Raw genomic sequence first — 288358 nt, forward strand, 5'->3', positions numbered from 1 at the left:
GTGTGTTGACCATGTCGTGCAAGTGTACCCTATGTGTGTAAAGGATGCTGGAGATGCTTCTCCCTTGCTTGTCTTTCCTCTGTCTCTAATATCTACCTTCAAAAGTTCATTGGAAATCACCATGAGTAAGGGAATAATTTTAAAAATTGTCTTCTTTGAGTGGGGAGCTGGATGGTCTTTTCTGTGCGCTTTTGTAGTCACCTGATTTCAAGGCATTGTTGTTCTCAAGAATTAACGGTTAATGATTTTAAGCTACATAATTTAGTCTTTACCTTTTCACAAGAAAGGATGCTAACCCTTGTTGACAGTATCTGCATTTCTTATGAACATCTGTTCATCTAAAATGAAAACAGCTAATATTTCAAATACTCTTTTACTACAAAATTTAAGTAGTTTTCTTATAGCCCACTGATTCCTTTGTAGCCTTGAGTTAACCTTAATATGCAGTGTATTGATGTGGTCTAATATTGACCCTTTGGCCTCTTCTGGTAAGACTTACGTGTTATTCATTTTCATTTTCTCAATTTGTCATTTTTGTGCAGTTAAATTTTGGAATCAGATTAACTGAGATTAGAATCGTATTGGAAAATAATTAGCAGAAGCAGACAACTCTTTGTTTTAAGAAGTGAGAATTATTTATCACCAAGGAGCCTTACTAAGGATCAGGATGAATTCTCTAGGACTATAGAGACTGAAGGGCTATTTTTGGTAAAAATAAGTGACAATGCTTGAGTGAGTGCTGTCAGGTAGTAATAGGTAAGATGAGTGCAGTCTGTGATTGGAATTAGGACAGACATATTTTAGTGTTTTAACACTGCTGAGATTGACAGCTGGAAAGAGGCTTGCATAGCACTTTTAAAAAACCAAATATTCAGAGAAAAGAGAGTGAGAACATGCAGTGAATTCTAGTTATACCTTTTTGAGCTGTTTTTTGAGATAGAGTTACGGAGGAGAGGTGGATCACATCAAATCTCTTACTGCTGAAAAATGTGTAAAGACCATTTATGCCACTTTAGCCTGTAACACTAAGTAGGTTTCTCTTCCCGTCTTCTTTGAATCGTTGTCTTCTACTGACTTACCAGAACAGTGGGGAGACTATTTTGTGAGGCAGTATTAATGTATTTCCCATTAATGGTATTCCTTAATCTTGGTTTCTTCATATCTCCACAAAAACAAGTGGGAGGATGTAAGAGAAACAGCAGCACTCTTTGTTAACATCTTCAATATTGTTTTATGTTCCTTTGGAATTTGTTGCTTGGTTAATTTTGGTGTGACTGCAGTAGAGATGTGCTTACTCTAGTCATGGCTATTGTGACTAATAAGATGATGGTGACACACATGAATTGTTGTGGGTGGATTTTAGAAGCTATCTGGGCGCTCTAGGTATGTGCTTAGGCTGCCTGCTTGTTCTGAAGCCCATACTTTTCCATTTTCCATATTGTTACAATATGTTATCTTTGGAGTTAAATTTAATATGGAAGCACCTACGTGTAAGTACGGTAAGGTTTTCTGTTTGCAGTGTAGTTATACTAAAATCTGCCCATATTTTGGAGATATATCTTAGTATATTACTTTACATTGCTCTTGATGCAAGTCTGATTAAACAATAATTTATACCAACGGTTAGGATTGTCCATAGAGGCTGAAGACTAGTGTGTAGCTAGCTTATTATTTATTCTGTCAGATATGAAGGCTATTCAGCTGAATATTAAAATGGAGAAAATACTCTTCCCTGATTTCTTGACATATGTGTTGGTCTGTTGGCCTTTAACTACTACTATTCTGTTCAAGTAACCTGGAAGTTGTTTACTCCATTTATTTCACTGTGCAGGTTGTCCTATCTGTAATACGCAGAGGAGGCATTGTGATATTTTTCATTATTTGATATTGTGGCAGGACATAGAAGCATCGTTATGATTAATATTCACAAGTGAGGTGGACCCTAAGTATTTTGCCAATAAGTTGCTCTGTGAGCAGTGGAACTAGGCTTCATACAATTTTTTCTGACATCATTACAATTCTATTCTCCATCTGCTGTTCTAGACCTTTCTTACTTGTAGTAAAAAAGCCCCTATGCACAGCTGCAGCTCAGACTGATTCAGAGCTGTGCCAGTGGTGAGCGTGTAGCCTTTGAGCCAGGCAGCGTGGATAGCTTGAGTTCATGCTGCAGTCCTTTGCTCAGCAAGTGCAGGAAATTGTATCTTTTTCCTCTACCTAGCTGTTGATTTTCATGAAGCTCATAGGAACTTAGTGTATCAAAGGACATTAGTTCTCAGTTTATTTTAACTGAATCTGGTGGTGAACAGATTAATTTAGAGGGATGGAGATGAAAGGAAGAGTGGGAGGAGGCAGGTGAACAGTATGAGTCATACATGTGGTATTTGCTTGAGAAACCAGGCCAAAAAGGTCTTTGCTAGTCTTAAGTATAAGACAGAACAGAACAGGCAGACATGTGCAGTGGAATCATAGTCTGTCATTTGTTTGGACCTCCTGCATAACACTCTACAGGCTTTTGTAAAGCTCTGTAGTTGTACTATATTTTTTCTTAGACACTAACAGGAGGCCTGGAAGTATGTTGTAGATGATGCATGGATCGATACTACAGCATCTGAAGCAATGGTCAGTGAATGTGTTTGAAGATTTGTTTTCTGAGGTGAGGATGTGGCAATTGCATATATGTTGGCCTAGGAAAGGTAAATATAGAAACGTTTGTATCGGACCTGGTGTGTGAGGAATATTAGAATTTGTTCAAAGGAGGGCAACACAGATGGTAAAGGACTAGAGGGCAAGACTTAAGAGGAGCAGCTGAGGATATTTGGTTTGTTCAGCTTAGAGAAGAGGAGGCTGAGGGGTGATCGCGTTGCTGTCTACAACTTCCTCATGAGGGGCAGTGGAGAAAGAGGTGCTGATGCCTTCTGGTGTCCAGTGATAGGATGTGAGGGAATGGGCTTAAAACTGTGTCAGTGGAAGTCCAGATATAATATTAGGAAAAAGTTTTCCACTGAAAGGGTGGTCAAGCACTGGAACAAGCTCCCCAGGGAAGTGGTCATGGCCCCAAGCTGTCAGTGTGCAAGAATAGAATAGAGCATTTCAGTTGGAAAGGACCTGCAATGATCATTAGTCAAACTGCCCAACCACTTCAGGGCTGACAAAAACTTAAATCATGTTATTAAGGGTGTTATCCAAATGCCTCTTAAACACTGACAGGCTTGAGGCATCAACTGTCTCTCTAGGGAGCCGGTTCCAGTGTTTGTCCACCCTCTCGGTAAAGAAATGCTTCCTAAAGTCCAGTCTGAACCTCCCTTGATGCAACTTTGAACCATTCCTAAATGTCCTGCCACTGGATACCAGGGAGAAGTGATCAGCACCTCCCTCTCCACTTTGCACTCAGCAAACCTGCTAATGGTGCATGCAACTCCAGCATCCAGGTCATTGGTAAAAATATTGAACAGAACTGGCACTAGAATTGAGCCCTGAGGAACACTGCTGTTGACTGGTTGCCATCCAGATGGCCATTCACTACAACCCTTTAAACCCTGCCCTTCAGGCAGTTCTTCACCCAGCACACTGTGAACCCACTCATCTCATGGCTGGGCAACTTGTCCAGAAGGATGCTGTGAGGGATAGTGTCAAAAGCCTTACTAAAATCCAGAAAAACTACACCTGCTGCCTTCCCTTCATCCACAAGGTGGGTGACCTTATCATAGAAGGATATGAAATTAGTTAAACAGGACTTTCCCCTTTGTGAACCTGTGTTAACTGAGCCTGATGATTGCATTATTCTTTAAATGCCTTTCAGTAGTACTTGGTATGATCTTCTCCATCATTTTTCCAGTTACTGAGGTTAGACTAACAGGTCTATAGTTTCCTAGGTCTTCCCTCACACCCTTTTTGTAAATTGGAGTAACGCTGGCTAGCTCCCAGTCAACAGGGACATCCCCAGACTCCCAGGACTTTGGTAGATGATTAAGAGGAGTCCTGCTGTAACATCCACTAGCTCCTTCAGTACTCTGGGATGGATCCTGTCAGGCCCCCCCAGGGACTTGTGAACATTCAGCTGATACAGCTGGTCCCTTAAAATTTCAGTGTCCACAAATGGAAAGTCACGGTTCCTACACTCCTGGTCCTCAGACTCAAGGCACCAGGCAGCCCAAGGCCTATCAGTATTATTAAAGACTGATGCACAAAAAGCATTCAATGACTCCACTTTTTCTTCATCCCTGTCAGTCCAGTGACCATCTTCAACAAGTATTGGTCCAATGTTTTCTTTAGACCTCTTCTTGCTATTAACATACTTTAAAAAAGCCCTTCTTGTTATTTGACACAATGCTGTCCAGTTTCAGTGCTAATTGAGCTTTGGCCTTTTGTGTCTTCTCCCTGCATACATGAGCCACGACTCTGTAATCTTCCTGTGAGGCCTGACCTCACTTCCAGCAATCATATGATTTCTTTTTCTTCTTGAGCTCCACGAGAGGAGCTCCCTGTTTAGCCAAGCTGGTCTTCTGCCCCGCTTGCGTGACTTACAATACACTGGAATTGCCTGCTCCTGTGCTTCTAAAAGGTGGTTCTTAAAGACTGACCAACACTTCTGGATTCCTGATCCCGCAAAAGCAGATGCTGAGGGTACTCTGCTAAATAGCTCCCTGAATAGCGTAAAGTTTTCTCTCCTGAAGTACAGGATAGCAACTCTGCTGTCTTTTTTTCTCATTACACTGCAAATTTTAAAATCGACCATTTCATGGTCACTGTGGCCAGGACAGCTGCGTACCATCGTATCTCCCATGAGTCTTTCTCTGTTCACAAATAGCAAGGCTATGAGGGCATAGAATGATATAATCATAGAATTGTTAAGGTTGGAAGAGACCCCTAAGATCATCAAGTCCAACCATCAACCCAACACCACCCTGCCCACTAAACCATGTCCCAAAGTGCCACATCTACATGTTTTTTGAACACCTCCAGACATGGTGACTCCACCATTTCCCTGGGCAGCCTATTACAATGCTTGACCACTCTTTCAGTAAAGAAATTTTTCCTAATGTCCGATCTAAACCTCCCCTGGTGCATCTTGAGGCCATTTCCTCTTGTCCTATCACTAGTTACTTGGGAGAAGAGACCAACACCCACCTCACTACAACCTCTTTTCAGGTAGTTGTAGAGAGCAATAAGGTCTCCCCTCAGCCTGCTCTTCACTAGGCTAAACAACCCCAGTTCCCTCAGCTGTTCTTCATAAGACTTGTTCTCCAGACCCTTAACCAGCTTTGTTGCTTTTCTTTGGACACTCTCCAGCACCTCAATGCACTTCTTGCAGTGAGGGGCCCACAACTGGACACAGTACTCAAGGTGCGGTCTCACCAGTGCCAAGTACAAGGGACAATCACCTCCCTACTCCTGCTGGCCACATTATTCCTGATGCAGGCCAGGATGCTGTTGGCCTTCTTGGCTACCTGTGCACACTGCTGGCTCATGCCCAGCTGGCTGTCGACCAGCACCCCCAGGTCCTTTTCTGTCGGGCAGCTTTCCAGCCACTCTTCCCCAAGCCTGTAGCACTGCATGGGGTTGTTGTGACCCAAGGGCAGGACCCGACACTTGGCCTTGTTAAACCTCATACAACTGACCTCAGCCCACCAATCCAGCCTGTCCAGGTCCCTCTGCAGAGCCTTCCTACCCTTGAGCAGATCAACGCTGCCACCCACTTTAGTGTCACCTGCAAACTTACTGAGGGAGCACTCAATCCCCCCATCAAGATCATTGGTATTAAACAAGACTGACCCCAGACTGACTGAGCCCTGTGGAACACCACTTCTGACCGGCTGCCCGCTGGATTTAACTCCCATCACCACCACTCTCTGTGCTTGGCCATACAGACAGTTTTTTACCCAGTGAAGAGTTTTTTACCAGCAAGTTTTTTACCCAGCATCTTTCCTAGGTGGCTCACTGAGTACCTGTGACAAGAAGTTATCTTCCACAAACTTCAAGAATTTCCGAGACCTGCTCATCTGCTCATCACAGCAGTATGGTATTCCCAGTTGATAACTTGGGACACTGAAATCTCCCATAAGGACGAGGGCTGCATATCCAGGGATTTCTCCTAATTGCTTGTAGAATAACTCATCAGTGCTTTTATCCTGGCTGAGTGATTGGTAGTAAACACCCACTACAACATTGACTTTGTTTTCTATCCCCCTAAGTCTCACCCAGAGGCTCTTGATTACATCATCACTAACTGTAAGGGCTGTACTATCAAATCTCCCTTATATACAGTGCAACTTCTCCACCTCACCTGCCCTGCCTGTCCCTCCTGAACAGCCTGTAGCCCTCCATCCCAGCACTCCAGTTGTGGGACTCTTTCCACCAAGTCTCGCTAAGACCAATGATATACTTCTGGGAACAGAGCAACACTTCCAGTTCAAGGAGTGTTCAGACAGTGCTTTTAGATACATCATTTAACTTTTAGGTTGCTCTGTGTGGAGTCAGGAGTTGGGACTCGATGATCCTTGTGAGTCTCTTCCATCTCAGAATGTTCTGTGGTTTAAGAAGAACTACAGTTTGCTTTCAAGTTCAGTTCTATGTGGGTCTGCTGTGGGGATGGCAACTTGGAACTTAGTAACAAAATATTTGCAGTGTATGACGGATGTTGAAGTATCTCTGGAGAAGCTGTTCGTTGTCAGGAAAAACTAATGCCTTGCCTTGCTGACAAGGCTTTTTAGACCATGAGGAGGAGACTGCTGAAGCTGAAATTCTACTAATGTCAAAGCAGATCCGAAGGAAGCCACTGGTATATCTATGCCTGTCAGTGTGTGCTATGGGCTCAGTGAAAACATGAGAACGAAATGCTACTGTGTCCCTTACTGTTTTCACTGGTCTAAAGATTCACTTCAAAAAGTGTGTTGATGATAACAAAGTATGAGGACTTTCTCATAGCTTTATTCTCCTTTGTTTTACTGAGGTTGGATTTACTACTTAATGTTTTGGGTCCTTTTTCAGTCCTCTCAGCCTCAAGTAGTTAGTGGGTTTTTTTTTTTTTAAAGTGCTTGTAAGCTACTCCTAGGTAAAGGAGTGAGTGATATTGTGAGTTGAAGATGGTTCTGATACTGCTTTTGAGTTTTAGGAGGAGGAAGCAAGACATTCTGTTCTCAGAAAAGGACTTGGGCGTGCTGGTGGACACCAAGTTGAACATGAGCCAGCAGTGTATCCTGGGGGCAAAGATGGCAGATGGTGTCCTGGGCCGTGTTAGGCAAAGAATTGCCAGCAGGTTGAGGGAAGTGATCCTTCCCCTTTATTCAGCACTGATGAGGCCACACCTGGAGTCCTGTGCCCAGTGCCAGGCTCCTCAGTACAAGAGAGACATGGGCATTCTGGAGAGATTTCAGTGAAAGGCTGTGAAAATAATTAAGGCACTGGAGCACCTCTCCTTTGAGGAAAGGCTCAGAGAGCTGCGACTGTGCAGCCTGGAGAAGACTTGGGGAGACCTCATCAATGTACGTAAATACCCGAAGGAGAGTCCAAAAAGGGCAGAGCCAGGCTCTTTTCACTGGTGCCCAGTGACAAGACCAGAGGCAACGGGCACACACTGAAACACAGTAGAACTTCTGAACATCAGGAAGCACTTTTTTACTGGGAAGGTGACCAACTTGGCACAGGTTGCCCAGGGAGGTTGTGGAGTCTCTGTCCTTGGAGATAATCAGAAGTCATCTGGACATGATTCTGGGCAGCTGACTCTATGTGCCCCTGCAGGGTGTTGGACCAGATGAGCTCCAGAGGTCCATTCTGACCTCAACTATTCCATGAATTTGTGATTTGGGATTGTGTGTAGTGAATGTGTTGTTTATGGGATGAATGTTTGATGCTAAGAGCACTTTCATTGGACCATTGACTTTAAAAAAAGTCTCCAGTATTCCCTATTACAATAGAATATATCCTACAGCGCTTACTGCTGTTCTTCCAAGCTTTCCAGATAGGAAATATTTATAAGTCTAATGGGTTTTTTTTTGTTTTTTTACATATATATTTTTTTAAACTCACCAATATCCAATGAATTAGAGAAACTATTCGTAAGTAGAAGTATTCTCTTAAATAGTTTAAAGTTGCTAGTTTTTGATTTTAATAAAAGGTATCCTAGATTTTTTTTTTTTTTTTAAGGTGGAGACATGCATTTCAGTTCATCAATATTTGCTTGACTGAAGTTTAAAACCAGGAGCAGGTGCCACAGAAAAGAATTTGTTGCTCAGCAAATTGTGGTCTTACAATCCTGTCCTAAAAGTACTGCCATACTTCCCTTGTGTGATGAGTAGTAAAGTCAGTGCTCTTAGCATTACTATTTTGAATGATCAGTGAAAAAGTGATTTCCATTTCTAATATTTTCTAACCTATTAAACAGTGACTTAAGCTGCTATTTATAATACTTTTATAAATGATATTTCATAGGTAAGGACGTGTTTAATACTACTGACTTCATGTTAGGAATTTTGAAGTTAGTCATTAAAGTTATTCTATGTTTTATGGTTCCAAATATGCCTTATGCCGTCTTTTGCCTTCAGTTTAAGCATAGGGCTGTAGCTTAAATCGATTTCGTAGGGATTCTTAAAGTTAATAACCTTTCCTTCCTTGAGCATACTGTCACAGAAGTTAGGACTGGTAATGTTGCAGGCTTTTTCATCTTCATGATGAATGATTTTAAGACATAGTTAGAAAAAACTGTTGACAAACATGCATATTGCATGGTTCTAATCTTAAATATTTTTTATTTCATAACATAGGCTTTTGTGTGTGCTTCTGTGGTGGATAATATTTCCCAGAAAGTGTGTGAATAGGTGTGAAACTCAAAGACAAAAGTATACATAGAACTGAAAGGTAAATGTAGGAAAGGTGAAAACAACAACAAAAAAAGGGTTTTAAAAAACAGGAAGTGATTGAACCCGTGCAGGTAAAAAAGACCTGCAAAAATTAAGACTTAGCCTGGGAAAAAAGCGTAACATTACAGTGTGATATAAACAGATCTATTGAGTTAAATTGAAAGCATCTAAGACCTTCAGTGTAAAGCACTCAGATTGGAAAACAAAGGTTAGAGCTGTTCGTGTAACCTGGACTTTGCCTTTCTTGCGTATGTCTCATGGGAGTCACAGATCAGAGCACTGCTCACTGTTTTGCTGCTGAACTGTGTTTGAATATATGTATAAGAGAGTCAAAACAAGGCCTGTTGCTTAATGATGCTTTATTAGTCTGTAGTCCTTGTTCTATTCCTTTACTTAACTTCAATAAATTAAAAGATGTAAAGGCTCTCTTATTTGACATAAAAAAAAAAAGTCTCAACATTTTTGCAACTTTTAGTAATTTTAAGGGGGACTTATTGGCTGCATAACTGTTACAATATGTTCATTTACAACTGAATATAACCCTTTTTAAATACCTTGCTAGCTAGACGGATGTGTGATATGAGATAATTAAAACTGGTATGACTAAACAATATTTTCCTTTTCTTAAAGTTTGTCCTTGTGTGCAAACAATTTGATTCCTTAAGAGTGAGTGTGAAATAGTGCATACACGAAGGAAACCCTGTAAATATCTGCAGCATGTCAAGGTACCGTTTCGCCACCTTTAAATTTAATTAGTTATACCTGAAAAGGAGGATTGTAAAACAGTGTGTGAGTATTTTAAATGCTGGCATCTTGTTGAAAGGAATCAAACCAGCAAGTATTTTCATTAAATGTGTAAGATATCCATGAATATAACTTTTTGCTGGAAGCTTCTTTTCACAGGAGAGAGTTGTTTTTCCCCTCACATGCATCAATAAATTACTGGCTAATAAAAGCTAATACCTTGGCCTACATAATTCTCTTGTCTGTATCCCTTGTCCATCACACCTGAAACAAAGTACCTACTGGGCTTCTCATTATATTTCTGGTTACCATGTATTTGGTCAGAAAGGAGAATGGCACTGCAGACATTTTGAATTACCTTGGAGTAGTAGATCTTAAGAAGGAACAGGACATCTGAAATGGAAGAGGACAGATCAAATTTTTGTGAAGAACAATGAATTAATTTTGTCACCAACATCAAGCAGAAGGATCAGTGGTTCTCAGATGGCCGTATTGGTGCTTGTGGAGGATATCCCATATTGTTGATAAATGTAGTCATTCCATTGCTTCTTAAAGCAGCAAGCAGGCTTGTGGCATTCAGGGAAATAAAACTTTGACTTTAAAGTTCTCTGTTTGCCTAGGTGTAGCTATTATTGTAATTTTAGTTGTTCATGACAAAGCTATCCCTTTAGGGAGGGTCAAGTCTTAGAATTTTTTTTGTTAATGTTGCTGTAAACAAGACAAGTTGTAGAAAAGATCCTTTACTATCCTGCTCAGTTTAGAAAAGGCCAACACATTTTTGTGTCTACAGATTCTTCTCCAGACCTGAAAGAGATCTGGTCTCGATTTGCATGTAACCAGTTTCTGAGATGTAACTTTACCGATGTCAAAGGGAGATACCCTAAATTTTTTTGATGATATAAAATTATTGGTTCTCTCTGTAGGGAATACAGTTAATCTCTTGCTTTTTTTAAAAGAATCAGTTAATTAGACATACATTCCACTTGCTGTAACAAAATCAGAAAAATACTGTGCCTTTGACAGAGATGTGATCAGAATATATGTAAATTTAAGGGTTTTCGGTGTTGAGAGTGTTCACTTAAATTTAATGATCCTCCTGAGATTAGAAGTCATTGCCGTTTTTATTGTTGATAAATACTGAAATAGACTTTCTAATCAGAATTGCATTGAATAAAAATTCTGGATTTTGGAAGTCTGAATGGAAAGGAATCAGTTAAGAAATTTACTTGTGTCTGAGATAAGAAAAGTTCTTTTTTCTGTTCTTATTTTTGTTCTTCGTTCTTATTTTCATATCAAGAAACTTGCTTTCAACCTTTTATTTCTTGATGCTGTTATAGAGGAGTAAACGCTTTTTGAGAATTAAAAAGGAAATGCAGGAAGTTGTTTTCTTTGGTATATCAACAATTTCATTGCTTTTAAAAGCTGTCTCTTCAATTTTGGACTATTGTATAACTCCTTTGTATGCTATTTCAGGAACTGTATTCTCCTAAAAGCTACTATACTTTCTCTAATTTTTCTATTTCTGGTTTTACCATCACTTAGTAACACCTATTTTTTGTTTTATCTTGTGCTTTTATGGTACTGGCTCTTTCAGTAATGTAAAAAAGCCAATTGTTGCAACACTATTGAAGGTTTTGAACAAGTAACCGGTGATTTCAGGACGTTGTGGGCATCAGAATCTCTGTGTACTGTAGCTGTTGTGATCTGCTGGAGTGTGAGGTGTAGGAAGGAGGGACGTTCTTGGGAGACTTTATCCATGTTGGCGCATGCAGTACAGAGCGACAAAGCAACTGTGCATGAGCGTGTTTCAGGAAAAAGACACTTGTTCCACTGCATTGGTGAGAGCAGGAAATCATCCACATTTCTAGTCCTGCCTCCAGGCCCTCTTTCTTCACTGAAGGAACAGGGAGGTTGTTGCCAGCAACATTATCCCATCTTGAAAACAGAAGTGTGTGTATGTGGAGGCAGGAGAACAGGAAGGGAATGTCTGAAGCGTAGTACAAGTTTGTATTGCTAATACTGTAATAGTGGACATACTGTTCGCTTTTACATCTAATAGAATTGTGACAGTATTGTGGTATCTTCAGGTAATCCAGCATGAAGTAACACTGGCTGTGTCATTGAACCTAAAGCATTTTTTATTTATTTATTTTTTTATTTTAGGGATTTCTTATGTGTAGGACTTTATAATCAAAGCAACATGGTCTTTCTGTTGTTTGTTTACACTTTGTAACAAGGAAAAGTAACTGTCAGTATTGTTTTCCCTTTACTCTGCATAGAACTATTTATTTAAATAGCCATAGGTTTTAGAGTTTCAGTTCACTTACTTCTTCCCCACCCTATCCTTCTTCCTTCAGCCTTTCCTACCTTTTTGCTTGGGGCAGGGGGCAGGGGCAGGAAAAATCTTGAATAGATGAGCTTCCTTCTTCAAAAAAAAATAATCTTTTGAGGAAAGATACTTCTACATTTCCATTCTTGTTTGGAAGGTATGCTCTGATATTGGAAAGACAGTATTTCTGGCATTATGCTGATTTTACTTGACAACTCAATTCTTACTTATACTTGCAGTAAATTGAATTAGACATATTAGTGAGGAGGTTAATAATATTTAGGCATTTTGCTAATCTACTTTGTCCTTGCTTAGTGCATTTATACAACTAGATGTCAAGTTTTCTTACTCTGGTTTTGGGCATTTAGGAAGACTTTTGATTCAACAGTGCTCATTCATGGTGTAATCAATCCGTTCCTGTTTATTTTTCCTCTTCCATTATCCACCATGTTCTATGTTATTTCTGGAACAGAAGTGTCAAATTAGCAAGAGACTAAGTCAGTGATCATTAAAGCACTATCAGTAAGCCCAAATACACTGTGATTGAATATAACTAATTTTAACTATATTTATATGTTCAGTCTTCTGTCTTGTATTAGATGAAACTGCGGTCAGTTTCAGCTGAGGGACACAGTGACTTGTGAAATTCTCTACCACAGCTTTATGGATGATTTCTGAGTTCTTGGCTATGTCATTCATTTTGGTTAGGGGGTTTTGTTTGTTTGTTTGCTTGCTTTTTAGTGGGTTGACCTTCTGTAGGATGGGGCGGGACTGCGCTTGCTGGATAAATATTCCCTTGATACTTTCCTGATTTGCAGATCTTCTGATTTAAAGTTAAATTGAAAGGCCATGCTGTGTAACTTCATGTTTCTGCAGTTTTAACATTCTTCCTATATTTTTAGCTGTTTTGTGTGATAAGATTTTCCATCCATGGTGCAATGACATTGCAGGTAATTAGACCCTACTATCTTAAACTTGGTACAAATTTTTTTTTGTTTTACTCCTAGCTTGACTCCTGTGGTAGCATATGAGTAAGGAATGGACTTTCTGTGTTGGTTATTGTGCTCTTCTACATCTGAGTCTCTTGGTTCTTTATGAAAAATATCCTCAATTACTGATTTAAAACATCAGTCAATTTATAAATATGTGTTTGCTGTTCCAGTGATACTTTTTAGCTCTCAACTTCACAAGAAATACCAGCATTTGTTTCAGTATAGTACAATAAGTCTCAACCAGGTGCATTCATTACCAAATGGGTGCTGTCATATAAAATGTAGCTGCTTAAATGCCATGAAAAAGTAAATCAGCTACTAAAGACTGAAAAATAAATTAATGAAAATCCACTAGCATGGTTGTCTTTTATTTCTGATGTTTTAATAGCATTTTGAGATTTAGAGAAAATTCTTCACAGAAGTGTAAATTTATAAATGCTGTTATTGTTAACTAGGCTGTCTTCCATGAAAGTGTTAATTTACATGAATTCAGAAATCGCACACAAAATCACAGAATGTTTTGAATTGGAATGGACCTCTGGAGATCATCTAGTCCAACCCTCCTGCCAAAGCAGGCTAGCCTAGAGCAGGTTGCACAGGAATGCATCCAGGTGGGTTTTGAATATCTCCAGAGAAGGAGACTCTACAACCTCCCTGGGCAGCCTGTTCCAGTGCTCTGTGACCTTCAGAGTAAAGAAGTTCCTTGTCATGCTCAAGCAGAACTCCCTGTGCTCCAGTTTGTGCCTGTTGCCCCTTGTCCTGGCACTGGGCACCACTGAGAAGAGCCTGGCCCCATCCTCTTGACACCCGCTCTTTAGATATTTGTAAGTGTTGATAAGGTCCCCTCTCAGTCTTCTCTTCTCCAGGCTAAATAGCCTCAGGTCTCTCAGCCTCTCCTTGTAGGAGAGATGCTTCAGCCCCCTAATCATCTTTGTAGCCCTCTGCTGGACTCTCTCCAGTAGCTCCCTGTCCTTCTTGAACTGGGGGACCCAGAACTGGACACAGGACTCCAGGTTTCGCCTTACCAGGGCAGAGTAGAGTGGGAGGATGACCTCCCTTGGCCTGCTGGCCACGCTCTTCTTCATGCACCCCAGGATGCTGTTGCCATTCTTGGCCACAAGTGCACATTGCTGGCTCGTGGTCATCCTGTTATCCACCAAAACTTCCAGGTCTCTCTCTGCAGAGCTACTCGCCAGCAGGTTGACCCCCAGCCTGTACTGGTGCATGGGGTTATTCCTCCCCAGGTGCAGGACCCTACACTTGCCCTTATTGAACCCCATTAGGTTCCTCTCCGCCCAGCTCTCCAGCCTGTCCAGGTCTCGCTGAATGGCAGCACAGCCTTCTGCTGTATCTGCCACTCCTCCCAGCTTCGTATCATCAGCAAATTTGCTGAGGATACACTGTCTTTTCATCTAGGTCATTGATGAATATATTGAATAAGACTAATTTTTAATAGACTAGTATGTCTGCCATTCCATGGTTTTGCTAGGGTCTTATTTTGTCCTGCTTGATCTGTAGTTAGCAAAATAGTTTATGCAACCAAAGTAATACTAATTTTTAAAATATCTGTTACAGGTCTTAATAAATAGACTACTCTTCCAGTTGGTGTAATGGTTACGTATGATGAGGATGGTTTAGAGAGAAGCATTGTGTTAACTATGATTTTACATGACTCTTAAGACTCTCTCTCAATTCTTTTTTGGTGTTCAGGAATTCTGAGGCAGGGGAGTTGTATGTCTCAGTGAAAACAATTCTGAAAGTTAACCTTCACATCCTTTAGACCAATGAAATTTAAACTAGAACTTGAATAAATAGGTGTAGCAGGTTCATATTTGGTAATGTGTGGTGACTGTAGCTCTGTTAGAATTAATCCCTTGATTTTCAGGAAGATTATAAATACAAGGATGATGACTCTTACGTTGCTGTGTGTAATCCTCTTTTTAAGATTATGTAGAGATAACCTCAAAGATTTTAACCCTTAATGAACATGATCAGTAGCCAAACTGGGCATTTCTTTTGAGTAATGAGAAAAAGGGATTTAGGGCTGAGGAAAAAAAGTGTGCATGATGCACGAAAGCAGTAAGTCATGCCCATAGCTTCACCACCTGTTTTTATTTCTCATATAGGCTTTCTTGCAGATTAGATCAAGACAATACTGGTATTTTGCTTTTGATGTTATCCCTGGTTGTGAGAACTTCTCAGTCCTCCAGGTGAATATCATCACTTTGTGTAATTGCCATTCCATCCCTTCCTTCACCAAGATCAGACAACTTGTTTTGTTGAAATTTTGGTTATTTTTGGCCATGCAGATACAGTTTCTTCTGACTCATAAAGATGGGATACTGTTAGTCCTTGAAACTTCCAGTTTTTCAGTATTTGAAGAATTTCTAGTTGTAGAACTTCTTAAAATCTTTCTCAGCTTTGGATACTTTTTACTTCTAATGAGGCAAGAGAGTGATGGTATAATCCCCTCCTAGTGCAAGTTTGTCAGTCCCTCTGCTATGTGACTTCTTTACTGTCCCTGCTTAGTTTCATATGTTTGCTCTCTCTCTCTCTGCTGCAACCTTGCCCCCCAGAAACCTGAGATTTTTGGAAATATTTATGTCAACGCTATTCTTTTAATTCAGTAGCCTTTATTTTTGTTTTCTACATGTTCCTAATATTTATAGGTGATGAGCAGCTTTTATTCCAGTCTATTATTATTTTTCTTTATATTTTGAAATTTGTTTTTCTAAGTAGTATTTGACATACATATTAATACGGTACCATATTGGCAAGAATGTAAGATAGACTATTGTTATAGAAGTATGTTCATTTTACAGGGGCAGAAACACAACATTGGGACACTGTTGACGTGGGATGCAGTCATGTAGTTATTGCAGAAACATGCAGCCCCTCAGCCAACCCCAAGCCTAGCTTTGTTTCATCTCCATCCTCTGTTGGGATCTCCCTGGCGTTGTACTAATTTCTCCCAGGCATCATGACCATTTTTTGTTGAAGAGGAAAGATGCAAAGCTAAGTGTGGTGAATTCTCACTTCTCCGTTATCAGGAGATTGGCAGTTAGCAGCTTAGTAGCAAGCAGAGCCAGAAACTCAGGTTAGGACAGGTGGCATGACTTGCAGGTAAATCAGCACCTGAAACGTGAAGTCTGAGTATATTAAGCAATGAACTGTCTACCTGAGGACTTTGGCACAGTTTATTTCTTTATTTCTGCATTTATTTTGCTTTATACATGCTGGGACTAGAGTTAAAAACAAAAAAAACCCAACAAAAATCCCACCCACCCAACCAAATAAAACTCAAAAAATCCAGTAAACGACTTCTTTAATAACTATTTTTTTTTTTTTTAAATGGAAAAACTGTGTCAGTGTAACCACCGATGGAGTGTCTGCTTTGACTGAATTAAAAAAGTTTCTGGGGTAAGGTTACAAAGAGAGCACCACACCTGAAATTTATTCACTTCATCATGCATAGGCAAGCAACAATGGAGCCAGAAGTGCACAAAGTGCTGCAGGATGTCATCAATATGGTTAATTGTATGGAAACAAGACCTATACATAGTAGAATCCTTACAATAATTTATAAAGACATGAGGAGTGACCAGGAAAATTTTTTGTTTGCTGGTTATCATGGCGAAGTGCTTAGAAGAGTTGTAAAAGTTAAAGATTAATTATGTGTTCTTCTTTCACAAAACGATAAATGTTCTGAATTTGCTGACCTGTTCTGTGGTGACAAGTGGCTGTCAGTAGTATGCTGACTAACAGATATTTTTAAAAAAATAAGGGCACTTAGTGCGTCCCTTCAAGGTGAAGGTGAAGTTTTAACAATGAACAAGAAGGTGACTGCTTGTTGAAAGAAACTTGTGCTATGGAGAGAGCATTTTGAAAATGGATGATTGGAAATGTTTCCGTCATTGGTGGTGATGTTGCCAGAAAAGATGTGTGTCATCTATAAAATCTCTCATATCTGTACACTTAAACTTGGAAACAGAATTTTCTCACCTGTTTACAAGTCTTCCAAATGAAGACTTCAGGGGTTTTGAATGCATTTGTTAAAAATTAATTTGCAGTAACAACTGATTGATATTGGTGAAGACGGCCAAATTTGAAGAAAAACCTGTGTATAATTAGTGGATGGGAATGAAAAATGAGTATTATGATTTAGTAAGTGCGGCTAGTGCTGCACTTTCGTTTGGAGGTACATATCTTTGCAAACTGTCTTTTCCAGCTATGACAGCCATTAAAACCAAGTATTGAAATAAACTGAATTTAGAACCAGACCTTCAAATCACTGTATTACAAAGTGTTAAGCCAACATTTTAAAAAATGAAGCGTATTCAGTCATATGGCTCTCGCAAATATTACTAATTTTTTCGCGAGAATAAAATTTTTTTTGTACTGTTAATAGTAACAATTATTAATAGTTAATAGTAACAATTTTTTAAAAACACTGTTTATTTCATCCTTAGCTCATCCTTTTTAATTTCTGTTTTTACATGTTTTATAACATACAGAATATATTAGTGCAGAAGTACCTATATACAATTCATGAATAAATATACACCTATTGGGGGTGTGTGCTCAAAAGTTTTTTACTGATAAAGGTGCATGATCAAAAAGGTTTGGTGACAAATGTTCATATATTATTGATAGCAGTATTCTATCCCAAAATACCAGTATTCAATATTATTGATACCAGTTAATGTTCACAGAAATAAATATGTAAATTCATACAGATCGTGGAAAGTGTATGTTAAATGTACGTATTCTTTTCTCATGAATAATAGTTGTCTGATAGAAACAGAGAATATTTTACTTCTAGCTTTGTTTCAGGTGTAGTAATTCAGGAGGACAGGAGTGTTGTCTGCATGTGCTTCAAATGGTGGGATGCCCCAGCTAAGATCAGAGCCACACTGTTTTATTTGCTGAATGATAAGATGAGGTGGTACTTGTAAAGTGCTTAGTATCTCAATAGATGAGGGAATTGATTTTTGGGTGGACAACAATGGGTATAGAAAGCTGATTGCAAATCTAGGGTCAAAAGTAAAATATTTGTTGTCTGAATCACTTGCGTTACTGCCTGACCATATCATTCTGGGGACAGCTAGGTTTTCAAGTGAGTAAATGTTTCAAATGTTTTGTTCATTTGAAGTTGTTGGTGCTTAGCTCTTTTGAAATCAGACCATAAGCATACTTTCTGGGGATAGGAATGTTGATAATCACAGCTGAATTGTTTTTCTTGCCTTACACCGTTGTTCTAAACTATGTAAATAGATGCATTACTGAAATGTCTTGGCATCCTCAAAGGTAATGTGGGACAAATTTCCTAAGTAATTGGGTTTTTTAACTGGTGTTGCAAAATAATGTGTTCTACCATACCTAAGTAACATTTGGTAACTTACTGATTAGTTGAGCATTTTGTTTAATAGTTATAACTAACATAGAGAGAGAAGTACTTTTTAGTAAGCCACCCTTGTGCTTTTTTTTTAGGCTAAAGCCTAAACCTCTGTCATGGCCACAGCCTCACCAAGAACTGATACAAGTAACAACCATAATGGAAGATTACAGATGCAAGTAACAGGCAAGTAGTGATTTGTATCATGGTGATTTTTTACAGGAAAACCTGTATTCTAAAAAGCAATCTTTGAAATGAGTGTAAAAAATGGATCAGTATAGTTAATATTTTAATTAATTACCTGAATGTTACAGTTAAGAATATAACATATGTAGTTGGATTGAAGATAGGTAGAGGTTATACAGTGAGTTGGATGGTGTTTCAATGATCTCTTCAAATTAGAAAAAAAATTAGAGTCACTACAACATGGGGACAAATGTAAGGAATTTTACTTGGGAACAAATAATTAATGTCTCAAATTATATAGAGGGAACACATATTACTGAAATTCTACAAAAAAGATGGGCAGTTATAGTGAACCCCAAGCTGAAAATGGGTGCAATGTTATAGTGAAGCTGGAGAAGAACTGGAGGAGATCACAAAAATCTGCTAGCCCTTCGAAGATTAGGGTCTTTGATTACATATCAGGTAAGATATGTTGAGAATATTAGAGGTATTCTGTATTATCCTTAGGGCAGCAGGTTGGCTTACACAGCCATATGGAATAATTTAGGTTGGAAGGGACCTTTGGGGATTTTCTAGTCCACTCTTCTGCTGAAGGCAGGGCTGCCTTGGAAGTTAGATCAGGTTGCCTAGGGTATTGTCCAGTTGAATTTTCAGTGTCTCAAAAGCTGTAGATAACCAGCTTTCATGGGCAGCTTGTTCTGGTGATAAACCACATCCCTGTGGAGTTAGGCTGCTGTTGGTTTTTGTAGTGACTTCCTCAGCTGGGAGAGGAAGTGGGAGAACATATTTATATTCAGGAGCACTGAGGACCTCACCAGTGATTTGGAGGTAAAAAATAGTTTCTTTGGTCATTTGCTATTTCTTAGTTGTTGAATATTTACCTGAAACTTTAAGTTCATCTGCAAAGCTGTTTAAATAGGGGAAATCTGAGGGCTGATCTCTTACTTTTAACAAAATGATATGTTAAACCACAGGTTAACCGCACAGGTAATCTAGGCAAGGAAATGAAAAATGAAGCTCTATATACAGGCTTGGCTGTATACAGGGACTTTTTGAAAGAGGCCTGAACTGCATATGCTTTCATAACTACATAGAATTAAAAAAAACAAGTCTACTTGATAATCTCTCAGATATATCATACTTAGATATTTTTCAGTTAAGGGAAGAGTAGGAAGAACAATGAGAGAATAAACAAGAGAACCCATGTGATTTTCAGTGTTTATCCCTAAAATAATTGTCGTACTGCCTCTCCAACCCATCCTTCCAGTATGTGGTGAAAAGAATGTCACACTTGGTTTCAACTATCTGAGAAAGTAGCTTTTGAAAATAAAAGCTACCATTTTAGCATTGACCTCTTTCTGTTCAGCAGTAGAAAAGGTGAGGAATAACAGTGACGTGCTGTATTTCATATATTGTGTAGGCACTACATGTTCTGTTTTCAGCAACAGTATGCTGTTACAGATAAAGCAATGTATTTTGTTAGTTTCCAGTGCCAAACTGAAGCGAAAAAAGAATTGGTTTGGAACAACTTTCTACACGGAATTAACTGCAGATGGAGAAATTAAGAAAACAGCCAAATCAAGTAGTTCTTCAAATCCAAAATGGGATGAGCAGCTGACAGTGTAAGTAAATTTTTTTGGTTGTTTAATACTATTTATTAGGCAGCCATTGCAGGCAAATATTTACTAAGTTCGGCTACCTAGATAGTTTTCTCTGGCTGTTGATGACTAAATGCAGACATAAGATGATATTTATCTCAAATGATTTTTTTTCTCAATTCTTATAATGTTTTGATAATATTTTTTGTACAGAGGGTGTTCCTTGCACACAGTTGCTATACATGGTATACTCTTGATATTTGTTAGCACTGTGGACCATTCACGTTTAAGATTCCTCTCTAGAAGATGTTACTAATTGTAACCATTTAATTCTCAACTTTAAAAGGAAAAAAATCTCAGCTGCATGGGTAGTAGTTATGAGGAAAGTTACATTTTCCTTTAAATTTCCTAGTGAAGGCATACACACACAAAACCAGTTTACTGCAAAGTGACCTTGCAACTTCTGATATTTGACCTTTTTAATCTTCTTGTGATTTAATTTGGTTTAACTGTGCTGTAGGCATAGATATACCTGAATATGACTCTATGAAGAGCTGACAGTTTTGTACTGTGCGATTTGCTATATGCTAATGCATTAGTATATAAGCAAGATGCTACTGCCTCAGATTTTGGTCTTCAAACATAGCTACTATCAGGTAGCATTGAGCATGGGCCAGTACATTTTACAGCATCTGACCTGTCTTTGTGCAATAGCCAGCTTTGTTAGTAGTGGGAACCATGCCAGGTACCTATAACTAACAGTCCTGGAGAGTAGGGGTTTAGCACAGCTTATTAGCCCTTTGCAATATTGCAAAAGAGAATAATGCAGTCTTGGACCTGATGATTTCCAGGAGTTATTACTAGCACAAGTATAGAGCTATCAGAATATTCACCAAGAGTTTCTGTTGAGGAGGCAGGTTTGGTTTGGCAGGATTTGGTGAGCTGACAGAAGTGAGGTAGTTTGGCGTGCACAGTACAGCCAAACAGACTCGTTCCATCATCAGTATTACTTACTGAGGATCTTACCCTTACATATAAGGTGTTCTGGCCCCCTCTTCCTCTGACTATTGGAATGGTATTGTTGCTTCTGTTGCCCAGTCTATTTGAGGATAGAAGGAACTCTCTGGCCTACCAAATTCCCCTCACTTCTGTGGATCTGCATGAGCACCAGCAATTTATTCTCCATGTGTAGGTGGTGGTTTTTTTTTCTTTTTTCTTTTCTTTTTTGAGTTGGTCTTTTAAAGACTTCCATTAGAAGGCAACCTATTCAAAATGCAAAAATACATTTGCTCATGCATTTCAGCAAAAATAATCTGTGTGTCCAACGCATTCAAGTGACAATAAAGCTAGCCCTGTTGGTGCGAGGGTGGGGGTTGTTTTTAGTATTGTTTTCATCAATGTTGATGTAATTTCTTTATCCAGTATTGATGGATATGTACTCTTTGACTTTTTGCGGTACAGTGGTTCTATTTTTCATAGCCAGGAGCACTCTTGAAGTACTAGACCCTGTACTACAAAACTTACTGTCTAGGACCTACAATAGCTCCCTCTTTTCCTTCTTGAGCAGGAGAGTGATCACTGCCAAAGGTTATCATATTACTGTAATTGGGTCCTTTACATTTCTGCTTCCCTCCAATTTTTACTTTAGCTTCATCATTTGATTTTCCCCCACTGATTTCTGTGAGTATGCATTATGGTTTTATGTATATTTGTAGATTCACAGGTAACGTTTTATCAACACTTTCATGGCAAGCTGACACCTATTGAGTGGGTTCATCCTGCTTGCAAGTAGCTTATTGGTTGCTTTTTCCTTTTTTTAAAGATATTTAGTATTTTTCTTTCTAGTGACAGACAAATATACTTACCACCTTTTTCTCCACATTTAATAATGTGACTTTTTAATTAGAATTCTGGAATAGTAGGGAATAGGGAAAAAATGTCTTTCATAAATAAAGTAAGATAAGTTTTATATAACTGAGATTTGAGCTTAGTGTAGGTTATTCTGACACTTCTCAAATTCCTTATGCTGTCATAGTAATGTGCTTTAAGTTTGATTTTAAGCATAAATATCAGTGTTTGCAGTTCTTTGTTAAAAATTTTCCCTTGCAGTACAAAAACTTTTTAAAGTTAATTAGTGTGGAAAAATACTGTAAGTATGAGAAAGTGAATTAAGTGCAAACACAACTAATAACAAGAATGAATACTTTAAAATCTGTATATATTTTTTTTTAAAAATGTATTTTATATGCAGGAATGTGACTCCACAGACTACGCTGGAATTTAGAGTGTGGAGCCATCACACTTTAAAAGCAGATGCTTTATTAGGAAGAGCCACTGTAGACTTGAGACAAGCTTTGGAAATACACAATAGAAAATGTAAGTTATGAAGGATATTTTGAGTAAAGTAGAATTATTATTACTAACCTATATATCAAACTGGCAACCAGACTACTAACTATACCTGTAATTACAACTGACTTTCAGTTGATGTGTTTAGTTGTCTCTTCTAGAGATGTCTGTGTTAACGACAGCAATTTAAATGTAACAATGGGATATAATAATTTTGAAACAAACATTAAAGTATGAGTTACTACAAATTAAGTAAAGTGGAACCGATTAAATACAATATTTTATGGCAAACTAGTAACTAATTTGCTGAAAGATCTGTTTTAGACCTGGGAAAAAAAAGTCTAAACTTTCAGAAAAGCCATCTGTGTAATTTTTCATGTTTTCTTTCTCTAGAATCATTAACAGAAAGGCTGGATGTTTCCCCCTAATAATATAGCTGCTCAGAGAGCAGTAGGAACCACTGATTCATGAAATAATCGAGAACTTCCTTTTAGTATATTAGAGATTGTTGTGTTTTGTGTAACTTCTGATTTTAATTGTCTTTAATAGAATTAAAACAGGTCTTTATGTAATTTGCTTTTAAAAATTGTTTTTAATTGTACAAGAGAATGGTGAATCCACACTTTAAATTCCGCTCCAGAGTGGCAGTAGAATTCCAGCTAAACCAATTTCTCATCTTTCTCACAATATGGCATACAAACCTGAGACATCTGTTTAGGGAGGTGGGGGGAAATGAGAGCCAAAAAAAAGCTTCATTTTTCTGATTCCTACAGAAAATTGAAACAGAATCCAAAATCAAGTGGGATTTCTTCAGAAGTTTTATAAAGATTCTGACCAAGATTTTGTAGCTAAGAATAAAAATTGCTTCTTTTTAAAATAAAAAAAACCTGTATCGGAAGAAACTGGGTTGTAATAAAGGTAGCCAAAAAAGTAGTTAATATTTAAACTAATTCTAACAAAACAGTTAATATTTTATTACTGTAGATCCAGGAGATAGAGGATCCAGCAGCTTGGCAAGTTCTTTCAGGGAGTGAATGGTTGAGTTAGCTGTACATTGCACCAAAAGTGATTTATGTGCACTGTTTCCGATTTGGGCAAGTCAGGAGTTTGACACACACTGGAATATCCAATAATTCAGTGGTAGAATAGTCAGAGTGGTGCCCTTCAGTCATTCAGTTCATAGAATCGTAGAATACCAGGTTGGAAGGGACTTCAAGGATCATCTGGTCCAACCTTTCTTGGCAAAAGCATGATCTAGTTATTGATACTTAATCTAAAATGCCGCACTTGAAAGGCTCTTTACTGAATAAAATGTAAAGGGGAAGTCCTCTAAATTCAGAAACTTCAGAATTAGCGCTGTTGCTTTCTCCTGCTAAACACCACCAGTATGGAATTGCTGCCCACACCCTTCTCAGCTTTCTTACCAGCTCAGTTGGACTACAGCCAACTGTTGATCTGGTTTGGGGAGATAACCTGTTAATATAGCAGAAAGGAAACCAATTGCCTTTTGCAGAAATTATGATTAATAAATATATTGATTTAACAACTCAGTGATAAGCTAGTTTCTTTCTTGTCTTTCAGGTAGTGCCATTTTCCAAAATGCAGATTGCCAGATCGATAATTCTGTAGATTTGGGAGCTTTGTGCTTGCTCCAGCGATTTAAAGTACTTTGAAATCCATTGTAATATAGCAGTGAGTGTCTGCTAGTAACTGCTGCCCAATTACGCTGTCAAACTTGCTCTTTAAAGTAACATCTTGGGACTATCTGGCAATAGTTTATAGTAGCCTTGCCTGTTTTCATGTTTATTGGTCATTTACGATATATGATAAGAATGAAAAAAAAATTAAGGAAATACTAATTTAATGCATAGACGTGCACAGTGAGCTTTAACTTTAGCTTGGAATACTGTGATATGGAGGGAAATACGGTGGTGTATCTCAAAAAATTAATCTTTTAATCTGAGACCGCAAATATTAAAAGGCCTTAAGCATTTTAACCTGATTAATGTGAACTCTGACTGTTCGGATTTATGACATGTAGCTTTAACTGCTGTACTAGTAGTAGTTGACTTAGAGAGAATTACACAGCATCCACAGCATATTTTACTTCCAGATTATGTATGTCTCTCTACAAACGTGTACATTGCTTATCAGTCATACTGAATTCTTTTACTGTACCATGTACACATTTTTTTGTATATCTCAATTATCTCAAAGTTTCTTTTGGTGAAAAAAGTTTCTGATTTAATTTTTGGTTACTTGAGGTATATTCTCTGTTACTGTTAATCCTTGGAGTTGGGATCTATGAAAATGCTAGTAAGGATTTACTAAAAATAATTTTAAAAAATGAGGACTCTATGCAGTGTTTGCATTTGCTCCCTTAAAATGATGTTCTTTTCAGTGATCTCTTAGAATTAGTTTTGGAAGATGATATGAGAAATGAACATAAGCTCTGGTTGTAGAATGAGGTTCCCTATGACTTGTAATATTTGGATACGTGGTTCAATAGTGGTTTGACTTTAAGCCTTCTCGTGTTATGTAAGTAGTGCGTAATTTCAGAAAGGCTTAGTGGAAACAGCAACCCTGGAAAATCATTAACAATGAAGTACTGAAACCATGTAGATCCTGTACATACCTATAGAATATACTATGTAAATGGCCAATTATTTTTTCAATAAATTGTGCTTTTACCCACAGTGGATGTAAATTTACACAGTTCCTTAGTAATTTCTATGTTGATTTGAATCATCTGAATATCTCTCATGTTCAGTTTTGTACAACTAAATACATGTATCACATTTTTGTGTTGAAAGTATTTTTTAATGTTGTTTAGAATTTAATCTTTCCTTTATCCTTTCTCTCTTTCTCTCCCCCTGCCCACCCCAACTCCGTTTTTAGTGGAGAAGGTAAAGGAACAGTTGAAACTCTCTTTGGAAAACAAGAGTGGCATGGTGCAAACAGGTGAACTGACAGTTGTGCTAGATGGTTTGGTTGTTGAACAAGAATCTCTTACAAATCTCAGTTCATCAGCAACCAGTAAGTTAAAATAATTAAATCAGATAGTAATATTGTAATTAAGATTTCAAACAGATGTAATAGAATATTTCTGTTGAAATTGTTTCGTTCTGTTCAGTAGAAGTTCAGCAAAATGGTGAGGCTGTGCATGAAAGCAGAGATGCTTCAGCAAGAAGTACATCCAGGTTGGAATTTATTTTTTGTGTTTTACATTATATGAAGTAGATTAGCAAAGTTATCAGTTGAAATGTTTGGGTTGTTTGTGGTGTTTTTTTGTTTGTTTGTTTGGTTTTTTTTTAATTTTTTGAAGGCGATAGATTTTAACTGTCAAGCCCTAAATTATATTACTGCAGGTTTTAGAGACATTACTTGTGTGATAATTACATAATTTATCTTGAGAAGAATTAAATTTACAACTCTGTTCTTCCTCTGCTGCTAGAGTCTGCTTTCCACTACTTTGTCATTGCCTCTAGGATGTGTAGCCCTCTGAACATAAAAATTCAACTACTTGGAAGTTACTAAATGCTGCAGCAGATATTATGGGAGCAGTGGTTCAGTGTGGTTTTGTGTACTTATTCTGTTTGTTTTCTTCTTCTGTTTAAGAACCATTTCTATTTGTGTCTACCAACTTGTTGCAATGTACCATCTGAACGGAAGGAAGAAGAAAAAAAAGCCTAAATTACTTCCCCCTCACCCAGTTCCTTTTTAAGGGTGTGATCAGGAATTTGTTTGAGAGACTGGTATTGAGTTTCGGAAGCACTATTCAGAACGCTGAGGCAAAGGGTTTGCCTGCTTCAACCTGAAGTGGCAAGAAAAAGGCTTTGGGATCGATTTAGAGCTTCATTCTTGTCTGTATCTTTATACCAGCTTAAAGACTGCCTGGAGAGGAGTAGATTGTTTACACCTCACTACTAATGAGTCAAATAGGTCAACATTCAGATCAATTTAACGTTACTGACCTGCTCAGTTACCTTGCAGCGAACCGCTTTCTGTTAAAGTTCTTGACACACGCTGGAGTGAAAAAAACATAAAATTGCAATGAATTTGAGTGACAGGGATGCATTTGTCCTTGTACACTCGATTCTTTTTTTTGAATACGTGGAGGTTTGTCTCTGTTCCCCCGTGAGTGCCCAATATGAGGGAGTGAGGATAAACAGTTGCTTCTTGTAGTTTTCATTAGAAAGGTTTGGGACTGTTAAAAGTGCTTTGAAACACATCTGCATACCATTTTGAAACAGTAGTGGCAATCATTTGTTTTCATTCATTGTTGCTGGAGGTGTAGCTTTTACTGGGATCCTGTTCTTGATGTTGGTATTTTGATTACAGCAGTTTTCCATGCAACTATCCAGCAGTTTTGATTTAAAAATAGAGAGATGAAGAAAAGTATAAGGTAGCTTCTGTGCATGGCTTTAGGAAGCAGATTGGGTTTGTAGTTAAGAGTCAAAAAGGGATATTATTTAAATTCTCTGTTTATACTACTGCTTTGGAGTTGGATAAGGTAACATGGACATGCTGCTTATTCCTTCCTTACTCTGCAAAGTGGGACTTGTAACAATTCTTACATTTTTTGTCATCTGTTTAACTTCTCTTGAGTTTTTAGCCTTTACTCCTTGAGGAGATGGGGAGTTGGCATTGAATATAATTTTCACAGTATGTGTCACTGATGGGTGGCTTTAAGCATTTTGAGATTGATTTAAGTATAAACAGTGTAACTGAACAAGACTTTCCATTTGCAAGCCCTTACACTACATTTATTTCCATGTGGCCTTATAAACACAGAGCTGCCTGTGTGTATCTGTCCTTAGAGTGTCCCACCCTGCCTATGCATAGAGAAGCTCATGTTATTTTCCTTTTACTGAGGGAGAGTTTAGTCACATTCTTAGGTTATGACTAAAATAATTTTTGGAGCTATGACAAAACCCCCCAATTGTTCCGCTTGCTTAATGAGAGAAAAAAATTTTCTGCTTATCGCTGCAGCACTGTGGAAGGGTCCCTAAGGCAGTTTTGGAAGATGTGGCAGGTGCATCAGTCTGCCCAACTCAATTCTAATATGTCAAAGATGAAGTGGAAATGGAAAATCTTACCTGTTTTAAGTATCTGAAATTCTCAAAACCAAAATTTGCCTTTTGTTCCTTAATTGTTTTGGTCTTGCACTTGACTGGTATCTAGGCTGCAAATATTGTTATAAATGGTTGTGAATTTATTTTCATTTCTTTATTTGTTTCTTTAGTGTGATTTAGTGTAGGTTTTGGTTTAGTTGCATAACTGTTTAACATGTTGTTTGTGGTAACCTAAAATGATCTTTTATTTTTACCAAGATCTGCTTGTGACATTTCTAATGGGATGGACAATCAAGTACCTTCCAACTCTGTAGTGCAGAATACGTTCTATATAGAAGCTGTTAATGGAGACAGCACACCATCTCCTACTCACGTTGCAGCCAGACCCAAAAATACACCAGTACCAAAACAACTTGCAGCTCAGCCTGTCAACAGCACTGGTAAGAATGGGAGAGTTATGAGAACATCTTCCATAAGGCTTTTTTAATCTGGTTGAAATGTGTCTGAAGTTGCCACTTATTCTATGCATTTTTTGTTAGATTTCAGAAATACTCAAAGGATGTTTCTGGGCTTGAGTTTATGATCTTGTTTGTCCACTTCTGTGAATTTTTCTGGAGTAGATCCATTCTTAAATGTACTAACTCATACTTTCCCGTCAGTTCTCTGATGAAGAAAGATGTAAAGCATCCAAAACTTCCATTTCTCTGTCCCAGATGACTAAATCATATTACTGATTGTCTGGAGGAAAAATCAGATTCCTTTCACAATAAATTTGAGTAACTATAGTTAAGTTTCTTTTGGCATTAGATATATCTGATTTTTAGTGCTGTCAGCGAACTGCTGTGCTGAGTTGAGATGTGTTGCAGACTCTCCTTGCCTCCCATTTTTTCAAAAGGTATTCTGTTTCAAAACAGGTATTGGCAAATACTAAATTTCATTTTCCTCTAAAACTCAAAAACTTTGGTTATGACTACAAGTAACATTCAGTACAGTAAAACAAGTGAAAAGAAACTTTTTTTTTGTTCCTCTGGCAAAACTTTGTATCTAATGATGACTGTGCTTTCTAAGCACTTTTTGCCTTTTCTCAGCTGTTTGAGAGAGATTACAGTGATAGCAGAGGAAAAAGATAACCTTAAATAGAAATGGGCAAGCTGTTAATAAAGAGAACAGAGACTGTCAAACTTTCTGTAGTAGAGTGGGAAATGTGGGTATGGTGGGAAGATAGCAGAAACAATTACGAACTTTAAAAGGTAATAATTAAATTAGGCCTTCTCTGAAGCTTTTCTCTATTTGGAGAACTTGTATTTGATTGCCCTGTCTTTTCAGTTGAAGGCCAGAGACCACCTATATTATTTAGGCATTGCTCCCTTTTTCATCAATAGCAGAGAGATCCATTTGAAATCTGTATTAGGGTGGGGTAATTGCAAAAAGAATTGATTTGTTCAAATAGTAATATTGATGAAATCATCACTGAGCTTGCGCTGAGGCACTGATACAACAGTTTTCAACTACTGTACCAGTTGGCGGAGACTTTTTTTAAGTCAAGGCATAAAACAGGTCTCCAGTATTTGTTGAAGATAGGCTCCCCCCTGCCCCATTGTGCTTAGCAGGATTGTAGTTTCATGTGATGTAGCCAGAATTCCTATTTTAGATCTAATTGGTGAGGTAATCAGCTGATGTAATGTTTTATAGACCTGTTTTGGAGATCAGTTTACTAGAAGAGCTGATGATTTGTCTGTTATTTTGCTTCTAACTTTGTTATGTAATCCCATTCACTCTTTTCATGTGGATGAATTGAATGGGTTTTTTTAACAAAAGCTGAAATTTCAGTTGGCTTTTTTTCTATTTAAGTAAAACTGTTGCTAGTTAAAGCAGAAGTTGAAGAAACTTGGATCAGATTGTCTGTAGTTATGATTTTTTTTTTCTAATGTCGTGCTTGACGTTTGCTTGAAATAATACAAATTCTTGACATGTCTTAATGTAGTTGACCTGTTTTGTGTGAACTGGAAGTAATGATGTATTACCCTGGAATAGTTGTGTTCAAAGAGCAATGACTTTACAGATCTAACAAATCTGCTGCTGCCTGTAAAACCATGCTTATGATTATGCATATCAGGAAGATATTTATGGCCCAGTGATAATTCCTTATAGAAACTGACTCACTAATTTAAATACGTTGCTGATGACAGTTTAATTGTTTGTAATTTTTGACCTGCTTTTCTGACCGTTGGGAAAGCCAGGCATTATATATGTATTGAAAGTAATAAGTGGAATCTAGCTTTTTTTTTTTTATTTGTAAGTGTTAAGAATTCAAGTAAATGAACTCTTTAAAATGAGGGACCGGCATTTATAGACACTAGTTTAGGGTTAAATTTTGCAAATCTGTATCAATAAGGTTACGAGTATAGAGCAATTGTATTGGCCTCAGTCCTTAGAATTGTAAGCTGATAGTATGCTGTTAAGATAGGAAATTACTTGAAGTCTATGTTGCTTATTATATTTAGTCTTGTACAAAATAGTTCCAACTCTAAAACGGGTACAAACCAATGAGTTAAAATAGAGTTGTCACTGTCTGGTCTTGATTAGTGGTGCTGTGAATGATGTTGCACTGCTTTTAATAGGGCCTTGATTTTAATGGAGGTCCTACTGACTGCTGTTACCCGATTTCACTTGTCTAAGACAAGATCTTGTGCTGAGATACTGTTCTCTTAAGCTCTTTAGATGATTGGTATTGATGTATTATTGGCCAAGTGGGCTGGGGAGTAATGAAGCCTTCTTAGCCCCGTTTTCCTGCTTAAATCTGTGCTTTAAACCTTTTATGAGATTATGCTTGCTTGAGTTGGATGACATTTGTATTGCTCTTTAAAAGACAGAAACTGATTTACTTTGTGATTCTAAAATAATTTTCTTCAGTCATTGAACTACATGAGTTATGTTAGCCAAATACTGATTTTAGTATTTTAATCCCACTTTTGGAGGAGGACTTTTTTTCCCAAGGCACACACAGGTGGTTTTTGCTTAATTGTAGGGTTCTGTGTCTCAACTCTGAAAAAGGAAAAAAAAATAAATCTGTAAGAACTACCTCTTAGTTTTCCAAATTTCATAGAGTTATTTATCTCTTAATATTTTTCTTTCATGTCAATACTAACCAAGATTCTTTTTTGAAGTTGATACACTTTCAAAGTTTCAAACAAATAAAGCAGTACTGTTTTCTGGAAGCGGATGGATACCTTTTGCTAATCTAAAGAGTAAGGTGTAACATTGAGTTGACCAAGACATGCAGAAACTAAGAAATTAACTTAGCAAGGAAGTGGAGAGAATGGCTTGCAGACTCTACACTTTAGCTTGAATTACAGCTTTAACTGAGGCAGGTACATTGTGGCTTTTTGTAATCTTAGACAAAAATGCTGCTTATGGCATATAGGTGCGGCTTAAACTTATTCCTTGCATGTCATTTACTCCAGAAGTTGGTCATTTGAAATTGTATCAGATTCTGATACACTAATGTTCTTATTTCCCATTTCTCAGTTAATGGCGAGTCATCTGCCTCTGCAGCAGAAACTGGTAATTCTTCTGTCTCTGAGGCTCTGATAGGTTCAGTCGAAGCTCCCATGTCTTCAGATTGCACTAACACTACATCAGAACCTCAGTCAACAACAGAAGCAACTAGTTGTTCTGAAAGCCACGCTTCTACGTTACCTGTTGTCTCTGCGGGACTAGAACCTACAGCTGCAACAGACTGTGCTCAACCTAATGCTCGAAACAGTATAGCAGCAGATTCAGCAAAACCAAGGGAATCCTCCTCCACCTCAAGTGCATCTGCAGAACCTGTACGACAGCAGCCTGGTAATGCCAGTACAGAACCTTTGCCACCAGGGTATGTGGGCTTGATTTTAATGCTATAATTGTGTTTTGTCTGAACGTGTGTATAAAGAAACAGAAATTTAATTCTCTACTGGGATTGCCAAATGCAGGTCAGTTGGCTGAGACAGGCTTACTTGGTCTAAAATGGGGTTTGTACTGCTGCTATAACTGGCTAGTAGCTCTTGTCCCAGAAAGTAACAACTGATTTGCTGAGACTGCATTGTGTTCTAAATAGACAAACTTTTGGGCATTATGGACATGAAGACTTTTTAATTTGATAATCAAATTTACTTGGGTCATAGTTTGTTACTACTTTGGTTTTTAAACTATGAGGATGTAGTAGGGACCAAAATACAGAGACGTGAAAATTAATAAAATAGTCTAGAAATGCTTGTAGGTGTTGACTGTGTAACAATGAGATCAATAATGTTATAGATAAAAGTACAGATTCTAGCTCAGAATAGCTAGAAACTTTTAATTCTACTAGACTGTTAGAAACTACTTCTGTAGTCCTCAACTTTAAATGCAAAAATAAAGATGTGCTTAGACATTAAATGAAAACGTAGACGTGCTCAAATATATGTATTGAACTTAATTTTTTTTTTATAGATGCTTTCATGTTTGCGTGAAAAGATCTCTTCAGTAACTAATTGGAAATACTGACATTTCTGTAATATTTTAAATATTAACTATTTTAGCATTTTCTGAACACAGAAATTGTTTCTTAACCCAAAGTGTATATAACTTGTGTCATTGTACCTGATCTTTCAGAGAGCCTATCTTGTTCCTTCTCACTCTGAAAGAGGTTCAGTAAGTTTATAGTGACACGTCACTTGAGTTTCTGCAGTTGGATAAACATTAAAATAAGCATCTAAAAAGACAGAAATTTTGTATATGTGTTGTTGAGGAAGAATTACAAAGTTTTTCATTTTTAGATGCTTTGACAATGGAAGCTCTTTATAGGTGGGAATTCCTGTGGTCATCCCTGCTCCGCGCACTTTTTGTTTAAAGTAATTACATACTTTCCCATTGAGGGCAGGGTCATGAGTTCCAGACATAGTGCACACTATGGCCAAATGCATTTCTTCATCATTCCTCCCTGATCACGTTTCTGTGGGGTTTTTTTTGTGGTGTTCCCCCTTCCCAATCTAGTTGAGTCTCCATTATGTTTAGCCCTAGTAACTCTGCAACATGCTGCTGCTCCTGTCTTATCTTCTTGTATTATTACGATTTAATCTTTTGAACTGCAGAAAATGTTTTGTAGGAATGTTATAGGATACTCTGTAATAGTGAGGAAATGGACATCAAATCGTATGAGTAGCAAGCAAGGTGTTCTGCCTATGTTTTTAGGAGCTAATTAATTATGTATATAAGAAAAACAAAGATATACGTAATGCAAGCAAGGACTTCAACTTTTCGTCTAACATTTATCCCAGTTTCTTCTCCCGTTTATTGCATTATGGCAGTTCTCGCCAGTATGAAACTTCAGTTGTTAATAATGTTTGGTCCTCTCTCCATCTTCAGTGTAAGCTTGCTTTGTAACTAAAACTGAAGAAATAATCCCCTGGGATCCCCAGGGAGTAATTGATCTGTATTCTAGTGTGAGTTTTCTTTGGTGTTTTACAATGAGTTTTGGATCACAGTATTTTCATTCAGTACCAAGGGACTTTTTTGGCTTAGTGGGAAATAAGTCTGAAGGAAGCATTTTCACCTTAACTTACATGAAATGTGTTTTGTCTTGAAGGTGGGAGCAACGAAAGGATCCTCATGGTAGAACCTATTATGTTGATCACAACACACGAACTACAACATGGGAAAGACCACAGCCCTTACCTCCTGGGTAATGTAGACTTTTTTGATTTAAATATGAGAAAGTTACTATTTGTTTGTTTGGTGTAGGAAAACCACCAGCGTTTATAAGCAGGTCGTCGAAACTGTTATTATACATCATGTATTAATAAATTCTAGCTTTCAGTTAATTATATAATATAATTATATTAATTGCAGCTAATGTTATCAGAATATTGGTATTGTATATGTGGCTTGTTCTGATCACTTGTTCAAACACAGCTGCTAAATTATTTTGTTCTTCCTTTGAAACTTAAGTGTTAAGTAATGCATATTTGTCCACCTTTATTTAGCTGTCACCACGAGGTGTAGTGCACTGGTTCCAAACCTCAGATTTCCAGGCAAAGTGTTTTCTGTGAAACCTGCTGACATCACTTGCGGTCACAGGAATTTACAAAGTTACAAATGAGGTGACAGAGAGCTGAGCATGCTATTGCTTGAAGTCTGTGTTTGCTCAACGTGATTGTCCTTCTACCAAACTTCTAAAGCTCGGGAGTACTTTTCTGTACTTTAGAAATTAAAATCATGCCTGTGACTCCAGTGCTTCATTCAAGTACTGTCTAGGAATTTAGTATAAAGAGAAAATTAGTTATGTATTATTACTGAAAAATTTAGGTGTTAACATTTGTGTTTCTTGAAAGCTGGGAAAGAAGAGTTGATGATCGTGGTAGAGTTTACTATGTGGACCACAACACCAGAACAACAACATGGCAGCGACCAACAATGGAATCGGTCAGGAACTTTGAGCAATGGCAATCTCAACGGAATCAACTGCAGGGAGCTATGCAACAATTTAACCAACGATACCTCTATTCGGTAACTTTCACATAAAATTTAGAAATTAATAGAGAGGTATAGGTATACTTTTTTGTTCTTTAACTTTTTCTGCAGTGATTTTATAACTATTTAACTGTATGTGTGGCGAGACGTTTGGCATCAGTAACTCAGATTCTGGTTCTGTTGAAAAATGTTAACAAAAATTATCCTTCAAGGCAAAAAGTATTCTGTCTGAGTCTGTTCCTTAACTTGAGCCTTGTGTACTGCAATCCACTTAAGACTTTTAATGTCAGTAGTAAGAGGTTAAACTAAAGCAGTCCTTTAACTAAAAAGGAACGTAAAAGCTGAATTATGGGCAGTTTGAACATTAAATGGCCTTCAGAACTGTTTTAGTGATTAGGAGTGTTCATTAGTACAGGTGGCAATTCTTTTACTTTGAGCTCATTTTGAAGCTTATGCATCTGTTTCAGCTCTGGAATTTCCTACATGGTTTTCCATTTCTGTCAGATAGTTGCTCACTTACTTCTGCCTGAAGAAAATACCATGAGTAGCTTTAAAGCAGGTATTTCTTGAGACAGATTTTTCTGTCTGTGACAGGATAAATAGGGTATATCATTTTTCAGAGTTAAGGATGATGGTGTCTGCATGTCACTGTCACCCTAAACAGTCCATTTTAAGAATTTTGCTTCGTCTCTTAAAAAAAGATCTAATTCCAGAGACTTTGTAAGTGACATGTAGCAAAGCTGGAGTGTTTTAAAGAAGAAACCATTGAAGTACAAGTCTGAAACAACTTCATTGGACTAGGTTTCTAAGCATCTGCGGATGTAACTTTGCTTTGAATTTGATGGACTTTATTCAGGTACCCCTCTGAAGTAAAGGATGCTGCACTATTCTTACATTTGATAGTTCTCAGCCTATCATTATCTAATTAGACATTATATCTCATCACTAGCAATAGCAGAAACATGCATTGCCACTAATTTTCTGAACTCCTGGAGCTATGCATCAATGTATCTTATGCAGTTAGAGAAAGATAGAATAGTTGAGGTTGGAAGGGACCTCTGGAGGACATCTGGTCCAACCTCCCTGCTCAGGAAGGTTTTTAAAATTTTTTTAATTAAATTAGTTTCTTTCTTCATTTAGTGATAACTCTTACTGAAAATAAAATGTCCCATCTGACCTTAGAATCATTAAATTAGGATTTGTTTGTGAGGCAGAGTATACTTGAAGGAAGAGAAAAGGTAACTCGACTGTTTGCATCTCTTTAGAATTCTGTTTCCTAAGTAGTGTATCAGTTGCATACCTAGAACTCACTTTTTCTTGGGGGAAGAAAATTGAAATTATTTTTTTTTCCCCCTTACTGTAGTAAAAAAAAATATAAGTATACTTCTGTATACTTTTATTTTGGAATTGTTAAGGTCAAACTACAGCTAACTTCTCTTCCTCTGGTGAAATACCAGGACTCTGCCTATATAGCAGTTTATGAGTAATTTAATTTTGGTGAAAAAGTGGATTCATACTTTTAGTGAGTAAGAGAACGTTTCAGTTACCTTGAATGGTTAAAGCTTAACTATGTGAAGGAAGAAAAATAGATAGGATATCGTTATTTTAGTTACTTCTATTTTTACCTGGGTTAATATATTGTACTCCTTTTGGTATTGCATCTGGTTCATCCCATGCCACTGCCTAGTGTTTCAGTGTGTTGTGTTAAATATACATTAACAAACAGCCATGCACAAATCCTTGGACCCATTAAGAAGGTTGGAAATCTCTGAATCGTGCCACCATTCAGTGGTTTGGCAAACAGGATTTTCTGTTGTGCGCTATTCTTTTTATTCTCATCACACAGAAGTCTTTGGTTACAGGGTCGTTGTGACTGTGTAGATTCCAACAGCAGAAAAGGCTAACTGCATTTGCTGCTGAGATAATGATAATCCTCTTCTCACATCTAGTATCTGGTGGCCAGAACAAAGAGGCAACTTGATTTTGAGTGTATCTATTGTATTTTCTTGCAATCCTTACTCAGTTTCACAGGAAAAACATAATAGCTTTTTTAGCCTGAATTTGCTGTTGTGAACTCTTAAGTGGATTTGAGATTTTTTGATTGCAATTGCTATATAAAGCAGTATTAGTAGCAAGGTGATCCTTAAGATACTCTTTGGAAAATGTAGATTGATTCCCATATGTCAAAATTCCATTCTGCACAAAAAAAAAAAAAAAAAAAAAAAAAAAAAAAGAATTTTAGTGTCTCAAAAAGTTTTAGAGGGTGGATGCTTTTAGTTATAAATCAGACCATGGATCCTGTAGTCTGGGGGATTTCTGCCTTTTAAATTTTATTTTTCCCATGCTCTGTATTCTTGGGAGCTGCTGGGGGACTTCTCCAAGGTTACAGTATATTACAAGCTTAGCATGGTTTTACATAATAATTTAATCTTTTTTTTTTACTTTTTTTTTTTTAACTATAGTTGGTATAATTTTAACCATCTCCATATTTAATAAAGGCAGCTGCATTTGCAAAGAATGACAGAAGCCCCAAAATAGCCAAATATCCAGGAAAGGTACCGTGTATTGAGAAAGCAAAAAACCCTATGTTGGCGGTAGTCACTGTGCTTGGAAATGTTAATAAACATTGGTTAAGTGGTAAAGCATGTTCTTAAGCAAGAACATTGTGCTTATCTGCTTATATATGCTTCCGCAAAACTGGTATGAACTAGTACCTCTTTAAGACCACTGACTCTTTCGCAAGTTTCCGGCAGGAAGGGAAGGGGAGGGTACATTGGATTGGAAACAGTGGAAGCAGATGCACAAATTGTATCTTATATTTGCTCACAAAACCAGACTAAAAATAGCATGATGTTTTTTCAGAATGGATAGTCTTCAGAACTAGTGGTAATCTTAAAACATGTCAAAGAAAAAAATATGAATAATATTTGGCCTAACTGAATGTCCTCTTGTTTTTAAATAGGCTTCGATGTTATCAGCAGAAAATGATCCACTTGGGCCTTTACCACCAGGTTGGGGTGAGTTAATTAGCTGTTGATTTCAGGAAGTGACCGTTACAGAAATTTGGAATGCAATTGTTGTATAGCGTTTTTTTTCCTTTTTTTCCCTAGAAAGGAGAGTGGATTCAAATGATAGGGTGTATTTTGTAAATCATAACACAAAGACGACACAGTGGGAAGACCCTCGAACTCAAGGGTAGGTGTGTATATTGACTGTGCAGATAAAAAGATCTTGCTCAATTCTTACATGTCATATGGGGGAAAAATAATGTCTGCAATTTTTTCTGCAGTTTACAAAATGAGGACCCTCTTCCAGAGGGCTGGGAAATCAGGTATACCAGAGAAGGTGTCAGATACTTTGTTGACCATAATACAAGAACCACCACCTTCAATGATCCTCGTACTGGGAAATCTTCTGTGTAAGTGAGCAATCAAATATATTTTTTTACGTTTTAACTTGTTATAGTTTAATAATGAAGTCTTCTCATGCTAGACAACAATCTATACTTTCAGCTGGAATTGAGCACTAAATTATGAACAAATTGTTGTCCTGTAGATTTAATCTATTTTTAAGGTTTAATTGTTAGTTTATCTATGACACATTTTTCTGTACTGCTCTGAAGTTCAATACTTTTTATGCATTTTTCAAATACCAAGATTGTAATTGTTTAATAAATAGAAAGGGGAAGCGAGATAAACTTGAATATTGAACTAATGTAACTAATAGTTAAATTTTTAAAGAAACAGCAAATGACTATAATGAGTGTTGCTTAGACTTATTCATCCTCTAGCAACATCAATGTCTAAACAAAGTAGTTCTAAATACTTTTCAAAAATGTTACATGCAAATCTTTTTAAAAATAGTTTAATCAGAAGTGTTGACCCATACTATGGTGGCTGTCTTAATGTCTTTTGTGTAGAGTTGGGTTTACTTCTAATGACATGTTGATGACCTGTATTCAAAGAGCTTATAGAGTATTGTACTAGAAATTCCTTCATAGTTCCACAAGCAGTTGAATTTATGAAGCCTAATTTAGCAGTCTTTCTCTCAGGTAAAACAATAAATTAGATGTCTCTCCTTTTGCTGGCTTGTAATTTTTGCAAGACTGATGGAGATTTGAAATCCTCTAGATCTCTACCTTTCTCTCAAATTTGGTAAATTGACTAGCATCTTGAACAAGAACAAAAAAACGGTGGGGTCGGAAAGGAAGATTGGCCGACCAAACCATCAACTGCATTTGGTTTCTGATCATATCTGATGATAACCATTTTTGTGTATTTTTGAAAACTACATACTGTTGTTTAGCATTGAAAGTACTGTTTGATATCTGTATGGTTAATGTATCTCAAATATATTTCCTTACAGAAATAAAGGGCCACAGATTGCTTATGAGCGTAGCTTTAGGTGGAAACTTGCTCATTTCCGTTACTTGTGTCAGGTACTGATTAAGTAATTATTTACTTTTCAAAACATTTCAATACATTTCTATGTGCTGCCTTTTGACATTATTGCGTTATGATTACAGTCCAACGCACTGCCAAGTCATGTGAAAATCAATGTATCCAGACAGACTTTGTTTGAGGATTCCTTCCAGCAAGTAAGCCTGCAAAGATTGTTGTGGTTTTTTATCAAGACAAAGCACAGGAACAAAAAGTTCAGACTAATGGTTCTCCAGGCACAGTAACCTTCCTCTGGTATTTAGCCAAAGGGGGATTCTTAGGGAAGACTGTAAGAACAGGAGTAATGTATATAATACTTCCACCAAATGATCTTTCCGCTCCTATTTACGATGGAAATGCTTCTTAAGCTTGATGTGGTTTCTGGGTATTTTAATATTCCTCGAGGGACTTCTCTTCTGTGAGCTTGTCTGTGCTCTTCTTGTGAGTTTTTTTTGCATCTACAGCATCCTGTGGTAAAGAGTTCCGTAGCTTAACCACATTGCATACCGTATTAACTTAACCACATCGGATTTGCTTTTCTGATTCTTGAGTGTGGTTATATACATTACAAATGTTGTTTTCTGCAATTAAAACTGGTGTCCTGCTTTGTCCTTCAAATGTTAAATCTGTGCAATTGAAACTTACAGTTCTTGAGCTCTTACGCTCTGCAGCCAGTGTATGTTCCCTCCTCATTTCTCAGTAAAAATAATTCCTACTGCTGTCACCACATCAAAACCTCTTGAGAGGCATTCTTTATAAGTAAAAATTATATTATTAATGGAAGTATATTATACTTATTTTGGATTAGAGTAAATTACTTTTTTAAGTAGTTTTCCTAAAACCAAAAATCTGTAATATATCAGATGAAATGCCTTTTCACTTATTTTTCTTCAATGATAATGAATGCCTTATGAGGAGTATAAGAACAGGGCAATGATATAGTGATACTTTCCAGATATGCTCCCCACTTGCTCCAGTCTGCTGCTCAAGGATTTTAAGTCCAAGTTGGTATTTTTGTGTGCAGTTCATTGATCGTGTGTTCCATAAGATGGTCAAATCCTTGTAAACATTTGACATACATGACATTTCTGTATCAATTAAATAAAATCTGAATAAGAAGGATTGATTGTATTGACCATGCATAATTTTATAACTTACTACAATTTTTGGTTTTTTGGATAGATTATGGCATTAAAACCCTATGATTTGAGGAGAAGATTATATGTTATATTCAGAGGAGAAGAAGGATTGGATTATGGTGGCTTGGCAAGGTAAAACAGAATTTGTTTAAAATAGTTTTTAGTTTTTTAATAGCACTCTGACTGCGATTTCTGATGACATTCTGTTGGCAAAGAAACTGCTTGCTTTTGCAGTCTGACCCTGGTTACCTTTTTAGCTCCCCTTACTGTATTAAGGAGGTGGAACTGGTAGCAGTGGCAATTGTTGCGGGTTATTACCTTACATTAGTAAAACTGTGGTCTCAGTTGTTCAGTTTTTTGACAAAGATTGAAGTTTTGAATTGGATTTTTTTTTGTGCTAGTTAATTGCTCTAGACTGAGTTGTTTCAGAAACTTTCTATCAGAAAGTTCCATTTTCCTGGAGGTTGGGACTGTGGAAAAATAGAGTGTTTTGCTTATTTGGAAAAAACTGAGCGAACACCAGATTGGGGCTGATGTGAACAGAAAGGACATAAACAAGAGGAGAATAGTGCAGGCATGAAGTAAGAGCAGACAAATAGACTGTGCAGGGATGCGAAACAGCTAGACTACAAGTTTTTCTAAGAATCTGAAGTGGAACTCAAGGGGGAAAATCTGATAACAGGAAAGCCGTAGACAAGGTGTGTTTCATCTGTTGTACATGAAGATGACCGCCACTGACTACTGCTGAAAGTTACTTGATTGACATGGTACTATTAGGATGAAAATTTCAGTACTGCTGCAGATCCAGGGAATTAGTAGTAATCATAGGTGACAGAATTTTTCTTGTTTGGTTGTTGGTTGTTTTTTTTTTTTAATGTAAAGGTGTTCTGTTTTGGTTTTGTTCTTATTTTATGTAGCTTACTGTGTTAAAATGAAGTTCAGTGAAAATGTGTAGTATTTCTAAGTAAGGAAGCTTGCCTCTGAAGGTTGAGCTTCTTTGGGTGTGTGGGTGATTATGCTTCTGAATTAGAGTATCTCATAGGCTTTTGGGGAGTGACTGCAGGGAGGAATCCGATTTTTGCTTTGCATGAGTTTTGTTTGGTTGATGTCCCTACCATGATGACCCTAGGCATAGGATGGGAACCAGGAGAGTTCTAGTAATTTGTTCCAGAGAAACAAAGTATGCCAAAGAAGTGATGTTAGAATAATTTAACTGAAGAGTGCTAGTCACAGAAAGTAGCAGAATAAATAAGTAACAAATATATAAGTAGGATAATTTCATACTTTTAGGAATAGGTCTTGCCCAAGATTTTCTGTGTGCAATTGAGAAACAGCAAGGATCTCATTGTAACTTGAGCTGAGAGTTCTGAAGTGACACTGGGTAAATGTTTATGTACTGACTTGCTAATGTAATACTGCGTTAATACAAATATAGAAAGCTGATGCACCTGATTTATCACCTGTCTCTCAGCAGGCTAAACTCAGTGTTCCGTTCAGATTTTTACCTTGTTTAGCAGGATCAACCTGACACTATGTCCTGTGGCTAGTTCTGGCTGTTGATGTGAAAAATTCATTGCTTCTGCAAACTTCTTATTGGTGACTGATTTATTTGATTCCTCCCTTGTTATCTGGCTTTGGTCTAATTTAAATGCCTATTAAATTTGATGCTTTTATGCAGAGTTAATATAATTGTCTCAGTATAAAACTCGCATAGAATGCTGTACAACATCGTTGTGCTTATTAAAAGATGCACAGAACCTGATTAGGTTTATTGTATCCTTGCTGCCAGCTGAAAGGTAGTCAGGATGGAATTCAGTGTCTGCAGATATTGTAGGATAGACTTCCAGCTTGTTTTGCAGCTTTCCCCCCAAGCCTGATTGTTCTGTTCCAAGCATTTAGGGCCTGATACAAAGACTCCTGAGCATATATGACTGCTTCTGACGTCTCTGATTATATGCAAATACTATAAAGCAACAAATATTCTAAAAATCAGCTATCCTAACACTGAAATACCAGATTCTATTGTTATTTCAGGTCAGCTGAGTTGGAAACTATGAAAGTGGTGAATAACATGTATTAGTTAAACCTCAACAAAAATATGTTTTCACATTGTCATATCCTGTGGGCTTAACTGATACATGGTAATTTGTTAAATCACAGTAACTTAGTGTGTGTTCTGCTGTCAGATTGGAAAAGCAAATAAGGTGTGCTGTGGTTTGGGTTTTTTGTTTGGTTTTGTTTTACCTGGGTTGTTTATAATCAGTGCTGCCCATGGAATAATCTGTAATTTTTTTGAATAAGATTTGAGTTGTATGCAGTAAAGCCAGCATGAGGAGGATAAATACTGTGTACCGGTTGAGGCAGGGACTCTGTAGGCAAAAATGTTACTAATATGCAGCTAAAACCTGTGCTGCGAGTGTGTGTTCAAGGTGACAATCTTAACAACCATTTCTAAACTTTGGAAACTATGACTTTCTAATGTTACTGTTTTTAATAATGAAATTTTTTACATTTAAGAAGTATATAATGCCATATATTATTCTGTGATTCTAATACAACGCTGTTTATATTATTTTTCTAAGTTTGCATATATTTTGACCATTTTGCTAGTTACCTAAGGGGAATGGTGATAAACATCTGTGTTTGATGGTTTTTATGTGTATACATGTTTTTTTTCCTTAGAGAATGGTTTTTCTTGCTTTCCCATGAAGTACTGAACCCTATGTACTGCCTATTTGAATATGCTGGCAAGAGCAACTATTGCCTGCAGATAAATCCAGCATCAACAATCAATCCTGACCATCTTTCATATTTCTGTTTCATTGGGCGCTTTATTGCCATGGTAGGTTAGATTTTTAAGGTTTTATTATTTGCTGTAGCGATACATTTATTCCTGAACAATATTTGTTTTTACAGTTATTAAAAGTTATATTAATCTCTTAGAAATGGAAGATTAAGGCATGTAAGGTTATTGAGCCAAAATTTTCCCTGAGAGTTAAGTCTCTTACACACTCAATTTTCCTGCGATATTGATGAAAGTTAATATGACATGCAGTATAATATTTTATTTTTATCAATTGGATGTGTGTACTTCATGCAGCCTGCTGTTTGATTGAGTGTCTGAATACTGATGCTCTGAAAAATGTGGTTAGTATTTTCTGAAAAGGCTCCTTGGTTAGACTTGGTATACCTTACTGTATTTGGAAAAAATGAGTTAGAAATGTTTTGTGGAGTACACTGAGCCTTAATTTAAATGTACGGACGTGGATACAAAGGTCAGATACTGAGGAGAGCAGAAGCTGGCAGGGAACTGATTCTCTGCTATCAGATTTCTTTTAAACTAAAAGCTGATGAAGCATGTTGTATCATTTCTTCTTCTGGTATCACCGAGTCAGTTTTCCATAGCGGACTCCTGCTCTGTCACATTTCTTTCCTTCCATGTAGTGATACCGTCATCTTTTCACATAATCATTGTGATGTCTACAGGTAGTCCTCAGCAACATCCCTGAACATGGTGAATAGTGAAACCAAAAAGAGTAACTAAAAGTGCTTTTTCAGATTTAAGAGACTGTCATCTTCTCCTGTTCAGGCTTTTTGTATGAAATTAGAACGAATACCAGCAAAGTGTAACGTAAATGGAAAAAGAATTTCAGATTTAAAATAAGTTGGGTTTGGGTTTTCTTGGTTTTGCTTTTCTTACAGGTGCTTCTTGAGAAACAAATTTGTTCAGTTTTCATGATAACATAGCTGACTTTGAGGATTTTATGGCCAAGTTCCCCATTTCTGTGCTGTCATGAAAATTTATTTCATTAATGCTTTCAATAGGCTGCCAGTTTTTCTCTTTCTTTTAAGAACGCTCAGCAAGCTATAATGCCATTCAGCAGGAAGAGATGATAAAGCCAGTTAGGTGCTAGAGCCAAATTCTGTTTCTTTTTAGTCGGTGATTTTTGATCTTGTGCGTAAGATAAATCCAAAGAAATAATTGAAATGTTAACTTTATGAAAACTACTTCATAAAATTATAGATCATAGAAAAGGACTTTGATTAAAGTATTTAATTTAATTAAAAGACAAACTTTTCTTTCCTGAAGTATTTTTGTATTTTTATTTTAAACTTTCTAAGGTTGAGGGAGAGAGGGAGAGAGAGACCTGTGTAATGGTGCCTAATGTGGGCAGTTGCAAGGTTTGAGTGTGTTCATGGTTCGTAATGGGTGGTACTTCCTGCAGTACTTCCTGGGGTACACTCCAGTGGCTTAAAATAGCTCATGTAATAATGTAAATGGGAATAATTTTAAGGAGTGTAGGTAGGTTATTTAAATGTAGTTGTAGTTTCTGTCCTTCTCACAGATCTAAAATAGTTGTGACTTCTGTTGGGTTTAAGTACTGAAATAAGCACAGATGTTTTCTCTGAAACGGGGTTAGACATAAAGAATACACATCTTACTCTGTGACAGAAAGCTGTTAAATGAGGTTGGCTGAGGCAACTTTTATATTTTGCTGTAAGATTATCGTAGACATTAAATGAGACGGTTTAAGAATTTTTGCAAAAAGCAGGAAATCGTATGGCTGGATGCTGCACTTACATTTAGTTTTTCCGTTTCTATCAGCTCACTCTCCCATGAGAAGTATGAACTAGTTTAAAAATAAATACACAAATAAATAAATGCCTCTGAGAGAACCTTTTAAAGCTTTCCTAAAGCAGAAGAAAATGCATGCTAGAGTAAGCCTTAAGGGGGAAATTAGGTGGGGAAAAAGATAGAGCCTTGCCTTTTTTTTAGAGGAAGTGGGCCATTATGTTGGCTCTTCTGCTTATAAAATTTCAGCTGTAAGGAAGGACAAGCAATGAATGCCATATGTGGCCTATGTTTAGGATGATTTTTTTAACGAGGTATTTTGGTGAAGAAATGGTACTTGATAAGGATGAGGAGAAAAAATTAATAATTCATAGTTAACAGCTGTGCTCTGTTCGCTCTGAGAGGCACTGAGTTGGTACAGTGCTTAACACTGTGTATGTGGGTGGGTGTGTGTAATGCTATGCTTCAGTACTAGAAATTAGCTTACACTCTTTGTGCACGTGTGGTGGAACAAGTGTGACCATGTTTTCGTTTTTTTTTCAATTTCATTTTCACAGTGGAAGGGAGAATCTTATTTCTCAGTTCTGTTACTCGCCTATGAAAAACATGATTCCCAAAGCTCTCTCTGAAGCCATCTGTGATTGCATTTTTAAACTGTTTTTTACAAGCTGCAGTAGCATTGTGTAAGGGATGATTTTGCAGGATCTACGTATGTAGTAAAACATGGCAGCAGTGCTCAAGTGGGATCAAATGACACATGGCATATATACCTATCCACATAATAAAGAGGAAACATAGTAATTTCCTCTTTTCATAGACTTCATCCTTTTATAGGAATTCTTTTAATCAAAGAATTTCTAAATTGTAAGGATAACATATGCTTGGATAAACTTTGTCAATTAATAATTTTTTTTTCTTCCTACTTAATGTGATGTTTTGTTCTTTTTAAATACCAAGCTGCTACTGCTACTTGGTGCTTTTTATTATTTGAAGGAGAAAGGATAAAAAGAATTCAAGTCCAGAAATACTTCAATAATCCAGTAGTTCAATAGAAGCTAAATAGACTTTTTTCTGTTCAACAGGCATTGTTTCATGGGAAATTTATTGACACTGGTTTTTCTCTGCCTTTCTACAAACGAATGCTGAGCAAAAAACTTACTATTAAGGACCTAGAATCTATTGATACTGAATTTTACAACTCCCTAATTTGGATAAGGTTTGTAGATTATTTTTTGTGATTTATATTTTATGGATTTTTTTTGTTTATATAGAATTAATTGCGCCTTTTTTTTTTCTTTTTCTTTTCATTAGGGATAATAACATCGAAGAGTGTAACTTGGAAATGTACTTTTGCGTGGATATGGAGCTCTTAGGAAAAGTAACCTCACATGAGCTGAAGTCAGGAGGTTCAAATATCTTGGTAACTGAGGAGAACAAAGAAGAATATATTGGGTAGGAAGGTGTAGATGTTGAAAAAAAGTGTTCCATATTTCTTCTGTTGCTCTAGTCTTTTTTGATACAGTATGTGATTTGGTTTTGGTTTTTGTTTTCTATTCTTATGTAATCTTGGGACTATTATTGAAATGATATCTTGGTACATTTTGATCTCCTCTGTCTGCCAACTACCTCCCCCCCCCCCCCCCCCAAAAAAAAAAAAAAAAAAAACCACCACAAAAAACCCCAAAACAACAACAAAAAAAGAGAAGACCTGAGAGAGAGAAGATGAGCTGTCTTGTTATTACATGCACAATCAGAGAACAGATGAAACTGAAAATGAGCAAACCTCTTTTCAGTAACTTCAGGTAGCAAATCCAGGTGGAGGGAAGACATATATTTGACAAAGGATTTCAAAATTGTTCAGAACTTTGCTATCACTGTGGAATCTGAAATTCAGAATGGTGTATAATGTGGTGTAACGTAAACTATTTTATCTCTTTGTTCTGTTGTGCTGCTCTTTCCTGCTTCTCTCCTAATCTTATCACTGCCTTTCTTTTTCTGAGCTTGTATTTCTGATCCATCTATTGAGAGTGATCTCACAAGCAGATGCACAGAGTCTTTTCTGTGATACAGTATATGTCCAGTGCTGCACATAAAGTTTCCACTTAAATTTGCAGTCTCTAGGTTCTCAGTGCAATAGTTTCTATAGTATGTATGTATTTATTATCTTTTTTTTTTTTTAATTCAGAAGTGGCTTGACCATTTTATTTGAAACTTAAAAAGTTACCCCTTCTTCCAAATCTTAGCATGAACCAGAAGCTTAGAACAGAAAATGACTACTCTTTGTTGAAGCTGGAAATAGGCTTATGTTGGAAGTATTGGGCAACCATGGTTATAGGTATTATAAGCAACAGTATTACTATTTTCTGCCTACATGGTGTTTTTTGCTCAAGAACAGAATATTTTAAAATCGGTGGAAATTCTTCTTTTCATCCATTGAAACACTGGGATTATGCACTTTTTAAGCTCTAGCAACTTTTGCCCTAACAAAATCATGATGCCCAAGTAGCATTATTTTCATGAAAAGGCTGCTGAATTTTGATTAGTGAAATGTTAATAATAGTTTTTAAACTGGAATGCTAATCTTGAGTACATCTTGCTACTTTCACAGGTGTGTCTGAGTTTGGAGATTTGTGATAATATTAGTATGGTAGGTCCCTTATAGTCTATGGAATCATACAGTGAAAGAAAGTAAAATTGGAGGGAGTGTTCCCTCATGGGAACACATATGCAGTCATATGTATTTGAACTTCTTCATGTTGAGTGCTAATTGATGTTTACTTCATGTTTGGTTTCTTCCATCTCAGGCTAATGGCTGAGTGGCGATTTTCTCGGGGAGTTAGAGAACAAACCAAAGCTTTTCTAGATGGTTTTAATGAAGTTGTTCCTCTACAGTGGCTACACTATTTTGATGAAAAGGAGCTGGAGGTGAGGTTTTCTGTTCCACATCTTTAGTCTTTGCAAAGGTAATACATATGGAATGATTAAATGGATAGGTCATCTTGAATCTCTCATCTGTGGCATGCTGCATTTGATAGCTTCTGGAACATGGAGAATTTAATAGGAGCAGTGGGGGTAAATCGTGGTGAAAAGCCAGTATTTATTGAATTGCTGTTTTGTATTGTTCAGCAGTTGGGAATTTTAGATTCTATCCTCAGTGTTAAAATGTTTTGCCCGTTTCTATGAAAGGATCAGAATATGAATTCATAGATGGATCTATTAGTCAGAGAAAACTTTTCCCTCTGTGGTAGATGGGTAGAATTACCATGTAACAGACACTGCAGAAGTTGATTCTGGTGTATAATGATCACTTCATTTCACATACATAGTCAAGGATAGGTTTTAGGGTTATGACAGTTAAGGACAGGAAGTTGGGGGAACCAACAAGGTTTGAAGCTGAATTTCACAGATCCTCAATATGTAACCCAGGGGCTTGTAACAAGAATCTCTTGCATGCCCCATGTTTATTAACAGTCAGCCTGACCTATGTCCACTGTTGGGGCTGTGATTTGGAGCAGGGACAAAAGGCTGTGTAGTGCTATGCTTATTTATTTCTGTGAGACCTGCCAAGGTTCCCTGTATATAATGAGCAGTGTTCTGAAAGCTTCTTAAATTGAATGAGAGTTTTTCCCAACAAAGGACTTTGATCTATCGTATTTAGTGTTCAGTTTTCTAAGAGGCTTTGTCTTTAGCACTTTCAGCTTTCATTGCCTCTCGTAATGAATACTTGGCAGACTTACACTTTGCAGTGTGTTTTGTCTTTACTAGTAGTATCACTAGCAGCAATGTAGTCATCACCATCTTGGAATACGAGGCAAGGTTTTAATGGTAAAGGTAATATCGGTTTTAATATAAAATTCCCTTTTATGGTAAAGGTAGTCTCTTTTATTAATGAATTATTAGTCAGAAGAAACTGGTTTCTGGTACGCAGGCTTTCAGACCACTTAAATACATAAACATTTTTTGAGGAGATCTGTAAACTTAGGATAAAGGAAAATCTTAACTGGAGTAAAATGAAAAAATTACTGGTCTTTTTTTTTGGGAGCAAGAACTTTAGTTTTCATTAGTATGCCTTATACAAGATACAAAATTAACAATTTATGTGTGCAGACATGTGTACTGTCAAGTAATTGTTCTCTCTTGTAGGTTATGCTCTGTGGTATGCAAGAAGTTGATTTAGCAGACTGGCAGAGGAACACTGTTTATCGTCATTATACAAGGAATAGCAAGCAGATCATATGGTTCTGGCAGGTACGCTGATCAGTAAAATCTCCAACTTCCTTAGATTTTGTTTTGTTTTCTAAAACAAACGATGTGGAGTGGAGGGATGGCATCTGAATGAAGGTTCTTGCATCTTCTTTTGTTCTTTTCAGAGAAGGAAAGGAGGATTAGTGGTTCTTAGGGAGCATACTTCAGGGTGGGAAATGGCAGGTAGCTACCACCATTACATTTGGCTGGCAGGGTCATGAATACTTTTTCTATACCTTGTCGTCGTTATTGATTATACGACTATAGAGTTGTTTGTATTCTTAGCAGTGATCTACCATCTAAATGTTCTTATATGTAGTACACCTGTACATCTGAAATGCCACGTTATTTATGATTATTGTCATATTAACTGTGCCAGTCTAGCACTGATTGTTTACAACTCACATTTTAATGAATTTGGCTAAGAATTATTTTCAGAAAAAAAACCTACAAAAATGCCATACAGGCTTCCAGTTTCTATGAATTTCACTAAAGAGAAGTCACAGCTAAGCAGTTTCTGTCTTGTGATATGTCACTATTTTAGAGATGCTTTTGACAAAGTTCCTGTAAGAAAAAGATGCAAATCAATTATTTCCTAGCTTATTTATGTTGTGAGAATAATGCAAGATCTGATAATATCTCTCTTTTTAAGCAACTTGGTACTGAAAGAATCATCGGAAGTTCAAGTAACTTGGATATGGTTTTAACATTTATAGAAGAAAAATACTCATTTTGTTATCCAGGGTTTTCAGAGTTGAAATTCCAGTTGTATCAAAGCCCCCCCTCTTACTGAGATGTTCTCCATCTCCCCTCTCTTTTCTTCCTTTTCCCTTTCCCAGTGAATTTCCTCACAAAGTGATGCTGCTGTTATGGATGGTGTTTTCTCTCACTGAGACTGCCACATGCAGGGAATACTTCAGTCTTGAGATACCCAGAGCCTGTGGCGAGGCTATTGCTGTATTTAATCAAAATGGCAATAGTCTTCCTATAAAGTATTGGCATGATTTAGATTTTAATGTAGAATAAAACAGATAAAAGATTCTTCTTATTTGCTGTTCCCAGCGTTCCCATTGGAACAGTTGACAGTGCATATAATCTGAAAACACTGTCCCCTTCCTCCAGTCAATTTTGCGGAAATCAAGAAAGGTAAACTGTTCTCAAGGTGCTGACTTTTTAAATGGAATTATACTTTTTCAACAATCTCATGTGGTGTTTGTTTTTCTCCAGCTACGTTAAAGATCTTTATTAAGTAATTTGAATTTCTGTGCCTAGTTTGTAAAAGAAACAGACAACGAGGTTCGCATGCGACTTCTGCAGTTTGTCACTGGCACTTGCAGATTACCCCTGGGTGGATTTGCTGAACTTATGGGTAAGTAAAAGGTGACCAGAACTTTTATCGTGTAACTGTTCCATTTGCAAATGAAGTATACAGATAACAGGAACTTCATGTACATCAGCTTGGATCTAGAAGGGCTTTTTATATCAGAAATCCCACAAATACATTCATAAATCATTAGAAAATTAGCTCATTTCTATGAGAAGAATGTTCATATTCACATAACATTGAGTAACACCTAATGAGCTCTGTCTGCTGTATCTGAGCTGTGTCTTATGTCATGTATATATCACAGTGCTACTTAAAAGGAACAGATTACACTTTTTTTGATCTTCTTTTCTAGGAAGTAATGGTCCTCAGAAATTCTGCATTGAAAAAGTTGGTAAGGAAACCTGGTTACCAAGAAGTCACACCTGGTGAGTTGTTAATGTGTAAACTTTCTGCACCTTTAGCGGCTCTCTCTTCTGGTCTTGTATTGACCAAATCAAATGAAATCCAATTTGAATCACTTCTCTGTCTCCATCTTCAGCTGCTTTGACTGCTCTGACGTGCCAGTATTGAAAACTTTCCTGGCTGCCCTATTCTTAAATTTTGCTACTGCACTGTACAGTTTCTCAGTATCAGATCTATCAAAAGTACGATACTATCCTTCTTGCATAGAACAGAGAGTTGTTTCCCTAATTCTTTTTTTAGAGGATATTAAATAACTGAACCAGCGTCATGTTGGTATTTGGTATATACCATTATTAGATACACTTATTACACGGTAATATTATAAAAGAGAAATGTATAGTCATGAGAAAAAGCAGCATGAAGAAATGACAGCAACTGTTCAAAACAAGGATGCTTAGCCAAGAATGCAGATACTTTGTCATGCCAGGCTTCAGTCTATTATTGGCTTGGTATTCCTATGCCAAACTGGTGTTAACAGGTACAACAGAGCAGTTTCCCGTATATACTGTGTGCAAACTGGACACACCTTCCTTTGGCAACACTGTGACAATAATATTCATCACACTTTCAAACTACTTCAGGGAATCCTCCATTTTTACCATTTTCTCCACCGCTGCTGGTTTTTCAAGTGATGATTGCAAGAGTTTATCTAAGATAATTTTGGGGAAGACATGGAATAAAACAGGATTTTGGCAGAAGCCTTTAGGGCAAAGTTCAGAGGGAAACTGCCCCCTCCCTGCCCCCCATCCAGGCATGCGTAAGAAGGAGAAAAATTCAGTTTTCATGCTCTTGCTGGAATTTGGAGATGCATCAAAATGGGATGATATTAAACTTCATGGTGAACATTTCCTATTATAGTTCTCTGTATCTTGGGCTGTCTTTAGTCTTCAAAAGTGCTGGTTTTCATTTGATACAGTAACAGTCTTAAAGTATTTCTCTCAACATTTGTCTGTTTATACTGCTCATAGAACTGTCAAGGTAGTGATATTGCACTGATTGCTATTTCTTCATTTCTAATTGTTAGATCAGAACACTTTTTAACTTCTACTATAGCAGTCCAATTCTGTAGTGTTTTGCATGGGATTTAGATAAACTTAACAAAATTTTGGTTTTTTTCTGCTCAGTTTTAATCGTTTGGATTTGCCACCATATAAAAGCTATGAACAACTAAAAGAGAAGCTGCTCTTTGCCATTGAAGAAACAGAGGGATTTGGTCAAGAGTAGAAGTGGCTTCTAGTCAAAAAGGAGATCTTGCATAATAAAAGGCCCAGACAACTAAAATTGCACACTTAATTGTACATAAGCTTTTTGTTCTGTACAGTGATCTTTCTGGAACTCTAAAAGTATAATTGTTCTCTGTTCTTCCACAAAGATATGCAAAACAGTTCAGCCTTTTCTACTTTTATTTATTGCCCTTCCAAAAGACCAGAAAAAAAAAAACCCTCATAAATTTTGAAAGCAGACAAGAGACTTATTTAAAATATATATAAAAAATATAAATATATATACTAATAGGCTCTAGTTTTATAGAGCTTTAAGTGTATGAAAAGTTGCAGCCATTTAAAAGGGCCTGGATTTGCTTTATCTTGGCTTTATTATTCAGAAAAATGTTTAAAAAACTGCTCTGTGTTCTCTCTTAAGAAACATCCTAAGTTTGTTTATTGCATGGCTGTTCTAAAAGGTGTTAAAGGCTTAGGCCAAACGTATCCTCAATATGTAGAAAGATGCTGCTGGTATTTGAGATGACAGAATATGTTGTTCTGTCAGTTTAATTTTTTTAAATACATAAATTGCTGATATATCCCTCTCTACTGATGTAGCCAAGGTCATGAATAAAGCCTTTACTACTTGCACAAGAGTCCTGTACAATAAGATGAATGTGATTTAATGTTGAAAGGAATTGGTGCCACTGTTATGACTTATTAGGAGCTGAACAGAACATTTTAATTCATTTGAGCAGCATTGAAATTTGTTTACGTATTACCTTGGGTTATTTCCACGAGGATGTTAGGTAATCTTCAAAGATAAAATCATAATAAAAGAGAAAATATTACACATTCTCTTCTTGGTCTGGTGTCTTGCAGGTTTCTTTTTTGTTGTTGTTGTTTTTTGTTTCCCTTGATGTCCTTTTTACAGCTTTGTGGAGTCTGTTAATGTAAACTGAGCTATAAGGGTATACAAAAGGTAATGTGTGAACTTTGCTGCTTTCTGTGTTCATACTCAGTTTCAGTTATTGGATCTAGTAAACCCAAATATAATGAGTTACGTAAGCTTTGCACAGATAAACGTGTTCTTAAGTACTAAATACTCTCATTCCTCTTAAGTTCTTACAGAAATTGAGATGTACCTGAATTAAGTAAATATCTCTAAAACCTGTCATTCTTTTATGTAGATCAAGTTTGTCCTAAGTGCACAATAATATAAAACCATTTTAAAATCAGTTTTATTGGCATTGAGGGCATTTGCTGAACTGCAAAGATGTGTTTTAAAAAAATTGAAAACACTTTATTCAGCTGAATTCTATTAAATGCTACTTTTAGCAAACCGTGCTTCCTTAGAGTAAAAACATGTTTAAAATTATAATTTGTTTTATGTTTTAAATATTAACTGTAAATTCCATTACATTTAACTTATACAGAATTTTGTACACACATGAAAAAATGATTTATTAGAATAGGATTAAAACCACTTCTGTAACATATCATATTGCACTGTTAAAAGTGTACATGCTGAAAAAAACAGCTGTATCTGTTACTGTATCTTTCCAATACAACAACTGAAGTCTGCCAAAATTTTATTTTTCTACGTACTGGATTCTCTTGAGGCTTTGTATTCAATATGCACAGCTCACTGTGGAGCCGTTCACCTGTACATAGCTTTGGTAACACTGGCAGCGCACCAGGCCCAACAAACTGCTACCTTACATGAACTTTCTGCCAGAGTTTCAAAAATTTCCACAACTTTGGGGTTTTTTCGTACTACACCAAATATCATCTTCTGTAAAACCATTTTCATAAATACAACATTAAATTAATTTCAAGTGCAAATCCACTTAATTATGACTTATGCTGGTTAGAATGGAGGAAGCTTTAAAAAAAAAAACAGCCAACCAAATGTCAAAGGCCGGGCAACAGAAGCGTGCATGACTTGCCTAAGACAATGAAGAGGAGGGCTAAATGTGAGAAGAGTTAACTTCATGAATTTGCACTAATGAATGACTTGGTGACCCACTACCAACTAACTGCTGAATTTTGTGAATCTGTGAGTAAGTGAACAAAATAATAATAATAAAAAAGACAGCACATCACAAGGACGTAGTTGCTTTATTGTTTTGATAATTTTAGCTGCCTCAGAACTGCAGTAGTTTTTCTTGTGGTAAGGGTTATTAAGCAAGGAAAGAAACAAAGCCAGTGGCCTTCTGTACGTGTACATGATCTGTTAATTGGTTTCAAAAGACTGACTGAAAACATGGCTCTTAAGAGGAAAAAAAAGCACCCTACACGATTTATGTGCTTGGGTGTGTGTGCATGCATACAGTCCACTTAGACCTTCTCGGAGTTTCAGTAATACTGCATTGTAACTTTTTCTTTTCCCCTTTGCATTCCCCATGATTCAGCTGTGCTTGGGGGAAGGGAGGAGGACAGCAAAGAGAGGGAAGGCAGGAAAGGCTGGAGATCAGAAGAGGGAACCAGTGATGTAATACTACTTGAAGGAGCTACTGGGTAGTTTGTGGGTTCTGTTGGTTCCTTTCTTCCTGCAAGCAATGCAGCTGCTCTTCTCTAAACACTGAGCAGCCTTTACTCAGTACCTGGACAGCATTCTTCTGCCTGCAGTTACTGCTCGCTGTGGCAGGAAAGGCCCAGATTAAGGTGCCTCTGCCACAAAGCTACCAGAAGCGATTTTGTGTCTGGCAGATGTTTTTGTAGCATATGAATGCAGAAAATGCAAAGAATCTCTGCAACGCTACGTGTCGCCCACCCAGGGGCTTTGACATAGCAAAGACTTCATTTTGATGCTCCAATAATAGAAAATTAAGAATTACTTTACCATAGTAGAAAAACCCATCTTTAACTAGTTTCATGGTCTGAGGCTAGAATTGAAGCTCTGCATTGTCTCTCAGCTGTGGATTTTTACTGCTGACTTGGCACTGGCTTGGTTTGTTAGGCTAAGCAATTTATGCCCTTCTTCATCTTCCTCCTATAGCTTGCAATATCCTTTTCCGTTAAAGCAAACACTAGGTATTTATAGTCAATTTGTTCCAGCTTGTTAGACTTTCTACTGGCAATACCATGCCTGTTCGATTGCCTACCATTTTTTCATTATTTAGTCCACTATTTCAGTTGGGTAGCCAGAATATATTGTTTGGAGAGTCTGTAAATATTTTCAATGCTGAATACCATAACTTAGGTTAAGCTATTTTTCTTGTGAAAGTTCCTGCTAAAATAGTAGCAAGAACAAGAAGAAAGTTTTACTTTATCTCTACAAACAGAAGTCTGTGTGCTTCCAAATTGTCATTCCCTTCTAAAGTACTGGGAGTACGTGTCCCTCCTGTCACCACTGGCTAGGGAAAGGAACGCAGATGCCCAGCAAAAGTTATGCAGCCACTAAATAAATCCCCAGCATTCACAGCCTCTCCATGTGCAAATAAGTGTTCGTATTTCACAGAAAGCTTCTCCTTGCATATGCTGATATTACCCATAAAAAGGATTTTCTTAGGTGTTCCCTACTTCACTTCTTTTTTTTTTAAACCACAGCACTCTTTGCAAAAAGTCCAACACTAGCATTTATGTGTACTGGAATTAAGATTGCTTGTGCAGCCTTCATGAGAAATCTGTAGAGGCATCTAATAATGTAAGCATGTTACTCTTGAAGGCTGTTGAACCCCACAGAAGGAGAATGCTCTAGAAAAAAATTGCAGGTCTATAATTATGTCATGGCCCTGTAGCTCCTTTCCTTAACGTTATGCCAGTCATGTTTCTTACTATTCTCATACATAACGTGTAGCTGAATAGTGTAAAGAACGTAATTAAAAACCGGCGCAGCCACTGTCCCAGCGTTTCCCCTCCAATACACACCCTGTTTGTCCGTGAAGCTGTTTATTCCCATGTCAATCAACAGACAGGATCACATAATGAAACAGATCTTCTAGTTGACAGTTTAATTGAAATGAGATGGAAGTAGCAGGTTTAGGTTATACTTTTATTAACAGCTTCAATAAACTAAAGTAGTATTTGGGGTCTTCTTCCTATGCTGCTCAAACCTGAGGCACTGAATTCCCATTATCTTGTTTCTTGTTATATAGAATTAAGCAACTCAAAAGCTTCTTTCTGTACCTGAAAGAAATAAATATACTCAGAACAAAACAGTGCCAGGTAGTTATAGGCTTTTCTAGCAGAACTTAACTGTGCAAGCACCCAAACATTTCACCAGTTCTGTAAATTCAGAACCCTAATTTTTTTTCTGTAGTTCAAGATGCTCAACACTTGAACACAAATGGGAATGAAACCACTTAAGCCAGTGCCTTCAGTGTAACTTGCTTACTGTATGTAGTAAGTTCATTTGTGTTGAATACGGACAATTAGCTCTTGATCTGCTGTAGTCCAACAGTAGCATGTAGGAAGTTCTCCTATGTCTGACCATAACCAACCGACCTAGGGTTTTCAAAACTCTGGACAGCAGGTAAGGAAGCGTGAGAAGACTGTTTCTTTATCCTGTGCCTAGGGATTCTGGGTAAAATCTAATAAAATTTAAATATGACCTCATAACATCTATTTTAAAAATAAAACGAAACCCAAAAAAACAGCAACAACAAAAAAAACCCTAACCAACAAACTCCTGGTCCTGACAGAGCAAGCAGGGAAGACAATGTAAGCCAGATACTCAGAGGTGACAAAGGTTCAGAAAACCTACTTACGCCTACCTCTGCCAAATGCAAGGACAAGAATTCCAATTTCTTTACATAGGCCAGTTTCCTTCTTACTGGACTACAAAGTCTGGTTGCCAATGAAATTTGCATTTTACACATCCACTCAAGAGAAAGGAGAGAATTCCACCTCTCTCAGTTCAGCAGCCCTGCCCCCTTCTAGGAGACAAGGAAACAGGTGTTTGTACCAGGAGGCCAGGCACGGCCGCAGCAGGTAAGCAGTTTAACAACTTGGTTACTGCACAAACATCACTACTGACTCCTTTTGCGTGGTTTCTAAAGAAAGGCAAGCTTTAGTGATCACTGGTTTCACATGTGCCTCCAGCTACTGCTAACTGAGAAGAATTGACCCATTTCATACATACCTGAGACTGCTACTCCTTTAGGCTGTTAAATTCCTATACATTTTGCAAAGCAGCGGTGGAATGGAACCCTTACTCATATTTCTACTGAAAGATGTTACTGAAGAAGCTCGCTTTTGGGAGACACAGTTCAAGCCTTACTAGAGAATCTACAGAACCTCAGCAGTGTTTTTTCTGAGGTGTGAAGCGCAAAATCCTACCAAAGTATTTCTTACAACTGGGACATTCAGAATGGCACAACACATTTGGATGTCTTCTGTAACAGTTAAAGCATCTCACACTGCACCTTATTGCTAAATGAATTAGAGGTCAATCAATCATAAGAAAAACCAATTTTAAATCGGGCTTTTAGTGCTGATGCCAACAGGATTGTTTATGAAAGGTAACTGCAACTGCCGTGGTCTATACTGCATGCAGTGTTGGGTCTGAACAAGTCTAATGGATTACCCCTCCTGGAAGTACTCAGTATGTGTTTAGGTAGGAAGCAGATGCCAACCCATCCAAACCAGGATCCTTCCGAGCAGTTCAAAAGGGTGATTAAGTGCCTCGTGTCACCTAGCCTTGGAGATCTGCTGTCAGAGACACATTACCTCCATTTGTCTCAATTCAGATAGTCTGAATCTCTCCCTAGGGGCCTGGAAAGGACTGCAACCTCAAGTTTTATGGATCTAGCAAGTTTTTGATACATCCATGCTTTTTTCTTCCTCCCGTTCATGTTGTTTTTTAGCTCTTCCAAAATGATTTCTACCTTTCTAGTTTTAGCCATATGAAAAGTGAATCTGTGCTCACATAAACACAGGCTAACTTAGGTGCCTGCCTTAACTTCAACACCACAGTTAAAGGTGGGTTGTTGTCAGCACTACAAAAACATCTTGAAGAAGAAAGAATAACAGACCTTTATTATAAACAGTATTTTCAACCACTGTGTTCAGAGGCAGTTACCAACATACTAAAATTCTTTGGTGTCTGCATGTGATCCTGGATTGTAGGGGCTGAACTACAGTTTACTCTGAGTTAACTTTATAATCCACTGCCATGATGTCACAGATGTTGGTTACAATATATGATTGTACTATTGTAGTTCTTAATTCCTACTTGTTTGTCCTCCTCTGTATGCGCAGGATACTCCTTTGCTTTGCTTAGCCACAGAAGAGCCATCTTTTTATTGTTTAACTTCAAGTATGTCTTCCCCAAAAAAAGCAAATTTTTGCTGTAGAAATTTGGGTCAGCTGTAGAAAGACAGGAGAACAGCTTTAAATGAGAACGAGAAGCATACTATCAAAGCCATGATATAGTGTCACTCCTTTAAATACTTATTTCAGAAAAGATTAATAATATTTTGGCTTTGGATCAGGAGGAAGCCAATGTAAAACTTTCGCTTGTTAGATTTTGGTCTCATACACAGTTTAGCTGTACATTAGCCTGCAGCAGTATGTTGGCTAACAAGCCACTACACTAAATGAAACTGATTCCCCAACAAAGAGCCAAGCAGCGAGCTTCATGCAATACAGATTCTGTGCTTTTCTGGACCTAGCAGGTGCAACAGGCAATGCAACCAGCTTAGGTGGGGAAGTAAAGGGCACGATTCCTAGCTTCAGACCACACACATACAGATGTTAGCTGAGCTTTTCCCACACAGGAAGGAAACTTGAAACTGTACATACATTTAACATTTTTTAAGGAGAGATTTAAGAAGTTGCTTTTTATAAACTTTAGAGAAGAACTTTAAAGTTGCTTTTTTTATTTTTGGTTGTCAATCATTATTAAAGACTAGTCTTGCCTCCTGTTTGTACTTGTAAGCACAGGCTTTCTCTGCTGCTGGATCTAAGGTCAGGATTCAAAACACAGGGAGGTGTTTGGAGGCAAATTTTGAGATTAAGTCCACCGTGCCAGTTTGCAGCTGCATTACTTGACACCCAGGGGAAGATACACAATGAGCTTTCCCTTTAAACTTCACTGGTGTCACTATATACAACTCTTTCATAGAACAGTCTCTTCCCGTGTCATCTTTTATCTTTCAGCTAGGCAGTTTTGCTTATGGCTTCACTCTTAGAGAAATAATAGGTCTGTGTTTTCTTTTACATACAGACAGTTTTACTGCCAGTTAGACTGGCACTCTGATCCAAGTAGCTTCTGAAATAATTAAAAAAAAAATGTTTTCTGTGTTGCTCTATTTAGAATACAGAGGACTTTGAACTTTAAGAAAAACTGGCATAAAATTGCCTTTTTTGCTTGCTTCTTCCCACTGCATTCCAGTTGAATGCCTTGGGGAAGAGTGCTTCGTTACTAACGAAGGTACAAATTTCATTTTAATACTTATTCTGAAAAAAAACCCTGATGTTACACTCTTAAGTGGTGACAGTAAGTGTAACGTACTTTGACTATCTCTGATGAAACAGTCCAGTGTAACAATCTAGCGTGTTGACTAGCACAACAGGCTGATATGTTTAGCAGCAGGTCAAACACTATTAAGATAATACCAAGAGCCAGAGGTTTATTGCAAGGCATCATTCACAAAACATACTATTCTGTCCAAAAAAGCTGGAAAGTATTACCTTCCTCTGCCATGTGGAAGTAATGAAGAGCCTGCAAAAGATAAGGTTGTCTTCTTTAAAATGGAGAATAAATTGAACACCGTAGTCAAACTACAGCCTTACGCACATGCTTCACGCAGCTGAAGGGCTTCTTGTCCATGATCTTACTTTCATTAAATCAGCATGCTACTGATGGTTCTCATTCAATGTACAATCAGTTCTGACATATTCTCAACAGCATGAGTACTTATCCGACTATTCCCCTGCGACTTCCTCCGTAAGTACAGTGCCTTGTATTTGTCGCTAGCAAATTGGATCATGTTTTTCCAGTCTTTAACTTATCAGGATGACTTTGAATTTTACTTCTACCATCCAGCATAGCGGTTGTTTGTTTCCCCTGGCCAGTTCTCGTGTATACATTTACTAGATAAAACGAATCTTATGATTCAGGCCATTAATGTTGACAAATACTTCGGGAAGAACCAGTTCCTACAGAGCACCCATTAGTATCCTCTTAGACCAGTATAAACCGTTATGAAATCTGCACACATTTTTCAACTAGTTTCCTATCCTGCACATCAGAAGCTTCCATCCATTCCTACCTCTTCCTGATGTTACTAGCTGGAGAGAAAATTCTGCCAGAGAACTTAAAAGTGGGGATGTATCTACAAACCAAATTTTGTACTGAAACTGCAGAAGTCTTACCAGTATGGCTCAACTACAGGTTCTGTGACAAGTTTGTTTCCTCAGCCACTTTTAAGTGCTGCAGAACTCAGTGCTGGGACTGGCATGACTCTGCAGTATTCAAAATCCCAGCTGACACTTTGTATTCTTCCGAGAGTGGTTTTCACCAAAACTTACAAGCTTGACATTCCATTAAAAAGTTTTCTTTTTCAAGCAGAGCTTAAATTGCTTTCAGCGTACCAGCAAGCAGCCTTCTACAATTACTTTCTAGTGACTCCTGACCCCCACCTTAAAAGAACAAAACAGTGGGCCAGTTACTGGTTGATATGAACAAACAGACTGTAACAGCTGCAGCGAACGTTCCTATTGTCAATTTAATTTTCAAGTTCTGTGTATGTACAAGTGCTTAAATAAGATGTGTACTGTGTTAGACACCCTAGGAGGCACACATCAGGACAGGCTGTTTCAGGGTGTACGACAGCAGGAGCTGTCACAGCAAAGATGAATAATAATACTTTCAACTGGAAAAAGCGTGTACCGTATGTAGCCAGAGGGTGAGAAGGTATTTGTGGTACGTAACAAAGCAAGCTGTTGCCTTTTGCATTTAGTATGAAAGGGAAAATTCTCATAGTCCTATCAAATAAGTACATGGTGAGTTACCACCATATAAATCATCATCACTGGAAGCAGCAGAGACAGTTCTCTGCAGTGATCATAATAGTAAATACAAACTAAGTTACATATAGCTTGTTATTTGCTGCACAAACTACATGAAATAATTTTCACTATTCTGTGTGCTACAGCTGAAAAAAATTAAAGATTTTTATGTTTTTAGATACCCCTCACTCTCCTGTTGTGTTCTCATTTTATCAATGACAGTTGTAAACTCACAAGCCCATGTGTATTCCAGAAGCAGAGGTAGATTTGTATAAAAGTATTATCAGCAGCTTTGTGGGGGGAAATAATACTCTGTGAAACATTTTTATATCATACCTCTTGAAATGTGGAGGTTGGTGGTGTGGCAAATAGCGTGGCAGCTATTTTTCTTTGGTACCACGGCATTTCAGCAAAGGAGTAACACCTGGAGCAAAAGGAAACATTTGTATGTATCACTCACATTTTTCTCTTGTTTTCGAGCAACACTCTCCTATCTTGGATGTCATAACTGTTGCCTCCAAGAGTCACAACAACTCCAGCCACACTGCAAGTTCTGTAAGAAAGTTCTTAGAACCGTGTAACAAAATAGCCAGATGTTTGAAGTTGCTGCATAGTTCTGCTAAAGCAGTTTTCATGCGTCTTGTCCTGGGAACTGCTATTACATTAGACAAAACTGGAGATGGTTATTAACAAAAAGACAGCTTTTGAGCTTCAGTGACTTTAACAATTTATGTGTATTTGATATTGTTCTAATCTATTTGCAAAAACAGGGCACAACTGAGTAATGTCATTGCCTTACCTCAACACACTACCTTGTTTTTCTCAATTACTAATATAAAGCAGATCTGCGCTATGTTCCTGAAAGACTTCGATTTGTAAGAATGAAAATAAACCCAAGAATCAAACTACTCTTCTAGGCTAGACCACTCGACGCTGTTTCACCTTTGTTACTTAGTAGACAGGAATCAGTCACCTATCTTAGAGATGCTGAAAGGATTAAACATCTGTTAAGTATTTCAAATGTGTAGAACATTCCAGGTGTAAACGTTAAACACTACTCACTTTATTACCCTCCCACAATAAGTATAAAAATATTATTCATTGTGTAAAATAGAGAACTCTAGAGAAGGTGAAAAATTAATAAATGCAAATATGAAAGTGGTTGGAGGAGAGGGGGGCAAGGCACAAAATTCACTGTTTGAGCTGAAATTTTGCCATCAGATGTGCCTTATCAGAAAAACCAATAGAAGAGGGTCAATCCAGGATAGACTAGAAAGGAGAAAAGTACTCAAAACTTGGCTTATTACAAATCCCAGTTTCAGATGAAGATGCTCTGGGATTCAGTAATGAGTATATTTAAATATACAATATGGGGATTGCCAAAAGCAATACTAATCACACATTTCTGGTCATCTTTTCCGATTTTCCTTAGGAACAATCTCAAAACTGACCTTAAGGCTCATTCAGTTGATAGCACACACTTCTGTTTAGAAATGTGGACTACTGCAATTGTTAGGTCATGTGGGAATGACTGGTGGAAGCTGAAACACCAAAGTAAGTTTGTAAACTAATACAAAACTCTGAAGCAGAAGGTTGTCGTTTACTCTGATACTCAAGGGTCCAGAAAAAAAAAAAAGAGAAGGTGGCTGTGGTTTTTAGTATTTTTTTTTAAGCTACAAATGCATTTGCTTTAGTTATTTTCAATCTCTCAATCTTACAGTAGAGATTTCCTGTAAAACAACGTAGCAGCTTTGGTCTCTTTCAGACAAATAATCAGAAATGCTGTCAGGAATCTCTCGCTAACACATAAAAGACACTGCTTTCAACCACGCTGCTTCCACCAAATGCCCTGGTTAGGATGGAAAGTTGTATTTCCAGTCCCTTCGCCTGCTACGTAACAGTAATTCTTAGTACCAATTTCACTAAGCAGCAATTTCAGAGTTTTTTGTTAATGCATATGCACATTTATAAACTGTGTTTACGTAAATAAAACTTTTAAAATACGGTATCGTGACAGATAACAAAAGAAATATTTTAGGAACACATCCCACTTCTGCTATCTTTTCACTGTACACAGATGGTATTAAGTTGCAGCCATCACTGAAATTCAGTGTAAATTCAGTGTTGAGTTTTGTCTCCATTGACACCAGTACAACAAAGTGAGTAGCACTCACAATCTCCAGTATCTGCTATAGAAATGCAATTTCATCTGCAAAATGAGTTTCTATTAGTTCCATCTAGTAAAACAAACAAATTTAATGAACAATTATTTTTCATCTTTTTGAACTGCATAAGAATTAACACACAGACTTTTTCAAGGCGTGACATCCTCTACCCATTCAATAGGTTTTCATGTTCGCATCAACTAATCACAAGCCACTGAATTACATTCTGGCATTTTTCTTTGCCACGTGCCAACATTTGTTTGAGAATAGGCCTTACCAAATGCCTATAAGATGAATTGTTGTAGCATCTTTTGGATTCAGTTCAACAGCTCTCTAGTGAGAGGGGAAAAAAAAAAAAACACCACAAGATGTAAAAGTTGTTCTGCCACATTTGGGTTAAAACACACTAAAAAAAGTAACTTGTTATCCTACTGTTACTTAAACCAGATTAACATCGTGTAGAATTTCAAGGCGGTACAGTATTTACTCAGTGCACAACTAAATTGGTCTCCAAAAAACTGAAAGCACTGACAGATTTCTAAGCACTTCTGGTTAGTAGGTCATTAAGAGTTTCACATAGGATTTAGCGTGTTCAGATTTTGATGTAATTTCTAGTGATATAAAATCAGTAGTCCTTTATTTTCTTCAGTATTTGTCCTTTACTGCTACACAATCCACAGTTAAAAGGATGGCCACACAGCCATTTCTCAATAGCACAATTACATTTTATCTAGTCCTAAGAGGTGTCAAAAGCACTTCAGCTATTTCAAGACTCCCTTCTACAGTGACTTAGTTTACTGCAGGAGGAAATTTGTACTCCTTGTTGCTGGGGCATCGAGGACTGTCACAATAACCCAAAAACCAAAGTGTCACCAGAAGATCTGAACAGAAGTACACTTGCACATTTTCACCAAAGAACAGTTCACAGCTGTCACACAATCTGCATACTGGATGCATTAATGCTGTCATATGCAAAAACCTGTTTACATTACCTGGAAGTGCTCTTTGATAACAATGGCATTTCCAATTTTAGTCTTGATTCCTTCAAAATCTCCAACATCACTGAGGCAAATTCCATACCACTGTAATTCAAAGAACAAAAATAAAACATTTAATACAGCACTATAGCTATTAGAAGTAAATTTAAAAAAAACCCAAACAGAACAGCTGCCACCACCACTAAAGAGAACAAGCAAGAAGTGTTTTTATCACCACAACAGCCTGCTGGTCTGCATGCGTAATGTCATCAATGTTCTCTTCTTATCCAAGATGCCAAGACAATCGACTATACTTTGTTATCTCTCTGCCTGCGAGTGAAACAGCATCAAAAAAAAAAAAAAAAAAAAAAAAAAAAAGAGCAGAAGGAAGCCAGAGCCTGAAATATTTCCAGTGAAACTCTACAGAGCTGCTGTTGTGCACAGAAACAGCATGCTATATGTGGGGCGCATACAACATTTTTAAGGCTACATCAGAGAAGGATGAGCTGATTACACCAGCTGTAATCAGCCTGATCAGTCACCTCTTTCCATGGTCCTGCACACATTCAACCAGTTCTCGTTTCCTGTATAGAGGAAATTTAGCTGCAAAGTCTGAACACTGTTCTTCCAAAAAAGTTAGGGAAAATCAGAACTCTCACTCATTCTCAATTGAAAAGTTAAATCATGTTGAAGTCTGCTGAAACAGCACGATGACATTCGTTCCAGTTTCTACTGGCCGAAATCAAAGGACAAGATTTCAGTGAAGTTACTTTGCTTGGCTTACCTTGTGTGCTGCAAAATTGGCTTCATTTTTTTCAAGTGCCTTTTTTGCATACTCAAGGGCTTCATACGCCAGTTGTCTTTTCTTCTCTGCTGAAGTACTACTAAGCTGAGCTAGATCTCGTGATGCCCGTGCCAGCCGCCATAACAACTCTGTGTCATCACTAGTTATGAACAGAAACACTAACGTTTTAAAGCAATAATGGAAACAAAGCAAGCAAAGGTCTTAAACCAGTCTTTCAGTATCTATCTCAAGGGGGTGATAAGAGAACAGCATATCATCTGTCATTCTACCCTATGTACAACCCCAAGATAACAACAAATGAAAGCCCTCCATTACAGACTGACAATACCTTCCTTCTGCCATCCTGGTCTGAGAAGAAAACATATCTATCTGTAGGGAAAGGATGTTGTTTTCTCAAAAAAAGATGCAGATTTAAAAAAAAACAAAACAAAACAACCCAACATTAACACTCAAAAAACCAGAAGGAAAACAAGGACTACTTTGTTCTTAGCTAGACGATATTTTTTCCAGCATTTCACTGATCTGATAATAATCTTGACTAGGAATGTTTAAAACACTATGCATCTTTTTCCCTGTAATTGTACCTAAATAATGAAATTCTTCCTAGAACAACAGTGAGAAAACATAGATTAGCCATACCACCACCACACAAAGCTGTACATTTATATACTTATTTATATCAGTATATCAAATGGTGTATGGTATGTTATAGCCAAAGATAAGGGATTTTAAGTTTTATTATTGTTAACATTGTTTTGAAATGCCACTTGCACTTTACTATACTATTAGCTCAACCATTTTAATTTTGGCTTACTATTCTAATGGAGGCTTTAATATTAAATTTAAGTTTAGAAAGTCTTTCAGAAGTTCTGGCTATAAAACTCTTCCCCTCCACTACCCCCTGGGAATACTGAGGTCAAAACTACCAGATACCAAAAATATTAAAAGGCATACACAAGTTATTGCTAAACTCGGAGTATCAATAAAAAGCCAATTTTCTTATCTGGAGTACAACTGAGTCACTGCTCGCAGCACAGCAGTCCTGCAGACTCATTTTTCAACCAAGTCACAAGTTATATACTGCTACTGGCATCCTTACTCCTCACAGAATAATTAGTACTCTTATACACCGAGTAGGAAGCTTATACCTTGCTTCTGATATGGTGTCCCTTACAGGCTAGGACCTTCATTTAACTTCCCACATTTTCTATTTGCATCCCAGCAAGAACGAGGGGAGGGGAAACCCAATTGAAAACTACTGAACACAACTGAATAGTTGATTCCCTCCAGAAATGTTCTAGGAGTGAGACGTCTTGTCTCCTCCAAAGGAATAGACTCTTCAGCTTGCAATGCATTTCCTGCTTTTTCCTTAAACAGTTTGTCCCACTTCGCTCATCAATAATGTTTTGTGCAGTTTAAGACATAACTACATGAGTAAGGAGCTTTTTTTATTCAGACTCAAATCCTAACATGAGACAAATGAAACCAGGAAGAACAGCTGGTCAGCAATGAAAAAGGAACAGTCACTCTCAAAAAATTTCAATATCTGAATTCTAGGTATTTTATTCATTTAGTAATGTGTAGACACACTGAGTTTTTGCATTACATTTTAAAGGATTCTTAGAGTAACAAAACAAACAAGCAAAAACCCTTCTTTGCAGGACTGAAAAACTTGAGTGATAACCCTCACCTTCTACAGCTACTAGTCTGTCCTTCATTCATTTTTGCATTAGGAGAAAAAAGATCGAGTCCTCCTTTCCTACTTACGTAAGGGTGAAAGCAAGGTTCTCCAGCATACCACAGTGAGAACATTAGTTGAAAAACTGATACAGAAGAGCACAGAAAAGAAGTTACCGTAATGCCTCAATGCAACAAGTACCTATTTTTATGCTGAATCAGCAACTGATACAGCTTTTCAGTTTCTCCACTCCCATACAGGTAGTCTGCTTGCTCTATAATATCTTCCACTTAAGAAGGAATTCAAATCATGGAAACAGAAGAACAAATGACACGTAGTTAGGACATTAAGCATAAACAAAACATTTCAGAGCAAGAACAAACGATGTAGTTCCTTTATAGGCCATCATTCCAAACAACTTACACGCACAGCAGGATTGAATAAGCTACATTTACAATGAACAACTAGGAAGTGAAACAGTGCCTCTTTCATGAAACTACTAAACAGCTTTCAGCAACAGAACTTTGGATGCTTAATGGATTTAACATTTAAAAGCGTCCTCCTCAATGCATCAGACTACCAGAAGCAATTTGTCCTCTTCTTTGCGAAAATGGCAGGAAAAAAAGTATAAAAAAATGTGACTAGGAGGACAAATGCAGTAGAGATCTGAGAGTAACAAAACCCCTTCATTGGTATAGGTACAGAATTTATATCTAATAATAAAAATTAAATTAAAAAACATTAAAAAAAATATTCTTCTTCTCAATACGGTTCCGTAGTTTCGCCAGAATATGACTGCAGATTGAGTGGGCCCCATTACCTTACTCACCAAGCCAAAACGAAACATTGCTCAAAGGTTTTTTGACTGAAGTCCTCAAGATTTTCACAAACATGACCCCAAAAAATACAGTTCATCTACGGAAACCTCTATGTATTCAAAATACTAAAAGCAAAAATAATTTTGAAAATCAGAATAGCTTTCCAGAGTATCAATTTATGAACCAAGTACCCCTTGTTCTTATGGTACTTACAATACTTTAAAACACAACAGAGATGGAGGTATACTATTTCCACAACTGGCTGAATATAATAATATATGAATAAATACAGTATGTATATAGTACATAAAACAGCATTCCAGAAATGGAAATACCGAACACCACACAATACAGGATTCTAATGTAAGAACAGATGGAATTAGGAGGAAAAAACTCCAAAGGGAAGCAGGTAGATAATTCGATTGAAGTATATAATTGTACAAGAGAAGAACAAACTCCATGTTAACTCTTCTGCCAACATTAAAACATGAAAAAAATTACCTTTTAAGTCAAAAGCCTTGTCTAATTTCTTACAGAACTTTCAGCTATGCTTATTGTCTCTTTGGTATTACTCCTGGGTCCGTGATCATTCTAAGTCAAAACATAAGCTCTACAGTGCCCCCCGTCATAAAAAATAATCATGTTTATAAGCTTTCTTTTTTCAAGTTATCTAACGAATATGATAGTCACATTTCACAGCAGCACAGTTTTACTTAGAGGAAAAAAAAACACTGAAGGCTACTAAACACAACCCCCTCCTCTTCAGCTTAAAAAGATCCTAGAATATAAATCGCTGAAGATTGGGAGAGGATTCTGGATAATTTTTAACCCTGCTATCTCTAAATGCCTTCTATCAACTATTCCAAAGGTAAGATAATGGTCTATGTGGACTTTGGATTTTAGTGTCCGAGATTAGCTTCATGGAACATCTTCAGTATTATCTTCGGTCAACTGTTATTTGCCTGTTGAGACTCCCTTAACGGTACTAGCGTATCTAATGACTAAATGCTCACGACTCAAACTTCTGAACACATTTCCCACCAAGTGTTTTAGGTAAATTATGACACTTATTTCTTTAAGTAATTTCCAGATTTTCACCATAGCTACTATTTGCCTTACATAGAAAGCTCACTAACATTGCTTTTCTTGGCAATGGAAATGGCAGATTCAAGTGAGAGTCCTAAAAAAATACCAGAGGCCACTAAGTAGTGTTATTTATGTTCCTCATGGGAAATTTTCTTACTTGTGTACTACGTAGCTATCTTTAATCTGTTCACTGAAGCTCCTTCTATTACAGCAAATGAAACAGTTCCTTATCTGTTCAAAAGTCTATTGTCTGAATTTTTATTTCTGTAAGCATAAATATCTAAGATGTTCCTCTCTTTGAGACACAGAGAAACAGTTATCTGGCCTGACTACTATCTGACCTACACAGTAAGCATCATTTCAGTTAAGCTCATCCTCCATTCAGTTAGGCTTATGCTCAAAACCCCTTAATTTAGCATGTGATACACAAGTTCTAAGTCTGCAACAGTATCCCCTTTTAAATAATGCTACTTTTTTCCTAGCAATGAGACTATCTTTATTCAGATCTTGAAAAGGACATTTTATCACTTGTTCTATTCTGGTAGGTAAAGCAAGGCTCTTCTTTTTCTTTTCAGTGTGACAAAAATACAAGACATTTCTCAGTTTTGTTTGAAATGAAATCTGTGTTGCTCGACTAGATTAAATGGGAATCGCACTGTGTTCATACTGAAAATCTGAACGAAGATTTTGAGAAATTGATTAAGGTTTGGTCTGCAGACGTAACTGAACCGTATCTTTTTCAGTAAGTTATTTAAAGCTTGGGCAACAAGTTAGGTATTATATGCATGTGTTATATCCTAGCCAGGATGAGCTACTAGATCTGCTTTCAGTGACACTTGAAATAATCACTTGTTATACTGCTACAAGTCTATGCCCTGAACCAATTTGAAAGCATCCCGTTGTGGAAAAGCACTGCATGCAGTCTTCATGGAGAAAGCCAAACGCACTAACACCATTTTCCTATATAATTCTACCACTAAAAATTTTAAGTTTTGCATTGAAAATACTACCTTTGAAGCTTGCATGAACATCAGCAAAGACAGAAATCAGCTTGTGACCTTCATAAACCAAGAAGGAGCCTGTTGAAAGTGCAACCCCCCTCTGAAGACTTTTTCTAAGCACCTGCATGGGATCATAAGATATGTATTGTCAGTCTGAGTTAAAAAGTTTTCTTGTCTCTAGTGCCAGTTATATTTCAGATTTCCAACAGAGAAAAGCCTTTTAAAAGTTAAAAAAAGTGCGTAAGAAAAAAACACATCATCAAGAGAGTATTTTCAAGTTTTTTCATCACAGGCTTGTAACTACGCTTTAAAACACGAAGAGAGCGCTAGACTGAAAATAAACCACAACTGTGGAGCAAACACAAGGCAAGAAGCAAAAAAAAGCGAACGTGCGTTTCCAAGCGACCGCAGCGATCCCAGCTTTGGCAAAACGCAAACCAGCCCTCCGCTGCGCCCCCGACGCCAGTCTCCACGGCTGCTCCCGCCCACCGCCCCAGCGGCCCCGGGGAGGCCAGCGGCGGGCACAGGCCCGTGAGAACCCTCCGGAGGCGGCCGCGCCCGCCATCCCCCAGAGCGGCGGCCCGGCTACCTCACCACCGCTTGCCCCGCGGAGGGCGCCGGCCCCCCTCCGCCACCACGGGCCGCACGTCGCTCTTCCCGCCGCCCGCCGGAGCAGGCTGGCCAGGCAGGCAGGGCCGCGGCGGAAGGGCAGCGCCAGCGCCGCCATAACACCGGCCATCACCACCGAGTGCCGCCCTCCGCCAGTGGAGGAACCGGTCCGTCCCGCAGCCCTGTTCAGGCGAGGCGGGAAACAAGGGCAACGGCCGCCCGTTCCGAGCGCCAGCCATTGCGCCACACCGAGACACCGCCCCGCCGGGAGGCGCGTGCCGCCGGGAGGGAAAGAGGCAGTCTGCGCATGCGCCCCTCGCTGGCGGCGGCCCCGGGGCGGGGCGCGCCCGGTTGGCGTGGGTGTGGCCGCCCGGGGTCCGCAGGTTCCGCGCTGCCGCCGCGGGACCCGGCAGGTGAGGGGTCAGGCGGACGGGAGCGGCGTTGCGCACCATGCCCCTGCTCGGGGTGGGACCGGGCGCCGTCCGGTCGGGGGCCTGGGGACGGTGGCCCGTCACCTTCCCGTGCCTCAGGGGCGAGTTCTGCGCCCGGCCGCCGCGGGGTTCGCTCCCCCTCCGTCCTGGGGAGAGGGAGTTGCTGTCTGCAACGCGTCGTTCCTTCCAGGTGCCGCCGCCTCGAGCGTTTCCCGGCTCCGGCGGGCGGGGGCTGCCGCCTCGTACAGCGGCTGGACGTGTGGGCGTGGGGCCGGGAGGCAGGGCTGGGCTGCGGCTGCCCGAACCGTCTCCTCTTACGAAACACGCCCGCAGGGGGCTGGTCCGCTTCCTGCTCCGGGACGGAGGCAGCTCTCCGCCGGGGACGGGACACGGACTGCGGCCGAGCCCCGCGGATCGGCCGTCGGCTCGCTGTCGCTCAAGTAGCGCAGCGCGGCGGAGTTAGAGCTGTACGCCGGGGCACGGAGCTCCTGCTGGGTGACGAACTCTGGGGCGGTGTTGCGCCGCTCTGAGAAGCGCCATTACTCTTTAGGAAGGAGACTGTCAGAAGTCGTCATCGTGCCTAAAAAACACATGCTGGTCTTCCTGAGCTGCTGCCAGAGTGGGCTGTTGTTTCTTCTTTTATCATCGCAGTTGAGAGATACGCGGAAGACAAGCCGTAGGTGACAGGCATGTTGTCATAATTTACTCTTCCGCTAGGGAAACGTTAAAATATGAAAGCTCTTCGCTTTTGCTTCCGTACTCTTCAAAATGCACTAATACGCATCGTCCCCCCTCCAAAACTTACCTTTGTTTTGTTGGGAGTTTTTTGGCCCAAAAAGTTCAAGTTAAAGATATTTCTGTGGTGGCACAAAAAAAGTATATTTAGTAAAAGTAATTAGAGCCAAACTTAATGTCAGGTTGTTTTTTTTTTTTTTCAATCGAAGTTTTAAATTTTATGTTTATATATGTATAATCACAGAGGTAAGATGTTCCAAAGGGCATGCAGAGCACCAACAAGCATTAGAAACAAAAAAAGTAGGCAAGAAAGATGTGTAGAAGATGTGTAGAGGAGCAAGGAGGACTAGACAGGTTTTTTTTGTTTTCTGTTATGGTGTCAGGGAGAATGCAGTGTTTTTCCAACAAATGTTTGTGTTAAATATCTCGCAATGCAAAACCATCATATGTGACTGTAAGACTAATTTTAGTTCAGCTGTTGAAAGAAAAAGTTCATTTCTGCTAGGTTGAATAGCTAAGCCATTATTAAATGTCATCTGCCAGAATTCCAAGGTAGCAGTGCTGTACCACAGTGTTTTTACAGCCTTATGTTATGCCCAAGGCGTTAATGTCTCTCTGGAATTGAAGGCTAGAGGGAAGCCATAGTAGCTGTTTTGTACAAACGCCACCAAAGAGCCTTCTTTTAGGGGTAGTAAAACTAGAATCTCAACTCCACAGATAGGTTAGTGTTATTACCTGGGGTGGAGTTTAATCCTCCCCCCGCCTTCTGATTTAGAATCAGATGCTGTCATTGCCATAATTTCCTTTAGGAAATACCTTTAGGGACATAGTTAAGTAGTAAGAGACTTTTTTTCCAATATACATATGTGATCGAATTAGTGTTTGTAGGTATTAGTTCCTGTTAAATCCAAGAAAGTTACTTCTATTCTTGGTTCACTTAAGCTTAAGATTAATAATGGCCCGTTCTAGTGTCCTGTTTTAAGTTGTGGTGTGGCTTGTGGAAACTAGCAGACAGGAAGTGGAATTATGGTGCTTTTTACTGTTTTACGTTTAATGTCATTGGTTTATCTGTAATATTGCTTTAGATGAGATGCTGTTGCTCAGGCATTTAAAAATGGCATTAGTAAGCCAGGATTTCTGAATCCAGGAGTTTTGGGGCTGCATTGCTAGGTCTGAGCTTCTGTTTAAGACATAGTCTTAATGATTTGGATCACTTCCTTCATACCTTCTTCTGTGGTTGAAAGAAGACTCTATGCTGGAGATCCTTCCCATTCTGTAGCTGGATCAAGTGCCGATGTTCACTCAGTGCTTTATCCAAGGTACAGTTAGGAGCCAGCTGAATTAGTTGTAGTGGTGGCAACTTGCTTCTGGTGCTTCTTGCATCCAGGAGGGTTATTATGAAGTTCTTGTGGTAGGTGATTAGCACTTGTGCAGTAACCTGGTGGTTCCAGGAAGTAGCATGATTGCTGTGTGCCTGTGTTCAGAGCCGCTGCCTGTGTATATGCAGAGCATGTACAGTGCCTCCCCGCCACAGTGAATGCGGAGTGCAAGTAGCTGCTGTGATACAGAATTGAAGGACAGCGGACTGGAGAGCTCTTGGTTTACCTGTAGGAAGGTTTGAAGTGCATCTGGGCTATAGTGAAGTATAATTTTGTGATTGTCGTTTTGAAGTTAGTGTTATTGTTTATGCTGAGATACAAAATGATATGTCACGCTGTTGTGGGATAGTGTTTTTATGGATTTTTCTTGGACAACCTTTAGCAGCGTAGGAAAGTATAGGTTACTTAGAGCATAAGCCACATGGGAAGCTTGCAAATCACTGATTTTGGTCTACTTTAAAACACTATCACCTTACTGGGAAAAAAAGCATTACATGAATAGGACAAAAAAGGTAATCCCATCTTTGTTCTTAAAATCTTAAATGTCTTTTCTTGCTGGATTTTTTAAATATCTCCAACATAAAACTGTTGGATGTGTTGTTTTTTTAAAAGGAGCTGTAGTTCCTCAAAGTATATGCATTCAAACCTGTTACTTTGATATATGGGAATAACAATTCTTGATTTTCTTTTCCTTCCATTTCACATTTTAATGATACCGTTGCAGCTTTAACCTTCTGCTGAGAAGCCTGGAGGCAGATCTTTGAGGTAAGTTACCTTAAACACATTTTTAAGAACTGGTATTTGTAACAGCGAAGTGTTACAACATGCCAGACTTGAAATGGACTGTAAGAAGGATTAGTCTAAAACACGTGATCACTTGCATCTTGTTTCTGCAATAAAACTTCTGCAGCAACTTTTAGTGAGATAAGAGTTTTTCTTTCTTCTGGATCGTGTTAATTATGTAAAGTCAGTCACTGGCTCTAAACAGAGAAATTGCAATGAAGAATACGTGATTTAAGATACTATTCGAATTGCATAGTTGATAGATTGTTTTCCCTGAAATAATTGATATAAAATATTCTGGTAAAACATATTACAGGAAACACATTTTCCCCTGGTTGAATGCTGTTTGCTTAAAACAACTAAATTTTGAAGTCAGGAGATGTGTGTTTCTTAATTTTCTTGTTCAGGGCACTGTTACTTTTAACAGTATAGCTCACTTAGATCAAAACATCACCCGAAATTCATAAAATACTTTTGTGTGAGGAGAATGCTGGGAAGAACCCTCAGCGCTAAAGATGCGCCGAAAGAGTGAACACACATACTGAGGAATAAAAAGGTCAACAGAAGGATATTTAGAAATGGCTGTTTCTAAGTCATCTTGTGAATGGACGTCCTTGAAATCAAATAGTTTCTGGTCAGTGTGATGGATTTTTTTTTTTTTAAGGAAATTATAAATATGTTCTTTGGCAATGTAACTTAACGATAGATTTTTATATATAGCAACTATCTACAAATAGTTACCTGACTTCTTACACCAGTGTCCTACCAATCCAGTAGATAAATATTTGAACTGCCTAAGTATGATGAAGCTTGTATAAAGGGATGATTAATTTCTCATAGAGAAAACAGCGTCTCCCTTCTCACACACTCATGCATCAGCTTTCTTAAATGCTAGCTCTTATTTTTGATGGTGTAATCTGCAGTAAAGTGAGTTCTGTGGTTGTTAGGGTTTTATCAGCGTAATGTCACTTGTTCAGTTAAGGAATATATAATTCCTTCATGTATACTAAATACTGAATGTGAGAAGATAGAGCTTACACTCAAGGTTTTGTGTGATTCTTCAAATACAGAACAATTCAAGTTGAGATGTATGTGAGCTGCTTCTGTTACTCAACTTGTCAGCACATCAGCTAGTGCCGCAGGACAATTTTATCAGCTGTATTGCCTTGTAAAGAGAGAGAGAAAGAGGAGCTAGAATTCAAATTTAGAGGTATGATATTTAGGGAAGCCTCTGATTTTCAAATGCAGTGATGGAATTAGGTTATGAAATGGTTTTAGCTTTTGTAACTTTATATGAAATGCCATCTCCTGTGAGGTGTTCCGTTTCCTTGAGAACTGAAGGGTTACCTTGAGGTTTTTTTAAATATACATTTGTATATATGTAGTCCAAGATCCTTAGAAATTGTGTCACTACTAGGCCCATCAGTGGAAAGAAGCATCAATTTATAATAATTTCATTGTCAGCTTTTTGCAATAGATGTGGCATTTTCTGGGAGTGTGTTGTCATTCTCTGCTCTCTACATATGCAGCTGTTGTAGAGATGCTAGAGGACTATGCTGAGATTATGGATTGAGTTATATTGTCAGGTGGATGTTGTCTCCCAGGTTACTTTCATTTAAATTTTGTTTTGTCCACCTTTATGCCAGCTCTTCACTGGAACCCTGCTTTTGAAAGACTCTTGCAAGAAGTGCTGTTATTGCTTGGTCTGAGATGCAATAGAAGAGGTTGTAAGGAATACAGGCTTACAGATCTTTACCACAAAAATTTGTATTTGCAAGAAATGGTATCTTAGTCCTACCTGAAAGAGACTGAACAATTGCATATAGTGAATATTCAGGACAGTAAAGCTTCATAGGCATTATTTCAGGTTTAGGCTTGGCTCAAGACTTTAATTTTTATAGTCTGAATAATTAATTTTTTTCCATATTGTTGTCTGCCCAGGTTCATAAGAAATATTTAATAATCCAAGGAGGGTCGGAGCACTGCTTGTATGTGGTACAGCCTTTTTCAGTCTGGCACACAGTTTACATAAAATGCTTAAGCGTAGCATTATAGCTAGAAGATTAGCTGATCAGGAATAGACTTTATTAACAAGTTCTGAAATGTCTCCCCTGTCCATCTGGGCCCTGAGGTAACAACAAAATATGGATTTTTGGTCTTTTGTCGTTAGTAGTTCACAGGAACTGAGAAATATGCTATGACAGCAATAGCTTACGTCAGAACAGGTTTGAGACTTGCAACTAAAGGCAATGGTGCCAGACACGGCTAGAGCAGTGCTCACTTTGTTAGTCTTTTTGTGGTTATGTATTCTGCTTGTCAGATTGGGAAGCACCTATAGTTATGAACATATTGTTGTTGTACTCTGGAAGGTTATCTGGGCAAGCCTGTACTCTTCTCTAGTATTGCAGCGTTGACATGATTGCAGACATTGGCTGGGTTATTTGGTGGACACCACTTATCTTTGGTAGAATCATTAGCGGAATTCAGAGAACGTTGTGATCGGTGGAACTGCAAGACAAGACTAGTCCTTGACTTACACTTTTGCTTTGATAGTGATTGCTCAAGCAGAAGGACTTGTAATATACTTAGTTGACCTAGTCATGCTCCTGAGCGACTTGGACATGTCATAGGATCAGGAACAAACAAGTATCTCCCTGGTGACCATATATTGCTGCAGTTTGGAGTCTGGGTGTCGCAAGTTCTGCCATGCAGTTCATATAGTAATTTTCAGTCTTCTCCTGTCCAGAATTGTCGGTGGTTTTTTAAAAGCGTGCTATACTCCTGTGGTCATAGAATCTATTCCAATAAAAAGGACTATTGAGCTGTCGTTTGGCCCCATTCTGGTGTGCTTTACCTCACTTTATGGTGTACCCTGCATGGATGACAAAGAGCTGATAGCTTGAGAAAAGCAGAGGTTTTAACTATATTTGGCCGATGGGCAGCATTGAATTGAATAAGTAAATCTCTCATGTGATGTAACTTACTGGCAGTCAAGGCTTGTCCTGCCAGACCCCAAACAATATTGTGATGCCGTGTAAAGTTATTCCAGTATCCCAAATGTGCAAGTAATATAGTCTTGTATCTAGAAAATTTTGCATCTGATTTGCCTACTAGATCGGGTAGTGTGTTGTAGAGTGGTATTTCGAGAGGTAATACACTAGTACAGCTGTGATTTCTTATTTCCACTGTCCTGAAGAGACTGCAGTTTGCCAGACTCTGTATTCCATCAGGTCTTCAAAAAGAGCATGCTTACTTACCTGACAGTGACTCTGATCCTTGAGGATGTTTATCAAGAATCCTACCACCCACCTCCCAAACCTGTTTTGGAGGTTTTCAGCTAACACAGGCTTTCAGATATGAGGGGAATTGCATGGAGCTGAAGTCATTCTTCCTTTTATGCACTATGCAGTTATGAGAATTCTATGGCAGTGTATGCAGAGCTCCAACAGCTACTGGTGTTTGAAACACTTCTGAGTTCACGCATGTGAAGCATCTGTGTGCCCTCTGCAAGTTCTGTAGTGACTGCAATTGTTGTGAGAGAAGTATCTGTTGTTTATGTACTGAGTTTCAGTACTGTAAATACTGTTTGGGGTTAATGAGATACAACTTTCTCTCACTAGTAAGTGTTTTACTGACTTTTAATGTTTATAATGTTACTGCAAATCAGGTTGTATACAACTATGCTGTAAAATGTATCGGTCTTATGATATTATGGATAATCATGTATTTTTTCAAGTAAAATAGCAAAATTATTTCTCAAAATGCATTAGAAGTGTACAGACCCCTTCAACCCATTATACAAATAGTGATCCCTAATATTATCAAAACCTCTGAGGAAAATGCCTTGCATTATTTTTCATCTTGGATTTCACAAAACTGGAAATGGAAGAGATCAATGGACCATCTTGGGATTTGAGAAGTTTTGCTTTTGTATCTGGTTTTCAAGTTGAGTATCCTCCACTGGATAAATGCATCTTCTTGTTACAAGTTGTCTTTTATCTGATATGGACCAATTATTACATCTCAAACAAGAGCAATTCCATTTCAGGGAAGCAAAGCAGCTTTTTTATTCTTCCTTTCTCTGTGTGTTAAAGGATGCTTTTTGCACAGCACCCATTTTGCAAAATCTGCTCTTTTCAGACATTAGATGCATAGTGGGAAAGTCAGTGACATGTGGAGGACAGGAAGTAACAGAATTGATGTTACTCATGTGAGAAAGTACTTGTGATGTAAGAGGGGTGGGATGTGTGCACACACATAGGCTGACCAGATTTTTAGGTTGACTGGATGCTAGCTGTTTACCGGTGATTTTGGAAATATTACTTTAAGAAAAGAAATGTGGCTACAAATGCTTTCAGGGACTGATAATAAGGAGTTTCAGGGAAGTTAGAGCAAGAACATTTTGACTGTTTTAGAAATAAATCTCAATTCAAGTTTGAATTCTGTTGAGTTTCACGAAAAACCCTTCTACTTGCTGTTGCAGCATCAGTGGGTATTAGAGCATAATTTTGTCAGCAGAAAGTTGGTGTTTTTTTTTTTTTTTTTTTTTTTTCTGGAAACAGCCATTAAGGAGTCATGCACTGGTCTGTGCTGGATTCTATGGGCAAAGCTGCTGACTGTTTATGACCTCTGTCTGGCAGCCGGGAAAGCAACAGGGAATGGAAAATACCAGCATAAAAAGAGAACCAGGAAAAAAAGAGCAGACTGCTTTTTAGAGATATGCTTTCTAAGCCTAAAAAGGCATTGGTTTAAAAACAATTTAAATACTTAGAGCTTCACCTTTTTTTCCCTAAAGGACAATGGCTGAAACTTGATACAGTCACGGCAGCAAAAGATACTCTTTAAGATGGGATTGTGTGTAGGTGTTTGAGAGGTGCAGGAAGATTTCCATGAATCTGACATGCTTATTAAAAATAATGTATGTGCATGAATGTTTGAGTGGTTCCTTTACAGGTAATATATATTTACTTCAGTCTCCAAAAGGTCCATCTCTAAGATAGCAAAACAGAGATGGAGAGACAACGGGCGAAGTGTACCCTAGTGGAATACGAGAAGCCTTAGGAAAATTCCCTCAGACCACAATGTTTTCTTTCTCCTGTTTTCAGTTTGCCATTGCTGTTTTCCATGCTACTTTCCCTTTTTGCCTCTAAAAAAAGTTACTTTTCACCAAAAGTCATGTGAATGCAGTAAAAGGAAGCGAGATGGACTGACTGGGTTAAGTATAGTTTTATGTTCAAGTACACTATATATATATGTATGATGCAAGTGAGCTAGGCTGTGGACTTGCTGTAGGGAAGGAGAACCTGAAGATAAAGAGGCTTGGGAACTTTCAAGACAGGCTACTTGTGGAGAGGTCTGGAAGTTTTAGTCTGAGTCAAGGGCAATTGTACCGTAGAGGCTCACCTCAAGAGGTGTTGGAAATGATCAACTGTATTCCTGAAGAGTACAATTACAGAGATTTTTTTTTATAGAGAGACTATCTGCTGCTCAGACCTAATTAGGCTTGCAAATGCACGTTATCCCAGCATGGGATTCATAACTGATAATGAAGTTGTTTCTGTAGGTTTGTACTATCTGCTGGTCTTCTCAGTTCCAGTGGAGAATGAATGAGATACTTAAGAGGAAATGTGAGAAAGCTTTCAGTTCTTTTTTCAAATGAACCTCCAGAAAGAACACTTCCTCCTAATTCTTAATTGTTACTTGACTTTAAAGTTGTTTGTCCCTATTATTAAAAATTGTCATCGTTTTTGAAGATTTACTAAAGCAAGATCGCTTATTCATGTTACCCACTTAAACTTCTTTTCCAATACTGCCACGCTCATGGCTTCAGCATTTTGTTAAAAAGATTTGGTGAGGAAGTATATAATGATTTTTTTTTCCTTATTAATTGAATTGTTATTAATATCTACATTGTAAGATACTGGCATTCATGTGGGCTTTACAGGATGTAATGTAAAGCTTACAAAGTTTTATTGTCAGCAGTTCAAACCACTGGGCTTTCTTAGTGGTGCATCCCGTTTTCAATTTGGTTCCTCAAGCATTCTAGGAAACCTGATCTTGTTTATTATGTGCAGATTTTGAAATGAAGTTTTGTACTTATGTGGCAAAGCCAAGAGTATGACAGTAGTACTGTAATGTTGGTACATCATAGATCTTAAAGTTTGCATTTGGATCCTCAGATCTCACTCCTGACAAGCTAACAATTCTGATAATCAGTCAGAGAATTAATGCAGTGTGACAATTTCGTTTTTTTGCTATTTTTAGTCCATTTTTAAAATAATGATTTCTGTTTTCTAGCTTAACAAATGGCAGCGCAGTGTGTGACAAAGGTGGAGCTGACTATTGCCTGCACCAATCTCTTGGACAAAGATGTTGGTTCCAAGTCAGACCCACTGTGTGTGCTTCTCCAGAACACGAGTGGTCAGCAGTGGTATGAGGTACAGTGTGATGCTTCTCATGAATCTGTTAAAAACAGTCAAACTTGTTGGACCTTTTATAACACTGGAGTGCATGATTTCATTGAAATATTTTAATTATATACCGTTATACAGACCTCTGACTACTTTTCATTAGCTTATGTCTATAATAGTTATATAGGCAGCACACTAATAATCGTTTCCTAATAAATACTTAGACCTGTCTGATTTTTAGCCCTATTTTCCCCAGCCATGTGTGGACCAACAGAAGAAGCCTTCTAAGTGATTAAATGTGCTTTTATAAATACAGTACTCTAAAACTAGGATCTCATCCTGTATTTGACAATGTACTATTTTTATGTTGGTCTTCCCTATGCGGGAATAGATGCTCCTTACAAGGAGCAAAGAAAAACATGTCCTCAAGTATCTCTGACTTACAGCAGTGGGTTTTGTAATATAATGTGGTTATTTATGTTTGATGAAAGGTTTGTGGGAAGATATGGCTTTATACTTCATAGTAAGAAGAACTTTTGAATGTGTTTAATAATAAGTTATTTGATTTCAGTGCTTGGTTGATGAAATACTGGATAAAGTGGTATCTTTCTAACTGCAGGTTGATCGCACAGAAAGAGTTAAGAATTCCTTGAACCCAAGGTTTGCCAAGAAATTCCTGATTGATTACTATTTTGAGCTTGTTCAGAAACTTAAATTTGGAATATATGACATTGATAACAAAACCTTTGATCTGAGTGATGATGACTTCTTAGGGGAATTTGAATGTACACTGGGACAAGTAAGTATGCAGATAATTTCCCTTAGAAATAGGAAAATAGAAGTTACTGCAAATCATTAACCACTTTTATCTTAAATTTGTTACTGTGTTCTTGTGCAGTTGGGGTATTCTTAAGTTAACTAGGATTCCCTTCATTTGTTTTTTGAAGCCTCAGTTTGTTGTATATACATTTTATTTGCAAAAGGTCTTGAGATGACACACTGAAATGTACTCTAGGATGGTGACTGTCCAGATTGCTGCCTGCAAGTGGACTGTCAATGAGCACAAATCAGTAGTTGCAATTTATTTAGTACTCAAATTCTTATTTTTATGCTTCATAAAAAGAGAGTTGGGGTATAGCAACATGAGAGTCTTCATAAGAACCATATTAACCTTGTAATTTGCTTTCCATTCACAGCAAGTAGTGATTCTGATTTTGCCTACTGTTGATTTCGCTCCCATTTCCCTGACAAATTCTGCTATTGGTGATATCACCATCAGGCATCTTCTTTTTAACTTGTTCTTTCTAATAGATGCTTGAAAGATGCTTTGAAGGCACTTCTCAGGAAAGTCTTCTTGGGGTTTTTACTCCCCTGTGCCTGAAGTATTTTTATTTTTTATTTTAAGTGCATTATGAAGATGGAGGCATTGTGAAATTAAATTTGGCAACAGTTTAGAATTAATCATTCATTCTTTAAAGTAAAGAAGGACCTGTAGAATGAGTAGACACATTTCTGAGAAAGCATTGCCTGAAGAGGATAAAATAAAATCAACTAGAAACACTGTGGGAGGAGGCTGATGTTTGTTTGCATGACAAAAATTGTGTTTATAAATCTGTTTGCTGAAGGCCTTTTTGAAATGTGGCTTGCATGTGTTTGAATGGTACGTATAAAAAACTTAAGAACAATTTGAGATTGGAACTTAAGGTATTATCTTTGTCCATGTATGTGCATCATGTTACTAGAAGACAGTTTATTTCATATTGTTCCTGAAACTCTGCATGTGTTTATCTGCATATATATTTTAAAATTTTTGAAGTGTATCAAGTATTAGCTATTTATTTGTAGGAGATTGTGGGAAGTAAATGTAATGCTGTCATCTTCATGGTAAAGGAAAAAGTCCTCAAATGAAAATACCTCACTATCCCATTTCATTCCGTTGAAAATCTGTTAAATTGCACTAATAATGGTTGATACGCAAATTTTATCTTGGCAGATAGTTTCTAGCGGGACTCTAACAAAGCCGTTAGTACTTAAAAATGGCAGACCTGCTGGAAGAGGAAATATTATGGTAAGACAATTAAGGCAATAAATTCTTCAGTGTTTATCCTTAAATGTTTTTGTGGATTTTTTTTTTTTTAGTTAATTAGTTAGTGGCTTGAACACAATGTGTCTAATTTTAGTGCTGTAAAAAGTATCTTAAAGCATTTTTTTTCCTCCACTAATATTTCTTTGTCATCCAAAATGAGAGCAGCCTGCCTTCTGCATTTACGAGTCTCATTGCATCCATCAAAATAATCAGAGCATCTGATGCATTACTTTTTGGGTACTATCTTTAATTGTTGGTGTCATCATCTAGTGAATCCCAATGTCAAATCAAATTGTTCCTCCTTCCCCCCACCCTATGTTTTAATGTTTCGTTTGTGAGCAAAAATGATTTTCTTTATTAGTCCTGTCATAGGAGTGTTGTGAATATAAGAAAACTGTATAGTTCCTGAATACAGAATAAGTATTTAATTTTGTTTACCTATCTAGATTACAGCAGAAGAAGTGAAGGATAACAGGGTCGTGGTATTAGAAGTAGAAGCAAGGAAACTGGACAATAAGGTATTTAAGTGATGGCTCTTTCTTTGATAAAGTAGTAAAATCAGAATCTTGTCAAAACAGGAAACATTAAAATGTTCATTCTTATTTTTTCTGAAATAATTAAATCCATCAAGATTTTTCTTAACACTAAAACAGAAGCTGAAGAAAGATTGCTTCAGAGTAACTTCATTGACTTGAAATGAATGATAACGTATCTCTAAATAACACAAGTGCATTGCAGGGGTAGTCTGTGAACAGCATTCTCCCATTTAAATGTAGATCTTTATGTTTAATCCTAAAGATACAGGAGTTTTGGTATATCCATTGGTTTGAATAGCTGTATAAATGATTACCTGTTAGCTCTCTGAAATAAATCTTAAAGAGTATACTTGGAGGGTATAAATCTGTTACGTTAAACATTTTGGGGCTGCCTAAAATTGCTGAACTTAGAAAGATTTTTGAAAACTAGAAAAAATAAATAATAGAAAAAATGTTATTTTTCCCAGTCGATTTAATGATACTTTTTTGTACTGGATGAAATACTTGGTTTCCTAACAATTCATCATAATGCTGATTAGTGTAGGTATTCTTATGTGTGAACTGTCAGGTATTTAATATGTGGTCACTACATAAATTGACAGACATACCCCTATTTTCTTTCTCTCTTTCACAGGTGATAACATAATCAGACTTTCATTTCTTCATCTAAAGCTTTTGTTCCATGAATATTTAGTTTATTTTTTTTTAGTCTAATTGTGTTTTAACTGGCATTTAATGGCATTCATGCCACAGGCTGTTCTGGGATAATTACATGTTCTTTGAATACAGGATTTTTTTGGAAAGTCAGATCCTTATCTGGAATTCCACAAGCAGACTGGAGATGGAAACTGGGTGATGGTTCACAGGACAGAGGTAGGATATTTTCAGTCAACAACCTAGAGATTAAGGTTTTTTGGTTTCCACTATGTCATAGCACCAAAGGTAGAATGCCCTTACAAAAAAAGAGAATGGTCTGGTAGTTGACATGCAGACCAATTAGAGATAGCCTCAGCTCTTCCACTGATTTTCTGATAGAACGGGAAGTCTACCTTACTCTGATTCTGATTTATGCCATCCTATTTTAAAGGAAAATACTTTTTATTTCTTGGGGTTTATTTCTTGGGTTTTATTTTATCTTTCTGCAATCTAGAAGGAAACAAATGTTTTGAAAAGGTACTGCACACTCATACAGGGGCATTTGTCTCAGTACTACTCTGAGGGTAGAACTTGGGCATTACTGTGACTGTGCTGTTCTTATGTCAGTGTGACCTAGCTGTACCTTTTGCTAATGAAAGTAATTACAGTGAATGCTTGCTTAGCAAGGGCAAGCCAAGGATAATGCTGGGTGAGGGAAAACGTGCTTGAGCAGCAGCAGCCTTCTACCCAGGAGGAGGTGCACAGGTCCCTTGGCAGCAGCTGACAGGGTAGGAGTAGGTTCAAAATGTCTCACTGCAGTGGAAGCTCAGGCCCTAGTCATAACTGAGGTACTGTGTGCATTTGAATTGGTGACAGTATTAAGTTTGAAGCACATATGTTGAAGAAGTGTAAATCCTTTTTGTGTCACATTTATAAAAATAGTTTATCTCATGAGGTGGTTTTGCTGCATAAAATAGATCTTTTCCATGAGGATTTCATTCATCTTCAATTTCAGTGATGAATCCAGAATTTGTTGTTCCAGCCTATAACTAGCTGGAGGATTAGTTCTTTATATTATGGATTTTAAAAACCTTTTTATGTTACTAACTGTTATTTACTGTCTTAATTTTCAAAAGAGAGATTTCTTTCTCTGCACTCCTACAGTGCTGGAGGTATAAGGATTATTATTATTAGGTACTATTAATTAAGTATTGCGTGGTGTGTGTAGTTTGTTGTGCTTTATAAGGTCATTATTTGGTGTATTGAGTATATTACAGATACTTTTCAGTTGACAAATTCTGAAGATCCTTCAGTATTATTCTTAAATATCACTTATTTAGCACTCAGTTTGCAAGACCTTTTATCCTTATGCACTGTTTCTGCTTAACCATACCATGAATTTCTTGAGGGAATATTTCCATAAGTGACATTTCAGAATAAATACAAGCTGGAGTGAATTGTAATCTCCAGAGGACTGATTTATTCAGAAATTCCAGTGTAATCTTTTTGCATATTTTTTTTGTAAGTCATGTTTTATATATGTTTGTGTATATGTATGTATATATGTGTGTGCTTTTAAAAAAAAGTCAATGTTTTTGTGAAGATAAATGTAATTTTTTGCAGTGTAGTAGCTGAATGATACAGTAGATCACAGTGCAGTCTAGAAAAATATGGAGTTGTAAAATAACATCTCTTTTGGCCAATGATATTGCATGTTAAGAAAGTTTAGTTTGTTTATATCCTCTATGTTAGGATTTGGGTTGCAGGAAGTGATAGACAACAGCAACAAAACCAACAGTTTTTGCTTACAAAATCATAGTTTTAAGGTATGATCCATTACAATAACTACTTTTTAGTCTTGTGAACAATACTATTCTGGCTTTTTTTAAAACAGGTCATTAAAAACAACCTGAATCCTGTTTGGAGGCCCTTTAAAATCTCTCTCAATTCTCTGTGTTACAGTGACATGGACAAGTCAATCAAGGTAATGTATATGAAGTGTGTGTATGAATTAATACATTGAAAAAATTAGAATATGCAATAAATGGAAGATGTGTTATTCTAGTTATTGCCTCTTTGTTTCAAATTGAATTGAAAGTATTAGGTTTCTTGCTTGAACATGACATGTATCTACGTGCATACTTTAGGAAAAAAAAAAACACCTCACATTTGTGATGCATTAGCTGGTAAAAATTGGTCTTTGAAAGTCTGAAAAAAACAGTAGAACATTAGTAGCTTTGAAACGTCCAATTAATTTTCTTGTTCAGATCGTACAGTTTTAGTGTTGCATCAGCCGACATTGGTGGTGTTAATATATTGTATAGTGAAAGATGTATGGTAAAGGCTAGAATAGGCTTTGTTCTGTGTTACGGATCTTTGTTACTGGTGCAACAGGTAACACTGATGAAATTCTTGATATACTACCTGATAGAATTAATTACACTTACTATACTAGCTGAGATAACAGATATGGACCAGATGCATCTTGTGGATACCAGATATAGCAACTTTTTCTCCTCGGATAAAAGTGAACTTTCTGTCAGAGTCTCAGCCAAACCTGTGAAGTGGTAGTTCTACCAGGACTGGTCTTTAACTCTTTGTAGCTTCAAATCTTATCTTGAATAAATTATGTTTTAACTTCTGAATGTTTTTCTTTAGGAATTCCCTTTAGGGGTGAAATTGAATGTAAACAACCAATGGAAATGCCTTTTATAAGCTACTATGAACATGTTAGGAACCTGATATTCTAGCATTTGAAAGAAAAAGAAATAGCCCAAATGAAACAAACCACTATACTTGCCGTTCTTCCTCTGGGAAGGAAAAATGAGAGCATGATCTGCATGTGACAGATATTAGTCATATGACTTGAGGCAGTCCTGGAAAATGCTTAACAGCCTCAGGGATCTGGGTGTTACAAGCACCTGTATAGATTTAAATACATAATTACAGAGCAGACTAATGAACGACTGTACAAGCCCTGAACCTGCTTCCCTTACTGCTGCTGTGCTTTTTTTCCTTCTCATTCCTTTCTGCTTCCCTTTTCCCCAAAATAGCTGTGACAGCTCTTACATCTCCATATACTGTAATATATTGCTCTTTTTCAGTAAACAGCTATACTAGAATTAGAGACCATTGACTAAAATGTATCTATTAAGATGGAGTTATTCTCAGCTCTATCATAATTTTAATAAAGTCTGTTCTTTGAAATGTTACCTCAGAAGTGTAGGTTTCTTTCCAGAGGAAATAGATTTTACTTAGAGTTGTTACGGACAGGTAGACAGACAGTGGAATTGTGTCTTAATTTAGAAACCCGGGAGCTATCACTTCAAACATTAAAATGCAGACAGAATTGTATCATATTGTTGAAGGATTAAAAAAAACTTTTAATACTTTCGTATGTGCGCAGTTCCGTACGCAATGGGCTATTTGTCATAGTAAGTAAAACCACCAACTTTTCCATAATGAGTGGCTTTTCACCTATTTAATGGCTTAGTTTGTGTATCCCCAGCAATGCACAAACCAAGTTGACTATCTTCTGGATTTGTTGCTGTATTCCATGTGAGTGTGTTTGCGGTCAGTGAAGTTTTTCTGTGTTGAATATGTAAGCCTTTCATCTGGAGCAAGCATACCTAGTTCTGCTGGGGAAAATATACGTGCAATTTTATCACATGGTTCCCTAGTGCAATGCGTGACCGGGAGAGCATACGTGGAACAAAAAGGTTTCTGTCTTGCCCAGAGTAAGTACTGAAAATTGGCTTGGGTGGGTCATATATATCAGGCAAGACAGACTTTGATCCCTTTAAAAGGAAAGAAGTAACTGTGCTAACTGCGGACAGATATAATAACTATTGGCTTAGGAAATGTCTTCAGTTTTAAATTTCAGGTACTGAAGCACTTGGCTGAGTATTTGATTGGCTGCCTTGATTTGTGGCATTCAAAAGAAATTACATCGCATCCACCATGAACATTAGTCTGTCGGTTCTGTGGCTGCTTGTTTGAGATCTAAGTTGTTATTCAGTGCATGTGCATGCATTTATTTATTTATTTATTAGTGCATTCAAAATGTTGTAGGAGTGGTGCAAACTGCAGCATAGAGGCACATTCTGCACAGAGTAGAACTTGGAATCTGCGCATCGTGATTTGTACTTCAGTATTACTGTTTGTTTTCAGAAAGTTAATTCTTCTCTGAAGCTCAAGTGTATGTTAAAGTGCTTTATTTTACTTTCTCATTCCTAAATGAGGTGGCCAAGTAATCAACTAAATTGTTTCTTGAATATGATTTATGATTTTTTCAGTCTAGGAAGACAGACATGAAAATAGCTGTTCACTTTAAGCCATATTTATTCAGAAAAGTTTTTCTTGACACTTATGTTTTGATTCCAAATACTGGGGGATTCTGACTTGGACTCTATTTATTATTGTTATTATTTATCATTATTATTAGATTATTTTAATTTGCTTTCCTGTGATTTAATTTAGCTAGCATGTCTGTGTTCCTAGAACTGAAATAAAATGTCAGAAGTGGATGGAATTAGCATATACAATTATAGATAAATACCCAGATTTTTGTCTAGAAAGACAGTTGGGTCACATTCCTAAGTTGCGCCTCTAAAAATTAAAAATTGAGGACATTGTAAGATTAAAGTAATAGTGGTAAAATTATGCTCATTCAAACTGATAGGTTCTCAAAGAGAAAAAAAAAATCTATTTTTCACTTGTTCTGCCTTCTTTGGTTGGTTGGGGTGTTAAAAGATGAATTGATTGAATAGTAAAACATAGCATTAAACATTGAATACAGAAAAAGAGGAATTTTTGTTTGACATTCAGATGCGTGAAATGTGGATCAGTGCCTGTTTACATTTGCTAATCTTAAAAAAAAAAACAAACCAAACCAAACCAAAACCCAACAAAAACAAAACCAAAAAAATCCAAACCCAAATAAAAAACCCCAAGAAAACAAGACCAAAAAACCCCATCCAAGTCTTGTTTCTAGATTTAGGGGTGAACCTTCATAGACTTGTAAATTCTGAGTTAACTTGAAGATGAATAAAGTAATATAAAAGTCTAATGGAATTCTCGTGATTGATGGATAACTGATTTACTAAATTTTTAGCTGAATACTCAGAGATAGTTAAATTTCCTTAATACCTCTGAAAAACAAAGTCTCTTAGTTCATGATGACAGTAAAAAAACCTACATTGTTTTCCTATTCTTCCTGACACCCTCTCACTCCAAAACTTGAATTATAATTCAATATGATTGATGTTACTTGCTCATGCTGACACTGCTTAGTATTCTCGTCGTTCCTTCACTTCAGCAGAAGATCTGATCTGAAACTGGGTATATCATCTTTTACCCAGTCTTAATCTGTGATTTTTAGATGCAACTCTATGTAATTCTAAGACTGCAACATGAGAAAAACACCCTAAGAGATTTAGGAATGTTTTGGATGTTCAAGTTTGCCTGAAATAGACATGCCATTGTAGTGTTTATTGCTTTCATAGGGCCGTTTCTGTTACTAACACTAAATAATACTTCATTTTAGGTTGAGTGCTATGACTATGATAGTGATGGGTCTCATGATCTCATAGGAAGTTTTCAAACTACAATGTCAAAACTGAAGGAAGCATCTCTGTCCTCACCTGTAAGTCTTACATAGTCTAAGCTGCCTGTGTGGTTTTGATAAGCTGTTTTACTCATTTTGGAGCAAAACTTAGGTCCCTTGTCTTGCAGGGATCGCAGTTGTGTTAGGCTACACCTTAACAATGCTACTGTAGTTGAGGCTGACTCAGCATTTATATTATACATCCACTTTCATGTGATTAATATCTTGGTTACAGTTTTTAATAATACATATGTAAATACCCATCCATCAGCATAAATCAATTTCACTAATCATAAAAATACAGAAATCAAAAAATTTAGAGTATCAAAAGACAGAATGCAGTACAAATTTCACTGAAGTTAAAAGGCCAAAGCTTGTAGTATTTTTTTCAGGTTTTACTCAGTCCTCTATTTCAGGTATGGCACTTATGAACTGTCATGCAAACTTTAGCAAATATGAAAAAATTCAGCATTTATGCCACTGCTCAAAAATGCAACTGAATGCATTAGATTAGGTGTCTCTTTAAAGTGAAACTACCCTTCCTGTTCTTATAAACTGTTAGTTTGCAAAACTTTTAATAGATAAGGTTTACATTTAGAAGAAGAAAGGTGGCATAGCAACCTTAACATGAAAGTCTTTGTTTTATGGATGTATGTTATCAAAATATTTTACTGTCTTTTACTTTAATGCTGTAAAACCTGAAGAACTGCTTCTGCATTAATAATAATGGAATATATATATGAGAGTGCCTGTTTGTACTTTTCTAGCATCTTGAGTGTTGCATTTGTACTAAATTCTTCAGAACTGTTGAATGTGAAGAGTCAGCCTTGACTGTAGCGGTTTTTTGGTTGCTGCTTTGTGCCCTGCCGTGCTTTTCTTTTAGATACCTGTTTCTGAATTAATTTTGAGTTATGTGTGGTTCAGTTTAATGCCTCTTCAAGTTTTATATTGTTCATAAGGAATTTTGAACTCGCGTCCTGCGCATATAATTCATATGCTGCCTAATTGGAGCTTTTAGGTGTTTTTCTCATTTTTTCTAGATTTTCAGGGGGCCAGATGGTATCAGTTTAGCTTTCAGTGCTGACAGTGATCCTTCTTATTGTTGTAACTAAAGTGTGCAGAAAAAAATTGGGGAGCAGGAGGATTTCATAAAAGCATTTTTTCTGCTTTTTATAATTAAGATTTTACAAATCTTTTAACAAGATGTTTTTCTTAATTTGTTTTTTGGTGTTTTTTTTTAAAAAAAAAAAATTGAACTTTTGTTATAGAGCAGTGTTGTAAATTAAACAAACCTAGCACATTTCTATGTTCACATTTTCAAGCCCATATATTTGTAAGAACTGTGATAGTGAGCTCTCATGCAACATGTTGTGTAAAGGCTCCTTGACAATACAACTATCTATTTTCATTGTGCCCCTAGCAGCATAATCGGTGCAGTTACTTGAATTTAAAGAAAAGATACTTTAAGTTATAATCTGCCTATGCTGGTTTTGGAAGGGCTTTAAGAAAGTCATATTCATGAGAACTGTGGCTATACCTACTCTAAGTAACTTAACTGCTGTGTCAGTAAGATAAAGGCATGAGACACCACAGTTAATGTGCTCCTGCTTTCTTCTACTTTTAAAAATAACTAACCTCTAATCCTGCATGATCCAATTAATTTGACAATGTCTGTAAAATATTTCTAGTGCACGTTAGAATTTGGCTTTATATGCTCAAAGTGTATCCAGTTCTGGGCCCCTCAGTTCAAGGACAGGGAACTGCTTGAAAGAGTCCAGCACAGAGCCACAGAGATGATGAAGGGGGTGGAACATCTCCCTTCTGATGAAAGGCTGAGGGAGCTGGGTCTCTTGAGCTTGGAGAAGAGGAGATGGAGGGGTGACCTCATTAATGTTTATAAATACGTAAAGGGTGAATGTCAGGATGGAGCTGGGCTCTTCTAGGTGATGTCAAATGACAGGACAAGGGGCAACAGGTGCAAGCTGGATCATAGGAGGTTCCACATTAACATAAGGCAAAACTTTTTCACTGTGAGAGTGACAGAGCCCTGGAACAGGCTGCCCAGAGAGGTTGTGGAGTCTCCTTCTGTGGAGACATTCAAAATCCACCTGGATATGTTCTTGTGTGACCTACTCTAGGTGGTCCTGCTCTGGCAGGGAGGTTGGACTAGATGGTCTTTCAAGGTCCATTCCCACACCTAACATTCTGTGATTAGTTACTCCCACAATTCTGACATCAGCTGATTTTGTGGGTGATTTGGCACAGCTGCTTTCAAGTTTACTTGAGGTAAGCACGGGTGTGACTATCCTCAATTGCTGAAAAAGCTGATCTTGTATGACTGAAGTGAATGTGTGACTTTTCATTCTCTGGAGAATTGCGAATTTAAAAAAAAAAAAAAATTTCACCTTTGCTTAAGGTGTATTTTCCCTCCAAGCATGCTGTTACTGAGCTTTGTTTGGAGGATTATGAAATGTAGTTGAAAGACTGTAAATGCTGTGTATCTCATGGTCGTTATTACTGAGTACCTCACCAGCTGACACAGTACAGAAGCAAGTCCTTGAAAGACAATTTCTATCAAAAAGAAGTGATGCTGGTGGTGAAACATCCAAAACAAGAAAGTAAACAGGAAGGATGTAGGCTTCTCAGGTGCTGACCTTGTTAGTACATTTTTTCACTTGAATCTAATTGCAAGATCACTTTTTAAAACTTAATTAACTTAAACGAAAGCAGCGGAACCTGTTTCTGTCGCTGAGACTGAAGGCGTGTCTGGAATACCTCCTCAGAGTGTTTATGCACCAGACACACTGCACAGTGCCATCATGACTGTATGATAGCAGGAGCTGCTAAACCTGGCTAGCTGTTCGTTGCAATTGGAAGTCAAGGTATTGGTTTAGTTGATGAAGCCTCAACAACTGGTTTTGGAAAGCTTAAACATAATACCTCTTATTTTGTACGTTACTGCCACAGCTGCTGGAAGCAGTGATACTTTGCCTGAATCACTGCGTCTTTACCAAAAAGAAAGCTGTTAGCAGGATCCTCAGAGGGAAAATGGTACACCATTTCTTTGTCTTGTTGAAATACAGTTGTCTAAACAAACATCTTTGTAAGCTTTTGTGTAAGAGAGGATTTCTGTCTTGATAATGGGTTTTTTTATGCTGATTTTGGGCAGGCTGTGTTTAATTTTGCTTGATAGTGAAATAAACTGCATTTTTAGTACAATCCCAAAGCCTCAGTCCTAGAATAAAGAATTTTTAAATTTGTTGCATAAATGGTATTTATAGTGCTTTTGTTGGATTTGTTTGCATTCATGCAGGTTGAATTTGAGTGCATCAATGAAAAGAAAAGACAGAAGAAAAAAAACTATAAAAACTCTGGCATTGTGAGTGTTAAGCACTGTGAGGTCAGTAATACATTCTGGTATGACTGTTTTTAAGTGTTCAGGCATAGCAACACTCATCTAGTAAGCCTTCACCCTCAAACTGTGAGAAACTTTAAAATGTCTGAAAGTTCCAGACATAGTAAGTATTTCAGGGCTCTGATTCGTATAAGCAGACAGATTGACAGCTAAATCACGTATCTGTCCTCCCCTGACCCCTCACTTTCTCATGAAGATGCCATCTATACAGCAAAAGTCGCTCACCAATTTGTAAGGCCATTCCTGAACCGCTGCATTTTCCAACTCGCTGTTTTATGGTGAATTAAAATCTGGTAAGTCTGTCATAATATGTTGGTTTAGAAATGATAGTGCTTTTGCAACTGTTCTGTTGTCTGCCTGCAATTTTGTAAAAGGCCTGATTCTGATGCACTATGTCATCGCACACGTGCAGTGGGTGGGTGGGATATCTAAAGAGTAAAAGTAGTGCTTTGCATGGGTAAAGATAACAAATCTGGAACCTCAGAAGTTGCTGCAATAATACTTACTGGTTTTCTCCCATTAAAAAAAGTTAATTTCTATCTTTTCTATTTTTAGATCATAGTAGAATGCACATTCCTTGATTACATCATGGGTGGGTGTCAGCTGAATTTCACAGTAAGTTAAATCATTTATGTAAAGTAGCTTTTGAGTTTTGGAACAAACGGAAGTGTATTTGCGGTTGGACTTAATGATCTTAAGAGGTCTGTTCCAGCCTTAAAGATTCTGTGATTCTATATAATTGATTGCCTGTGCTCTTAATTTGATTTATTGTATTTTTTGTTGTTCTATAGCATGGAGGGGGGGAAGCTGTTTTGCCAGAGTCCATCTAGTCTGTTTAGAAAAACTTATTTTCTTTACTGATGGCACGAAGTTCTGAACCTGTAGTTGTGTTTGTTAGGAACTAGCTGAGCTGCGTGGATGGAAACCAAGGAGAAATTTACACTTCTCTGATTTACTTCAAGTTTCCTTTTCATAGTGGCTTTTTTTTTTTTTTCTTTTTCCCTTCCTCTGGCCAAAGATTTCACTTTTGCCTTTCATGGTGTTTTTCAAGGCCCTTTGTTTAATGAAAGCAGCATAGAGAAGTCATCATATGGGTTAGGAACCTTAAGTTAGCTAATTTGTGAACCAAGCACAAATAACAGTAGGATGTTTTCACCCTGCTGATGTACCTGATCACCAAAGCAGAGAAGACCCACTGAGTTCAGAGAAAGAACTATCTCTAGGTATCTGTGGTGTCTGGCTAGTTGTACTTCTGAGAGGAAAGATGTGTATGGCAAGATACAGGATGAAATTAATTTAAGAGCTATTGAAGAGCTGCTGTGAATGGTAACTGAAAGTAAACACAGTGAAAACCTGACATTAAATTCATTTCAGCCCTTCTGAGAGATGCAGAGCTTCTGCTGTTTTTGTAGTGGCATTGTTTTAAGAGTGTTACTATTCCAAGAAACCTACATCTGAGTATTGTGCCTGTTAGGTTTGTAGATGTCCTGGTAACTATTATTTACAACTCCTTCATAATTTTCACTTTGTCTTTCCCAGAGATGAGAAACATAATTTTACCTCTAGCACCAATTTGATATAAATACTGCATTTGACAGGTGGGGATAGATTTTACAGGCTCCAATGGAGACCCTCGCTCTCCAGACTCTCTGCATTACCTCAGCCCTAATGGAGTTAATGAATACCTAACAGCCATTTGGTCTGTAGGAATGGTCATTCAGGATTATGATACGTAAGTTTTAGCTTTTTATTTAAATAACTTTTTAGATATGTATAGATTTTTTTTGTGGTAGTTTCTTAAACTGGTGTTGAAAATGCCAGCAGATATATTGAAATGACACTTCTGAGCTGAAATACAGAGATTAAAAAGACTTCATAATCACTGCACAATCACATAATCACAAGCAAAAGCTTGTGCTTACAGCGGGCAAGCAAGGCTTTTCATCTGTGATGTAAAGAGCAGCATTAATTTAAATAAATGCTTGCATTCTTGCCAATTTGGTGTTAAAGACTGGGTTTGGTCCTAGAAACAATTACAGGGGGGAACATCCATTTAACTTTGCCTCTTAACGCTTAATAAACAGCATTTTTAATGATCAAAAGCAGCACTGATTAGCTAAACTTAGTGAACTGTGACAGATTTTAAAGGAAGGCACTCACTTAATTTTCTTTCAAATTGTTTTTTTAGAGATAAGATGTTTCCAGCCTTTGGATTTGGTGCACAAATTCCTCCCTCCTTTCAGGTAATGGAATATGTAAATGCACTACATAAAACAACTAAAAGCACTTACTTCTGGAGGAGGATGTATATAGAGTCCTGACTGTTTTTTTTGTGTATTGACAGGTGTCACATGAGTTCCCATTAAATTTTAACCCTTCAAACCCATTCTGTAATGGTAAGTCTGAGAAAGTAACATCAGACGTGGAGAATAAAATGTTGAATATGAAGAAATAAAAACACTTGAAAAGTGAAAGGTGAAGCATGTTGTTCTAATTAAATGAGAAGTTTGGTCAGGTAGCAGGAAACAATTCTACAGCTGTTTTCTTAGTTATTAGAAATAGCATTTTCTGTCTCTTCTGTAATGATTTGTGAAAGAAGCCTTTTAAACAGCTAGGGCACAGTACAGGTAAGCTGGGAATGGTTCTCTCATGCTGTTGAGCCACTTCATTCTACTTCACTGCTGGTGTGGAGTTGTCTGGTTTGAGTACGATGTTGCTAGTGTCTGTTCAGTGTGCCCTCTGATCACACTGCTAATTACCACAAGCTGCCACGTCAAGAGAACCGTTGTAATTCAGTTACACTTCAGCATGCAGTATTTATTTTTTCTTTTCACATAAAGCCAAGCATGTTAAGCATGTGCATTAAGTTTTGGTCGAGCTGAAGGCCTCCATTGCTCATGAATCACTTATATTTTTCATCATGGTTAGTTTAAAATCTTTGCATCATCACTTAAAATAACTAATATATACAGTGTTTTAGGAAGATCAGGTGCTTCAAAATATCTTAATTCTGATATGAAAAAATTAATATGATCTATTTGTCTTCTCTAGGAATTCAAGGCATCATTGATGCATATCGGGCTTGTCTTCCTCAAGTGAAGTTATATGGGCCAACAAATTTTTCTCCGATTATAAATCATGTGGCAAGATTTGCTGCTGCAGCTACACAACAGCAAACAGCATCTGTAAGTTCTTTATGGTAGTGTGTGTATTTTTCTTACTTTTTTCTTTCCCTTCTAGTTTATAACTACTGTTTTTTCTCTTCTAAGCTTGTAATGTACTTGTTTCGACAGCTGGCCATTTATCTTGTGAATTGGTGTTTGGTACCCTTAAAGCAAGATAAAAGCTAGCTGATTTTTGCAGATTGTACACAACAATTCTCTTCTAAATTAACTATATAAACTCTTCAGGGTTGAAATACCAACTTAAAAATACATGGCACTTCCATGGTATTTTCTGTTCAAAGCTCTTGCAGTGCTATACAGGTATTAGTCTAATTTAAAATCTTTGCATATAGGAGAGTGATTTAACAGCAGCTGAGAAAAATCGATTAGACTTTGTTTCACATCTGATAGCTGAGAGAGGGAATTAAGTAAGCTGATGGAGGAATGGAGGATATAGCTACCGACACCTAGGTGCCAACATAAATGATTAACTGTCTGTATTATAAAGCTTTAGGTGCTCTATGTGCTGTGCCCCTCTCCCTAGTAAAATCATATGTGTGAGTTGTTGACCATGTTAAAAAATAGGAATTCTAAAGAGCAAGTCTTGAGTATTGAATCATTTAGATAATAATCCATGCAAGTTCAGCAAATCTGAAGTCATAATATCCAAAATCATTGATGATAGCAATACTGGTGTCTCAGATGTCATGTAAAATAAGAAAATAAAATTAGCTATTTTTGCGTATAAAATACCTGTGGAAACCAATTTGGAAAAGAGCTGTGGATTTTCGTATGCCAAGAAGTGTATAAGGTTTTGCCTTGATAGTCTTTTGGTAGGAACTGTCGTCAATTAAGCACTGGAACAGGCTGCCCAGGGAAGTGGTTGAGTCACCAGCCCTGGAGATATTTAAAAGATATGTAGCTGTGGCACTTGGGGACGTGCTTTAGTGATGGACTTGGCAATGTTACGTTAGCAGTAGGACTCGAGGATCTTAAGTATCTTTTCCAACATAAATGATTCTATGATCAATATATATATGTTAGGAAAGTAGTTTGTTTTTTTTTCCGGAGAGTGCAATATGCCTAGCAAGAGATTTATTTTTTCTGCCTGAAAGCATGTGTTGAAAAAATTTTGCTGCCTTGCCATTTAATGCATATTGTAGATATTTTGGGTTGGCTTTTGGTATTGAGTTTTTTTTTCCGGTATGGGGGAAGTGTAAGAAGAGAGAAATAAATCCAATGTGATGTGCTGTTGTGCTGCTGGTCATAGCCTTCTCTGGTCATGGTTGCTTTGTAGACATTCTTGCTGGAGTGGGGAAATGGAGAGGTGGGAAGCAATGAGAAAAGGTGATTCCTGAACACAGGAGATAAGGGAAAACCAATTATTTTGGAGACAGAGGAAGACTTTTAAGAGTACTGGGAGTACCTTTGGAACTTGAATTTGTGTTGCCCAGTAGTCGTCTGAAGTGAACCAAGTGAGAGAAGACCAGAAGACTAAAAAGTGTTTGATAGTTTCTGGACTTTGTACTTCTAGCTTATTTTTGGTACTTCAATCCAGAACAGAGGCTAAGGTGCCAATTTTAGAAGCCCTTACAGTATAGTGGGAGCAACTCAAGTGGTACTTGCATAAATTACCGAAGTACTGCAAGGTGGTTTCAGATGCCTTGGTAATTAACTTCATAAAGCAGCTAGAAAAAAACACGATCAAAGGAATTTGAAAATGGGTATTCTGTTTTTCAGCACAAAAAAAATGTGTTTTAATCTATATTTAGGATTTTAGGTATGCATTGAAAAAATGAAGACCTGTTCCATCATCCATGGTAGCACTGTTTTGTTTATCAATTCTTAACTGAATGAAGCAAAGGGTAGCATTTTGTAAAGGTATTGATAGACCAGAAGGGAAACAAATACAAGTTTCACTGGTGTTATCTGTCCAAAACCTCAATAAACTGCCTTCTGTCCCAGGCCAAATACTTGGAAGATAGGTTAACTGTTGTTTTTTGTGAGGATTTTGGAGAGGAGGAGAAGGGTGATACCATTGGGCTTTTGGGAGGTGGCTGTTTGAAGATGACTTTTTAAAAGACTGATTATGATGTCCTTATAAATTTCTTCAGACTGTACAATGAAGCCTGACCAGAACTTAGATGTTTGATTGTAAAATTCAGTGAGTGCATGGAACATGCTCAAAGTAACAACAGTATGTAGTTATTATGTGCATTTTTCTAAGTGTACATGCCTACATGTTTTCTATTTCTTTGTCATAACGCAGCGTTTATTGATTTGACAGCAATACTTTATACTTCTGATCATAACGGATGGTGTGATAACAGACCTTGATGAAACTCGGACTGCCATAGTTAATGCTTCGAAATTGCCCATGTCCATTATCATTGTTGGTGTTGGAGGAGCAGACTTTGATGCTATGGAGTTTCTTGATGGTGACAATGGAGTTCTTAGGTCCTCATCAGGAGAACCAGCTGTCAGAGACATTGTCCAATTTGTGCCATTCAGGAAGTTCCAAACTGTAAGTAATCTTAATGGTATGCTTAATAATCATTGTAGAGGTATGCTGGGTTTGCTAGGATATCCAACATAGAGAGTCCTAAGCTTTTGCACTGTCTCTAGAATGAACTCTGAAGTCTGAGATAAGTCTTTATCAAATGTTAAAAAAAAAAAAAAAACCAAACAGAAGACTTCAGCATCTGTAGAATTTCGATTAGGTGAGCTGATTTGTGTTTTAAAAGACTCCATTTCTGGTTTCAGCACTGTTTTTCTGTTCAGCACTGTTTTTCTGACAGGTTGCTGCAGGGGAATGACCTTTGTAAATCTCCCTCAGACTTGATTAAACAAATGGATGTGTTTTTAATTTGGGAGGAAGAATTTACTGTGATTTTTAGTAAAGTGTTTTTTATTGTGGATGCCCATTTGTAAATGTGCATTAGTCTTACATTTTAGTGCAGTGTTAAAATTCAAGGCTAAATGATTGAGGTCATAATCAGTAGAAATTGTGTGTGGGCACAATAGTGGTGATAGTTTTCATTTTCATTAAAGCAAATATATCAAAAAACAGGCGGTGAAAGAATGAAGTCCTGATTTTTTTGCTGTAGAACCCAGTGAAATATGCACAGGCTAATATAGTCTGAGTTTTAAATGTCATATCACTGGACAAAGTTGATTTAAAAAAAAAAAACCAAAACAAAACCAAAAAAAAAGCCCCAAAAACCGAACAACCGAAATTTCCTCAGGATGGTGAAGATAAGATCAATATTTTTATTTCCATCCTGGTATGTTCTAATTTTGTTCTTAGTATTAACCCTGTTAATAATACTCCTTATACCTTCCTATTCGGTCTTTGTATTTTTATTTTTACTTTTGATACAAGTTATTTGTTTAATCTTAGAGCAACTCAGGCAAACTGACAGAGTGCAAAATCAATATAGAATATGCTTACTGAATAATGCACTTGGATGTGGATTTTCTAGGGTCAATACTCAGTATAAAATTGTATATTGAAGTGCTTTCAGTTTCTAGAAAAAGGAGTACTTTTTTTTTTTACCATGGATACTTAGTCTTACAGTTAAAAAAGTGTTTCTAGAAGAGCTGGTCTGTAGCCATACAGTTAATGTGGGTGATACTTGGTGTAAAAGGTTTGCAGTTGATTAGACAAGCCTGACCTTAAGCAGCTAGTGGAAGTGTGTTTACATGGCTGAAGTTTGATGTCTGCACACTATGTGTGTGTGTGTGAATGTATTTCATATGACAAAGGTATCTTCAGACCTGGCAGCCCTTTGTGCACCCAGGTCCTGTCACTTCAGTGGAACAAGGCAGCCAGCTGATTCCTGGTAATGGGAGCAAGAAGGTAAAGATGTCAGGGAAGCTTCCATCTGTCCCACACGGGTGCTGTGCAAAGTGCTCTGTAAAATGTCAGACTTTAAATTGGCCTAGCAGAGGAGGTGCTTATTACCAGTCTTAGGATCTCCATTGGCAGTTGCTGGAAACTGAAACTTGGTGTTCTTTTTTATAAGTCTCCAAGAGAAGCTCTGGCGCAGTGCGTCCTGGCAGAAGTCCCTCAGCAAGTAGTGAACTACTTCAGCACCTACAAACTGCAACCTCCTAAGAATCCTGCTGGAAAATGAATGGGCTGAGCAGGGGAACTGGGACTCTGTGCTTGCTGTACTTGCTATACCTACAGACTTTGGTTCTCGAGATACTTCTCTATACATGTATACACACACCTCTGTATGGTAACGTCTGTTAGCTTTTGCCTGCAAATCACTTTGCCAAGTGTGCCTTTTAAGGGCCGAAATTGTAACTGTGTTCGTATTTGATGTTGATTTGAGAGATAGAGCTTACATGAGTGCATTTCATTTTGAAAAGGAAGAGTGGGGAAAAAAAGGAGGTTGAATATTCAGAGAGAAGGGGGACAGCAGCTGGAAGTGGAACAGCTGGCTGTTTGACAAATATGGCCAGTGAGAGCGTTTGTTTACTTTTGTGCGGATCAGCACTGAGGACTGCAGTTTTTCTCTGATCATAAACCTAGTCTGAAATGAGAAAGAGGGTATATCCCCACCAAGCAGATAGAAGTTTGTATGAGCTTCAATAAGTCTGGAATACTTTAGGCTTCTGTGTCTATTAAGCCACCATAACAAAATTTTGTCAAGGGAGTTTCTTAATTAGATGAGGGCCAGAACAGAGCGTAAAGGCCGTTCTTGCACACCTACTTTACATTTGCCACTTCAGTGCCTTTGGCCGATGCCTGGGATTCAGGGCTGTGAGTATGAGCCAAACAAGTCGTTAAAGAGAATGCACACTATAAAAGAATATATATTTAAGATAGTACAGGAATAACTAGGGTGAATCAAGGTAAACCTCTAACATCTCAGAAGAATACTATTGGCCTTTGAGGCTACTACTACTGTAAAGGCTGTAACGTGGGTTTCACTGTGTGCTGTGCTGGAAAAAGGCGACTCCAGAGTTTATTTTGGTTGGGGTTTTGTTTTGTTTTTTTTTTTTTTTTTTTTTTTTGTTTGTTTGTTTGTTTGTTTTGTGGTGGTGTTTTTTTTTTTTTTCTATAAAGTAGTCATAACTATTGATCTTTAAAGGGGTTTCTGTGAAGTGGGAATTCAGTTTTTAGTTTAGAAGTTTTGTCTGATTTATAACTGCACATTTTCAAGCAAAGGCAGTTTTGAAAGTGCTACCTATATTGTTTTTGTCATATTTTGAATCATGCTTCTTTTTCATGAGTACACTAATGAAAAGTGCCTGCAAAAAATCCAGTCTTCCTTTTTCCTTGCCAGTAGGAAGGCATAAGAAAGTCTCTGAGCTCCAATCCTGTAATCATAGTGCATTTATCTCAGGCAAACAATTTCTGGTTTATTTTCTTTAGTTTTCTCTTCACTGTTTATACCAAGTGTAAATGTTGACATGTTTGCTTAGTGGAAAGATTAAGGTTTCTTGTCTCAGAGCTGCATACTGCTTGCTGATGATCTCTTCTGATCCTGCCAGTGAGTGTATCATTAAGTGGATGTGACGATCTCATTTATTACTTCCAAAATGCTCACCTTGAACATCAATTCTGCAATTTCACATTTGAAGTACTTCAGTTAGACACCTGGCTGATCTTATTTTGGATGGTCTGGCTGTAACATGTAAGAACAGAATGGACTAACGCTGAATTTAGCATACTTGACTTGGGCATTCAAGGTTGCACCAGGTCATAGCATATGTGACTTTGTATGTGACTTTTTTTCAGTTCCTGAATCTGCTGTGTGATTTATTTTTTTACTTTTTTTTTTTTCTATACACGTATAAGCCTGTCAGATATATGAATTCACATTAACATTGATGGTTGAAAGATATATGTATTGAGATTGTCTTACACATCCTGTAAAACGTAACAAATGTTTTGTAGACAGTTGACTAGTTATCAGTCCTGAATGAATATGTTACTCTCCACTCCATTTTCCTTGGTGGAAGGGGGTCCTGAATAGTTTCAGTAGCAGAACACTAAGGAAGAGATTTTGTTTCGTATTAAACAAAGCTCCTTTTTTTTTTTTTTTTTTTTAAAAAAAATCTAATTAATGTGTTTTGTAAAAATCTACAGACATCTTTTTATCAGGGTAGTGCAAATGTGTTACTACTTTATTCGTAAATTTTAATGAAGTGTTGTGCCAGACATGCAACAGAAAATACTAAGATCAAGGAAATCGTTATAATGAACCTAAATCACACTGCTACAAATTGATACTGTGTCATTTTGGAAGAGTAAACTGTTTCACAGCTGCATAGTCCGTGTACAAAGATAACCAGATGCGGTATTAATGCTTTGTCTAGATTCACTGAAGTGGATGAGTGCTACTGGTAGGAGTACAGGATACTACTGAAGTTCCTCTGAGCTGTCTGCCAAAATTACAATGCTGCATCTCAGTTCTGTTCCCAATTCTGTTTTAAGTTGCTGTGGAAGTGCATTTCAATGCATTTAAGTAAGCTAGTAGGTATTATACTAAATACTGGCTGTATATAAAATAAAACGTCTTGTTTTCTCTGTATTCTATACATAAATTCTGAGTTTCTACAGTAGAGAATTCATTATCTCTTATTGGAAAAGTGCCCCCATGTTCCTTAAGCTTAGGGAATTAAATAGTGCATCGATGACACCTATTTCTCAATGTGCCCTGTTCTATGTAAAGGACAAGTGTTTCAGACCTGACAGTAGCAAGAACCATTTTCCAGGTACAACTTTTTCTTAGAGGTGTGCAGCTAACACTTGTTGAAAAATTGGAAACTTCCAAGTTAGGCTGAAGCAATATTCTGAGTCAAGGAATGCAGCAGATTGTGAGTCAAAGGGGAGGGGAGTTACTTCACTGTTTTGCCATTTTTTATTTGTTTATTTTTACATGTAAAAAATGCCTTATTAGCTTGAGAGTGACAAAACAAAATAATTGTCAAACTTTTGTAAAGTGAATGTGCTTGTAGGTCACTTGCTCCATCTTGTGATAAAAATGATGTATAGCAGTCTTTGTAATCACACTTTTTGCCATTTAATGGTTGTAATATGACAGAATTTTTTATTTTCCTATGTGTTTCAATTCTGATGAAGTTATCTGATTTACAATGCCTATGCATTAAAAATATAATTTCAGTATACTGTTCTATTGTGCTTTTGTGTTCAGTGTTTTCTATGTAATGATAAATGCTGCTTTTACAGTTCCTATGATGAGTATTCCACAATCTGAACAGCTCAGATTTATAACAAGTATTATCAGATGAGAGGAAAAATGCCTTTTCACTCAGTGGTTATGAATGTGCAGTATATATTTCATAAAGCTTCTTGTACTTGACTTGTAGCAAGAAGATATTCTGAAATTGGATGGGTTTTGCAGCGACTGTTTCATGCTGTTTGCCACGTTAGAGTTCTCCCATGCATGCTGTTTCCTACAATTATGATCAGGTTTTCCAAAACTTTTTTTTTTTTTCCAGATCAGCGGCTACATTTTAAGTACAGATGCGTGGAGATTGGGTTATTTTGGGTTTTCTAATACATTATGCTATTCCACCCTTCAGTTTTTCTACATTCACGGTCAAGTCTGAGATGCTTTATTGGGAAACTTGAGAGATTCTAGAGACATATTGTTGCAGCAGAGTGCAATGCCATACAGAATCTGAGGGAGCTTTGATACTGGAAGTTGTGTCTTCTGAGATCTCTGGAGTAGTTCACTTCTCCACCAGTCAAGAATCCACAGGGTAGAATTAGTGTCTGAAAGGATTTAATACATCTTACATCTTGACCTTTCTTGTGTCGTTTCTTGTGGTGAAAACCCTATAAATAGTTGCCAGAAAGGATCCAGGAGTACAGCCTGCCCTGGCCACACCTAAAAATGGAGGAATTCTGTGAAGGCGAAAATAGAAACATAATCACAGAATACCAGGCTGGAAGGGACCTCAGGGATTGTCTGGTCCAACCTTTCATGGCAAAAGCACGGTCTAGACAAGATGGCCCAGCACTCTGTGCTGCTGAATTTTGAAAGTGTCAAATGTTGGGGAATCCACCACTTCCCTGGGAAGTTTATTCCAATGGCTGGTTGTTCCTATTGTGAAAAATTTTCCTTTTATGTCTAGTCGGAGGGTGCTCAGGAGTAACTTGTACCCATTACCCTTCATCTTTCCCATGGGACTCCTAGTAAAAATACTGCCAACAGCAAAGTAGGATGTCGGAGCAAACCAGATGGATGTTACTTTTGTGTGGCCATCATCTCCTGCAAACATTGACACTTCTTTGTTTTGGGTCTGAACTCGAGAGCTGTGGATAACTTAGTAATTTTGCAGACAGAACTGACAGGCTGTCCTGCAATCCTGAGCTGTTAAGAGCTGTAGCAAAGCAGCAACTTGTGGGATGCTCTGTTGCTGCCATGTAATGCTTGCTGCTGCAGCCTCAGCCCTTACTTTGTGATATATGTCAGTGTGTGGTTGATGAACTTAAATATACTGACAGTGAAAATGTTTGAAGTTACCTGGTAGCGTTTGTGTAGGCAGAAGGGGATCGGATCTTTTGCAATGAGAGCGAGCTTTACTCATTAATACAAAAATGTTCAAATATGGGGGTTTATGATTTTTTCCCCCCTTCCATAATGTTTTGACAGCTCTCTGTCAAAAAAAAAGAAAATGTGGGAACCATATATTGTAATGAATTCATAGATCATTGTTCTTCATAAAGGCCTTGTTTGCGAAGCAGTTGTGCAATATTTCTAATTTTGAGGTTATATTAAGAAGACATTTCTGCATATGCAATAGATGAGTAATTTATTATTCATCTTACCGTTTTCTACTCCTGTTGTGACATCCTTTTATCTTGCATATCAAATAACAAGTAACATACAAATAAAGATGGTTCTTCCCATGTAGCAGTTGGACCTTGATGTCACTGCTAATGTGACAGAACTTTCTTTTTGAAAGAGATTTGGGTTTTGGTTATGTCAGAGGATGTGTGAAATATATAACATACCGAATTCAATCATCCAGCTTTTACTTAGGCAAAGCTCCCACTGATTCTGGTTGGGCTGCCAGCTTTGCTGTGATTACAGAAGTTCAAAGGCTTTAAAGAACAGGCCTGCAGAATGCATAGCCCACAGGGTCATACATAGCCTGTGAAGTGAATGTTTAATTTTGATGTGTTGCCTTCCTTAGTTGGCAGGTCAGCTGAGGAGCTGTGAAGCCTGCCCTTAAAGATTTCTTGTCTTGGCCTCTGCGTAATGATTTTGGTTCCCAAAACTGTTCATCCAATGGGGACCAAAAGTGGATCGGAAGAGAGAGGAGATGCAAACCCATGGAAGACGAAAAAAAGTTATTGAGAATTAAGCTTGAAACACAGTTTCAGCCTTCTGTTTAATATTGCATCCCTTTCTGTGATGAGCCGATGTGGAAGGTTGACAGTGTGGGAGCTCCTTGTAGGAAGCTCTATCTCTCTCAGCTGTGGCGCTCATAAAGGATTTACTTTAGTAAATGTAGCTCAGGCCCCGTAAGACACGGGGCTGAGTTTGCACCATCAGTTGAGGTCTGTGATGGAGGTGAACAACTGGAGCATTGGTTGAAACTGTGCACCACAGAGCCAGAAGGTGTAAATCCTGCTTTTTGTAAAATACACTTAATTTTTGAAGTGGTCAGTTTAGATACCAAAAAGTTAGCCAGTATCAACTGGTTGCTCCTCAGAGTTATTAATGCCTAACCCCTTGAGAAGACCAAGTGTGTAAATCGGCAGCCCAAAGTTAAAGGCCACCCCTGGGGTGGGAACATCTAAGTCTTTGCCATCTTTATTCACCACAGTCAAAGAGAACTGGAGCACATGCTTCTGCTTTCAGAGGGCTGGCAATAATTCTGCATTCTGCTTCTCCCTTGTGGATTTTGTGATTTTATTTTTTGACAGTGAGGCTCTTTTTGTAGCCATCTGGCCCAGGCTAAAACATCCCAATGCACAGCATCACAGCTTTCTGCACTGAGCCGCTCCAGTCACAAAAACAGGTCACTGATTAGCAGTATAAGGGGAGGAGAGAGAAGGATCGAGAGAAACATAAGTAACCTCAGCAACAGTAGGGCAGTAACAAGGCAAAGGGTAACTATGGGAAACCAGAAAAGAAAATAGCAAAGAACACATACAAAAATTAAGAGACAGCTGAGCAACAGGAACATCAATAAGAAAGTGAGGATAAACAGGAGAGGAAAGAGGAGAGGCAGGAACAAGACAGAGTAAGAGATAAGGGAGAGCATGGATCAAACAAGAAACAAGTGGTCGTGGAATACAATCTGAGGTCTAATTGCTATTACAGCAAAAGTTCTCTCTTCAGGTGCAAGGTTAAGAGGTAAGTATATAAATAATTTGTCCTGTTGTGCCAGGAGAGGATGAAGGAGCTGGGTTAGATTTTTCGCTTGAGTAGTCTCTACTTGTATCTTCTGCACCCAAACACGACGTCACGCTAGCCCTCTGAATTCAGCGAAACAATAGAAGTGGCCACAGCCCAAAGCACCATCTATTTATTTTTTTTCTCTTTAACTTCAACTGTAAGGATCTCTCCTTCTCCTGCTCTGGGGGATGGAGACATACTAATGACCAGAGACTCGTTAGTGGTTCTTCTGTGTAAAACTGGAGGTTTAGGCTTATCATCTGCATTCAGCTCTTCCTTTTGTGCAGGGGGTGCAGATGAGGCCGTGGGCTCTACAGGTTTCTTCTCCTCTTGTTCAGGCTTTTTCTCTGCTTGAGGTTCCTAGAAACAAGAAGCTAAATGTTTTCCAATGCTGCAGAAGAAATTTGGGAAGTAGGTCCTTTCTGTATATGTAGCGGAAAGGCACAGCATGGATGCTGTGGTTAATACTATGCAACACATGTAAGTTTGTATTTAGATGCTGAAAATCAGTTTCTAAATGAAAAATGCAATTTCAGAATCAAATGTCAACATAAAACGTAGGAAAAGCTTGTGGATAGTGATAGTATCTTCTTATTAATACAACAGGATGAAACAGGCACATTTTTGGGGCACACAACCCTTCCTTAGGTCTTGCCTTCCTTTATGTACCTACACTAGTATAGGAAGAAAAAGTGTTATGTAAATCTTGACACATTGCCCAGTGCCCCAGTTCCTTGGCCAAGCCTATTTTCTATTAAGGTCACAAATACACATTAAATGGGGCAATATTTCTGCTCCAGTCATAGTGTTGCAGTCATTTGTGTAAGTGAAGTTCGTTATTCAACTTAAATTTAATAGAAACCTAGCCAGTTCAGCTATAAAGACAGAAAAAGATTCTGCCACCTTTGGGTAAATATGTAGAACTGAGAAGGTTCATTGAAATTAACGTTCCTCAGAACAGAGTACAGCGTGGGAATTATTTTTCATCAACTAAAATAACAGTTTTCTTATAAGTGGAGTATATTAGAGGTTTAATCAGTTTTAGCTGTGTGGGCTACACTCGAAATTTTGTCTTCAGGATTTGTGACAACAAGAGATCTGACTTTGAATTGGAATGTTCACCATGTGTTTGAGTCAGCTGGATCAAATGACTGTGTTAGGATATTTCTCTATTTAGTGTTGTTTACATAAAATTAGAAGATCAGATGCCCTTAGAGTCCTTGTATAGTCTATGTTATCCTTACTTCCTTTGAGGATTTCTGTTTGCTTGCTTTTTTCCTTGCTTTTTCTTTGTTTTTGTTTGCTCTGCTCTGCATAGAGTCCAGGTCCAGGGAGATTTGAGCCAAATTTTAGAATTAACATTTACAAAGATTAGGTAGATTATATATATATATATATATATAAAAATTATATCTCAGCTACTGGGAGTTTTTGCTGTTGATTGCAATAAGGCTACATTTTCATCTACTCTGTTTGCCCAAGCCCTCCCAGTATCTTTCCATGTTCTGTGGCATTACCTGAGTGTCTTCTGCTCTCTTCAGCTGCAGCAGCCTAGCGAGGCCTTCTTTTCCTTTTCCTCCAAGCATCGCTTTAAACAGTTTTGGAGTTTCCTGTTTCTGCCCAAAAAGACTGGCCAAGCCTCGTGGTTGTTGCACTGGTGGTCCTGGAGGAGGTTTCCCCTTCTCCTTCAGCAGCACCCTGGACACAGGAAGGATTGAGAGCACACACCAGTACAATGGAACCTATCAAAGTTCCTGCAAAAGCTAAAATGTCACATTCATGGATGAAAATCTCACAGCATTTCCAGCCAATTTATTTTTGGTCCCAGACCCAGTGGCAAGAGCAAAGCTGGAAAGGGTAAGGGTTTTTCCTTAGGCTCTGGCAGAGTTGGAGGCTACTGTTCAAGTTTGGAGTTGCTTACCTGTATCCTGGAGAATGAACAAGTGCAGGCTCAAATTAAGGTGTCACAAAGGAGATGAGAGTTTTATGAGGTAAGAAGTAGTATGGACAGGGACAGATGCCTTGTACCTGAGGTGGCACTCTCTTAACTGACCTTCTGGATGCAAATTCCGAGATCATTTAGTGTTCAGTTTGGAGTCCAGCTGATGCTTCTGGAAGTAATAGTTTACCAAACTAACTTCCAGCATGGCTCGTCTCTCATATGTCATGTTAAGCAGTAGTACTTATTTTTGGTCTTCTTCAGTAGAAGAAGATGCCCTGAAGATAAAAAAAACTATTGCCAATTGTGTGGCAGACGGGATTCTTACACCATTACATAGCTGTAGTGATTTGCAGCCGTAATGACAAGAAGTGAGGATGACTGATGATAAAGATTAGACTACAGTTCTAAAATAGATGGAACCCATGAAAAGCAGTCTTCCCATGCTTTCAGTTTCTGTTAGATTACTGTACAGTTTTCAAGGCAACTTTTCTATCCTTGCAAAAACCTTAACTTAAGGCTTTTTGTGAACAAGGACTATACTTGAAGTCTGAAGTACAATAAATCCCATAATACTATAGTTTTCTCCAGCATCTTGTACTTTGTAACTTTGGGAATTTCAGAAGTGAAGATTTTACTGCTTTTTAAGTTTTATTGTCATAAATCTAGAAAGTACACTTCAGCAGCTTGCATGGGTTTATTATGTAAAGACCATGCAGTGACTATCAGGCAGGTGATAATAGAACCAATTTCTTGCTTGAATAGGTCTTTTGAGTTTATTTTAAGGAGCCCTTTAAAGGTGTGGGATAGCCAATGCAATCCCACAGAGAACTCTTAAACCTTCCAGGGCAAAGCAACTGATAACTTGATTCCAACACTGAAAATAACTGCAATCTTTATCAAAACAGTACACAAATGTCCTGTTGGTGCCTAGTTTTTCTAGAGACATGGCTGACGATACATAGAGCACAGGAGTTTTGGAAGAATTAGTGGATGCCTAAACAGGTGAGCAGAATACATGGCCTCCAGCACAGGGCAGGTACTGCATATCTTTAGAATTAAACATGATATCTTGTATCTAGTCTGATATCTAAAGAGGGCTTTGAGCTCAAATGGGAGTGCAGATATGAAGGACGGATGATTAAGCTCCTGCAGTTGAGAAAGGCTACCTGGAGGAAGCAGAATTTAATGGCTTGGCAGGATATGATTAGGGTGGGCAAGAAAGCAGAAGGTAGCATGGGACAGAGAGACAGAAATAACAAGTAATGGTGGTCATACAACTGTTTAGAAAGAAGCTGGAGAAAAGTCAGGAAGGGTAAATGCTGGGGACTGTCAGTCAGTGGATTTGTTCCACCTATCTACCTGTTGACGCTGGTTTTGAAAATTGGGCGATCAACCCATTCTGTGTCTAGGTTCCATGTTCCTCAGGGACTTGGTGATTCTCAAGATACTGTAGTTTGACAGACAGGGCTGTTGAAAAATGCTGAATGCAACCATCTGATAGCACTTCCACTAAACAAAATGTCACTCCTGTGCTATGTTTAGTCTTCTCTGGTGGAATTTCAAGTCTGGGATCAACCTTCCAACCTTTGATAGCAATGCAAGGCAGCAGCTGAGAGCAATAAGAGTGCTGAAGTATACTAAGAACAACAAAGTGTTTCAAGTATTTGGACCTTTTACAAGGTTGCAAGGTACTCAATTTGTCATAATTTTATGACAAAATCTGACAATATTTAGTCCTTTCAGAGCTGGGGAAATGGTGTTCCTAGCAAGCTACAGCCAAAGCAAGATGAAAAGCAGTTTGGGTTTGAAATCCCATTTCAGAATCCTTTTGAGCAAAGTGCACACCTCTCTAATCTGTACTTACGTTTTGCCGGGCCTTACTTTAAAATCCATTCCTAACTACTGTGTAAGGTTTTGGAAATGCATACAAGTCTGTGGCTGCATTGAAGCGTATCTCTGTAGAATTAATTGTGAGTGCTCGGTTGCATCTTTGAAAACCTACTCCTTAACTGACATTTGTCCTGCAGTTTCTTCCTTGACTATGTAAGGAGTCCTGATATGCACTTGTATCTTCTATTTGTTCTGTTACCTTAAATACAATGGAGAAGGCAACTACATTCAGTACTTCATCTACGTATCATATTTCCGCAACCCTTGGAATCCCTGCCAAGCCCATGACTTCCACTAGATACTACCAGGCAGATCTGACCTCTAAATACAAATGTGCTTATGTCTGTTACAAGAAAGGAATGCAAATCTGTCTAGAAGCCACAACTGTCCATTCTGCAGCTAAATAATGTGACTTAAAAACTGTTGTTAGGACATACTTTGCTTTCTTCATGAGGAGTTTTTCTGAGTCAGGATAGTGCACCAAGATTTCATTAAGTGTTTTCTTGTCCAGAATGAAAAGGTTGGCAAAACCATGAGCCACCACATTGGCTGTCCTTCGATTTCCTCCACCTGCAGCTAATAGGCTGGAATGAAAATAAACAGAAATCAGTCACATGGTTACTTGGCCTAGTGAGGAATCGCTTTGCTGGTGGTTCTCTAAGTCATCTTAAAGCTCACTTATGTTCCCAGCTGTTCTAGCTGATGTTCTGTGAAGGCCCTTTACAGTTGGGATTATAAATACCTTATTGACTGAGGAAGACAAATTTTCACTACTGATCAGGCATATGGAGATGCTGAGGACTGTGAAAAGTCTTGCTAGATAGAGACACTTCTCCCAAGAGACAGCCTCTGCAAGGACTGCATTTGTTTTAGTCCTCATGTGAATTTGGCATTTCCTCAATTTTATTGTTGAAAATTATTTACATGAGAAGTAGAGCAGCACAAGTCCGTTATTATTGGAAGAGTTATTTACAATGAATGAATGATTCTCCGAGGATTTTAATTTTCCTGAGTGAGTAACTTCTGTGGGTTTTCAGTTGTCTCACATACCACATCTCACCTCTGAATGCTGGCAAGTTGAATGATATGGATTAGGAAGGTCTTTCAGGCTGACAGTTACAAATGTGGTTGCCAGAAAAAGGCTATTTTATTTTGAAAGTGAGGTATTAGACCAGTTTAGCAAGCAGCAGTTGGCCATAGGAAGGATATCCACATGAAAATTAGAAGTTGTACAAGTAAAAATTAAATTGTTTGTCTTGCATTAAGCAAATGAAATGAAGAGGCTTCACTTCTCAGCTGTGGTGATAATTAAGAGAAGTTGCATTTTGCTCTTAGTACTAAAATTACTTTGTCACTGTATTCAAGGAGATTTACCCTAAAATGTATCCCTTAAATATTTCCTAATGAGTTAATATTTTTAGAGGATATTTAGTAATCTCTAAATTTAAAAGTTCTTAATAAAGGATAGTCTAGACCCCATAAAACATGAATTAATATTTATCTAAAATATTAATCAAGGATAAATAAATATTGGTTTTAATATTAAATATATTTACATAATATATGTATAAATATTAGATCATATAGATAATGTATTATGCTTGATTTATAAAGGATAGTGAGACCTCTGCAGCTCTTGGTACAAGGTTATTTTTATACACACAACATACACACACACAGAGTATTTTTCTGCAACCCAAGACAGCAATCAATATATGAACTCAAGCTGAAAATGCAGTATATTGCCTTCTTTTAAACAATTCTGTACAATTTCTCAGATAGACTAGAACTATTTACACAATAAGAAAAGCAGCTAAAGAAAATTGCAAACAGCTTTTGAGTTCTGATGAATCACTTCTCAACAAGTCATTGAACAATCATTTTCAGGCTTCTAACAGAAAGCTCATTTTAACAAGGCGAACTAGGACTAAAGAGATCAGCTTTTTCATTATGGCGATGTGAGGTGAATTTTACAAGGCAGTCCTTGCTGAAACAGAATCTTCTTTGACTAAGGACAGCGTTATAGACTTCATCACTGAAGTTTTGTCTACTATTCTAAGAGTTACATGATAGACCAAATTTTTTAAAATAACTGTATTTGCCTTGCAATGGTTCTTGATAATGTAATATCTATATTAATTGAAAAATTTGCTTTTTTTATCTTACATTTTTTACGCCAGTTGTTAGTGTGAAATGCTGTAATATTAGTATGAGATGATAACTTTTGAATTCTTCTGCTAGCAAAATTGTTTTTGAGGTGTAAAGTTGTCAAAGTGATAGAATCACAGAATCATAGAATCATTTTGGTTGGAAAAGACCTTTAAGATCATCAAGTCCAACCATTAACCTAACACTACCAAGCTCACCACTAAACCATGTCCCTAAGCACCACATCTATACATCTTCTGAACACCAGGGATGGTGACTCCACCACCTCCCTGGGCAGCCTGTTCCAATGTCTAACCACTTTCAGTAAAGAAATTTTTCATAATATCCAGTCTAAATCTCCCCTGGACCAACTTGAGGCCATTACCTCTTGTCTTGTCATTAGTTACTTGGCAGAAGAGACCAACACTGGCCTCACTGCAACTTCCTTTTAGGTAGTTGTAGAGAGCAATAAGGTCTCCTCTCAGCCTGCTCTTCACTAGGCTAAACAATCCCAGTTCCCTCAGGCACTCCTCATAAGACATATTTTCCAGACCCCTCACCAGCTTCTTTGCCCTTCTCTGGACCAGCTCCAGCACCTCAATGTCTTTCCTATACTGTGGTGCCCAAAACTGGACACAGTACTCAAAGTGTGGTCTCACCAGTGCTGAGCCATGATCACCTCCCTACTGCTGCTGGTCACACTATTTCTGATACAGGCCAGGATGCTGTTGGCCTTCTTGGCCACCTGGGCACGCTGCCAGCTCATGTTCAGCCAGCTGTCATCTAGCAACCCCAGGTCCTTTTCTGCCTGGCAGCTTTTGAGGCACTCATCCCCAAGCCTGTAGCGCTGCATGGGGTTGTTGTGACCAAAGTGCAGGACCCGGCAATTGGACTTGTTAAGCTCATACGGTTGGCCTCAGCCCATCAATCCAGTCTGTCCAGATGCCTCTTCACAGCCTCTCTACCCTCAAGCAGATCGACACTCCCGCTTAATTTCATGTGACCTGCAAACTTGCTGAGGGTGCACTCGATCCCCTCATCCAGGTTGGTGATAAAGAGATTGAACAAGATCGGCCCCAAAAATGAGCCCTGGGGAACACCGTATGTGACCAGTCACCAACTGGATTTAACTCCATTTGCCACGACTCTCTGGGCTCACCCATCCAGACAGTTTCTAACCCAGTGAAGAGTACACCTGTCTAAGCCACGAGCCACCAGCTTGTCCAATAGGATGCTGTTGGAGACTTTGTCAAATGCCTTACTGAAGTCCAGGTAGGCAACATCCACCGCTTTTCTCTCATCCACTAGGCAGGTCACCTGATCATAGAAGGAGACCAGGTTGGTCAAACAGGACCTGCCTTTCATGAACCCATGCTGGCTGGGCCCGATTCCCTGGATGTCCTGCACTTGCTGAGTGAGTGCACCCAAGATGAACTGCTCCATAGTCTTGCCTGGTACCAAGGTCAGGCTGACAGGCCTGTGGTACCTTGGATCTTCCTTCTGGCCCTTCTTGTAGATGGGAGTCACGCTGGCAAGCCTCCAGTCTTCCAGGACCTCTCCCATTAACCAGGATTGCTGATAAATGATGGAGGGTGGCTTGGCAAATTCCTCTGTCAGCTCCCTCGGTATTCTCAGGCGGAGCCTGAGAGAATTCGTCCGGCCCCATAGACTTGTGAGTATCCCATTGGCATAGCAGGTCACTAACTACCACTTCCTGGATTATGTGGGAATCCTCCTGGTCTCCATCCCTGCCCTCCAGCTCAGGGGGCTGATTACCTTGACGGTAACAAGTCTGACTATTAAAGTCTGAGGCAAAGAAGGCATTAAGTACCTCAGCCTTTTCCTCATCCTCGGTGATGACTTATCTTATCTTTTTTTTTTTTTTTTTTTTTTTTTTTAAAATAGCTAATCTCTCTAGGAAGCTGCTCTTCATTGAAATTAGCAAATTGATCCAGGGAATAGTGTGCATATCAGTTGAATATGCAGGATTCTGGCGGCTCAGCTCAGGACCTTTGGGCATATGGAGAGCTGGTTAGTCAGGAAAGGGAAATAGCTCTGGATCATGCTTCTGAGCAGGCTGTCAGACACTAAAGGGCAGACTCATCGAAAAGCAGCAGCAGCTGCCACTTCATGAGAAGGAAATCCTGGGCCAAAGTGGAAAATGTAATCTTTCATATAGCTAAATACTCCCTGTAGTTTTGATTTTTGAAAATAAAAGTTAAAGTTACAAAACAGCTGAAAGGCTAAAGCTGAGACCAAACATTTAAAGATCTTCCTGTCAAAAATTTACCTGTAATGGAGAAATGTTTTAATTTTTCCAGAATTACCATTTTGATAGGAGATAGTTCTAGTGAAATAGCAGTAAATGGATGAATGAGGACATCTGGCTTAAAGTGTAAATATTTCTGGGCTGATGAAGTGTTGCCTTATAGCTGAATTCTTCTCTTTTTTAACTGTCAGTGCAGACAGGCTCTCATTAAGGCACCAATCTGTTTGCCTCTGATATTGTTTTGCTTTCTCAAACTGGTATTATCTATACAGGAAAGTAGTAACGAATGTAAGATGTTAATTGGAAGGCAACTGTTATTACTTAATCTGTTTCTGTAATAATTTTCAAGGATGAAATTGGCAAAGGACTTGTTTGAGCACTAGTCTTGCATTGGCTTTCTAGTATAATTCAGGGAAATTTTTCAGAATAAACGTTTTTTGCTTTCTTCAACTCCATTGTCCTCAGAGACATTTTAAGCATCATTTACATGCACTTTGAACAGAGTGAGATTAGATAGCAAGTGTCTTATAAATCATGCAGTTAAACCACTTGGAAGGAAGCTGTCATATTTCTCTAAACAAATCTTGAATCAGAAATCAGAAGGAAATCAGTCTGATATTAGGTGATAACCACACTATGAGTACTGAGGGGAAAACTTGGATGTGCTAAATGAAGCAGTATTTCATCCATTAAAGAGTATTTTTTTCATTTGCTTCTGCTGTACAGTATTCAGAAGACCTTGAGAAAACTTATATAGAAAGGCGCTATACAAACTCATTATTTTCTAACACTTTGCCACGAGGAAGAGGATAAATCTCTACCAATTCACTATGTGTTTCATGTCTTTGCTTTTCTTCAGTTTTGGAGAGGTCTGCCAGTTGCTGTGTTTTTTCTGCTGCCTGACATTGATATGCAAATTACATGTGTCTGAATGGGTGTGCCACTGCAGTAGGTCAACGATGAATAAAACAAGACTAGAAGTCTAATGTAGCACTGCTGAGGGTTTTACTTGCCATGTTGGCAATAATGTAAAGAGTAACACATATTGGGAAATGAATCTTTAAAGGCTGTTGTGTATTTCTCACATGGAAAAAAGTCCTCACCTGTATTAGATCAAAAGTTTGAAAATCCCTTCCTTGTTTTAAAACCAATCATTATCATTTCTCAGTTTAAAAAATAAAGTCCTTGCTCCAAATAAAAGACTGATAAATAATTGAAAATTATGTGCATGTTACATATCTCGGCTACTGTAGCTTTTTCTTTTTATCTTTTCATAATTCAGCCCTTACAGTGCATTTTCAGCCTTTCCACGTAACTTACAATACAGCATTTTGTTTTGAGGCTTTGCTCAGGTATTTATTGTCACACAGAGAAACACCTTTCAAATAACCTTCTCTCAAAGAGCTGATATAATTTCATTTTCCCACTCAGTGAAAAAGGTCTGTATCTGCGGGGTATATCAGGTGTTTTCCACTTAAGGTCTAAGCAAGTTCTATGTGCCCATCAGTGGATAAACGTGAATGCCTCCCCTACTACAAAGGGAGACCCAAGTAGAAGACAAATGTAAACATGGTACAGAGCTGATTACCACTTTTCAAAAGGCAAATTAAAGCTGCCAGCAAGAGGATTAACAATAACAGGAAAGCAGCTGGAAGAAATTAAGGATCCAGTTTATCACATGCAGCAGCACATGTATTTTATTACTTTTCCTCAGGCCAACCTCAGCAGGGGATGCAGTGCCTAAAATCTAGCACTTGGTTGACTAATTGGGGAGCACGACACATAAGAGTTAGTGGATTTTGCATAGCAACCACGTGGAAAATATAAAAAGCATTTGTAGCTACCAGAGAGAAATTTTCTTCTCCAGATAAACTCAAACCCAAAAATCTGGTCTGTCAGCCTTTTTCTTGTTTTGTATGCATTGAAACAAATACATTTTCGAATGTGGATGCCTTATTTTTGGCAACTTAATGCCTACTTCAGCTCCTAAATGAACTAGTTTTATTTACTATTTTAGATTTTTTGTCTCTTTTGTTGGAAATTAGTTACAGTTTTTACCATCTGCTGTATAAGTGCACCTAGACTCACTATACAGGCAATAAAATGCATTTGGTCCTGCTGTATTGAAGACCTCTGAATGGGAAGATGTGTTAAGTTTTTTAAATGCTGAAGGAGAAATTTGCTTGCATATCCCTGCGTACAATGCCCAAAACACTTGTCTCAGATCTTGCCAGATTAGTCTCTGATACTTCACTTCTTAGATTTTCCTTCACTTACCTGCATCTCCTTGCTCAGTGTCCTACCTGTCAATCCTACCCACTTTCTACCCTACCCATGGTAGCTGTCATGCTTACCACAGAGAAGTTAAACAACCATTGATTATTTGACCAGTTCTAAAGAAAGCGTTAAAAATAGCGATGGACTTACCTGATCTCCCCAAAGACAGCTCCTGCTCTTAGTGTAACCAGGACTTTTGTGCCATCAGGGCCTCCAAGGACTTGAACTTCCCCCTGTTTGATGATGTACATCTCTCTGCCAATCTCTCCCTGGGCACACAGACACATCAAGATCCCATGTTTTAGCAGGGCAGTGTTTGTTTTTTTTTGTTAGAATAATCCGACAGACTCTTCTTTAAGTATCTTTTCACTCTCATAAAAAAGTTTACTGGTATCACGGAGAAATAAATGTTTGCGCTACTTTTCCTAGCACTGAGCACAAGTGCAAGGACTGACTTTGGCTGTTCTAATTGTGATGTGGGACAATATTTGAATACAAGTAAGACCATCTAGGCCAGCTTGGAAAAAGAAGACTAGACAATAAGGATTGTAGCAGTGATTTCCATCAGCTTTTCTGGTGGAAAATAAAGCACTGCAGCAGTGTAATTAATAACAGAGAAATGCAAAAAAGCCTATGCTTCGTGGTCTAAAAAGCATAATTTTTTACACTATTAATTCTAGTAATCACTTAATTTAAAAGGAAAATAAGAGTAAACAATCATTCAAAACTTTGTCAACTTTTATGTAATCACTGTATGATTTAAGATATTATTGATTTATTTATTATTCTCCACATCATCTACTAGGATTCAAAGATGTGACGTCAATATATACAATAAAAAGCAGACAAACTGGAATAATATAACTGATTTCAGAAGAAGGATCATAGAAGTTCCTCACAACATCTCAATAAGGCAGGCAAATAACTATTTTTCCACTTGTGCAGCTGGAGTAATTGAGGTAAAGCTGCACTTTCATTTTAAAAGTGAAAAGGCAGCAGCAACAAAGCCAGGACTGTAAATGTAGGTCTTGCACTTCCTATCCCTTCCCTTGCTCCAAGCCTGCATGCTGAGCCTGCTTGATAAAGTATGAAGAAGCCAACATACATCCAAGGAAGAGACAGTTCCAACAGGGTTTTATTCCCTACTACGTGTTACAGCATTAATAGGATTATATGGTTGTTGACCACATAGTTGATCTATACAAGTGAGTGGCCTTTTAGCTCTCAATCAAGCTGGAATAATTTGATACTTCAATTTCTCATAATCCATCCTTGTTGAGAACTCCTTGCATCTGACTGCAGTATCAAGACCTTGAATCCATTACTGTCATTTATTATCTCCATTGTGACAGAGTCCCAGCTGCAGTCTAAGATCCTTCCATGTGCAGTTTGCAAGCAAACACACCAAACTACTCTTCCACCCTTCCTAGCCAACAGCAATTCTGGGACTGGTCTTTGAAGGGACACTCCTGATCCTTCGGTGCATTCACAAATGTTTAACTCCCTACACTGTGGAGTCATGGGACTAATTCAGCACTCGGGAAGAGGATCATATACTTAACTCTTGGAGGGAGCAGGACCTTAGTGAACATGCTGGACCAGAACTGCTAATGACAAGTTAAGGGGTTCTGATCGTCACTTCTGGATGTGGTGTGAACTGTGGGTCACTTGCCACAACAGTTACAGTACTGAAACTTCACCCCTCTGCCTTGCCTTACGTACATCCTTCACTGCCTGTGAGTATGTTTACATGCCTCCTGAAAAGAGATTTGTCTTGCTTGGTCAGAAGTTGAGCTATCTATCTCTGTTTCTATAAGGCATGTTTGAGCCAAAATGCTAAGAGAAGATAGATGTCTTTGCTAAGGGACAGTGTGACAGCATTCAGCTGGACGTCTAGAGATGGCTCAGAGCTATGGTGAAGGTAAAGCAACATCAGGTCCTGCTGTAAGGAGCAGTATGGGATGCAGTGTATTTTCTACATTCTTGGTAGTTCCACTTCAGAGTTCCTGAATACACAAATGAAGCATGTGCAAAGCATCATAGACTGAGATCTGTAGGCTAGGTTTATATGTATATATGTATAAAAAAAATTAAGCTAGCTGTATTTTAAATATTAAAACTTCATGCCGTATAATTAGATAAGCCATATTTACATTAAATACTTTCCCATATTACTATAATTTTATGTTTAATAATGTAAATAATAAAATCCATATCGTCCTGTTCTAGGTTGAAATTTGAGACCACATTTGTTATTATTACACAGAGTACCTTAATTACTTTTATGCTATCTAATTCGCTCAGGATTAATTTTATTTAAAGGACACTGTTGACCAATATCTGAACTCTTTTTCTAAAACACATACTATAATTATTATTTGAAAGAGACAAGAATGCTCACCTTTTTGCAGACAAAGTCACCAGGTAAATACACAATGGATTTCAACCTCAGCAGCATGTCATATATCATCTGAGTATCGCACCCCTGTTAAAATGATTAGAATTGATTGCTGTATTAATTCAGTAGCACAAGTGACCTTTAGTGCTTACAGTGGGCAGCAGAACCCAACAATACATGAATGATACAGGAATCCAAGGATCAGCTTTTAGAGCAGAGAAAAGACTGAAAGAATTGTCATTTTAAATACTTATAAAGTGCTCTGTGTTGAACATCTCTTCATTTTTTACAAAGGAAGCTTCTGTACATCTAAATTTTCTCTGGAAGCTCAGTTAGTGCTATATTCAGAGCTTTACGGGTCTTTTATATGAAATTATTTTACTGATCCAGGGAAAAAAAAACAGATCATGCCAAATGTTGTATGAATCTATGAATTCCATGTCTTCAGCAAGTGCGGCAGAAACTGTGCAGCTATGTAATGTTTATACAGAGATATCATGTGATTTCTTGCAATTATCCTATTAATAAAATCTGTGTTAAGGTTACTGTATATCAATACTACTTCTAAAAATGCGGTGTCTCCTTGTTTTTGGTGTCAGAAATCCAGTCTTAAGTACCACATTTAAATTGTGACTCTGGAAAACTATCTTCATAATAAAGAGAAAGCTCCTTTGGACAAAAAGTTACAAAAAAGTAGCATCCACTACATCGAAGTTATGTTGCCAGAACACATAGCATTCTTGATCTCTCAGGCAGACCTAGGTGGTATACAGCAAGCTGGACTGTGTTACAAACTACATTTTTCTATGTCTGTCTCTTGAGATTAGTTATACTCTGAAATCACTTACAGTCTGACCATAACATCAGCTTTAGTATGTTGGTATAACTGAATTGTGTCTTGATCTCATTTGCTTTTTTTTAAATCTCTGCTTTGACACAAAAAAAATCAAAGGATGTCTCCATTAATTGAGATATCCGTTACACCTATTTTGCCTTGCATATTAACAAACGCAATCTTAAGTGTTGCAAGATGCACAAAACAAGGTTTCTGTCTCAGGGATACCACCCATCTCTGCATGCTCCTGTAAAGCTACTTGCTTTGAATAAGTCAACTTTATTGACAATGGCAAAGTTCACATCAATTGCAATGGCTAATTGCATTTTGGTTGGCATCTGCTCCAGTAATTCTGATTCATCTGTAAAAAAAAAAAAAAAACAACTCTGTTAGTTAGAAAATATAAAGGAAGGATGAAAGAATGTTCCTAGCAATGAACATTGTACAGAAAAATAAATTCCTGGAGCTATTCTAGCATTTATCGGTTCAAGTGAGGAAGCTGCTAATATGCTTTTACTAAGCTATTGTCTTTTCAGTTATCTGAACTTTAGACATACGTTGTCTAAAGTTATAACCAGAACATTATATAAATGAATAGAATTTGTAAGGTGGTAAGTATCATATTGCTTTGGAGGGTTTTTTTTTCTAAAATAAACTGAATACCCTCCTCTCACTTCTTGTGTGCAATTCAGAAAAAAAGAAGTGGGAATTTCATCCTCTATCTGTACCTGTACAACCACCCTCACTTGGCGTTGCTATGTAACTGGAGTTGGAAAGCCTTACCCAGCATTCCCTGCGAGTCCCATGTGTATTCGTACCAGGTTCGAACACGATTTTGGACCACTTTTGGAATAGAATAAGTGTTCATATAGGAGACAGTGTTGTCCATACAGGAACGGTAGTAGTTCTGTCCTGCTGTAGCTGCTCCAATTACATCTCTCATCTGCAAACATCAGTTGTTACTACACATTTCAGCAAAAATAGCCTTGATTTTAATATCTTGTCAACAACATACAAAAAGAATAGAACACTTGTTTGCAAAATCACTGATTCATTATACATTCGGCTGCATGTTTTGAATAGGTGCTTCATCCACTTTTTCAGAAGTATTACAGATTTAATCTAATTGTATTGGAAGGTCTATATTTATGCTTTTAAAGGAATCATTTGCAGTTCTCATCTTATTCTACCATCTCATATTTCTGGACATGGATGAAAAAGACAAAGCTTTTCTTAAAAGTCCATAATAAAGCTACTCTGCACTTGGTGTGCAATGCAAATTAGAGTGAAACAAACTGGGCTAAATTTCTCTAATAACATCAGTTGTCCTGCCACTGTTTAAATAACTAAGATAATCTAGATCAGTCTTAAAAATGCACTTTGAGCTGAAGGTGATCTTGAAGTTTTTAGTGCAGGAACATTATTTAACATTCCAAGAGAAATTTACTTAAGTTTTTAGACAATGCATGAGTTAATGGTCAGAGATATTCCTTCTTCAAAAGCATAACTAGATCGATACCAGGCCAAGGATTAGTGTGCCAGTGGGATGAATTCTGCTCTTTATTATGGAAATGCAATTGATTCCAACAGGAATAACAATATTTAGGCAAGTGTGCTAAACCAGGAATAACTCAGTAATATTAGGAGCTCTTCATAAACAGGAATTGTAACAAACTGCAATGAAGCTGTTTGTGTGTTAAAATTTAAGGTTTAAGTCTGCAAATGACTATACTGGTTACAAAAACTAATCTGCAGAATCTTCTTGGGGAATGGTACTTTCATTGACAGTTATATCAATTTATGAAAAAAAATATAGATATAAACCCTGAAGTTTAATCCAATATACTTGAATTCAATAGTTTTCCAGAAGAAATATTTTATAAGAACTACTTAATTTTATTTCTGGTAATTCTTGGGTTTGGATGAATTTTAAATTCTGTAGGCAAGAGTCTGTTTTGTGGTAGTTATGTCTTCTTGCACTTCTAAACAGCAAGAGATATAGGTGATTTATAGCCATTTGATTGAACTTCTCCAATCCTGTATTCAAAATAAAAATTACATTTCAGTTTTCATCTTTATTTTTTGGTAATAATTCTTCCAATAACAGACATGTACATATCAAAAAGTCTGGAATGATTTCTACAGGTATCCGATAAGACATAGTCTCACATAGGAACCATGGCATTTGTTTTTCTGTAGTCAAGGTATTTTAAAACCTATGGATCTAAAGCCCAGGTTTAATAGTTACAAGCCAGAAATATTTCAGTTATGTTACTTTGGAAATATAACTGATTTGCTGTCCTATAGGCTATTTTTTTTTTCCTTCTGCCAAATGAGAACCAAGAGAAATAGAAAACAGTTGAATTTCAGGTTAACAAATATATTGTAGTTTATGAAGGAGAGTAGAGTTCTGGTTTGACAAAAATAATGTGATTTCTATTAACAGTATTCTATTGGCAGTAGTATCAAGCATGACTTAGTCAATAATTTATACATGTTAATATTATAATTTTTGTATCAGATTTAACAGTATAATTTGAATGTCAAGGAACTATCCCCTTGGCTGTGAGGAAGAAGAAAGGAATTATACATAATTTCAAGAATCATCCGTGTTCTGCAGAGTCTTGGATTTAAATCAGCTTGTGTGCAAAATGGCTACAAAACTGGGAACTGATTAAACACGTGTTTGTCAGAAGAATAATTATGGATGACAGTTAAAAAGAGGGACATTCAAATGCAAGCTAGACTTTTCCCCAGAACTAAACTCCATTAAATTGAATGTGTTATCACTACATTACAATAATTTGAACATATCTAGTTAATGATTTTTTTATGTACCTGACCAATTAAGCTGGAGAAGACAAAGACACCCAAGAAAAAATTCAGGAGTTGAAAAACTATCTCAAACAGAGTTTGTGGTTCTGGAAGACCACCGATGGTGATTAAAGTACGAACCGCCCAGTAGTAACACCTCAGGTACCTGTGGATACAGACAGCATTTTTGTTATTGACTGTAGGTACTTATGTGGTTGATGTTTAGCATATACCTACCTGAGCTGGGCCTTTCAGTGACGCTTTTCAGTCCAAAAGATTTTCAGCATTTTTTATAAAGGGTTATGATTTTACAAGTCATACAGTTACGTACATCATATTGAGCTGAATGTTTTCACTGACAGCAAAATAAGACTATATGAGAAATGCAGCAGTTTCTTACCGTTCTTCAGTAACTCCATGCAGCATTACAGAAGACTTCTGTAACAAATTGCCAGTGTGGACATTGCAGCATTAGAATGCTACCAGTGAAGATGCCATGATGTTAAAAGCAGTGTAAAAGTGTTAGGGACTTCCCTGAGTTTCATCTGTAGTATATAAGATGCACACACATCTGAAAGTCTCTTCCATGGCTTCGCTTGATGACACCAGTGTGAAGCCTTATGGTGGCCATGACACATGAAGTGTTCTTGTGTCTGTTCATTTTCCTACCCCTTTAACCATGTTGGTCTTCCTTCCCACTCTGCTTCTGAGCACCTTGCATTGGCTCTGCCTCCTGGGTTATGTCAAACAGAAGTTAGGTATTTCCACAAGCTGTGTGTTAATCCAGCTTGTCCAAAACAGTTAACATACTCAGCACTGAAATGTTGACTCCTGTATTAATTTCTCCTAATGTCTGGCCTCCACTACCCTTTCTGCCACCTTAACAAACGCTTTCTTGCTTTCACTACTTTCCCTCATGCCTGGGAAGAGCTGTCCATCAATAGCTACAAAATTACTTTGTCAACGCTCAAGACTTTCCTCACAACTCTCTTGATCTAGAAACCAAACAGAGCAGTGAGCAATGGTCAGTCACTAAGACTCTACATCAACGTATGGCTTATATTGACTCCGTCACAGTATCCATCTGCTGTCTGTTGCTTCTCATACCTGAAGTGTGAGGTCTTTGGACAAAGATTTTTTGTTCTGTTTGTACAGCTCTCTTTGTACAGCCTTGTGCATGACAGAGCCTGTTGCATTCAAGCATTGTGTTTCTAATGGTATGGTAATAGAGATTTATGAAAACAACAAAGGCCCTGGAGAGAATTAATTTGTTTTGTTTTGTGAGGATAGTCATACTCATTTTCTTTAAAAAAAAAAATAAATAAAGTGCCTTGGCATTTATAAGATTCTGTTTTAAATTTTGTTCTAGAACAGGGCGCCACCAGTAATGCAGTGAGAGACCTGGGAGCTCTGATGGATGACCATGAGCCAGCAGTGTGCCCTTGTGGCCAAGAAGGCCAATGGTATCCTGGGGTACATGAAGAAGAGTGTGGCCAGCAGGTTGAGGGAGGTCATCCTCCCACTCTACTCTGCCCTGGTAAGGCGAAACCTGGAGTCCTGTGTCCAGTTCTGGGTCCCCCAGTTCAAGAAGGACAGGGAGCTACTGGAGAGAGTCCAGCAGAGGGCTACGAAGATGATTAGGGGGCTGGAGCATTTCTCCTACGAGGAGAGGCTGAGAGACCTGAGGCTATTTAGCCTGGAGAAGAGAAGACTGAGAGGGGACCTTATCAACACTCATAAATATCTAAAGGTTGGGTGTCAAGAGGATGGGACCAGGCTCTTCTCAGTGGTGCCCAGAGCCAGGACAAGGAGCAATGGGCACAAACTGGAGCGCAGGAAGTTCTCCTTGAACATGACAAAGAACTTTACTCTGAAGGTGGCAGAGCACTGGAACAGGCTGCCCAGGGAGGTTGTGGAGTCTCCTTCTCTGGAGATATTCAAAACCTATCTGGATGCATTCCTGCGTGACCTGCTCTAGGCAAACCTGCTTTTTAGGGGAGTTGGACTAGATGATCTCCAGAGGTCCCTTCCAACCCCTACCATTCTGTGATTCTGTGATTCTGTGAAACAATGAAGATTCTTTCTATTTGTTGAATTGTATTGAGTTTGAGATTAAAAAAAAAAAAAAACAACCCAGAGAAGAATTACTTTTGGAGATATTTGTTTTGAAATTGACATTCTTGCATGCATCTTCTCATGCCTACCCTGCATCTGAGCCACTTGATCTTCTCGCAGACTTCAGGTGTACATTTTAATTTGGTGGCTTCAACTTTTGATCTCCTCTCTTATTAAGATATGAATTCCACTCCTAGTAATAAATGGTCCATGTAACAATACAATGGGAGGGTCAATTTTGTGCAAATATGAGAAGATAAACTCACAATAATAACTGATTCCAATAAGTTTTTTATTTAATGACTCAGAAGTGTTTCCAAGTCTTTGACCTACAATGCTTTACCAAGCAATTGGTTTTTGCTTTTCATTACAAAGACACTTTTTTCTTGGTTGCAGATTAATGAAAAGCAGTAACAATGATCACTTTTACCATAGTTTCCTAGTTTTAGATTTTAACAGCCAGAACTGGCTGTTTTCATTCAGGGTCCTTGTCTTGGTTTGGGCCAAACCAGAACTAATTCTGGTTTAACACTTTTTTTTTTCAGCTAAGTCTCTTCTAAGTAACTGCACTTTTTGAAGCAGCAGCATGTTTTTCCAGACAGTGACTGCTTCTGGCAGTGATAAGGCCTGATGTTTATAGTTCGTACTGAGGAATGGTGTGCAGAGAGGCCCTTGCTTATACTTGTTCTTGTAGCGACCAAGGTCACTGCTAAATCTTGTACTCCGTGTTGGGGTGCTGGGAGTGGAAAGGGTCGCAAGCACAAAAAAAGTCGCACCTGCAGGGAGGAGTAAACTAGACAGGTGACCCAAACCTGACCAACAGAGTGTTCCATCCGATATACGTCATATTCAGTATAAAACTGAGGGATCACGAGGGTCAATCTCTCTTCTTTGATGGCCGACATCTGAGGAGGACTCTGTCTGTTCTTCTGTCGTCGATCTCGACCCGTGCATCCTTGAATCCAGTGCCTGAGTCCAGCTTCTGCATCCTGTCCCTGTCTGCTGCTGTGTCCAGCCTGGGACTGCCCCAGTGCCAGCCCTGCAGCATCAGTGGTGACGTATCGTCATCAGGGTGGGGGGAGCTGGGTTCAGTCTTGGTGTTGTATCTATTTGTATATATTTCAGTATTTTTCTTATTATTATCTTTCCTTTCATTGTTATTGTTTCATTAAAGCTGTTTTAGTTTTCTTTTCCAAACCGTACAGTCTGTCTCCCCTGTTCTCTCTCTCCTTTTCATTCTGGGAGGGCAGAGGGGTTAATAGAGAGCGCCTGTCATTCATTAGTGGCCGGCCCAGTCTCAACGCTTGGCAGTTCTTAAGTAAAATAATTCATTGCATATCTGCCATCATACCATTTTTCCTTGTTAGGGGTGCAAAATGAACAGCCGGATTACACCACTATAATATTTTCACTTAGATTAGAAAAAAATCATCACCTATGCATGCTTCCAGCAAAGTATGCATAAGTGGCAGCTTTTTCTTAAGACTTCTGTAGCATAAATAAATAGTAAGAAAAAGCCTCAGATCTGTTTTGGAAGAATTGTAGATTTAAGCATAAAATGATGTCTCTAGCTTGTCTGAGGGTAATCATCATATAAAGCATATTAATATAATATTCATTTTTCATAACTGAGAATGCTATAGCACTTGAAACATATATAATTTATTAATATAAAAGTAAATAAATAAACTTTGTTTCTGTGCTGGTTACTGTAGGAAACAAAAGTAATTAATCAACTCCCTCACCCCCAGTAGCCTTGGATGCCAAGATTGCTAAGTCCACTATGATAGACAATGTAATCTTCGTTCTGGGAGTGTCTACAAAGAATGAAAGCAGCTCCTCAAAGGAATGTAGGGGTCACATTCTTCTTTGCAGTGTTGTATATCCAAAATGTGAGAGATTTTTTTCAGATCTGCCTATCCCTTTCTGAAGATGTAGTTAATACAGTATATTCTTCTGTAATTTTACTTAAAAAGAAACTTTCTACTGGCAAAGTCGCATGATATTAACTATCACTTAGGCACAGGTTTTATATTTTCTCCAATTACACATTTAATTGTTTTTTGGTTTAATCTGAAATGGAAGTCACACGGTTAAAATATAAACCAGCTTTTTTGCCCTAAGCAGCGGAGAAATGAGGCTAAAAATTTTGTTTAAAGAAAGCCAGAAAAAACAGACTGTAATTTTAACAGTATTAGCAGCTCTGCTTCCTACTGGCTAGTGTCTGGAATCCATCATTGCTCACCATACGGCTCACTGGCCTGCTATAAAATTGCTGTTCAAGCAAACAATGTGAGACAAGAAAGGGATTTTCCCTCTGCACAACATAGAGAGTGTGTTTATCCTTCAGGCAATCAAGCTACTGGATTTTTTCCTAAGTCCTAGATGTGAAAACATTCGGAAACACTGCAAATAAGACACCTAGTAATATTATGCCAATAGAAATATCTTTTTCATTAAAATCCATTTCAGAATACACTAAACTTCTTACATGATTGTGCTTAATACAGGTAAATCAAATCTTTGTGCATGTGCCTATCAGATTTTAAGGTGGTATTCACACATTCATTTCAACCCAGGGAAGCATTATTGCAAGGCTATCACGTTTGACTCTTCTCAAATTATAACCAGGATGGGTTTAAGCAGGGTGAAGAGGTGGCCTTTATAAACTGGTACTCTAACAATCTCCGTCTTAGTACCTCGTATTCTTGAGCAACTTACTCATCAAGTGGCTGTGGGTATGATGATTAATTATAATATCTTGATTAAAAAATATGCCAGAGAATTTTGCAGACTACTTGTGGATGACTTGCAAACAGCAGAAGAAACATACCATGAGCGAAGTGGAATGATCTGTTTTGCCTGAATTTAATTCTGAGCCGGGGAGTTTGCATGAAAATTTCAGCTCCCTAGTTTTAGTTTCCCTTACGGGCAGTGATGAAAGAGACAGAGACTTCCATGGGACAATTCAGAACAACGACATTACATTCCTGCCTTGAATCCCTATAATTTTATCCATTTTCCTAAGGAATTAGGGAGACCAATCTCTTACATAGGTAGCTAAATTAGGTTGTAACTAAACACATCTAGTTCAAACTGTTCACTTCACTGTAATTAAGAGACCTTTTCAATATCCTGCTGCTGTGGTTACATAGGTTATTTACTTTCTCTACAAGACAGTGACTTCACACGAAACTCGTGAAGTCTGACAAAATTACAAGCAAGAGGAGTTTGTCTCCAGGAGCAATGTGAAAAGTTGTTTAAAGGGTGATTCATGATAGCAGTAGTATATTATATGCAATTTTACAAGGAGTGTAAATAATGAACAAATTCAGCTTCTGTGGCTTTAACTGTATTATGGCCTTTGAAAGAAATTGACATTCATGAATCTGAACCTGATAGATAAATTTTTGTATAACTACACAAAAAATATATTATGACTTTGCTATTTTCTCTTGCTTTCTCTCCATCATCATAACGAATGTCCCTTGCTTGGCATCCAGCCTAGTGTTGTCACAAGGAGTTTGTGGAAAAGTGTGACCGTATCCAGTCCTTCCCACTGGAGACACTCTGCCACATGTCTAAGCACAACCTTCTCAAAAGACCACAGAAAGTGGGTGAAATTTTTCGAGGCCAATCACCATGGTGTTTAGAGGAACTAAAATGTTGCACTTTAATGACACAATGCTGTGTGGCAGACAAAAAACCTATGCTTCTGGCTCCTTTGAGGGATTGTTCTACAATCCTTGTAACAGTTCCCATGTGCATATGCAATCAGTAAGTTTAATTTATGACCCTTGTTGCTTTCTAAATATTTAATTAAGTTAGTGCTGAGCACTGACTCAAAACTATAAAAGCTGAAAATGGTGGATTGATTATTCACTGCACCTGCCCTCCAAATAAGTGTTATTAATGAAAGCTGCTAATAGGCAGTCATGGTCCTAAAAGTTTACTCTCCAAGCACTTGTAAAGGGCACACTCTGCAAACAAAGACATAGGAAAAGGATGGGGTTGCAGGAAGGAGTAAAATCAACAAAAGTCTCTTGCAAGAGAAAAGGACTTACATGTTTCCTTCGCCATCGTACACCCATCTAGTGCTGCCAAGACCTTCGTAGTCTGAAGCCCAGTAATAAAGGCATGCATTAACGTGCAGGATAAACAGCAAGTATCCAGTTGTTCGAATAACCCTATAAAAGTCAACAGTTTCCTGTAACACAACTTACATTTTTCCTTCCCTTTAGTATGAAACCCGTTGCTTTTTTGGATCACAAATATTTATGTTAAGCACCCTCTAAGTAGTTCCCCACCTGTATTGATTCTGTGAAAAAAAAATAGCTGGGAGTTACCTGTCTCTCACATTTGTCCAAGGTCAAATAAATATCTTTCCTAGAATATTTGACAGAGGGTAATTTTTAAATTATGATTCCCTGAGGACTTTATAATCCACTTCTTTAACTGTCTATGAATATTTACAGAAATTTGAACCTATATTAATGAAGCTAGAGGGTACAAATTAATGTGTTTGCCAAACTTTGTTCAAGATAGGCTCTAAACTTGTGGACCAAAGCCAAGAAATGTGTGAGGTCAGAAATGAACTTCTTTACAAGAGCTGTGCAGTAGATCCGTCAAATAGTATGACTTAGTGGCTACAGCAGGAGTTACATCATTCCTAATCCCAGGTCTTATGTCCAGTTCTTTGAAGAACACCAGTGATGAACTACTTAAGCACCAAGCAGCTTTCTGTTTAATACAATAATGATCTTATTGTATGTCCTCTGTTCAGTGCATCAAAAGAAAGATCTGGATTTAGCTCTCCATTCAAATATTCATACAGGCAAGGGATAAATAAGCATGAAAAGTATAGGACTTGCCTAAACATATGGAGGCCGGTACATAATGAGTTTATGTGCTACAGCTAGAATTCAATGTAGTTTACAGTGCATGTTTCATGAAAATTTAATAAGATCTAGCTAAGTTAGGTCTATAAACTAAGTTAATGGGAGGTAATGTCTCTGTGTTTACTTCTCCATTATGTGCTCCTTTGCTGGTTCTCCAGATGCCATCACAAGCCCTCCTTTGCCTCTCCGTGCCATTCTCTAGGATGTTGACAAATGAATTCCACTTCTCTGTTTAAGTGTTGATGTGCTTCCAGGACAGCTCTGTTAAGGGCTGCCAAACTATTGAGAACAGCAGATAGCTGGTGTGACCTAGTAATACTGCAATATTGACCATGCTGGGTCTTGTGCACAAGTTTAAATCCATGCAAATGGACTCCTTTGGTGTGAGTAAAGGTTCTGGAAGCCTTTGCTGCAGTAGGTATTATATTTATCTAGGCTCATGTTGAAGTTACCACAATGGATAGATAAGATGTAGTAACCTTTTCTAGCTCTGTTCCTACAAACTCAACCTAATGATTTTGAGAAGAAAATCCACCCAGGCACATACATTTGTGTAGAATTTTAGTTTGACATTATCCAGTTAAATGGTGACCATACCAGGATCTCAGATCAAAGCAACATTGCTACATTCAAACAGAATGCAGAAATGCAGTGGGTTTTTTTAAATATTTTTTCAGCTTTCTTTTTTACTCTTCTTCTATATAACTACCTCTCTTCTCCATTTGTCCTTTTTTTTTCTTACTCTAATGCCTTCTGGTAAGCCAGTTAAAAGATCTTTGCCATGTAAATGTTTTTACCAATGAGCACCTCAAAAACTGGGAGTCAGTGTTTTCTGGAGTATGTTTTAAAGCGTTGTATCAAGGCATGGCATGACATATTTAATAGATGTGTTTGCAAACAGAAAATATAACGTTTTGGTAGCACAGTATGCAGGCATTATTTTTCTACCACAAACCTTAGCAATGCACTGATGGGAAAGCCTATACATAATAAAGCATCAATACTGTTAACCCTATATATGCTGAGCAATATTGAAGTCCATGTGCTCTACCATTGTTTTTTCTGCAAATCTTCAACAGGATTTAAAATTGCATTTTAGTTACGAACAGTGTTCTGTTTCACACATTTCAGATTTCTGGCCTCTTAAGAGTATGAGAGTATGAGTATGTAATGTTTACATTCTGCAATTTACATTCTGCAAGTGGCTTAACATTGGAAAATGTTAAGTGGGCCTGTGACCAGGAAGCAGAGACACAAGCAGCAGTACACAGTTGTGGCACTCAACAAATACCATGCTATAAAACTGTCTAACAAGACAGAACAGCTTTGCAGAGTAGCTGGCTCTGTCTTTTCAGCTACTTTGTACATTTTACAGGACCAGTGAGATCTTGCTGTGCATGTCTTAACCTTTCTAAATGAGCACCTTCCCTGGTTTTTGACACACAAATGGACATCACATCTTTCAAAGTTAGGCTAGTTTGAATATATACACATCCCATTCTCAACTTGTCGTTTAAACAGCAGTTTCCCATTTCTTCCTTTTATGTAGTGTGATACTCTGTCCCTTGCAAAACTGCTTATTTGGGTGAAGATGGGTTTGCTAATTTGTTCCCATTGCCTTGAAATCCATATATGCACAACATTATTATCATATACAAACTAATTACTTGGTTCTAAACCACCTGTATTAAAAATCTGCACCTCCCAGTACTCACTGCAAATATAGGAGATACAGAGACGTCATTGAACTATGACTCCAAAGGAAAGGATGTAATATGGAAAATAGTTAATTAATTTTGAAAGTTCTCAACATTGAAAAAAGTTAAAAAATATAAGCAAGACAGATGAAAACCCTTTCATTTTAATGAGATTAGAAATTGGAGAAGATAGGGAGGCAGTGATTGAGAAACTGACAAGAAAATTCTTCATCCTGTGGAAATTCAAAGAAGCCTTCACTTGTACCCACAAGAATTTTAAAAAAGAAAGAAAGAAAAAAAAGCCACAAAAGACTCTTCAATAAGTGAAAGGAGAGGGCAACATAAGAATAAGCTTTGTGGAGGTCAGCATCTCAAAACTACTTTAGCAGAACTTTCAGAATTCTAAATTTTGTTTTATTTCACAAGTACATGAAAATATGAAATAGAGGATCCTCCTTTTCAAATTTAACTAGTTTCTAAATTTCATAAAATATCTCATTTGCAACATATAAATACCAAGTCTACCATTTAAGTGCAGTAGTCTCTGACACAGAATAAGGTGGTAAACCACAGATTCTTATTTCTGTAGCAGCAGCACACAGGAACAATGCATGCCCCAAAACTGTGACGGGGAAAAAGTCTGCTGGTGTAAAAATTGCACAAGATAAACGAGGGCTGATGACACTGGTAGTAGATGACAATAGTGGTGATACAGCAGATGGGTTCATTGGGTTTTAGCAGCATTACTGACAGCTGAGGGACCTATGAAACTTGCCATAATCATGTCTATGGACTGCTTGAGTTGGATCCAGAATTATTCCTGTCAATGCAGAAGGTGAGAACATAGTGCAGTGGAGAACATAATCACTATTTGAGATCTGTGCTGAACTGATTCTTATTCCAAGTTTAGTCAATGCAGTGGAGGATCAGGTTTCTGTATATGCCAGGTTCATGGTGAGAGCATATTTGAAGTAAAATGTTGACACAGGCTCAAGCTTCTAAGTCTTATTAAGTACAAATAAACAGCTACTGGGTATTTGGCACTGCTATTAGCAACCCAAAGAAACTTCTTTCTTATACATCTGAGCAGTTAAGTTTTGGCAGGACCCTCAGACTGGTGAACATTTTGCCTGAACCAGGCCAGCTGAACTGAGCTAGATTTCATATGTGAGTGTTAAAATTTCTTAAATTGGACAGTGAAAGTTGTATCATATCTAGTGCCTCACTGACAACTCATGAAATCAAATTAAATGCATTCTGTTTCAATCTTTGCATGTTACAAGAGCTTAATAAGCACATACCTGTAGATGTATGCTTTGTCCAGAATAGCTTCCAAACGATCATTAAACTCAAAGAATGTGTTATGCTGAATGGGAAACAAATGAAAGTAATCCAATCACTATTCTTCTCTACACGTCTTTTTATAATAGTGCTGTTATCAGTTCACATACACATTTTGAAAAAAAATGGATTTTTCGGTAGTCTGACTTTCTTTTAAACATTTAACCAAAAGGTGAACTGCAAAGCAAAGATGAAAATTGGGTTAAATGTTGTTCTGGGTGTGGAGTGTCCCATTAATCTGATTATAGTAATAATGTTGCTGTTTAGATCAGACTGCAGCAGATGAATGACTTCCTCAAACATACGTAATTGCTTGGACAACTTTATCAGAGGATTACACACGTAAATATCCCTTTTTTTCTCTTTCTGAAATTCCAATAATTCTCCAGTAAGTGATCGTAGTTATCAACAACCACATATTAGATGATACCATGTAGTATTAATTGCTGCTACATTAAATTCTTCCTGTTATTTGTAGTTTAACTTTAGTGATAGCCCTTAATATTCGCGTGTAGCTTTTTTCTTTGTTTTTTGTTCAGTATGTGTCTGTTTGCCTAATACAAGGTAGTATTTAACTTTTTTTCTTTCATATTGTTTTGGTTGTGATTTATGGAATGTTGAAGTTCTGTTGAAAACCATCGTGAAGAGCACCCTTATTTTATTCTCAGAGTTCTTATGTCTCCCTCTAACTTTAAATTAAAGCAAATTCTTTGTCAACAAATTGATTGAGGGGGAATGTATTTAGCCACAGGGTGTCCTGCTAGGTACTGCGAAATGCAGGGAGAGGGCTGATGTCTAATCTCTTCTCAGCCCCTTCATTGCACAACTCCAGATGTCTTTGGACTCGGTGACACAAGTGGGTTTATGCTTGTTGAATATGCTCTGTGTAGTTTATGTTGTCCTTAAAATCCCCTCCTTTGCTTTTAAACACCTGGCGTTACCAACAGAAGGGGAAAATACATTGTCATTAATTAGTGATCTTAAATTAATATTTTTGATCTTTGAAAACTAAACAGGTAATTTAAGATTAATCTCATTTAAATAATGGAAACAAACCAGCCGTAATGACAAAACACTTTTTGAAAGCAGGAAATAATCAAGTCAGAAGAAAAATAAGAGAATAAGGGCTCCATTTGGCTAGATTGTATCTTGCGTTTTTTTGTTGGTTTGTTTACTGATGTTGTAGCTTATTCTGAAGATATTTTCCAATAGCTAAATTTCATATTCCTAAATATTATAAACAACTTTCCATTGGATTGTAAAAACATTTATATATGGTTAACTGTCCATCATTAACACTGATCTTACCTTTAGCATCCTATTTGCTCTAAATGCTGGGTTAAATCCAAAGAAGAAGTATAAAACTTCAAATGGCAATATTGATATCACATCGAGCTGTTGAAGAGCAGAGAGGTAAATTTAAACTTCACAATAATCATAATTCATTTACTTGCTGTCAAAAACCTACTTAGATTGAATCATGATTAAGTACAATATTAGAACAGTCAGCATGCTAAGCCCATATCTTCCCAAGTACTGGCAGGCAAGATTATCTCTTTGAAAACACCAACAGCTTTGCTCTGCCCTGCTTTTAAATCCCCCATGCCTGAGATTTGAATCTGTTCCATGGGGATCATTAGCAGTATCTGACATATTTGATTACTAATACATTCTGTTATTTCAATTATAGTTCTGACAAGACTAAAATGGTAGGCATATGGCTGGTGAGTGGGGGTGGGGAGAGCAATCCACAAGCACTTGTGAGAAGTCCTATGGCTTTTAAAGCCAGGCTGCCTAAAGCAATCTAGGGGAGCATGATGAATTAGACTCCTTGCTTGCAACCTGCAGAAGCCATGTGTTCTAAACAACAGGTTCATCATACGATGGTAAAGTTAGGTTTTTGGGTGGTTTTTTGTTTGTTTGTTATGTTTGGATACTTCTTCTTCCCATATCAGTAAGATTTTCAACATCTCCCTGCAGTCCATCAACTGTGTGATTACTCTTCTTGTCTGCCCACTTTATTCTTTCCAAGAATTCTGTGGAGAAAAGGAAAGGTGTGGCAAACTGGCTTTGCCTTTTTAAAGATCCTGTGACACTTTGCTCTGTTGCTGATATCATTTGGGAGCAAAAGAGGGATGTGGAACTGTAGGCTTCATCTCACTGTAATCAGAAATGCCTTTGCTCTGAGCCATAACTCATGTTGGCAGCAACTAGTCTGCAGCACTGAACTTTTCCATGCATGTAAGATGCAGTTAATACCCGAATTCTGTGAAAAAAGCAAACCAAACCAAACCAAAAAATTCATTGAGGACAAACAACATTTTATGGCCTCTCTCAGACACACGTCTAAGAGGAGGCAAAATTTAGTCAGAAGTGCTTTTATGTCAGTAACTGTTAATTAGTACTTAATCATATGACAAATTCCCAAATCATATCTATATCTTGCATATGGTGAGAACACTCAACTTCCATTAGTTTTTGCAGAAATCAAGAGCACTAAACTTACTGCAAGTGAGAACTTAAAATAAAACCATACATAGCCTCTTAGTTCTGGAAGTTTGTGTCCTACTCACTTGCCTATACAGTGTATATCCTGCACTTTTGGATAGCTTAACCTCAAGTGTGTAAGTAGTGATACCACAGTCACTGAGACAAATTTAACTCTGAAACAAGGCAGGTGCAAAAGTGTTTACAGAAGAGGAGGGGTCAATACGTGAGATTGCAGAGATGTTGGCTCAGTCACAGAGCTCTATGTGTATTAAGAATTCAATAGACTACCTATCCTCTGATGGCAAAACCAACACTTAGGAACAAAATGAACAATTTTGCTTAATCAAATGCATCTTTGTTTTTACAAAGTGCAATGAACATCAGAAATCTTAGTTTGAATTTTTGTTAACTTGTGTGAGTGATGACCTATTCAGTACCAAGTGGTACTTCATAAGAGTTCACTGAATAGTTATCATCTAACTTTAAACTTTTTGCTTTCTCTAATGAATCTCTGGCAAGCTATTGTCTTTCACTGTGTGCAGGGATGACCTCACACAAATTCATCAAAGCAGAGAATTCTATTAATTCTCTTTTATTAATTTACTATCATTCAGAATTAATCTTTTTGATTTTATTTATACTTATTCTGTTTTACAATTAAACACTGTTTGTGAAGATGGCAATCTTCAGCTGGTAAGCACTGACATGTCATCAAACTAACGCTTTCTGATAATGTTCTTAAACCAACAGTGATTTTCAGTGAATAAAAAAACCCCTGTGAAATTCTGCAGACAGAACTTACACACTGACATCAGTAACACAGAGGCTGCTTACCCGAAACTTCACAGAGCTGTGGTAGAATGTCTTCATTTCCACTCTGTCTGACTACAGTGATAATGAAAAGAGAAAAAGGCATAGTCAAGAACAGAATGACAAAAATGAGCCTCTGCTACTCAACAATAATTCTCTTCTGATAGTAGGGATGATGACAGTTATATTAATGATGGTCTAAAAGTATGAATAAAGAAATATCTGTAGGAAGAAGTAATACTTTTATCAGACTGGTTTACATTAGACCAGATTTTGTTAGACCTACTGGAAAAAAAATCAAGTTTGGGTTTTGTCTGATTTTTTCCAAATCTGGCTGTTGGTCTAGGAAAGTGTGTTACATTTTTCTCACAAATCTTTCCTCTCAAGATACCTGTACCAAGTGGTGCTTGACCCAAACCCCTCTGATGTTAGGGCCGAAACTCCATTTGATTTCAGTGTTTTCAAGAAAAATGCAAAGAACATTTCTGATGGTGCTGTGCAAAATTAGCTCTTTGAAAGCTAACATTAACATGCTAGCATTATTAGCATTATAATAGTCAACATTTCATTCATTAGTAATGATTAGCTATTTATTTTTGAATTGCTCTCCATGGGAACTGATGCTAATACCTTAATAAGAAAGTGCAATCACAAGTATCAAAATAAATGTATTTATTATTATACTTTCTGTATTTATACCAGGGACAGTTTAAAAATAGCTTTAAAATCTTAAGGATATTTCCATGCCAACTTTTTACTATAAGCGTTAAATTAAATGCAGGAGATTAGCCAGTAGATGATCTCGTCACGCACTAAAGTCTATGAATTGTACAAACAGCTTCAAGGGAAATACAAGGTAAGCTTCCTATGGTAGAGTTTTAACCTTGTTCATAAAACTTGAGTTTTGTTGGATTTAGGAAGATTGCCAGTTACTGAATGTCTTGGCATGGAAAAATAGATTACAGTGCATTTAATATCCGTCCAAACTATACTTGCACAGTTTTATCTCAGATTCCTCTGTAAAGATATCAGAAATATCTCCTATGCACAGTGTGTAATATTTTATGTAAAACCACTGAAGTAAAGCTAGTTCCAAATTACATTTGAGAATGTGTAATTTTGAATTTTCTGTCTGTTGGGCACAGTAGTGTCATACTGAAGTTATCTAAACTAATTTTTTTCTGCATTAGGTTTTCTTCTATAAGAAGTTAAAGAATAAAAAAGGAGGTAAGATTTTAAAGAACAGTTAATGTTCTAGATGCCATTTTGATATGCTAAGGGCAGACTTTTACCTTTTTTCAGATGCTTGCTTAGATTTTTATTTTGCATTTTTCCATAAAAAGATAACACAAAATTAGAAACAAGAAGCGAAATTCAATGTACATATTTTCCCAAAATAAAATATCTCAAATAAATTGTTTCAAAACATCCTGAAATTACAGGGATTTGTTCTGATTTTGGCAAAAACCCCACAATCTCTCAATCTGTAACAAAACTGTTCTGTTCAACCCTAGCAGAATACGCACTGTTTTCAACTGTATTTCTTGCACAAGGTGACTAGCAAGCTGAAAGTTTCACACAAACGTATGAACACACACATACATGTATGAGTACATAGTCATATAATCACTGATCCCAGTGCAGTTGCACCAATTTACTCCTGGTGAGAAAGCTTGAAGCCTTTCCAACTGCTCTTATCTGCTAACTTATAAATCTGATTTTTCTTTTTTTTTTTTTAGTAATGTAAACAATGGATATGTTTCCTTCTTCCAAAATAGGATAACGAAAGGTCAGTGAAGAAGAACATAGGTATCCTTTGATAAATAAAAAAGTTACATACATTTGACATAGCAGGAAAAAATGTGCCAGATTAGAGGGGATTTCTATAATGTACTTTAACACACAACTACTACTCGTGGAAATCCCACTTCCAATACTTACTATTATATCTCCACCTTTTAAAAACTGCACTCGGGGCTGGAAAATCAGTAAGTCACACAGGTAGCAGATATCACAAATGATGTCTATGGCAACCCAATATATTGTATTACTTGGGGTTTGATATGGGAACACAAAGCGAAGGGGAATAAACCAGCAATTCCAATTATAGGCAACTGTCACAAGCATGAGCCATGCTACGTAACGGCGATCTGAAAGAAAAAACATTGAATTTACAGGCATGAACTTAGAATCTTTTCTCGTTCTTTTAGACACATTTATTCCACTGCAGTCTCTGGGAATGTTTCTGCCCAGAGCAACCTACCATTTTCCCTTTTTCAACAGCACAGGCTGTTAAAGTGATAGAGGTTGGAACTAGGAATCGTACAAAGAATTTGCAAAAGGGAAAAAAGATGAGTTTATGAGAGCTGGTAGAATTTAATGCATCTGAAGAAACTCAATACATTTTGCATACTGCTGGTGTCTGTTGTAAATGTGAAAAGAATTATTTGACCCTAATGAAAGGGACAAATTGTAGATCAAGACTCAGATAACTTGAGTTTTAATTGTAGTTGGTTTGCATACCAGCTTTGTGCATTCTGTCTTTACAACTGTTGTCACTTTTCATGTCTTCTCCCTGTTTGGAATAGGTGTTCTTTAGGGCAGGATCTATGCATCCTTCTGAGTAGCAAACTGGCATGTGGAACTTAATGGTGGTTCACAGGTACTGTGTAATACAAGGTCACTTCAATATGCCTTTATCCCATTCTATTGCATAGCTTTTAATTTACCTGTGTATGAGTCTATGCTGTCTGGTAGCTGCAGATACTCCATGTATTTTTTCAGGGGAGGTTTTTTGAATTTACAGCACAACATATCACAGTAATGATCCTCTTCTGGCTTTGTTTCTGTATCCTCTTTCTTTTCTTCTTTTTTTTCTTCTTTTGGTGGGGGTGGAGGCTTCTTCTTTGATGGTGCTGGCCAGAGAGAATGCCACAAATAGTGACATTTAATAATGTCATTAATAATTTTAATAATAAAATACACCCTGTTTTAACATGTACAAGAACTTCATATGTTAAAAACCCTTCCAAACCCACTAGACAGTGACTAAAGCTGCAGTTCCTTATAACACTGAATGCATTAGAAAAAAGATTGGAGAATAAAATCACCACTAACATAATCATGTACATCAGCTATCAAGAACAGGGCACTTCATTTTACAGACTGCAATATATATATTACTGTATTTCCTTGGAAAATGCCCACAACTGATACCATAAAAGGCTGACAAGAAATAAGGTAATTCATAAACCGGCATTTCTTAATGCATCTGGGCATTTTTTTTAAATGACTGCTGCAAATAACACATGCAGTTTGGATGGAGATAAGAAAAATACCCGCTACTGGTCTTCCAGGCAGGAGGGGAGGAAGTTGCATCCTGTAGTCCGAGGGGAATGAAGAGAGACTTCAGGGCCTTGGGACAATTGTTGAAAAAGTCTGGTGCACAAGTTTTTCTCTTCCCTCCTTCCAGTTGTGGATGATGATATGGGAAGCAACAGAAGGATCCAGGCCATAAATGCCTGGCTCTGAGACTGGTGCTACAGGCAGGGTTTTGGGTTCTTTGGTCGTGACTGGTTTTATAAGACACCAGGCCTGATGGTAATATGAGGAAAAGGCTTAACTTGTAGAGGGAAAAGGGTTCTAGGGCAACAATTATCAGGGCTCATATATTGAGCTTTAAACTAGATTCAAGGGGTGAAGGATTTGTGGCTGGGTTTGCACCGGCGGGGCAGCGTTCTAGCATTAATGAGGACCACAAGGCCTCCCATCCCCCTAGGGTGAAGTCAGCATGCTCAGCTCGCTCCCTGAAATGCCTGTACACCAATGCACGCAGCACGGGGAATAAACAGGAGGAGCTAGAAGTTTCTGTGCGGTCAAGGAGTTATGATCTGGTGGCAATTACAGAGACATGGTGGGACAGCTCACATGACTGGCATATGGTCATGGATGGCTGTGCCCTTTTCAGGAAAGAAAGGCCAACAAGGCGAGGAGGTGGAGTTGCTCTTTACGAAAGAGAGCAACTAGAATGTATTGAGTTCTGGACAAGGGTAGATGAGGAGTGGGTTGAGAGTTTGTGGGTGAGAATCAAGGGGCAGGCTAGCATGGGAGATACTGTTATGGGTCTCTATTACAGGCCACCTGATCAGGATGAGGAAGCTGACGAGGCCTTCTACAGGCACCTGACAGCAGCCTTGCAATCACAGGCCCTGGTACTCATGGGGGATTTTAATTACCCAGATATTGGCTGGAAGGCCTACACAGCTAGTCGTTCACAGCCCAGGAGGTTCCTCCAGTGCATTGATGATAACTTCTTGATGCAAATGGTGGATGAGCCAACTAGGAGAGGAACACTGCTGGATCTTATACTCACTAACAGGCAGGGTCTGGTTGAAGCAGTGAAGGTTGAGGGCAGCCATGGCTGCAGCGACCATGAGATGGTGGAGTTCAGGATCTTGTGTGCTAGGAATGGAATACCAAGCAGGATCACGACCTTGGACTTCAGCAGGGCCAACTTTGGCCTTTTCAAGCAGTTGCTAGGGGAAATCCCATGGGACAGCGTACTAGAAGGTAAAGGGGCCCAAGAGGGTTGGTTTATATTCAAGGACCACTTTTTCCAAGCTCAAGTTCAGAGCATCCCAGCGGGTAGGAAATCAAGAAAGGGAGCCAGGAGACCCCCATGGTTAAACAGAGAACTAATGGTCAAGCTCAAGTGGAAGAAGAGAGTCTATAGATCTTGGAAGGAGGGGATGTCCACTTGGGAGGAATATAAGACTGTTGTCAGAGGATGTAGGGAGGCAACTGGAAAGCCAAGGCCTCCATGGGGTTAAATTTTGCAAGGGAGGTCAAGGACAACAGAAAGGGCTTCTTCAAATACATTGCAGACAAAATTAACACTAGAGGCAATATAGGACCACTGTTGAATGAGGCGGGTGCCCTGGTGACAGAGAATACAACAAAGGCAGAGTTATTGAATGCCTTCTTTGCCTCTGTCTATGCTGCTGGAGACTGTCCTCAGGAGTTCCAGACCCCTGAGGCCCCAGAGGAAGTCAGGATAAAGAAGATGTTTGCCTTGTTTGATAAGGACTGGGTTAGGGATAAATTAAGCTATCTGGACATACATAAATCCATAAGCCCCCATGGGATGCACCTGTGGGTGATGAGGGAGCTGGCAGAAGTCATTGCTAGACCACTCTCCATCATCTTTGGTAAGTCATGGGGAACAGGAGAGGTGCCTGAGGACTGGAGGAAAGCAAATGTCACTCCAGCCTTCAAAAAGGGCAAGAAGGAGGACCCGGGTAACTACAGACAAGTCAGCCTCACCTCCATCCCTGGAAAGGCGATGGAATAACTCATCCTTGGTGCTGTCTCTAGGCATAGCAAGGATAAGAGGGTCATTAGGAGCAGTCAACACGGCTTCACCAAGGGGAAGACATGTTTGACTAACCTGATAGCCTTTTATGAAGACATAACCAGGTGGATAGGTGATGGTAGTGCAGTGGATGTGGTTTATCTTGATTGCAGTAAAACATTTGACTCCATCTCCCACAGCATCCTCGCAGCTAAACTGAGGAAGTGTGGTCTGGATGATCGAGAGTGCACTATCAGCAAGTTTGCTGATGACACACAACTGGGAGGAGTGACTGGCACACCAGAAGGCTGTGATGCCATTCAGAGAGATCTGGACAGGCTGGAGAGCTGGGTGGGGAGAAATTTAATGAAATACAACACGGGCAAGTGTAGAGTCTTGCATCTGGGAAAGAACAACCCCATGTACCAGTATAGGTTGGCGACTGAGCTGTTAGAGAGTAGCCTAGGGGAAAGGGACCTGGGGGTCCTGGTGGACAGTAGGGTGACCATGAGCCAGCAATGTGCCCTCGTGGCCAAGAAGGCCAATGACATCCTGGGGTGTATTAGAAGACGTGTGGTCAGCAGGTCGAGAGAGGTTCTCCTCCCCCTCTATTCTGCCCTGGTGAGACCGCATCTGGAATAGTGTGTCCAGTTCTGGGCCCCTCAGTTCCAGAAGGACAGGGAACTGCTTGAAAGAGTCCAGTGCAGAGCCACAGAGATGATGAAGGGGGTGGAACATCTCCCTTCTGATGAGAGGCTGAGGGAGCTGGGTGTCTGTAGCTTGGAGAAGAGGAGACTGAGGGGTGACCTCATTAATGTTTCTAAATATGTAAAGGGCAGTGTCAGAAGGATGGAGTCGGGCTCTTATCGGTGATGGCCAATGACAGGACGAGGGAGAACGGATGCAAGCTGGAGCATAGGAGGTTCCACATCAACATAAGGCAAAACTTTTTCACTGTGAGGCTGACAGAGCAGTGGAACAGGCTGTCCAGAGAAGTTGTGGCATGTTCTTCTCTGGAGACATTCAAAATCCACCTGGATGCATTCCTGTGTGACCTACTCTAGGCGGTCCTGCTCTGACAGGAGGGGTTGCACTAGATGGTCTTTCGAGGTCCCTTCCAACCCCTAACATTCTGTTATTCTGTGATTCTGTCATTCTGTGAAAAGACATTTGTGCTATGGGCTGATCTCTTCCCTCTCCTGAGATCTGATAGACAAGATGCAGTAGGTGAAACTAATGGGAAGCCTATGGTTTTGTATCTTTCTAGGCTTACAAATGTCTTGTGGCACTCTTTTGAGCCCAGTGCCTCCGTCTTTGGGCTGGATAATTTTGTGCATGCATTTGTCTCATCAGTTCTGATGTCTTTAAATCTGAGTAGGATACACAGTCTTAGCAGTGTAGAACTGGATGTATAATGATCTAGGAAATAAACAATTCTAAGTTCTACAAAGAGAACAAAAGAGGTAAATAAGCAAAGAAATAATTTTTAAAAAAAGGAATTCCTTTATCATCTATTATGGTTTATAACACTTCAGGCACCATTTTTTACAGCTTATTAAAAATCAGTTAAGCAATAAAGAGCTTCTAAAAATTGTCAGAATATAAAATCACCACACTCAATTCTTTGTGAAATGGAAAAAAAAAAAGGTCAAACTTGCCTCTGAAGAGGAAAAACATCGTATTTGTTTTATGTTTCATATTTTGTCAAAAGTCAATGTTTAATTAATTTCAGATGAGTTTTCTCTATTCACAGCATGTACTTGGAGTCCCCAGTGTGTCTGGAAGATTGCTGCCATGGCTAAAATTTTACTTAGTTTTACACAGTAAATTACAGATCTAATCTCAGAGTGACTAATATCTACTCATAAGATATGCATGTTTCTTCACATGTTTCAGGTTCATCCCCATGAATAAATCTAACTGGGACCTATTTTAAAATATGGAAGACTGCTTGGCAGGGGTGATTCTAGACATTGCCCAAGACTTTTTCCCCAAATTTTTCAGTGACGGAGTTCAAAGGGAGCTCATACATAAGGAACTGGCTTACTGTAGACTAACATGGATAAGTTAACTTCTGTGGGCACAAACAGATCCATTTCAGCTGGTAAAGATGCTATACTTACCTGAAAATTTTATCACAGTATTTTATTTTCTGTTCCCACAAAATAATTTTCATCTTTACATTCAACAAATGCACAGCTGTCACTTACAAGCTGTAGGACTGCCTTCTGGGGAGGAGAGCACTGGGTCTTTCAGCTTTTCCTTATAGACTGTTGCCCTTTCCCGCAATTTTCTGACAATCTCTTGAAGCTGGGCATCAGTATACTCGTTTGTCTGGAAACCTGAAGGTGTTGGCTTCTGTGTGCTAATCAAAACAATAGGAAAAAAGCTTAATGTACAGGAAAGCAATGGAAGGAAACAGTGCTAATTCTATTTCTGAGCAGAAGTCAGACATTAAGTTTGAATCTTTATGGGCTACAGTGCTTATTCACATCACTTAATTCATGGTAAGTGGACACCTAAGTAAACTGCTCTTGCTTCCTGCTTATGCCAGCAGGAGTCTACATATTTCAAGCAGAGGAGGTCAGGGTACCCTGTGCTCTGTACAACCGACTGCACTAATGACTTTACATTGCTGCTTTTCACCACGTTCTACTGTGGCTATGTGAGGCCTAGAGCTTATCCTATGTATTTGCTAAGATACAAGGCATGCTCTTTCCATCTGTGCGTAAAAACCTGTTTATTACACGGTAATATCCTAATGATGACAGGACATAACTGAATTAAAGACTGATGTGCAGCTGGGGGAGGAGACACTATGCTTACTTTATGCTTCCTAATATTGGGAAAATTTATTTTATCTAGGTTTTGTGATAGGTGTTAGCTAGCACGAGGTAAAAAAATGCATCTAGTGTTCTTGCTGAAGTTTCTTCTGTTTCCACTAAGAGTTTACTTAGGGTCATAGTAACACTGAGCTGATATTCTGTCACTCACAGCATTTCTTCAAATCTGAGGACCACTGATTTTCAACCACCTGCAAACTCACATTCTGCACTGAAATGAATGCTTTTAATAGAATCCATGCATGCTGCGCAGTCAGTTAGAAAATCTAGGTGAGAGTGATTCTTGATCAACTCTTTTGGGTTTAGTCATACTTGAAATTTCATCCTCAGTTACTGCTACAGCAAATTGGGGGTGCTTTGGAGTGCACCTGGACCGTGCACTTGGACTTCCTCTATGTGGAGACCAGGATATGGGTTTTGTTCTGTATCCTAGACTCAACACTTCTCAGCTGGTATCAACAACAGTGTCAGAGCTGTCTGGAAATGGCTATGACTGGTGCAGAGCAGCTCAAAGCCTCCTCCCACGCGCATCACAGCTGCCACCCCTGTACTGAAACCCTCTCGATTCAGGGAGTACAGCAGGGAATCGTTCTTTCTCTCTTAAGAGTTTTTCAGCTCTATCCCAAATACCAAGAGGATGTGTATGTTACAGCAATAGAAGGGCCAGATCAAGAGTGAAGCATGCCTGAAATTTCCAGACTCTTGAGAAGACCTTCCTGAAGGTGAGTAGGAGGAAAGTGGTATGACAGCACCTTAGGTAGGGAAGAAATGAAAAACACTGCAAAGTGATCTTTGAATAAACACCATGTCACCTTAAGACACAAACCTACTTTGAAGTTCCTAACAGAAGGAGCTGTAACTAAAAAAGGAGGGTGTCAGAGTGGAATGCATGTAGCTTTTTGAGAAGCAGTTTTTGGGAGACACAACACATACCGTGGTGCCCAAGGAAGTGTAATTTAAGGGTGTGAAAATCTTTCAGCAGTAAAACCATTGCAAGTATGTGCTTATCATTCCTCTAATTCTATTTCTGTCTATTTCTTAAAACTTCTCAGACAGGAGATTAATCAAACTGTTCTGATATACTTTGTAATCTCATCACAGTTTCTTTTGTGTCACATAGAGCCTTTGCTCAGGCCGTCTGCCGTGTAATGAAATCCTTTCTTGTTTGGTGCTAATGTGTCACAATTAGTTTTTCAGCTTCTATGCAAAGAATTTCAAATAATTCTCAGTCTTTGCTGTTGCTGTATTTGCTCAGGGCATTATCTATGTTACAGTAAAATACACTTATCACAAGTGTCATACCAAACGGCCATTCTATCTGCTTGGTAGGGATAAGATATAAATTGTGCGGAATTTTCTCATTATTTCACAGCCTTTCCAATAAAAGTTAAATTCTCCTTTACTATGAATTTAGTTCTTTATCATTGCAATGTAGCCCAAAGGAACCATGTTGTTATTTGGTACTATATGAAATTGTTTAAAGTTATTTACCCCGCAGTTGATAAGAAATTGATTTTCCTTGCCTTACTTCTCATTTGGTTTGCATTATCTCCTTCTCTATTATTTTCTAGTAACGAAATGCTTACTTTAAATTTTCTCTGGTTAATATAGATGGAAGAGGCTGCATGTTGAATACTGTTAATTTGAAGATATATATTGTACATGTGTTTTGTGTAGAGGTGCACGTTAAATCATCTTGGCTAATGAAGCCCATTCAAATTACTTGACTAAATCACTTTTAATAAACTTGACTCTATCTCTTACATTAGGTGGTGTTAGGGTTTGTCTCTAAGCTGAAGTGTTAAATATGTTAAACATATTTTGTTTAACAGTACCAATATATGTAACAATAAAAGTATAATAATCATATAGTTTTCTAATGTTTTTAATTTGCAGGTTTTATCTTTTAACTTGTAGGTTTAAACTTACAGTGCCTTAATTCTCCCCATGCCAAGAGAAAAGATTTAGCACAGCGGAAGAAAATGGCCTTGAAAGAACATGTCATGGAAATACTGTGTTGAGTGTGCTAATGTACGTAACATCTGTTAAGCACTGTGGCTTGGAAGTTTTCTGTGTTAAGACTTCAAACAAAACAGGGATCAAGTAGTGCAATAGTTTATTTCAGAATAAAACAAGTTTACTCTTTTCTAAGTTGCAATCTAGAGTTTAATTATTTCTTGCTTTTTTGGCCATGAACACCAAATATCTGAGTTCAATTCCATCTTTTATCTACCATGTGACTCCTGAGAAAATGTATTTCACAAATGTATGCTGCTGCCTGAAAAAAATCCATTCCACTTTTTGCTGACTTCGGTTATAGCCCTCCTTTTTGCAGCGCTTAATATACTTTCTCCTTGTTCTGGTTTGGCTGGGATAGAATCATAGGCCAGCCATGCTAGGCAGGCTCAAGTCAGCCAGGGCAGTTGACTTGAGTTAGTTACAGGTGTAGCCCCTACCATAATGTCATGTTCATTATAAAGGGAGGAGGTTTAGTGAGGAGAGAGAGCTCCTGTGGGGTTTCTCTTGCTCCTTTTCTGAGGTCTGTTCTCTGGTCAATGGTAATGATTGGACATTCATTTGGCTGAGTATAACTTTGTATATCTCTGTTGGTATTGGTGGTGTTTCATTAAATCTCTTTCACTTCTACCCATGTGTCTGCTCTCCTTTTACCGATTTCCCTCCCTGGCTGGTGAGGGGTTGTTGGGTGATAGAGAGACTGTTACAGTTTAGCCCTGGGTACAGGCTAAACATAGACAGTCCTATCTACCTGGAAATAAAATTCTTGATCTCGCAATAGAACTCTTAATACTTTTATTGAGCACTGATATGATTTTTGATTGTATTTACAACCTTTGTCTTGAAAAAATAATTTGTTGTCTTGAATAAATTATTGAGAATCTCTAGTTCAAATAGCCAGTTTTCTCAAGGATATGACAAAGTGTAACTATACAAATGTCCACAAAAACATGATGGTATAAGTGAGAGATTTCAGTGAGATAGAATAATGTAGTTCTAGGCATCATGAAAGCTATTGATTGATTCAGAAACACATCCTCAGTATGTGCTGACAATCCCAGTGTGGGTAATGCTATAGAAACCAAAACCCTCTGTCTGTCCCCTGTTCCAGTTCTAAGCTCACAGAGTCTAAATGACTAGGAAACTTAAAAATTCTCTGTAACAGAAAAAAGTGTTAGTCGTCTGCTTGATACTGGAACAGGAGTATTCAAAAAAAGCTAACTTTAGCTATTCTGATTATGGTCCCTTTATAGTCAGTACAAGGCTTATCTGAGGGAGGTACAGAGTAACTTAGATAAATTTCTTCTCTGAACTGCCTGAGAAAGGAGCTTAACCTCCTTCACCTGCACAGGAAGCTGATAGAATTTTAGGAGCGAGCTGTAATACTTTCTTTAATGCCATTGGTGTGAAATGTAGTAGTGTGATAATGATGTTGGTTAGGACATAGGATATGAAAGATTAAAAAGTAGGACTGATTATAGGAACCAGGAAAAATTGAATTATTTAGACTGAGAGAAACAAGAACAAATCTAGTGCTACCTAACATAGACATGCATTTATAAACAAATTATAAGAATTTCTTTTGTAAATGGTGGGATCATCAATCGCAAATGACAAAAGGATAAATATTGAAGTGTTTTAGTCAACAGCAGAATGCCTATGAGCCATACTGTGATCTGGCTGTGAAAAACAGTGGTTCAAGTGTAACCCTAGAATGCATCTGACATAGTGCCAGTGAAAGAAGCACTAATACTGGTGTATAAGCCAACGGTGAGAGTTATTCTAACCAGCAATATTCAAAAGATGAATTCATGTAGGAAACTGTATGAAGTCTCTTTGAATGATCAAGACTACTGGGATCATGGCTTTAAAGAGGACAGCAAAACAGATAGAGAGGCAATAAGATTGTTGTCTAAAAATTCAAATTTTGGTAAAGAGCAATGTAGGGAAAAGAGGTATTTAAGCTCAGGAACAGTATTGTAGTAAGAATAAATGTGATTAGGAACACCATAAAATAGTATGAATTAAAGGTCTGAAGAAAATTTCTAAGCTTTTAAAGACTGGTATTCTACACAGCCTTCTAATATGAGTGAGGAGCATTATATTAGAGATTTTAATAGCTAAGCTCATGAAAACTACTTTAGACAGTGGTTCCTGAGGACATAAGAGAATGTATGCAGCACAACAGGAAATCTTTTTTAGCAAACAAACTTGAAATATATAAAGGTTTGGAAAGTGAATGAGTGACTTGACTTGTATCGATACCACTGGCTCCACTACTATCAAATATCTCAACAGCTGAAGTGCTAAGAAAGTGAATTTCTAACACAAATATTACCTTACAGTCTTGAAACAAACTGTTGACATATCAGATTCCATGGAATTTAAACTCTTACATTTTAATTTTCATTAACAATGTTGAAACAAGTATCTTCTTCTGCCCCATCGTTTCTTCTTTTAAGAGAGAAAGTATTTGGGAGAGACCCATCTTTAGTGATCCAAAAGGTTATGTCCCTCTGTCTGCTGTATGTTTTGAAATACTGGCAGTATAAACTTTTCTTTGAGATAATAAAGGATAAAATACATTTTTATTTTAATTTTATTTTAGGATTGAGTTATTCTTCACAACATAATTTGAACTGATGTTACTTTAGTCCTACTATCTATTTTCTTACAAATTTCATAAATTTAAACACAGTGATATAATACTATTTGGATTTGGTTTGTTTATATATAGAAGCAAGAATAGGCCATAAGCATTAATAAGCTTCATGTGGACACCATGGAAATAACTTTCCATTGTAATTCATGACTTTCCCTTAGTTCAGAGTCTTTGTACAGATGCAATGCTTGTTTGGGCCCTAAGGAAGTGCTCTTAAAATAAGATACAGAGATCATCCATTTCGCAGATCTCATGCTGTATCATGTACAGCAAAAGGAGTATAGAAACAACAATGTCAAAGGAAGGCACTATCTTTCAGAGTTATCTACTGGCGTTGGACTTGGAACAAACTTCTTCTTTCAGACAGAAATCTAATCATCTAGGCTGCATGAGATTCCTCCTGTTTACTTCAAAGGTTTGTGACAACATCTGCTTTGACAATGCTCCTAATTATTCAATCACAACAGGCTGTGAATCATCTAATCTTCTTTACAGTGCTCTCCAAGGAGAGGTCTGTCTCAATGCTGAACACATGGTACTCTCACTGAGGTGAGAGCGAATAAGATTTTATTTTAATTAGTAATTTTGCAGTATGAACTGTGCAAAAGGAAGTAGTATGAATATAGAAAGTATCAATTAACTTTGAAAAATCACTTTAACGTCACTGGTGATACAAAGTTGTTCAATTGCACTGGTTATTTACTGTAATGTAAAAAATAAGGGCAGCATAATTTCTGGCACTAATCACTTTAGAACCAAAGTATAATTTTCTAAGAAAGAACCATATGATACGTGAAGCAGTCATGCCTCATTTCCTTATCTGGTACTGTTGTGTTATTGGGGCTTTCTTGTCTGTAAGTGATTAAATCTGTCTGGGGCATCTGCCACTTACCAGGAATTTTTAAAGATATTTCTTATATACACATAGCATCTGTTACATTCAAACACATTTAAATGCAAACTTATAACTTAATTATGTAAGCATATAATTTATGGCTAAGGAAAAAATGTGTTAATCAGAACATGATCCAGTGCTGCACAGAGTTCATAAGCGTAGCACAAATCCTTCTTCAAACTTTCTATTCTTCAGTTTTTATTAATACATGGGGAATAAAAATCTAAAATGAAAACACTGTAATGTTTCCCACAGTGAATTTTAAAAGTTGCAGTAAAATGTCTTAAATTTGAAAAACTTAATTTTCAATAGATGCTTTCATTCTGTATTATACAGATCCTAAAAAAAGTCTCCCAAGCATAGGACTGTAGAGAGCTTTGAGACATCCTGTAATCCTAGTCCCCACAGCTCAAAGCAAGGTGAACTATAGCTGTGCCATTCCTGAAAGATTCTTGTCTAATCTCTTCTTTAATATGTCTAGTGATGGCCCACCAAAGCCATTCTATCACTCCTCTCCTCAGCTAGACAGGGGAGAGAAAATAGAACAAAAGACTCATGGGTTGAGATAAAGATGGGGAGAGATCACTCACCAGTCACCATAATGGGCAAAACAGACTTGACATGGGGAAGTTAGTTTCATTTATTTCCGACCAAATCAGAGCAGGGTAATGAGAAATAAACCCAAATCTTAAAAAACACCTCCCCCCCCCCCCCCTCCCCTCTCTTCTTCTTGGTCTTAACTTCACTCCAGATTTTCTTTACCTCTTCCCTCCACCAGTGGCATAGGGGGACAGGGAATAGGGGTTGCGGTCAGTTCATCACATGTTGTCTCTGCTGCTCTTTTCTCCTCAGGGGCAGGACTCCTCACACTCTTCCCCTGCTTCTTCCCATGAGAGACCGTCCTCCATGAACTTCTCCAATGTGAGTCCTTCCCACAGGCTGCAGTTCTCCACAAACTGCTCCAGCCTGTGTCCCTTCCATGGGTTGCAGTCCTTCAGGAACATACTGCTTCAGCATGGGTCCCCCATGGGGTCACAAGTCCTGCCAGCAAACCTGCTCCAGCATGGGCTTCTCTCTCCATGGGGCCCCAGGTCCTGCCAGGAGACAGCTCCCAGAACAGACTTCCCACAGGGTCACAGTCTCCTTCAGGCATCCATCTGCTCCAGCATGGGGTCCTCCACAGGCTGCAGGTGGATATCTGCTCCACCATTAACCTCCATGGGCTGCAGGGGAACATTGTCGTCATGACAAGCTGCAGGGGAATCTCTGCACCAGCGCCTGGACCACCTCCTCCCCTTCCTCCTTCACTGACCTTGCTGTTTGCAGAGTTGTTTTTCTCACCTATTCTCACTCCTATCTTTGGCTGCAGTTGCACAGTTGTTTTTTTTCCCCCTTCTAAAGAAGTGATCACAGGGGTGATACCACTGTCTCTGATGGGCTCAGCCTTGGCCAGCAGTGGGTCTGTCTTGGAGCCAGCTGGCATTATCCAATAGTGGACATGGGGGAAGCTTCTACGAGCTTCTGAAAGAAGCCACCTCTGTAGCCCCCTACTGCTACCAAAAACTTGCTGCGCAAACCCCCCGCATCTTTGTAAGGAAGGTGTTCTAGTGCTTCACTACCCTCATTGTACGATTTTTTCTCAACATAAGTCTGTTTTGGTACAATTCATCCTATCTGTGGTGAACGTGGAGTAAAATGTATAGTCCATTCTCTTTTATCTTTCTTTTTGGCCATTTGAACATTTTCTATTACTGTTTTTTTGGGGGTTTTTTTTTGGTTTTTTTTTTTTTGCAAAGGAGGAATATTTGGGTAATAACTGTATGATGACTAAGAATATTAATTAATTTTACAACTTTCAGTGTGCAGAGGTGTGAGTACCTGAATAAGAATCTTTTATCTGATATATGGTTCAGGAAGCTTTAATTCAACCAGCAAGAGTGAAAATAAAAGAGAAGGAAGTGGTGGCATGGACTCAGCTTGCATAGCAACTAACGTGGCTCCATTATCAGGAACCCTGACAAACTTTCACAATATATTGAACTTCATGCTGTGTACTATTGCTGTCTATGATAACTATATAAAATTAGCTTGGTGCAATCAACTTTGTTGCAGTCGTACCTTTGTTAGTGGTAAATTGTTATGAGCCATCTGTGCAGGAACTCATGTCATGTAGCTTTCCCAGTATCACAAAGAAACTTGGTGAAAGAAGGAACTCATTCCTCTGAGATGACTTACAATTACCACTATCTAAGACCATCCTTTCCCCTTCTGCAGGCTCCTGCCACATTCTTTTCCAAATTCAGCAATAAAGTAGGCGTGTTCCACCACACACCTCCTCCCAAGTATCATTTATCCAGGGTACTGAATAAGACTGCGCAGCCAGACCCCTTTGACTTCTGATCTGATCCTCACATCTCTGCGTGTCACTGTTTCCTCTGTTCCTCTCTTGTGCTGCACAACATGCAATGTTTTCATCTTAAATAGCTAATATTTGGAAATGGAGGATTTACACAAAATGCTTTTAATTAAGGAAATAAATCAGCAGCAATGTATGACAAACTATACCCTTGTTTTTCTACATATTCTAAAAAAATAATTTCTCCTACTTATACAGTCAGAAATAAATCGCAGAATCACAGAATGTTAGGGGTTGGAAGGAACCTCAAAAGGTCATCTAGTCCAACCCCCCTGCCAGAGAAGGACCACCTAGAGTAGGTCTCACATGAATGCATCCAGGTGAGTTTTGAATGTCTCCAGAGAAGGAGACTCCACAGCCTCTCTGGGCAGCCTGTTCCAGTGCCCTGCCATATAATTTAAAATAATGTAAGGAAAGAAAAAAAAAACATTTCAGTTTGTATAATGACATTCCTGTCCCTTTACTTACTTCAGTGAGAGAGTTCTGAATTTGCTACCGTTTTCACTTCAGGCTACCTACTTGATTGTCATGCAGAGTGAATGGCCTTAAATAGCATGAGTAACTGCATCCCGCAGAACAGATAGAATTTCAAGGCTGCAGGAAAATACGTCGCAGCAACGATTACAGTAAGTTTAATCCATTTTGGTACAGCCAGCACACCATCACCTTTGTTTTACTTTGTCTCAAGTTGATTGGAGTTTAGTGCCATAAGTGTCATCTTTTTTGGTCCCTGCTGTTCCTACAGCAATCAAGAATTTCTGGGGACTCTGCAGATGGTTGATACTGAGTCTGTTTCACAGGGGTGCTGAGATTTTGTTCTTGTGATAGGATATAATTTCTCAAAGATGCATCTGCTTGGTGAACTGATGTGCTGCAACTAGTGGATAGCAAGCACTAATAAGCATGGTAATTTTCTTGGTCGAGGTAATTGAGCTAAATGAAGTGCATTACTCGCTAAGAACATGCTACCAGCAGGAGTTCTCTTTATTAACCTGACTATGCACCACACAGCAAATTGCCTCTTAATCTTTGTTTTGTTATCTTTTCTGCTATTAGCCAAATTAGAGAGAAAAAAGCTCTCCTTTATGGGCCTGAGAAGGACTGCTATAGCCTACTAGGTAACAGGACGTGGCTATGAAAAAGGCAAACTATGAGCACAAAACTCAGTCTTCCTGAACCATCTGGGCTCCTATGGCAGTTTGCAACAGGGGAGCTCCCTTTTTTTGAAAATGTTGAAAGCTGGATTTCTGAATTTGCAAAAGCAGAATGAGAAGAATACCTTTACTGGGTGGGAATTTTAAACGTACTTTGCATAACTTTTATATTTTATTAAAATTTATTTAGCGCGTTTTATATGAACATGTTTTGTTCATATAAATAGCTAGATTCTGAAGGCGGTGTATCAAATACAGCTTTTTGTTCCTTTCTAAGCGTAACTCAGAATATGTAAGATCTTGAGGTGAAACTTAAAACATCCAAAGTCCTGGTTACACAAGGTATATTTTTCTTTATATACTCTTGTATATGCGGCCTGCAAATATGGATTGTCATTTTACACAGCATTTTGCAGAGTAGGGTTCATGATCCTTGACTGGGGTTTTGGAGTACTGCCTCAGTATAAATAGCACATTGTAATCACCTGCGTAATCTGGGAAGATGAAACACTCTTATAACTTTAGCCAGGTTTAAAGGGTTTTAAAGAGGAGAGAAGAGGTCATAGAAGCTCTTTGTATCCCTCTGTTTTCTCTGATCTAAGCTCTCAGATGCTTTGTTTACCATTCTTCCATAGTTTTCTTTTTGTAAGGCTTGCTGCAACTTCTTTGTCTTGTCCCCTGATGTCAGGCACCCACTAGTACTTGTTCCTCAGGTATTTGTCTCCCCTCTACTCTTACATGCCAAAACACTTTATGCAGTCCTCCACTTCATCAGCTGCCACACACCACAGGCTCGGTGTTAGTTTCCACCCTGCGTTAGTTTCCCGTGTAGGGTCATACAAAGGCCTCGCATTTGCCTCTCCTGTGTCACCTTTGTAATCATCTAAAGGATGTCTTTAAATGATTTTTTTAAATTAAAATTACTTTTTTTTTTTTTTTTTTTTTTTGTTAGATTTTGGATTCCAAACAGTACCCTCACAAAGCATGTTGCCATTTTCTCTTGTGTACAAATGGCTATATTCCTGTTTGCAGAGCTTGGTGGTCTGGAGACCTTTGCTTTGCATGGCGGCTGTAGCGCTTGGCTCACAGCTATGGCTCCCACTGAGTGGCTGTGGGGCTGTGTCTGGGCCTGGCTGTGGGCCCCTGACTCACACCTGCTGCCTGACATCCCGCCTGGCCTCAGCCCAGCCCTGCCAGGCTCTCCTGGGGTGGTGTCTGACCCCAGTTCCCCTCACTGGGCACTGGCTGGCTGGCTGACTGTCTGCTGTCCCGGCTTGGCCCCAGACCTGCCTTGTCACCATAGACTTGCCTGGTGGTCTGGGCTCTGGGCTGGCCTTGGCTGCTGCCCCTGGGCCTGCCCTGCTCTCCTTGCCTGGGTCCTGGCTGGGGAGGCCCTTGCCCTGTCTACCATGTTGCCAACTCCCTGTCCCTGAGGCAGTGGGTGGCCCTTGTGGCTCCCTGGCAATGTGCCATATTTGCTGAAGTGCTATGCAGTATCTCACGTGAAATGCTTGCACTGCGTTTCAAAAAGTGCAGGATTGTGTATGCACATATATGTTTTTATGAACCCTCCCCAACAGAAAGCAATCTCGATATATTAAAAAGGCTTCAATGATGTTTTGTGCTAGTTCCTTGTTAATAAGACTCCACTGTTTTCTATTAGAGTGCAAATTATGTCCTGAGCGTTGTTCTGTTGCTGTATTTCTTGCTGTGAAGAGACAGCTTAGTCTTAGCCCTCCCTCCCAGAGATTATTATTGCTCAGCAAATAGATATTCATGGAAATTACCTATCTTTCTGTTACATTATTAAAGATGGATGGGAGAAACAATATACTGGCAGACAGGGCTGACTTGTGTGCAATCCTATCTAAGCTATTAGGAAACGGACATTAAAAGTTTCAGTCACTCAGCTGTAATTCAGCGCCTTGGCACATCAGCCATTCTTGTGTGTCTTCTTTTAGATGTAGTGTTCAGGCAGCTAAGACCGGACCCATGTTTCTCTACTGTTTATTAATTTCTGTCACCATGTACTGCTGTATTTTAAAAATGAGGAAGTGCTGAGAGGGAAAGCCAGAAACATTGTTTTCTTGCGGACAAACAGTTTCTATGGGAATTTTCAAGAATAAATGTAGTTTTTGTCAAAGCTTTCAGTCACTTAGCAAGAGAAAAAAGTTACTTATTCTTTCAGAGGAAGTTAATAAACCTATTTTCCTATTAATAGATAATACAGACTGTGCTGCATAAGTAAAAAGCTACTCTAATGCAGCTGAACTGGAAGAACAACACAGCTGGGGCACAATCTTGCAAACTGTCGTACATATAAGTAGTCTTACTGATTTCAGATAGATTAATTACTTAATTGTTCATAAAGCAATATTACCTAAGATTTTAAAATTTTAAGTCCTTATGTGGAAGCTCATTACCTTCCCCTGAAATTCTGCATGGAGAGACACAAGCTTGATCTAAATGAATACTGTGCTGTTTGCAACAGGGTAACTTCCTTACTTTATGTATCTGAGCCTGCACAGATGCATTTTGAAAAACTAAGTCACAGGAAGAGAAGGTGAAACCTTTTCTATTAGTATAATTTCCGTGAAAGTTGAGGTGCTCTGTTGTATACGGGTTGTGAACAGATATATATCCACAAACCTTACCTTATTGTGTATCTTACAGTCTATGAGCATGCCGATGATTTCTTACTGTGCAGATCAAGTGACTTCCTATTAAACTTTGACTCTTGGAGGATGATTAGTATAGGAAAATAGCCTACCTAAGCCAAAACATAGTACCAGGACCCTGAGTACACCAATAGGCCTAATGGCCTTGAGAAGCCTCCAGTGGGACCCACCCACACCCTCTGCCCATGGACCTGAGATGCCCACTTAAGCTCAGGCCTTAGTCACTGCCTGACCTATGCCTAGGTGTGTCTAGCTCCAGTCCTGTCTCTGGTCTTGTCTCCTGGATGGACTTTGGAGCCATGTTGTAGCCTTGTCTCTAGTCCTGTCTCTGACCCTGCCTTTTTTGCTCCTGACCAGATTCCCTGGATGTACCTTAAACCTGGTTCATTACTGCCTTGTCAATAGACCCTTTTACTAGGATCCTGCTCTGCCTGCTCTATTCAGACCCTGTGGGACTGCAACTTGTTAAGGACACTGCTTGTGCTGGGGCTACCCTTGGCTCCCATCTTCCCTTCCCTCAGGGACCAACTGGCCCTTGCTTCTCCTTGAAATGCGGCTGGACAAAATCAGAAATTCCAATTAAGAAAATTCTACCAATCATTTCACCAACGTTTATTTCATTCAACCAACCACTATGGCTCTTTCTGTAACAGTATCAGAGAATCATAGAATGGTTTGGTTTGGAAGTGACCTTTAAAGATCATCTAGTCCAACCTGCCTGCTGTGGGCAGGGACATCTTCCAATAGATCAAGTTGCTCAAATCCCCATACAACCTGACCTAAACACTTACAATAACAGGGCATCCATAATTTCTCTGGGCAACCAGTGTCTTCCCACCCTCATAATAAAAAGATTTTTTCCTTACATCTAATCTAAATCTACCCTCTTTTAGCTTAAAATTATTACCCCTTGCCCTGTCACTACAGGCCCTGGAAAAAAGTGTCTTTCTTTCTTATAAGACCCTTTTATATATTGAAAGGCTGCAATAAAGTCTCCCTGGAGCCTTCTCTTCTCCATGCTGAACAACCCCAACTCTTTTAGCCTTTCTTCCCGTGAGAGGTGTTCCAGTCCTCTGACCATTTTTGTGGACATCCTCTGGACCTGCTCTAACAGATCCATGCCTTTATTGTACTGGGGACCCCAGAGCTGGGGCAGTACTCCAGCTGGAGCCTAATGAGAGCAGAGTAGAAGGGAAGAGTCACCTCCCTCGACCTATTGGACACATTTCTTTTGATGCAGCTCAGGATACAATTGACTTTCCTGGCTGCAAGCGCACATGGTCAACTAGTATCCACCAATGTCTCCAAGACCTCTGCAGGGCTGCTCTCAATCTATTCGTCACCTAGCCTGTACTGATACTGGGCAATTGTCCTGACTCATGTGCAGGACCTTGCACTTAACATTGTTGAACTTCGTGAGGTTCATATGGGCCCACTCCTCAAGCCTGTCAAAGTGTCTCTGGATGGCATCGCTTCCCTCCAGTGAATCAACTGCACCACTGAGCTTGGTGTCTGCAAACTAGCTGAGTGTGCACTCAATCCCACTGACTGTGTCATTAATAAAAATATTAAATAGTATTGCTACCAACACACGCCCCTGAGGAATATCACTTGTTACTAATCTCCATTTGGACATTGTACAAATGTAGATTAAACAGTGACAGGGAAAACTCCTGGACAATGGGACTCTCAGTTGAATTTTATGAACAGTCCCTGACATGGTTTTGTCTAGTCAAACTAGCACTTTTCCAAATAGTTCCCAAGTATGGGAATACCCAGAAATTAGCATTGAGCAAAGGTAATTCACAACTGATGCTTTTTCAGGAGGCATTTTGTATTGTTCTAGTTGGCCCCATTGCTACAGAGTGTGTTGAACATGTTTCATTTACTACTATTTTTGTAGACTACATGTATCTATTTGACTCAAACTCTCCATGTGTATACATGTATATGTACCTTTTTTAACATGATAAAGGCAGCCGATTTCCTTAAAAATGTTCAATAACAGTGTCTGAATAGACTCCCATGAATCTTCATGGGCAATGAATTAAATTCTCTCAAAGGCACATATTTATAAAGATTCTCCTTCCAGCTCCGAAAGTTGTGTAATAGAAGTTTAGTTTAGTTTCATACCAATGCAATGACACCAGTGCCATGCCTTTCAAGATCTACTCAGAATTTAGTAGGTGACCGTTTTGACACTAGAATTTACTAAAGATTTACCATATATTTAGAAGCTGTTGCTCAAATTAGAGTGGCTAGACATATCTGGATACACACAGGACAATGAGTCAGAACAGCTCTGAGAAGAGAATGTTTAACATAAACATTTTTAATTTCCTTTTAACAGGTGTTTTTTTATTCTACTAATAAGCAACATACCCCTTTGTTTCATAAGCAGATTGTAATTATGTTTACCATGGTTATGGGATTTACCAGTGGAACTGTAAGCGTCTAGTAACATGTCCTACAATGACAAAAAAGAATGTGCTTTGTCTGTGTTTTCATTGTTGACCTAATGATTCACATTTAAATTACCAAGCTAATTATAACACTTCCAGTCATTCAGTCAGAGTTATTTTTGATTGCATCTATTATTTTATAGAGGTGTACACATTAGTATTTTTGCTTGATTATTGTCTGTCTTGGTGAAGGAAAGGAAATAGATAATCTTCTCTGTAAATTAAATAACTCTATGTCAAGGAAAGACTTTTGCTTTGTGTCATTAGGATAATTGAAACAACAGAAAGCAAAGCAAGCAGGAGGAGTTTCTACCCTGTTCTGGACTGAGTGTATTATTTTCCACTCAAAGGGATCACAAAATCACAAAATGGTAGAGGTTGGAAGGGAGCTCTGCAGATCATCTAGTCCAACCCCCCTGCTAAAGCAGGTTCACCCAGAGCAGGTTACCCAGGACAGCATTCAGGTTGGTTTTGAATATCACCAGAGAACGAGATTCCACAACCTTTCTGGGCAGCCTGTTCCAGTGTTCTTTCATCGTCAAAGAATTTTTTCCTCATGTTAAGGCAGAACTTCCTGTGCTCCAGTTTGTGCCCATTGCCCCTTGTCCTGTCACTGAGCACTGCTGAAAAGAGCCTGGTCTCATCCTCTTGACACCCACCCTTTAGATATTTATGAGTGTTGATAAGGTCCCCTCTCAGTCTTCTCTTCTCTAGGGTAAAGAATGCCAGGACTTTCAGCCTTTCCTCGTAGGGGAGATGCTCCAGTCCCCTAATATCTTAGTAGCCCTCCGCTGGACTCTCTCCAGTAGTTCACTGTCCCCCTTGAACTGGTGAGACCAGAACTGGACACAGTGCTCTAGATGTGGCATCACCAGGGCAGGGCAGAGCTGAGGGGGAGAATCACAGAATCAGAATCACAGAATCACGGAAAGTTAGGGGTTAGAAGGGACTTCGAAAGATCATCCACTCCAACCCCCCTGTCAGAGCAGGAGCATCTAGAATAGGTCACACAGGAATGCATCCGGGTGGGTTTTGGATGTCTCCAGAGAAGAACATGCCACAACCTCTCTGGACAGCCTGTTCCACTGCTCTGTCAGCCTCACAGTGAAAAAGTTTTGCCTTATGTTAGTGTGGAACCTCCTATGCTCCAGCTTGCATCCGTTCTCCCTCGTCCTGTCATTGGCCATCACCGATAAGAGCCCGACTCCATCCTTCTGACACTGCCCTTTACATATTTAGAAACATTAATGAGGTCACCCCTCGGTCTCCTCTTCTCCAAGCTACAGACACCCAGCTCCCTCAGCCTCTCATCAGAACGGAGTTGTTCCACCCCCTTCATCATCTCTGTGGCTCTGCACTGGACTCTTTCAAGCAGTTCCCTGTCCTTCTGGAACTGAGGGGCCCAGAACTGGACACACTATTCCAGATGCGGTCTCACCAGGGCAGAATAGAGGGGGAGGAGAACCTCTCTCGACCTGCTGACCACACGTCTTCTAATACACCCCAGGATGTCACTGGCCTTCTTGGCCACGAGGGCACATTGCTGGCTCATGGTCACCCTACTGTCCACCAGGACCCCCAGGTCCCTTTCCCCTAGGCTACTCTCTAACAGCTCAGTCGCCAACCTATACTGGTACATGGGGTTGTTCTTTCCCAGATGCAAGACTCTACACTTGCCCGTGTTGTATTTCATTAAATTTCTCCCCACCCAGCTCTCCAGCCTGTCCAGATCTCTCTGAATGGCATCACAGCCTTCTGGTGTGCCAGTCACTCCTCCCAGTTGTGTGTCATCAGCAAACTTGCTGATAGTGCACTCTCGATCATCCAGACCACACTTCCTCAGTTTAGCTGCGAGGATGCTGTGGGAGATGGAGTCAAATGCTTTACTGCAATCAAGATAAACCACATCCACTGCACTACCATCACCTATCCACCTGGTTATGTCTTCATAAAAGGCTATCAGGTTAGTCAAACATGTCTTCCCCTTGGTGAAGCCGTGTTGACTGCTCCTAATGACCCTCTTATCCTTGCTATGCCTAGAGACAGCACCAAGGATGAGTTATTCCATCGCCTTTCCAGGGATGGAGGTGAGGCTGACTTGTCTGTAGTTACCCGGGTCCTCCTTCTTGCCCTTTTTGAAGGCTGGAGTGACATTTGCTTTCCTCCAGTCCTCAGGCACCTCTCCTGTTCCCCATGACTTACCAAAGATGATGGAGAGTGGTCTAGCAATGACTTCTGCCAGCTCCCTCATCACCCACAGGTGCATCCCATGGGGGCTTATGGATTTATGTATGTCCAGATAGCTTAATTTATCCCTAACCCAGTCCTTATCAAACAAGGCAAACATCTTCTTTATCCTGACTTCCTCTGGGGCCTCAGGGGTCTGGAACTCCTGAGGACAGTCTCCAGCAGCATAGACAGAGGCAAAGAAGGCATTCAATAACTCTGCCTTTGTTGTATTCTCTGTCACCAGGGCACCCGCCTCATTCAACAGTGGTCCTATATTGCCTCTAGTGTTAATTTTGTCTGCAATGTATTTGAAGAAGCCCTTTCTGTTGTCCTTGACCTCCCTTGCAAAATTTAACCCCATGGAGGCCTTGGCTTTCCTAGTTGCCTCCCTACATCCTCTGACAACAGTCTTATATTCCTCCCAAGTGGACATCCCCTCCTTCCAAGATCTATAGATTCTCTTCTTCCACTTGAGCTTGACCATTAGTTCTCTGTTTAACCATGGGGGTCTCCTGGCTCCCTTTCTTGATTTCCTACCCGCTGGGATGCTCTGAACTTGAGCTTGGAAAAAGTGGTCCTTGAATATAAACCAACCCTCTTGGGCCCCTTTACCTTCTAGTACGCTGTCCCATGGGATTTCCCCTAGCAACTGCTTGAAAAGGCCAAAGTTGGCCCTGCTGAAGTCCAAGGTCGTGATCCTGCTTGGTATTCCATTCCTAGCACACAAGATCCTGAACTCCACCATCTCATGGTCGCTGCAGCCATGGCTGCCCTCAACCTTCACTGCTTCAACCAGACCCTGCCTGTTAGTGAGTATAAGATCTAGCAGCGACCCTCTCCTATTTGGCTCATCCACCATTTGCATCAAGAAGTTATCATCAATGCACTGGAGGAACCTCCTGGGCTGTGAACGACTAGCTGTGTAGGCCTTCCAGCCAATATCTGGGTAGTTAAAATCCCCCATGAGTACCAGGGCCTGTGATTGCAAGGCTGCTGTCAGCTGCCTGTAGAATGCCTCATCAACTTCCTCATCTTGACCAGAGGAATAACCTTCCTCGACCTGCTGGCCACACTCTTCTTAACACACCCCAGGGTACCATTTGCCTTCTTGGCCACAAGGGCACATTGGTGGTTCATGGTCAACTTGCTGTCTACCACAACTCCCAGGTCTTTCTCCACACAGCTGCTCTCCAGCAGGCTGACCCCCAGCCTGTACTGGTGCATGGGTTTATTCCTTCCCAAGTGCAGGACCCTCCATTTGCCCTTATTGAACCTCACTAGGTTCTTCTCTGCCCAGCTCTCCATCCTGTCCAGGTCTCGCTGAATGGCAGCACAGCCTTCCAGCGTGTCAGCCACTCCTCCCATTTTAGTATTGTCAGCAAACTTGCTGAGGGTGCTCTCTGTCCCTTCATCCAGGTCATTGATGAATATGCTGAATTAGACTGGACCCAGCACTGACCCCTGGGGAACACTGCTAGTCACAGGCCTCCAACTGGACTCAGCACCACTGATCACAATGCTCTGAGCTCTGTCCTTCAGCCAGTTCTCAGTCCACCTCACTTTCCACTCATCTATCCCACACTTCTTGAGCTTACCTATGAGGATGTGTTGGGAGACAGTGTCAAAAGCTTTTCTAAAGTCAAGGTAGACAACATCCACTGCTTTCCCCTCGCCACCTAGCCAGTCATACTGTCATAGAAGGCTATTAGGTTGGTCAGGCATGATTTCCCCTTGATGAATCCACGATGATTACTCCTGATAATCTTCCTTTCCTCCACCTGATCTCAACAAGCTGGGGACACAGACTAGCAGGAACTTCATGAAGCTTAGCAAAGGCAAACACAAGTTTCCATACCTGGAATGGAATAACGCCATGCAAGAGTAAAGGCTCGGAGCTGACTGACTAGATAAGAGCTTCGCTTGAAAGGATCTAGGGGTCCTGGTGGACAACAAATTGAATGTCAATCCACAGTGTGTTCTTGCAGCAATGAAGGGTTCTGGGCAACCTGATCTAAGTTGAGAGTTTGGTCTAACCTCTAAATTTGTCCTGCTCTTAGCAGGAGTTTGGACCTCATTGCTTCTGGAGCAGCCTTCCAACCTGAGCTGTTCTACAAAGTTCTATAATACCTTTGTCAATGACATAGACAGCAGGATCGAGTGCATCCTCAGCAAGTTTGCAGATGACACCAAGCTGAGTGGTGTGGTTGGCACTCCTGAGGGATGAGATGCCATCCAGAGGGACCTGGACAAGCTCAAGAAGTGGGCCCACATGAACATCATGAGGTTCAACAAGGACAAGTGCAAGGTCCTGCACCTGGGATGGAGCAACCCTCAGTATCAATACCAATCAATATCACTTTTTTTACAGTGAAGGTTGTGAGACGCTGGAACAGGCTGCCCAGAGAGAGGTGGTAGATGCCCCAATCCATGGAAACATTCAAGGCAAGGTTGGACGGGCTCTCAGCAACCTGATCTAGTTTAAGATGTCCCTGCTTATTGCAGGGGGGGTGGACTATATGACCTCTAAAGGTCCCTTCCAACCCAAACCATTCAGTGATTCTGATTCTATGATTCTGTGCTTTTATAATGAATGTAGACAATTCCAAGACTATTGTTTTCTAGACTTCATATTTATTTCTATTTTAGCAAAAGAAACAGCCACCTAAACTTTTTCCAAAGGTTAAATGACCCTTGATTTTCCCCTGAAGGAACATTACTGTTTAATTTATTTGTCTCTTCTCAGGAAGAGACAGTCCTAATCCTCTGGTTGCCGAGACTAATGCTGATTTAATGGTATAACTCGGCAAAAAAATGTGCAGGTAAAAAACTTTTAAGTCAGAACGATGTGACAAGCATTCCAGCTATTCAGGCCAGCATCCTGGGAGTTACTCCTTTGCAAAGATAGAGTAATAATCACTGAACAGCAACATTGTTAGCTTTAGTATGTAAGTATAGTTAAAAAATCCTGTTCCTCATTCCTCCAGTTTAGAATGATGTACACAAGAAACTATCAAAAGCAAATACTAAATGAATACTTCATACATATGGTTGCCTTAGAACTGAAATAAACTTCTTCAGATCCTTACAGGACAGGGGGTACTTTTAAAGAACTGACATATGGCACACAGAAATGTTAATTTGGGATATCAGGAAAAAACCCTCAGATTTTTTTAATTGAATTTACTCACTTAGCATCTTCTTTCCCATCACTAAGTTGATGCTGTTCCTGATGAATTGTCTTGGCTGGTTCAGCTGATTTTTCAGTTTTTGAAGGCTCAGGAACTTTTGCTGGTACTGTATCTAGAAAAAAAGGTTTTAATACCAACTTTTGAAGAATTATGATAATACTTTTGGAGGAATCACAGGTTGACTGCCATTATTTCTTCAGTGGAGAAACACTACACAACACTGATTCTGGGACCTGATCTTTGAATAATTTCCTACATAAACCTATTTCAGTACCAGCTGTACAGAACATGTTTATGATGGTTTAGCTTTTAGAATATGTAACTTATTTGTGTTTTTTAAACTAGATACATCTGTAGTGAGCTCAACAATGGTCAATACAGAGCTCTTCTATATTTGTAAGTGACACAAACTCATGCAGTATGATACAATGTCAACGTGTGCTTGTTTAAAACTATATGTAGACAACAGATAGATCTGTCCAGAAATGCCTTGTGAAATACAGGGAAAAAAATTAAGAGTAGCTTATTTGCTTATGCATAGAAATGCTAATGACATTATTGATACTCCAGAGTTTGAATTGCATTAAAGATCTTGTTGCTTCAGCTGCCATGACAGTCCTGTTTGTTGCTGAGTAAATTATGATTGAAATATATCATTAAAGATGTATGTAGTACTTTGGCTAGTCTATTTGTTCATTTTTGTTACAAGTACCTTTTTTAAAGGAGCTTAAGTGGAAAGTTTGTAGAGTTTGAAACAAATTCTATGCAAATGGTATAGTCTCTTGCCATTTAAGTGGCCTTATGTGATTAATTTTTACAATTAGTCTTATATCTTTATTTCAAATTTTCATGCTGAAAAATAATTTAAAATCTCTCAAGAGTCTGACACTGCATAAAGGAGGAAGAAACTCAGCCTTCATAAATACTTTAATATCATTACAGAGGAAAAAGCTTGGCAGCAGACATCATAGCAAATAAATCAGGAACTTGTGTGTATACTGAATTTTAAATTCAAGACAGCTCAAAGAAAATCAGTCCTTGAGTATTTTGGATAGATAATGCAAGATTAGTTTTCTGGTAGTTAATCTCCATATTTAGAGTGTTGTTATTCGTTTCAGAGGGGTAAAAACATTTGCAACCGGAAACTGTTAAGCTGCTCCGCTGGAAGGTGGTTGCTTGAAATGGCATTGAAAGAAAACTTAGTGAAGGACAGTGGGTCAGTGAGTTTACAGCACTTCATAAACCAGACTACCTTCCTACCACCACCTATTCAGATTTGGGATAATATTTTCTTCCAGGCATCTATTAAGAACAGACACAATGTTTCTTGAGCTGAGTTTCAGACTTTTACCAGATGGACAGTAGATTATCAAACCAGTGGGGCATTTCTAGTATTTCTGCTTAGTATTTAGTTTAAGAAGTGAGAATGCACTGTGTGAGCCTTACTACTCTTACAGGAATTCATTTCTTAAACAGGATCCAACACAAGACCTAGACAAAGGTATCTGTGAATGCCAGAAATACTCAAGCCAGAGTCAGACAAGGAACTGAATAGAAGGCAAAGAAATCCATGTTCCCTAACATGTTGGTCAACTGGGTTTTGACTTAGCAAGTTTAGGGGTTAATTTTAAAGTAGTCCCTTGGAGAAATGTAGCACTAGTGAGCATGAAAAGACAGCCTGCAGGATTTGCATTACTTATCACTTGTAAGCTGGGAAGATTTTTGTGAGGAATTCAATTTAAAACTCTGACATTCATTTGGATTTATGGCTTAAACTGATAACAGTATCTTGCCCTCTTAATGGAAATGCAGATTGTTGTTTCCTTTGTGCAGCAGTTAGTATTACAGTACTATCTTGAGGAAAAGTCTGTTGAAAATATAACGCTAGGGAATGCTTCATCTTACCAGGGGATTCTTCCCTGCCAGGGAATATTCAAGGCAAACTATAGCACATTTCAGGGAAGTGAGAACTCCAAAGAGGACTTTTGCTGTTCCTATACCCAGGAAGGTCCAAGAAAGGATGAAAGAGTTTGATTACAGCAGTTCAAAATATTTTTCTGGGAGTTCCAGTCAAAAAGATTTTTTTTTTAAAGGAAGGAGGCACTATAAAAGAGATTCAGTCTTCTAGCACAGTGAATACATTCTCATAGTGAAATAAAATTTATTTGTCCTAGGAATTTCATAGACATCCTCTGCAAGAAAATCACAGAGGAGCTGCAGTTACAGGAAATAAAGGGGGTTTGGACCTATTTGTAACGGACTAATTTGTGGATCTTGCTACTGAACCTTAACCTGTTAAAATTCTATTTAACTCTTGCCCAAGGGATTCTCTACAAATGATGCTACTGACTCTGTGCTTTCCTTGGCATACAATCCTCCTGTGGTTTTGTGGTCAACACAGCATGATGTGGAAAAGAATATGCAAGAGCCAAAAATTTCAGCACTTGCTGTGTTTTCTGCTCCCTTCTGAATTCATGGTTTGTAGTTTCCCAGTTCTCCCTGCCTTGGCTCCCCCAGCCAAAGAGCCATGTACTCAAGAGTGACAGGAAGGCTAATCTCAACATTTCTGTAATTTGGGGAATTTTCTTGTAGTCACTCACATTACCCCTAGTCACATCTATACTAGCAGAGAGCACAACAGGAACAATCAGAACAGTGAAAGGGTGCTGAAGGCCTGTCATTCAAGATAAATCTGTTTGAAGCAGCAGTATTTCAAATCTGGTCTACTGTGACCTCTGAAATTAATGACCTTTAGCAGCCTGAGTAAAGTAGGTTGACTCATGGAGTACTTCTGATTTAGTATTATTCTAAAGTAATCCAGTCATGCATTTCTAGAGGGTTTTCGGTGAAAAAACAGAGCACAGTGGGGGACAATCAGGAGATTTGTTTCAGAAGGGCATTCTTCATCTGAAATAAAATGCCAGTGTAGACAGACTATTTAGAGTAACAGACTCCTGAATAAGACAATCCATCCCTGGAATGACAAAATGTGTATGGGAACGGAAGACCACAAAGTAAAAAAATATGACTCTTGCACATAAGCACTCCATTGCAGAAGCATAATACCTTCTCAGTCTGCTAGATACTTTCAAGGTATTCAGTCTGAGGCCTGAACCCATTAAATGCTGATGACTCAGACTGATGGAAAACATTGTAATCTCCTGAATATTCTAATCTTCCACAACTTTTTAGACTCCATAAACCTCCAGGACCAGCACAGGGCTTATTTACATTAAGATTAGCATATCATGGCCTAGCACCGCTGCCAGCTGTGTGTCAAGTTTCAGTTGTTTCTTTGTGTGAAATTGTGAGGGTTCTCTGTTTATTCACTTTTAAAAAACACTAGTTGCTCTTCACTGCTTAAATCTAGCCCATACCCCTCTGACTTATGAGACCAGTCCCAAAGGAATGCCTTTAAGAACAATGTGCTAGTCATTTTAGGAAATATTTAGAGTACAACAATTCGTTTCTAGAATAAATAATGATCCATCAGGTAGACGATGAGGCTTACAGCACAACAAAGTCATCTTGTATTGGCTTTACGTAACTTTGGTCATGGTAAAGAGACCATGAGTGAGAAAAAGGAGGCAGAATTATACCAAAGCACTAAATCTAAAGCAACTTTTGAAAGCGATAGAACCATGTTTACTCAACAAAGTAAGGGATTTGAGATTTTATAAATGTTTACCATTCCCATTATATTATAATACATGTAGGTAAAGCTGCCGATGTATCAGTAGTGGGTGTTGAGGAATGCAGCCCACTGGTGTCTACGTATTCTAGATCATTTGGCCTACACATAAGAAATATATAATTTAAAATTGAGTTGGGATAAGTGTTGCTGGTTCTGTTTTAAGATGGAAGGCAAAAGCACCAGTTGTGGAAGTATAATTTTGTGGGCAAAACACTGTTTAATGAAATCCCTCACAAAAGTAGCTGGTTAAATTGAGAGGTGCACTGAAACCTCATCATACCAGTGATCTGCCTAGGGTAGCAAGGAGCAAGGAATAAGATGCAGGTTCTAAGACCAATTTGTTTGCCTTTCTTAGTCTTTTAAATGTTTCTCATTTTCCACAGGTCTCTGTTCTTCCAGGAGAGACTTAGGCCAAGCTACTGATGGGGCATCTGCCTTTTACCTGTGCTATATTAATCAGGTTGATGATGCTCCCAGCTGAAAGTTAGCATTATTAAACCTTCACTGTTTGTTCTAGTACCCTATTTTCATACTTCCAGTAAAACAACATTGGAACAGCACTGCAGGATTAGGTTACAGTAGCCAGAAGATCTCTGCATGTTGGAGGAGTATATCCAACTTTTTCTGAGGCTGCTCAGCTTCCATGTTCATGTTTCCATAAAACAGTTTTCATCTTCAGTTTTCAGTTCACAATTTTGGACAGAGACCCTTGACAGTCTTTCCAAATTAATTTGATTTCCCACTGTCACATACACTTGCAGAATAGCCTGTAGCAGAGTCTTTCCCATTTTTGCAGTAGAGTAAAAAAGAGAATATTTTGTATTTATCTATGGGTTTTAAGCCTTTTTGATTGATAATTTAGTTCCTTTTTCCTCTGCAACTCAAAATGTTGGGATTTTTACTAAAACTGTGTGATAATCAGCTAGTAGCTCCATCTTAACTCAACCCTCAACTTCAGTGACTAACAAAAGTATTATAAAAGTTTATTTTTTGGGCAAAGAAAGGAAGATTGAATGAAGAAGCTGGGTTCATTTTCCTAGCATTTAGCCTTGTCACCCATGTGAATAATTAAGAACTGAAAGGGATTAAAAGACTTCACATTAGCAGGAGTGGAAGCAAGCTGACTAAACATATTCAAATTTAATATAACAATATAATATTAATAATTCAACATTAAACATATTCTTGGTAACCTTTAAAAAATACATTTTAAAGGGAATAATAGTTGCCTGTTGACTGAGTGCCAGTGAGAAGTATAAAGGATAAGAAGATAAGCAGTAAGTTTATTATTTAAAAGTCTCTTTGCATTGACAGTTTTGGTTCATTGAGCTGCAGTATTGTATATCAAAATGCTGGACTTGATTTGTATTTTTTGAAATACAAACCATTTATTTAACACTGGATTTTTAGGTGCTAGTGGACAGGTTTTGTAAAGCAGCTTAAGAGTCTGATTCATAACAGGCCAAAGGCAGGTTTTAGCTGTGGAATTTCACATTTAGTTAAAATCTCCCTTCTCGTGGAGCTTATAACTTGGCTCTAGTCCACACAGTTAGTTGGTGCCTAATTAACCAAAATTAGCTGGGGTTTCACTGCAACAGGATTTTGGTACCCTCAATAAATCTATCATCTGCTTTATTTCTATCTGCAGGAAGAGGGAGTGACCATCTTTTATATAGCAGCCAGTGATCAAAGCTTTCCTCTGAGATGAGGAAATCTTGGCTCTGGGCCTCGTTTATTTGTGGTAAGGTCAAATACCTGTTGTGAGAAGTATTTCCTCCTTTTTTAAAAAATTCAACAATGTTGTAAAATAAATACATACTGAAATCAAAGTTCTTCATTTCTCCTACAAGGTTAGAGTTCCAATTAACTTCTAGGTTAGTTCCAGGCTCCGTGTTGTAGTCTATCCTCTCAGACTCCACAGGAGTTTACATTCTTTTCTGGACGATGGCCCAGCAATTAGGAAGACCACAGAATTTTCTCCCAGATCTCTCTAGTCTAGACTTTACATGGGTAGTTAGGGAGCTCTGCTGGAATGTGCAAGATATGGGTTTGAACTCCCTTATTAGGAAAGAGTGGAGGTAAAACTCTTAGGCTAATATATGAAAGGTGGCAGCTATCAGCAGCTTCTGATCTTTTTCTTTTTTTTTAAGTCAAAGATTTAGTGGAAAAGTTAATGTTCCTAAAGTACCTAAACAGAAGTGTTCTCACTGGGAGAGAGTCTGGAGTAGACTGAAGTTCCCTTTGAGCAGCCTTCCTTTAAGGTGCTTCATGTTCAGGGATGCTGATCAAAATTCTTGGTTGGTTGGGTGGTTGGGTTTTTTTACTCTGTTCAGGCTTCTCATTTAGGATATAGATTTTCTGACTCTGTCAAAAGCACCAAATTCTCAGGCACTATAGAATGGCACTTGCATTTAATTTGTGGACAGGTATATAGCCTTTTATATATCCTCTGGGTTCTTTCCAAAACATCTAGGCTCTGAAGATACTAACTATCACTGAAAATTAACATGGTAATCTCTCATATGGGAGGTTCTGTCTACTTTATCATTCAGAGGTGCAATTGTAGCATGTATAGAAATACCTATGATAGTTTTAATCTAGCTTTCTCACTCAGGTCCTATCAAGAACAAAGCAATGTCAATATGGACTTTAATAAAAGCTATATAAATATGTCTGTGAATCTGGAAAAAAGTCTTTGAGACACTTGTTAATTTAGTAGAAGTAGGAAGACCAGGAACCAGAATATTGGAAACAGGCCAGTTTCTAGTGAGGGAAAAGTGAGGAGATGAGGTCAAACTTCAAAAGAGAAGTACTTAAATATGGTGCTGAGAGTATTTAGAGAAAGGGAAAGAAAAGGGATGAGATGGAGAGTGTCATACTGGAAGGATCTGCTGGGAGGACAAAAGAAATTGTGATACAGAGAATGGTAACGCAGACACCAGCTAGTGGGTGGAGGCTGGACATGGCCTTTTAAATAGCACAACCACCACCAAAACTATTGAACAACAGCCTGTAAAACAAGCGAAGCATTTGTATAGCCAGTCAGCTATGGGAGGGGATAAATATGCAAAGAAACTAGCAGTTGGATTCAATATCATGGAGAACCTGTAATTAGGTGAATCATACTTTGTTAAGTACATAAAAAAGTGCAGGGAATAAATTGAAAAATGAATCCATTATGGAACAAACTGACTAAGCACAGATAATTAATTACAAAGTGAAATAATTATGCAGCGAATTAATGACAGAACAAGCTAGTGAGAGAGAGAGGGCAACTGAGGAGGTGGAGATGAGTTAATAAGCAGCCAAAAAAGAAGCCAAAATCACCAGGTGTTACTGAGTGATGTGAGTGGCCAGGTTTTAACCAAACCAGCTCCAATTGTGCCTCCTGCTGAGTTCTCATCTGTGCCGCGAACATCATGCTGCCTTGTGAAGTGCTAGGAGAAATGGAGAAGGTGATGGCTGATTTTGGCCATGTGAGAAGAAGGGAATGAAGATAAGGTCTACTCAGTCTGTTGGTTTGTGTTTCAGGACTGTGGAGCTGCCAAATAATACTGTGATTAGAAGCTTTACTAGTCTATTTTATTCTGGTTATACCAGAAAAACTAATGAGATATCTTGGAAAGGTTTTTCTCTAACTATTTTTAACTTCTCCATTTAACTGATCTTCCTTAACAGGTGTTGGTTGATCCCTGGCTGTGCTTTTAAAAATTCCCTCCAAATTTGTACAAACACCACAAAATGCTTTCTCTTGTCCTTTGCTTACCCACAGATATTATTTTCTTCTTCTAGCAGCTGTCCACGTGATTGTAGGTCTGACACAAATTTCACCAAGTTTTGCAGGAGCCTTTATCTATCCTTCCCATGGACTGCTTAGAGACCAGCCTCACTTTTCTGCCCAGAGATAGTGGAGTTCCTTGTTCACCTCTGATGGTGAAGACTTATGTACAGGGTGTTGGAATTCATAAGCTTCTCCTGAGGTGTGGTGTCCGTGTAAGTTCTCTGGCTTGTATAGCTGTTGTCTGTTTAACTCATTCATACCCACATGCAACTGTCTTGTGGCTGTTTGAAAATGAGGCTTGAAGCACTTTCCAGAAAACTATGGATTTAAAAAACCCCAAACAAACATGGAGCCTAACAATGTCATTATATTTTCCTAAAGTAATTGATGAGGTAGTTGCTTCTATGCTACCATTTGTTTGATATATTAGAAGGGGAAAAAACCCAAGTATTTTACTATCCCAAAATGCAAATTAATGAATTACATTAATCTGTAAAATTAAATCAGATTTTGGATGGAAACAAAACAATTTTCTATAATGATACTTCAGTCTCTCCTGGGATAGCATCTGTGATTTCATGTTGCTAAAAAGCCACGAAACAACGGATTTGATTTTTTTTTTTCCCATTGTTGGCTTATTGCTACAGATAATTCGTGTCAGAGTTTGTTTTCCCTTGGTTTACTGCTACAGCCATTATATAACAAGATAATCGCATTAAATGGACTTTAAAATTGTGATACTTGGACAATTACACAAAGCGTGAGTAAGGATTATGCAAGTTTTCTTGTAGTCTTTTTCCAGTTGCTCCTCTCTCTTTAAATGACTTTTATCACAGAGGTTCCTCAGCCTTTGCTTTGCTGCTCCAGTGAAATGAAAGTGAATTTTTCTCCCAAAGGAAAAGCATGACATGAAAAAAAAAAAAAACCCTGGGGTTGATGTTTTTCTGCAGTATTGAAGCATGGAAAAGGAAATGACTGTGTCACTGATGCCAGGAGGGAGGGAAGAGGGGACATGGCCCAGCAATAGTTATTGCATCACTCATCCTGAGCTTTTATTTTGGTAGCTGCTGCAGCAGTCACTCTGGCTCTGGTATAAGCAAAATAAGCTTGGTTATTGGGAGGTGGGGGAAGAGAGGGGCAGAATAGCCATGGCCAGCTGCCACTGTTTTCAGCAACCAGCTGCTTAGGCAAATAATTACCTTGTGTTAATGCCCTGAGTCCTAGTTCCTGTGTTCTAGTCTTAGATGTCTTGTGAATTGTGATGATAAATAATTTGTAATGGCATTGCTTTTTTAAAAAATTATTTTTTTGTTTACTTTTTTTGGAAAAAGTTTTGAATGGCTGTTCAATTAAATATTTGAATGTTAGGTATGTTAAAGTCTGTCTCATCTTTGTAGCTTTTAATACGTAAGAGAAGTATGCCCAAAAGATAAATTAAAAATAGGAAGTTTTCTTTCTTAAGCTACTAAATACCTTTATTTTAAAGTAAGATTTCAAAGACAACGTACAGTAAAAGGAAATAAATTTTGTTAGACTAGAAGATTAAAATGGACAAACTCATGAAGGGACTGCGTGCTTGAAAGATTGTTGCCTTTTATTATTGTTGGATAGTGCTCGTATTTCTATACCAAATCACTACTTTGGGGTCAATGGGAATTCAGAGTTCTTAATTTCTTCCGTAAATAAAAACCAAGATCAGAACCTGGCAGAGCATTTGGCAGAAGAACGAGTTTGTTTACCCTATATAGTGTACATATATTTTGTCCAGATAATCTTTGAATACTCATAAATAGCTTTATTACTCACCTTGTTGCTTTGGTATGGGTTCTGCTTTCTTATTACCCCCTGCTTTCTGTGGTTCATCTGTTTTTTTATTTTCACCCTTAAAAAAATATACAGGATTAGAAACTGTAGATGCTCATTGTTGAGAATGGTAAGGATGGATTTGTGTCTGCAACATTCTTCTAGGAATTTGATTAACCAAGTTGACACACACTGAGCTTTGTTCCTGGATGTTCTGCATACTAGAGGTACTTGCATGACGTTTTGTTGTAAAGGTTGTTTTCTTTGTTTCAGGTTTCTTACTAATAATGTAAGGACATTAATATTAGAATAGTGCTCTACAGTTACCAGATACCATACACTTTTCTTCTTTTCTCTTTAGATGATGTCTCCTTGCATGCAGAATATGTCTTGTACCCATCCATCTGCCTCCATCTTAACACTACCTATAATAGTGGAGGCTGACGGTGATATGATCCGAGCATTATGCTGATGTAAGGAATTATTCTGGTGAAGAGAGTAATCCATGTTTCCAGGTAAATCTAGATATATATTTTTTCCTATAGCAGTTTGCCAAGTCAGGTATCAGGCTGCACAGAAGTCAGATGTTGAGATGCAGGATTTTTCTTTTTTCAAGACAATATTTTATTTACTTAAGAAAACAGATAGACAGAACTTTAAAAGAAATATGAACAAAATCTGCAGGTAAAGACCTGTTTGAAGTTTGTTAAAATAGACATTTTGCCACTTTTTTTTTTAGTGGCAGTATGGATGTACATGTTCATCAAACAATTTTTTTGCATGTTTATAATAGTGACAAATCAAATTTGAGTTGTAGTTGGGCTAGATTAAACCTCTTCTTGAGGTTGCACAAACCTATGAGCTTCAGAAAAACATCAGTTCTAGGAAATGATTCAGGCTAACAAACAGTTTTGTTTCTATCAGTTTTACTAAAGCTAAAATTTATGGAACTCTTGTACAGGTGAATCAAGGCTCCCAGAAATTAAGTCAGAGTCTTCGTATATGCCCAACTGTGGTGAACACGTTAAAAGACACTGATCCGTTAAAATTAACCTTATTATGGTGGAGATTCAATTATTTCATTAAGCATGAATTCAGATTAATCAGTTAGGTTAATATCAAAGATACTTTCCTAATTATCTGGTGAACTTTCTAGGACATTATTGGGAAAAGATAAAAATTCAAAGGTAACAAATGAAGGAGTATTTACACTTCTGTCTCACTTTGAAATATTTCATTAATTAAAATGAAAAGAATGAGCTAACTTTTACAGTAAAAAAACTACAAAATAAAAAATAGTGACTCTAAGCGAAAACAACATACTGTATTTTTCAAACAGGAGTTATATTAGTAAAACTAAGCCAAATAAAATACTTTTTGAAAAGCTACTAAATTACTTTGCCTTTCCAACAGTTATTGGGAAGCAGGTTGTTATATACCCATATGCCATTGCAATATTCAGAAAGGATACTGACATTTTCTGGCAGTAGGGAACAATATAAATAGGAATACATCAGCACACCAAAAGCAGCCATACCGGTATTTCTAATTCTCCATTTGCAATGTTGATCAAGACTTCTCATAAACTTGTACTATTTCAGGTAAGTCCTATTTGGAAAGCAACTTGCAAAATGAGGAAATATGTATTTTCTTCATAAAAAAAAAAAGTGGGAGGGAGGAGGGGAATAAAGGCATTTATTTGATTTTGCTAAATAAAAATAGATACTGTATGCAATAATTATGCCTGAAAATCTGACCTTTAACATTTACTTACATAAATACTTTCTAAACAGAAGTAATATTACTGAGTCTATACTAAACAATAAAAACTGTACCTGGACTGTAGATGCCTTGGGTGGTGCAGGGACAGCTTCATTCTTGCAATCTACTTCCTCAGGTGACAATTTTGGTCTAGAAAATACTGCTTTTAGTTTTTTAAACATCTTGCCTGTTTAACTCTCCTGAAGCCTTTATAGCTCTTTTACCATGAAGAGGTATATAGCACAGGTTTTCTTGCCATCAGTAATCAAGCCAATTAGACACTTAATCAGGTTTAGGTCTGATTAATGCCTTAAAGAAATTCCTTGCACAGTCTATTTCAGTGATGGCTTTTTCTCACCATTAGTACTTTTGTTTTATGTTGCAGACTGTTTTTTCTAGTTTTGACGATTACACTATATACAGACTCAATTTCTCATGCACAAATTCAGGGGAGAGTGAACAATTTCTGGTTAGAATAAATTGGTGTCTAAGCTTTATATATTGGGTATTAAGCATTTAGTTTATATTTAGAAATGAAGTTTTAAGTCTTTAAGACACCTATAGTTTAACCAGGAAATTGAAAACATTAATTGACCAATAATCACAAGCTACTCAGTAAATTACATGAGATCTCAAGAGGTTTAATTTCTTTGCAGTCCTGAAGTATATAAAGTTGGTGCTTTTTTAATTTTTTTGAGTGAATGACACTAAAAGATCCTCTGTCGGGGTTTGTTTTAGAAAGTTTATGCCTGATTTTATTCCACTCTTCTTATTTTAATACATAGAAATATTAAAATCTCTCATTTTCCAGTGTATTTACAGACAATACTATTTTGTGCAGAGTCTTAGCTACAATTTTGATGAGATTAAATTTAATGTGAATGTCCTACAAATTAGTAAAATGTACATTTTTATAGAGTTTATAACTACAACATAAGCTTGATAGGCTTTGGATCATCCTGTATATATCTCTATAAAATTAAACTTGGTTGATTTATAGGTAAAACTCAATTTCAAATATCTCTAGTGTCATGTTGATTCAACCCCTCTTATCAACGACTTTTATGACTTAATTGTCTCTTCCTGTCCTTAATTCGACTGTACTTATTGCAAGTCTATGTCTTCACTTTAAGCTCTGAATTTGAGCTAACAGTTTATAATTGATTTATACTGGTCACCAAGGCATCAAGAAATGCAGAAACCTACTCCTTTCAGTTATTTCCATAATTACATATTGTAGTTATATTGAAGTATTGAAAATGTCCCAATGGCTGCCTTCTTGGGGCTTCTATTTTCTGGCAAGTACAGTTTCTAATTGTTATTCTACCATGGTAGTAATTAAGAATGAACCAACAATTTTCATTAGTTAGTTTGCAAGACTTTTTCCTACACTGAGTAGTTTTATTGTCTGGCATATTTATATACACTGAGGCATGCCTTATAATAGTTGGCTGGACTTCAGTCCTCTAACTGGGAACCTCCTCACATGCACGATTTCATAGTTGTTAGATGCAACTAGAACTTGGAACCTCCTTTCTTATTAAGATGTGTGTTCTGGTTTACTTTAAAAGCAACATAAATCTTGCTAGTGCTTCAATCTATGTTTAACCTTGGTGTTTCACTAAATTATAAATTAATATCTAAAGTATTTTCACTTACTTATGCAGGTCCGGACAATTGGTAGCTCCTTTTGTATTGGATGTGAAATTCTGCCTCCATGCTCTTTTTACATCGGCTTGTAACAGAAGAATCTCAGAAGAAATCCTAGAAAACATGTTCGTTTTTCTTTTATGTGAAATTTTAGTGGATTAAATTGGCTAATGCCGGAAACTTAAATCAATTGCCACGTACAAACTATACCTGTAGACTGAGCCCTTTTGAGAGCAACTGTTTTCTCATTATAAAAAAATAAATTCTTCATTATTAAATATTTTTTTAGAATAAGTAATTTTGTTCCTTGTTTTTTAAAATGGTAAAATTGCACATAAAGCGTAACACAATTAAAATATATAACATTTATTAAAGGAAAATGTGTATCTCAAGAATTTATGTAAAATATGCATATTCATCTTTTAAAAAATGTGATGCAACAACGTTTTAATTCTTTTTTTTTTATATTATAGTGTTTATGTTGGTTTTAATTTGTAATTAAAAAGCACACAAAAAGAATGTGGCAGACATTAAAAGGAAAGTGCATTTGGGAACCTCTTAATAACTATCAACATCCACAGTTAATGAATGTTATATTAGTGTAATGGGCTTGCGTGGCAAGGTTTTGTTAGCAGGGGGCTTGCAGGGGTGGCTTCTGTGAGAAGCTTCTAGAAGTTTCCCCGATGTCCGATACAGCCAATGATGACAGCCGGCTTTAAGATGAACCCACCGCTGGCCAAGGCTGAGCCAATCAGCGATGGTGGTAGCGCCTCTGTGATAACCTGCTTAAGAAAGGGAAAAGTTACTGAGCAACAGTAATTGCAGTGAGAGAGATGAGTGAGAATATGTGACAGAAACATTTCTGCAGATGCCAAGGTCAGTAAAGAAGCGAGGGGAGGAAATGCTGCAGGCGCTGGAGCAGCAATTCCCCTGCAGCCTGTGGTGAAGACCATGGTAAGGCAGGCTGTCCCCCTGCAGCCCATGGGTGGGGTAGCAGACATCTGCCTACACCTCATGGAGGACCCCATGCTGGAGTAGGGGGATGCCTGAAGGAAGCTGTGAACCCGTGGGAGGCCTGCACCAGAGCAGGGTCTTGGCAGGACCTGTGGAGAGAGAGAAGCCCATGCTAGAGAAGGTTTTCCTGCTAGAGACCCCCTGGTGGGGACCCATGCTGGAGCAGTCGGCTCCTGAAGGACTGCACATCATGAACGAGACCCACGATGGAGCAGTTCATGAAGAACTGTAGCCTGTGGGAAGGACTCACGCTGGAGAAGTCATGGAGGGACCCCGCATTGGAGCAGGAGAAGTGTGTGAGGAGTCTTCCCCCTGAGGAGGAAGGAGTGGCAGAAACAACAGTGTGATCAACTGACCACAACCCCGATTCGCTGTCCCCTGTGCCACACAGTGGGGATGAAGTTGAGAAATGGGGAATAAAGTAAAGCCAGGGAAAGAAGGGAGGGGTGAGGGGAAGGTGTTTTAAGATTTGGATTTGTTTCTTATTTCTCTTCTCTGAGTTGATTAATAATAGATTACTTTTTTTTTTTTTTCCGAGTCTGTTTTGCCATGATGGTAAATACTGAGTAATCTCCTTGTCCTTATCTTGACTCATGTGCCTGTTATATTTTCTCTCCCATGTCCAGCTGAGGCGGGGGAGAGCGATAGAGCAGCTTTGGTGGGCAGCTGGCATCCAGCCAGTGTCACACCACCAGAATTAGTTTAGTCTGTGACTAATTGAATAAATGTGTGAAAAATCTTTCACATGTTGTGATTTTGTAAATAATAAGCAGACCACAACAAACCAAATATTTTGATACCAATGGAGGTACAAGTTCACTTCCTGACCCGAGTAAGATGATTAAACTGCTTCAATATTTCTTTTCTCCTCTATATACTATGGCTATTTAGTTATTTTTATCAGACTCTGAACATGTGAAAAGCACTTCAGTTAATTGTATATCATGTTACACTGTTAAGTAAGAAGATTAAGAGTGCAGCAGCAAAACAGAAAGCCTGTATCCAGTTATCTTCGTAGCTATGTTGGCTTTGACTAATTCTTACTATATGCTGTATTTGTGGTAAACCATACAGGTTACAGGGATTTCAAGCCTGTCTCATACATTCTCTAGATACAAGTGGAGTACCTTCTAGATTTAATAATGATGTACACGCTTTCCCCTTTTTTTCCTTCAAGAAATATTGCTCCTCCATTTAGAAATGTGGCATATGCATTGGCTTTCCAAATGCTTTTTTGATAATATTTGTCTTCAAGGGATTTTTCTTTTATCCAAAAGTTAATTTCAAACAAGGCACTCTCAGACTGGATCTTATGTTCTAAACTTGTGCAAGAGATTATTCTTCATGATACACAGTGAGCGTCTTAAACTGAGATAATTTAAAAGCAGTATGTTCACTTGGTTTGTAATCACTGCTAACGCATTGGCAAGACTCTTTTCTACCACCTGATTTGAAGCTGTATTAAAGAGTGTAGTACTTCTTAAATCTAAGAATATACAAAAGGAAGCATGATTTCTTTTTCTGAACAATTAGGACAATTGGTAATGAGAAGAGATTCCTTTCCTCAGGACTGATCTTGGGGGTGTTTTTTGGTTGGTTGGATGGTTGGTTGGTTGGGTTTTTCCTGGTGCTTGTTATAAAATGCTTGAAAGACCTGTGAGCCCAGATTTAACTACTACTGTATTTAATACACATATAGTAAATTCCAAGGACTTTCATTCCTCAACAGGCAGTGTCAGTTGCTCCATTTGTGTGAATGTACAGATCAATAGATAACATCTGAAGTTTGTATTTTTATATTAAATCATGTGTAATGTTAAAAAGATCAAAGCCTGAGTTTCACTTCTATTCAGATCTTCCCACGATGCAAAATGTAATGTGCAGGTGTTTTTCATAGGTATCTTCCTACAGTTTCTTCCCATGATTCAAGGTTCTTGACAACTAGGAGAAATACATCTTTCTTTAGAGCTCTCTAATAGTAGTCAGACAGAAGCTGAATCTAGCACTTATCGTAACTTTTCCTCTGCACAGTGTAAGATATGATGATTTTGCCTATTTTTGTGGATTAACAAAAAAAATGATAGCGCTAATTCATCTGCCTTCCTTAATTTTGAGGACTTTGTTAAAAGACTTTTTTTATTTCCTCAGAAAGAAACAGTTATGGAGCTCAGACTTTCCATGTCTACTCATTGTCTTCTTTTTTAAACTCAGGTGATACTATCACCTAACTAACTATGCCTTAATAAAGAAGGCTTTTAAATAAGGCTTTAATAAAGTCATGCTTTTGATGGAAGTATGTATCCTTAAGCATATTATCACAGTCACGGCCAGATGTATGCATTATAACTGCAGCATTCAGTGAGGTATCTTAAAAGATGATTCTTCGCTGTTTCGATACAGCTCATTTTGCACTGATTCATAAGGTTTTGGTTATGTTGCAGGTTACACACTGGCACAAATGTACCAGGATCAGCCTCTGCATCCTAGATTTGAGGCAGTAATAGATCTTATGGTCTGGAGGAGTCTGGAAATAGACAATAATCTTGATTGTTTTGGCCTTCAAGGAATGCAGACTCTAATTGTTCCTTTCAAATTCAGTTTTATATGTCAAATCAAATCAACAGGTTTTCTTCAGCTTAGAAGAAAAAACAGATGGGAACACTTCTGCAGCAATAGGCTGGAAAAGACAGGGTGCTGATATTTCCTATTCCTTTTCACATTCCTCTATATAGGATTGCTTAGTTAAGGTAGGAGTCATATCCTAAAGACTCATTTTCTGGAGCCTTCACCAGATCCTGGCTAGTTCTCAGTGTGATACTATCATCACGCCATAATGTGATGGGTAGGTTGGAGGAGGTGACAAAATTGACTGTCAGCCTGCCAAAACTATGATGGCAGATACCAATTCTTGCTAGTGACCTCTTTTGATCAAAGTAACATGAATTAAAGGAATGGGAAATAAGACAGAGCAAAAATGTAAGCCCACTCATGTTTAATCATGCCTTTGGTTTGTAGGCATCATAAAAGGTGAGGAAAGCTGTTTGTCTACTGGTAGAAAGTATGCTTCCCTTAACACATCTGGCTTTTTTTTTTTTTTTTTTTCCTGTCTTTTTGCTTCTTTTCTTCCCCCTCAGAACAAAAAAGACATCACCACTAGATGTTTGTGCCTATATTTCTTATGTGTCCTTATGGGCAGAATTTCTTTAGTAACAGTGTGTTACTGCCTAAAATGTAACTCATCACATGAGAAATCTTTAATGACTAGTGTAGTGCTCAAAAGTGCCTCTCTCTCTTCCTCTCTCTTTTAAATGAATATCCAAAATGAGTCTCTGGACCTAGGGGTAAAAATGAACAGCCCCTCCAGAAAGGTGACTGTGAGACCTGCCTGGAAGAGTCTCAGCTATGGGCTAGGTCACTGGAAGAATTAGGCGTTCTGCAGCTCCTCCTGGAAGACAGCATAATTTCAAACTGGCAACTTAGGGTCTACTTGCTACATTAGTTGGTAAGCAGTATTGACTTGAAATGTGAAGAAGTCATTATTGTTTCAGAAGCAAACAACCTAAAAATCACTGTTCCCATGCCACGTGTAATCGTTTAGTAATCTTATACTACTGAGGTCATAGTCCCCTTTCTCTTCCCATTTTTCATGCATCTCCATGGAGAAGAATAGATTACTATAGAAGGACACAGATTCTCTGCCACATTGTTTAGACAGGAAATTGCCTGTGTGTGGTCTGCTGGATATTTCCCAGTGGAAACCCTCTGCATATGAGCCACTTCTAGGGAGACTGGGGTTGTCCAAAATATGAAGTTCAAATGCTAGAATTTCTCAAAATTTATGAGATGACCTCAAACATCACTGTACATTGTTATGGTTTTTTTGTGAATAGGTACTGTACCTGTTCACAGTAGGGAAGTTGATGAGGGCTCCTCTGCTGAATTTCTTCAGTAGGAAACCCTAGGAAGAGGATAAGGGGGGCAGACAACCTTTCCCTTTGAAAAGGCTGACTCCTGGACTGGAACCTGTGTTTCAGTGTGGAGCTGCATGGGCTCGCTATGCACCAAATTAAAAACTTTTACTGAAAACCACTGGACAAGCTGTTTTTTTCTGCCTAAAGGCTATTTACATGAAGAGGTTGAAAAGTAAGTCACTTTGGTAAAAATATTTTCCCCCAAATGCTGTTAGGATCACTAAGATCTTCTCTGAACCATGCAAGCACATGCTGAAACAGTGGCTACCTAAAAGCTCAGTAACATGTCAAGTGTTCCAAAAAAGATGTAGTTCTGCTGCTTTGTCTTCTAGCCTTGTAAAATAGCAGTGAACTGGAATGCACCTTGATGTTAAAATATTTTAATATCTTCTTCACAAAAGGTATTGTGATACTGGTTTCAGAACCACAACTTTACATATAACTTTGTACTTAAAGCCAGAATGCAAGATTTATTCTCCAGTCACTGCATTCACACACAACAAGCTGGTTATGATTGACTTTTTAAATTGTTAATCATTGTTTCTTTTATGTAGAGTACCCATAAAGAACAAGGATGGAAGTATTTATCTTTGTGGAGTGGTAAAAGGAAGTCCATTCCCTTAAATAAAACTGTAAGAAAACATCCAGTGAGTTTCATATGTGTGAGCGCATGAGGAAAAAGAAACTTCAATGTACATGAAAAGCAGAAAAATGACTGAATCTCAAATTTTGATAAGGTTTAGGTCTAGACCCTGTTCTGTTCTGGAAGTCAAGACCATTTAACGTGAAGTGAAAAGCAGACCCTTTTCTGTTTAAAAAAACCCAAAACTAACTAAGTATCTCTTGTTCAGAATGTTTTCAATGTATAATCTCATTCTTGGTGCCTGATGCCTGACCAATGTCCTCTCAACACTTTTCAATTATAATCTCTTACAGAAGGAAGGGGGGGAAAGATTTAGAGAAGGAAATATTTTTATTTTGTTTACACTGAAAAATATCTGAAGGTGATCAGGAGAGAGTTGGACTTTCATGTGCAATATTTGTGGGCTTTTGAAGCTTCCTTTTTTAATAAAATTGAGAAGTTTAAGGAACAGAAGCAAACATGATAACTTCGGTGATGCTGTGCCATCACTTTTTTCCTAAGATTATTTTTCAATTATTTTAGTTATTAAACCTTGACATACTTTCTTGAAGAGAAAGATGAACATTTGGCTTAATTTGGATGAAGAGGACCCAGAGGTGCGAGGCAGGCACTGTGAGGAAAAGCAGAAATGAACGTGGAGGACAAACATCTACAGCCATTGCTTTCCTATACTCTCTTGTAAGTGAATGATCATTGTGCAGAGTGGAGGAAGACAGGATGATGCAATTACGGTGTGTCATGCCAGTAATGTTAGCACTTGTATGATGATAATCCTTCTATCTGAGAGAAATAGAAATAGGAATTTGGTTATAAATTGCGTCTCTTCTGGAAAGCTGAAACTCACTGTGTCATCAAAAGAATGAAAGCTCTCAGAAGTGTGTAATGTATTCCTTTAAACCCATCATATTTTCTACATACCCTCAGAGCATCCTCTTCCCACTGCAGTGATGTTAAGTCTTATGTTTTTGCCAATATAAATATTTAAAGCATGCCACCAACACAGGCTATCTAATCTAGCCAACAACATAGCAACAAACTGAGAACTGAGCACTGCACAAATAGCACTGTACTGACTTAGCAGAGGAAAAAAACCCTCCTTAAATATGAAGTTAATTTGATATAATTGATAAAGCACTGAACTGGAATTTGCCCCAGTTTCAACTGGTCCATCAAACTCTTATGGTTTTACTCTGTTTATCTTTCTCTACTTAAAGGTATAGCTATAATTACTGTCTGAGGAGGCTTTCTCTGCCATGCATGGATCGAGACCAATCTATTTGTTTTCAATTCTAGCATTTTTTGTGCCTTTGCAGTTGTGATGAATGCCAAATTGTATGTTTGGATGGGGAAACCTCTGGTGGAAGGGACAGGACTTCTTACTTTTAATCCATTAACAAAGGTAATTCTAAGGCAAATTAACAGCCCCATTCACTCTGAGATAGTGCATTGCAAAAACCCAGATGTTAGGCAAACATGCACTTTTTGTGTAAGTAGCTGGGTCCAAAAAAGTAGTGCCTAACACGATTAACTTCTTCAGAGTGCTGTATTGGCTTCTGCTTTCTTTTTTTATCTTATCTTCTTTTAAAAAAATGCAGTGAGAATATTTTAACGCAGTTATTTAGTGGGTTGTATCCTAAGCTCAAATACAGAACCTGGCTTCAGTTCTGACCACTGACAAAAAGGGATTCATATTCGTAGCTCCCACTCTTCTGCAGTATTAGGTTGATCTTCTGTAAAGATGAAAGGAACTGTTCTCAACATCTCCTGCTGAATCAGTATAGCTGTATAGATTATACCTCAAAGATTAACTGAAACACAAAAAAAGAGGGAAAGCAAGAACAAATGTCAGCCCTGCACATCCATCATTTGGGAAGGGCAGAGCAGAGTGGTAGCTTCTACTGTAAAGACAGGAAACTTTACGCAAATAGTTTAGTTTCAACTTACTGCATAAAATACATTAAAATTGTGCCTGACCTGTATAGTACCCATCACCTCTTTGGTGATGACCACGAGGGTCTGGTGATCAGATTTGATTTGGCAACTCATTTGATTCAGTAACTAAATTGTGAAAGAGTGATGCCTCTATGAGCAAGCCAGACTCCACTTCTTGTTTCTCCTGGACCTCTCATTTCAAACAGAACATTGATTATACCTCTGGTAACATGTGATCAGCTCTAAGAGAAGCTGTATATGCTAGTATTTCACCATTAAGAGTCACTCCCGCTAAACAGTGAGACAAGTGTAAAAAGAAGAGCATTTAATGGCAAAAAAAAAGTCCTTTGTTGATTTGGCTGACCTACTAAATTCAGTTCATATTTGCAGGAAGGGGTTTACTTATGTTCAGGTAATGTTGTGAAGAATTCATGCTCCCTTTTTACTTAGATGTTTCAGGGCAATGTGAATGAAAACCTGTTCTTCCATCCGCAAATTTTAAATTAATAATTTGTTACTAACACATACTCTCCTAATTAAAAATAATTCTTCTAATTCTAACTCTTCTATTCTGTGGATAGGAAAGTCTTACAACATCCATTGGAGCCCTGCTAACTTCAACAATATTTTTAAACTTCCCTGATTTCTTTTCATTTTAGTTGATTGTGTTTTTAACCTCAATATTCCAACTTCTTCATAAAGGCTCTTTCTTTACTTTTAAGGTTACCTCTGAACAGCTGTCACATAATTCAAGGAGAAAGGTAACTTCACCTTCTCTAACTCAATGTACTGAATTTAGCTTGCACCCATTTGAAATACCAGTCTGTCTCCTGTGTCCCCACATAACACTTGAGTGATGCTCGTATACATAAAACAGCTGTGCTAGACTTTTACTTACACTAGTGATTTTTCTACTTGCTATCAGCTATTGTGGTCTTTGATTCTGGGTCTGCTATTTATACGGCTAACTTTTAAAAAGGTAAATTCCTTCACTGAATTTGTGAGGGTAAAAAGAAAAGAATTTGATGGAATTATTTTTCTGTTTAAAGTTCACCAGGTCCCTAAGTCTTTGGAAGACTGTGTCTTAAATTATGAGTAATAGTTGAATGTTCTTAGACTCCGAAGTACTGTGTGCTGGAGATAAACCTAGATAAAGAGACTCCAAAGGTGATATAATGTGTTTGGTGGTAAGATACAGTAAAATAATTGCTTTTTAAGTTCACTGGTGCTGGAAGTCTACTTCTATTTAAAGAGGAAAAAACCCCACAGAACATCTGAAGAGTTTAAAGGAGTGATTAAAATAGGGCTTCCCCCTGCTTTTGTGTTAGACTTTGCTAACATATTTGATATCATCTCAGGTTTAAGCTTATTCTTGGAACAATGAAAGGAAAGGAGATTTGTTTAGTATTTAAAAGCTCAATCAGTGCTGTAAAAGCTGGAAAGAAGCCATTTCCCTTCTGTTATAGAGTTAGCTTGGTTATGGCTCTCACTGCTACAAAACTGTCATTTCTTATCCAGATAAAATATGACTTTTTTTGTCTCCCTAGTCATTAATCAAAAATACTAGTAAGTTCATGATTAAGCAGTTTATGAAGACCAGTACATTTTATCAGGGGAAGCAGAAGATTTATGTCTCTAAAATTATAGCTTTTCCAGGGTTAGAAAGCAGCAGACCAGAAGTCAGTTTTCCTTCAGATGAAATCCTGGAAAAGTTCTTAGTTACAACTTTCCTGTTTATTCATACAAGGCTGTTTGGTCTTTAGCAAAGACCCTCTATTTTAAAGGGCATCTGACTGATGGAGGTGGGCTAGAAGCAAAGCACTATGTGCTCCTGGAGAACCCCATTCTTCTACTTCCTTCTGGGTATATGTGTATGAGCATGGAGGATGGCATCAACTCACACCTCCAGTTTCCCTGGTCTTTTGCATCCTCAACCCTTGTGTGTTGTAAGAAACATGTTTCTTTGGTAGTTTAGCAAAACTTCCCCCCATTTTCATATCCAACCTAATGTCAACCCAGAAAACCCATGATTCTTGCTATCAGTCATATAGTTGTTAGTTTTATTTAATAATAAAAAACTCCTTTCTTCCTCATTCCCCTTCTGCAAAATGTCTCTTAAATCTTCTGATTTCCCCGTTCAGCTCCTCCACAAGCACAAGAGCGTTGTATTCTTCCTTAGGTGCTTTATCGTGATTCCTACAGTGCCAACACCGAGAATGCTGAGATCCAGTATACTTTTTTATGAGACCGCTAGATATATCTTGCTTCTTCAGTCAGTGATCCAGCACTACATCCTGCTTAAAATCATGCTAGATGTTATAGCAGGTCTCCTTCATCTGCTTCCTGACTCTAATTTATTTTCTATTAATGTTATATAACCTCTTTTCTTTTGCTCTGCCAAATCTATCATAGAGAAACTAGCCTGTACGAGCTGATGATGATGCTTTTTGTGATCTTCAACTGGTGCTCTATTAGCAAGAGCAGGGACAACTTCTAATGGACAGTGGAACCTGCACCACTAATGTACAAAGCAAGAAAGCCAGGGCTCTTCAGCTAGATGTTTGGAGAACTTTGTTTAAACCAAGCAAGACATGATAATTGTTCATCAGATATACTTCTTCTGCTTATTTACCAAAGTAGTTATTAGGTCATGAGTTGAAGAGTCCTGCTATTTGCCAGTATACACATTGAACAGTTTTGAAGGTAACACTAAAGCCCCAATGAAAGACTGGTTTTTGTAGCTTCATGTATCTTTTTCATACCAGTAAATTAGAAGTGTTTTACTCTTTGGTAAGTGCTAAGTGCCAGATATGCAAAGGGGTTTCATTGCTTACCTCTCTTTAAAGTCAATAAATACTAAATAACGATTACGGTATAAGGCACATGTAAATACCCTTTATGAAGATAATCCTGAATTTTTAAGGACCAGGTCTGGTGAATTTACAACCAAATGCTACAGCTTTAGAGCCTCCTGCTGCAGACTCTACTCTCCTGCTGGATTGTACTTAAAACTGTTCATGTATTAATTTAGTTTAGTGGATAACATTGCACAAGAAGGGACCTCATGTCATCAGGGCTTGCTTCCCTATTACACTTGCTAGATGTGTATTACAGTCTTCTGGAAATTAATCAAACTTCATTTCAGGCATTAGTCAAACTTTCAGCTACCACTCTCCCATCCCAGGGTTATTCTGAAAATGTGCATAGCCTGTAGTTAAATTGCCTATTTGTCTTGCCATTTCTTACAAATAATCAAGTTCTGCTTTCAGCACTACTGCTCTAGTGGTGCCTCAGGCATAGGTAATGGAGAAATTGTCAGATAATTACATCACTGTCAGCTGGACAGAGGTGTAATCTTTTTCATATACTCTCAGATGTGTTGGTTTTGACGGACCAAAAGAGGTAAAAACAGTAAGAAAAATTTTCTAAGTGTGCAGGTGTGATCCTGGACTCACAGGAGGAGCAGCCTGTTTGCTAAGATAATATCATGTCTTTACAGTTTCTTTTAGCATAGATTGAAAATTATATCTCGCTATTTCTAAATGAAATAAGTAGTTCATACTAAATATATAAATTTTTTAATGTAGAAGTTTCTTTAAATGTTTATTTTTTGGGTAGGAGCAAGCAGATTTTGCTGTACTGCTCTATAGCACAATAACATAAGTATGTCTTATAGGATGAGCTACACAGAAGAGTTTATGCATTTCTATTAAGATTCAGTAGTCTAACCACATGCAAAGCTAAAAATGGCTTTGAGGTCCTTACTGCCTACAGAATCTGCCAAGAAACCAGACGTCACTGATAGAAAAATACAATAACTTCAGCCACCTGCTATGCTTTAGCCTTTGATAAATAGCAGGCTTGAAATCCTTAGTCTTTTTCTTGCCAACATTTTGTGTTGTACTTATTATTTCTTAATTCTATTGTGTATTTTATTTGCACTCCTTTTTGTGTTGATTTACTCTTTGTCACATACCTGTCCAATGAATTTGAAAATGACGATTTGGAATAGGATTCCTTTGACAATAAGCACTGTGTTTAAAAATTCTGACTTGATATGGTCACGTAACATGTAACATGTTTATTTTCATTTCTTTACTATGTCTTAAAGCAGTACCACTGGGGAGTTGTATGTGGAGACAGATTGATCCCAACTATCTGGAAGGGGAGCAATAGACCTCCTGAAGGCAGATTAGGTTCATTTATGTCTTTCTTCTCACAACATTATGAAAGGAATAAGGACAACTGAATTCTTGATTTGGGCAATACAGATGGGTACCTGTAGATGAAGATATTTGACATGGTCTCTTAGAGATCTTGTAGCAAAGCCATAGGAATGTAAATATCAAGAGTTCTCTACCAGACGGGTAAATTTTGTTCAGTGGTGCATGTTAACTCTATAAGTCACAGCACAAAAGGCGTGATACTGCAGTAGTACCCAGGGATGAGAGTGTCCTTCCATATTTCCTTCCCATCTCAGAAGATACACAGCTTGTCTATGACCTGGGCTGAGTCACCAAGTCCTGCTCTTGGCGTAGTTTGTAGTTTCGATTTCTTCTGCACAGTCTTTATATGCCTTTTCTTTCTGCATAGTGGAAAAACGTGGCTGCTGTTCAATATTTTGTTTACCTCTGCAAAGGCAATTCAAATAATAATACGGAGGGGTGGTTTTTTTGTTGTTTTTTCTGTACTTACTTGGGAAAAGATGTACTACTAATGCAGACAGAAAAACTCCTATAATGGTTGCTGACTTTGGACACTAGATTAATAAAAGAAATTTATATGCTCCAGGTACCAGACATAGTTACTGGCTACATGTAATATGAATGGGGGGCAAATGTCAGCTCATGGACTGTCAGAAATGTTGTTAAAATTGAATTTTGCTTCTTCAAGGAAGAGGATCTACTCCATGTTGTCATGGCAAGGCTGTGAGCTAGGAGGAGAGCACGCTAGATGGTTAAGTTTGCTGCTTCTGCATTGCAGATAGATGTAAAAATTGAGGTTACTGCTGGGAGATGATCTCCCCTGGCTCCTGTTAGTAGCTGACACACACCCTGATTACTTCCTCAGGTGTATAAGTCAGGACAGTTTAATGTAGGAAGGGTAGCTGGCAGTGCCATGCCATCTTAGATGACTACCTATTTTGCTTATGTGACTCTCAACTGGCTTCCCAATCTGACTTCCAAAATGTAGTTGTCTATGACTTGAACTAAAAAAATTCCCCATAATATCCATGCTTGTTATATCACTTATCTTCTCATTTGACCAGCTATTCAAAAGGCACCATGTCTGTTAACAGATTCATACTTCCTAATGTCAATGTGCCAAATACATACATGAAGCTCAAAAATTCACAAAATACACAGTTCAGTTTATGATACAACATATATAGAGGATGTTGTACTTTTACAGGAGGTACAAATATTTATTCAGCTTCAGAAATTCACTCCACAACTCTGAATAGAAAATCTAAACATGGTCTCAGCTAAGAAGATTTAATGATATAGAAGACAGGCACAAAGAAGGCATTTTTTTTTTTCATAGATTCAAGAAATGTGTGCACATGTGGAAAAATTAATGAAGTGCTCTCATTTGAAATAGGATTTTAACAAAGACTTAGTTGAAGAGAATAGGTTATGCTCCATGCATGGATTGAACATGACATGAATGATTAAAGGGGAATAGAAGCAGCAATTAAATAAGATGTGGAAAATGAGACTGCTAAGGCTGGAAGAGCCAAGAGGCTGTTTGGATATTTAGTACAAAAAACCCTAGATGAGAGAGCAACTTCCACAGAATTCTGAGGGTAAAAATATTGAGATATTTGCATATTGTGAAGGGAAAATTTTCTACAGAGCACATGATGGTTATATATGACTGCACATTAGGACAAACAGGTAAATGTAACTTGATGTAACCGTCATAATGAATTCAGATACCACAAACTCTATTGGTGAGAAGAAGTGGAAGAAACTTCTCCACCTTCTCACCTGCTTACAGTGGCATCTTAATCCTGGAATATGTCTGTCTTAAGTTTAAAGACTGTCCCTCCATTTCTGTGTTTTAGAACCATAATGAGTGGGTTCTCCCACTATTTCAGGGTTTCTTTAATTGTTCAGTAAGTATCTTCCTGGAAATTAAGGAAATAACACTTCTTTATTTCTCTGTGGATTCTGCTTCATTCTATGAAGCCATAAACTTTGGAGTTGCATCCTTGTATAGAATTGTCTCTGTTTTCTGTGCTTTCCTCTCTCTGTTTTTACTGGTGAAAAGTATGCCTGTATGTTTATGTTTTTAATGCTTTGCAATAATCCCGTAGGATTTGTGAATCATGGACTGTACCAAGTTTGTGACAAGAATTTGCATTTAAATAGCAACACGAGTTTTGCAATTCCTTGGGATAAGAATTTTTACATGATCTCTTCATAGGGGTTTATTTATTTGAGAAAAAATTTTAAATTACTTGAATGAGATTTTGAGAAGAAAAGAATTTTAAAGATACATAGTTTTCTAGAGAAACTGACAACCAGAGGGAAAAAATAGGTGCATCTTTGAAAGCAAGCTAGTGGAGCATTACTGAGCCATAAACAAAAAGAGGCTCAAATATATTGGGTTCTTAAACAAAGTGTATTTCAAAAATACTAAATTCAATTTTCAACCACACAACGAATCACTCAAATTATACCTATTATGAAGGGAAGAAAGTCCTTGTCTCCAAATCTGTGCAAGGTGAAAGATTTGAAAGAATAAATCCCAGCGGATTTGTGTTTCTGCAACTTTTATTTCATATTTTCACTGTTTACTGGCTTAGAATATTTTCAGTACTCCTCAGTTTATGAAATGTTCACAAGAGGTTAATGGGAGTTCTTACTAGAAGAACACATTTAACAATGGATGAATTCTTACCCACTGTCCTGAGACAGAATAGGAGTTCAAATGAGAGTGCCACATCATTAAGTCTGTCCTTGTCAAGTCCATTTTATTTATCAAGGCCACTGTCATATAAGTAAGATTTTACATGGCATTGTATTGCATATACCATATATGTCAGGTACTGTATTTGCAGTGGCTTATATCTCTCAGCAAAGTGACAAAATACTGCTGATTGTATGCTGAATTTCTTGTCTTTTTGAGTGACCTTGGATAGTGATATGTCTCTCTTCAGTTTCACACTGGACTTTTTTTTTTTTTTTTGAATGGGAAACAATGAAAAATTTTTAATTTAGAGCAAGTACCTTGTACAACTCTTTCTTATATCTATGCCACAAATTTGTAGAGACAAAGCCTAGTGGCCTTCTGTCTGCAGCTTACATCTAGGGACATGTAGATGTCCTAGTGTATACGGACAGCACAAACCTGTAAGAGCTTGTAATGGCACAAAGTCAGAATTAAGCTGTAATGAAGCAATGTATGAGGGAAAACAGGCTCTAATGAAGAGAAATCTGTCTGCTTTGCAGCAGCTTCTGTGCTAAGAAAAGCTGCCTTGCAAGTCGGAGTGAGCAGGAATCCTTTGCTGTTGTGACTTCCCCAAAACCCATGGGATGGCTGTGTTCAACTGGAAGAGGCAGCACGGCTGGGGACAGATGACAACAGGCTGTGCCTTGTCTCATCAGCCCCATTGCTACCAATCTGCGCTCTCAAGGCTGGGGAGAGTGGGAGGGTGTCCTAGGTTACAGTGTAAAATGTGTCCCCAAAAAAGTATTCTATTACCATCTTCAGGAGCTGTTGAGACCAGGTGGGGCGGTGCTCCCTGCCTCCCCCCTCTGGACTATCTTCTGTTACTGGGCACAACAATGCCTTATCGCCTGACCCATCGATAACTCCCTCCTGGACTATCTCCTGTTAATGGCCCATCAAGGAACTGCCTCAAGACTCCCCGTCCCATTGTGAGATGCTCCGCCCGGGGGGGGGGGGGGGGGGGGGGAGCGAAGGAGCCAAGCAGTCCATGCCAAATAAAAACGGAGATTTTGAACACCCTAGCAGCCCTTCTTCCACTGGATTCCCAGAGGAGTTTTCCCCCCACTGGAGTTCCAGAGGACAAGAGCTACCTACCTACCACTGGACCTTCGGAGGAAGACCAGACTCTTTTACCTGATCGCTGCTTCAACAGAACTACATCCATCGCTTCAGGAGGACTGCAGCCACCATCTTATCGGACTGCTACTGCCACCCTAACAGGGTGTCACGTTGTATTTCTGACTCTGTCACTGTAAACCAGTGGGTTGTTTTTTTTTCCCTGCCTTGTCTTATATATATATATATATATATTAGTAAAGAACTGTTATTCCTATTCCCCATATCTTTGCCTGAAGGCCCCTTAATTTCAAAATTATAATAATTTGGAGGGAAGGGAGTTGCATTTTCCATTTCAAGGGAGGCTGCTGCCTTCCTCAGCAGACACCTGTCTTTCAAACCAAGACAACGCAGTACTCCAGGTGGAGTCTCACCAAGAATTTTGGATGTATTTCTTGATTTTCCTTGCACTGTGTGAGTAGTGTAATTGCTCTGCTTCCTCTACAGAAAAAAATCTGAATTATTTCCAATTTGTCACTATTAAAAAATCAGTGGTCACTACGTAGTATTTGATATCATCATAGTTTAGCCCAGGTTCTCTTTTCACAGAATCACAGAATGGTAGGGGTTGGAAGGGACCTCTGCAGATCATCTAGTCCAACCCCCCTGCTAAAGCAGGTTCACCTAGAGCAGGTTACCTAGGACTGCACCCAGGTGGGCCTTAAATATCTCCAGGGAAGGAGACTCCACAACCTCTCTGGGCAGCCTGTTCCAGTGCTCTGCCACCCTTAGAGTAAAGAAGTTTTTCCTCATGTTGAGGCGCAACTTCCTGTGCTCCGGTTTATGCCCATTGCCCCTTGTCCTGTCACTGGACACTGCTGAAAAAAGTCTGGCCCCATCCTCTTGACACCCACCCTTTAGATATTTATGAGTGTTGATAAGGTCCTCTCTCATTCTTCTTTTCTCCAGGCTAAAGAGACCCATGTCTTTCAGCCCTTCCTTATAGGAGAGATGCTCCAGTCCCTTAATCATCTTAGTAGCCCTCTGCTGGACTGTCTCTAGTAGTTTCTTGTATCTCTTGAGCTGGGGGACCCAGAATTGGACACAGTACTGCAGATTTGGCTTCACCAGAGCAGAGCAGAGGGGGAGGACAACCTCCCTCGACCTGCTGGCCACACTCTTCTTAATGCACACCAGGATACCGTTGGCTTTCTTGACCACAGAGGCACATTGCTGGCTCATGGTCAACTTGCTGTCTACCACTACTCGCAGGTCTTCCTCCACACAGCTGCTCTCCAGCAGGTTGACCCCCAGCCTGTACTGGTGCCTGGGGTTATTCCTCCCCAAGTGCAGGACCCTCCACTTGCCCTTACTGAACTTCATTACGTCCTTCTCTACCCAGCTCTCCAGCCTGTCCAGGTCTCGCTGAATGGCAGCACAGCCTTCTGCTGTATCTGCCACTCCTCCCATTTTAGTATTGTCAGCAAACTTGCTGAGGGTGCTCTCTGTCCCTTCATCCAGGTCATTGATGAATATGCTGAATAAGACTGTACCCAGCACTGACCCCTGGGGAACACCACTAGTTACAGGCCTCCAACCAGACTCAGCACCACTGATCACAACTCTGAGCTCTGTCCTTCAGCAAGTTGTCAAACCACCTCACTGTCCTCTCATCTATCCCACACTTCGTAAGCTTACCTATGAGGATGTGATGGGAGACAGTGTAGATTTTCTACCTAATCTCCACCCAGTGCTGGAATAGGCTTGGGTAAGTAGAAACAGCAATAATACTTTCATCCTTAAAACTGAATGGTGTTAGTTCATCAGTAAGTTGGGGTGCAGTGCAATGCAAAACTACTCAAAATATCTGTGGACACTGTAGGCTGGGTAAATTACTGGAAGCAGTAAAATTTAGCAGGTTTTGAATTTTAGGCTGGAGAAACTGGACTGCAGTGAACACAGATGCGTAGTTAGCTAGAAATCTCTACCTCAGATATTCCTCTACATATGCATCCATAAGGAACATTGGTCCTGTTGTTGTAAAGCTCTGTCTCAGCTGACTTCCACTATGTTCTTGACAGAAGTTACGTTAGTTGCCCAGTCAGAACCATACCTATAGTTACACTTGTGATGTTTGCATATAATTTCCCAGAAATGATGATGTTTAGCTGTAGTGAGAAAATGTTTACATAGATATTCTTCAAGTGTAATTTTTAAGGAGAAAATGTGAAATTTTGATCAGTGAAATTTTGAACTGCAAAGTTTTGATCAAAAATTATTTAACAAACCAGAAACAGATTAACTGCCACTTAGAAATGTCATTAACTGATGTAAATAACACGTCAGAAACATGCAGAAACACCTTATTTATAACATTTTCAGATAGAAAATAATACTGGGCTTAAACAAAATAGAACTTTCAATGACACTGTCCAAATGTGTGCAGGAAATTTGCCTGATCTGATTGTATAAATTCTAACAGGCTTAATATGTTCATCTTTTACACTGAAAAAGAGGGAGATGCACCTTACTCTGGAGAGAGATGAATATGAAACTTTGTCACCGCTGTGGTCATGTTATTTTGGAAATCTATTGAAACCCAGTGATTTGCAGTCAATGAGATGCTGCTTACAAGGCAATGCAATACTGTCAGTGTAGCTATGCCACTTTTTCCTCTGCCTAAAATAACTGGTGGTGTTCCCATTGACTTGTAGGAACATCTTACTCCCTGTAAACTGATACTGTTTCTGATCATCATGCACCATGGCTGGACAATGCTTCTGTCCTGGTCGTGCTCATGTTTTTGTTCTTCTTCTCTGCCTTGTGTATGTTTTTAAGGAGAAATTCAGGTCTTTTTGTGTCAGTACAGTCTAAATTATCATCTGTTCTTTTGTATCGCTTAGTGAAGTGAAGGCCTTCAAAAAGCTGCAGAAGACATCACATAAAAAGTTTAGACTCTAGCCTGCATGACTTGCAAAAGTCCCTTCCAGGTCTGATATTAACGTTTGAGGGATATCCACATAAAACAGTGGCAACATATAATCCAAGAATTACAATATTGAATGTAATAAACTCAACTTAGAAGTACACAGACTCCTGTGTTTGGCTATTTCTTGGAGCTGCTGTAATTTCATTTGGTGTATAGAACATAACAGGATAGTAGCAGCTATGGAAACCATAAAATCCAGTACTAGTTTTTTTTTTTTTTAAATGAAGAGTAGATACCCAAGAAAAGCTTAATCTGATTTACACTGCATGCTCTATTTTCCTTCTTTGAAGTGTCAGGGAAAAACCATGGAAAAAATTAAGTATAGAGACAGATGCAAATGCAGGACAGAAATGCAAAGCTATTAAATTAGTTTTTGAGATGAAACAAAATATTTAATCATGGGGAGAGATTAATGGTACTTTCAAGCCACTTGAAGTTGCTCTTGCTTATACTTTAAATGAAGCAGAACTGTTAGGAAACAACTTCAAGCATTTCTTTATGAGCATCAGAACTTGTAAGCTTGCACTGATGAATAAATGCAAATAGCTGGAACTGAAGCCCAGGGCCTGCTTCTGCTGTTCCACTCTAAGTGAAACTTCCTTGTAATAGAAAAAAATATTTTAAATCTCCACACACAGATTCTGTGCAATATTTCAGTGGCTAGAGGTAAATGCAGCCCTGTTGTGAATACCAAACTTTGCCTCCTACGACACTCCCAAAGCCAAGAATATGGTGCAGGCCATCAGACTTCTCTTCATGCATTTTTGGCAAAGACAGCTCAGTTGTCTCAACCTGTGAAATGTCAAGGATAAACTTCAGCTTCCTTTATTTCCCTCTTCTCTCCCTTACTGCATGCAAAGTGCTTCAGAAAGCAGGAACTCCAAATTAATGGGAAGTTCTTGTTTCATTAAAGAGTTATTCTTTAACAGAGGAAAGAGAAATAGTGCTTATAGGCCCACATTTTATAAATTATGCTTATAGATAGCTATTGTATTACACCTCACATCAGCAATATAGATCAACAACCTGCACTTTAATCTATATGTTGTGAGCTGCATGAAATCTTTTCAGTGATTGAAATTAATATTAAACAGATTAAACATTGTTCCCTTTCTCCCTATATTGTTTTCAAAAGGTCAATGTGCACATTAATAAATTCTTCTGGAAATCCCAAAAGGTAAAAAGCAGAGCCTGCATGCAGAGAGATACAGATTCAAATACAGAATACAAATTAAACAAAGGACCCTCTTTGTTGTCCTATTATTGCATTTGTAAAGCCATTCTGTTCTTCTTTCCCCTCCAGCAGTCTCATGTCTCCTCAAATTGTTAAATGTTAGAGGAGATAACAAAAGTTATAATCTAAGGGTAATTAAAATCAAGTTTTAAAATTCTGAACCACTGAAACAGGAGGATAATTCAGAGTCTATTGTGGGACAGGGTAGTTAACATTTATATCTCTGATTTTTAAATCAGCTTGGTGTTAAAGCTAAGTAGATATTGGTAAACATTTCAGACATTCTGGATACAAAACGAAACTTAAATACTGTGATGCAGATGTCTGCAAAAACTCAGCCTGGAGGCTGGATCCAGCAGTGAAAATCTGAACCTTGAGTTAAGTAAGGACCTAACCGGAGATTCATGAGCACTTGCCAAGTGCCAGGTGCCTAAATAGGCCAACAGATTGTGCCACACAGTAGGAGATGTTGAAATTCTGCCTTACCTGAGTTTAGGTACTGAAGTTATGCACTTGTGCAGGACTGGCTTGATCATCCCCATCTCCTTTAATGCAAACCAAGGTGATATTATTCAAGGCATGTAACAGATTCATGGTTACAAAACAAAGCAGTCATTTAAAGTCTATGTACTCCTTGGTAATATGTATTCTAGACACATCTACTGCATTACAGGAGAGCACCAGTACAGACAGGGTAGAGGACACTGGTGGTCTTTTTCCTGCTTTTTGTTAAGTCTGAACCATTATGCTTTTGGAAACACAAGATTCAAAGGTGCGTAAAAAGAGGAGCATGAGGGAGCATGCCTTTGCATTAATGGTAGGGTAGATAGTGGGGAAAGGGCTAGTGCTAGTCCCCAGTCCTTGCTCCTAAGGGTATTTTATGCATTTTAAATCAAGTAGTTACAAACAAAGCCCCCATATACTCATGAGAACAGAGTTTTGTAATCATGTATTTCTTTTGGGGGGGAGTGCCCTAGTCATACTTGTCCGGTGGTTAGGATTCTTTTATGGAGAAAATGAACTTCTCTTTGATACCAGGAAAGCCCAGGTATCCTGCTCCCTAGGAAAAAGTTCTGGGCTAGAATACAAGGCTGGCAGCACTCCTTTCTCTTCAAGCCGTGTATTTAATGGGAACAGCTGAAACTGTTATGTTTTGTATGAACTTCTGCACTGGTGGTGTGTTCGTGGCATTTCTGTGGGGTTGAGATGCATAGCTTGTGAACCCCTAACAGGCGTTGCATGTGAAACAGAGAGGAAACTAAGAGTTCCGACTACAAGCATTGGCGAAACTTAAAGTATGCAGATGCTTCTCAAGGTATGATGTTAGTAGTTCGCATTTCTCACTTAGGTGCTTCCACACCAGCTAATTTTCACCCAGTGCTTAATACTATTTTTTTTTCTGAAATTACAAGCAATTCAGGTCCCTGTTTTCACACTGAGTAATGTGAAGAATAATGTGAGGAATTCTCCAATTGTGAAAGGGTGATGTGGAAATAAATTCTGCAAATGGAGGTGGAATGCTAGCAGGTTTCAGGTGGTTATGTTAACATTGGATTAGATAAGTACATTAAACTCGTGTGTCTGCTCACTCCTTATTCATTTGTCTCAGTAGGGGTAACAGGGATGATAGAAACTTTAGCAAATCAACAATGTTCCCAGAACCCTTTTCTTTTAAAGAAAATTTATTTAAGTGTTGCCTGGGCCCGTTCCAGCTATGACATGTAACCAAGTGCCATTCCTTTTAATGCAAGAACGGTAGAGTTAAGAAGCAGTGAAAAATAACCAAGAGCATTTGGTTGTTCAGAGACTTTCTAAAACCAGACTGGAAATTGAGCTAGCTTCCCAGATGTCATGGTGTTGCATTCACTTTCTCTTACCTCCACTCTGATGATTCTGGTTGGTTTCAGCAAGACCAGGAAACTGGTGCCAACTATGTGGGCGAAACAGTGTTATACTCTGATCATGTAAGTAGAAGAATTGCAAATTAAAGTTAAGCGAGTGAGAAGAACATCATGAACAACAGAGTGATTCATGTAAGTTACAACCTATATTTCCAGGCACAGTGGTTTGCAGTAATTTTTATCATAGTCTGTATTCTGGATTTATACTTATTTATACAGTCAACTGCCCCTGTATGTTTTCATTTGTATTTTGGCTAAGCTACCAGCCAGTATTTCCTTCACATGAGGAGATATTGCAAGGAATCAGTTAATTTCTGGGCTTTATTTATTCATTTATTTGTAAGAGTATTTATACGGGCAGATATTCTTGGCAATGCTGAAGAAATATTTAATCCCTGTGGGGTATTTAAAGGATCTTTCTTCCATCTACAAAAGTCTGTTAAAACACAGAGTGTCTTTGATTGTTCAGGTTCTTGGCTGTCAGCTCACCCACTCCTGACCACTATTCCCTCTTAGAATTCTTCTTTCCTCACATTGTTAATATTCCATGCATATTATTGATTTTCATTTCTCCTGTCTTGGCTTAGACTGTTTTTCACAATAAGAAACTGATGCTTCTATTTGTTCACAGCGCAGATTTACATTGTTTGCTTGTTTAAATTTTTACTATCACTAATGAAGATTACAAAGAGATTTTCTTCCCTGCCCTCTTTTGTCTCATTCTGATTGATGTTTCAATACCTGCCTCTCATTGTCTAGCAATGACTGTAATTCCTTCTCTTTCTTCTCATGAAATAGAGTAGGAAATTGGTCTATGAATACTAGAGAAGGTGGAGAAGATTTTGTATAAACTAAAATACAAAATAGCTAGCATTAAAAATGCGTTACATTGCAATGTTCCTTCAGTCATGTGCCATGCCATTTCAATCTACAATAGCTCAGACTGCTTGGATGAGATGAAGGGAGCTGAAATGGTGAAAACGAGCGGGTCCATCTTGCCTGAAGTGAATATATGATGACAATCAGATTGCAGTCTTCCTCATCAGCATGGCTAATTAATTTTTATGCACTCTGAATACAACAGTTTATCCCAAATAGAGATCGAGAGAAATAAAGTTAACCCTTCTTAGGGTTTGTTTATACAGGAACATTCAGAAATATTGAAGAAAACTGATGGAAACCATGAAGTCAGTACCAATTTCTACGTATTATTCTGCAGTTAATTAAAACTATTTTACTCTTCAATTTCTTCACTAAAGGAGCTTGTACAGGGATTTAACACACAGTAAATATGAGAACCAAATTACCACCCTTAATGTGCTTGTCTTACTGTTTTGAATATTGAACATAAAGTCTGCAAAATATAAGTGAGCGAGTACCAATAGTATTTACTAGTGTAAAGCTTAATTTTTATAATTCGGGAACACACTTGCTGAGGTATTATTTGATGTAGAGTTAAGTGGAAAATTCCTGTGAGCCTCAGATTTCAGTGGGATTATAAAGGAATACAAATGAATCTGTTCCTAAGCCCCAACTTGCAAGGAGTAGGATGCTGGTCATAGCATTTATTTATGGTAGCAAGTATTCATTAACAGACGTTTTCCAATATTTAAGAATGTTCATATGGGACCATACCCAAAGGAAATTTAACTCAGTATCATGTCATTGAGAATAATCAAAATGGGATGCCTGAGAAAAGTTGTATGAAGAGTGAAAGCAGAAATAACAAGTATATTACGTTGCCCCTGATGACCTCTCAGACCCTAAACTTTTGAAGATCAAGCCTAATGTCATTCTTGTGCAATTACTTACCCTCAGCGGGTTTTCTTCATGAAGCTCTCCAGTATTCCACTGAAAATATTGAACACGTCTAAGTGTTTAAAAGGATGGTGTCCTTCATTTATAAACACATAACAAAGAATCATAGAGGTAGAGGTAGACATTTCCATATACATAGGAAAAGTAGAAATATATAGATTTTCATTTCAAATTGTTTTCCAGCAAAATATGGATGACATATTTATTTGGGTTTATTGATATTCATAAAAATCAGAAACCAAGGAACATTTTTGTTGTTTATAACATACCAGACTATTGGGAAAGGCTTTGTAACACTCATTGTTCAGGGTGTCTTGGCATTAGTAGCACAAGAAATTCCAAACCAGATATTTTTTAAAAGATGTAATAGTTTTTAAATTGTGATTTTTACTTGCAACCAGTTTGAAGCAGAAACTTTCTACCATATGGCAGAGAAAGAATATGAAACCATATGCATCCAGCTCTGGAACTGTGTTCCTGGGAAAAAACAGTTTGCTATTTTTATACTGGCCAGCAGGTGTCAATACAACAAAGTGAAGAAGCTGCCCAGCAGCCAGATATAGTTAGAAAGGCTGGGTCAGAGAGTACGTGTGTTTTAGAGGTCTCACTTTGAAAGATGACTTTGTGAAGTTCTTCTGTGCTTCATCACCACCGGGAAGGAAGCCATCTTCTGGCGGGAAAAGGGGGAAGGGAAATTAAGCAACCCTTCCAACGCAAAAGGATGTACCTCTTAGTTTCTTTTCCTACTGATCCTAGTAATAGTATTTTTATTCCCCGTCCCCACAGCTCCAAAGCTCTGTGATCTCTGCCTTCAGCCTTCAAGCCTCTGTGCTCCCTAGCCAGGCTGGCCAAATCCACCCAAACACTGGAAATGTGGATAAGAGTGGGTTACTTGGCTGTTTTTAATCAGTGCAGTGGACTTTAATCAAAGCTGTTGGAGTGCTATTGCACCATATCTTTTTTTTTTTTTTTCTCCTAAAGGTGCTATTCTAATACATGTTAATGGATATTTTTCTATTTCAGTGAAATTTGTTTCAACCCAGATTTCAGTATTTATATGATCATGTGCAAGTAATGTGGTTTTGGATCCATTTTAGACTTATGTGAAACAGAATCTTGTAATGATTTGTGTAGTTATATGACATATCCTCCCTAGATTAGGCTTTGGAACTTTTTCATTTAATGGTATAATTATCCATCTTTCCATCTATAGATTAAACATTATGAGTACAGACTAGGCAGCTCTTAGGAAAGATATGTGATTTCTTGAGATATTTCAGCCTTTTTTTCCCTATCTCCACAGACACAGTGCCTACAGGATGTATGCTACTATTTTAAGCACTGCATAACCACAATAATGAAATAGCCGCCTTTCACTGATTTTTGGTTTTACTTTTACATAGCTTCTCAAGGTAGGATGTTTTACCTTGGAGCAGTTTTTTTGATCTCTGATAATAAGCAAAGACTTGTTAAAAGCTGACATAATTTAGGCAACTGTAAAATTTATCATATTACTCTCATAGTATCGGTCTCTATCTACCATTCATAACGAAATCCTGGCTGAAACTGAATGTTTTGAGCTATTGAAATTCTGGCCCTTACTTCCTACCAGCAGCTCTGTTACAGTGAGCTGGTAAGAGCTAGGAATTTGCATACTCCATTTTTAATTTAATCAAATGTTGTCAGTCAACACCACGTGTTAGATACTATTTCCATCAGAAGGAACTTAAAACCCAACAACCTGAAATATTAAAAACCTCTGCCTCTTGAAGATAATAATCTTAGTGAATTTTAACAGATTGCTTCAGCAGATGGAGATGTGATATTCACTAAATTACATTAACATGCTCTCAGATTTGCCACAGTAATTTACATTAACATGATTTGAGACAGATTTGATTCCCCAAAAAGAATTAAAAATAACTTTTAATCAATTCACTTTGCCTTCTCACTTCTTCAGATCATTGTCAGTCTGGTGTGGGACATGTTTTTTACCAATGAATGCCAAGATGAACAGGAGAGAAATAGTGTTTTGCTGTGGCCATCTATAAACAATATGATATCTAGGATTCTGCATGATACCACACCAACACCATGTACCAAGACATAAAGAAAATAAGTCCCAACTATTGATACAGATAAATAAGTTTCAGCGTAATAGATTAATTAAACTCCTGGATATGGTATCTGCACTTAAGTCCTTAATCTAGTCCTAAAATCAGAACGAAACATACAGAATCTATAAGCAGCAAACAAGCCTAATAATGATGTGCTGGGAGAAAACGAAGCAGCAGTCTGAAGCTTTACAGAGATTCTTTCAAGTTCTGCCTCTCTAATTATTGGATTCTGAGTAACACAAGCAAGAGACTGCAAAGTTCTTGTTACGGAACTTCAAAGGGATTTTTATTGCCAGGGCTTTAGAGGCCAGCCTTGAGGAAAATGCTTCAGCGGTATTTCAGGAGGGTAACTTGAGGCAGTGGTGAGACCATTTAATGTCATTGTCTCTGTGATTGGACGCAAAAGAGATCTAAGCAATGACCAGAAACATTTGGGAGACATGTTTCTCTGGACTATGAAACTTTAAAGTCTTAAATCCAAACTTACTTGGAGCAGCTAAAGATACTCACATTTCCTCAGCTAGGCAATCCTATATCAAATAAAAACCTATATACAGCACTTCTACATCTCTTTTAGAAAAGCTACTGCTGTACATTGAGGGATACTGGATGATGCATTAGGCTGGTTGGAAACAGACAGAACTCCATGAAATTCCTAATGCCTCTCCAAAATACTGCCAAAAGGCTGTATGTGGTGGCGCACTGTGAGATTTGTCTGGGTTTTTTTTTTGTCTTTAACCAAGACATTCACATTTGAACTCTTAAATTTGGAGCTCATAGTGCTATACAGTTGTAAATCAGAATATGGCAGTATTAAGATTGCTTTTAGTTGTTCAGTGTGTAGTGTAGGATTGTGACTAATTTTGCCATGATTCGGGTTTTTAGCATCTGCAGTCTTGTGGTTTCCCTACCTCAATTATAAGACCATTGAATCAGATGGCATTGGAAGCCAAACTTCCTTCCAAAATATATGAATTCTACCTTGCAGAAGTGGCTGTTGATTCTGACTTCTCCAAAGAGCTCCTTTTGATAGTGGGTAAGCCAGTCTTATCATTTTGATCCCCAAATGTCTCATGCTTTGTCCCCTGGGAGCCTGACTGAAGGTCTTGGGTTCCAGTTTGCAGGAGTTTGTAACCCTCTGATGGCTGCGGACTGAGTGGGGAAGTGCTCAGTGAGGCTGCTAAGAGGTGAGTCAAGTGTTTAGTACCTCAAATGAGGCATGCAGATTTGGGGAGATTTTGCTGGGATATCTCATTGTCTTCTGTATTTGTAAAACAGGGATTATCCTCATTCATCTTCAGTCAGGGACAATTTAAGAAGACAAAATATCGCTTGTTAAACAAACACCTGTTAGAAGCAAGAGCATGATGGGATGGCTAGAAGAATTTAATCATCCCCCTTCAGAACAGAGTTTTAAGGTTAGTAAATTAAAAATTGTTCGAAAAAATATTTGAGCTATGGCAAAAAAACCATGGTATATATACTTATCTAATTAGTACTCTCCTCTTTTGTAATGAATGAGACAGATGTCCTGAGGACCAAGAGGTCTTATCACCATACACAAGGAAGGCTATCAAGATGTTATGGGTTACCATAATTCTGCCATTTCCTTATTTTATTATTTTAGAGTATTTTACTGTATTTTTTTATTCTTAATTTTTTTTTACGAAGGGAGGTAGGGTGCTATTTACAAGCCATTTAATGGAGTATTTGAAAGAAATGAAATAACAATGGCTGTTTATGGCTGTTTACCTGCCTAATTTCACACAAATGTAGCATGATCAGGATATGTTCCCTGTTCAGTAGTGCAATTCTGGCTTTCTGCATCATTATGGTTTAGATCACTTGATCCTGGCATTTGATCTAATCATCCTTTAGGAATATAGCTGAGCTGCAGCACTGATCTTGTGTTGTAAGTGAAAGACAGATCTTTTCTTTTGGATATAAGTCCCTTTAGTGCCTTTTTTTTTTTTTTTTTGTAACATGAAAGTAGGTTATACTCTTCTTACACTGAAAGCCAAACTCCTTCTAGGCATTTTGACTGTATACTCTGCTTCCACTGGCTAGTCTTTTTCAGTCAGGGTTTTGCTGGTTGCTCATGAAGTTCAAGTGTTGCTTATTGCTGTGCTTTCTCAGTCTCAGTCCTAGTTTTCCCAAAGCCTTCTCACAGCTTGCAAGATTTTAGAGCACTCTGGCTCCTACCTCAGTGTGAAAAGTTCCTACATAGTGTGATTGCTGAAGCCAGGTAAGGTGTTGCCTACACTGGAAATTTATACTGATTTAAGATTGGTGCAGTAAGTAAACGAATCCACTCCCTTATCTCAATTCCTTTTCCCCTATTATAAACATATAATTATATGCAAGATATATGCAATGACATGTGCACATGTTCTGTTCAGTAAAGCATTATACTTATAACTGAAATATCATAACAGTAAAATATTAAGTAGAAGGGGGGGGGGGGGGATCAAAGCTCATCTGAGAATGGATTGGTGTACTAACGTCTCACCAGAAATGTCTGCAAAATGCATACCATCTGAGGGAAACTTATCGCAACACTCTAAAGAAAAGAGCACAGAGGATGACCAAGAGTGAGTTAAAGAAGTGTTATATGAGAAGAAGCATGTTGATGATTAAAGGTTTCCGTTATAGTACATATATTTTTTGCATGTAAACAAACGTAAGGTGGTATAATGAATCTGGACAGTAATGTTGTAACATTAGAGCCAATAAAAGACAAATACAGAGACAAGTGGTACTTGCCTATCAGTTTTTGCTTCGGAAAGAATGAGGTGCAAAGAGCTGTAAGTCTGCATTAGTCATATGACTATATGCTTGAAAGAAGCTTCACAGAGATCAGTGGGGTTTCATAGAACTAGAATCCATCTGCATGTATTGGCTCAGACGACTAGGTTTTGAACAATTAATATATTACTTCATAAAATAAAGCTTTAATATCCTAAGATCTCTTTAATAAAACTAACATATCTAATGCTTATTTCTCTTGAAGCTATTTCAGAACAATGGTTCATACCTCATGGGGGAATTCTGTGTACAATCCTGTGATGTTGCTCACAGTCAGAGGGAAAGGAAAGGTTAAAATTGAGCACAGTGGGATGGACATTACAGGGCTGATTTCAAAATGTTACTTTCACAGAATTGTTACTTGAGGACCAGTGGTGGCTGGGAACTGCTGTTCTGCACATTTCATTTAATCTAAAAACAAGCTTTTCAAGAGAACTCAAAGTCTGGCCGGTGAAAAATCCTGGACACACTTGAAAATGTTACTCTACATTCCTGAATATGGTAAGTGTGATAAATACACTGGTTAGAATTGCAAAACATGTTTTTCAGTTTAGATCTATTAGACAGATTCATTTCTATTACACTGAGAAAATAACTTCAATCTTCCATTTTTCATGCTTTGTGGAAACAAAGGTTGAGCTGAGTTTATTTTTATAAATATTCTGCACTTGCAGGTGAAGATTGACAGAATGTCACAACTTACTCTCAATTTAATTTCTAGCAATTGCCAGTCTACACCTTCTCCTGAATTAACAGCCTGGAGACATTCAAATTTCATATTCTGACTCAGTTGCACTGAGATTTCAGTCTTTTTTTTTCCTCTTCCTTGAAAACTCGACTGGAAAACTGCATTTATTTATTAATTTTCTAAAAATTAAATTCTACACACGTGCTCTGAGATCTTGTTTCCTGACATGAATCATAGTCCCCAATGCTGTCATCACTTGATGGTATTTCTTACCTTGATACACTAGATTATATTTGATCTATGACGTAAAACTACTACAAATTTTCAGGAGTCTCTTTTTAATTCATCACTCCCAGCTCCACTCTGTGGATTTTCTGCAGTGTGAGGACAGGGCAGTTATTCAAAATACCCTTTAATGTAATATGTCTTGGATACCCTGGTTGGGAGTCATGAGGAGAGCAGATAGAACAAAGAGTCCAAGTTAAATTACAGCAGTGGGGTGGATGCAAGTAAATAATGATTGCGTTGAGGAAAAGTTTTCATTTTTCTGCAATTGTTATGGTTATTAGCAAAACTCTTGCTGGTTTAAGATTGGGAGCCAGCTGGGCCTACAGTTAATAATAATTGTTGTTGTTGTTCTGTGCAATGCCTTACGAATTCCTGCTGGGTTTATAATTAATTCAAAGTGCACTGGGAATATCACATGGCCATGCAGGTTGCTTGATCCTTCTCAACATCTATGTAATTTCTCAGACTTGAACGCTAGGATCTGGATTGACCTAGAAGTCTGGTAGAAATAAGGTACAAAGTTGTTGTTTGATTACAGTCAGGTTAGGCTTCTGCTCAGTTCTCCTCCTTGTTTTCCTTTGTTCTGCTGGAAAAATCAGTAATTGATGCAAGGAAAATACAGGGACATAGCATTTTCTTATCCAGAACAGGAAAGACGGAGATCTTAGTTCAGATCTGAGATCTTGTTTTACTCCTTTTGTCAGTGTCAGGGTTCTGTGCCTTAAAACTGGTGAGTGACAGTACCTGTGACATTAAGTTTGAGGACAGGTTCATGATACTGAATACAGTAGGGTCTTGTTTTCCCTCACCGTCTGCCATTGACAGTGATGACAATGTGGGGTTGATCTGTGGTGCTGTGAAAATTTGTATAGAAGCCTGTGGTCTCCAGAGACTTGAGTTTCAGTCCTAGGGTTTACATTGATTTTTGTCACCTGAGGATGTTATGCTGATGAAACTGGTTGATTGGAAGAAATGTCCGAACTAAAATCTTCAGACCTGTAAAAAGTCTTAGGAGAGCAGAGTTGAGAAGCCTGTAGACAAACAGTAGTATGCACAGAATTAGCAGATGAAAGCAAGAAATCTGGTGTATTACTTGATTTAATGTCTGTTTTCATAAGCCCTTGATTCACTGATATTCCTTTTGATAGTCCAGCTTCAAATATGCAGCATTTGAGGCAATGTTACTGTTAGGCTTAAAGTGGTACTGAGGGGAAGGAAAATTATCAGATAAGCTGGATTCTACCATTGGCAACACTTCCTCTGAGTGACAGTACTTTGACTGTGAAAGTCACCTTTTAGAGCTTAGACAGTTAAAACCTACACATCTAAATCTTAGATTACTATATCAGACTCCTTCTGTTGGAAATAGAAATAAAGAAACAAGGATATTTACAGGCCAGTTCATCTCCTAAACCAAGTCAGATGACTTTGAATGCACACCAGTCTAGGCATATGAATTAAGCTGATGTGAATCTTGTCTTCAGTTTTGTTCAATATACAAACATTTATCTCCCACAAAAGTAAATAAGCACGAAAAGTCATAAAGCCTTTGCTCTTGTACCCTTGAAGTTGAAAACTGTTGATTGTCCTGTATTTCGAAACTTTGTTCTGTTATAAAAGACAGGAAGTTATACTTTGAGGGACTGTTCTTTGTCTAAGGACAGTTCTGAGGTCTCAGACAACCATTCTAAACTGGCCACCTATACAAATGCTCTGCATACCATTTCTGAGTTCAGAAGAAAATGAGATGAGAAATCTGAGGAAAGGGGATTCTTATGATTAAAGGTGCACTTCCACTTTGCAAGATACTTCTGAAGATCTTGAAAGAAGATGTCCTTCTCCAGCACCCTAGTAATCCTGATGGGAGATGATGCCATGAGGTTAGTATTTATGAGGACCTTAACACTGTGGTGGCCCTCTCCAGAGCTTTTGGTCAAACAGGATTGGCTGTGAATTCTGGAGAACTCACCTTATCTCTGCTGCTGATTCAGATGGTCTTTAGTGTATCATTGAAATGGTTGCCTTTCTCTATTATAATGGAAAAATGCTTGTGGTCTACAGCAGAATAGAAGAGGAAGCTTCTGGGCTCTGGTATCAACGTGCTAAGATACCAACATGAAAGAGTAGCAGGACTCACAATAGGCACTAATGAACCTCAAACACTTTGGTGGTTATGTAACAAATAAAACCCGGATTTCTGTGTATTTATTTAAAAAACCTCATTTTGTGTATAATAAATATTTGTTAAGTATAAGAGAGATCATCAAGGAATCTGTGTGTTTGTGTTATCTTACCTGATGTAAGGTGTAGACTGGCCATGAACAAACGTGGATTTGCAATGACAGGGAGGTTCTGGAACTGCCTCTGATCACAGCATTGAAGAAAAGAGACTAGCTGCTTTGCAGATGATGCTAAATACACTAATGAGAGAGTGTTAGGTGGCTGTGTTGACAGAGGACTGGATGCAAGAGGCTCAACCAGGAGGCCTAGATTTATGGTCCAGAAAGGCTATACAAAAGGGAATACAGTCTCCACGGTAATTTGGGGTTTTTTTATGTCTTATACCACAATATAAAATGCTACCATTCTGATCTTGTTTAAAATCTCCCATGTAGGCATTTTGTAGATGTACAAATTGGCAGGGTATAGCATAGCAGAGAATCTAAACATCTGGACCTAATGGCTGGTGTAATCCTATTGAATTTGATTAGAGTATTCTGCTGCCTTCAACAGGCAAACACTTTATAAGTGTATTGCCCTGGCTAGTCTTGGTTAAGTCTCTGTATGACTCAGACAGTGCTAAAGTTTTTTCTTCAGTAGATATAATTAAATTCTGATACAAATGAGGGGTTGTAAAGGTGATTGAGTTGAAGCTGTACCTTCTATACAGAACTTGGGGTTTGGATGTGGTCTCATATCTAAATCTTGTCATAGACAATCTCACAAGGAAGGCTCTGTATTTCTGACAGATTTTAAATTAGGCTGCTTTTTGCTTTGCTATCCTGACTGGATTCTGATATTTTCTTAGAGTAAGGGCAGTTGTTGCAGAGTACATCTTTTATATAAAACTTGTTCTAATTTTTAAAGCTTGTAACAACATATGGAATAACAAAAATGTCAGATCTTGCCTTCATTCAGTCTTCAATTTTGAGAAGATCTCTTATCACAGTGTTTGAAAAGCACTGTATGAAACCAGACTAATGTTCCAAAATGTTTTGTGTGTTCTGTTATTTCATGCTGAAAGCCAATTGTGAATGGCATTTTTGAAGTATTTATTTGTGGAAATGTATTTGTTGCACATAAAAGAAAAGAACCCCGAACCCCTATTGTTATTTCATTCTTCCTGGTGGAAATTAATAGGTGAACAAGAGTTCTTTGAGAACACAAAAAAACATTGAAGCATATAAACCCATGGAATCAAGGTAATTGCACAAGCCCCACATTATATTTCTTTTTTTTTGGCTGGCGACAACACAGGCTGAATTTTACATGGCAGGGACCTGATGAAAAGCAGTGGACTACATTAGCCAGTAACAGTAGACAATCTATCCTGCATGTTCTTTGCTGGGACTTCAAATTCTCTTTGTCTCAGATTTTCAAGGAAATTTATCTATGCACAAGGTTAGAGGCAGCCAAATGTGGTGATCTTTGATACCCAGGACATTTCTTTTGTTTTAATGTTGTTGTGCTCCTGAAGGAAATTACATGTGCTTCAAAACCAGTTTTCAAATTTCATCTTGGAATATGGGAATTAACATCCCATTGCATGTATGATCTGAATGTAGAGAATCTAGCAAAGTCCTGTTTGCTTGTATTTCAAATTAATGCTTCTTCCCTGCTCAGTGTCAGCCTCTTACACAGAGAGACATTTTTGTCACCAAAACTCATGGCAATTCATAAAAGAGATTATATAAAGCTGAGAAAAGCAAGAGGTATGTGTGTGTGTAAAAGTGCCACCACCAGAGTTGTTCACCAGGTTAGTAGTATGGAATAATATCACCCTTTAATTACAGTCTCACTCTGGTTTGTGTTAGTATAACTCACATAGGCTCAGCCCTAGTGTGAATTTTTAAGATTCGCTGTAAGAATGCCATGGTTGGATAACAGCATTTCATAGACATGCAGTTCAATGAATGATATATAGTTTCTTATGACCATTCACTACATCTGCTAAAGAATTTAATTCCTCTATCTTTTTTTCCCCCCTCATGTTTCTATTTTTTTTTCCACATTATCACTTTATACTCTGATTTAAAAACCACAATAGCTTAATAGCAAAAAAGAGTAGTTTCATTATCAGTTTGGACACTGAGGCAAGGTCTGGCCATACCATTAAAAAAAATAGATTATAAAATATATTTATTTAAGATAATGTTGAGTATGTGCTTGTCATAGTAAGTTTCATAAAGAAAAAAAATCCTTTTCCCAAATTCCAACAGCTTAACTAAGCTGTAAAGTATTAACAATGAATAATTTATAAGTTAAAATAACTAAAATTTTAAGATGTGAAATGAGACTTCATTGGTCTCATAAAATTTTGTGTCCCAAGGGTTTTTCATTATGCCTGAACTACACAATTATCATATGCATAAAAACCTGATATTCATTACATTAAAGAACTTTTTCAAGAAGGAATTTATCTTTCAACATATTTTTCATCTACATGAGGGCATTTGACAGTTAGTTCACTCTATTACAATGTAGTAAGATTGGAATGTACCTCAATCTTTTTTGCAGTTTTTAAAAACTGTCTCTCTATTATTTAGTCTAAACCATTAAATATCTTCAGAAATCTCATGAATGAGACTTTATACAATAAGAATTTTTCTGATAGAAAAATTTCCTTTATGCGTTGTTCTTATAAAGTTGGAAAAGCTTCCAAGTGAACATAAAATATTTCAAATCTTTTGCTGTGAAACACTTCGATTTTGTTCTTAAAATAACGCTTAGACAGCTTCATCCCTCTACTGACAGCTATTCCTGTGTATTATAACTCGCAGCTATCTTTGCAGAAGAAACCCAGGAAAATGATCCTTAGTTATAAATTCATCTTTCTTTCTAGTCAAGCACATCTGCAAAAATTTACTGCCTACCAGCATTCTATTTTCCATCATTTGTAAATGCCTTCTTGTTCTCTACTGTCATGCGCAGCAGAGTGGCAACAAATTTGAAAAGATGGATTCCATTTTTGTATCAAAAATGCTTTTTGGAGTTTTCTATCATGTCATAATTACATTCTGCTGTTTTCTTTAGTTGCTGGCTCGGAGTATCATGATGAGAAAGGAACCCAGTCAAATTTGATCTAATTAGCCCAATAAAAACTTGGAACTTGAAATACTAAGAAATTACATTTAAAAAAAAAAATCCATACAAGCAAATTTGCAATGTATATTCCCAGTAATAATTTCATGTCCACAGTCAAGTAGAGTGAAGATTGATATAGATTAAATATGTATGTTTGTTTTTAATTAAGGAATTTTAATGTGGATAGCCATGAGGGATGATAAATAATCTGTTTTCTCATAACTACATAGGGGTTTGAGAATTTTATATAATCAGGATGTTCAAAATGTGTATATTTATGTCTTGCAGTGAACACCCTCCATCAATTCCTGCAATTACTCTAAAACACATTACATAAAAAAATGTGTGGTTTCACAATACTTTTTCTTCTCATAAAGAGACAAGGTATACCTTGAAGTACCTGATTGAAACAAATGGATTGCAAGACATTATGTGATGACTTTATGTTTTTCAGTTAAAGAGCAAAATATGAATATGATCTACAGTCTAAGATAGCTTTGTAGTGCTGTAGAGTCTACCAATTTCTTACTAATTTTATCTGACCATGTAAATCTCAAATTTCTCTTCTAGGAGAGTCACCCAGCTTCAACAAGGAAGTATAAAATGGTTTCTATTCCAATATTGCATCTAAGGTACTTTTTCGTGTCATGAAAGACACAGGTGAGAAGTAGCTTTAAACTTAAAGGCATTGAGCAAGTGCACCAACAAGAAGTCAGTATGTGAAAGACTGACCCTAGTGATCACTACCTTGCTAGGGTCACTCTTTGTTTATGTCTATAAAGGAGTTAGGCAAGAAGCTTCTATCAAGCCCAGATCAGAATCTAGAACTTTAGCTGTGCTACTCAGAGTTTCAGAATCTTCTAAACAACTATCAGGCTGTCCTGGTTTGGCTGGGATAGAATTGTAGCCCAGCAATGCTAAGCAGGCCGTGAGCAGTTTTGAGTCAGCCAGGGCAACTGAGCTGAGTTAGCTATGGGAGTAGCCCATACCATAATATCATGCTTATTATAAAGGGAAGATTTGTTGAGAAAGGGGAGTTCCTGTTAGAGTTCTTTCTGCTCCTTTCTTTTCCTTCTGCTCCTCCCTTTTCCTTCTGCTCCTGAGGACTGTGAGTGGTAGATATTCTAAGCTGAGTTTGAATATGTACACTTTCTATATTTTGGTGTTTCATTAAATCTGTCTGTGTTTCAACCTTCAGATCTCCTCTCCTATTCCCATTCTCAAATGGGGAAGGGTGACTGGGTGACAGAATAACTGCTACAGTTTAACCCCTGGTATGGACTAAATGTAAATGCAGGTTCTGTCAAATTTGTTGGGGTATGAGTCAACAGTGTGGTGAGGAAAACAATTATGCCTGGGCTTGCCACTTGGTAAAGATATGGAAAGTTAATATGCTCCTGTTTATTAAGGTAGACTAGCTAAAAAAAATTGCTGTCTGTTCTTAGTTCATTTGCTCCTCCTGGAGCTTTTCAGGCTGCATAATTACTGGCTGAATTCTGTCAGTGGTCTAATTAATACAATGATTAATTGATAAAAAGAGTAATCTCAGAACTGTCTACTAATCAGAAAGTTGATGATATTACTCATCTCTTAGTTTTTGCTACTTTCATAAACTTGTTTAGTTTGATGTAGACAATATGAGATGCACATGCTGGTTTTGATAGTGGATGTAGGATTCTTCTCAACCAACCTGCCATATTTCTAGTGGATCTAATTGTCTAAATTGACCTCTAAGGAACGGGTCATGGGTTGCTAATATGGTTGTCTGAAATGAGACCAGTAAATCATGGTGCAAGTACCTGTTTCTGGCTACTGGTTTTAAAGGGACAGTACAATTAGCCTGTCTAAAAATGCTTTATATCCTAAAGTTAGTGAACATGAATTTAACTTCAAATGTTTCTTCCACCTTTTGATTAGTTCCAGCTCTGGGCTTTGACAGAAAAACATGAAAAGAGAACATGCTTTAAATGCAGGAAGATGTGGGATGGCTTTCCAGCATTTCCAGCTGTATCAGGAAATGTCAACTTGTTTAGCATAATGTGCTTTGTAAACTATATTTAAAAGAATCTGAGTCCTGTTCAACGAAGAGGGGAATTAGGCTCCTAATTTGGATTTGTGAGTTCTGTTCCCGAAACTTAGTTCCTAAATGTTGCATTTCATTTTATGAAGTGTTACTCCTTGTAATCCTTCTACAATCTTTGATCCTACTTCAGTACTTCTTGAATACTACTTCGGGTATTCCCTGTGATATTACACCGTGCTCAATTAAACAGTGCTAGGCTTCTCTCTGTCAGACCATTTGAAGTTGGATATATGGAGAACTCTGAATATGCTTAGTCTCATTCTTGCTCAGAAAGTATTTTAACTCCACATTTGTAAAATCTGATCTGCTGTTTGTGACAAGTGTTGTTGTAAAGTGTTGTAAACTTTTTTGTGAGTGCTTCATGAGTGCATGCAGAGCTGTTTGAGGACATTGTATGCACTTACTATTACTTGGCAGGAGCGTTATTCCGAGTAAAGCATTTTTCCAGTGCATGGGATTGCAAGATTGTAGGGTTTGTATGGTTGGCCAGCTGTGGCTCTTTGGAGAAGTCAGCTATAAAATCCTACAGATGGGGGTGTGTCCAAATATGAGATTCTTGAACAAGGTATTTCCCCCATGCCATAGTTAAATACACCTGATATGTAGGCACTCATGCTTCATGACTGGATTCTTTTGCTCAGGGCATTCTAAGATTGCATGGATGGCTGGAACCACTAGTGTCCCATCAGTGCTGACTGCTTTGCTCTGTACCGTGGACTCCAAACTGGTAGAATTGTCTTCCATTACAATGTTTTAACTAGCCTTGTAGGATACAGAAGGACAGGATGACATCTTCCCTATTTCTTTCTTGTGAAATTTCACTATTGTTCATTGTTGTACAAGTAGTGATTTCTCTTGGAAGTTCCTTTAAAAAGAGATTGTTCTGGTATCTGTTTATTAAGAAATGTCTGTCCAGTAGAAGAGTGATAAATTAATGCTATTTAGACCAGTTCAATAGTATATGATAATATTAAACCACAGTGCATAGCTGGACAGCTGCTTGGGCTGCCATTGCCTTCTCAGGGGAAAATAATACCAAAGTAAAGTAATCTGTTCAAAGCATCACATAAAAACCTCATTATATATATATATATATATATATATAATTTTCTCTTACAAAGTTCTTACAAAGCCTTTATTTCTCAAAGCAGGAGTAATTTTGTTCATTCTTACAGTCTGATCTGGAAACATAGTAAGCTGGCAAATCTTTAATATCTCTTTGTTGAGAGAAGTCTGTCTGACATACAAAGTGCTGTGTACAAGTTTTAATTTTGTCTTGTCAAATGAACAAACAATTGCAAGTAGCTTTTTAGGCTCCCCAAATATTCATATTATAAAGATATCATTCCCCAGAAGGTAATGAAGTGCTTGGAAATAATCTGAAACACTTGAGAGAAATGTAACAATTAAGGATGAATAAATATAGTCATAGCTTAGTTGTTTTTTGTAGTATTGAGGTGTTTTTCTTTTGCTGTCATCTTGCCTCCTATCTATCTGTATTAGCCATACACTGTTTTTTGGACTCATTAATTGTACTTTCTTTAAACCATGTCCTGGTGTCTCTATCTCTTGAAGTTAGTTCTCTGGAGTAGGCAGTTGTTCAGCTTGTTTCTGCTTATGATGAGAATGTCATCCATCTTTTATATTAGACAAGGGATACTTTTCAAAAATTTTTCTCTCTGAAAACTTCCAGGTGCTGATAGTATTCCATATGCCACTCTAGTACTAATATATACCCTTGTGAGATTTGAGGCCAATATGATTTAAACATGGGAAAACTTTAATTGTTTATGCATAGACTTTGATAAAATACAGAAGGCAGCTTGTATTTTTGGGACACATGCCATCCTGAGAAGTCATGGATTTGTTGCTGTTACTCCTCTTCATTCTTCACCAGTCAGAAATCCAGACTGTGTTAGGAAATGCTGAAGACACTAACAGACATGATCAAAACTTCCAGAGAAAATGCATTTTTAAAAATATTTTTTTGTAACAAACTACTACTACTGACTATGGATCGTTAAAATCAGCTAGAAGGTGAAGGTGTGTATTCCAATAATGGATGCTAGCTATGTTTCAGATTTTGTATTCTCCAAAGATTCCTTAATCTATAGTTTCTTAATTGAATTTTTGAAATGACTAAACTTTTCAGTACGACTCAGTGGAACAATCCTTAAGCCATAAGAGGATTTGGATTTTTGTTGGGTTTTGTTGTTTTTTTTTCCTTTGACAACACTTGCGTTTGCTTGATTAATCTGGAGCTACGAAGGTGATCCCTGAGTCAAAGTAGATGGAAAAATGTATACTGCAAAAGCAAAGGAGCATGCAGGATCTCTTGTTCTGTAGCATCAAACTCAAAATTTAATTTGATTATCTGCTAAATTTACTTATGAACTTAGGAGTGTAGTCTTCCTTGTGAGCTTATATTGAAACTGCAGTGCCTGTTTGACTAAGGTAGTTACTTTATTAAGATAATTAGCATAGTAAAATACTTGCTTAAGTGCACTTGCTTGCTGAACTTTAATAATTGATATTAAAAGTGGCTAGAGCAGGCTTATTCTGTCAAATTGCAACATGACTCACAAGCACAAGAATATTGGTAAATTTTTGAAATATATTTGTATGCTTTTAGGACCTCATTTCAGATTATACCAAAGTGTATTGGGATTTATAGTGATAAGGTATTTGTGATCTTTCTTCAGTCTAATCTGCTTAAATGCTAGCAAAATGTCCAGGATAACATTTTCCTGTTGTTGACAAAGTGAAAAGGACTTTGAGGCCTGAAACTGAACGAGCTGAAAATGTAGTACCTAATTCTACTTTCTCTCTACTTTACTCGTCTTGCATTAATTTGAGATTTAGATCTTTTTAGACAGTGTATACCTTCTGTATCTTCCTACTTCACAGGGTAAAATGTCCTGCATTAACATCTTTATCCATGCAGGGGCTCTGTCTTCCTGGCTGTGAGATGCTCCAGAAAATAAAAAAAAAGTGAATGTTTCTGGTTTGAGGCTGTTATGATGTCTGTGCATGTCAGACTTGCAAACAAATGCAGAATAAAAATCTCTAGAGGGAAACACTCCTGATGATCCATAGTCTCTCCAACAGACTTCACCATTTATCGGATGAATTTAATTATCCTGATGTTCATAAGGTACCCCCCTCCAAAGCCCCAAAGATCCCTCCCCAGGGAAAACCTATTTGGTTTCTTACACTTTTTTACTAATTTCACTTATAATAAGCTGCTTTGGAAAAGGCAAAGTTCTGACTGCAATAGCTTTGGACTTCTATTAAACATAACTTGGGCTATTCTATAATGCATATCTTCTAGAGCACTGGATAAAGAGAAGTTAGATCTCTTCAGCTCTTTCGTTGAACTGTGCTTCTTTACCCTCTGTTGAAATGGTTTTCTACAAATTAATGTTTCTTTCATATATATGATATTTTATAATTTAAAATGGTTAAAGAAAACCTTAAACATTCTGAAATCTATGTTTTATTGTCTTGGATATCAAGGATTCTTTCTTGTTCATCTGCAGCAGCCTCCATTGTGAAAGGATAGATTAGATTTTAGTTATGCTATTCCTCAATTAACATCCCAACCATCCAATAAATTGAGATTCTTAGGTCTTGAATCTCTTCAAAATGTTGAGACTGAGAAATCCTCCTTGATTTTTATGGAATCACAGAACAGCAGGGGTTGGAAGGGACCTCTGGAGGTCATCTAGTCCAACCCCCCTTCTAGAGCAGGTTACACAGGACTGCATCCAGGTGGGCCTATAATAATATTTCCAGGGAAGGAGACTCCACAACCTCACTGGGCAGCCTGTTCCAGTGCTCTGTCAGCCTCAATGTAAAGACGCTTTTCCTCATGTGGAGGCGCAACTTCCTGTGCTCCAATTTGTGCCTGTTCCATTTTGTCCTGTCACTGGGCACCACTGAGAAGAGCCTGGCCCCATCCTCTTGACACGCACCCTTTAGATATTTATAAGCATTGATAAGGTCCCCTCTCCTTCTTCTCTTCTCCAGGCTAAAGAGCCCAAGTCTCTCAGCCTTTCCTTGTAGGGGAGATGCTCCAGTCCCCTGATCATCTTAGCAGCCCTCTGTTGGACTCTCTCCAGTAGTTCCTTGTCTCTCTTAAACTGGGGGTCCCAGGACTGATCACAGTACTGCAGATGTGCCCTCACCAGGGCAGAGGGGGAGGAGAACCTCCCCTGACTTGCTGATCACACTTTTCTTCATGCATCCCAGGATACCATTGGACGCCTTTGTCACAAGGGCACATTGCTGGCTCATGGCTAACTTGCTGTTTACAAGGACTCTTGGATCCTTCTCAGCAGAGTTGTGCTTCAGCAGGCCAGACCCCAGCCTGTACTGGTGCATGGGGTTATTCCTCTCCAGGTGCAGGACTCTACACTTGTCCTTATTAAACCTCATTACATTCCTTTCCGCCCAGTGCTCTATCCTGTCCAGGTCTTACTGAATGGCAGCATGGCCTTCTGGTGAAATATATTCTATGAAATTTTTAAAAATGTATTTAACAATAAAGATTCTCCCTAGCGGTTTTAGCTTCTAGGTTGGCTAACTGGCCAAAAATTATTTTGAGATTGGTACCTCTTTGGGAACTCTTGGAGCTGCAGTTCTCCTGCTTGTGTTTTGGAAGGCATTTACTGGAGTCTTTCAGGTTAGGATTTGGGGCAAGACTTTTCTTTTTCAGCCCCAGACTAAATTATCTGCATTTCTTTCCTGTTTATTTTCTGGTTATAATTTCCTGTGAATCAGCACAAGGATATCATCTTCCAATGCAGGGAATAAAGTCCCTTCATTTCTTTTTTTCTGAAGTCTCTTGATTAATATCTGTACACATTAATTAGCACATTCTTGGCTTCAGGCTTCTTTCTTCTGTTACTAACTTCTGAGAAGAAACTGGTAAAATAGCATTATGAGGAATATTTCTGTATTACTTCCTTACTGGATGCATAACTATTGGGGTTTTTTTGGTAAGCTTTATGTAAACATTAAACAAGAGATAGCTTATGGTGAAACGGGGAATGGGTTGCTTTGAATAGTAATCCCCCACTCTCCATTCCTGTAGTTTTAGGGAGAACCTCATGGGGCCCTGTCTATTGCAGTATCAAATCAGAAACTACATGTCAAGACACTGATTTTCATTAGCTGCCAGTTTGTAACTGTAAGATGTCAAAAGAAAATGCTTTAGAATAACCCCAGTTAATAAAACTTCAGGGATTTTATTTACTTGTTTCTGCATTTGTAATTGGAAACATGTGCTCTTCTACAACTTTCCTCAGAGTATTCTACTTGGTGCTTGGCCGCTTTTTTGATTGTCTTCCTCTGAAGATGGAATATATAAGTGTTTCAGTCTTATTTCTGGAGAAATCGCTGTCAAGAACAGAAGTACTTTAATCACTAGTATGGAATTGGGGTAAAAATTTCAGTGACTTACTTTGTATTGACAATGATTGTTCTTTTCCAGAACCATACTGACAATGTTAAAATCTGAAACCAATTCCAGGAACATGAAACAAGACAGGTCTCTGATCCTGTTGAAGATTTAAACAGGGAGTGGCTACCACAACCTGTTTTTTTTCACTCATGAACTCTTCATCATATGAAGATTTTAAACCTTGTATAGTGCCAAAATGTCAGGTGTTTTTCAACAGCTTAATAATGGATCCTTTAAAAATGAATTTATTCTGGTGCTATTGTTCCTCTTGTCTCTCATCTTTATTTTGAGTGTTTTGACTTTCTTCTCTGGAGGCCGCGTTCGAGCCTACCTTGGACCCTTCTGACAACACTACTTATGATTCAGTTCTAGTGAATCTGAGTTCTGAGATTCTCTCTATTTTCTGTCACATAGCCAGAAATCAGGCCTTCATAATGAATTTCTGGACATATATCAGGGCTTGTTAGGTTTTCTTGGGCTTTTGGAGAGAAAGAATTTTGTGCAGGGTGTATGTCTTTGGTCATTTGTTCATTGTTTTTATCTTCAAAGGTGTAAGACTGATACATTTCTTTTTCTGTATTATTTGTGACTTAAATACTGACGAGGTCTTTTGGGTTACTTCTTTAAGCATCTTCATACAGAAATAACATGTAAATTAAATTTTCTGATTGAGGAAAAAAAAGTTAAAGTAGATTGTATGGTATAAGTAAACTAATGGAAAAAATATAGAGCATAACTGTATTATAATGAGGAATGGAGCAGGCAAATGTGACATATTTGTGTAATCAGTTATTTGAAGTATTTAGTATAATTAAAATTGTGTGAATTATGTGGACAGTAATCAGTTTTCACTACAGTTCTCTGCACACTTCAGTGCTATAATTAGATTGTGGCATCTGTCATTGATTAATTTGTAGACAGCTCTGTCTTCCCATTAAGACTTACAGTGTACCAAGGCAAAAGTTTCATTATCTAAAAAAAAAGAAAAAAAAAAGGTAGTAGTAGTTTGAGGGTATTAGTTTTTCACTTTGTAATTTTGGAATTGAGAATATCTCAGCTGGATCTGTACCATTCTCTGTGAGCAGCACCACGTGGAAGGAGCCTGAACAGTTGTTCTTGGGCTTAGAAAATAGCAGCCATTTCTTTCTTAGAAACTCTCACTGTAAACTTACACATTTTGGGCTCAGCAGTCCATGAAAATCTGCTCTAATGGTAGGAAGAGAAGAGCTTTATGAAATCAGGCCATGAAGAATAACAGTCTCATCTAAATTGCAAAAGATTTAAATACCTCTGGTGCTCCTGCTGTGGTCAAGAAGCTTGGTTTTGGCCTCAACTGGACAGTGATTTTTTTTTTTTTTTAACCCATATTTGCTGTTGAGGCTGTTATCTTGAAAAGCTTTCAACCATAAGTAAATGAAAGCTATAATATCCTTGATCTGTTTACTCAGCTACTGGGATGCCACAAGGTTGGGCTTGCTTAATTTTTGCAACTGCATGTAATATATTATCCACAGAAAGTCAAATACAGCTGATTATTTACCTGGAGCAGTTCAGCTTAGCAACTGTCTTGCTTCTTTTGAGAGCTCTACTTGGGCTATACTTCAGGATTTGCTGGATTTAGCAGCAAAGATAGTTTATGAAGTAATTTATGAAGTGGCTTCTCCTACTGCTTGTTCTCACCTCTCTGCAGGATTTCACCATCTCCTTGGCTGTACCGACAACTTTTTTTCCATCTTCAGTAAAAACTGAATCACTGGGCTGATCTAAGCTAAAAGGCAACTTTCTGAAAAGAAGGCACAGGCAGCAATATATGGGTAAAAATGGGGATGAGATAAAGATGGGAACTTCTTGATGTTTCTTTTCCAAGATTAGCACGTTGGGACTGTACAGCCCCAGTCCAGTCTGCTGCATACTAAATCACTGGGAAATCAAGTAGGCAAAGCCATGAAACTACAACATACCTTGCGTGTGACAATTCAGGACTGGACATCAACCCTCACCCCTTCTAAGGTATTTGCTTAATGAGAGAGGACCTACTGGATTAATTTTGCTGTTAGTTTCTTAATCCACCTGTGTTCCTCTAGCAAAATTTTCACTTACTTACAATCTTCTTCCCTGAGCTGGAAAAAAGTTTTCTAAAAGTTGGGATCTTCACACTAGGAAATCAGGAGCCAAATATTCCCGGTGTATGACAAAAAACGATGATAACTTCCAGTGGTTTCAGCTCGGAGGACTACCATAGTTGTAGCTGATCATAATATGCAGTTAGGAAAACACTTCACAGGGACTGAAAACAATCTTTTCCCAGACCAGTTAGGGTGGTGGATTATGTTCATGCAATTACTTTAGGGTCATAATTGTGTGGGATGTTCTTAAAACTTGTATATGGCCTGTCCAAGTCCCATAGAAATAATTAATAAATTATCTTTTTTTTTTTTTTTTTGTCCTTGTAAGCTTTAGGGTTTCAAACAGCACAAGTTTTCAGGTAGCTCTGGAGATTGTTAAAATCAAGTATCATATACAAACACAAGTTTTAATCTCTTGATTTCTGACACATTGATAAATTTTTTTGGGACATGAGGTGAAAAAACCTAGACAGTATCAGGGAAAGTTGTCAGTGAGCTGATTTTGATATTAGCTTGAACCTGTTTGCAATGTTCAAGCATGACCCTGACTTGCCAGCTGGAAGAAATAAAAAAGAAGGGAAAAGCATATATTGAAGAGAAGTGAGAGGAAATCTTGTACTGATAATGATAAAGCAAGTCATGTTAATGTATATGGTGTAGGTTTTTTTGATTTAGTCTGCTGTTAGGAAAAGACTTATTTTTCCTTTTGAATCTTTTGTGATGCAGCTTGCATGACCTACATACAGTGTGTGGCAGAGCAGGTATGTTCTAAGCTTTCCAAATTGATTTGGCTGTGAGGAAAAAAAAAATGTTCCACTGAATGTCCGCTGTTTTGTTTGGAGTGAGAATAACATGAGTTTCTTGTGAGAGGTGGCAGGATGGGATCCTGTTCCTCAGATTTGTTCAAAGGTGGCTTCAAGTCTTGCATGCAAAGTAAGGCTCTCCTGAATGTCAGTGGGATGGAAAAAGGGAGAACCTTTTTAGTGTTTAGCCCCAAGAATATATAAGGCAACACTTAACCAAAAGCGTTCTACCTCTTCCTTGCTTATTTGGATCAATGCACTAGGAAGAAGGTGGCTGTATCCTGTGCTGCTTTGCTGTTTTCTCTCTCAGCTTCTAGCTGTCCTGAGTTGGTTTTTTTTTTGGGGGGGGGGGTGTTTTTTGGGGGCGGGGTGTTTTTTTTGGGGGGGGGGTTTGGGGGGGGGGGGGGTTGGGGGGGGTTTGGGGGGGGTGTTTTTTTTTTTGGGGGGGTGGGGTTTTTTTTGGGGGGTGGGTTTTTTTTGGGGGTGGCGTGGTGGGCGGTTTTTGGGGGTTGGGTGTTGGGGGTGCGTGTGGTGGTTTTTTTACAGGTATGTGCTACAACCATGTCCAGAAAAAACCCTTTTGTCTCTATAGCATAAGTTCTTGAGCAACTTCATATGTCCCTGGTCCTGGCCAGGATCTTCTTTTTTTTTGGTTCCCTGGTCCATAATAAAATTATAAGGCTTTCTGGAATTCACTGTACCCCCTACTCTTTGGTTTTCAGTAAGTTTCATCCTGGGACACATAAGATGTGAAACTGTTTCAGCAGAGAAAATGGTAGTATCTAGCATTCCTGTCTAGGACTTTCAAGTTAATATTTTTCTTCCTGCAGAAGAAGCTACCTAACATGTGAATCTCAAGCTGCACTATAACAAGTTGATATAATCAGTTTTGTTTCAGAATGTTCTCTTTGGAAAGCAAAGATCACATAAGGAAAACTAGATAGTTTAACTATGAGTTTGGCTAAACCATTGGAAAGCCTATGAAAGCAAGCATGATATTGTAAATCAGTGAGCACATTTCTGACTTACTCTGATCTAAGCGTTACTAAAAGCAACCTTATTTCGATCTGAGATCTGTGATTCTAGCTGGTGTAGAAGACTTCAGCCTGACTGGTTTAGCAAAATTTGTTAATAAATAAAACTAGTCTTATAAGGAGTTGCATTAGGCAACATTTTCTTACCCGTCTATCTTAATCATACTTTTGGTGTCCTTAGTTATTTAAATATTTACATATATGAATAACTTTATGTGTGTACATCTTGCAGAGTTTTCTAATATCCCGTGTTACTGAGCCTGAAATAAGTCCTGTGAAAAAGCTTCTATGGAATTATTTCAGACTTGTAAACTTTAAAGTATACTGAGAACCTGGACTACTTGTTAGTTTTCTTTTGATGGAAATAATATTAATGCATTAACTCACTTCTCTTTTACCTGATTCGTTCAATCCATTTTACATGTTGACAAATAAAGGTTAAGTTCTGGTTCTATTTCTTCATGTAAGACATGAGAGTTTTTTCTAAACTGGATATACACGACAGTTTATACTTGAAAGTTTCAGGACCAGAAAAGCCAGGGAAATAAAAACTAAGAGGCAATTACAGTGGGATATATGTTAGACTCTTTTGGTTCTATTTCAAGCTGTTCCTGGCCACTCAGACTTGGCCTTTATTTTTCCCCAGGTGTCATTGTCATTCATCTGACTGTGACTGACATCTAAAACCCTGTCCAAAAATAATATTAATCATTTCTGAATATTTTTGAGAGGCTTGACTCTTCCTGGGAATGTAACTCATATCTTCTTACTAATTCTTTCAGATAAGAAGAGAACTTTTCAAAACATAAGTTATGATCACTGGGATGAATTGTGTAATATCAGGCTCCAGAATGGGTAACTGTAAGCTGATGCTAGTGTATTTGTTAGAAGGAAAGTAGTTATGAAGTCTGTTGAAGCATAGTTTTGGCCTGAGAAGTCTGTGGGGAAAATATAGCTGCTGTAACTTCCTCCATTCTTATGTTCAGCACTGTTCTTTCTTTAGGTCTGGGAGTATTACAACTTATGAGAAGCCCTACAGATTTAGGACAGCTCTGCAAAACTGATGTGTACTATAGCATGGTGATATACTTCACCTTTCCAACACTAATAAAGCATTTAGTGTTACTTAGGAGAAGATTATCTCTTCTGATACACAGTGCAAGTAGGCTTAACACTGATAAGAATGACAATCATATTAAAACTAGAGTATGTAAGGCAGGGTGGGTCACGTCAAGAAATATTTTTACAAATTCAATTACTTGACAATATCCTATAGAAAAAAAACCTCTCATGATGATAAAATTTATGTTGCTAATGACCTAGTGTTAGAAGAAAACACAGCTGGCTGTATTAATAATGTTAAGATATCATGTATATTAAGTCCTGCATTGGTATAAATGTTTTCTATGAAATGCTTCAATGTGATATGATCCTCTAAATAACATAACTACATAGAAGTCTGCCCTTGAAAGAAAACAGAAGTCTTAAGCCATCAAGATTTCTGAGCATGGAAAATCTCAGCCACAGAGCTTTAACACAGCGATTTCATTTATTATACTAAAGCTCACTTGTTCACATGTGCAATAAGTCGCTTCTCTGATTTTTTTGGATGAGGAAAATCTCTGGCAAATTACTTTATTCCATACATATGCAGCCATCCAAAAATCTTAAATCAAATATCTATTTTTCTAATAAAAAATAAGATTTAAGGCATATTAAGCAGATAGGTTGCATTATTGAAAAGGCTGAAGTGAGCTGCATGTTGCTGTGACTGACTAATATATTGCAGGTATCGTAATCGTATTGCACCATGATAAGCAGTTCATGAACAACAGTAAGACGAGAGCAAGAAGAAAGAGGAATTTAACAGAAAAAGGTGCATTCAAACAGTTGTACCTAAGCCCAGCAAGCAGACAAGAAACAAATTCAAGATAGAAAGGTATGCAGCTGAGGTGCAGAGAAGGTTGTAGCAACTGCTGTTAGGTGTATGTGCTCTCTCTCTTTCGAGTAATTTCCAGACATATTCAGTTACCCTAAATCTAGTGTTCGTATTCTTCTAAGATAACTCTAAAAGACAGGTGCAATATATAGTGAAAATTGTCATTCCCAGTCTTGTGCAGTTTATCCTCTTGCAAACTTCTCTCAGAAGCACTTTCAGCTGATCCTTGTTTTTTCCTGATCTTCAAAATTACTGTGCCTTTAATAGAACCAAGTGATACAAGTGCAGTAGGAACTGGAATGTCTTCCAAATGTTTATTTTACTGCTGATAGTGGCCTACTGCTAATAAGTAGTGCCCTTCTACAATGGAACAACTGCATTAGTGGACAAGGGAAGAACTACAATGTAATCTGCCTAGACTTCTGTAAAATTTTTGATGCAGTCCCCACAACATTTTGCCCACTAAAGTGGGAAGAGTTTGACAGATGGACTGTTAGATGGATAAGGAACTGGCTGGGTGGCCATGTCCAAAGAGTTACAGTCGACAGTTCAATGTCCAAGTGGAAACCAGTAACAAGTGATGTCCCTCAAGGATCTGTATAGGGCTACTAAGATGACTAGGGGATTGGAGCATCTCTCTTATGAACAAAGGCTGAGAGACCTGTGTCTCTTTAGCTTGGAGAAGAGAAGACTGAGAGGGGACCTTATCAATGCTTAGAAATAGCTAAAGGGTGGGTGTCAAGAGGATGGGGCCAGACTCTTCTCAGTGATGCCTGGTGACAGGACAAGAGCCAACAGGCACAAACTGGAGCACAGGAAGTTCCACCTGAACATAAGGAAAAACTTTTTCATTGTGAGGCTGACAGAGCACTGGAACAGGCTGCCCAGGGAGGTTGTGGAGTCTCCTTCCCTGAAGATATTCAAAACCCACCTGGATGCAGTCCTGTGCAACCTGCTCTAGGTGATCCTGATTTAGCAGGGGGGTTGGACTAGATGATCTTCAGAGGTCCCTTCCAACTCCTACTGTTCTGTGATTCTGTGACCAATAGTATTTAATATCTTCATTACCGATATAGATGACTGGATTGAGTGCCCCTTCAGCAAGTTTGCAGATGACATCAAGCTGAGTGCCGCAGTTGATTTGCTAGAGGGAAGGTATGCCATTTGGAAGAACCTTGACCGGCTCAAGAAGTGGGCCCATATGAACATCATGAAGTTCAACAAGGCCAAGTGCAAGGTCCTGCACATGTATCAGGGAAATTCCCAGTATCAGTACAGGCTGAGGAATGAAGGGATTGAGAGCAGCCCTGCAGAGAAGGACTTGGGAATAATGGTAGATGAAGAATTTGGCCCGAGCCAACAATATGTGTTTGCAGCCCGATCATATCCTGGGCCGCACAAAAAGTGCGGCCAGCTGGTAGAGGGAGGTGATTCTGCCCCTCTGCTCTGTTGAGACCCCACCTGTAGTGCTGTGTCCAGCTCTGGAGTCAGAACAGGAAAGACATGGACCTGTTAAACACCTCTCCTGTGAGGACAGGCTGAGACAGTTGGTGTTGTTCAGCCTGGAGAAGAGAAGGCTCCAAGGAGACTTTGTTGTGGCCTTTCAATATATAAAGCAGGCTTATAAGAAAGAAGGAGAGAGACTTTTTTGTTTTCTTTTCCTAGGGCCTGTAGTGATAGGACAAGGGGTAGTGGGTTTAGACTGAAAGACAGTAAGTTAGGTTGGACGTAAGGAAGAAATTATTCTACAATGACGGTGATGAGACAATGGAACAGGTTGCCTAGAAAGGTTGTGGATGCCTCATCCCTGGAAGTGTCCAGGGTCAGGTTGGTTAGGGCTTTAAGCAATCTAATCTGTAGACGATTCCCTGCCCATGGCAAGGGGGTTGGGCTAGGTGATCTTTAAATATCCCTTCCTACACAAACCATTCTATGATTCTATGTTGTACTACATCAATTGTTCAGGGTTGCTTTTTCACTCTGAAAAACAAAAATCCTTTAGCAGAGGCAGCCACTCAAAGCAAAGGTGCCTCATTTTTACCTTGCTACAAGTATACAGTATAGATCATGAGAACAACCAAGTAGGATACAGACATAGATTTTTTTTTTTTTTTAATTTTAAATCTGTTAAATGGATAGTATTCGATAGGACAGATGTAATGTCTGGGGTTTTTGTTTGTTTGTTTGTTTGTTTTCCAAACAGAAAAGCATTGTGTTCTGACAGTATTTTTTTTTTTCCTTCAAGAAGCCCAATAGGGATTGTCAGTTTTTGAGTCTTGGAAATTAAATGCTGTTCTTCCTGGGCTCCTGTATATAGCAAAGTGCAGATTAAAACAGCAACAGCAAGGGAAGTAGCTGAACTTGTGCATTCATCCTATTCACACTCTGGAACCTCTTTGTAAATGAGACTAGTGTTGATTATCACAGCTTAGAGAATTTTCCTATGTGTAAATAGATTAAAAACATGTTGGAGCAGCTGTCAATGTCCAGGCACTACAGGCTAAACTGACTGTTAGTAATATCAGTCCTATAGCTGGCCATTTGTTAGGAGAAAGTTTACTTGGAAGAACAGCTTATGCAAAGCAATACATTTCTTCAAGGATTTCCTTTAAATGTATTTTCACCTTCTGAGCACTGAAACAAATAAGAGGAAGCCTCATGTACTTTTTTGTTTTTCATAAGATTCAAGACGTTTTATTCTCATTTTTAGGAAACTTAAAGGAAGGGTATGATGTTACAAAGCTTATGGAGTAGAAACAGATATCAGAATATAGTAAGCATGAAGATATTTAAGAAGAGTAATTTTTGCCTAGGGGAACTTATCCCTTGGCTACTTTTTGCAGACAAATGTAACTTTGTGTTCATTGATTTGCTCAGTGGAAGAGTCTTCTCTTTGGCTTCTCTTCTGTCCCTGAGGATGAAATGCTTCAAGTAATCCCCACTTTACTTTCTTTTTAGGTATCCAGAAAAATCCAGATCCTTCCCATGTGTTATCAGTTCTGTCAGACTCCAAGGAAACTCTTTCAAAAACATGTCACAGCTCCAGCATGATGTGCACACCTCTCCTATGGGTCATGCTTCAGTTACTGCTACCAGCTAGTGTGGAGTTTAACTGAACTCTCATGCTGAGGATATAACATTTGGGAATTACTCTTTAAGCCATAATCTGTCAGTCATGGCATCAGATTCATGTAAGAAGTAAAAGACTGGAAACGGAGAAACTTGACTTTGCTACAAAACACCCTCCCCAGTGTTTGCAATGTTTACATATAACTGTGATGTATAAGTACATCCTACGGCAGAAAAGCAGATATTCTCTCTGCTGAAGTGGCAATCCACTGCTATTTTATTTTTTATTTTTTTTAACATGGATTCCCACATGATGGATCTCCATATAAAAATTTGTGGGAATGATATGCTCAGAAAAACTTGTAATATGGCCATGTATGAGGCTGAGTATGTTCGTTGTTTTTCAGTTTAGAAGAGACAGAGTGTAGTCTACCTAATGTGACGCAAGGTTACAATTACCACAGAGCACATATCAGAAAAGATGGTATGAAAGCAATTTTGCAACTTAGCCTTATGCTAGCAAAAATATCTGTAATTCTAAATACCTTTTTTTGGTTCATCTGAGAAAGTAGGAAAAAAAATCCACAACAAACAAAAAAAAACCCAAACAACAAAGAACAAACCACCTCATACATTAATTAGTACCATTTTTATAGGCATGCCAACAGCTCTCCAAACACCTTACTCTTAAAGTAATTCCATGGTCTTTCAAATAATTACTGGGAGTAAGGGGGGATAGGAAGCCAGAAACAGATATGCGACAAACATACATCCCTAATGGTTTTATTTTTCTTTTAATATGTACATGGTGATGAGTTGTAGGGTTTTTTCTTAAATAAAAATATCCACAAACACACCAAAACAAAAAACCCAACAAAACCCACAAGCATTAAATTATTTTTACTCAGTAATATGCGCCTCTCGTAGCACTGACCTTTTTATTTTGGTTCAACATACATGTTCTTTTCTCTCTGCGGGGTCCTTCATAGACCCAGAGAAACTGTAGATCTTTACTGATTATAGAATAGGATGCAATTTGTCTGTCAGAATAAAATCAGACAGCTTGAAGAGGACTGTGTAGTACACTTTTGAAATCTGTGGTCTAGGCTGATTTAGTTCATAAAACATTTCAGATTCAGGGCATGTTTCATGCAGCACTTCCTATTTACTTCTACTTTTTAGTGGGGGGGTGTTATTTGACAGTTTGCCAGGGGAAACATTACATTGGTAATGTTTAGGATAATAATTGCTTGGTCTTGACTACAGAATTTTAAATTTTCCTTATGAATATGCTCCTCAGATGGGAAGAAAGGTATAATTTGTTGTTGTATTTATGATGAAGAGTTATTGCAGAATGTGGTTTTCAACTTACAAATATTTGTAGAGCGAAGAAATTTACAATCCACAATTGTACCTGAAACCTTAAGAGTACTTCATTATGCATTTCTAACAATCAATGCAACTTCATTGAAGACTAGATTGACACTTGAGCTTAAATGCATGCAACTACTCTGACTCACAGAGTTTTCACCTTACAAAGTGAAAAGCTGCTGCTCGGCAGTGAGGGACACTGTAACCACACGTGGCTCTGATCTTTTTTTATATTAACTGAGCAAATGTGTAGTAACATACATATCCAAAAGTAAATACTTTGGAAACAGCATGAATTTTAAGCTGTGTCTGAATAATTTATTGATGGCAATAACCTTTTAATTTGGGACATCTCAGAAGCGTTTTTCTGAATAATTCCAGTAAATGTTTCTTCAAGATAGCATATGGCTGAATTAATTCAGTAATGGGTATGTTAAGATATTTCTGAAATTGGTTAAAAGCATATAAAACTTTTTTTATCAAGTCAAAGATATAAATTTTCATTTCTCTTGCTTCTTTCAATAAACTACATGCTTTAGATGACTATTTCTATGTCTAACACATTTGAAGAATGATCTTAGCATGCAAAGAAAGAAGAATGAATGTCCTAATTTGCATGTTTAACTGTACGAGACTGATCTTAGGTATGTTCTTCTCTTAGAAACTAATAAGGAAGCTTTCATTGACTTTGGTAGGGCTTGATACTATTATGACACTTTTTATTATGAGCACAACTTTTATTTTAATTTATTGTGTGTAGCTGAATAAATTTACTTATTATCTTAATAAATGCAACGGAAGATTTTGCTTTTCTGTTTATTATAAAGTACTATCTCTTGTGAGAGGTAATTACAAAGAAGGTATCTGTGAAACATAGTAGAGGCAATATCATTATCTTTTGTTAGGCTGACTGGTTAAATGAGGAAAAATGGACAAATTTTTGGGAAACTCAAAAATTTCTTTCAGAGTCCACTAACTTAGGAGAACACCTCCTCCCTTTTGGCTTTGACTTTCTGTCTAGTAATTCCCTGGTGACATTCATCACTTTTTCAAACTTTTGCTAGTACTTTCCCAAGGTTATTTCCATTGCATACCTGCTGTGACTGTACAGCATAGCATAACTGTAGGATTGCACTGCTGACACATCACAGTCTTTTGTACATATGTACTCTCACAGAAGACAAGAATTTTTGCATAGTTTATAGATGCTCACAGACAGGACCAATACTTTTACCTAGTTGCTTGAATGAGACAAATACTGTTTATCCTGAACTCTTTGGTGCCCTGGTGAGGCTGTTTTTGAGAGATTTTAGTCAACTGTTTAATACTATTACGGGAACTCTGCTCTTAAGACAGTTTTATTTACCCTGGAGAAATAAAGCTATCTTTTTAAATACATTGTATTTGTGGCTTATCTCTATGATATGCATTTTTTATGTTTTCACTGTGGTGTGTTTTTTTTTAAAAACAGTTCATGCAGGGAGCTCATCAAAAGTTTATTTAACTTTATCCTAAAGAGTTCTACCAACAAAAGGCTATCTTGCCAAGAATTCCTGAAACACATCTCAAAACACAATAATCCATTTGATTTTTTTTTTTTTTGAGTGGAATTAAGTTTCTTTTTTTGCTGTTTTTGAGGGATGTTAAGAAAGAAGAGCATAAGGTATCATCAGGTCAAGCTGTACTCCTGAATACAATGAAGCAGCTGGAGGAGACAAAGATTAGTAGCTAGAGGTAACTTCATTTTCTGCGTGAGCAGAAATATCTGTTCATTGCTGAGAAGTTCATTTGTCCAGCCTTTCAAAAAATTTTGTTTACACATACCCACTTCTTGGTGTGAAGCTGAATTTGTTGAGGGGGAGACATTAAAAGTGTAGCTGCTTTCATTTATTGCATTTTGTTTTCAAAGATGTGAGCTGTATATAAAGTACATTGCTGATGAGAAACTACATATATGTGTAGACATATTCCAGTACGTATATGCGTACATGTGTGCCAGTCACATTGTACTTTGTAACTTTGTGTGAGCTCTTAACCAAGAGCCTGCTTGATTATGTCATCACAGTTACTCCCTGTGGTGGGTTAACCTTGTATGGCTCTCAGGTGCCCACCAAGCCACTCTATCACTCCCCATCCTCAGTGGGACAGGAGGCGAATGTAAGATGAAAAAACTTGTGGATCAAGATAAGGGCAGTTTATTAAAGGAGAGCAAAGGCAATGTGCAGAAGCAAAGAAAAACAAAATGAAACAAAAAAAGATTTATTCTCTACTTCCCATCAGCAAGCGATGTCCAGCCACTTTCTGGGAAAAAAGGGTCTCGGTACACATAGCAGTTGCTTTGGAACACAAATACCTGAATAACAAATACCTACCACCTGACCCTGTCTCCTTTCTCTTAGACTTTATTACTGAGCATGATGTCATATGGTCTGGAACATCGCTTTGGTCAGTTTGGGTCAGTTGTCTTGCCCGCCCCGTAGCCCACTGACCTTTGTGGGGGTTGGGGAGGAGTTGGAAACATAGCCTTGATACTGTGGAAGCACCACTCAGCAAGCCAAAACACTGGTGTGTCACCAACACCTTTCTAGCTACCAATATAAAGCACAGCACTGTGAGGACTGCTATGGGGGAAATAAACTCATCCCAGACAGACCCAATACACAGTCCAAGCAGTCGTTTGCGCATGGGCTGTGTTTAGTCTTGACAGTGGCAGCAGCTGTTTGAAGCACAGATAGATCTTGTTTTGGACATTGTGATGGTGTGAAGAGTGGACACTTTTTACCCCTAAAGTCTGTTTACTGAAATGGGTGCCCTTGATGAGAGTTAGTTTGCATGTGGTCTACGAAGTGATGATAACTTATAGAATTGGTTTGAATTATTTTTACTTTAGTAGTAGACTAGCTATAGTGGCTTGTACACAAGAATGATTAATATTTTTCTTTAAAGTAAAATTTTTCAAAGAAATACAATTTGATGAATATTTTTTAACCAAGCCATAGAAGTGAATCTGCTTGTATTATTCACATGAAGAAAAAAAGAGGAGGAAAAAAAGAGCACAGATACTTGTGAGTGAGCCTTATTTCTACAATTCCGTAGCAAGTCTGGTGTTGTTTATTTGCTAATCCTAATGGTGACCATGATCATGTTTTAAACACAATACTCCTAAAATTAATGGTCTTCCAGGAATGCATGAAATCTCTAATGATATTGGAAAACAAGTGAGTCCCTATACTTTTCAACATACAGTATTCCAGGGATGACTTAAAGTCCAAGATCTTGCACATGACTAAAAGGGACTTTTAAATTCATAGTAAAATAGCAGTGAAGTTAAGATGCCTCAGGAATGTGTTATGCTTAGCACTTAGTATGCAAGTTTGCCTGTTGTAAAAGTGTGTCAGAGATAAATTCTGAAACTCTTCTGTAACCCTTATAAATTACTTCTTATTTTTGAAATATATATTTCCAGTAATTGCTAAAAGAAAACACTGTATGCTTTTGAGTAACTAAACCACATGCAAATATCTATTTACCTTCTGGAAGATATCTCTAGAAATGAAGAAACATCTTCACTTTTGTTTAGTAAATACGGAACATAATATCATGTGAACATCTCCTTTTCATTTTGTATTTGAATTAGTCTTAAGACTGCTGTATAAGAATCTGCTTTGGTGCGGAAACGGGAGTTTGGAGAATCCAGGAAAGACTCAATGTGAGTTATGCCAGGAAGCTCACTTTATTGTGCAGATACACTTTCTTATATAGTATAATTTCCCAAACTCATCATGACTTGCAATTTTCATAAGCTCTAATTGTGTTATACATACATCAGTCATTTGCTTCTGCCTATCACTTTACTGTTAATTCTAATATGTTCCGCCTCATACGGACGTTAGTTCCTTATTTTCTATAACCTAATTCCTCTATTCTGTCCCTCAAGGTCGAAGTGTCCTTGAGGCCTACTGTGTTAGTTTAGACAAGCTACTCAACAGAGTTTTCTTTGTGCGGGCCCTCTAGCATTCCATGCCCGTTTTCAGCGAGCCACGCTCCCACAATGCGAGCCACGCTCCCACACTTTGGTGAATCACTGTCCACAGATGCTGATTATTCTGTCTTAAGTTAACCTTGAATAAAAAAAAATAAATTACATTTCATAGAAGTGTTTGCATTTGGTAGCTTGAAATAATGATGGATTACTTCTACCTCTGCTCACATTCTCTCATGTTCTCTCATATAAGCAGTGCTCTATAAAACAGAAGTGAAATGAAGATTATCAGTATTAGATGGCTAGAGTTTGGGTGGAAAGAAAAACACCCTACACTTTTACGCCATTGATCAAGTTATTCTTTGATTTACAGACTCATGACCTCCCAAGGAGAGTTACAAATCTTGCTGATTTTATATGTTTATAAAACTTCATGATGTGTAAAATCTGTGTTGACACATTTGGACTGTAATTTTCACCCTCACCATATTAGCTTTCTCTGATTTTATTTATTTATTTATTTTTATAGAGGGTTAGTAGCATGATTTCTTTGTTTCTGTCTCTACCCTTGTGAATGCTGACAGGGACTGCCATCGAAACTTGTGGAAAAAGCTCTCCTTTTTCCTTTTGGAAAGGATTTGTCTTGCAGGTATCAGTGGGATTATTGCGTGTGTATCTGAAGACAAAATTTGGCCCAGTAACTTGAGCTTCTTTGCAGTATGCTTAGTTGCAGAGTGCTGTATAGGGAATTGTTGCACAGTACTAGGGAAATATCCTAATTGCTAGATTATATACAAGAGCCCTGCAGCAACAGCACTGAACAAAGCAGTCTTGTGCTTTGCATATTTAGATTCTCCTGCTACTGAATTCAGGCTTTGAGGTGATCTCCAATTGTTTTCTGGGACTGTTGAAGTTAGAATGCAAGATTGCAATTATGTGCAAGTCCCACCCACCTCAGCATAATTTACTACTGCTTATTTTGGGCAGTTCTCTTTGTTTTATGGAAGCACGTCTTCCAGTAGGTTTCCTGCCTCAAGTATTTCCTCCCTCTTTAAAATTCCTCTCTGATTATGTGAATGTCTTTTGAAAGTACTAATCTATTCTGACTTGGATTCCTAAAATGCACATGTGCAGCATGTAGAATCACTGCAATAAAGGTGTGACCAGACAGTATTTCACTTGATAAATCACTGAATGACACATAGGAAAGCTCTTGGCTTCCACAGATGCAGGTCAAGCCTGGAATCCTAAGAGAAGCGTTCTCTGAAAGCTGCACTAAATATATGAAAAAGCATCTTAAAAGGTCAGAGAGATAGGAAGAAAGGCAGACAGTTTAAATGTCTATGGCTAATATGATATGGGTGGTTTTTTTCACACGTAATGCAGTTAGTTCACTGTAACAGCCTTGTTAAAGTTCTGTTTTGTCTCTCAGGTTGAGAAAAACTCTGTTTTCAGGACAGGACAAGGTTAACGGAGAACAAGCCAACTTAGATCACCCAGTTAACCTGGTGGGGGATGCTGTAACAGCCTAAAGTAGCCTGAGGAAAGGGAACAAAAAAGCACCAGGGTGCTTAGATGGAGCCAGGAAATACTGCCAGCAGGAATTTGCAAACCCAAATTAAATGTTAGAATGAAAAACCATCCAAATAGCTCACCAGAAGTCCTGAAGAGATGCAAGTGCCATCATTTTACACTTTCTAAGAGTTAGGAGGCTTTTATTGTAGTATGTATGTAGGCATTTAATTCCAGGAAAGGTTTCAAAGCTGTGAATCTTTAGAATTGTCTTAAATGAACACACATCTGTCAATCTTTTCTTTCAAGAGACCACCAAAGCTGGAATAAGAGATTGTGATCTCTTTTTATGTAGTGTTCTTGTGGTTATAGTATCCATTTGGGAAGAGGGAGATCTGAAATATTTTTTCTGTGTTTCCCATCTTGTAGTTTACATGGTATTTTGGGATGAAGTACTCTTGATCTTGTCCCATTTGAGCTGCTGTTTCACAGCATTTAAATCTTTCAGCCAGATAAAATTAAGTTCTTTAACACGCTTCTGTTCTGTTGACATTGGGCTAGCAACAGAAGTCCAGTGTCTTGAGAGCTCTTCTCATGCTTGTGAGTTTTCTCTCCCTCATCCCCTCCTTTCATCTTGCCTTTCTAGCTAATCCTAGATTAATGTCTTTGGTGTCTCATTAACGTCTTTTCGTGCAACATCAGCACAGTTGGTGTGTTTTGAGTCTATTGAATGAAGATTTGGAAGGTGGACTCCAGCCATTGACATGTAGGGTAGGGAATGGGCTGGCAATCTGCACCATTAGATGTGGAGCTGTGACATAGTTATCATTGTCACTGAAATCATGAATAAAACTTCTTAACACCAACGTAGTATTCAGAAGGAGGCATTCTTTACTGACGGCCGGGTGCGCAGGGGAGTTCTCTCACCAAGGACTCACACCTATGCTGTAACAGTTACTGATTATATTGGATACATAATACATAATAAACGGGTTTTCATTCATAAACATGTTAATTCCTGTAACTCATTATCAACTCTCCACCTTCATCTGGTTATGCACAGTAAGTTCTTGAATTGAGTTGAAGGGCTGCTCCACGACCACCTACAGACCCCAGACTCAAAAGGTGTGAACCTCTCATGTCCTTGAGTCAAGGACTTTGGCTCAAACTATAGTTTGGTCATGATTCAAAGACTGTTAACAAAAGGTTGGGGTAATAAATCCTATCTAGCAAACATCCTTAAACAATAACATATTATCTTTGCTCTTAACCATGAACAGATCATATGTCCTGTTAACGAACACCTCTAGTCTGCGTAGTTTGGGACTATACAAGGTGTCTTAATAGAACATATACAATTGAATTTATACATGTTTGATAACATCATCGCTGACTTCTTATGGCTCTCCACACTTGCAGTACGGAGTGCACGCTGGACTGTACAATACGCTTTCTTGACCTCTTAGTATTTTCTCTACTAGCAATGATTAGCCTTGTTTCTTTGTGTTGAGTGATGCAGGTTCTTGCACAAATATGCTGTCTTTGGTTGTGGCAAAAGATTTGTTAGCCTGGAGCTTCTTAAATAGTACTGAAGAATGCAGTGAAGACAGAGCTGAATCTTTGTATCATTACAATTTCCACTAGGTGTGAGCCACAACCGGCAATGCACCCTGTGGGAATGGCTCAATGGCTTGCTCTCCTGCCTGAAGTAAGAAAGAAGCTTTGAACGTTGAGAAGTTGGCATTTGGCCTGTTGTAGTTTTAGTTGATTCCCAAGTTTTTCAAAGAAAAGGAAAAAAATACAGCTGTACACACTTTAGGCTGTAAAGATCCTCTGTACCTATTTAAAGTGTATAAGTAATTCTAATAACATAAAAAAAGGAAAATGTCATCAGTGAAAGAAAAAGCTGTATATTTAAAGAAGGATGTCTGCATTTTTGCAAGAATTCTAATATCTTTGCTTGTATTCCAAATTGCTGGTTAGTTAAAGATTCTCTCTTCAGTGAGAGCAGCAGTGGAACAAAACCATTCAACTTTTGCCAAATGCTACTTTCACCTTTTTCTAGTCCACAAGCAGATTACAGTCGAGCTTTGTCACTTTGAATGCCATGCAGCTCATGTATGGATGTAAAAATTTAGTTGAGCAATTTGAATTTACATTGTTAATAGTGTGCTTACTAGCTGAGTTCTATAGGCAAATTAGATCAACTACCATGTAAAAAGGTTTTTATTAGTGTAAAGGACTAGGAATACACCTCAATATTGCTGGCAGAACCATGTAGCTACAAGGACCTCATCACCACCACCGAGCAAATTCCCATCCTGTTGTCTTGGAGGACCACCCAAGTCCTCTGCACATGTGCCCGAGCCCAGGGTCAGTTGAAGGCATGCACGTGACCGGTGGGGGGCTCAGATCCTCTGGAACATTTGAGGACCCTCTAGTGATGGTATTGGGCATGTACACCACCACCACGTGGGAGGTGTGGGTATGTAAGGCAGCTCCAAGAACTCATTGGCTATGCAACAAGGCAAAGCTATAAAAGGCAAGACCAGCAGAGATGTGCCAGAACATTTTCCTGCCCAACTTAAAGACATATAGGGCTGATGGGACGCTGCAGATCCTTGGTTTTTTTGTTTTTTTTTTTTCTTATTGATACGGTGTGGTAAAAGAATAGATCTGGCTTTAAGCTATATTTGGAACATATGGCTGGGTTCACAGTGAACCTTACAGATCCTTGGCTATTCAGTACTCCATCAGCTCTAATTTCAAGATACTGCTTCAGGCATCCTGCATGAAAGACACCAATTATTTCCACTACTGGAACAGCCCACCACTCAGGCAGCCTGAAAACAGTTCTTGATGGAGAACAGTACATCCACTGTACATGTTTTTAGGCATCAAAATAGTTTTGTGAAGGTTGTGCTTAACTCACTTTTAATACCTTTTTTTTTTTTTTTTTCTCCTATGTGCTCCTTGGAGATGTGTCTTGGAGAGCTTTCAGAAAACTTTATTCACTTTTAGTTTCTCCCCAGCATACAAACAGCTTCTTAAATAAACTTAGTCCTCACAATTTGGGTGAATTTTACAGCCTAAGGATTCATTAAAGCAAAACCAGCTAGTAAAAGTGACCAGTTCTGAATTGTTCTTAAGATTCATGACAGCATGGGCACATTGGACACTGACAACCTTGTGACACATGCACTACAGATAACATTAAGTTTAAAATCTAGGTCTGAATCTATGTTTCCCTAATACTTCTGGCCATGTGGATACGCACTTCTAATTCAGCCTATTACAGGAAGCAGAGAAAAGTTGTAAGCTTGCACAGTAAGTGCCAAAGTTCATTAATCTTCAGATTTAGACTCTGCTCATTGAGGTAAACAAGTCTGATTCTACATCACCCTGAGTACTGTGCTGAACAGACATCGTGCAATGTGTCCTCAAGGCAGCATATTGCATCCAGTTTGCGCCATGTGACTGATGACTGAAGTAACTAGGAAAAAAAAGCCGACCTTGGCACCCACCCACCCAGATTTATGTAAACTGACTTTGAACCACGGCCTGCCTTTGTGATTGTAATTGTATTTTTTTGAATGTGTCAGCAGCTACTCAATAAACCACAGCCATGGGAAGTTCCCAGGGATATCAGATCCTTCAGACAACAGTTTTATTCCTCAGATTTTTGTTCTTTTTCTGTTGGCATACAAATATTGATAACGCCCTGCAAATCCAAGTGGGCTTCCTCAATTTTATAATTCATTGCTGCTATTTAATACCCATATTTAAGTGGGGCTTAAAGGTCTCATTCAGGTTCCATTTGCAGTGAGCTATCAAAGCACAGGGTCTGTAACTTAAAGAGCTGGTCGCATAACATTTGCCAGAACTGTGAAGAGAACGATACACAGAAGTGTTGTACTGGGTTTGCTGGAATAGAGTTTGTTTTCTTCATAGTAGCTAATGTGGTGCTTTGTTTTGGATTTGCAACCAAAACAGTATTGATAACAGGGACGTTTCAGTTACTGCTGAGCAGTGCTTGCATGGAGCCAAGGCCTTTTCTGCTCCTCACACCACCCCACCAGTGAGGGGGCTGGGGGTGCTCAAAAGCTGGGAGGGGACACAGCCGGGACAGCTGACCCCAGTGACGAAAGAGATATCCTATACTATATGATTTCATACTCAGCATATAAAGCTGAGGGAAGAAGAAGGAAGGGGGGACATCTGCAGTTAGGATGTTTGTCTTCCCAAGTAAAAGATGCAGGTCATGGAGCCCTGCTTTCTTGGGAATGTCTGAACACCTGCCTGCCAATGGGAAGAAGTGAATGAATTCCTTATTTTGCTTTGCTTGTGCACACAGCTATTTCTTTCCCTGTTAAATTGTTTTTTCTTAACCTATGAGTTTTCACACTTTCACCCTTCTAATTCTAACCCCCATGCTGCTGGGGTTCGTGAGCAAGCAGCTGGGTAACATCTGACTCCCTACAGGGTTAACCCTCAACAAGTGAGTTTTCTGTTGTCATTAGAATCTGTTAGATGGTATAATGACGTGAGAATTTGATTCAGAGTATCACCAGCACATTTTACCATTCTCCTACATATGAAATATATAATTCCTAAATGTTTCTTTTTTATTTAAAACAACATTCCACTTCCTCTTTTAATTCACTGTATAACCTTCAAAATACATAAAAATATATACTTTGCTATAAAAAGGTTAAAGAATTGAGCATTACCTTATAAGCTAATGAAATACCATCATTTATAGTTTTACAATATTAACAATATGTGCTTCATTAAATTTGAATATTAAAAAGAGGCGAATTAAAACGATGGGTTTTTCACTTGCCCATAGGAAACAGCAAATTAAAGCAACAGATAGAAGGAAGTTATTGAAAAAGGTAGACTCCTGATTAAATCTTAAAAATTAAAAGAAAATAATCTAAAATTATCAAGTGGAAGTTGACAGATAAGCTCGTTTCTGTAATAGTTTAGAATAGACTAAAATGATAAAGTGCTGGCTAGAAGAATGCCAAACAAGCAAGACACTATGACCCCCAAAGTGATGGATTCTCATTCAAGCCCTGAAGTGAACATGCTGAAAATTTATCTATCATTTTTCCTCTTACTGTTTCCTACAGGCTGCCTGAGACAGGGTGCCATTCTAAAGCAGATTCAAAGTTTCTCTTTGGTCAGTCCAGCCTCCATGGATTTTGTTAAGATTTCAAAGCTTCCTGCTTTTTTCTACTGGCTTGGCATAACTGTCACTGCTGTATCTCCAGTTAACCTGAACATAAATATGAAAAGACTAGCTAGAATAAAGAAGTATATTTAGATATTTATATACTCAGTCTGGCTTTTCTATTATTCTTCCTACACTTGTTTTTGATTTGGCATTAACCTTTACCTTGCAGGTTTTACAGACCACAGATCAAGCTCCTCCCTTAGAGACAGCTTGTCTATTTTCTCTCACTTGGGAAATAAATCTGCTCCAACAATATTTATTTCCTATATTACTGCTCTTCATCTTCTTTAAAAGAGAAAAAAGAAGATTAATTAAGCCCAGTGGTGCCAGTGTAATTTGTGTTTCACTTGATATGGATACATCGAAGGTAGTTATTTGCACACACATGAAAAATGAACTAACTACACGAGAAATAGAGATTGCAGCAGGCTTAATAGAAGTTATAGAAACCCTAAGAAGAGGCATCACTATTTAAGATATCAGTTAAATTAGATTCTGACACAACATCATAGGTGATAGGGCAATTATCGCCTATTGATGCTATAACCATGTCAGGTTTTAATTTGCCCTTCAATAGAGTCTCCTCATCAGAGCTTTGTAATTCTTAATAAGAAAATACCTGTTAATAGTACTGATGTAAATATAGTGGCACATCTCCTATGTCAATTTTTTTCTTTCAATGTACCCCGTTTTTTTCTTAGCCCTTAATTTCCAAATTGCTCCAAAATTACCAAATAATCAAAAAATACCATTTAAAGTATAGCAGAAAAGAGTCTTCTTTTTCAATAGAAACTAGGAGTTTTACCAGTGTTAGTCTATAGATGCTTTGCAATGCATTTTCTTCATACAGAAAAGTTCTGACAATGCCACTTACTAAACTATCTAGTACAATTGGATTGCTTCCATCTATAATATCAGGGAATTTTGAGAAATTTAAAAGATTAAAGTTAATGTATTCCGTGTGACTAAGTTAAACAGCTTTGAAAATCTTTTCTTCATGACTGTAATCAAAAGCATTGAAGAAGACAGAAGCAGACCAAAATAATAATCAAGAAAAAAATTCAAAGTAGTGAGACAGTGGCCCTGAGTATTTCTAGCAAATAATACATTCATTAAATTCAGGTCATCCTTCTGTTTTTGAGCTGTCCATGGACAGACTTTTTAAAAAACGGCATGTTGTTCAGAAAAAGGTAGTTTGTGTGAACACATTACAAAACTGGCAAAATATGTGATTTGTTCACACCAAGAAAAACTTTGAGTAATACAGAGCTGCAATCACCTCTTAGAAAAATGGTTTGGACTATAACACATGGTAGTGCTACTGTTCCACAGCTGACCAACACAAACTTTTTAAAGAGGGCAACTAGATTAAAAACAGCATTTTAATTCTGAGGGACTGGATGGGAACAATTCAGATAGACAAAAAGCAAATTTGGGTTGGAAGGGGCCTTTAAAGGTCATCTAGTCCAAGCCCCCTGCAATGAGCAGGGACATTTTTAGCTAGATCAGATTGCTCAGAGCCTCATCCATTCTGAACTTTAATGTTTCCAGGGTTGGGACATCTACTCTGGGCAGCCTGCTCTAGTGTTTCACCACCCTCATAAAAATTTCTTCCTTATATCTAGACTGAATCTACCCTCTTTTAGTTTAAAACCATTACTACTTGTCCTATCTCAAAAGGCTCTAAGTCTGTCCCCCCATCTTTCTTATAAGCCCTCTTTAAGTACTGGAAGGCTACAATAAGATCTCCCCAGAGCCTTCTCTCAGCCTGTCCTCATAGTTCCATCCCTCTGATAATTTTTGTGGGTCTCCTCTGGACTCACCCCAACAGGTTCATGTCCTTTTTATGTTGAGGATTCCAAAGCTGGACTCAGTACTCCAGGTGGGGTCTCACCAGTGTAGAGTAGAGGGGGAGAATCACCTCCCTCAACCTGCTATCCATGCTTCTTTTGATGCAGCCCAGGATGTGATTGTCAGCTCATGCCCAGTTTTTCATCTACAAAAATTAGACTGAGTTGAACTTTAAGATTCCTTCTCATTGCCCATATGCAAGGATCCCAGATTTCAAAAATGGCCTTGTATTTCTTCTTCTGTCTGACTGTAGTCAGGTTTGTAGAGCGTGATTTTCAATTCCCCTTTCAAAACACCTCAGGTTAAGCATGAAAATCAGTCACAGCGTGCCTTGGAAGGTTGATGTCAACTACAAATGATTGAAACTGGGGTTGAACAGATAGCCAAGAGATATTCCTCAGGATATGGTTATTGTGTCTGTCAAAACAGTGCGCTGGCAAGTCCTGAGTATACAAAGGCGTATTGCACCTCCTTTCTTCTCTCAGCAATTTGCTCCAAGTAGCATTGACAGATAACTATAAATCTAAGAAAACTGGAAGACGTGTGGCTACTAGTATCAGGAAAAAATCAGAGCAGAAAGAACAATAAGGAGGGAGCCAGAGAATTAACTGTATGCCTCTACACAGTAACCATACATGTCATTCAGAAAATAAACACATAAACTGCCTAGAAATGATCTTACCTCTGTATTGCAATTGTTTAATGTCCTTTTTCCTAGAAAGTGAAATATTTGACATGTGAAAGATGAGAAAGGTGGGAGAGTGGGTAAACAGGGATAAGTCAGTGCATACAAGCATGAACATTTGGAAGCCATCACTAATAGGCAAACAAAAAAATCTGCTAGCAACAGTAAGAGTCTGGGTGTCAGAAATGTTTGTTTCTCACTCTTGTGAAGGGCTTTTTCTGTGAAATGTAATTGCACAATTAAAGTCGTGAGTGTTTTCTGTGCATGCAAGAATCACAATCTGTTGAATAGAGCAGCCCTGTTTTGTAGCTTTATGATTTACAAAGTCTGGGGTAGAAATTGTCTCAAGATAAGCCAGATTGGCCGTTTGTATCTGACTGGGGCCCATAACAGGCAGTAAATAAATAAATTCCTTTTACATACACCACAGCGTAAATGATGTGTACTGGAAAATATATGCACTCCCTGATGCATCTGCAATAACTGTGGAAATGGGCAGCAAATGTATCAGGTTTGCATAACAATGTCACATTAAGACCTCTGCTAAGACAAGATTCACCTGGGAGAAGAGCAAGTTGTGACACTTGTATATGAGACGAGGATAAGTCTCCAAATGCTGTCAGAAAGAATAAGCATTTAATTTATGGGCCTGTATTTAACTGTATGTCCTTCTAGTACCAGGAGTTTGCGTACATGATTGCAGCAAGTGGGACATTCTGTACATGATGAATACAGCAGTAATGTTGAGTAAGATATTTGCAATTCATTTTATAGATCTGAAGATTTTGCTGCCTATCATGTAATGTTATCATAGCTTACACACAAGTACAAGCATCAGGTGCACTTAAAAAAAAGTAGTGACAGGGATCACAGTAGGAAAATGGCTCAAAAGGCTGCACATACAGAGAGAATAGGATACAAAAAGGAGTAGACACAGAAGTTTCTAAGTACTACTAACAAAAGTGGCAGTGGTTTAATTCAAATTCCTATACAGATTCACTTTTAAATTTAGAATGGCTTATTTCCATTCAGTTTGCAGTTGTATCCAAATCTACCTAAACCACCCCAAGATAACTATCCAGTCTTCCATACTGTAGTAACCACTATTTTTAATCAAGACTCAAGACAAAGTTTCTGAAAGCATACATTTTTCTGAAAGTTTAGTTTAACTTTCCAATATTTCCAACCATTGTAGACCAGGAGATCTTTTAACTGCCTCTATTTCATTTTGATTAAACAGCTAGCATTTTACATTCTCATTTAAAGGAAGCAATTTTTGTAGCTCTGCACAGACTTGCGCACTACCAGACCATGATTTTACAGCTAAGAAAAAAACTTAAGTTTTAAAACCATTGTAACAACTTTTAGTTGAATAAAACTTGATTTTGTTGACAAACTTCTCAATTAGTGACTGTAAGATACAGTGATGAATATTAACCAGCTGTTAGTGTCCTATTCTTGATGACGCTGCTTTATAAAGATGCACTACTCATGAGACCATTTCACTGGTACCTTTGACAGCACTTTAGGAGAAAATGGATGAAAAGTTTGAAAAACTGGCAAAACACAAGCAGCAAGTTAACAAAAAGTCCTAAAACCAGTTTCCAAAATCCATTCTTTCTGGGCTTTCAGGTACATTACATTTGCTGCATCTAATTCTTAGCAAATTCTGGTGGTTTTAACTGAATTCTGGTGTCCTTGGGGATTTTTTTTTAAATGCAAGTGGGAAAAAACCAACACCAAACCTTTTTTTTCTTTTTTTTTACCCTGAAATATTGTTTAAACTTTTTTCATGTAGCTTGGAAGCCCCTCTTTAGCTCTTGTAAAGTACACAATTCTTACTTCTATGTCCAATAAGCTACTCTCCCTTCCCCAGTCTGATAAACTTTATTAAAGTATTTTCTTTATGTGATCTTTATTCTCCGGAGTATAAAACTTTGAATTTGGCTTGATTAAGCAGACTAGGTATTTTTGCAATGTTTGAGCATTTTTATTAGGATCGTTTATATTCCTCAGAGAAAACTAGAAGAAAAGGGAACTGTTGACAATTCTCCCCCCACACCCCCCGCCCCGCCCCAGCCCCACTTCTTCTAACAGGATTGTCCACCAAGCAATAAACAAGTCATTAGTATATACGTACATCTTTCTATATTCCTTATATCCTGTACTTAATATCTATGTATAAACTTATTAGCTTATTCACCTTTAGTTCACTTGTAAGCTAAACTACACAGGATATACAGCAATGATTTAATGGGTCATTCAGAATACATTTCAAAAAGACCTTTCAGTGCATCAGCAAGAATGAAAGCTTCTGCTTCAAAATATATGTTTATGTATTTCTTCTATCTGAATCTTGAACAAAATCATCACTGCTGACCTGTATTTTCTCTTGTGAGAAAATAAGTACCAGTGTCCTGAGTGCTGTAATTTACTGAATTAATAATTTCCTGAAAGACATCGACTGTCTATGAGTGCTACAAAGTCCTGTCACTGTAAACACTAGACTACATTATATTTTAAATAATAAATTTTCATGAAGGAATTAATTCTGTCCTATAACCATCTCCCTCCAAGATATTTCTGTTTGCTCAAGGATATTGGCTGCAATGATTACTGCTAAATATATAATACATCCTGATTGCTCTTCAAGATTATAAATTGGAAACAATTGTGATGTTGTGTTCACTGCATTTACTGATATATTTTAGCACATTAAAAGTAACAAGGTAATATCAGATTTTAAAATGTCACTTGCAGCAGGCAGAAAGTGAAAGTTTGAAGCAACTTCTCTACTTTTACATTTCTACCTTAGAGTCTTCACATTGCAATGGTCAGCTCCACATAATTGTGAGAAACTTCTGGAAAGATCATAGTGACAAGCTTGGGTTTTGCTTGTTCAAGCTACAAGACATGAGCTTGACTGTGACCTTAAATACATTGTATAAATGAAGATGTTCTCTCCTACTTTTGGACTACTTAAATATCCTCAGATGTACACTTCTGTGATAGGACTTAAACATACACTGATGTAATAGGGAATATAACTGAAGCTGACAGAACTCAAAAACACCTGGGAGAAGAAGAATCTTCACACTTCTGTTTTTGTATGAGACACCTGTCTTATAAAACTCTTTCTTACATTTTAGGGAACCAAAACTGTCTGGTCAACTAGTAGATATAAATTTATGATATACTTACTTTAAGAAGATCAGAGATATTCAAAAGCTGAGTATGTATCTCTTTAGGAAAAATTAAGATCCTAATATGAGTACTTGAGAAACTGTAAGTATTACGGTCAAAATTTACTTTTGCCATTGATACTGAAGGAAGAAAAAGAATTTTAAATGGATCTAAAGGGAAAATCCAAATGAAAGAAAAATATGCTAGTAAAGTGTGAAATATCTCCTGTAATCTTCAGTGATCTGCCACAGTGCTTTCCTTTTTGACAGTCCTTCCTCTTTAGAAATTCTTATAGAAAGAGGAATCTTGGGTTCACATCTATCAGAACAGTACACACTATCTCTGCCACTGTATTTAGGAAAAAAAAAAAAGAAAAGATGATACTAAGGTTACACTGCCAGTACATATTTTATTGTCCTAGTAATTACTACCTTTAGAAAAAGCACTTATGTTGCCAGAGAAACTGGAAGATCAGGACTGATTTATTTTTTTTTGCAAAAAAACATTATTGAATTTCTCTGTGCTGAGGAACCGAACCATTAATCACTACTGTTAGTGCATCATCTATTTCTTATACTAGTAATTCCACTGACTCAAATTAAGTTAAGTGTTTTGAGTATATTGTCCTTGTACTAGAAACTTAGAGTAAGCCTGTTCCTTTATTTGGCTGTTTATTTTCCCCATTGCAGTTGGCTCAATTTTTTCTAGCCCATGCAGGCATAAGACATTTGTTGTCACTGTAGCATATGCAATATCAGCCACATATTTATCTGACAATTCTGTCACTTTAAGTAGTTATTATTACTTTCAAAATATTTTTCCTTTAAACAATCACAGTCATGTTGTACTGTTTAATTTCAAGATGTTAATTCATCCACCCTCCAGACATGTCAGACAGTGCTGCTGCCACCGTTGTTTGCCAGTCTGTGTCTGTGCCGAGCTGCGTGCATGCGTGTTTTTGTAAGGAGGTGGGAGTCGTGGGGGAAGGTGTGTGCATTGTCAGTGGAACTTGTAATTTGTAATGTCAAGTGATTTAATATTTGTAGATTTGACCCAGCAACTGATAAGGAGAGCAACGTACAAGACAAATAGTGGTCTTCGCTTTCTTGTAGCTTTGACACGGTTGTCAGAGTCCTGTGGGTACAAGTGTACAGGGTTACCTAGCCTCAGAAGTCAGACTTCTTAACTTGGCCACTAAGAAGAAGTGGTACAACCTCTCATTCATTTTAGAAGTGGTTAAAAATGTATTTTGTGTTTGCACACCTTTGGTAATACAAGTTACCTTCAAGAAACGTGAATGATTCTGTTGGAACTAAAATCAAACTGGATTGAAGGTGCCCTTTGCCTGTTTCCTCCTACCATTTCTGTAACTGCTGGAGGTTTCTGTCCCCACAGTTCTGCTGGTATAACTACATATTAAATTGTTTATTCAAATGAATATGAAATAACCCGTGTAGAAATCAACAAGTATGTATTTAGTCTGGTTTTTTTTAAAAAGGTTTTTGTTTTCCTCAACCTAGATCATTTCACAGATCTAGCTTAGGGAAGGATTAAACAGTTGTGTCAATGTGACTGGCAGAAGAGAAGTGTGGGAACAAACAGCTGACAATGGATGAGAGGTGATCATGGTTTAAACCAGACCTGCTGCTGAGAAGCCTCTAACATAAGTGCATGATGTAACAAGACTGCTATATTCCAAAGAAGGGAAAACGAAAAATCTTGGATGTGATGTCAGTGTTCAATAAGACCAGAATTTCACATTTATATAAGCTCAATAGAAAACTACTGTTGAGTTCAGTTAGCCTGAAATCCACTGAAGTCAATGGTATGGAGTAGTCCCTCTTAGTATCAGATACAACATTATCTCTAATGTGGTCTAAACATGAGCTGTGTTAAAAGAAAATCCCTCCCTTCTTCCACTCCTGCATTTGGTTACATGTGTCCAGTGTTTCCCTTGAGTCAGGTCCAACAACAGAAATTTAGCCCACCACTAAAAGAATAAACCCAAGCCAAACAAAAATTACTTTTCCATTAGATTGAGTTGCTAAAGTGACTCATCCTGCAGCTGTGGATTGGTTACATCTGACACAAGGGAACAAAACAGCAGCTGAGGCTGCAGAAGAGACCATCCCAGTCAGTGGCATCTCACAGTTTCTCCGAACATGCTGTCATGTTCTGGAAGAAGCAATATGCGGTGGTTTGGGCCCAGCCAGGAGTAGGGCACCAGCCGCCTCTCGCTCACCCCTCCCCCGGCAGTGGGTTGGGGAGGAGAATCAAGAGGAAAAGGTGAAACCCCATAGGTTGAGATAAGAACAGTTTAATGGAACAGCACAAGAAGAGAAGAAACAGCAGCAACAACAATACTAATGAACTAATATATACAGTGAGTAACATGGAATGCAACGGCACACCGACCGGACCACCTGCCTTCCCGCTCTGCTCCCCCTTATATACTGAGCGTGACATCAGCATGGTATCGAATACCCCTTGGCTGGTTTGGTTTGTGCCCCCTCCCAGCTTCTTGTGAAAATTAACCCTATTCTCAACAGACCCAGGACACAATCTCACCCTCCAGCCAACTTCCCTCCCTTCCTGTCAGCAGAAACATCTGTGTGGTGATGACATGGAGATAAAGGACTGACCTGTGGTATCAGTAACCTGGATCAAGTTTACCAAATACTGAGGCAAACTCATATATTGCCATAACGGAAAGGACAGTGCAGAGCAGGGTTTGGTGGCCAGGACTAAAGCAAGACTGCTTTTCAGAACAGGAATTCTTACTTAAGGTGCATGCAAAGCTCTGGATTTAGGATACAGCTCTAAGGCATCTTTACATTGGGGCCAGTATTCTTGTGATGTGATGATGGCAACCACGTTCAGAGAAGTAATCTGGTAAAAAACTTAATCCTTTGAAAAAAGTGACAGTTTTTGAGCATATGACTTCTCAAATCGACTCATTGCATTATCAGGTTATGAAGGACAGTCTGATTTTTTTCTCTTAAACAACCTGTTTTGGTGATCTTATGTATGTGTCTTGAACAAACCTGTTTTACAGTGCAAGTTTTATGTATTAGCCCTAAGAACAGCCTGCTTTGCAGTACAGCCTGCTCCAAGGAGGGAATAAGACCTGTGGAGGTAGAGCAGTGCTCCCTCCTCAGAGATAAGAGGGTGGAGCAGTGTTCCCCCCTTCAGAAACTTCAGTTGGGGTGATCGATATGAGGGCTTCAGTTGGAGCAGCTACCCAGCCTTCCCTATCCAAACAGAAACCCTGCAGAAAAGAGATGTTTCTGAACTTGGGGAGGCCCATTCCCTTACCTACAAGTGAACATTGGCCTTGAGGAAGTCCACTCCCTTATCTACAAGTAAACACTGGACTTGAGAAAGTCCACTCCCTTATCTGTAGTGAACAAACCCCCCTTGGAGCCCCCAAATTGTTGTGTACTGCACCTGAATCCTAATCAGCGTGAAAAGCGAGAAAAGAAGGGGATAACGTGAACAAGACTCATGAATATTAGTGGAAAGGACAATAAAATACCAATAATCAAAACACAGGTGTGCACCCACCACTGAAGAACCGAAGATCAGACCGGACCTGTGAGAAGTCGCTGGACCCCGGGAGTGATGATATCTTTGTCTCTCTTTCTTTCTTTCTATCTCTTTTTTCCTCTTTTTTTTTTTTTTTTTTTTTTTTTTCTCTTTCCATAGTATTAGATAAAATTAGGGAAAGCCATACTTTTATCCTATTTGTGAAATATTACTATCATCCGAACTGTGAAACATTACTGATAAAGTGCATTATTGCTGCCAATCTACTGACCAAAGAGGGTTATTAACTCACTACCTTTGCTGAGCACAAGGTCTCTGGCATGAAGAGGAAAACCCCTTTTAAAAGGGAGGATACAAAAGATTCACCTACCCCAAAACGCACTGAGCAGGATGGGACATAGATGAATAACAACAGAAACAGAAGAAACTCTGATTGTGGTAGCCCTGATTTTAGATCTATTCAGGCAGATAGTGAATCTCACCCTTAAATAGATCTACTGTGGGTTGATGCAAGAAAGAAGCAACGCTAATCTGGTGCTTCCCTGATGTCCTGAGTGCGAACAGCCATACAATGTTAGTAGTTTCATGGTGGAAAGAAAGAAAGACTTGTTTAGGCCTTTCCCTTTTAGTATTTCTCTTTTTTTAGACACTTAGAATTTTAGCCCTGTATTGTTAACAGATGATAATAAAAGTGGAACAATGTTAATCATCACTCTGCTATTTCTAAATCTAAAAGAGTGGGAAAAAAATCAGTGATCAGAATCTGCATCAGTGGAAGAAATAATTTTTCTTCCTGGTATGATTTCTTTGTGCACCCAAAGACAGGGTATAGAAATAGGTTTCCTGATAACAATGATGATAAAAAAATGATTCTATAATAATTGTGGCTGTGAAAAGATATTTGTCTATTACAAAAAGGAGGTATTATTTTTCTTAATTGTTTGAATAGTTTCTGGGTAAATTTGTGTAACTCGTTTGGGAGGGGAGATGAACTCATAACTGGCTGTGAAAATATTCCATTTGAGTTTTCAGCGTTCCATGCACTTACAAATTCTCTTGCCTTTTCAATCTGCCAGAAAGTTTCAGAACTTCTGAGAGAAAAACATAAAAAAGAAATCTGTTTTACTCCCACCAATTAAAGATTTTTGTATGAGGATGATGGATGTGAAGATCATTGTCTTTCTATAGCAAGACGATAAAAGGCTTTTTCAAGGAAAAGCCCTAAAGAATGAGTCTCAGGAGTACTGTGAGTTGGGAGTTCAGACTCTGGGCCTGGTGGCCACAGCAGGGAGAATGGGTCATGCTCTGGTTCAGAAATTTTTGGTGGCTGGGGAGGATGGTAACATGTTGTCTTTAGTGGCATACATGACTGTGGCTGGTAGATGCTGTTAACAGACCCAGAGGACTGTGGGAGGCTTCCCCTTAGCCAGCAGACCGTTTTTCTGTCTGTGGGCTGACGCATTTTATTACCTTTCCATTTCTCTCTTAATGTTTCTCTTGAGATTTTCCTGTCATACTTGTACAGAAGGGAGAAATATGCAACAGAGTTGGGTGAGGATGGATCATATGCACACTGTAGTTTGAAGGCTGAACCGGCATTCCAGACTGGATTCAGGTTCAAAGGCAAATTACAGGTAGGAAAGAGCTCCTGTCCTGGTTTCGCTGGGACAGAATCATAGGGCAGCCATGTTACGCAGGCTCAAGCCAGCCAGGGCAGCTGACCTAAGTTAGCTAGAGGTGTAGCCCATAATGTCATGCTCATTATAAAGGGAGGAGGTTTAGTGAAAAGAGGGAATTCCTGCTCTTCCTTTTCTGCTGGGGTTCTTCCTGTTCTGCTGAGGACTACTCTGCAGTACTTCCCGATGATAGCATATTCGTTTGGCTAAGTGTTTTCTGTTTGTGTTAGTGATGTTTTCATTACGCCTGTTGTACTTTCACCTACTGGTTTTCTCTCTTTTTTCCTGGTGCCCCTCCCCGGTTGGTGAGGGTTTATCAAGTAATAGAGCAACTGTTACACTTTAGCCCTGGTACAGGCTAAACAGAGATAGCTCCCTATTTAAGAAAACTCCATTTATCTCTGCAACTCCAAGGCGAGGCTGTTTTAATAATGCTAGGGGATCCTGACATAGATCAGTTTTTCCCAGCACATGTACCTTGACATACTATGTACTGGTCCAAGTGCACGCTGTCTGATAGACCTGGGCAATTCTTTCAAACCTGGGTTTAGAGAGTTTGGATGTTTTTTCAGAGCTAAGTATATATATACAAAAAAGTTGTATTTGAGAAATGCTATTTGAAATGCTCCCTGTGATCCAAAATGATAAATGTTGTTTTGTGATTATAAGATGGCACTTAATTTTATACTTCTTTCCTATTTTAAATAAAATGTCACTTTGAAGCAAAACATGCAAGAAAATATTTTTATCTGAAACTTGCATTCATTCAGAAAACTGTGATGGTAAAAACAGGTATTTATTTTTTTCCCCCATTGAATCTGTGTACCTAAATTAAATTGAAATTAATGGTTAATTTGGGATCTCTGCAGCTCCATTTTTTCCAGCAAAAAATCAATATTTTCTTTGATACTGTATGCTGTTCTTCAGCTAACTCATGAGGCACAGATATGTAGCGGTAGAAAAGCAGGCTGTTTCCAACCCTGTTTCATGCTTGTTCCAGAAGAAATGTTTGTGTAGCATTTGTGGGAATGTAGTTGGGAAAATTCTCTCCCTGTTTCTTTCCCAAGTTATCTTGCCACAGATTTCTCTTTATGGAGTGGTAAAAATAGGTTTTGTATGTACAATGTTTAAAATAAGAAAACAAAAACTTTGTTCCATGATTTGATGAATTGATTCACAGTCAGTGTAATGTGCAACTAAAAATGAATTATGCTGATCAATGTTCTAAGTTTATATAGTTGTCTCACTGAGAGCTCTAGTCTTTGTGTTTTATTCTCTTCTGTTATAATCTAAACCCAACAGGTTCTCAAAAAATTAAATATTTCCAGTGCATTTTGGTGCTGTTCTAGCTACAAAAATGAATTGCACACTAATTTTACTGTGGGCTGTTGAATCTTTGCTCAGCCAACTTTAGTATCACATTCCAAACTCTAGCATATGAATAGATTCATTGAAGTTAATGGTAAGGCATTTTTCTGAGTTGTTCGTTGTTGACCTGTCTCAGCAACTTTACTAATTTCAGCTGAAGTAAAGTGAAATTATGTTAGTGTTTCTGGAAATCTTTCCTTTCAGAGGAATCAAATAGCTTGAGACAGTACTGTTTTCATAAAATTGTACTTACTATTTACTAAAAAAAAAAATCCTCATCTGCAATTTATACTGAATGTGTGGTTTTTTGACTTCCCTGAACAGAAGGCTGAGTAATATCTTCAGGATTTCACCCTGTGTATTTTTTAATTTGATCTTCTGGTGATATATATCCTTTTTTCTTTTGGCTTCCTTTGGTAAATGACTGTATGTGGAGCTTTTAAAAATTGCTTTGGTGGAGCTAGTAGGAAGAGAATTACACAAAACCATTCTCTCTCCCAAACAACAATCCTCTTGAAACAGCTAATTATTTTCATGTTTGTGGGCATCCCCTACGTTAACACTTCTCTGAGCTCCCACGGTTCTAGACTGTCTTGGTTTCTGACCTCCCAAGTAAAAAATGGAGTGGAAATGTAATGTTGAAACAATTTTCTTTGATCTCTCTGAAAAAGCCCTTTCTTGTCATAGTTGCAAGTTCCTCAGCTGCAAATCTATTAATTACACAACAGATAATTAGGTTCATATAAAAGCTGCAAAAAATCCCAAACGTTGAAATCACCTCAAAACAGTAACAGAGGCTAGATCTTTTTGTAAATTAGCTAATACTAGTAAAGGATTATATCATACACTATTCAAGCATATTAAAAAATTATTCTAAATATTGTATCTTGGGTGCTTCCATAATGGCAGAAAGAATTCCTTTTAATCTTTTGTTTGTTTTTCTTCTAAAATTGTAAGGACAGATTTTAAGTGTCCCACAATGACTGAAAATATCACTGAAAAAGAGTCTGGCTCTGTCTTGTGTGCACCCTTCCTTCAGGCATTTGTACACACTGATGAGATCTGCCTGGAGCCTTCTCCTCTCCAGGCAAAACAGTCTCAGCTCTCTCAGCCTTTTCTCACAGGACAGATGCTCCAAACCCTTAATCACCTTCATGGCCCTTTGTGGGACTCCCTCCAGTGTGTCCCTGTCTGTCTTGTACTGAGGAGCCCAGAACTGGACCCAGCACTCCCAGTGTGGCCCCACCAGTGCTTGAGCAGAGGGACAACCTCCTGGTATCACTTTGTCTAATGCAGCCCAGGACACCAGTTATCACAAGGGCGCATTGCTGGCTCCTGTTCAGCTTGGTGTCCACTGGGACCTCCAGGTCCTTTTCTGTCAGGCCGCTTTCCAGCTGAGTGGCCCTCAGCATATACATATGGGGTTGTTCTTCCACAGTAACAGGAGTCTCCTGTTCTTGTTGAACTTCATGAGGTTCCTGTCTGCCCATTTCTCCAGGTGTCGAGGTCATCTTGCTTTGCATGGCTAATATGATCATTTCGCTGCTGCTGTGGAAATGTATTTCCTCACCTATGTAGTATAAATTATAAAATTATTTTTCTTCTCTTGAAGCCTGTCTCTAAATCAGAGTACCCTTGTCCGGCAAGGATGAGGTTCTTAGTCTGTAACCAAGTGTTTCTTTTTCATATGACAGTTGTGGATGTTTAAAGTGAAAAATAAGTCTTGGATTAATTTCCTGATAATTCTATGATATTTTGTGCGTGTATTGAAAAAATGTATAACAGTTTGCTAAAGTAAATTGGCATAATTTTGTTATGCTTAATGTTTTTCTGTCTAATACATTCAATCTCATTAAAGGTAAAATTCTGTAAGAACAAGCAATAATGATTTTAAATAATTTTTTTCTGGATAAATATTGTGCTGATATCTAAATTAATTTATTCTAGATCGCCATAACACCATGCATAACAGAATAGAGATAAAACCTTATTTCTGTTTTCAAATGGGATCAGTTTATCAGTGTTACATAGTAACTATTACGAGCCTCATTTATTTTATTTCCATGGACATCGCTTTTCTTAACATCCGGTTTTAATAACAGTCATTTTGGGAATAGTTGCTGACGTTTGCAGAACTAATAAGGGAATTAATTTTTTTGAAGGCTTTGATAAGATTGTCTATTACAAAAATTTTATGGAGCTGTTTTTGCAGCTATTCTTTCAATATTGGAGAGGAAGTCTGAAGGAAGAAAGACTGACCTTTGGTTAAGGAGGACTGGGTTATAGATCTCTTAGCCACACTGGACATTCTCAAACCTGTGGGCCCCAATGGGATGCACCTGAGAGTGCTGAGGGAGCTGGCAGATGTTATTGCTAAGCCAATCTCCATCATCTTTGACAGGTCATGGCAAACAGGAGAAGTACCTGGGGACTGGAGGAAAGGCAATGTCACTCCAGTCTTCAAAAAGGGCAAGAAGGAAAATCCGAGAAACTACAGACCAGGCAACCTCACCTTCATTCCTGTAAAGGCAAGGGAACAGCTCGTTCTGGCTGTTATCTCTAAACAGGTGGAGGAAAAGAAGATTATCAGTAGTCAGCATGGATTCATCAAGGGGAAATCATGCCTGACCAATCTGATAGCCTTCTATGAGGGCATGACTGTCTGGGAGGCCAAGGGGAAAGCAGTAGATTCTGTCTACCTCAACTTTAGCAAGGCTTTTGACACTGTCTCCCAACACATCCTCATAGGTAAGCTTAGGAAGTGTGGGATAGATGAGAGGACAGTGAGGTGGACTGAGAACTGGTTGAAGGACAGAGCTCAGAGGGTTGTGATCAAGGGTGCTGAGTCCAGCTGGAGGCTTGTGGCTAGTGGTGTTCCCCAGGGGTCAGTACTGGTTCCAGTTTTATTCAACATATTCATCAACGACCTGGATGAAGGGATGGAGTGCACCCTCAGCAAGTTTGCTGACAATACCAAATTGAGAGGAGTGGCTGACACACCAGAGGGCCATGCTGCCATTCAGAGAGACCTGGACAGGCTGGTGAGCTGGGCAGAGAGGAACATAATGAGGTTCAATAAGGGTAAGTGGAGGGTCCTGTACTTGGGGAGGAATAACCCCATGCACCAGTACAGGCTGGGGGTCAGCCTGCTGGAAAGCAGCTCTGAGGATAAGGACCTGGGAATTGTGGTAGACAAGTTGACCATGAGCCAGCAATGTGCCCTTATGGCCAAGAAGGTTGATGGTATCCTGGGGTGCATGAAGAAGAGTGTGGCCAGCAGGTCTAGGGAGGTTCTCTTCCCCCTCTGCCCTGGTAAGGCCACATCTGCAGTACTGTGTCTAGTCTGGGCCCCTCAGTTCAAGAGAGACAAGGAACTACTAGAGAAAGTCCAACAGAGGGCCACAAAGATGATTAGGGGACTGCAGCACCTCCCCAACAAGGAAAGGCTGAGAGACTTGGGCTCTTTAGCCTGGAGAAGAGCAGACTGAGAGGGGACTTTATCAACACTTATAAATATCTAAAGGATAGGTGTCAAGAGGATGGGGCCAGGCTCTTTTCAGTGGTGCCCAGTGAAAACACAAGAGGCCATGGGCACAAACTGGAACAGAGGCAGTTGTGCCTCAATGTGATGAAAAACTTCTTTATATTAAAAGTGACAGAGCACTGGAACAGGCTGTCCAGGGAAATTCTGGAGTCTCTTTCTCTGGAGATACTTAAAACCCACCTGGATGTGGTCCTGTGCAACCTAGGTGAACCTGCTTTAGCAGGGGGGGTGGACTAGATGATCTCCAGAGGTCCCTTCCCACCCCTGCCATTCTGTGATTCTGTGATTTGATTTGAAAGTGAAGTAAGTCCTAGTCTTCTAAATTTACCTTTCCAATTGTGATAAAAGAGTACCAAGTGGGTTCTTTAACCTTTATTTCTAAGAGATATTAAATGCTTGCTTATGGTCGAACATAAATAATGTTATTAGGAATTTATAACAGTTATCACTGTTGGTGATGCTGAAGTGAAGTTTTTTTAACACTGGAGTCTTTATCATGGCTAGAGAAAATGAGAAATCTTTAACCTTGCCAGTGGTCTATTACATTCGATACACTTCCAAATACTGTAGGCAAAATGAAGCAATGAAAATCTTTTCAGTGGTTACCATTGCCTCCGTTCTTCTGTCTTACTCGGAATTACTCTGTTTGGTTTTCCCCCAGCCTTTTTTGCAGCCACTGTCAGATTCTTCACTCTCTGTAAAAATCCTGTCTCATACATCCTAGCATGGAGAATGACTATATACATCAACACAGATAGGTTATTTTTCCTCCCATTTTTCTATTTTTTTTCTTTTTAAATGGATATGATTTTTCTAGAGGATTTTGACTTTTGACTAAACTTTTCTGGCCATGTAATTATATTTCCAAGTTTTTAAACCCATTAATCTGTGCGTATAGTCCCTGAGTCATTAATATCTGTTTTTTTAAAATATTGGAAAACTTAGTTATTCTTTTTTCTTAAATAACACACAGCACCCGCCCCCCCCCCCAACCCTCCCCCCCAAACAAAACTCCCCAAAAAAACAAAACCTGTGGAAAAACCTGGGGAAGTAGCCCAGCTTCTTTATGAACAGAGGAAAAAAATTTATACATTTTTAAATTGTTGTTCTGGATGAGCTTGATAGCATGAGACACCAGAATGTTCAGTACAGAATAGTTCTGAACAGCACCATCCAAAAATCACAGTTGTTCCCACAGCCCAGGCTGTAGTGAACTGTTCCCACAGGGTGCGTTAGCAAAACTTTTCCATGTCAGCAAAGTCTTTAGATCAAAGTTCACTTCTCCAATATCAGGCACGACCACTGCAAAAAAGTCTTACATAACTGAGAGTAAATTTGCACGCAGAGGGTTGTAATTTGTGTCTTCTGAAAAAGTACATAAAACCTAAATGCACAAAAATAGAAGTATTTGAAAGAGGAACACCTTCCTGTGTCTTTTCCTCTATCAAAATAAAGCTAAATCTAAACTGACCATGCAAAGATTTGTACTATATAGGTGAGGATCCAGAACATCAGTTGGTGCAGTTCTCATGAGTGTGTGCTGGCACCAAAGAAAGTGTAGTGTGACTCGAGGGAGGATGAAAGGATTTGGGTTATCTGAGAAAAAAGTTCTGGAAATAGCTGCCGCTCCCCCCCCCCTTCCTTTATAAAGAACTTGCAAATCACAACTTATATCATGCAGAGCTTTAAAAAAGCTGTTCCTCACCGAAATTGGACTTCCTAATAAATGCATGACATGTGACTCAAGTGACTATGACATGCTAATTTCTGACAGGAGACAAAAGCTACTAATTTCTCTACTTTTGTAATCTACTCGGACTGCTAATATCTCTTTTGTGCAAAGTCTGTTTCTGGCCCTTACAAACTGGATGCTTCTTAATCAAAGTTCTGTTCCTGCAACATAAGTTCAGTTTGCCATGATTCTTTAGCCCCTAGAACTGTTTTCTATTTGCTGAAGTAAAAGCTTATATTTTATATTGATAAGTATAGCAAATATTAACACCACTAATCATACAAATCAAGCTGATCCCACTGTTTGAAATCAGTTAGAGGCTTGATACTGTCATTATGAGTGATGTTGCTGGAGCTGTGGCTTCAAGATGATGGATGAACTTGCCTGTTAAATTCTTGGTATATAGACTGATCCTAAAAACTGGTTTTAACAGAAAATGGAATCAAAGTGTCATAGCAGTATATTAATTTATGCTTTTGTCCTTTTCATGTAAGTCAAGTTTTCTTTGCTAGAGTAACCCTGTGCAACTGATATGGTTAAGCAATTTAAGGTATTCTTCCCTCCATACTACTACAATTATTTCATACTAATAACTATTCCTCTTTGAACAATGGGAGAAATTGGAGTAGCAACTGACTCAAGTAGCCAAATCCAGGTACTGGTTATTATCATCATCAAAATAGTGTCTCTCTTGCTCTTCAAAAGTACTGTGGATCCCCTTATTGCCTCTTCTGAAAACGCCTGTCTATCTAGCAAACACAAAACCAAGCAACTATGTGTGCAATGCCATATGTAAAAATCTTGTCCCCTTTGCACCAGGAAACATATGTATTTTGGAGGGAACCATTGAAAGAGCGACACTTTTCAATCTTCCTTACTATCACCACTCTTTTTTTTTTCTTTTTTTTTACACAATTGGGCAGTCGACCCAACAGACAGCACGAAATTTTGCCAAAATACTAATACAAATGTCTGTTTATTTCGTTTCTGTTTCTCTGATGCTGTGTTTGTTCTGTTAGGCAGGATTCTGGCTGTGGCAAATTAGATGCTGGTGGCGGGGATACCTTACTACACAAAATTATGGTGAGAGCAGTAGTTTTGGATGGTCTTTCAATTTAGAAAATATGCTTTATCTCACTTTCTTTTGAAGGTTAATATTGGTCTTTTGATTTTTGGGTTACTTCATTACTGTACTAGTTACAAGTTTTATTAACAACACTATAAATAATGTCATGCTAGCAAAGCATATCTCAAATATGTTGTTGGCCTGTCTCTTAATTTGTACTCAGATAAGCAAATTGCATGAAGTAGTTGTTAAATTTCTTCATTTAGCAGAATTTATACACAAATCAGGTATGCTCTTTGTTACTCTTTTATCTAACGTAAGTCAAAATAAGCACATCAAATTAAATGGAACTAAAGTCAAGCTGAAGACTTGCTCATTTATCTTCACAGTCTGATACAAAATATATATTGCCTCATGGATGCTTAGCTGATATGAAAAAAAACAACACATTGTAAGTATTAAGTAAAAGTTATAACACATTACTAGACAAATTCTAGATGATGTCTATACAGTCTGCAGAATGCAATATGAATTTATCTTTTTTTTGGAAATGAGTTTCCATTCTGACATCACCTGAGTTCTGGGGAAATTTGTGTCACTTCGTAACTTGCCATTCTGTATATCGCATTGTATTTTTTACAGTTGCTTGTTATTCATTTTCAGTTAAAGTATCACTTAGTGTAGGGAACTGAAATGAAACATTCACATCTGATTATTCAACAGACTTTGGGCCTGGATACATTAGGCTTGAAATAAACCTAGGGCTTTATGTATTCCATGGTATGTGCAAAGGACTGCCTTTGTTTTAAATGCCTCTGTTCCAGACTGAATGCTCAAGAATGATGATTTTGGACTATAAGTACTCTTTTGAAAATGTGAAGAAGTGAAAATGAAAATATAAACCACCCTTACTAGAGCAGTAATGACTTCCTGAATTTGAAAAAAATCCATCTGAAACAGTAAGTGTACGAGTGGTGTCCATTTCTGTATTTTGCTGAAACTTCATAATGGCAAGAGAAATGTCAGTTTTGCTTACAGACATGTTTGAGCAGAAGAATCCAACCAGCATGCTTATCTCTCAATTGCAAGCTGCTTCCTTGCCTCTTCAGGTGCCAAAAATGCCAGCTGCCCAATATCCTACTGTGAAAGTCTTCAGTTGACGCTGGTATCTTTTATGAAACAGCAAACATTATCATTATAAAAACCTTATAGCGGATCTTAAGTTGAAAATTCTGGGGACAACCTAAAACCAAATGAATAAAACTTAAGAGTTGGCTGCTGGTTTCCTTATTCATGCTCAAACTCATTTAAGGAGTTTTCCTTAACAGATCTGAGATTACTGTGAAGTTTTCCCAGAGCTGGTAGCATTGAAAAGCCTCAATGGCATTGAGGATGCTTCACTTCAGTGGCCACAGGCTTGGCTGTAAGTGATTCTCTTTAGAAAAAGCAACAGCATAAGCCAGTGTGGGGTTGTTGGCTTCAGCAATGTTATGAATTAGAGAATTTACCAAATTTCTTAGCTCTAATAATAACTTAGAGAACCCTTGTAAAGAGAGATACAAAATATGTGTGAAGGAGTTGTTTGTTTCTCATGTCTTTGGTGTCTGTTGTTTCTAGGCTGCTTGCACAGGACATTTTTCTCCGGTGACTGTGCTCATCAGGTTTCTATGCCCACAGAACTCCAGTTCTGAGTCTCTTATGAGGTATTTGAACTACATAGAAATTGTTTATTATTACTGACCCAGCAGAACTGTGTCCATCATCAAACGTACAATATCTAATTGCATGAAAGCTCTTTGTACTACACTGTTCATGTGCTCAAAACCCAGCATATTATTTTATTCTCTGTTACTCTCTGTCTCACTTTGACTCTCAAATAACATTTTGAAATGCATGAACTTTGGACATATGATGGCACTGTTGTGCCTAAACTAACTCTGTTTAGTGATTACATGCCCCTTGCCACGTGTGGTTTTGTTCTTCAGAAAACGACAATCCTAAGAAAATCCCAGAAAGTAGTCTTTGTAGTTTTTGAAAGAAAACTTTTCTCAATAGTTCATCTATTTTCACCCCATCAATGACTTCCAACCTCATTTATCAACTGACATCTTGATCTTTCTTAATTTTTTAATATTGTCAATCATTTCAGGCACTGCTTTTTCTTCTCTGTGCTTTCAAAAGTGTAAGATGAAGTATTTGCTGTATTTTTTTTCTTGTTTTGATTGTTTACTATCAGCATAACTTATTTCTGGCAACTCATGGAGGGTGTTTCCAAAGCAAATGTTCCTAAATGAGTTTTTAGCATAAGTCTGGGACTGCAAGTGTGTGTGCACAACCCAGTGAGTCTTTTGTAGCCCCTGGTGCCCCATAAAACGTTCAGTCTAGTCACTCAAGAATGATAATAGAGGTATATCCTGCAGAAAGCCAGATAGAAGGCTTCCTGCCTCCTATACAGGAGCAATAAACAGGACACCAAAGGTCAGGGGATCTGGGAAGGTGTCAAGGGTTGAAGCTGGTCTGGCCACTAATGAATGACAGACGCTCTCTATTAACCCCTCTGCCCTCCCAGAAGGGCAAGGGAGAGACAACAAGGGAGAGAGACTTTACAGTTTGGAAAAGAAAACTAAAACATCTTTAACGAAACAATAACAATGAAAGGAAAGATAATAATAAGAAAAATAATGAAATATACACAAATAGATACAAAACCAATACTGAACCCAACTTCCCCCCCCCCCCCGATGATGTTACGTTGCCACTGATGCTGCAGGGCTAGCACTGGGGCAGTCCCAGGCTGGACACAGCAGCAGACAGGGACAGAATGCAGAAGCTGGACTCAGGCACTGGATTCAAGGATGCATGGGTCGGGATCTATGACAGCAGAACAGACAGAGTCCTCCTCAGATGTCGGCCATTGAAGAAGAGAGAGAGACCCTCGTGCTTTATACTGAATATGACGTATATGGGATGGAACACTCTGCTGGTCAGGTTTGGGTCACCTGTCCAGTTCGCTCCTCTCTGCAGGTGTGACCATTTTTGTGCTTGCAACACTTTTCACTCCTGACACCCCAACATGGAGTACAAGATTTAGCAGTGACCTTGGTCGCTACAAGAACAAGTATAAGAAAGGGCCTCTCTGCACACCATTCCTTGGTACGAACTATAAACATCAGGCCTTATCACTGCTAGAAGCAGTCACTGTCTGGAAAAACATGCTGCTGTTTTAAAAAGTGCAGTTACTTAGAAGAGACTTAGCTGAAAAGTAAAATCGCTAAAACAGAATTAGTTCTGGTTTAGTCCAAACCAAGACAGAAGGCCAAGTGAAGGGAATCTGTGTCCTTTCATTTTCTAGCTAGCTGAAGCTAGCAAAGTTTAAGTGGCTTGCTTTTGCTTCACAATTCTTGTTTGAAAATGAAAGCTAGCTTAAAAGAAAAAGTTTGGGGATTTGTGGTTCTCAGAATTTTTTGCCCTGTTCTTTGAGTCAGTTCATACGACTTCTGTTTTGCAGCGTCAACAGCAGTAACAGACACAGATGACTCAGTTTGCAGAACTTTGCACTTTGTTTTCCTCCAGGGGAACAAAAGGCAAGTATAGATAATGTTTCTTTTCCCTTTAGTTGGCTCATTAATTGCATGCAAATCTCTTTTTTCTTTTGTTATTACTTTTTTACCCATGGAATACCTCTCAGCCTCTAGAAGCTTATCTTAGTATTTTAGACTTCTATAACTTTCCCATGTTCTTCCTGTCTCTCCCCTACTACGTGTAAAACTGTGGTATATGTCTTCCTGATAAGTTGTTGCTTGAATGTCCAGATCACTAGGGTTAAATTTGTATCTGTAACCATCGGAGTGTCATTTTCTGACCAATAGATGTTTTATCTGGTATGTAACTGCTTGGCTGGAAGATGACACAAACTATCACTCTCATAAAACTATGAAGGAATTACAGAATGAGACAGGTATGAGTAAGAGCTTCTTCAGGAAGTGGTTCAAGTTACAGAGGACTACAAAGTGAACAAAGGAAGCATGAGTAGAAAAATGGCTTATGAGCGAAGTGATCCTTCCACCCTTCTGAGCTGACATACTGTGACCATTTTTGAGTGCTGTGGTTGAAGAAAGGGAGACCGGCTGCAAGGTATCTAGACAAAAGTCACAAAAGTGATCATGGAGATAGGAAGCTTGACCTTTGGGTGCTTTTTTAGTGAAATCTTACAGAAAAATATAAAGAAATATGTTCTGCAAAAGGAAAATCTCTACATGTTTTGGTTTCTGTTTCTATGGTGGATAATATAACCAGTTGGAATTCTGGCAGGTGCTCCCCTCTTCTTGCTGGCATTTTTTGATTGTGCCTATATTCAGCCAGCACCACCTGTTTGGCCCTCCAGTTCCGTTTGTAACCAGGAGTGACAGAAGTAGCTGTAGGTGTCTGCTTCTCTGAGAAAAAGACCTGAAATGGAGGGATGATTGCATAACATCATCTTAAAAACTGCATCCAAAATTCTTAATAAAGAAAGAGAACTGACGTTTTTCAGGAACTGTTGTGATGAGAGAAAAAAAGTCCCCAATACATTCAATCAGGAACTTGTGATTGTCACTTTTATCCTGCAGCTGAGTAGCAGGAAGCAAAAGCAACATACCACAAGTTCAGCTATATCAAGTACAGTAATTCTTCCTGTGTGTGAATCCATTGTCCAGTTTCTTTCATTTTCAGTTGTCCTTTTCTTGCCTAATACAATACAGCATTTTAGGCCACCATAACATTTATTAGTGTGGCCTCTGTATGGTAGAGATTTGCTTTAGTCTTTACTCCTGTAATATTTTTATTATAATGACTTCTGGTTTAGATAGGAAATTCCTACCTTACAAAAAAAACCCCAAAACACACGTTGTTGAACTACAGCACTTTTTTGCTTGAGAATTTTTTTTCTCTCTGTGTGTGCACTGTTTTTCCCCCTGTTTCAGTGTGGTGTCAGATTTGTGTGCAACATTCCTAAATGCATTTCATTTGATATTTAATCTCCTGCAGTTCCTATGAAGTTGAAAGAAGATTTTTGCTGTCTTCACATTTTTTCTTACTCATATAAGTATCTTTTTTTCAAGGTGTTTCAAATTTTAAATTTCACTACGTGCAAAGAAATTATTTAGTTTATTTATTTTCCTCTGTGGAGGATATACTCTTATTACTCAGATGATGTAGCTAGCCCTTGCTTTTTAACAACACAGTCATTTAGGTTTTAAGAGTTACTTTCCTCAGTTGTCTGATTCTGCTTCAATTAAAAAGCTATTTAATGGCACAGAAATGGAAGAGTTAACTCCAAGAGTTAACTCTTCATTAAGAGTTAACACTAAAAAAGTGAACTTCTTTTCCTATGCTTCCCAGCCGTGTCAAGTCAGGAGCTCCTGAAATATGTGAAACTTATTTTGTTTTCACTTGTTTGCTTGTATTATGTCTAGGCTTTGAGTAAGGCTTCAAGGTCACATTTGCAGTATTTCTTTCCATTCAGGTTATGCTCTTTGATAATCATTCTTAGATGCATGGAAATTTAAATTTAACTCTCCATGAGGTTTTTCTACTTACATGGTGAAAAAGAACACTAGTGAGTTTCCTGTAGCTTTGGGAGATTAGTTATTATCACAAAGTTTATCACAACAATCCTGTGTTTTGCAAAAATGTACTGCAGTGAAAATTATGATGCTTTGGCCAGTCAATTTGAACAAAAGGCCTTGTCTAATTCTTCCTAAACATGCTGGGTTACCATGCCAGTATGGAACTGCTCTGTTAATTAAATAATCTGAAGAAAAATATGCCTATAAGTATCAAAATATTAAATCTCCTTCTAGCTAAATATATTATTTTTTCCATTTGGAACCATCCTATTGTACCATAACTAACTGAAATGTGTGGTTTTATTTTCGGCCTTGTTTCCCAAAGGAGCAATCCTTATAGGAATGAACTCTTATGCCTTTCTGTTCCTCATGGTAAGTTTCAAATCTGTTGCCAACCTCAGTTCAATTTATTACACAGGTAGTGAGAAAGACATGACATTTCTTCATTGCTATTTCTCTTCTCTTGTATTCCATTTGGTTGTCATACCACATGTCAGAAAATGCAAGTGTTTTTTGCAAAAAATATCTCATCATTTATATGGTATCCTATCTGATGTTTTCCTTGCTTGACAGAGCGATAATGACCACAATGTTTTATAATGACCATAACATTCCCAGTCTGAGATTTCAAGTAAATAACTAGTTATTTTGGGGTGTCTACACTAAAACAGATTTTTGAAAATCGTGATGTTCGGAGAGAACTGAATATCAGTCTTCTGGCAGCAGTCCTCAATAAATGTAACATATAGAATCAGTAGAAACAATTTAAAAATCTTAGCCAGCATTTGGAGAAATATGTTTTTATAAAAACATATAGAATTGATTCTTGCAACATTTTCTAAAGCCTTTTTAAAAAGCCAGTCTTCAATTTTTCCGGCATCAGAGCTGTTACCAGGCATGAGTTCTTTCATGCTTATTCTTTACCTTTTCTGTTTGCACTGTTAAATTCCTGATGTCATGAGATATGAATTATTGCCAAAGTCTAGGATGGGTTTTGATTCTTAATTTTAGGGACCTATTCTATCATGAGTATGTTTTGTGACTATTTTAGGAAATGCGAAAAAGCAATATAATTTAACATTTACTTGGCTCTTACTGCTTGTTGATAGGAGATTCTGGGGAATTATTCACAGCAGAATTAGGTCTTTAATATTCCTTATTAAAGCCCTCTGAGTAAATTTGTAGCCTTTTTATATCTGATCAGTATCCATAATTTTAGTTTGTATTTGTGAAGCTAGTTTGAAGACATATATTTTCAATGCAACTACTCTCCTTGTGCCAGATACATTTTGTTAGATGTTCTAAGAAGACTCAGAAAGATGATTGTTTCTTCATAAAACTTTTCAATTTTTATATCTATCGTATTTACACATTTTTCTTAAATGCTATTTCTCTAGTTTTATATCATGTAAAGAATTGAGTAGAAATCTCATGTATATTACAAATTTCAATTTCAAAGGTATCTTTGAACGGGATTTTAAATCAGAAATACAAAAGAAGAAAAAAACCTAACATGGCATATTAATGTGCTGCTCACTAGTGGTCTTGTGTGTTCCAGTAAAAGAAGAAACATACTGTCTATTTTCCAATTAAGACTCATTAGCTAAACAATGTTAGAACAATGGCTTGGATAATGGATAAATTGAATAGGAATTAGGGCTAGTTGCAGCAAAGGACAGCTGACTAACATCTTGGTATTGTATCTGATGCTTGCACATAATTATCTTGGAAACTCAGTAATGTCACTGTACTAAATGAAATTCATAAACTGCAGAGCAGATCTAGGCCTATGACCTGACAAGTTTGTAGTGGTTTGGGGATTTAGTCTTTAAAGGACACAAAACAAAGTATTGTGAAAACAACAATGAAACGAAGTAAAAGAAACTCTTAATGTTCAGTTAGAGATGCTGTCTGATAAATCTGACAGCCGCTAAAAGCTGTGTAACTGTTTAATTTTGAGAGCTAAAGATGACTGGAATTTGCCACTTAAAAATTTTATCTCCTTAAAATTTAGTTCAAGCAATAGAAATTTTCCTTCCTATGCAGAGATTTGTATTTTTCTTAAATTTACACTTAAAATGTTTAAATAATGTCATGGTCCAGAGCTTTGAGAACTTTGATCCACAATACTGCTTTGTTTACCTCCATGTTACCTACTCAATCTTCCTCTCTGGAAAGGATATCCAAGTCTGTAGCCTGAAGGCTGGTTGTTTTGTCCGAGACTTTTTCTGGTTTTATCTTAGTTCTGTTCCTTAGCTCTGTACTTCTTCCATGGCACAGGGGATGTCTTTATTGGCAGTGTACACTCAGGGCTCTTTTTCTTAATATTGTTCATGTTCTATTTTTCACATATTTCTCTATGCATGACATTTTTGCAATTTTTATTGTAAACTTGAGTGTTAAATAATTTGTTTGACATACTTTCAAATATTCTACTAGAATTACTAGAATAACACAAAACACATTTTGTAAAAAACTAACAAAACCCCAAACAACATTTTATTTTTCTTTTCTAAGTAAAATATGCTACTACATTACGTAAACTATTGAAAACACATTTAAAACTTGTTTTCAGCTGAGCCCTTTCCTAATAAACAAAGCTAACAGCAAATTAATCCAGCCTTCTAAACAAGGCTCCCTACTTCAGCAGAATTCTCAGGTGTTTGCCTGCTTCTAAGGGTGTTGACAATTCACATGTCCTCAGTTGTATATTTTGTTATCCACCTACCTAGATTAGTGGCCAACTGAGCTCTTGCTGTAGAGCTTTCTGTAGTCTGTTAAAGGCAGCTGAAGGAGTGCAATATAGTCTCAATTCAATGGTTTCCTGAGAAGCAAAAATACAAATACCTGCTGGTTCCCATACAGCATTGGCCAACTCAGCTTATGCATTGGGAAGAAGATTTTTGCTTAGTCTTCTGGTTTGGATGATTTGATAAATAACAGTTTTTAAATAAGCTGATAATAATAATTTTGTGGCTAAAGTCAATGGAACATTTTAGTGTTAATTTAGTTTGTTTAAGGTAATTTTGTAATTGATCATCATATGTCAAAATGTTGTATTTCACTTTGATGCATTCATGAATTCTGTCATTAAAAACTCTTGTAACTACTTATGCAAATATCTTAACCAAAATCTAAATCTTGTTAGTCAAATTTTAGCTCAAGAATCACATTAACATTTTAACCATCATTTGTTAGTCATGCATAACAAGCAGTTTTAATCACACAGTAAGTTGCAATACTTAACTACTGTCTTAATTAGTGAACATGTTTCGTTAGTGTTACTTTATGTCTAATAATCCTCAAAAAAAATCAAAGCAAATCTGATTTGATTCTTTTTTAGTTGTTTAGCTTTCTGCTCCATGCTGGCTAGCTCTGTTCTTAATCAAAGTAATTATTGCGTAAAAATTTTAAACCACAAGAAGTAAATATGCTTTCTTGCATATTTGCGGTCAATCTCAAAATAATTTCTTGCAAAAACATAACCATAATGAAATCCTAGGCAGTTGTGTACTGATGACTTCCCAGTAAAAACTTCTGGGATGATCATAAGTATAAAGGTTACTTCCAGAAAATATTTATTTGTTTAAAGTTAGAGACAATTTTTCAAGTTTTCATCTTCCTTTTTTGGTGGGATTTGTTTATTTGCTTGTTTGTTTTTAATATGTTTTCTGGCTATGAAAGAAAGCTACAATTTTACAGATTGGAAGACATTCATTTTAGTGTAGAAAAGAGCTAGAAGGCCTACTATACATGTTTTAAGTCCTGCTTTTGTCTTCCTGTGCATGGTTAATGAGACAGTGAGAGGTAGACTTTCTGCTAGTAGATCCTATGGATAGTGTATTCACCATGAACAGGAGACTCTATCTTGTTACTCACAAACAAAATCAATGGTTGTTTGTTGTGGTAATTCTGTAGTCTTGTCCCTAAGCACTTGAAAAAGCGGGTGAGCATGTGTTTTCTGTTTGTTTTCTGTGTTAGCCTATTACAGAATGGTAGAAAAATGAGCCAGGGAAAGACTTTGAGAAGTCATTTAGTTCATTGCACATGGCAGGATTAGGTATACTTAGATTACACCACAGTATGTATAACATTTTCCCAAAAACCTCAAAGAGAGATTTCACAGTGACTCTAGAATACCTCTTGGTATTTTTCAGGGAGGGAAAAAAACTGTCCACGCTATCTAACATAAATCTTTCTTACTATAAATTATGCTGATTCCTTTCCTTCTCATTCTACTTCCAGACACTTGGAAAAGAATTGATTGTCCATCTCTTAATGAAAGCCACTTAGTTATTAGAAGATTGTTATCAAAGTCCTTCCTTCCACAGTCTTCTCTTTTCTAGACTAAACAAAGTCCTTCAACTTTCTTACAGGTCATTTTGTTCTAAAACTCTAACTATTCTTGTAACCTCCACCATGGAATCTTTACAATTTGCTTCTTTCTGTTTTAAAACCCCAAAGATGGATTGTAAATCTCAGTTTTTCTCCATGTCCCTACTACTTTACTACCAATTTTCTATTTTATTTTTGTCCATTTTATTTCTTCTTCAGTTTTATAATCATGTCATTTCAAATTGTGAATTTCATATTCTAAAAGATTGGCTTTATTCCATCAGCATCTTTCCAGAATCTAAACTTGCTTTTCGGAGAGTTTTGTTTCCTTTTGTTTAGTTTTCTATTGGCTTTTGTACAACTGCAGCCATAATTGAGTGACTAATAATTTTAAGACAAAATCTCCACCATGTCTATGTGTATTTTTTCATGAAGGAAGGCAGAAAGTGAAAGTGCTTTTACCTGCATGAAGTTGAACCTGGTGGATATTAAAGCATCTGATAAGCTTTATATGGCATCTTTAGAAGGAAAAGAGAGAAAAGATATGTTTCCTAATTTCATTTTTGTGCTTCTAATGTGTTAATAGTATTTAAGTCATCTCATTTTTGGCATTAAGAAGCTTCTTGAGAAACGAAAAATGTAGGCCACGACATTCATATCTTGCATACTTTTTCAAGACATTTATTTTTATTTGGTTATGCAAATATGAGTTTGAAAGCATAATTTTCAATACATAAAGCATCCAGATTGAAAACTTTGGCTTGAAAGATGTATTTTCAGCTTTGTTCCATATTTAAATGACAGTATAAGGCTGTGTTATGGTTTGGATGTTTTGTTGCTCAGTATATACTTTTTCCTGATTTTTAAAAAGTTTAGTATCTGTACATTTATCTTTCAGAGCACTGCTTTTTTCACTTTTTTTTTTTTCTGTTCTGAATTATCTACTTTTAATACTCATGGTACAAAAAGTTAAACTGTCAGAGTTTAACCTTATATAAAGTCTGATGTCTGACTATAAAACCTAATCTTACTACATTAACCTAAAATCAGAGTACTGAAATAATTTTCTTGCGATCAGATCTCTCAGACTGATGAAGTAGCATCATATTTCCATGAGACTTGTCACACAGTTGTCTTTTCCAGTAGCGCTTTGTGGTATTCTAACATGGACTTTTCATTGTCCTCTTCTGCCATATTAACATATAGTAAATGTAAATCAAGATCTACCAAATGTATGTCCCCTTTGTTATTAGTAGGTTTTCCATTCTATTGGATTAGTTTATTGTACTTCATGTTAGATGTTTAGTTCTCATATCTGCATGTGAGCTACTCTCTCCAGGCTACATCTGTAGTGAGTGTAAAGAGAGGAGCGTTTGGCTGAGTTGAAGTAATTAATCTAATCCTAAGGCAGATGCTCAAAAAGGGTTAGATGACCAAGCCTTAAAACTGCCTGTCTTTCCAAAATAAGTGAGGTGAACCCTAAGCAGTTGTTTGGTGGGGGTTTTTTGTATTTTTTTTTATCTCTCGGTTTCGTGCCACATCATCTAATAGCTTACCTGTAGCACAGTCAGTAGATGCATGTTCAGATTTTTCACTACAGTGGAAGAAATAAAATGAGCCATATTCTGAAAGCTAGCCCAAGGAAGGATTGTCACTATACCTGTCAAAGAGAAGGAACTCTCCTTTGTCCTGTTGATTTAAGGGGAAGAAGAGAAGAAAGGGAAAGTGTGACAGGGAGATAAACCTTAATGAAAATCCCTTTACGTTTTAAACCTGTCTTCCTCAGGCAAAGAAATACTCAAATTTACATTTGTACTGGTTAATCAAATTACTTCATGTAAATCCCTGCTTAACCTCAAAGAATATATGGTGCTTTAAAAGAGTGTTGACACAAGCTGATGATAACTAGCTTCTGAATATGTTATCCAAGTAATTTTATATAGACAAGTACAAACAAAATAAATATCAGAAAAAATGAGATCCCAGAATTGATAAAGTAATCAAACACAAAACTAGTATGATAAAACAAGCATTTCAGTCATAAATTGGAGAACACACTGGCATTCTCGTAGAAAGATGTCTTTTTTCTTAGACTTGTACGATACAAATTAAAAACCTTTCTAAAGATATTTTGCCCTCTTGGAAAAGTTACTAGGGAAAGCAATACAAGTTGTTAACTTGCAGACAATAGAAAATGTAAAAATTCACAGTTATTTCTAAAAGCAATAGGATTCCAGGAAGTGTACATCAGCATCTGTTAAATCAGTCTTAATTGTACATCAAAGAAGTGCTGGTTTGCCTTTGGCTACTTAAAGAAAACTGCCCAGCTTTGTCAGCTGCAAAATGAAATTGTCTATTTTTTTGTTTTACTTCAGAAATTTAACAGAATATGTATCCTTTTAAAAACTATAATAAACAGCACAACTATGTATTAAATTTCATACGTTACTTTTACATGTAGACCTTCAGGGTTATGATTTATGATGTTGAACAAAGATGTTTGCCTTGAGTACTTCAGCAAACCCATCTTGTAATCCAGCAAACTTGCTACTCGAGCAGTACCTAAGAGGAAAATTTCCAAGCAAACATGTGAAATGCTTGGAGGATTAGCTAGCGATTCCCTCTATACAGTAAGGTAGTTACTCCTTGTGAAGAGGACACAAGTTCGTTATATGGAAGAGGTTGTTCAGTTCTGCTTTATTTCTGAGGAGACTTGGACCATCCTTTTGCTCAGAAGAGTGCCCAAACCATCAGACTAAAGGCTTTTTTGGGGGCCATGAGGAAAGAAGAGGTACAGAAGTGATATGATGAATATCTCTTGGTAGCTACAGCTACTGCTGCTCTATTTTTATGTGAACAATGAAACTCAGGAACAGAAAGTGGCGTTCTACCTGCCTAGGAAATGTTCTAACTGTAAAACTGGTGATGTACTTTGTCTTGGGTTCACAATATATAGGGAATCTTCATTGCAAAATAGAACTCAAAGGAAGGGAACAAAAGGAAATTTGTGTCTTATGGAGAAAAACTAAGAAAGGATTATCACAGGTATACTCTTCCACTCGAATAAAAGCAGCCTCTTAGGAGTTTATAAAATAATGAAAGGGAAATACCCTCTTCTCTGTTACTTGAAATATTTGTTATTCTTTGTTCGCTATTTAAATACCTCCACTGTTTCACAGAAACCTGTCCTCCTTTTCAGCAGTTGTTAGTAACCAGCATTCAGTGATCTAATTTCTATTAATGTTTTCTCAAATAAAAATAGAAATATTGTCAAAGCTTTTTATACTGAATTAAAAGAATTAATACACAAACAGAATCATAGAATGGTTTGGGTTAGGAGGGACCTTTGAAGATCATCTAGTCCAAACTCCACTGCTGTGGGCAGGGAAATCTTTCACTAGATGAGGTTGCTCAAAGCCCCATCCAACTTGACCTTGAATGCTTCCAGTGAAAATCTGAAAGTACTGTCTTTTAGTGCATTCTAAGTCTGGGGGTGTGAGGTGTTGACCTTCTGCACCCTATCAGTCCTTCTCCTACCTTTTTTTTACCCGCTTGGGTCTACCTTCCAATCTGATAAACTATTAACAAGCAGGACCCAATCCGTTTCATTTTACTGGTATCCACACTCTGAAATCTCCTCTACTTTTACTAATGGAAGCTTTGATTTGTTGAAAGTTGCACAGTTTTGGTTGGCAATATGCTTGTTTGGGAGTTCAGAGATTGCTGTCTGGTATTTTGAATGGGGATGGAAACCACGGCTGCTGGCTGCTCCTTCCTGGCCTAAAACTCCTTGCAGATGCATGTGACATGACTTCCTTCCCAGATGAAAGACAATTTAGAAAGGATAGACATTTAATTATAACTAAAAAAAGTATAACTGAACAAAAATTTGATGTGCAGTGAAAAAAATTCTCACTTTTCTCTCCAAACTAAGCTGTGTATCTCACACCTTCCTTTGGGAGAGCAGGCTGTCAGGGTCCACTCAGTGGACTCGTGATGGTTTGTTTGCTGTGATCTTGAAGTGAAAAATTAAGGTGACCACACCAAAGGGGTTTGCTTCAAACAGTGAAACTTTATTGTTTGCCCATATAGTGGCATGCAATAGGTAAAGAAGGTGAAAGGAAAGGGAAAAGTAAAGTGAAAAGAGGAAAGAGATTGATAGCTACCTCCACAGATCCAAGGCATCCCTGTGGTCCCAGGTTCAGGCAGTGTCCCACCAGTCCTAACGATCGTTGTGATCCTTGGTGGGGAAAGCTTCCAAAGTTCAGTTGCTGAGGAGCCATCTTTTATGCCAAATAACACACCTGGCTCCTCCTTTGTATCTCCTTCTCTTCTTGGCTTCATCGATGCTGATCTGTCTTTCTTGATAACAGTTCTCAGGCTCGTCCCTGACACTGGAGAACAGCATGGCACTCTTTAGCCAAAACAGAGCCATCTTGCCTCCGCAAGGCTCCCTCTTTCAGCTGTTACCTCCCCTCACAAGGTTTCTAGAAGGGAGAAACAGCACTCTTATTCTTTTACTGTTTTCTGCCAGATGTACAAGTTGCTCAGCTCTCGTCCTTGCTCTGTCCAGGGCATAATGACCTTACAAGCCTGGCATTCCATTCTCAGGATCAGCAAGTGCGTCTCAGGCAGGTTGCTGCAGTCTCATGTCAAGATGTTAGCCTAACTTTTTGGGGTACCTTATTGTCCGTATCCCTGATGACAAGGTTGAGACAATGCTGTTTTCCAGACCAACTCTTACTCAGGCAGAGAAAACGGAGGTGTCTTATCTGCCTTGAAAGCCTTACTTCATGCACCCATCCCCTCCATTCCTCTTTCAGTTACCATTCCTGGCCACGGAAGGGGCAGGAGGAAAAAAAACTCTTTGTGGGGAAGGCAAGAGAGCAAGAAATAAGGAGGAGGAATATGTTATGGGTGTAATTGTTCTGGGGGTGGTGTTGAATGGTAGTGTGTGTACATTTTTTAATTTCCCCTCTCTGACCTACAATATTTTTCTTTACTGTCACCCATAAACACAGGGCGGATGTTTCAGTTTATATGCTCAAACAAGAAAATAAGTTATTTGATTCATTTATATGTTCTACTCACAGACACTGATTAATATGAAAAGGTATTTTATAATGAAATAGGTCTGCAAAAGAAGTGAAAATAAGTAATGATACCTTGATATTTTCAATGTATTGTTTTATTGTCTGCCCTCTAAAAGAGTCAGATTCAAGACTGTAGAATATGAAATACTAAGTGATGAGACAGAATAAAGAACTACTGGGAAATGATGAAGGCCATATCATCAGCAGTTTCAGTCAAACAGCTTCAATGACAGAAATTTGTGAGAGTAGGTTTCTGAACAAAATTACATTTAATATCTGTGAAGCATATCTGTAATACATATATAAAGTGGCATTACTTAAAAAAAATTACTAATTTCATACTCATTGCAGAATGCGGATAGCATATGTGGTAAACAACACACGGACCATCGCTGAATGGTGATAAAACAAAGTGTTTTGAGCAGTATGCCTACTAGGTACTGAATGAAATAAAAGTCCTGTGAAAAATTATGTCATGCAAGCATTGAAAGTCTTCAGTCGCATGACATTAGTTACATTTAAGCTAACTTTTGCATAGATGAGCTTGGGTCAAGGCTGCCTGGGCAGCCTGAACCTTTGAAGCTTGAATTGTCTTGAATATTTTGAAAGAATGTGAATATGTTTCATTACACTTATTGGAAAATTTAATCTGTGTCTATGCTCAGACCAGAGTTAAGGCTATCATATGGAAATTGATACCTCAAATTTATAAACGGGTTCTTTGCTGAAGAGTGTATAAAATTAAATCTGATTTCCAAATTAATCCTAACTGAGTGGTCCTGTTTAATAATGGCTGTAACAGCTACATAACTGTCTGTAAGTATTCTGATTACATATGAATTTTAAATAATGTTTTGGGCTATAACTTTATATGAAAACTAGAAGCCTGAATGTTTACTGCTTATGCAGGAAAAGGGACAGGAACAGAAGCAATGCAGATAAAAGTGGTAGCCATTGTAGTCTGTAGTCATTGTCTCCTGTGGTTCCAACTGCCAGTACAGTTGTTTACAACAAAGGAAGTGGGATAAGCAATGGTATTCAACGCTATTTTTTTAGTCTGTGATAGTTCTGCGAAAGTAGTGATTTGTTCACTGGAGAGAGATAAAAAGATTACAGCATCAAGTGGGATTGGGGACTTATATTAAGGCAGGATCAATACTGCACTATAAAATCAAAATTCATTGGACTCAGAATTGAGCATTTTCTCAAATTTAGCAATTCTCTCTTGTAAACAGTTTATCTATGAAGTATTTTGATTATATATTATGCAGTTGGTCTACTGACCCATGCCATCATCCAAAATTAGTTTAACATACTATATAGCATCTATCTTCGTTGAAAATCTACAATTATCGTCCTGCTCAGCAACACAAATGGTTATGGTGTTTAACATGAGAGCAAGAATAACACCTGATAATACAATTGGATTTGCAAAAGTGGACATTAGAGCAAAACCCTGTTGGGTTTTAAAGCTTCACCAGAACAGATCTTATTACATATTTGAAGCTACACCATAAATGTTGTAAACTGCAAATCTTTGTTTTTTGCTATTCACTCTTAAGCTTTTTCCAGCTCTGCTTCATTATAAAGTATCAGTTTGTTTGAATCAATACTCACAGCAAGCCTGTAATCTAAACACCATATTTTATTTCAAGACATTTAACATCTCTTCCAACCTAGCACAGCCAGGATCCTACAGGATTTAGAATTGAATACGCTTGCAGAGAAAGCATTTTCATGGCTTCATAATCTTCTGTAATAAGGCTATTAGATGAACTAATTTGCTTAGCATTGAAATATTAAATATTTCTACATTTGTTGTTCATATGTACACATGAAACCTTTTTTCCATTACGGAAAGTAACCATGAGCTCTCCCTTTCTTTTACCCTCTCTCTCCCCTCACTTTACGTGTATTATGTATATGAATATTTGACTGAATCTAGAAAACATGTCAATGGAAAAAAGTAGTACTGTTCCACTCCAAAGATATACAAAATAGGTCTATTATTTTGCAGAGAAAAAAACTTGTGGCTTCCTTGAGTAGAGGGCTGTGAGTGCCTTATAGAGCAGGAAGACATACCTTTTCCCACTGCTCTGCATGTAGGGACAGGCAACGTATGGCTTCAGGTAAAACCTGTGGCCCATCATTATAATATTCTTCCAGTTTTACACTCATTACTAGAAGTTTTATTAATTTATATATGATATACAACCATGCCTTTATCTTTGTCCCGCTATCCTTATATTGTGTATTTTGCTTCTACACTTACTGTCTAGAGAATGAGCAATAAAATCTACAGTAGTTTGTGCACTATCTGTTTTTATATTACATTTGGTTTTTTTAAAAAAAAAATCTCTCTTTCCAGCTGTCAGCATGCCACAAAGTTTTGACACAACTGTATTGTGCTGACTGCAAAGAGCACGTTTTACTGCATGAAAAGGGGGGTTTGCATTAAACCAAGGTATTTGACTGCTATGCATGCATTACTGGTTTGATGGATGTGATTTGCAACAGAGTCTCTTTAAATGACAAGAGTAAAAGGATTTACATTTTAGGGTTAGCAGCCCAGTCAGAAGACGGGGATGCTTTTCATCTGACAGATCTCTAGATACAAGTGTTCTGTCACCTAAAGTTACAAGCAGGTGAGTGCTGGACAGTATAGATGCTCTGCAGTCTTTGATACATAAGGACCTACTGATGTGACTAGTTAGAAGCTATGGCTGGTGATAATGGACCGTATATAGGGTAAGCAGTGTAAAAGGAGTGAGCTCAGCTGTGAATAGCCTACTTAGTGCAAGGAACTGAAGTCTCCTAGTAGCAGAGGAACCTGGTCTCATTCATCATTGTTCAGTCTGCTTTTCATTCTGTACACACATCAAATAACAAAATATTCTCCCTTATGTGGTAATTTATAATGCATAGAGAACCCATTTATGTCTCAGTGACTGTGAAACTCTTCAAAATGCTGGCTTTGATGTACTGTCTCTCACAAATAAGTATTCTGGGGTGGGGTGCATGGCAGAGGCTGTTTGAGTAACAGGGATAGATTTTAGTGCCTCTGTGTGTCTTCTGATGCTTATTATTGTAATACTCGAATACTTTATGACCGGGAAAATGGCCTAAAATCAGCAGCCCTTCAGCCTGACAAGAGTATGTACTCAGAGTGTGCATTCCTGCTCAGGACTGTAACTGGCCTACTGTGGAAGACCCTGGCTATGTCCATACTCTTATACAAAAAAGAGGACCATGAGCTAACCTTTGCCCCTGATCAGCACTTACCCTGATAACTGGTAGCTGTAGCAAAATTTTAATGGAAACTGCTGTCTGCAGTAGTCCAGAGCAGAGTCAGTGATGGGCTAACTACCAAGCCACATGGGTGGTAAGGGGCTCAGTGCCTAAGCTTGCTCCCTGATCTTTTATCTAAAAGTATAGGTTTGCCCCTGGATCCTGTCAGGGGAGATTGATAAAGATACCTGAAGCTGACATGAACTGACTTGTACATGTATATACATGGGGTATTGTTGATTTTGTTCTTTTCCTTCTGTTTTACCATTTTCATGTTTTTCACTTTTTTAAAACTAAAGCCAAATTTAGGTAGCCAGCAAGCTATTACATATTCTTTCCACTCTTTCCTCTTAGATACAAATGTATTTCCAGTATAAGCTAATACATTTAAAGTTTCTATATTTTTTTAATGAATATTTTTTCAAATGAATATTTTTTCAATCATAGATTTGACAAATACTGTCTAAAAGGCATTTTTTTGAAAAAGTGTATACTACTATCTTATGAATTCAAAAAGACGAGTAACTTTTAAGTCACCAACTACTTATTTCGTAGCAGGAACTGCCTTGGTTTTGTTTTATTTTCACTTGGCAAATATTTGGCAAGAAAGATGCATCTGGATATAATTTGTATCAGTTTGAAATTAACTCTTTATAGGGTATGGCCTAAGCATACATCTATGAAACTTCCTGTGAAGTTTTTCTGTAAGTTGACAAAAGGTAATCAACGATTCCTGTACCCTATGTTAGCCCTAAATCTTCATAGGAATACATGACACTATAAGAAAATTAATGATGTCATTAGAATACAGAATTAGATTATAAGCTCAAGAGTATTAAAAGTTCAACATTTAATACAAGAAAAAGCAGAAAGGCAAAGGAGTAAGAAATCTTTTGACAAGTGACTTTGTGTTTTTCCTGTCCATGAGTATATAGAAAAGATAATACTTAGAAAATATGACTACTCAGATAGGAGAAATTCTCTCCTTCAGCTCTAAAAGTGGGATAACTGTTTCAAGTCTAGATATAAACCACACTCATAATAATGTAACTATGATCAATTTATAACACAGCTTTCCACTGAAGCTGTAAAAACAGAAAATAAAGTGCATTAAGAACTTTGGAGTACTCTGTTTTGTCAGTTCGAAATTTTTAAAACTCTCAGGGGTGACTTTAAGTTTACATCAAAAAGATAATTTTAGCATATCTTTTTATAAATTTTTGTTTTACTCCTATTTTAGCACATTTTGTCATTTATGTTGCATTTGTAAGCTTTTCACTGAAACCAGTGAACTGGGTTTTTTGCGATTGACCTTCCTAACTGATAGCTGAAACTCATTCACTTGGCTTCCAAGAGCTGAGCTTTTACCTATTTATTGCAAATAGCGTGATGAAAGAGCAAGAGTTAATCAAATTTGGAAATTGGAATTTGAGTAATATTAATGCTGTTTATGAATGTACAAAGTGGACCAAATTGGAAATTTAGAAGTCTACTGGTAAAAAATATATAATTCCTAATACAAAACCTAATTAATTGACTTGCAGCTTGCTTCAGATAAAAAGCACATATGCATGTTTGGTGTTCTGGTAAGTGTTACAGCATTAGATTGCATATAGCTGTGTATAGGTACAAACAAACACACTTACACAGAAAGCTAAATAAAAAATTATCTCACTTCCAGTAAAATAAACGATATTAGAGTTAGATTACTTTTCATACACTGAAGTTATGTTCTCAGATGTGATAACCAAAGTCCAGGTCAGTTTGATAAATGTTGGAGTGCATGCCTTTTGTAGCTAAATATTTGACTAAAATGATCTATTTTGGATTATGAAGCTCAGAGAAGAAAAAGCCTGATGTTATCAATGACAGTTTCTCCAGTGATCTTTACGGCTTGAGACAGTATTTATAAAAGTGTAGCTGAAGGATTTTCTACCAATATCAAGATAATACTCAATAATATTTATTATTTATTTAGGCAAGTTTTTTGTAAAATTAAGGAAATAGTTGAAACTTCACCCATTGCCTTTGTAGAGGTGCTCTTGAAGGGTATATTGACTTCTGTGCAGTTAACTCAGATGTGCTAAACGTGTTTCACAAGCAAGAAATATTGGAAAGCAGACTAGCGGGAATGTTCTCTCTCATGAGATTTGCTTGTAGAAGTCATGTTTCCTACCTAGTACAAAGTTTTTCTGAGATTCACGGAATCATAGAATCACAGAATGTTAGGGGTTGGAAGGGACCTCAAAAGATCATCTAGTCCAACACCCCTGCCAGAGCAGGCCCACCTAGAGTAGAACACACAGGAATGCGTCCAGGCGAGTTTTGAATGTCTCCAGAGAAGGAGACTCCACAACCTCTCTGGGCAGCTTGTTCCAGTGCTCTGTCACTCTCACAGTGAAAAACTTTTGCCTTATGTTAATGTGGATCCTATAATCCCATAATCCTATGCTCCAGTATGCACCCGTTGTCCCTTGTCCTATCGTTGGACGTCACCGATAAGAGCCCAGCTCCATCCTCCTGACACTTGCCTTTTACATATTTATAAACTTTAATGAGGTCACCCCTCAGTCTCCTCCAAGCTACAGAGACCCAGCTCCCTCAGCCTTTCATCAGAAGGGAGATGTTCCACCGCCTTCATCATCTCTGTGGCTCTGCGCTGGACTCTTTCAAGCAGTTCCCTGTCCTTCTGGAACTGAGGGGCCCAGAACTGGATACAATATTCCAGCTGTGGTCTCACCAGGGCAGAGTAGAGGGGGAGGAGAACCTCTCTCGATCTGCTGACCATAGCCCTTCTAATACACCCCAGGATGCCATTGGCCTTCTTGGCCATGAGGGCACATTGCTGGCTCATGGCCATCCTGCTGCCCACCAGCACCCTCAGGTCCCTTTCCCCTACACTACTCTCTAACAGCTCAGTTGCCAACCTATACTGGTACATGGGGTTGCTCTTTCCCAGGTGCAAGACTCTACACTTGCCCTTGTTGTACTTCATTAAATTTCTCCCTGCCCCGCTCTCCAGCCTGTCCAGGTCTTGCTGAAAGGCAGCACAGCCTTCTGGTGTGTCAGCCACTCCTCCCAGTTTTGTGTCATCAGCAAACATGCTGATAGTGCTCTCTGTTCCCTCGTCCAGGTCATTGATGGATATATTAACTAGTACTGGTCCCAGTACCGACCCCTGAGGGACTCCACTAGATACAGGCCTGCAACTAGACTCTGTCCCATTGACCACAACTCTCTGACTTCTTTCCTTCAACCAATTCACAATCCACCTCACTACCCGATCATCCAGAACACACTTCCTCAGTTTAGCTGCGAGGATGCTGTGGGAAACGGTGTCAAACGCTTTTCTGAAATCAAGGTAAACCACATCCACTGCACTACCATCATCTATCATTATGCCTTCATAAAAGGCTGTCATGTTTGCCAAACGTGACTTCCCTTTGGTGAAGCCATGTTGACTGCTCCTAATGACCCTCTTATCCTTGATATGCCTAGAGACAACACCGAAGATAAGTTGTTCCACCACTTTTCCAGGGATGGAGGTGAGGCTGACTGGTCTGTAGTTACCCGGGTCCTCCTTCTTGTCCTTTTTGAAGGCTGGAGTGACATTTGCTTTCCTCCAGTCCTCAGGCACCTCTCCTGTTCCCCATGACTTACCAAAGATGATGGAGAGTGGTCTGGCAATGACTTCCACCAGCTCCCTCAGCACCCACAGGTGCGTCCCTTCAGGGCCCATGGATTTATGTATGTCCAGATTGCTTAATTGATCCCTAACCCAGTCCTTATCAACAAAGTCAAACTCCTCCTTGGTTCATTTGTATTTAAATAAACGTACCTAATTTGAATCAGACAGAAAAGACAAGATCTTCCACAGCTTCTAGGCTACCTCTGAGGTTTTGTTCCTCGAGTGTCAAACACAAATCCTGGATACTTGGTCCGATAATCACAGTTTACTACCAGCAGACTCTCTCATCTTCTGGTTCAAATTTAGTGTGACTTTGTGGGTAGGGCACTTGACCATTCATGTTCAGGAGACCTGTTTTCTGTCACCAGCTCTGATGTTGGCCTACTTGATGACTATGGCCAATTGTGTGCTCTACTGTTCCCACCTGGAAAAGAGAAGTAAGAATACTTTCTTCCAAAGTGAAACATTTTCCGGCTACTAGGTTTTTAGTTAAAAATCTAGATAATATTCTTTATTTTGGAAGCTTTCTTCCATAATTGTAAGCGGTAATTTTCAGTGGCAGATGTAGATGTACCACTTCAGTTACTGAACATATGTTCAAAACCTACAGGATATTAGTAGTTACCGAAGGCAAGGTAAAATAAATGTAGACACATGTATACATCATACTTAGGTCAGTAGACAAAATAAATATAAATGTATTTCAAACAAGTTTTCACTGACTCTGAACTGTTCCTCAAACGTGTTTGGAAATGCAGGATGGTGTTTTTGGAAGTACTGATACAGGGAAAAATGAGTTATTTGCAGGACAGTAATTCACCATATTGACAAACCCTTTTTATTTCAAGACGAAAGCAAAAACTTTTTCAGAATTCTTTTGATAAAATCAAATATGCCCTTTGAAACAGGCTTTACATAAATTATTTCAGAAGGCCCTATGAGTAATTGATGTTAGCTATTACAAAAACATAAAATCTTCCTCTCTCTGTTCCTCTCCCTGTTCATCTTCCTCACTTTCCCTTCTCTCCCCTCTGCTTCCAAGCAAGTCTAATTTCTATATTAGACTACATAAAAATTATGGAATATATAGGCAAAATAGGTATTTGTTTAACTGTCTTATTTTTTCGAAGAGTCAGTTTTTAAGCACTGCGCTATTGACTGTGTGATGTATGGCTTAAAGTAAAAGAACATTATTTGTCAATATTTATGTTTTTTATCTAGATGAAAAATACAAAACAACTTGAGGGACAGCAAGAACAGATGCAACACAAAAGGAAAGTTTTATTTGTTTAAAGAGAAATTTAAAAATAGTTTTACAGGAAGGTACTTTCTTACAATAAAGTCGATATGCCCATACCTATACTAATGGCTACATAGTTCCCTTATTCATTAGACAGTAATGAATCTTGTATGTATGTCATAATTTTCCTTAGTATGTCATTAGATATTTCATTAGGACAAATATTTCAACTAATTTGATTTTCTTAAAAGCAAAATTTTTTTCAAGAGGCTATCACCACATCTCAGAGTAGAGCCTAGTGGAGATAGTTGAATCAGACCTGCTTTTCTGCAAGCTTTGACAAGAGCTGCCACTATACCATATGATTATGGATCATCACAGACACATCCAGGAATGCTGTAAGCTCCAGTTCTAAGTGCACCCTTTGGGCTGAGATTGTATGCAACCCTGTACTGGAATGATTCAAGACCAAGATTTTCTGCAGAAAACTTGAAAGAATATGCATCCAGGTCAAAAATTTTGAAAACAACTGCTAGATGGAAAAGATGGCATTGAACAGAGCAGCATATTTTGAGACTGCAGGGACTAGAAGAATGAGAGGTGCTAGGACCTAGAAAACTGGATGCCCTGCAATGTATTTCTGTTTAACTGTGTGAATATCTGAACTACTTCTCTAAGAAGTTTGGAAAATTTCCCTCTTTTTCTGGACTGAAACCTTGGGGGTGAGACATGACATGACAACAGGACAACAACCACGTCTTCCCGCTTCTGCTCTTTTGCCCTCTGCCAGTACCAGCTTCCATTACCAGCCTTAGTGGTAATGTACAGATGTACCTGGCTTATGTTTGTTTAGTACACTAATGATCTAATTAGTGGACAAAACTCTTTAAATCCCATTTGTCACTATATTTACTAGGGAACGACCGCTGAGAACCAGTATGTTTGCTAAATAGTATGCAAAGTAGATTTTAACAAGCTTGTGGAGGTATCAAAGCAGTCCAGTTTTTATGTCACAGAGATCACTACAAGCTAGTATCTACAGCTTTTTTTTGTCTAAATTTTCGTGTAGAGTTATCTTGAGCATCCACACACCATAGTGCATGACATGCCTCTAGCTAATGTTTTTATGTATAATATACTTTGTTAACACATGTTGTGCTGTGTGTCACAGATAGAGTAATTCCATCTCATAGCAACATTAACATTTGTTTTCATTCCACCTTGGAACATGGCCAAAACCTTTGGAATACTGCAGCAGAAATGGAATTGTCAAAATCAAAACATGTATCAAAACATGTGGATGTAATTGGGGAACTGACCTGGCATAGAGGAAACCAAGGTTCAATTACAGTGTTCTATATGAACCAGGACAGACTTTTTTCTTGCTAGAATATGCTGGATCAGGCAGACTAATGATTTGAACCTCTACTTCCTTTAATAATCAGTCTATTCGTCCCTTCTTTTTCATCAAACTTGCTATTTCTTTACAAAGCATCTTCTCTGGACTAAAAAGCTCATTTCATGAAACGTCATACAGTGAAAAGATATCCAGCAAAAATTACTCACAGTACCCATAACTTAGCATGTAAATATAGCAGATTCCACTTCATAAGTAGAGAAATTCAGTCTGAAGTGATATGCACAGGGACATGATGCAACTCAGTGAAAAAACCTGGTTTAGGACTGAATTTGTTTGTGGTTTATATAATAGACCACAGTGTTATACAGATGAGCTATATACTTATTTAGACCTTCTGGTTTTCCATTTTGTAAAATATCTCAACAATGGAATGCATGAAATATGAAAACAATCAATTTAGAATAATAGAAATTATTACTTCATCTTCCTGAATCAGATGTATGACTGTGAACACATGAAGTGGGGTTGCTCACATCAGCCAACAAGGAACTCAGAAATAGAAGTGCCTCTCTCCTAAAGTAAGACGTGACCTACATTTATGTATAAAAGTCTTTCTTCGAGATTCTTGCGTTTCTTGGGATTCTTGGCTCAATTGCCACTCCTAAATTCTAGTGCCTGAGTTGTCCCTCTTGTATATGGACCATGATCACTCTTCAGTTGGAAAGGGAGAAGGGACAGAGTAGGGATTAGAGGTTTAGTAACCTCGTGGCTTGAACACTTGTTGAGGAAATGAGAAGGATGCATTTATTGCATTCAGACTGAGGAAGTCTGGACCACAGTTTCTAAGTCCCCAACAAGCTTAGAAACCGCCAACCTGGAAGAGATGCTAGGGGAAAGGTGTTTCCATTTTATTTGTTGATTGATACTGGGCCAGTACAAAAAAGAAGGAAATGTTGTGCAAAGAGTAACAAGGAAAAAGGAAAGGATGGCTTGTTTAAGTAAGAGAGGTTAGGGACAGGCAGTTTGAAAAGTCCTGGTTTCGGTCCAAGCTTCTAATTAGTTTTATGTAGTTATTTTTTTGTAGTGCCTTGTTGATGCAACAGGCTGTTAACCAATACAATTAACTCTTCTTCAGGAAACAGCACTAAATAAAATTTTAGTTAATTAAATATGCTTTCTCAATTATTGTGAGGAACTGATTTATTTTTTTTTTCTCAACATGCTTTCTTGAAAACATTTCATCTTGCAGTGAAACATGCCAGGTAGATAATCTGTTTGTTGTGTTTAGTTGCCCTATGGGAGCCTTTGGGTCCTTTCAGCTGCCGTGAAAATGCACAGAAACTGCTGGGCTCTCCTTGTTGGTGTCTTCAGTCACGCATGGGACCTAGCTTGGAAGAATTCTGTAATGATATGTTGGCTGATTTGCAAATGAGAAAATTGACTTTCTGGTGGGGAAAAAAAGAAGAAAAGGCATTTAATGAATGTTAAAAACTAGCTATATATTGCAGGGGTGAAATTTCCTTTGCTACTCCAGGTCAAGTAGGGTCAGATGTGTCACATCTTTGTAACTTCGGTCAGGACAAGAGATGTCATTTGATCTTTAGGGACACATTTTATTATCCAAAAGCTGATATCTCTGATCTTTTTTAAACTGATCAACAGGTCTTTCATGTATAGGTACAAGTTTGGAAATGCATTTATTGTTGTTGGTGCTTGCTTTCATTTAATTTCGAAGCAGGAAGATATTTCGAACTACTGGTAACTCAGCTTCCAAGAGAGCTCATTAGAGACAATTATACCTTAATATAAATTATTATGATTTTAAAGATATGGCTAATTTTGCTGCAGCCACCTCTGCAAATACAAGATGATCAAGCTTGTTCTTGGCTTTGTCTCAGATCTTTTTCTAGGCCTATGACGGACCACTTATAAAATGATGACTATCAAGTAAGCGCTCATCTGATGGAGGGCTACTGCTATGCTGGGGATGCTGATGCAGGGGAGTTAACAAAACTAAGGAGCCATTCATTCATCTTGTCCAAGCTGTGTTTGTACAGAATATTAAGTATAATACTCAATTCAAAGTGCATGCCAGTGCTGCTGCAGATGCCTGGTAAGGAGGCAAATATCAAATGACCAGAATACTGATTCTGGGGAAAGGGAGTTATGTGTAAGATAAAATGTGTGTGTAAAAGTCTGGAGTCAAAGGATTAAGATGACCCATAAATGCAGTTATTTCTGAATGGAGTTCTACGTGTTATTTATCAAAGTCACCTGCAATTTCATAATAAATTACTCTTATTGTAAGAAAGCTTACAATCCACAAGTGAAGTGGACATAAGCTTGGAAAAGGGGGTTACTTTTGTTGATATGAATGAATGTACCTGTAAATGATGTTTAATGGCAGTTTTCTCATTTACCTTGATATAGTCAGGTTTAATGGCTGCTTCTTTGTTGTTTAGGCTTGATGGTCCCAACGCTCTTTGTATTTGCTTCTGGATACATACAGAGAGCTCTTCTGTGCTCTACTAATGGACAGATAAGAATTTGAGGGACATACCATCTTAGACAAAAAAGCCTAGTCTCATATGATGATTATAGTTACTCCATTGGTGCTGCATTAACTACTTTATTCCAGGTGAAAATCTGCTCATAGACCTTTTGAAGATGTCTTCCTTGAATAATTGTTTGAAAACAATCTTTAAAATCATAGTCTTCAATATTCTATTTTTATTACTCTTTGCTTTGTTGGTTGAGAATTTCTTTATTGTATGTCTTCTACCAACAGAATTTGAGATATGTGTTGTTGTTTATTCATCTGAAAAGAAGTCCTAGGTAACATCAGCTTGTTCATATTGGTATTACATGTTAAATTTTCTCTACTGTCACAAATGCCTTGTCTCTTTATACACATAATTTCCTTGTTTGGTAGAAATTTTAACCTTTCACAGAATATCACGAAAATACAAGCTTTGTCTTAGGCTATTTTCTGAGCAGCATCTATGAGCATTGTTGAATTTGTTTCTTTTAATTGTCTGGTAATGAAATGGATCTTTAATAAATCAAAAGATATTTTCACGTACTATGTGCTGAACAGAAAACAAAAATACAGTATATAGATGTGCACTGTAATGCGCAAGTTAGACTTAGATTTTTCTTTCAGAGCTTAGAGAGTACACTGTGATGAGAAAGTAAAATCCATGTACTTAATTTTTTACTGGATATTTTTAAATTGTTTTTGTTTGTACTAAAAATAATTAGATTTTTCAAACAGTGGTTCAAAATTGGTAAGACTTTTGATCCTGTCTTCCATACCATCCCCCTTGTCAAACTGATGAATTATGCGCTAGACAAATCGACAGTGAGGTGAAATGAAAACTGACTGAACTGCTGGGCTCAAAGTGTTGTGATCAGCAGAGTGAAATCCAGCTGGAGGCCGGTCACTAGTGGTGTACTCCAGGGATTAATTCCTAACATCTTCATTAATGACCTGGATGGCTAGGCAGAGTGCATCCTCAGCAAATTTGCAGATGATACGAAACCAGGAGGAGTGACTGATAGACCAGATGATTGTGTTGCCATTTAGAGAGAGACCTTGAAACACCGGATAAATGGGCCAACAGGAACAGCATGAAGTTCAATACATGGAAATACAAAGTTCTGCACCTGGGAAGAAAGAACCCCATGCACTGGTACAGGCTGGGAGCCAAATGGCTCCAAAGCAGCTTTGCAGAAGAGGAGACCTGGGGGTCCTAGAGGACAAGAAGTTGAATATGAGGCAGCAATGTGTGCTTGAAGTTAAAAAAATCCAGCAACAACCTGGGCTGTTTCAAGAAGAGCAGCAGGTCATGGAAGGTGATATCTCACCTCTACTCAGCATCAGGGAGACCACACTTAGAGTACTGTATCCAGTTCTGGGCCCCCCACTACAAGAAAGACATGAGCTTATTGAAGTGAGTCCAGCGTAGGACACACAGATGACTAAGTGACTGTAAGAACTGGGACCATTGAACCTTATGTTTGTCTAAAATTTTGTATCTTGGTGGTTTTGAAGAAGAAATAGAAATTCAAGTCACCATAGCAATGGTGCACTGGCTTGAGGCTGGGCACGGCTCCATAGAAGAACAACTGTTTTGTGCACTGCCTTGGGGACAGAAGTAGTTTATGATTTTAGGCTAGATGGCAGGGTTTATTGGAAGACCCCTTGTTTTGAGGACTTTGGGCTAGACAATATGGCTTCTTGGAAATATTTGTTTGTCGCTACGCTGTAACAGCTAAAGGCATGACGTCATTTGACTTATGTGCTAAAGCTTGCAAACTGTGTAATGAAGGTTGCATAGACTGCCAGCTCATGATCAGCGCGTGAAAGCAGCATGCCACTGTTGGATTGAATCTTGCTGCTTGACCACAGCATATCACCACTGGATTGGCCTGAAACTATGGCATAAAAGGGACTCTTGGCAGCCTCCATTTGCCATCCTGGGATTGGACCACCACTCAACGTAGAAGACCACCTGACTGGAACACAGAAGGATTGGCAGGACGCTGCAGATTCCCGGTGGTGACTATTGCTACTACCTCACATGCTCTCCTCCTCTCTCTCTCTGACTCCCTCTCCTTCTCTCTCTCCCATTTTCTAAATAAATGGTTGTAGTGGTATTGCCAATATTTGGCCTTGCTTGTGCCTTAATCTCTCGGCAGGTATCCAAATCAACAGTCCCAGTAAGAGATTACCTCTTCCAGACTGCAACGCTGACAGAAGCATCTTTCATGTGAGGAGGGTGAGAGAACTGGGATTGGTCAGTCTAGAGAAGAGAAAGCTTTGGCAGGAATTTTATTAATGTATAAAAATACCTGATGCGAGGGAGTAAAGAAGATGGAGTAAGACTCCTCTCAGTGGTGCCCAGAGACAGGACAAGAGGGACACAAACCTAAACTAGGAAATCCCATTTAAATGTAAGAAGCTTTGAGAGTGCTCAAACACCTGTGCCATTTGCCCAGAGAGATTGTAGAGTCCCTGTCTTTGGAGGTATTCCAAACCCGACTGGGTATGGCTCTGTGCAACCTGCTGTAGTTGCCCCTGCTTTGAGCAGGTCAGGGTGGAGTAGGCAATCTCCAGAAGTCCCTACCAATCTCAGTGTGTGTGTCATTCTGAGTGATTCTCCATGTGTGAGTTAGTGAAACACAGGTGATACTTGCTCCTTTTGCCATTGATCGCCTTGAATGTGGATCTCTTTTTGTGGCACTTGTCTTCATTCCTCGATAGGGATAACTGGGGCAGTTTAATCTGGAATTAACAAAGGTATTTCACTAATTTACTTGTTTCTTTTTTTGAGAAGAAATGGTAGAAGCTGTATTGGCATATGCAACAGAGAGTGCACTGATGTGTAATATTACAACAGAAGACATTTTCCTTACATGACTAATGTACTTTTTCCATAGTTGTAAGTACTTTGACAAAGTATATTTACTTCTATAGGATTCACTTTGCAATTAAAACATTCAGTTTAGGCATCTGCATATGGCTTAACTTTTAGTCATTGTCAGTCAGGGGCCAATAAGGTGTTTCCTGTCATCCTAAGACAGATACTGATACCAAGCTGAAGGACTCCATAGGCCGCACTGAATGACAACTTTGATCCTCACTCGCTGTAATGGGACTTCAGGTACCCAGAAACATTTGCCCAATGCTGAATCTCACTTGTCTGACTAAAAAGCATTTATTCTCATCAAGTGTGTGAAGTGTTCAAAATATCTGGTTTCAGCTTTCTTTTTTGTAACCAATGCATAAACTGTAAGCTAGGTATAGCATTCTCCTTTGCAGTTTTCAGTGAGCCAATCTTACTGTCAGTTTTAACAGACTTTTTTCTTTTTCATCCTATAAGCAAGCCTCATACTTGTTCTCTTTTTCTCATTTATTCTTGCTCCAAGATTTTAAAATGCGGAGCCACATTAAACTGGGACAGACTAATTGTATTAAACTTTGACAAATCAGGATTTGAGCTTATTGAATATTAAGAATTCAGATGATCATCTTATTTTCATTCATTTTCATGGTTGGCCACCAAGTGAATGTGAGTATCTTTATGGACTCTGAATTCATGTTCAGATTGAGTCTGGTTTTGAAATATTTATCTTGGAGATGAACCTGACATTTGCTACTAGCTAAATGCAGTCTG

At 38.1% G+C, this 288358-nt stretch overlaps 4 protein-coding genes across 4 annotated transcripts; 2 read left to right on the plus strand and 2 right to left on the minus strand.

The window, feature by feature from the left end:
- The first annotated feature begins 18431 nt into the window (after window positions 1-18431).
- On the plus strand, window positions 18432-51703 carry WWP1 (WW domain containing E3 ubiquitin protein ligase 1). The gene is made up of 23 exons (XM_009952366.2): window positions 18432-18501; window positions 19985-20123; window positions 22351-22475; window positions 25347-25484; window positions 25582-25648; window positions 27782-27963; window positions 31052-31400; window positions 33132-33227; window positions 33877-34051; window positions 36978-37032; window positions 37126-37210; window positions 37305-37433; window positions 38381-38453; window positions 38541-38612; window positions 39637-39725; window positions 42276-42435; window positions 45249-45382; window positions 45478-45618; window positions 46971-47091; window positions 48310-48414; window positions 49684-49780; window positions 50091-50163; window positions 51325-51703. Exons 1-23 carry the CDS (start codon window positions 18432-18434, stop codon window positions 51422-51424), a joined length of 2775 nt encoding a protein of 924 aa, XP_009950668.1. The 3' UTR covers window positions 51425-51703.
- A 3629-nt stretch (window positions 51704-55332) lies between these two features.
- Window positions 55333-69662, minus strand: RMDN1 (regulator of microtubule dynamics 1). Its single transcript, XM_086466016.1, has 10 exons — window positions 69480-69662; window positions 68900-69011; window positions 66187-66274; window positions 64287-64446; window positions 63518-63607; window positions 62803-62858; window positions 60697-60784; window positions 59041-59071; window positions 57581-57714; window positions 55333-55533 (listed from the first exon to the last, which is right to left on the minus strand). The coding sequence occupies exons 1-10, from the start codon at window positions 69627-69629 to the stop codon at window positions 55495-55497; spliced, it is 948 nt and encodes a 315-aa protein (XP_086322142.1). The 5' UTR covers window positions 69630-69662; the 3' UTR covers window positions 55333-55494.
- Window positions 69663-72771: 3109 nt separating this feature from the next.
- On the plus strand, window positions 72772-101820 carry CPNE3 (copine 3). The gene is made up of 16 exons (XM_009956959.2): window positions 72772-72809; window positions 79125-79264; window positions 79857-80036; window positions 81231-81305; window positions 81770-81841; window positions 82649-82732; window positions 84390-84479; window positions 88041-88139; window positions 91414-91500; window positions 92071-92130; window positions 93114-93247; window positions 93704-93758; window positions 93860-93911; window positions 94567-94700; window positions 96967-97203; window positions 98705-101820. Exons 2-16 carry the CDS (start codon window positions 79133-79135, stop codon window positions 98813-98815), a joined length of 1602 nt encoding a protein of 533 aa, XP_009955261.1. The 5' UTR covers window positions 72772-72809; window positions 79125-79132; the 3' UTR covers window positions 98816-101820.
- Window positions 101821-105199: 3379 nt separating this feature from the next.
- Window positions 105200-174111, minus strand: CNGB3 (cyclic nucleotide gated channel subunit beta 3). Its single transcript, XM_086465399.1, has 18 exons — window positions 174004-174111; window positions 172172-172247; window positions 162891-163002; window positions 142558-142712; window positions 137727-137912; window positions 136939-137147; window positions 135022-135072; window positions 133006-133092; window positions 131658-131722; window positions 127826-127948; window positions 121671-121812; window positions 119616-119775; window positions 119096-119193; window positions 118001-118084; window positions 115750-115868; window positions 109343-109489; window positions 106591-106771; window positions 105200-105433 (listed from the first exon to the last, which is right to left on the minus strand). The coding sequence occupies exons 1-18, from the start codon at window positions 174109-174111 to the stop codon at window positions 105200-105202; spliced, it is 2337 nt and encodes a 778-aa protein (XP_086321525.1).
- Window positions 174112-288358: the final 114247 nt, after the last annotated feature.

Source organism: Leptosomus discolor, chromosome 5 (genome assembly GCF_034619465.1).
Source record: "Leptosomus discolor isolate bLepDis1 chromosome 5, bLepDis1.hap2, whole genome shotgun sequence".
Taxonomy (NCBI): domain Eukaryota; kingdom Metazoa; phylum Chordata; class Aves; order Leptosomiformes; family Leptosomidae; genus Leptosomus; species Leptosomus discolor.

Excerpts from the sequence above, each read along its gene's own strand:
- CNGB3 (XM_086465399.1), bottom strand. The coding sequence starts at position 174,111 with ATGTTTAAAAAACTAAAAGCAGTATTTTCTAGACCAAAATTGTCACCT. Across the intron at positions 135,073-136,938 it reads TAAAAGGTGGAGATATAATA|TCAGACAGAGTGGAAATGAA; the intron begins GTAAGTATTGGA and ends TTATCACTGTAG. Across the intron at positions 105,434-106,590 it reads AGAGAGCAGAAGACACTCAG|GAACCTCAAGCAGAGAAAAA; the intron begins GTAATGCCACAG and ends TCTTGTTTCTAG.
- RMDN1 (XM_086466016.1), bottom strand. The coding sequence starts at position 69,629 with ATGGCCGGTGTTATGGCGGCGCTGGCGCTGCCCTTCCGCCGCGGCCCT. Across the intron at positions 60,785-62,802 it reads ATTCATCTTATAGGCATTTG|GTGTTACTCCTTTGCTGAAA; the intron begins GTAAGGCCTATT and ends CTTTTGCTCCAG. Across the intron at positions 55,534-57,580 it reads ATACAGAGGAGGACAAACAA|GTACAGAAAGAAGCTTTTGA; the intron begins GTAGGAATTAAG and ends TATTTCTTTCAG.
- CPNE3 (XM_009956959.2), top strand. The coding sequence starts at position 79,133 with ATGGCAGCGCAGTGTGTGACAAAGGTGGAGCTGACTATTGCCTGCACC. Across the intron at positions 81,842-82,648 it reads CAAGGAAACTGGACAATAAG|GATTTTTTTGGAAAGTCAGA; the intron begins GTATTTAAGTGA and ends CTTTGAATACAG. Across the intron at positions 84,480-88,040 it reads ACATGGACAAGTCAATCAAG|GTTGAGTGCTATGACTATGA; the intron begins GTAATGTATATG and ends ACTTCATTTTAG.
- WWP1 (XM_009952366.2), top strand. The coding sequence starts at position 18,432 with ATGGCCACAGCCTCACCAAGAACTGATACAAGTAACAACCATAATGGA. Across the intron at positions 38,454-38,540 it reads ATTTCCGTTACTTGTGTCAG|TCCAACGCACTGCCAAGTCA; the intron begins GTACTGATTAAG and ends TTATGATTACAG. Across the intron at positions 47,092-48,309 it reads TTGATGAAAAGGAGCTGGAG|GTTATGCTCTGTGGTATGCA; the intron begins GTGAGGTTTTCT and ends TCTCTCTTGTAG.